General features: G+C 49.6%; 17 protein-coding genes, 1 long non-coding RNA gene and 1 pseudogene across 20 annotated transcripts; 15 read left to right on the top strand and 4 right to left on the bottom strand.

Moving 5' to 3' along the window:
• The first annotated feature begins 2217 nt into the window (after positions 1-2217).
• LOC116960158 (keratin, type II cytoskeletal 3-like) lies at positions 2218-7152 on the top strand. Its single transcript, XM_032986934.2, has 9 exons — positions 2218-2941; positions 3699-3913; positions 4114-4174; positions 4341-4436; positions 4614-4778; positions 4907-5032; positions 5263-5483; positions 5784-5818; positions 5915-7152. The coding sequence occupies exons 1-9, from the start codon at positions 2306-2308 to the stop codon at positions 6292-6294; spliced, it is 1935 nt and encodes a 644-aa protein (XP_032842825.2). The 5' UTR covers positions 2218-2305; the 3' UTR covers positions 6295-7152.
• A 3958-nt stretch (positions 7153-11110) lies between these two features.
• On the top strand, positions 11111-15831 carry LOC116962750 (keratin, type II cytoskeletal 6A-like). The gene is made up of 9 exons (XM_032997480.2): positions 11111-11752; positions 12626-12840; positions 13041-13101; positions 13268-13363; positions 13541-13705; positions 13834-13959; positions 14190-14410; positions 14702-14736; positions 14844-15831. The coding sequence occupies exons 1-9, from the start codon at positions 11126-11128 to the stop codon at positions 15113-15115; spliced, it is 1818 nt and encodes a 605-aa protein (XP_032853371.1). The 5' UTR covers positions 11111-11125; the 3' UTR covers positions 15116-15831.
• A 13961-nt stretch (positions 15832-29792) lies between these two features.
• Positions 29793-35114, top strand: LOC104368667 (keratin, type II cytoskeletal 1). Its single transcript, XM_042797047.1, has 7 exons — positions 29793-30442; positions 31817-32034; positions 33079-33139; positions 33764-33859; positions 34211-34375; positions 34457-34582; positions 34890-35114. The coding sequence occupies exons 1-7, from the start codon at positions 29861-29863 to the stop codon at positions 35112-35114; spliced, it is 1473 nt and encodes a 490-aa protein (XP_042652981.1). The 5' UTR covers positions 29793-29860.
• A 1751-nt stretch (positions 35115-36865) lies between these two features.
• On the top strand, positions 36866-44869 carry LOC122153794 (fibroin heavy chain-like). The gene is made up of 2 exons (XM_042796890.1): positions 36866-37446; positions 39709-44869. Exons 1-2 carry the CDS (start codon positions 36957-36959, stop codon positions 44352-44354), a joined length of 5136 nt encoding a protein of 1711 aa, XP_042652824.1. The 5' UTR covers positions 36866-36956; the 3' UTR covers positions 44355-44869.
• A 2495-nt stretch (positions 44870-47364) lies between these two features.
• On the top strand, positions 47365-60315 carry LOC104366447 (keratin, type II cytoskeletal 7-like). Its single transcript, XM_042796891.1, is given in 12 exon segments — positions 47365-47422; positions 50517-50623; positions 50626-51135; positions 51796-52007; positions 52205-52265; positions 52696-52791; positions 53097-53261; positions 53661-53786; positions 54499-54719; positions 54847-54875; positions 54992-55161; positions 60253-60315. Coding segments are annotated over 12 exon segments (1818 nt in total).
• A 726-nt stretch (positions 60316-61041) lies between these two features.
• On the top strand, positions 61042-67457 carry LOC104366446 (keratin, type II cytoskeletal 4). The gene is made up of 9 exons (XM_009973383.3): positions 61042-61587; positions 62427-62641; positions 62966-63026; positions 63678-63773; positions 64376-64540; positions 64627-64752; positions 65029-65249; positions 65563-65591; positions 66115-67457. The coding sequence occupies exons 1-9, from the start codon at positions 61129-61131 to the stop codon at positions 66591-66593; spliced, it is 1851 nt and encodes a 616-aa protein (XP_009971685.2). The 5' UTR covers positions 61042-61128; the 3' UTR covers positions 66594-67457.
• A 13314-nt stretch (positions 67458-80771) lies between these two features.
• On the top strand, positions 80772-88320 carry LOC104366445 (keratin, type II cytoskeletal 4-like). The gene is made up of 9 exons (XM_032997475.2): positions 80772-81455; positions 82627-82841; positions 84001-84061; positions 84384-84479; positions 85276-85440; positions 85880-86005; positions 86390-86610; positions 87070-87098; positions 87214-88320. The coding sequence occupies exons 1-9, from the start codon at positions 80904-80906 to the stop codon at positions 87606-87608; spliced, it is 1860 nt and encodes a 619-aa protein (XP_032853366.1). The 5' UTR covers positions 80772-80903; the 3' UTR covers positions 87609-88320.
• A 4822-nt stretch (positions 88321-93142) lies between these two features.
• LOC104365551 (keratin, type II cytoskeletal 5) lies at positions 93143-98313 on the top strand. Its single transcript, XM_042796290.1, has 9 exons — positions 93143-93841; positions 94657-94877; positions 95465-95525; positions 96039-96134; positions 96290-96454; positions 96585-96710; positions 97039-97259; positions 97380-97414; positions 97641-98313. Exons 1-9 carry the CDS (start codon positions 93143-93145, stop codon positions 98093-98095), a joined length of 2079 nt encoding a protein of 692 aa, XP_042652224.1. The 3' UTR covers positions 98096-98313.
• Positions 98314-103191: 4878 nt separating this feature from the next.
• Positions 103192-110471, top strand: LOC104365552 (keratin, type II cytoskeletal 6A). The gene is made up of 9 exons (XM_032997474.2): positions 103192-103936; positions 104546-104760; positions 106500-106560; positions 107055-107150; positions 107442-107606; positions 108148-108273; positions 108748-108968; positions 109336-109370; positions 109493-110471. Exons 1-9 carry the CDS (start codon positions 103346-103348, stop codon positions 109780-109782), a joined length of 1800 nt encoding a protein of 599 aa, XP_032853365.2. The 5' UTR covers positions 103192-103345; the 3' UTR covers positions 109783-110471.
• Positions 110472-117347: 6876 nt separating this feature from the next.
• On the top strand, positions 117348-122363 carry LOC104363203 (keratin, type II cytoskeletal 5-like). The gene is made up of 9 exons (XM_009969620.3): positions 117348-118055; positions 119084-119298; positions 119834-119894; positions 120091-120186; positions 120435-120599; positions 120818-120943; positions 121190-121410; positions 121693-121724; positions 121835-122363. The coding sequence occupies exons 1-9, from the start codon at positions 117552-117554 to the stop codon at positions 122029-122031; spliced, it is 1617 nt and encodes a 538-aa protein (XP_009967922.2). The 5' UTR covers positions 117348-117551; the 3' UTR covers positions 122032-122363.
• Positions 122364-125898: 3535 nt separating this feature from the next.
• On the top strand, positions 125899-129928 carry LOC104363204 (keratin, type II cytoskeletal 5). Its single transcript, XM_009969621.3, has 9 exons — positions 125899-126488; positions 126920-127134; positions 127436-127496; positions 127617-127712; positions 127985-128149; positions 128389-128514; positions 128908-129128; positions 129381-129415; positions 129521-129928. The coding sequence occupies exons 1-9, from the start codon at positions 125994-125996 to the stop codon at positions 129730-129732; spliced, it is 1626 nt and encodes a 541-aa protein (XP_009967923.3). The 5' UTR covers positions 125899-125993; the 3' UTR covers positions 129733-129928.
• Positions 129929-131688: 1760 nt separating this feature from the next.
• On the top strand, positions 131689-138492 carry LOC104363205 (keratin, type II cytoskeletal 6A). The gene is made up of 9 exons (XM_032997479.2): positions 131689-132150; positions 132574-132782; positions 135374-135434; positions 136102-136197; positions 136389-136553; positions 136904-137029; positions 137164-137384; positions 137659-137693; positions 138113-138492. Exons 1-9 carry the CDS (start codon positions 131764-131766, stop codon positions 138304-138306), a joined length of 1494 nt encoding a protein of 497 aa, XP_032853370.2. The 5' UTR covers positions 131689-131763; the 3' UTR covers positions 138307-138492.
• A 3223-nt stretch (positions 138493-141715) lies between these two features.
• LOC104363206 lies at positions 141716-146364 on the top strand (annotated as a pseudogene).
• Positions 146365-148208: 1844 nt separating this feature from the next.
• Positions 148209-153143, top strand: LOC116962759 (keratin, type II cytoskeletal cochleal-like). Its single transcript, XM_042796892.1, is given in 11 exon segments — positions 148209-148227; positions 149238-149369; positions 149372-149535; positions 150022-150230; positions 150734-150794; positions 151060-151155; positions 151425-151588; positions 151735-151861; positions 152249-152469; positions 152797-152835; positions 152912-153143. Coding segments are annotated over 11 exon segments (1464 nt in total).
• Positions 153144-158239: 5096 nt separating this feature from the next.
• Positions 158240-190793, bottom strand: LOC104366198 (keratin, type II cytoskeletal cochleal). Of its 2 annotated transcripts, XM_032997494.2 has the most exons (11): positions 190628-190793; positions 169403-169572; positions 167753-168586; positions 166770-166978; positions 164160-164220; positions 163555-163650; positions 162607-162771; positions 162338-162463; positions 160890-161110; positions 160335-160369; positions 158240-159539 (listed from the first exon to the last, which is right to left on the bottom strand). In XM_032997494.2, exons 3-11 carry the CDS (start codon positions 168149-168151, stop codon positions 159358-159360), a joined length of 1494 nt encoding a protein of 497 aa, XP_032853385.2. In that variant the 5' UTR covers positions 168152-168586; positions 169403-169572; positions 190628-190793; the 3' UTR covers positions 158240-159357. The 2 variants fall into 2 exon arrangements, with proteins under 2 accessions (XP_032853385.2, XP_032853386.2); XM_032997495.2 differs by lacking the exon at positions 169403-169572.
• On the top strand, positions 181640-198008 carry KRT80 (keratin 80). The gene is made up of 9 exons (XM_032997496.2): positions 181640-182265; positions 185785-185999; positions 191262-191322; positions 192314-192409; positions 194944-195108; positions 195620-195745; positions 195841-196061; positions 196422-196477; positions 196568-198008. The coding sequence occupies exons 1-9, from the start codon at positions 181939-181941 to the stop codon at positions 196768-196770; spliced, it is 1470 nt and encodes a 489-aa protein (XP_032853387.2). The 5' UTR covers positions 181640-181938; the 3' UTR covers positions 196771-198008.
• LOC116962758 lies at positions 191307-217147 on the bottom strand. The gene is made up of 4 exons (XR_004407781.2): positions 217022-217147; positions 215464-215569; positions 203864-203999; positions 191307-191389 (listed from the first exon to the last, which is right to left on the bottom strand). It is a non-coding gene; the product is annotated as an uncharacterized LOC116962758 (long non-coding RNA).
• Positions 217148-217557: 410 nt separating this feature from the next.
• LOC104366677 (RNA 5'-monophosphate methyltransferase) lies at positions 217558-221487 on the bottom strand. Its single transcript, XM_032997497.2, has 2 exons — positions 221284-221487; positions 217558-219015 (listed from the first exon to the last, which is right to left on the bottom strand). Exons 1-2 carry the CDS (start codon positions 221473-221475, stop codon positions 218401-218403), a joined length of 807 nt encoding a protein of 268 aa, XP_032853388.2. The 5' UTR covers positions 221476-221487; the 3' UTR covers positions 217558-218400.
• Positions 221488-224846: 3359 nt separating this feature from the next.
• On the bottom strand, positions 224847-242964 carry FAIM2 (Fas apoptotic inhibitory molecule 2). 2 transcript variants are annotated; one of them, XM_009971925.3, is made up of 12 exons: positions 242544-242964; positions 240858-241038; positions 237772-237875; positions 237550-237614; positions 236757-236810; positions 234380-234430; positions 233798-233837; positions 233254-233291; positions 231981-232068; positions 231362-231457; positions 229451-229504; positions 224847-227672 (listed from the first exon to the last, which is right to left on the bottom strand). In XM_009971925.3, exons 1-12 carry the CDS (start codon positions 242556-242558, stop codon positions 227523-227525), a joined length of 936 nt encoding a protein of 311 aa, XP_009970227.1. In that variant the 5' UTR covers positions 242559-242964; the 3' UTR covers positions 224847-227522. The 2 variants fall into 2 exon arrangements, with proteins under 2 accessions (XP_009970227.1, XP_032853378.1); XM_032997487.2 differs by lacking the exon at positions 242544-242964 and adding an exon at positions 241230-241314.
• Between the last annotated feature and the right edge of the window lie 829 nt (positions 242965-243793).

Here is a 243793-nt window from a genome sequence, read left to right on the forward strand (position 1 = left end):
ACAATGCAAATACTTAGCACCCGTTGACAGCCTCTGCAGAGAGATCCACATCTCCCCTCCAGGTCCCCCCAGTTTCTATACTGGACGTGACATCCTATGGTATGGAATATCCCTTTGGGTAGTTTGGGTCTGCTGTCCTGGCCATGATCCCTCCCAACTCCTTGTACAGCCGGCAGAGCATGGGAAACTGAAGAATCCTTAACTGAGGATAAGCACTACTTAGCGACAACTAAAACACCAGGGTGTAGTCAACATTATTCTCACACTCAATCCAAAATCCAGCACTGCAGCAGCTACTGGAGAGGAAATTAACTCTATCCCAGCCAAAACCAGGACAAGCACTTAACTCTCCATTTTGGAGATAACAGCTGAGGACGAAGCCCCTCTTCATTCCGCTGCTTTTGAAGGGGAAGGTGCCCCCTCCCTGCCTTAGGGACGGCTGCCCAGCCTCCAGCTGCAGCCCCCGGGCGGGCCACACGCACCTGGGTAACCCTTGGCCAACCATCACTTGAGCCCCCCAAGGGTAACGGTCGCCACCCCCCTACGCCCCATCCTGTGAAGAGAGCGTGGTGTCCAGCAGCCTCCACCTCAGTGACAGCCAACGGCGGTTGTCCTTCTGCTTCCTCCGGCGCCTTTTGAAAGTGACTCTCTGGGCTGGTGTTTCAAAGGCTTTGAAGTGTCTGTGGCTGAAGGCTGATCCCTAGTGATGCTTTCAAACAACATTGAGTTGCGCAAGTCTGAGAGTAGACTCTGAAGATTCTATATAAATGCATACATTCATACTGGGGTCTTTTGAGTGACCTTAAATTCACATTCATTATTCTTCTAAATCTTTTGAAGGGTTGTAGCATATATTTTCTCCTTCACTTTTTGATTACTCCTGCTGACCATTATCTAGAGGAAATGTGAAGTGCTATTGTATATTTCACTCATTAACTTAAATACATATTTGATTGATAGTATCCAGAAAAATAATACTTTCAGAATACCTTTTAAATAGTATTTACAGACCTCTGTTTCCTTTTAACCAGCACATATAATCTAGTTTCTTCAGAACACTGCGCATCAGTACCATTGTATATTTTCTGTCGCAATCTGGAACCTCATGAATAATATTAAAAAATTTCATTTACATGCAATCCAAAGAAGGGCTTCTTTATTTCAGAGATGTCCTACAGAATATATTTTTAAAATATGTTCCCTTCCCAACAGAATATTTGAAATCAAGAAAATATACTATGCCTTAGAAGTTGTAACAGCTCCATTTCTCAACAAGTTTTTCACTTCGGTTGTCCATAACTGGAAATTAGCAGGTAAACAAGAGGTCAGCAACATTTATCGGAGGAGTACGAACCCCTCACCACCTCAAATCTGTCGTTCTGCTTCTATAGTTCTTGTCTGTCTGTCCCCAGTCATCGTCACCAAAGCCGATGCCCTGTGTCCCTTCATTCTTCCACAGGTCATCAGTCCCCGTCACTCTCAGAAGAGCACAGAGAAGGAACGTGACAATTCAAGTTGTCTTGTTCACTCTGTTCCAGCATCACCCAAGGTCCCAGTTAGTTGTCACAGATTTGGGGAGATTCGGCTGGAGGGAATTCAATCCACAGGTAGAAGACGCTCACATTCACAGTGACCACGCACACTCCAAGGAGATGTTTTCCCTTTCTAGCAGGAGAATATGCTGAGTCTCTTCAAACTTGGGTGTCATGAGTTCCAGTTCCAGATTGGGAAACTTCTTCTAAAGTGCCAAAGGCAAGTTTACATATAAAACGGGGATTTAGGGTGTGTTTAAGGAATTGTGAAAGCTATATTATAGCTGGGATATCATCAAAACTTCTGCTTTCAGTGGAGCTTTGATTGGAAAGATCTGTGTCTGGAATTATTCGGAACCATTGATTAAGGTTGGAAATCCAATAAGGGGCTGCAGAAAAGTATATTATTGTAAGAGTTGATTTCCAAGATGTCATAAAGATGTGAGAGTCCACTTAGTCACTGAGACCTGTTTCAATGTTCTTGTTCTTTTATTCACTTCTATATTGCAGGGTGTGTTTCTAGGCAGGCCCAAATATGGTAAAGCTCAACTGAGAATCTGTCAACAACACGATGCTGATGAAAATATTAAACTGGTTTCCACCTTCACGCCCATGCTGTCCCAGCCCACCTCCAGAAGCGGATAAAAGGGAGTGCCTGAAGCTGTGGAGCCAGAGAAGACTGCACACTTCTCTCTGCATTCATCCCTCAGCAGCACAGCTCCGTTGGTCTTTCTACTCTTCTTGATTTTTGACTCTGCTTGGAAGAAACAGCCATGTCTCGGCAGTCTGCCTGCAGAAGCTTTGGAGGCGGGAGTAGAAGGGGCTACAGCTCTTGCTCTGCCATCGGTGGTGGCTTTGGAGGAGGTGGCGGCAGAAGCAGGATCAGTTACAGTTCATACTCCTCATCCAGGGGAGGTGGAGGAGGTGGACATTGTGGAGGTTTTAGCAGCAGAAGCCTCCACAATATGGGTGGCAGCAGAAGAATTACTGTAGGTGGATGCTATGGTGGTGGAGGATATGGAGGAAGAATGGGTGGCTTTGGAGGAGGCTACGGAGGAGGAATGGGTGGCTTTGGCGGAGGAATGAGTGGTGGAGGAATGGGTGGCTTTGGTGGCGGAATGGGTGGCTTTGGTGGAGGAATGGGTGGTGGAGGAATGGGTGGTGGTGGAATGGGTGGTGGAGGAATGGGTGGTGGAGGAATGGGTGGCTTTGGTGGAGGAATGGGAGGTGGAGGAATGGGTGGCTTTGGTGGTCCTGGCTTCCCTGGAGGCATCCAACCGGTGCAAGTTGACCCGACTCTCCTGAGACCAGTCCATGTTGAGATTGACCCTCAAATCCAGCAAGTGAAAAACCAGGAGAAGGAGCAGATTAAGACTCTTAACAATCAGTTTGCCTCCTTTATTGATAAGGTGAGAATTTAGGGTTGTGCTTGTTTGGAGGTGAGATTTTAAACAACCTTTCTGCGGTGTGGAAAGGGAATTTTTTTCTTACCAACAAGTACTGGTTAAAGTTTGCAAGACTGATGCCTGAAAAGCAAGTTATTATTAAGATCTTATTAAGTAATACTGAACAATAGAAAAGGTTTTCATAATAATGGAAGATTAAAGAGAACATCTGCAGGATATTCTGTAGATTCTCTTGCCTAGTCATCTTTTCAGCCTAAATTCTTGTGATTCAGGGTAAAGTCATCATATATTTAGTTAACCTACTGTGTTTTTCTTTTTGATTAAACTTTCTTTTCAAGGAACTCATCATATAAATTCAAGAGCGTTAAATACCTTTCCAACACCCTTGGATTATTTTCATTTCAAACAGAAACCAAAGAAATACAGAATCCCATGTAAGAGAATTTATGTGCAGTTAGCTGGAAAACCCAATTGTTTTCTTGACTTCACTACTGGAAAGATGATAACAATGTCCAAAACTGATGCTATGGAAAATAGGGATGCTGTTTTCTATCTGCAACATCTTTTTGTCCCAAAGTGAGACGTTCAGAATGATTCAAAATTTAATGTTTCTAGCACAATTTAGGAGCTTGAATGTTTGAATGATCCCTAGATGGGCATTTGGGAAATGATTCCCTTGGCCTCTGAAATAAGCAGAAGCTTTGAGTGGTGTGATGTCTCCCTGGGTGAATATCTCACACACCCCTTTGTGGGCTTTCAGGTCCGCTTCCTGGAGCAACAGAACAAGGTCCTCTCCACCAAGTGGGAGCTCCTCCAACAGCAAGGGCCTTCGGGGCCAAGGAAGAACCTCGATGTCATCTTTGAAAACTACATCCAGAACCTGAGGAGGAGGCTAGAGTCTCTCCTGGGACAGAGGGGACAGCTGGAGTCGGAGCTGCAGAACATGCGGCAATACGTGGAGGAGTACAAAACCAAGTAAGTGCAGTGCCAGGTGAAGGAAGGCGTGAGCACCAGGGCAGGAGAGCTAGAGCAGCTTGGAGATTGCCAGACTGCCTGCCCCCTGCTGCGGAGCTCTGCAGAAACGGGACCGAGGTTGCTGTGGAGGGCAGGGGGGCTTCCACTGGTAGACTGATGAGCGGAGCAAGAGAGTCACCTCGTCTTGTCCCCTTCACCAGGTACGAAGAGGAAATCAACAGGCGCACTGCTGCTGAGAACGAGTTTGTGGTGCTCAAGAAGGTGAGTCCCAGAGGCACCAGGAGAAAGGGGACGTGGGGGGACAGGTTGCACAGAGATTGGAAGAGGGCAGCACCAAGACGAGCGGCTTCCAACAGGAGGCATTGGCTGCCAACGGCTCTTGGGGTTGGGCTGAAGCCGTTGTCTATCTGTGGGATCTTTCCTCTAGGACGTGGACTGTGCCTACATGACGAAAGTGGAGTTGGAAGCCAAGGTGGGAGCTCTGACCGATGAAATCAACTTCCTGAGGTGCATCTACGAGGAGGTAAGAGCTCTGCCTTCCCCCGGGCTGGCTGCAGCTGCAGTGTAGCGTGTGGCGGTCAAAGCCGCTGAGGTTGGACGGGGTGTCCATGCGGATTGGGTCTGGAGAGGCTGCTCGGAGCTGCTGCTCTTTGCTCCCCTCCTCGCTGGCCGGTCAGGCTCAGGCACGTCTTGGTTGCAGGAGCTGGCGCAGATGCAGACAATCAGCCGGGACCTGTCCGTGGTGGTGTCCATGGACAACAACCGGCACCTGGACCTGGACAGCATCATCGAGGAGGTCAGGCGCCAGTACGAGCAGATTGCTCAGAACAGCCGGGCCGAAGCTGAGGCTTGGTACCAGAGCCGGGTGAGTTGGGGGGGAGCACCTGGGACAGTCTCTGCTGGTCGTCGGCCCCCTTGTCACAGAGCAGGGGAACCGCCTGAGCTCCTGGTAGGTTGTGTCACTCCGGGCTTGCTCTGTCTCCCTGCCATCAGTATGAAGAGCTGCAGAACACCGCTGGAAGGCACGGGGACAGCCTCCGCCACACCAAGGTAGAGATCCAAGAGTTGACCAGGAATGTCCAGAGGCTGCGGGCTGAGATTGAGAACGTGAAGAAGCAGGTAAGGACTTCTCATCGTCTTGTTGGGTATGGGCATCAGGCCGGGTCACAGCTGAGCTGGGCGGTGTGCTGAGGGTAGTGTGAGGGAAACGTAGTCATTGGAACTGAGGTCTTTTGGAGGAGATTGATGGTTCCTGCTTATTTTTGCATCTGCTTTGTGCCCTGAGGGCTGCTCCAGTGGAGGGGGTGCAGAAGGGAACTGAGAAATGGCTTTTTTTTTTTCTTTCACAGAACCAGCAGTTGCAGTCAGCTATTGCCGAGGCCGAGGAGCGGGGTGAGATGGCCCTCAAGGATGCCAGGATAAAACTGGAAGAGCTGGAATGTGCCCTGAGCAAGGACAAGGAGGAGCTGGCTCGCTTGCTGAAGGAGTACCAGGAGCTGCTGAACATCAAGATTGCGCTGGATGTTGAGATTGCCATGTACAGGAAGCTGCTGGAGGGAGAGGAGAACAGGTACGTCTCTTTCTTTGTAACTATTCCACTAAATTATTGAAAGATTATAGTATGCCTTTGTGAAACATTTGCATGCACTCTGAAGATAAATTCCATATCACTTGTGCTCTAATTCTTAGCCTTAAATATGTTTTCCATATTTCTTATAAGAAACTTAAGCTCAAGGTTTTAATTTGTTTTAAAGAATACTTGGGAAATTTAGAAAGAATAGGGAATACATACCTTTTTAAAAAAGGGGAAATTGTCAGCTGAAGAAATATGGACTTCCCCAGGAATAACCAGTCCTGTTCTCCCTCACAGGCTGTGCAATGATGGCATGTCCAACGTCAACGTCTGTAAGTATCTGCATTTGTTTCCTTAAGAAGTAGTAGCACACCGTGTCTTTTTGGAGATACAGACTGACGGTGGACAACACTATGCTTCTTTTCCAGCTGTGGTAGGCAGAAGCACCATCTCTGGAGGCAGAGGAGGCATGGGAGGAGGCTTCGGAGGAGGCAGCGGTGGCATGGGAGGAGGCTTCGGAGGAGGCAGCGGTGGCATGGGAGGAGGCTTCGGAGGAGGCAGCGGCATGGGAGGAGGCTTCGGAGGAGGCAGCGGCATGGGAGGAGGAATGGGAGGAGGCGTATGTGGAGTAGGAGGCAGCTTTGGAGGAGGAAGCATGGGCGGCAGCTGTGGAATGGGAGGAGGAGTGTACGGCGGTGGCTTCTCTTCTGGAAGTGGAAGGATGTGCGGCTCTGGAGGTGGGGGATCGTCCTCCGTACGGAGATGTGTCACAACCACCTCCGTCAAATCTTCAGGAGTGAGATTCTGAGCCCCAAAGCCAGATTGAAAAAGGAAAGAAGCATCTCCCATCTTCTCCCGGCAGCAGCCCAGCCTCCTTAAATCCAGCTCCGGCATCCTGCGATGAAACGAACTGTGTCCCTCACGGCCCACCACAACCCAGCTCAGCTGCCTGGCTTGGTCCCATCCAGGGAGCGTCGTGGCAGTGCCATGTCCCACCAAGAGCTCTGGCGAGCTGCTTGTTCGCTCCAAGCCCAGAGATGAAATAACCACCTGAGCAAAGAGAAGTCTCACCTGTGGATACCCAGCACGGAGAGCTGATTTACAGGAGGGGAGCGCTCTGCCTTTCTTGCTGTGTTGTACATTTCTGGCTGCCTCGTGGCAAATGTGTATAAAACCCCTCTTTCTTCCTCTGTCCTCGTGTTCCTCCCTTGATGGCCGTGTCCCTGGGGTGCTTCTGCATGCAGTACATCCCGCTGCTTCCATTCACTAGCCTTTGGGGTCAGGGTAGATGTGGGGCAAGTGGGACTCGTCCCTTGGCAGAGCCGAGGAGGGAGCATCTTCTCGGCAGGTGCCCAGAGGGATTAAGTGCCCCAGGGTGAAGCACCTGGGCGGCATTGCTCACCTGGTAGCCCCAGGTGCGGTGTAAACGGGAGCTCTCTCTGGAGTGGTGGCTTCCCGTTCCACTTGTCCTTGCTCTCCGTGACACCTGGTAACACCTCACACACATGTGGACTTTTTCTAAGGAGAGCAAAGCTTGCTCTTCACCGCCAGGCCCCCTGTGACATGGCACGGGATGTACTGTCCCCACCTCCCTTCCTCTTCTGTTTGTGGTATGCCCTACTTCCTTGGGATGTTGCCATTCTCAATAAATTGCAGAGAACATTCACGATGTCTTTGTGTCGCTGCTTGGGGAGTCACTTCTAGGCAAGGTGTTTTTTTCTGTTGGGGAAGCGACTTGGTGGGAAGGTGTGGGTTGTTCGTCTGTTCAACGCGTCGTAACCGTGCTTTGGGGGAGCTGGATGGGTGTGTGGAGAGAGCCAGGCGGGTGTCCCAGCGTGAGTGATGCCTCCTGACTCTTACCAGCCATTGCAGTGCCTGAGAGCCCAAGCCCATACCTAGAACGGTCGGGTTCTGGGTGCTCCAGTAAAGCGATGTGCAGTAAATGTGAGCAGATAGGAGCACTGGGAGCCCAAGCTGGACGTCTTGATGAGGCTGCCTAATTTTTGGGCAGGTCTTGATAAAGACTCATCCTTGGTATCAAGTATAGTGGTTGTCACAGATGTCTCCAATTCTTGTGTCTGCAAACCTTCAGCATAGAGGGGTCCAGCTCACTCCGAATCACTGAGGAGGCTCCAGTCTACCCTGTGCCAATATTTACTTCACAGTCTTGATGCGAACTAAAGAACTCAGTGTCTTGTTGCCCATGTCACACCTTACCAGAGTGATCTGATAACACAGAAATTGCTTTTGCTCTGCAAAAGGGGTTTTATCAATCTCTGTCTTGGATTTCAGATTTTTAGAGCAAGAATAAACTGGGTATACTGAAATGAGAAACAGAAAGTTCTGGGATTTGTGCAGGAATGCTGCCAGTGCATATTGACGAAACCAATAGAGACCCAAACGTAGACTGATGATGGAAATCAGCAGCGGCAGGATGGGAGCAGACATCAAATCAGTCTGCTGTTGTCAGTTAATCTGAGTTTCCTGCCTTGGAGTGGACTTTGTTTTGTGGTAGGGGAAGATGGCAATGGTAGGAGTCCTGTGGGCAGTGGTGGGAGGGCAGGTTTAGAGCTGCCTGTGAGCGTGGGTATGGACGCTGGCCAAGCACCTTCCCTCCGGCGTACAAGTGAGCTGTGGCCAGGCCGGCTGCACAGCTCGGCACCCCATGAGCTCCAGGGGTGCTTGAGAACCGCTGCCTCAGCCTCCCCTTCATGCACCACAAGGGGAACATGGAGGGCTGGGAAGGCATGATTCATCCCAGGCCCATGGGCTCAGGTCCCCATCAGCTCCCCAAAAGCCGGCTGATTCCCCCAGTGCCTCTTCCTTACACTGAGAGCAAGAGGGAGAGGTTTGGTCTCGCTCGAGGAGGGGGGGACTGGGCGAGGAATGGCGTGTTTGATCTGCGCTGTGCTTCAGCTCCTCCGCCACAAGAAGAGATCAAAGAGACGGAAACCGCTTTCATAGTGGTGCAGGAGTCCCAGAGCAACCTGCTGTGAGGTGCCGGTGTCCCCGCAGCAGGTCAGGAAGCTGCAGAGCTAGGAGGAGGTCCAGCCAAGGCAGTGGGGAGTGGTGGCGAGGGTCTCCTGCTTGCTCTGAAGCCCAGCAGGAGCGTGCTAGAGCTGGGGAACGTGACGGGGTTTGGCCCGAAGAGAAGACGATGAGAAGGCAATGCCTCTGAGAAGCTGGGGCTGTGCCAAGAGCACTTTGGGGTTTGGCTTGGAGAAAGAGTCACTTGTTTTCGTGCTTAATTTGAAGACTGTTTCTTCTCAGCTTTAAAATCTGAAACGTGGCGTTGTAGGCATTGTTGTGAGGCATCATTGCGACATTGTCCTCTATGCTGCCAGGAGCTCTTTGCCGTGTGAGATCCGAAGCTGCAGCCTGGCCTGGGCTCCATCTCTGTTTTCTGCAGAGTTTACATTTTGCCCGGTGTTGATGATTTTGCTGTGCACAGCTCCTTGTGTAAGAGATCTGAAGGAACAGCTGGAGCCTGGGCTGTCTATCGAGTCTTACCTGGAGGAGGGTGAAGTGACTCCGGGTTTGGTATAATCTTCACATCTTGTCTGAAGACGTCAGAGTGACTCAATTTGGGCGTCTTATCTGTGTGCTGAATGCGGTCAGCATCCAGGCATTTGGCTGACTTAACAGATCTTCCCCCTCGCCGTGGAGCTGCCACGTGGGCTGTTACAACCAAGTCACGCTGCCTACCGAGAGAGGCAGCTACCGTGCGCTTGGCGACCTGGAAGGAGGCCATGAGAAGAGCTGACCTGTTTTCTGCAACTGAAAACTGAGCTACGTTACACCTCCCCAGGTCTGCTCACCACGAGCGAGTGCACTGGCTGCAGAATGAGCCGGAGAATACAATTTTCTGTCTTGAGGATAACAGCTGAGGACGAAGCCCCTCTTCATTCCGCTGCTTTTGAAGGGGAAGGTGCCCCCTCCCTGCCTTAGGGACGGCTGCCCAGCCTCCAGCTGCAGCCCCCGGGCGGGCCACACGCACCTGGGTAACCCTTGGCCAACCATCACTTGAGCCCCCCAAGGGTAACGGTCGCCACCCCCCTACGCCCCATCCTGTGAAGAGAGCGTGGTGTCCAGCAGCCTCCACCTCAGTGACAGCCAACGGCGGTTGTCCTTCTGCTTCCTCCGGCGGCTTTTGAAAGTGACTCTCTGGGCTGGTGTTTCAAAGGCTTTGAAGTGTCTGTGGCTGAAGGCTGATCCCTAGTGATGCTTTCAAACAACATTGAGTTGCGCAAGTCTTATGGGTGATTGTGAAAATTCAAACACACATGGAGATTTTACTTTGGAAGCTTAAGTACAGTGCAATATTGGGCTGCTAAAATGTTTAGAAGGCTTTAAAATATATTTCCCTTGACATTTATTCATGATTTTTAGGAAGTAAGCACTAGGAATATATTGGGTTTTTGTTTGTTTGTTTGTTTGTTTTTTTCCCTTAAAACTCATAAATGTAACTAAAATGTATATTTAATTAATGACACACAGAAGATATCTGCAAGGTGTCCTTCAGGTGAGCTTCCTACTTCATAACCAGACAGGTTGCACATGAAATTAAACATTATTCTTATCTAGCCTGAAGCAGCAGCTTTCGTCTTAAAAATACATTTTCTACAGTGAATTTGGTCAGCAGCCCTTTTCTCCCCCACTCCAAATTTACTGTGGTCAAAGATGCGGGCAACGATGTCACAGTTCTTATAGAACACTTCATATACAGCAATACTTTAGCTGTTACTACTTAAGAAAGCATCAGAGCTTCTTCTACCTGTTAGTTGCCCCTGATTTCCAATCGATCGGGTATGGTGAACTCAGACTGATCGTTTGCCTACCAACTTATGTTAAAAAAAACCCTTAACCAGCCACTCTTCAGTCATCATTACCACATCCAGTGCCCAAAGCGTCCTTTCAGTCCTCTGCAGGTTTGGCAATCCCCGTGGCCATCTGAAAAGCACAAGGAAGGAGCCTGAACATCCTTGTTCTCTTTCTTACCCCGCTCTGGTGCTCAGAGTCTCGGTACTTGGTTATCTCAGATTAGGAGACACATTTGCAGGAATGTGCCCGAGAAGAAGGCACTCCCATCCCAACTGATGCTCTTAGGAAACTAAGCACCTCCTTTCTGGATAAAAAAGAAATGCTGACAGTTGTCAAATGTTAATGTGTGGTATTTTTGCTCTCCACTGGGAAACCGCCTCTTGGAAAGCCATCAGCAATTTTCCACTTAAGGAGGAGATTTGGGGTGTGCTTGGGGGGAATTGTGAAAGTCTCATTCTAGGTGGTTTTCACCAAAATGCTTGCCTGACATTGAGTGTCAGTACAAAAGATCCAGATCCAGACAAACTGTGAAATCATTAAGAACAGATGGAAAGGTGGGAGGAAGGAAGAACATGACTACATCATTGTAAAACATATTTTTCCAGATGCCATAAAGATATGAGAGTCCACTTACTCATTGGGACCTCTTTCAGTGCTCTTACTCCTTTATTCTCTTCTGCATTGCAAAGCGTATTTCTGGGTGGAGTCAACAATTTGGCAAAAATCTGTTAACCGCACCAAGCTGATGAAGACAGTAAATTTGTTTCCTCTTCACGCCCTTGTAGACCCAGCCCACCTCCAGAAACAGATAAAAGGGAATGCCTGAAGCTGTGGAGCCAGAGAAGACGGTGCACACTTCTCTCTGCGTTCATCCCTCAGCAGCACAGCTCCGTTGGTCTTTCTGCTCTCCTCAACTCTGCTTGGAAGAAACAGCCATGTCTCGGCAGTCGATCTGTAGAAGCTTTGGAGGCGGAAGCAAAAGGGGATACAGCTCTTGCTCTGCCATCGGTGGTGGCTTTGGAGGAAGTGGGGGCAGAAGCAGGATCAGCTATAGCTCGTTCTCCACATCCAGGGGATTTGGAGGCGGCGGACGGTGTGGAGGTTTTAGCAGCAGGAGCCTCCATAACATGGGTGGCAGCGGAAGGATTTCCATGGGTGGCTCTTATGGCGGTGGATACGGATGTAGAATTGGTGGCTTTGGTGGAGGCTATGGAGGAGGATTTGGCAGCATTGGAGGAGGTGTCATTGGTGGAGGAATAGGCAGCTTTGGTAGCCCTGTGAGAGGTGGTCCTGGGTTCCCTGGAGGCATCCAGCCGGTGCAGGTTGACCCGACCCTCCTGCGGCCAGTCCATGTTGATATTGATCCTCAGATCCAACAAGTGAAGTGCCAGGAGAAGGAGCAGATCAAGACTCTTAACAATCAGTTTGCCTCTTTCATTGACAAGGTGAGAGGCTGGAACTGTATTTTCTTGGGAATGGGGACTCTGATGAACTTTTCTGTTCTGTGGAGAGGGAAATACGGTCCTTCGTAGCTCAGCGTTGGCAGATCTGGAAGGCTGGTAGTGTTTTCTTTGAATCTTCCTAAGGAAATGTAAAAATTTTACATCTGCAGGGAACCCAAAGGACTTTCTCTAGGTTTGGCTGACCCAAATTCTTCCTTAGCTTTTCTCTCTAGTGTTCTCTGTGCAGTCAGGCCAAAGTGGTCATGATATACACAGTTACCCTAAGCAGTTCTTTAAGTCTGTTTTTTTCAAGGATACTTTCTTCTTGAGGAACTTAGAATGTAGGAATGAGATTTCAATTAATTCCTGGCTGTTCCTTATTTCATTTTAAGTACAAATGAGTATTCTTTAGATTGTCTGCACTGGGAGAACACTGGTTATAAAAGTGCTTCATAGTTTTTAAAATATATTGAATACTTTTTGTATGTGATAAGAGGTATGTTCTCCGATATTGAGACATACAGGATTTTGTTCACTGGAAGGCAAAAAATGATCTGATGCTACTGCAATCTAATGTGGGTCAAGATTTGCAATTGGAAATGACAGTAATCTGCAAATCTGGAATGTAACCATTCCACTAGAGAATAAAAAAATAGCAGAAAGGTAGGAGGAGAAAAGAGGAGAAATTCAAGGATAATTGAAAAAGGGGAAGAAAGAGGGGAGGAATATTCCTTTTGGAAAACTCGCTTTCAGCTAGCTGTGGCCCTGTTGGGCATTTGGGAAATGATTCCCTTGGCCTCTGAAATAAGCAGAAGCTTTGAGTGGTGTGATGTCTCCCTGGGTGAATATCTCACACACCCCTTTGTGGGTTTTCAGGTCCGCTTCCTGGAGCAACAGAACAAGGTCCTCTCCACCAAGTGGGAGCTCCTCCAACAGCAAGGGCCTTCGGGGCCAAGGAAGAACCTCGATGTCATCTTTGAAAACTACATCCAGAACCTGAGGAGGAGGCTAGAGTCTCTCCTGGGACAGAGGGGACAGCTGGAGTCGGAGCTGCAGAACATGCGGCAATACGTGGAGGAGTACAAAACCAAGTAAGTGCAGTGCCAGGTGAAGGAAGGCGTGAGCACCAGGGCAGGAGAGCTAGAGCAGCTTGGAGATTGCCAGACTGCCTGCCCCCTGCTGCGGAGCTCTGCAGAAACGGGACCGAGGTTGCTGTGGAGGGCAGGGGGGCTTCCACTGGTAGACTGATGAGCGGAGCAAGAGAGTCACCTTGTCTTGTCCCCTTCACCAGGTACGAAGAGGAAATCAACAGGCGCACTGCTGCTGAGAACGAGTTTGTGGTGCTCAAGAAGGTGAGTCCCAGAGGCACCAGGAGAAAGGGGACGTGGGGGGACAGGTTGCACAGAGATTGGAAGAGGGCAGCACCAAGACGAGCGGCTTCCAACAGGAGGCATTGGCTGCCAACGGCTCTTGGGGTTGGGCTGAAGCCGTTGTCTATCTGTGGGATCTTTCCTCTAGGACGTGGACTGTGCCTACATGACGAAAGTGGAGTTGGAAGCCAAGGTGGGAGCTCTGACCGATGAAATCAACTTCCTGAGGTGCATCTACGAGGAGGTAAGAGCTCTGCCTTCCCCCGGGCTGGCTGCAGCTGAAGTGTAGCGTGTGGCGGTCAAAGCCGCTGAGGTTGGACGGGGTGTCCATGCGGATTGGGTCTGGAGAGGCTGCTCGGAGCTGCTGCTCTTTGCTCCCCTCCTCGCTGGCCGGTCAGGCTCAGGCACGTCTTGGTTGCAGGAGCTGGCGCAGATGCAGACAATCAGCCGGGACCTGTCCGTGGTGGTGTCCATGGACAACAACCGGCACCTGGACCTGGACAGCATCATCGAGGAGGTCAGGCGCCAGTACGAGCAGATTGCTCAGAACAGCCGGGCCGAAGCTGAGGCTTGGTACCAGAGCCGGGTGAGTTGGGGGGGAGCACCTGGGACAGTCTCTGCTGGTCGTCGGCCCCCTTGTCACAGAGCAGGGGAACCGCCTGAGCTCCTGGTAGGTTGTGTCACTCCGGGCTTGCTCTGTCTCCCTGCCATCAGTATGAAGAGCTGCAGAACACCGCTGGAAGGCACGGGGACAGCCTCCGCCACACCAAGGTAGAGATCCAAGAGTTGACCAGGAATGTCCAGAGGCTGCGGGCTGAGATTGAGAACGTGAAGAAGCAGGTAAGGACTTCTCATCGTCTTGTTGGGTATGGGCATCAGGCCGGGTCACAGCTGAGCTGGGCAGTGTGCTGAGGGTAGTGTGAGGGAAACGTAGTCATTGGAACTGAGGTCTTTTGGAGGAGATTGATGGTTCCTGCTTATTTTTGCATCTGCTTTGTGCCCTGAGGGCTGCTCCAGTGGAGGGGGTGCAGAAGGGAACTGAGGAATGGCTTTTCTTTTTTCTTTCATAGAACCAGCAGCTGCAGGCAGCTATTGCCGAGGCCGAGGAGCGGGGTGAGATGGCCCTCAAGGATGCCAGGAGGAAACTGGAAGAGCTGGAATGTGCCCTGAGCAAGGACAAGGAGGAGCTGGCTCGCTTGCTGAAGGAGTACCAGGAGCTGCTGAACATCAAGATTGCGCTGGATGTTGAGATTGCCATGTACAGGAAGCTGCTGGAGGGAGAGGAGAACAGGTGAGATCTGCTGTTAGGTTGGCATGACCAAGGTACTCTCTCTCCTTGGGATAGACTGAGGTTTAATCATCTCTCACAATCCATCTAATGTTGGAATCTGATTTACTTTCATTAATTTTCCCAAGCTTTTAAGCCCAAAATAGAAATGAGTTTCCCACAGGGAATATTTCTCAGTGGTTTTGATTGATGTTAAATGAAACAGGAAGCAATTGGAGTACTTGGGAAATTGCATGGAGCTTAATTGCTTTCTATTATATTATACTTAGAACTTGTGTTCCTTTCCTTCCACAGGCTCTGTGGAGATAACCCATCCAACGTAAATGTCTGTAAGTATCTGTACATCACCTTCTCTGCAGAACGGCTGTTACTCTTGATTTCACGGGGGTTTCCAGGCTGTTATTTGATGTAGAGTAAGCCTGTCCTTCTCTTGCAGCTGTGGTAGGAAGAACCACCATTGCTGGAGGCAGAGCTGGTGGCTTTGGAGCCAGCAATGGTATGGGAGGAGGAGTATGTGCGGTTGGAGGAGGAAGCATCATCGGAGGCAGTTGTGGCATGGGAGGAGGAATACTCAGCGGTGGATTCTCATCTGGAAGTGGAAGAATGTGCAGCTCTGGAGGTGGCAACTTCATCTCAGGGGGAGGATCCTCCTCTGTGCGGAGATGTGTCACAACCACAACGGTCAAATCTTCAGGTGTAAAATACTGAGCCCTGACCTCAGTCCCTCCAAGGAAAGAAGCATCTTTTCCTTCCTCCAGCCAGCAGCATGGCCCCTTCCACCCTGAACCGGTATCCAGCAAAGAAATGAACTGTTTCCCTCATAGCTCAGAACCTCCTTAAATCATCCTGCCCAAGGGGAGATTTGCAGTGAAACACCATCCTGCGGGCAGAGCCTGGCTCTTCTCTGAGCTCCACCAGTCTCCAGGGGTGAGCGATCTCCCTTGCGGGTACCAGGGACTGCGGAGCTCATCTGAGCACCTTTTGCTGCGCTTCTTGCTGCTGCCCCTGGCTGCTGCACTGGCTGAGGAGGAGTGTGTATAAAACTGCTCTTTCCTTTCACTTTTTAAGGTCTCCTTTTCAACGGCCGTGTTTCCCTTGCGACTTCCGCATGTCCTGCATGTTACCCACATGCTTGTTTCAGCTATATCAGGAGTTCATGTAAGCAGAAGAAATGCGATAATGTCTCATAGTCAGATTTAGGAGTGAGAAACAGGTCTCTGGAGATGTCCACTTTTCCTCGGTGGAGTAATTTGGCAGCTTTAATATTTTATAGATCTCTTTCCCTCTTCTCCTTCACACCTGACATATGTATGGCGTTATTGTAAACCTTCTGTTGCATGAATCCTACTGCATGGTTGCTTTCTACCAGCACCCTTTTCCTCCAAGTTCTTTAATTACCAATAAACTGCAGACAGATGAAAAGATATCTTTGTGTCGTCTTATCACTTAACGGTCCCCAGGGAAGGGAGAACACCCTTTGTTCTTCCTTGAAAGGAACAGCAATGCCTACGGTGTTCTGTCCTATGGTGCAAATCACTGAGTGCCATGAGCTCTCCAGCTGAGGCGAGGAGGAGGAAGATGGCCCTTCTCTCTCCTCTGAGGAGGTGCCATCTTGCTCCTCCACAGTGGACTCCCCGTCTCTCTGTGGGGTGGGAGAGCCATGGCTGTGAGGAGTGTGGAGCAGGAAGGGAACATGTGATGTCAACGTGGTGTCCATGAAGTTGGGGGTTGTGCTTGTCCCAAGCGTAGCAAGTGTCCAACCCTCAGTTGATGGGCACCTCAGGAGCAAGGCAGGCAGAGCCACCAGTGGGGACATTGGGGCTGGGATGTGGCTGTGAACGGCAGCAGTTGGTACATGGTGGCCTGGATGTGGCCGTTTGAACACGGTCGTCTGGACAGGGCATCTGTGGCATTTGGACTAGGGCGGTTTGAACATGGCTGTTGGGATGTGGCGGTTTGAATGTGGTCATTGGGATGTGGTGATTTGAACAGGGCTGTTGGGATGTGATGGTTGGACTGGGGTTGGTTTGAACATGGCCGTTGGGATGTGGTAGCTGGACTGGGACTGGTTTGAACATGGCCGTTGGGATGTGGCAGTTTGATGGTGGCCATTCGGAAGTGGCAGTTAGCACCAGTCCTTGGCACAGTTGTCACCTCAACTCGGTGACGGGGTTGGTGCAGCCGACCCATCACCACCACGCAGTGGCTCAGTCCTGACCGCGGCTGAAGTTCCCACCCAGGTGCCCCGGAGGCCTCAGTGGGGAAGGACGCCAGCGACAGGTCTGCAGTGGGTGGGTGATGCACCGATGGAGAGTGGTTGTCCTCCACCCTTGGCTAGCAGAAGAGCAAGCAGCACCATCTATCTGGCGAGCAGGGCTCTTACATGGGCACCAGCACCTCATACGTGAGCAGTGGGAAGGCCTGAAGACGCTACATGGACACGAATTACTCATGAAATCAAGCAGTGTGAAAGTATGAGACACATCCTCAAACCTGCTATTATAACTCCAGATCGCCCAGCCAGGTTAGTCATTAGCCCTCCCTAGGTAACATCCCATTGCAACCAAATTAATTTGATTAATGCTTGGCTGGATTCTTCTCCAGCATTGGGAGGAGCGAGGGCCGGACCGGTAGGTGAATCAGCCCTGACTGTACTGCAGTGTGCGCATTAACCTGGTGGGGTTTCGGCGTTTGTCAGATAAAAGTACAGAAACAGAGAAGGTCTGTACTGCAGAGTCCTTGCCATCTAAATGAACAAGACAAACCAGGAAGAACTTACAGTTCTTATTTGAACCAGTGTTACTTTCATGCTGCTTTTCTTATTTCCCCCCAAATATTCTTTCAGCTGCCTCACCTGACTTCTTAATCTGATGTTTATACCAGGCTATAATATGCCTTATTCTCTTGTTTGAATAAACAACGACACTTCCGACTCTAAAATTTATACCTTGGGATAGGAAAGACCAAGAAGTCTTCTCCTATTTCCTCATCATAGTTAAGAGTCCAAGGACGGGTACCGACCAAGATGGTGCAAAGCTCTAGAGTGTTCCTAGGGGCTTCCTTGGGAGGATGGCAGAGGGGGTGACGATCTCCAGTGTGTTGAAACCCAGGAAGACAAAGTTACAGGCTTCATCCTGCAGAAAACCACAGGCTTTTTATAAGTTTCCTGAGTTTTCCCTGGAGAGGGGCCAAGCTATAATATGGAGGTGCTGGAGTTTATCTTTCCCATCTGCTGTGCTCATGAAAAAGGGAATAATTCTAATTGCTCCGGTGCATCATTCTGGAATGAAAGATCGTAACACGCCAGTGGCTGCACTCCCCTTCAGCTGCTCCATGGGGCGCTGTGATAGTTCCTAGCTCTCGTGTAAGTGTAGATCCACAGCTGCAGCAGAGGCGCCTGTTTTGCTTAAAATGAGTGAATTTACTTGTGAAATAGTCTCAGCGTGATCAAGTAATGATATGTCTTCAATATTTTTTGGTAAAGCTGTTGCCATTTTGGACATAGATGATAAAAAATACAGAATAAATACATTTTTTGTTGGTTTGTAAGTTCTTGTTTTCTACAGCAAAGGGCACGTAGTGTCTGTGCTAATACAAAATCTGCCCCCAGGAGCCTCCTGTGGGCTCTGCTTAGATACTCACGAGAACCTGCCTGAATTTTCAGATCATTTTTGGCTTGCAAAGATTGGAGTTCAAAGTGAGATGGCGAATGTCTGACTCCTAGCATTTACCACTGAATCTCCATCACTCAGTCCAAGTAGCGTGGGGTTGTGAGATACAGTCTGGGATTGATGCTTTGTCCAGTCACCAACTGGTTTAGTGCAAGACCAGCGGTGGCTAGACGTCCTACAGCTCAGAGGACAGTTAGGTCCCAGCTGGTGGGACTCAGAGCACTCTTCCTTCCACCACGCACTGTTGAGGTGGAACAGAAAGGAGATCTCACCCTCAGCAAAACCAAAAGCAAACTGGATGGACTTTGCGGAGCCCTGAGTGGAGCCAAAGAAAAGCTTGGCCATGCACTGAAGGACTACCAGGACTCGTTGGGTGTGAAGGTAGCCCTGGACATTGAGATTGCCATGTGCGGGAAGCTGCTGGAAGGCGAGGAGGGCAGATAGATGTCTCTATTTAACCTGGCTCAGGGTGTGAGTGGTTCTTTGCATTAGAACATGGAAAGAAATGTAATAGGTGCAGTATTTTACGAGCTTATTGGGAAATGAATCCAGGTGGCATTATATTGGCTGTAATTAGAGCTGCAATGAGTTTTTAATTGTTCCTAATCATGTTTATTACAGGAGGGCCGCAGAACCTACCAAGATTGCTTCCCTTGGGTTGGTTACTGTGCGAATATGGAGGAGACTCACCCACTTTGTAGTTGTATTGGGTACGACAGTGAACAGTCAGTAAGCAGGAAACATTTTCTTTTATGAATGGCACTGTTTTGTTGGAAGGATGAGAACAGTGTCTCCTGAGAGGTAATCTGCCTCTGCACCCTTGATACTGTTATTTACATGGCACATGTCTCCTGAGCAGCTGGAGTCCTTCATGATCTTGAAGGATGAGATGTTCAGGTCAGTGGAATCGAGGCACAGAGAGGTTATGGGAGGTTAAATGTAGAAATCAGCATCCTTTGGTCCCTTCAAGCAGCAACAACACCCATAGCTCAGTTGCCTCCAGCTCAACCTGTCTAAGTTCAAAACTATCTCAAATACTCACCAGAAAACCCTCTGACCTTCTCAAGAGAGACTGAAATCAGCATATTATGAAAGCAGAAACAACCACCAAGTATTTGAGCTTGGAAGGAGTTCTAAAACCCAATGGTCAAAGACCTAAAACCTTCTGTAAACAAACACACTGACAAATGTACCTAAACCTACGTAGCTACCAAAGTAGTTTAGCTAAGGAGCAAAGTGGAGCTCTTCCATTTGCTTTTACAAACTCCTGTTCTTTTCTTTTAGATGCTAAAATGCCTCCTTCCTTGCCTCTTTGGATGTTGGCTGCTCCTGCCTTGGATACATCACGAGTGAAACTGGTTCTGTTGTCAGTCTCCAGGGTTGTATTGTGCTGGCAGGGTGAATCTTGCTGACTGGGCTTACTGGGATCCAAATAAGTCCGTATCCTAGAGCATCATCTAAGGCTTTACAGGAGAATTAGGACCCTTCATCTAAGTTAATATTCACCTCAACTTTGATTGTAGAGATTTTGCCAACAGTCAAACGCCTTTCATCCCAGCCTTTCCCTCCTGTTTGATGTTAGCTCTCCTCTTCTGTGAGACTACTCAGTGAACTGCAAGCAAATCACATGCTGCTCCCATGTTATGTGTTTCTGAACAAAGTATCTGCTCCCACATAGCCAGGCGACATGGATGAATGCTGCCAGGGGATGTGGGGTACCTCCAGCTCCCTCCTGGACTCATTTTATCCAGGGGTCTCTCAGCTAAAGCTGGGAAGAGTAGAGCAGGGTTTGCAGAACTTTTGTCTGTGTCTGGTGCCGACAGCAAACCTTCCTCCTCTTCTTCCTCCCACCCACTCTGGCTTGGATGCTGGTGCTTTTCTGCCCTTCACCTCGCTTCCACACTCACTAGCTCTGCCCTAAGAGTGGGCTGATATTCCTTTAGGTTTACACTTGTGATCTCACAGTCCACATTTTCTGGCCAGCTCTGTTGATGGTGCCCATCAAGCCTTGATGAAAGTCTACATGGCATGACATGGCATGGCATGACAACATCCACTCTTAGCTAGAAGTATGGGTTGAAGCAAGTCTACGTCTCCTGTAGCCTGGGGACCAGGTCTCACTGGGAAGACCTGATGCAGATAGGGTAGACACAGCCACAGAATGTCACTAGAAGACTTACAGCCTGTGCAAGGGACGCTGCCTGTTCTCACATACACCTGAACCTGCTCTTGTCCTCCAGGTTGATAACAAACTGACTTTCCTGAAACTTATCGGTCAGGCTGAGATGGGAATTTCAAGTTATGTAGAAAACCACTACCTAAAGGAAGGACTGGCTCCATTCTTAGTGCAGTCATCACTCCCAAATGACAGCCTGATGAAGGATGAGAGGACAAGTAGTGTGTCGCATTTGGCAATAACTGTGTTTGTGGCAGGTCTGTCTGAGCTGCAGGTCCTCTGCCTTCTCTGATCTTTACGGGCTTTAATATGGGGCCAGAATCAACTGAAACAGGAACCAGTCCTTGTCTCAGACTGGGACAGCCACTTCATGATGGTCCTGGAGGTCCTTAGACCAGCCTTCCTTCCTCCTCCCCCACAAAACCACTCTCTGAAGTCCCTAGAACAAGTTCTCTAATACAGGTGTTTGAAATCTGCTGGAGTAAAGGCTGGGCTGGCAGCCAAGGAACCAAGCCCTTCAGCTGGCTTGCATTGCTTTGTTTTCACCTCTGACCAAGCCCAGTTCCTTGCAGACTTTTAAAGAGGAAATATGCTGATCCTCTGTTAGAGGATCTGTTTTTGTGTCACAGCCTTGTGCATTTGAAGTAAAAAAGCAGCTGAATAAGAGCAAGGGTAGCTCTGGTATTGTCATGCCTGTCCACGGCACAGCCTGCTTGAAACTTTTTGGGCTGAGAAAGAAATGGCTTCTGTGGCTTTGCAGTAGAAGTCTCTCCAGAAATGGTGGGGAGGGCAGTGTTTCCTACAGGTTAGAAGTTCTAAGCTGGGAGGGCACTTTGGTGCTGAGTGCTCCTAAGGTTGTGTGGTACATCTCTTTGCTGAAAACAGATCTTTGTTGGAAAAAGATATGCTAGTTCCCCTCCATCACATCTGCTGTCATCCCAGAAGTTACGCTGAACCAAAACTTCCTGGCACCTCTCAGCCTAGATGTTGATCCTGAGATCCAGAAGGTGAAAATGTTGGAGGAGCAAATCAAGATCCTCAGTGAGAACACTGCCTCCTTTGCTGACAAGGTAGGAGTTGTAACTTTTTCACTGTTACACTTGTAAAGACTTCTGGTAGGATATGGCATTCAGGGGTAGGTAGAGAAGACCCTTTTCTGGAATATAAAGTAGGCAAACTGGGCCTCGGACAGGGGAGTTTATCTCGTGCTTGGATCTGACAGGCTGTGATGGCTGAAGGTACTCACGCCAGGCTACCAAAGTATTGGTAAATGTAACGGGATGTGTCAGGCTCTGGGCATCCTTTGGCTCAGTGGTTATTTTTACACCAAGGCGTACAGCAAACTGCTGCTCTGGATGGTTTTTAAAGCACAGATTGTGCCAAGAGCCGCTAGAGGGCTCAGAAAAGATTTTATACATTAGATCTAAATTACTCTTTACTGCAAAGTGTTAGTAGTCTATCTCCCTGCAAGGTACAGAGCCAGTATGCCTGCGGCTCCAAAGGGGTTTTGGTGACAATGTGTGAATGGTTTTGTCCTTACAGCACCTAGCACAGACAACTGATGGCCCCAACCGAGGTCCCCAGTGAGAATAAATAACTGTATTTAAAACTTGTGTATATTGTTGACTGCTTCTGGCATGGGAAGAATTGAAAGCAGCATGATTTGGGACAGACTGTGACCTTTTGATCCACAGGGCTACCTGTAGCACTCTGCAACTCTTCTGGCTCTTCCCAGTGGTGGCAAGCCTTTGCCAGTCGTTCTGGTGCGCAAACCTGCCTCTGTTCCTGCAGCCTGGCATTCTTCTGCCTTGGTGAGCAAAGTGCAGCTGCAGGCCAGGGTGGAAAGGGCTGATAGATGAGATAATTCCCGAGATGTTAATACTTCAGTTCCAGCCCTCTTGGGCCATGTAGTAAGGCTGGTAATTTCCTGCTAACATGGACAAGAGTTGCAGCATGTCGCCTGACACAGCCGAATGCTCAGCAGATTTTTATTCTTCTTACCCAAACCAGGGGTTGAATGTGCGCCTGGGAGAATTTCCTTTGTTAAAGGACGACTTTGAGCGGCAGCTCATCATGGGTTCCTCTTGAGGTGCCAGGACTGCCCATGGTCATCCTTTGAAGTGCCCCATCACTCTACTGCAGTATGAACTGCAGTACGTGGAGGTTTTGAGCGACCAAACCAGCCTTCACAGACTTTATGACGCTCTCCCACCTAAGACAAACCATACTAAATGTTGCCCTATGAAATTTGCCTTAAATCCTACAGGCTTACGTTGTGTGCAGTAATAGCAGCCCCCATGCTGTGCACTCGCGTGATAAACACTGCTGCAGTGTGGCCTGGGCCTCTGAGCAAACTATTGCCATCTCGGCCTCTTCCCTCAGATTTATAGCCGGCACGCTAAGAGATGCTCTGGCCGTGAGACAGGCAGCCGAATACCACGTCCTACCCAGAGCACTCTTCGAGATCAGAGGGACGTGGTGGCCCGAAGCACCGGCCCCTGGCTCGCGCTGCGCACAAGCGGGCACCGCACGCACGTGGCCCCGAGCGGTGCTGGTGGGAGGCGTTGGCTCGCTGCCCTCCTGGGCCCATTGCACCACCAGTTCGGAGGCGCAGGTCAGCGAGCCGTGCCCAGCCCACCACGAGAAGCCTGCTGGCTCAGCCCCAAAGAGTGCTCCGGGGCAGTGGCTCTGCTCCAGGAGTGATCAGGCGCTGTTCTGGCACGCAGCGAGAGCGAGGTGGCAGCCAGACTCAACTTCTTTGGAAGAAGCTGAATCAGGGGGTTTGGCTGGCAAATGATGTTGTTGCCGTGAACTGGGGCTTTCAGCTGGGAGGTGCCACGGGATAGGAACTGATTGATCTGCTGGGGGAGTGCTGGGTCTTGGGGTTTGGACACAGTATAGCATTGGGATCTGGTTAAAGAAGTGTGGGCATGGGACTGGGACAAAGTTAGCATGATGGGATGGATTTTCCAGGGGTAGCACCATTTGTGATGGTCTAAAGTGCTCCTGAAGGTAAGGTGTCTAGCGATGCCACTGGTCTCTTGAAAGGATGAATGCTGGGGAATCTTTCACCTTTGTGACAAACTCAGTTGCTGGTCCTTGTCAACTCTTCCGCCAGTCAGACCATTGCGAACCCGTGAGAGACTGGTGGAACGTGGCTTTTCTGAAACTGTGGACATACACAGTACACCTGGCAGAACCCTCTACTGGAAGAGACCTCTTGGCTAAGAAATGCCATCCTTTAAAACACATTATCTATGAGGTTGTGTTAAAAGAGACTTTGACTAACATTTCTGTTATGTGGGGAAAGAAAGATACTTCAAAGGTGGAATCTCCAGAGAGGGAATCACCTTCTGGAGGTGGTGGCCTCTCTTCACCAGCTCTGCAGAGAACCTAAATGGCTAGATTAATCAAAATACTTACCTTCGGAGTTGGACATCACATGATGCCCACACTAGGTGACTTTTCTTCAGACTTTTCTCTTGATGGGCAGGAGGTCTAGTCTGAGAATAATCAAAGTTCTGGTGCTTTTTGTGTTGCTTCACCTTTTCTCCACCTGTTTTGTTGTCCTGTGGATGCTGTTATTGCTTCTGCCGAGCTAATGATAGCAATTGAGGTTTCAATAACCCAAAAGAGTGATTTACTCAATTGATCACAAAGTCTGACCTTGATTGGACTAATTATCAGCTCTAAGTCAATTGGGAGGCCAGCCCAGGTGATACATAAGTGTGATTGGGTGTGGTGAACTTCCCAGATGAAATGACACTCTGCCCAGAGAAGGCAGCACCGGGACCCACTTCTTTTGTAGGCTGGTAATCACATTGTTTACTGGATTCTGAACATCTGCCAGAATTATTTCCAACTGTTTCAACTTCCTGTGGGAAGGGATGTTATTAAAATTGTTCTCGATCATAAACAGTGTCTTTTGATGTTTGCCGTACCCCTCAGCATGTTCTCCACCTTTACTCTCTGATCAAGTGAAGTGGACCCCAGGGTCCCAAACCTTTAGAGGCCATTCCTGTGAGCACTGATTGTCGGTGTCAATTACCGAAGTTCCAGCAACTCCCTTTACTTATTCCCACTGTAGGTCTTGATCAAAAAGCTGCCCTAATATTTTTCCTCGATTTATATCACAGGTGCCATGTACATTGACTATTTTTCTGCAGGGAAGCAGCTGCACATAGGAAAAAGTAATGTTTTCTCATGACACTTGGTGCATTTAACCTAGAGTTCAACCCAGTTTCCACTTCATCCACATTTTTCTTTTATTTTTTCTCCTCTTTTTTTTTTTTTTTTTTTTTTTTTTTTTTTTCTCTCTGCAGACCATACCTCTCCTCCTCTCAAACCCTTTGGAGGTTTCTTCTCTGCCTTAATCCAGCACCACATGCCCCAGCTCAAGGGCATCAGTTGCAGGTTCACTGTATGTGGAGACACCAGGACTTGCTCAGCCTTTAAGAGATCTCAGGGATCAGAGAGCATGATATTTTGCATTAGGCTAGCCAATAAAGTAAAATAAAGTAATAAGCTTCTACTTCATCCACTCACTGCAGTTGTTAATAAGAACAGTGATAGAAAAATTACTTCATTATTTTCACACATTGTAATAAATTGATACTTTCACATTCTTGTAGAGGAAATAAGAGATTAACAGATATCATAATTATGATTAGTATTTTCTGAATAGATAATTTAATATTATAGGTGGTTACAAGTAACTTACTGACTTGTTTACCTTCCTGTTAACCCAGAATAATTAACCATTTAATAAAATAGCCATTAGTCATTTGTTAACGGGATTGCAAGGCAAAGTAGTACTTTGTTTTGTATTAGAAGAATACCTGCTGGTCCAGACCTGAGACTAAAACCAAACCTTAACAAATCCCACCCCTCTCCCCATTCAAAGTGCCTCAAGCAGGCAAGACCAAGATGGGAAGTGACCTACCCGGAGAAGAAGAGGACCTACCCCTCACCAGGTAGAATTCATCCTACCTAACGCTGGATTTCTGAAAGTCAAATGTCTAACCTAAAGACATCACCCAGGCTCCCTGCACAGTCAAGGAGACAGGGCTGTAGCTCCAGGGGCAGTTCTCCTTGCTCCTCACGGGCTTTCACCACTTCCCACATCGTGTCTCCTCAGCTTGCCTTGCTGCTGTTGTACTTTTGAACTCAGCACTTGGTTCCAACCTCTTGCAGGTTGGTCTGTGCTGTCCCTGACCTCTTGGCTTCCACCTTATTCTACTTGTTGTCCTTCCTCCACTCAAAAATAAATCACTCGCATGCAAGCAGAGGTGCACTCTTGCCTCTTACCATCTGAAATGCTGTGGTCCACCAGTTGCTTCCTTACATCTGTATTATGGAGCAGCTCCTGATGGAGAACCCGATGACAGGTACTGTGCCAAGTTCTTCCTTATCTGCCCATTGAGCTCATGTCGTCTGGAGCAGCCAGCTCTGCCCCCTCACCTTCCAGCCTAGCCTCCACCCTGGGTCTGTGCAATTCAAGCACAGCATTTCCACAAAACGCTCCTGTTTACCAAAGACAAAAGAACATTTTCTCCCTAAAAACATCCCCAACCAGCTGAACTCAGCACCAACTTAGATCAGTCTCTGCAGAACAAAGCACTTCCATCTTAGGGGTTTCCCAGATCTCCTTTAATTATAGTTTCCTTGTCAGGAAGCCTCACTGTTTTACTATGATGGATTGAGAACTCATAATTCTGAACATGCCTTGATATGGGGCTTTTTTTCTGTGGTCTAATAGCAACTTTCAGTCCCACCCAGATGTAGGTCTGGGTGAGGGAAACTCTGTCAGATCTTTATGTACCGTAGATCAAATATGTGGGATCTTATTTATGGTCCCACCTCGAAGTGTCTGTATATTTAGTACAATATATTCTTGCAGGCAGGGTGCTTTCCAAGCTGGGAAACCTCAGAATTAAAGTAGCGTAAATGTTTGGGAGAATAGCAGCATTTCACTTTTTTTTTTTTTTCTGCCATTACAAGGTTTTTGCCACTTCTCTTCCTTTTGTTCTCTCCTCAGAATCTCTTACTACCTTCACTGGCCACAGAAAACAGTTATTGTTAGTCCCTGTGATGGAAGATGGGAGAAAATGAAAGTCTGTGGGATTTCATGCTTTTTTATTAGTGTGTCTATATGAACTCAGTCCCATTTTCTCAGTGACTTAGGGCCCTACTTATGCAGGTGTTTAGGCAACTAGTGATCAAGATCTACTATTTCCATCCTATGTGTGCATGTCTGTCTAATTTATCTGGACAGTTATTAAATTTAAGTACTGTATTAATGTACTACTGTACTACACTGCTGTGTGTCCACTGTACTGGTGTGCAGTAGTTATTAAATAGTAATAAGTACGTTACTGTACTTATTTATCTACCTTCTGTTCTGCCAGTGTGGCTTGTAAAGATCATTAGTTCATGCTGGGCAGTGATGAAGAGTAGTTAGATCTTTCTTCTGAGACATCTGCAGGATTTTAGTCATTTAGGCTTTCTATTTTGAGCTGATTAAAATTGTCCTGCAAGAATGTAGAGGCATTTCCTTGAGCGTTAGCCTAAGTACTAGAATTCATTATTCCCATTTATAGTTTTGGGTTGACTGGAGGTGGACAGAGATGGATGTGGGTTGTGGAGGCTGGCAGGTTCCTGCATCAGTTGGGCTCAAAGAGCTAAAACTTGGGTCTGTTTGGGAATTGTCTTTATGGTTTGAAAATGTTAATCCTTGGTGCAGTCTCGGTGACGTGGGTCTGATGGAGGAGGGCTCAACTTGCATTGCTTTCACCACTTGAAAGTCAGGAGTTGAGGGAGGTCTCCAGGCTCCCTTATGATCCATAGACAGAAATGAGACCATCCAGAAAGGCACGTTCATGCCACCTGTCTCAGAGGCTTCTCCAGATAGGAGGAACGTCGTCATCTGCTCCACAGATTGTTCTGGATGGGAGGAATAACACATGGACATTCTGTGCTTGCTCCAACAGCTATACGAGAAGCCTAGGCAGTCAAATTTACATGAATAACTAACTTCTGGACTGCAACTTAAATTTATCTTAAAAAACGCCAACAACAAAAAGCCAGGTTGACCATGTAGCTATTTGAATAGCCCCTGAAGACTTCCACTCCTGGTAGATTCTGTGATAACCCATCGCCGTGGTCAAGATGTTGGTTGAACCTGTGGTCCTTTTGGTTCGTGCATGTTGGGAACTGTTTTGCTGCTTCTTTTAAAGGATCAGAGCAGAAGCTAATCCAAGAGCAATGCCGACTCACGGCAGGGAAGAGGAAGGTATCTCAGGAAGCTTCCCTTTCATCTGCAGGAGGCATTGCTGTTTCTGGAGCTGGCTCAACAGGTTCAGGTGTGGCTTGGTCTGTTGTGCCAGGGCTGAGATAGTGCCAGTGATGATCACAACAGCAACCTACACACCATGCTCTGGATCAGGTGGCACGTGGGGTAGGATGGCTGCTCTTCTCATTCAGGGTTTGCAGGAGGCCTTCTCAAGCAGGACACAGCTGCCTCAGAGACCATTGTGGTGGTTCTGTATGGATTGCCACCTGGCTTGCTTCACATAGCGAGTTGATGTATGTATTTAGGGCAATGATTTTAGATAGACTTCTCTCTAACCATTGATCCCCATGGAGCTGGCTTGTTTGATCTGTAGATATTCCCTCCCCTAGGTCATAACACTTCCTTCCAAGATCCATGTGGATGATCTAAAGTATTGCCTGATGCAGCATGCATTGGAATGACCCACTCTCAAAATGGAAAGAGGACGGATGAAGATGAATTGCACCCGAAATGGTACTTCACAAACTCAACAGACAGGTGAACAGCAGTAACCCTTCAGAAATGCTTGTGTATGTTGCTGAGGAATTGTTGGTTAAGGCAAGGAAAAGAGATGTTTTAGCTCAGACCTCACAAGGAAAATCATGGGTCATGTCCACTGAGTCTCACCTCCTCCTGACACGGTCATGTATTGTCCTCCTAGTCTTTACCTGAGCCTACTAATGGCTCCAAGGACACACAGGAGTTTCAGTCTCAGCATTGTCCAGACAATCCTACACAGGATTTTGCAGGAGTGGATAAAGTTCTGAAAGCATCTTACAGCTTGACTGAAATATGGAGTGAAGGAAGACAATTTACATTGGTTTCTCTTGAGATGTACCAGCATCTAGAAACTACTGAGCCCAAGTAAAACAGAATATGAAAGATTTTGTGCAATATCCTAATACTTTGGCAAACCTTACCCAGAAGTATTGAAATGGGCTCCTCCTAATGTTGCATAGGGGACAAAGGGCAGGTGTTCACCCTGTGGAAATTGTTCCACCAGTGCTTTTGGGGACAGTGTATCAGATCTCAGTTGTCTTTTAGAGATATTAGGCGAGGCTGAAGACTCTCCGTGGCATTATCAGCAGCAGGACTTGGCTCCCAAGTGCTTTTTAGTAAGTCCGTGACGATCGAGTCTTGCACTAGAGTGCACTCAGACTGGAAAGATGGAGTCTTTCACCAAGATGAAGAGAGTAAAGAAGGATGGATCAGGCAGATACTCAGTGGGAGAATCTGGGTAGAAAAGTTTGGTCTGTGTTTGATATGCCAGCTATCCAGTGGCACAGCCTTTAAAAAACAACAACCTGCAAACAGGTAGTTTCAGTTCATGGTTTAAGTATTCCCACATGGAAGAGCAGGAGCAGCCAAGAGCAGAAAGTCCAAGAGTCCTAGTGTATGGAAGTGATGGGTCATCTGTTCCCTAAGGTGGCCTTATCTTAATCTTTAATAGTTAAATGTTTGGTTTAATTGATTAAAATTTATCTCAGAGTTTTCTCTTTTCTACTTAAAGCTCTGCATCCAATTATTCAAAGCCAAAATTGACACAGAGATATTCCATTTTTTTTTGTTTTCTAGATGCTATTTCAGCTTTATGATCCAAAGACAGATTTTGTATTTTATTCTTCCATTAGCAAGGAGACCAGATCTCAACATCTTCCCTCTCCCTGCAGTCCTGCAGAAGCAATACTTACTTGTGGGTGGATATACTGGGAATGAGAGGAAGGAGAGAATGGCAGCCTAAGGGAGCAGTAGTCTTTGCTTTCTGTAGTAGGTACTCCTGGTGATGTGGTGAAGCAAGGTGAGCCACCCTGACGTTAATATGAGGACAATATCAAGGCCTTCTGCCTCATGAAATGAAATGCTGAAAGAGGTGGGGAAATTTGGGAGAGAACAAACCATGGTAATATGCATGGATAACTGTGCGAACTGTAATTAATGATGGAAGGCAGGCTAATAAGATAAGGAAATCTTGAGCAGATCTCATGAGTCAAGCAGGATTTGGGGAATTTCACAATTCCTCCATCAGTGTGTGGTGTTTACTCTGACCTCTCTTCAGGCAGCCATTAATTGCTGCCTGATGAACCAAACCCAATAACAACATTAACAGACCTGCTAATTACCACGGAATGGAGACTAACTCCTCCAGAACGTATAAAGGAGAACTTCCATCACCCCCACCAGAGGAGCTGAGGATCCTTCACTCTCATTTCTCCTCCTGTTTTACAACCTTCCCCATCTGCTCTCTTGCCTTCTCTTAACTCTCTGAAAGCAACGCTATGAACCAACATTTCTCCAGATTTGGGGATGGGAACTTCAGTTCTTCTTCTGCTCACTGTGGCACACTGGGTGGTGGGAGAAGTTCATTTACCATAAGCCATCGTGAAGACAACAGAGGAGGAGAACAATTCAGTGGTTATGGGTATGGTTATGGCAGCAGGAGTCTCCACAACCTTGGTGGATTTAGGAATGCTGGTGGAGGCTACGGAGGAGAAGGAAGAGGATATGGGAGATGCCTGGGATTTGGTGGTAGGAGACATCTTGATAGTGGCTTTGGTAGAAGAGGATATTATGTGGGAGCTTTTCAAGGTGGTGAAGCAGGGCTTGGTAGAATGTGTGGAAGTAGCTCAGGCAGGGAGGTACTTGGAGGAGGCCTTGGTAGAAGTGCCTTTGGTGAACAAGGGGTTAGAGAGGGTTTTGGGCAGGCTGGTGCTAGCAGAGGCATTGGGGAGGTCCATGTCAATACCAACCTGCTGAGGCCAATACAAGTACAAGTTGACCCTGAGTTCCAGAGAGTGCGGTCGGATGAGAAAGAGCAGATTAAGTCTCTCAACAACAAATTTGCATCATTCATCGATAAGGTGAGTCCCTGTTCCATTTTTCACTTGTTAACTGGGAAGGGGGAATTATAAGGGGTGCTGCTCTGCCTGTGTGAATCATGGAGACACCTTAATATTGCATCTTCTCCCCCCCCAAATCACAGCATTGGCTAGATTCCCTTGTGCTGGTGCAAAGTTCTTAACAGCTTGCTATAAATGCTGCTGCATGAATCACATTTAGCCCTGGGATAAGTATCTCTGATTTATCTTCTGTGACAGGACAATAACAAACTCCTGGGATGTCACTGACATATTAACTCACTTCTCTCTTGAGGAAAAGGGTTTCTGCATGGCTAGTAATATTCTGGTGCCTGGGAACTGTTGATACTAGCAGGAAAAATGGGTGATGGACTTGGACATCCTTGATATGTTCTTTTTCCGAAGCAAAGCAACATGTTGCATTTATCCAAATTCCAAAACAAATTACTTCTTTGCTTGGAAGGTCCTAGCCTCTTTCAGGTGTCCAGTGGCGCCCACATCTTTCTTCTTTACCTCTTTCTTGGTTTACACTACAATAGTTTCAACTCTCTCTGCAACCTTATCTTCTCTTTCTCACAGACGCAGGAACAAAACAGCCACAAAAACACTTCCACCCACACAGACCTGACATGTGCCTTTGGGTAGTGACATGTGTCTCTGCGTAGGGTGGAAGCTTGTATTATTTATTACACATGAAGACTTAAAGGTTTTTTGTATTACCCTACAGAAAAGGTGTTGGCTACGCACAGAAGTTTTAAGCATGCTTAGTCCTGAAAAATAAGAGCACTTTGACATTTTTTTTTTTTTTTTTTTTTGGGTTGAAAACTTTCTGGATGTCAGCTTCCAGGCTATAACCTTTTCAGTGTCCCAGCCGAAGAGATGTTGTCCCTCTGGTTTCAAAAATACCAGCTCTGCATGTTATAGGTCTTTCTGACCTTCTCTAAGTCAAGGTGTACCTAGGAAGAGTAGTACCATGTGGTCCTCTGAGAGGGGGCTAACGCTTCCCATGTATTTTGGTGTCTAAGGCACTACAGAAACAGTTGAAGTCTCTCTCCACCCTAATCATTCCTCTAAATATAATGCATTTAAGAGATGAAAAGCCAGCGAAGATTTCAATATCAGCCTTGAGAAGCAGCAGTAAGATCATACCCTTCTTATGCAACAGATTGGGAAGAAAGAGGTGTGTCCCCCGTTAGTCTAAGCTTTCTCATGTATTGGTACCATTGGTACTGCAGTTGGTCCCACCTGACAAAACTTCTAGACGTTACGGAGTCAGAAATATTAACTCGAATTTGTTTTGCTGTAGGGGCTAGTGCTGATGTCGGTGTTTCCCCCAGTGCTTTCCAGTGACTGAGACACTTCTGCTTTGCCTTTCAGGTTCAATGTCTTGAGCGGCAGAACCAGGCTCTGATGGCCAAATGGGAACTTCTGCAGCAGCAAAGTACCCGACCGGAGGAGAGTAGAAATATCACCTCTTTCTTCCAATCATACATCAGCAACCTGCAGAGGCAGCTAGAAACGCTCCAGAACCAGAAGGAGCAGCTGGATCCAGAAGCATATAACATGCTTCAGCTTGTTGAAGATTATAAAAATAGGTGAATAATCACAAGTCTGGGAAAGAGCATACTGGAGTTTTCCAAGGCAATGTTATTCATGGTCTGGAATGGCATAGTTTAGCTTCACACCTTCAAAGGTTTTGTAGCTGTTATAGCACTGCTCTGCAGTAGGTTCATTATGGGACTTGACTTGGATGTTGGAAGACTAATGCAGATTTGGTAGAAGCCAGAACAATAAGAGGAAAATCAAAGGTCCTGTAGATCTACCCCACTCTTCTCTCCTCCTGTCCTCCTTCATGCCCTTCCTCCCGCAGGCAATGAGTAACCCAGCACCCCTTGCTCCTGCTGGTAGTTGCGGAGTTGTGGTCAACCTGGACAGTCGGGAGGGGAGGGACAGAGCTTTTCAGTGGGGTCAAGTTGTGAATCTTAAAATCATAGAATCCTAGAATGATTTGTGTTGGGAGGGACCTTAAAGATCATATAGTTCCAACCCTCCTGCCATGGGCAGGGACACCTACCACTAGACCAGGCTGCTCAAAGCTCCATCCCACCTGGCCTTGAACCCTTCCAGGGAGGGGGCAGCCACAGCCACAGCTAATCTAAATCTTCCCCCTATCAGTTTAAAACCATTACCCCTCATCCTATCTTCACCCCGCTGATCAGGAGTCCCTCCCCTCCTTTCCTGTCCCCCCTTTAAGCACTGGGGGGCTGCTCCGAGGTCTTCCTGGACCCTTCTCTTCTCCAGGCTGCACCCCTCAACTCTCTCAGCCTGAAGCTGAGAAGAGTCAGTTCTAGTTTAGCTGCACCCAAAAGATAATATATGACCACAGGTCTGAAATATGGGAAGCTTAGTTCAGAATTACAGGGATGTTAGAACTGATGTGTATCTACCACATTTTGTTGGCTAATTTAGCATATACTTTTGCAGGGGGATTGCAGTTGCTTTTGCAGCTGCCAGAAACTGCAGTTAAATGAAAATTTAGCACATTCCCTTTTTGGATGATTCCCTTTGGTTTCTGATCCACTTGACTGGAAAAGTAAAATAGGCAATGATCTACCTATTTCTTTTATTTGCTGCAACAGATTCGAGGATGAGATCAACAAGCGCGCATCTAAAGAAGAGGAGTTTGTGGAACTTAAAAAGGTGAAGTAATCCAAGACATTGAGCTAAATCAAAACCTAAGAAATAAAGCAATAACCGGATGGTTGCTGAAATTTTGAAAAGCAGAGTCTTTGCTTAACTTCATCTAACTCTCCTCTAACTAAAGACACTGAAAACCTGACTTTTTTGCTACAAGACTAGAGAGTAATAATTTCCTCTAAAGACTGATTCAACCTTTTGTAAAATTAATATCTAAAAAGTTCTGGTCTTTCTCTATTCAATCAGTCACAACCTAGGTGAGACATCGTTATTAGGGGTTAAATAATATCTACAGATTGCTTAGATAGGAGAATAGAAAATTTAGACAACTTTTTATTAGAAGAATTAATGAAATCTGTTTCTACATTTTACATTTTTTCCAGGAACGCATTTATTGCCACAGCTATTTTGCTTATTTCCAAGACATTCTTTTCTTCTTAGAGTTGAAAACTTTGCCTTTGTTCCAATTGATTCTCAAGTGAAAGCTGAGATTCATGGGCCATTATTTGACTCCAGAAATGGAGGCTTCAAAGAAATGTACCAAGTATTGCAAGAATTGTACTTCAGTGGAGAGATTGCCATCAAAGAAATACAAATATGTCTATGGCTTTTTTTTTTTTTTTACAGGAACTGGACAGTGCCTACATGGGAAAAATGGAGTTTGATATTCGAGTGGAAATACTGAGGCAGGAGCTTGAGTTCCTCAGATGCTTACATGAAGCTGTGAGTATAATTCTCAGATTAAGAATTTACCCTCAGGTCTTGAAGGACATGTATCTTTTGGAGGTTAATGGAAATTTCACCTGAACAGGACTTTGTAATGTAGAGAGTGGATTATTCTTGGCCATTGAAATTATAAAGTCCTTTTTAATCTGTGAGTGAAAAGGGGGGTCTGGTGTGTCATGAAGGCTGGAAGAGACACCTGAAAATTAAAACTGATGGTGGAACCATAGGACCTGGGGGATGCAGGTAGGGAAGTTCCAGTGGGTTACTGGCTAGAGGGTGCCATTACTTGTAACACAACCTTGACTGCTCACGTGAACTGTTAAATCCAAAATCTTGTTTTTCTTGCAGGAGCTGTCCCAGATGCAAACAGTAGTTGGCAACACCAACATAATTCTGTCCATGGACAACCACAGAGAGCTGAACATGGATGGCATCATTGAGGAAGTCAGGCAGGAGTATGAGACAATTGCTCAGAGAAGCAAAGCTGAAGTAGATGCCATGTATCAGGGCAGGGTGAGTAGACATCAGGATAGAGAGGCAAGTCTGCTCAGTAATAAGTAACCAAAAATGTCTGTTCTCTTCTCTGCACCTCAGTACCAGGACCTTCAGAACATGTGGATAAATCAACGTGAGCAACTGAGGAACAGTTATCAGGAAATCCAGGAACTTACCAGGCAAATCCAAAGATTGCAACCAGAAATTGAAATTGCAAGGAAAAAGGTAAAGCTGATGCTTTCCAACATGACTAAACTATTTAAATCACTTTTGCATGGGGACCCAGTGCAGCATAATGTATCCTGTCCTTTGGAGGCAAACCTAGAGATGATGTTTTCTCTTCAAAATGAAGCAGATTTAGATTTTGGCTGTCTACATTGGGATTTAATTTGGGTTAATTTACCCAGTCTAAAGTATCTTCTGAGTTCTGTCATCAAGGCAGGTCTTTTAATTTCCAAGAAAAGCCAGAAAGGTTTGAAAATCACAGTCCTGTGGAAGGGAAATGGACACATTCTGTTTGTGTCTTCTGCAGAATGCCAGCCTGCAAGAAACCATTAATGATGCTGAGCAGCGTGGGAGCTCTGCTATCAAAGATGGCCAGCAAAAGCTTCAGGAGTTGGAAAATGTCCTGCAGCAGGCCAAAGATGATCTTGCTCGCCTTCTTCATGATTATCAGGAGCTCCTGAATGTGAAATTGGCCTTGGATATAGAAATTGCCATGTATAGATCACTCCTTGAGGAGGAGGAGACCAGGTAGGTACAAACGATTCATCCTGGATAGAAGCACCTGTAAAAAACAGCGTGTCCCATTCTTCGATCTATCACTTAGCTCTCCAGGATGAATTGCTTTCTGGAAGGAGGGACCTCTTTCATTGCCTTACTGATAGAGCCTAGCCTGACTTGTACTTCTATTGGATGCATTATCTCAATGTCTCTTCTCCCCCATAGGATACAGGAGGGCTCACCAGCCACAATCTGTAAGTATTTCAAGGATTTCTTTGCTTTTTTAAGAGCACTGTTGCCATTTTCTTGTCTGTGGTGCTTAACACCTACCAGCAGAACAACCTAACTTAGTTCCCATCTTAATTTCCTAGGGCAATGAAGGAAACAGTAGTCTCTTGTAAGCGTGTGTGTGAACGCATGTCCATATGCATTAATATGTCAGCACTGAGCTACTGACTTTGGAACTTAATGGCTAATTTCAACCAAATTTGTAGAAAGCAGGAAACACTTCACTTAATCTCTAGGTCTATGTGGTGCATATGAGAACTGAAGGCAAAAAAATCTAGTCCAAAATTTGGTGGAAATAGGAGGCCAAACGAAAGAGAGAGGAATACATACTATTTGCCATCACAAAGGAAGGGGTGCACAGAATGTTCATGTAAAGATAAAGATATGAGTCATGTTAAAGCCAGAAAGAAATGAGAATTTAATTCATAGGTACATCTGCTACTGAAGATCCTTGTTGCCCCTTTTAAAAGATACGACTATGACCATTAGAGTAGGTGCAAAGGTGGCCATAAATAAGTCCTTATAACAGATGTGCTTTTGGGTGAAAAGAATAAGGTGGATATTTCCATTTCTTGCAGGTGTCATTGACCACAATGCGAGTGCTACTGGAGTCTTTGGAGTAGGATCTGGAGAACTGAAAATCGGGAAACGGGGGTTAAGCTCTGGTAGTGACAGCAAGAACAGAAGGAGAGGGTTGATATCAGGAGGAGAAAAAGTTGGAAGCTCTAGTAGATGGGGTCAGAGCTCTGGCAGTGGTGGATCCATCTGTGGAGGAGGAGGGGGATCATGGTCTGGAGGTGGGGGAACTTCAGGAAGTGGAGGCTCCAACACTGGAGGTGACCACAGTTCTGGAGGTTGGGGATCCGTTTCTGGTGGTGGTGGGTCCATCAAAGGAGGAGAAGAATGCTCTGGGTCTGGAGGTGGTGGAAGCTTGGGCAGTGGAAGCTCCATTTCGGGAGGTGGACACAGCTCAGGAGGTTGGGGATCCAGAATTGGGGGCTGTGGTTCCAGCAGTAGAGGTGGAGGAGGAGGAGGCTCAGGGTCTGGAGGTTGTGGAAGCTCGGGCAGTGGAGGCTCCATGTCTGGAGGTGGCAGCAGCTCAGGAGGTTGGGGATCCGGCTCTGGCAGTGGTAGATGCAGTCCCCACAGTGGAGGGCTGAGCTCTGGAGGTGGCAGCAGCTCTGGCAGGAGAGGATCCATCTCTGGAGGTGGTGGAGGCGGAGGAAGCTCTGGTCATGGAGGTTGGAGCTCTGGTGGTGGCGTCTGCAGCAGTGGAGGAGGAGGAGGAGGCTTGGGGTCTGGAGGTGGTGGAAGCTCAGGCAGTGGAGGCTCCATGTCTGGAGGTGGCCACAGCTCTGGAGGTTGGGGATCCGGCTCAGGCAGTGGTAGTTGCAGTCCCCACGGTGGAGGGCTGAGCTCTGGAGGTGGCAGCAGTTCTGGCAGGAGAGGGTCCATCTCTGGAAGTGGTGGAGGCAGAGGAAGCTCTGGTCATGGAGGCTGGAGCTCTGGTGGTGGTGGCTCCAGCAGTGGAGGAGGAGGAGGAGGCTCGGGGTCTGGAGGTGGTGGAAGCTCAGGCAGTGGAGGCTCCATGTCTGGAGGTGGCCACAGCTCTGGAGGTTGGGGATCCGGCTCAGGCAGTGGTAGTTGCAGTCCCCACGGTGGAGGGCTGAGCTCTGGAGGTGGCAGCAGCTCTGGCAGGAGAGGATCCATCTCTGGAGGTGGTGGAGGAGGAGGAAGCTCTGGTCATGGAGGCTGGAGCTCTGGTGGTGGTGGCTCCAGCAGTGGAGGAGGAGGAGGAGGCTCGGGGTCTGGAGGTGGTGGAAGCTCAGGCAGTGGAGGCTCCATGTCTGGAGGTGGCCACAGCTCAGGAGGTTGGGGATCCGGCTCTGGCAGTGGTAGTTGCAGTACCCACGGTGGAGGGATGAGCTCTGGAGGTGGCAGCAGCTCTGGCAGGAGAGGATCCATCTCTGGAGGTGGTGGAGGCGGAGGAAGCTCTGGTCATGGAGGCTGGAGCTCTGGTGGTGGTGGCTCCAGCAGTGGAGGAGGAGGAGGAGGCTCGGGGTCTGGAGGTGGTGGAAGTTCGGGCAGTGGAGGCTCCATGTCTGGAGGTGGCCACAGCTCTGGAGGTTGGGGATCCGGCTCTGGCAGTGGTAGATGCAGTCCCCACGGTGGAGGGCTGAGCTCTGGAGGTGGCAGCAGCTCTGGCAGGAGAGGGTCCATCTCTGGAGGTGGTGGAGGAGGAGGAAGCTCTGGTCATGGAGGCTGGAGCTCTGGTGGTGGTGGCTCCAGCAGTGGAGGAGGAGGAGGAGGCTCGGGGTCTGGAGGTGGTGGAAGTTCGGGCAGTGGAGGCTCCATGTCTGGAGGTGGCCACAGCTCTGGAGGTTGGGGATCCGGCTCTGGCAGTGGTAGATGCAGTCCCCACAGTGGAGGGATGAGCTCTGGAGGTGGCAGCAGCTCTGGCAGGAGAGGGTCCATCTCTGGAGGTGGTGGAGGAGGAGGAAGCTCTGGTCATGGAGGCTGGAGCTCTGGTGGTGGTGGCTCCAGCAGTGGAGGAGGAGGCTTGGGGTCTGGAGGTGGTGGAAGTTCGGGCAGTGGAGGCTCCATGTCTGGAGGTGGCCACAGCTCTGGAGTTTGGGGATCCGGCTCTGGCAGTGGTAGATGCAGTCCCCACGGTGGAGGGCTGAGCTCTGGAGGTGGCAGCAGCTCTGGCAGGAGAGGGTCCATCTCTGGAAGTGGTGGAGGCGGAGGAAGCTCTGGTCATGGAGGCTGGAGCTCTGGTGGTGGTGGCTCCAGCAGTGGAGGAGGAGGAGGAGGCTCGGGGTCTGGAGGTGGTGGAAGCTCAGGCAGTGGAGGCTCCATGTCTGGAGGTGGCCACAGCTCTGGAGGTTGGGGATCCGGCTCAGGCAGTGGTAGTTGCAGTCCCCACGGTGGAGGGCTGAGCTCTGGAGGTGGCAGCAGCTCTGGCAGGAGAGGATCCATCTCTGGAGGTGGTGGAGGAGGAGGAAGCTCTGGTCATGGAGGCTGGAGCTCTGGTGGTGGTGGCTCCAGCAGTGGAGGAGGAGGAGGAGGCTCGGGGTCTGGAGGTGGTGGAAGCTCAGGCAGTGGAGGCTCCATGTCTGGAGGTGGCCACAGCTCAGGAGGTTGGGGATCCGGCTCTGGCAGTGGTAGTTGCAGTACCCACGGTGGAGGGATGAGCTCTGGAGGTGGCAGCAGCTCTGGCAGGAGAGGATCCATCTCTGGAGGTGGTGGAGGCGGAGGAAGCTCTGGTCATGGAGGCTGGAGCTCTGGTGGTGGTGGCTCCAGCAGTGGAGGAGGAGGAGGAGGCTCGGGGTCTGGAGGTGGTGGAAGTTCGGGCAGTGGAGGCTCCATGTCTGGAGGTGGCCACAGCTCTGGAGTTTGGGGATCCGGCTCTGGCAGTGGTAGATGCAGTCCCCACGGTGGAGGGCTGAGCTCTGGAGGTGGCAGCAGCTCTGGCAGGAGAGGGTCCATCTCTGGAGGTGGTGGAGGTGGAGGAAGCTCTGGTCATGGAGGCTGGAGCTCTGGTGGTGGTGGCTCCAGCAGTGGAGGAGGAGGAGGAGGCTCGGGGTCTGGAAGTGGTGGAAGTTCGGGCAGTGGAGGCTCCATGTCTGGAGGTGGCCACAGCTCTGGAGGTTGGGGATCCGGCTCTGGCAGTGGTAGATGCAGTCCCCACGGTGGAGGGCTGAGCTCTGGAGGTGGCAGCAGCTCTGGCAGGAGAGGGTCCATCTCTGGAGGTGGTGGAGGCGGAGGAAGCTCTGGTCATGGAGGCTGGAGCTCTGGTGGTGGTGGCTCCAGCAGTGGAGGAGGAGGAGGAGGCTCGGGGTCTGGAGGTGGTGGAAGTTCGGGCAGTGGAGGCTCCATGTCTGGAGGTGGCCACAGCTCTGGAGGTTGGGGATCCGGCTCTGGCAGTGGTAGATGCAGTCCCCACGGTGGAGGGCTGAGCTCTGGAGGTGGCAGCAGCTCTGGCAGGAGAGGGTCCATCTCTGGAGGTGGTGGAGGCGGAGGAAGCTCTGGTCATGGAGGCTGGAGCTCTGGTGGTGGTGGCTCCAGCAGTGGAGGAGGAGGAGGAGGCTCGGGGTCTGGAGGTGGTGGAAGCTCAGGCAGTGGAGGCTCCATGTCTGGAGGTGGCCACAGCTCTGGAGGTTGGGGATCCGGCTCAGGCAGTGGTAGTTGCAGTCCCCACGGTGGAGGGATGAGCTCTGGAGGTGGCAGCAGCTCTGGCAGGAGAGGATCCATCTCTGGAGGTGGTGGAGGAGGAGGAAGCTCTGGTCATGGAGGTTGGAGCTCTGGTGGTGGTGGCTCCAGCAGTGGAGGAGGAGGAGGCTCGGGCAGTGGAGGCTCCATGTCTGGAGGTGGCAGCAGCTCTGGAGGTTGGGGATCCGGCTCTGGCAGTGGTAGTTGCAGTCCCCATGGTGGAGGGCTGAGCTCTGGAGGTGGCAGCAGTTCTGGCAGGAGAGGGTCCATCTCTGGAAGTGGTGGAGGCGGAGGAAGCTCTGGTCATGGAGGCTGGAGCTCTGGTGGTGGTGGCTCCAGCAGTGGAGGAGGAGGAGGAGGCTCGGGGTCTGGAGGTGGTGGAAGCTCAGGCAGTGGAGGCTCCATGTCTGGAGGTGGCCACAGCTCTGGAGGTTGGGGATCCGGCTCAGGCAGTGGTAGTTGCAGTCCCCACGGTGGAGGGATGAGCTCTGGAGGTGGCAGCAGCTCTGGCAGGAGAGGATCCATCTCTGGAGGTGGTGGAGGAGGAGGAAGCTCTGGTCATGGAGGCTGGAGCTCTGGTGGTGGTGGCTCCAGCAGTGGAGGAGGAGGAGGCTCGGGCAGTGGAGGCTCCATGTCTGGAGGTGGCCACAGCTCTGGAGGTTGGGGATCCGGCTCTGGCAGTGGTAGATGCAGTCCCCACGGTGGAGGGATGAGCTCTGGAGGTGGCAGCAGCTCTGGCAGGAGAGGGTCCATCTCTGGAGGTGGTGGAGGAGGAGGAAGCTCTGGTCATGGAGGTTGGAGCTCTGGTGGTGGTGGCTCCAGCAGTGGAGGAGGAGGAGGCTCGGGCAGTGGAGGCTCCATGTCTGGAGGTGGCAGCAGCTCTGGAGGTTGGGGATCCAGCTCTGGCAGTGGTAGTTGCAGTCCCCACGGTGGAGGGCTGAGCTCTGGAGGTGGCAGCAGTTCTGGCAGGAGAGGGTCCATCTCTGGAAGTGGTGGAGGCGGAGGAAGCTCTGGTCATGGAGGCTGGAGCTCTGGTGGTGGTGGCTCCAGCAGTGGAGGAGGAGGAGGCTCGGGCAGTGGAGGCTCCATGTCTGGAGGTGGCAGCAGCTCTGGAGGTTGGGGATCCAGCTCTGGCAGTGGTAGTTGCAGTCCCCACGGTGGAGGGCTGAGCTCTGGAGGTGGCAGCAGTTCTGGCAGGAGAGGGTCCATCTCTGGAGGTGGTGGAGGAGGAGGAAGCTCTGGTCATGGAGGCTGGAGCTCTGGTGGTGGCGGCTCCAGCAGTGGAGGAGGAGGAGGAGGCTTGGGGTCTGGAGGTGGTGGAAGCTCAGGCAGTGGAGGCTCCATGTCCGGAGGTGGCAGCAGCTCTGGAGGTTGGGGATCCAGCTCTGGCAGTGGTAGATGCAGTCCCCACGGTGGAGGGCTGAGCTCTGGAGGTGGCAGCAGCTCTGGCAGGAGAGGGTCCATCTCTGGAGGTGGTGGAGGAGGAGGAAGCTCTGGTCATGGAGGCTGGAGCTCTGGTGGTGGTGGCTCCAGCAGTGGAGGAGGAGGAGGCTCGGGCAGTGGAGGCTCCATGTCTGGAGGTGGCAGCAGCTCTGGAGGTTGGGGATCCGGCTCTGGCAGTGGTAGTTGCAGTCCCCACAGTGGAGGGCTGAGCTCTGGAGGTGGCAGCAGCTCTGGCAGGAGAGGGTCCATCTCTGGAGGTGGTGGAGGAGGAGGAAGCTCTGGTCATGGAGGCTGGAGCTCTGGTGGTGGTGGCTCCAGCAGTGGAGGAGGAGGAGGAGGCTCGGGGTCTGGAGGTGGTGGAAGTTCGGGCAGTGGAGGCTCCATGTCTGGAGGTGGCCACAGCTCTGGAGGTTGGGGATCCGGCTCTGGCAGTGGTAGTTGCAGTCCCCACAGTGGAGGGCTGAGCTCTGGAGGTGGCAGCAGCTCTGGCAGGAGAGGGTCCATCTCTGGAGGTGGTGGAGGCGGAGGAAGCTCTGGTCATGGAGGTTGGAGCTCTGGTGGTGGCGTCTGCAGCAGTGGAGGAGGAGGAGGAGGCTTGGGGTCTGGACGTGGTGGAAGCTCAGGCAGTGGAGGCTCCATGTCTGGAGGTGGCAGCAGCTCTGGAGGTTGGGGATCCGGCTCTGGCAGTGGTAGTTGCAGTCCCCACAGTGGAGGGCTGAGCTCTGGAGGTGGCAGCAGTTCTGGCAGGAGAGGGTCCATCTCTGGAGGTGGTGGAGGCGGAGGAAGCTCTGGTCATGGAGGCTGGAGCTCTGGTGGTGGTGGCTCCAGCAGTGGAGGAGGAGGAGGAGGCTCGGGGTCTGGAGGCGGTGGAAGTTCGGGCAGTGGAGGCTCCATGTCTGGAGGTGGCCACAGCTCAGGAGGTTGGGGATCCGGCTCTGGCAGTGGTAGATACAGTCCCCATGGTGGAGGGCTGAGCTCTGGAGGTGGCAGCAGCTCTGGCAGGAGAGGGTCCATCTCTGGAGGTGGTGGAGGCGGAGGAAGCTCTGGTCATGGAGGCTGGAGCTCTGGTGGTGGTGGCTCCAGCAGTGGAGGAGGAGGAGGAGGTTCGGGCAGTGGAGGCTCCATGTCTGGAGGTGGCCACAGCTCTGGAGGTTGGGGATCCAGCTCTGGCAGTGGTAGTTGCAGTCCCCACGGTGGAGGGATGAGCTCTGGAGGTGGCAGCAGCTCTGGCAGGAGAGGGTCCATCTCTGGAGGTGGTGGAGGCGGAGGAAGCTCTGGTCATGGAGGCTGGAGCTCTGGTGGTGGTGGCTCCAGCAGTGGAGGAGGAGGAGGCTTGGGCAGTGGAGGCTCCATGTCTGGAGGTGGCAGCAGCTCTGGAGGTTGGGGATCCAGCTCTGGCAGTGGTAGTTGCAGTCCCCACGGTGGAGGGCTGAGCTCTGGAGGTGGCAGCAGTTCTGGCAGGAGAGGGTCCATCTCTGGAGGTGGTGGAGGAGGAGGAAGCTCTGGTCATGGAGGCTGGAGCTCTGGTGGTGGCGGCTCCAGCAGTGGAGGAGGAGGAGGAGGCTTGGGGTCTGGAGGTGGTGGAAGCTCAGGCAGTGGAGGCTCCATGTCCGGAGGTGGCAGCAGCTCTGGAGGTTGGGGATCCAGCTCTGGCAGTGGTAGATGCAGTCCCCACGGTGGAGGGATGAGCTCTGGAGGTGGCAGCAGCTCTGGCAGGAGAGGGTCCATCTCTGGAGGTGGTGGAGGAGGAGGAAGCTCTGGTCATGGAGGCTGGAGCTCTGGTGGTGGTGGCTCCAGCAGTGGAGGAGGAGGAGGCTCGGGCAGTGGAGGCTCCATGTCCGGAGGTGGCCACAGCTCTGGAGGTTGGGGATCCGGCTCTGGCAGTGGTAGTTGCAGTCCCCACGGTGGAGGGCTGAGCTCTGGAGGTGGCAGCAGCTCTGGCAGGAGAGGATCCATCTCTGGAGGTGGTGGAGGAGGAGGAAGCTCTGGTCATGGAGGCTGGAGCTCTGGTGGTGGTGGCTCCAGCAGTGGAGGAGGAGGCTTGGGGTCTGGAGGTGGTGGAAGTTCGGGCAGTGGAGGCTCCATGTCTGGAGGTGGCCACAGCTCTGGAGGTTGGGGATCCGGCTCTGGCAGTGGTAGATGCAGTCCCCACGGTGGAGGGCTGAGCTCTGGAGGTGGCAGCAGCTCTGGCAGGAGAGGGTCCATCTCTGGAGGTGGTGGAGGTGGAGGAAGCTCTGGTCATGGAGGTTGGAGCTCTGGTGGTGGCGGCTCCAGCAGTGGAGGAGGAGGAGGAGGCTCGGGGTCTGGAGGTGCTGGAAGCTCAGGCAGTGGAGGCTCCATGTCCGGAGGTGGCAGCAGCTCTGGAGGTTGGGGATCCAGCTCTGGCAGTGGTAGATGCAGTCCCCACGGTGGAGGGCTGAGCTCTGGAGGTGGCAGCAGCTCTGGCAGGAGAGGGTCCATCTCTGGAGGTGGTGGAGGAGGAGGAAGCTCTGGTCATGGAGGCTGGAGCTCTGGTGGTGGTGGCTCCAGCAGTGGAGGAGGAGGAGGCTCGGGCAGTGGAGGCTCCATGTCCGGAGGTGGCCACAGCTCTGGAGGTTGGGGATCCGGCTCTGGCAGTGGTAGTTGCAGTCCCCACGGTGGAGGGCTGAGCTCTGGAGGTGGCAGCAGCTCTGGCAGGAGAGGATCCATCTCTGGAGGTGGTGGAGGAGGAGGAAGCTCTGGTCATGGAGGCTGGAGCTCTGGTGGTGGTGGCTCCAGCAGTGGAGGAGGAGGCTTGGGGTCTGGAGGTGGTGGAAGTTCGGGCAGTGGAGGCTCCATGTCTGGAGGTGGCCACAGCTCTGGAGGTTGGGGATCCGGCTCTGGCAGTGGTAGATGCAGTCCCCACGGTGGAGGGCTGAGCTCTGGAGGTGGCAGCAGCTCTGGCAGGAGAGGGTCCATCTCTGGAGGTGGTGGAGGTGGAGGAAGCTCTGGTCATGGAGGTTGGAGCTCTGGTGGTGGTGGCTCCAGCAGTGGAGGAGGAGGAGGAGGCTTGGGGTCTGGAGGTGGTGGAAGTTCGGGCAGTGGAGGCTCCATGTCTGGAGGTGGCCACAGCTCTGGAGGTTGGGGATCCGGCTCTGGCAGTGGTAGATGCAGTCCCCACGGTGGAGGGCTGAGCTCTGGAGGTGGCAGCAGCTCTGGCAGGAGAGGGTCCATCTCTAGAGGTGGTGGAGCAGGAGGAATGTCCATCTGTGGTGGTGGAGATTCGAGCTGTGATATTATCTCTAGTCCTGGCAATGTAGGTTATTGCTCTGCTGATGTGTCTGTCCCTGAATTGGAAGGGGTATATGAATGAGGGAGCTGTGAATTCCATTTTTACAGACCTGGTGAGACCTGTGAAGAATGCAGGTCTGAAGGAGTGTAGTGTTCTGGGACTGGTGTTTATACTTCTCTTTGTGGAAATGACTCAATTTCTTCTGGACATCCTTCCCAGAAGTAACATTTGCATTCAAAATCCTGCCAGTTGGAATGATGGCAGTATCCTCTGTATTCGTAGCAAGGGTAGCTTCCATGCCCACCATGAAACCGTCTCTGGTTCATGTCACCATTACTCTGAACACGTCCTAGAACATCCTGCACTCTCTTCTCCCTGCACAGCCATCTCCTGAATTACCCAACCACACACCTCTGTCTTATGACAATATTGTGACAGTTGCTATTGTTTCCTTATGCTTTCTCTGAGTTCATCTCAGGCTTTTTGGATCCTTTGTCTTTGGCAACTAAAATCTTGAAACCCTGTCTGTTGTGTGTGTATTGGTCTATGGGAGGGTACAACTCTGACATGTATGATGAGATTATTTGAAAAAACTCTTTAAATATATGGACCAATTTATTGAGACCTGAACCAACCTGAAGAAAAAAAATCTGTGAAGAAATGGAAGAAGGTATTCACAAAAGACTTTTAGGGGGTAGGTGAGGGGACAGACGCTGAACATCTGCTGTGAAAATTAGTTTCAGGGTACAAGTCCTGTTGGCTTAATCTGGACAGTCAAGCAGGACACATGTCTACATCTCAGTTCCACCATTTCCTCCAGGAGTCACACATTAAATAACCAAGGGACAGATCGAATTGTCTGTGTAAATTTTGTTAGCATTGCAGTTGCAGATAAAGAAAGGTGCAGAAAGTCTATGAAGAACAACATCTCCTTACCTCACTTCTAGTCCCATTTTTCCCTCCGGAGTTCCAAATCAAAGTTGGATGGGATGTATCCAAGTAAGCCTTTTTTGGCCAACATCTTATTCAGTGGTCACTTCTATGCAGAGAAAGCAAGATGTTTTCTAAATTTCTCACAGAACTTCCTTGAAGTCCAATCAAAAGTTCTAATGAAGAGCAGAGCAGCTGAGATTACTGGGAAAGTTTGTTCAAAATCTCAGTGCAACTGTGTCACCTTAATTTAACAACACTCCACTTTGATAACTGAAGTGTCACAATCCCATCAGGAATATTTCATGCTTTTATCCTAGTTGGAAGGAAAATAGGATTCTCTTAATTGCTTTTCAAAGAAATCCAACTATGAAGAGTCCTGGGGGTGGCAGCCAGTTGGGAGCGTGATACTCAGCGTGGTGGGAAATCTGTGGAGAGCCATTTACAAATGGCTGTAGAGCCATGAAAGCAACTGGAGAAGGTTCAAAGGGAGCCACAAAGGTCTAAATCAAACTTTTATAGAATAGTCTGGAAGCAGTTATGAGTACCCTGCATGTGGGGAGGTCTAGACACTATATTTCAGTTAAAACTAGGTTATCACAGACCTCATCAAATGCAGAAAGCTCTATGCAAGCTGTTAAGCAGTCGGCTGTGGTAGCGAAATCTGGAGATTGTATTAGCAAACCCTGTTGAGATAAGCCTGTGTTTTCATCTGCACTGGCTTGTGTCCCACAAATTTGGCGTGTGGGTGGTGTGAGTCTACTTTTGTTTGCAAAATGCCAGGGAGAGCTACCCTCCAACAGCTGAGAGTTTATTCACCCTGTTAATGGCTGCTTCTGCATCACTCACTGAAACAGTTCAGTTCTTCAGTAATAAATAAGCTGCATCATCACAACCCCATGTCTTATCTAAGAGATTAGGCAAGACTTTTCAATCAAGACAAAGCCTTCCTCCTTACAATAGAAAGTGGAAGCCGTGAAAGGTAATTCTGCATACTATCAAGCATTGTTGGCCTTTAGTTTCACTAAAATTAATTATGTACACAGGGTGCCTAGAACTCCTCATCTCTAATCAGAAGAAATAAAGAATTAATATGAACACTCTGGTCAGGTCTGTGGGGTTTTTATTGATCTGTTTTCTAGTGTGAAAGGTCAAAAAGGAAGAAGGGAGAGTCAATGGAGAGAAATAGGCACTTCTGGAGGGAATTCAAAAGACCTAATTTGTGCATCTACCATAGTGCAGGGTGAATCACCCGCTGGATATCAGACAGACCATCTGTTTCAGTTGACTCTAACAGGAGCCGAAGAGATCAGCTTAGAAGGGAGTTTGCTAACTCCCAACTCGTACGAGGGGCTTGATCAGCATCTCCACCAAGTTGTTTTAAGTACTATTTACACACCGGTAGTACATGGCCTTAAGCGCTAGGCTAATTTAGTGAAGGAATGGTTTGGAAGCGTATATCAAAACCTGTTCTGCTTGTCAGCTAAGCTATAATCATATCTCCAGTTTCTGGAGATGAGTCTTCTGGCACCTTCTTCCATATGAAGCTATCCATTTTTAAGTAGGAGTGAAAATTCTGGCTCAGGATTTCAGTTGTCTAAAAATATAATATTTTTTAAATGATTATTTATTGCTGTTCCTTTCCTTCAGCAGTTATGTGGTCCAACTCCTGCTAGTATCTGTAAGGAGCTCGTGTATTTGGCTCTGATAAGACTTAAGGCCAAGTTTCAAATCTTTGGACCATACAGATTTGAGATGGGATGATCAAGCTGATGATGTTCTTTCCCCCACGACAGCACATGCAAAGTGTAGGAAGTGTCTAAAAGAGGTTCAATGTCAGTGCGTATAAGGATATATCCACTGCTCGTTTCTCATTGACTCAACGCTAGGTTGCATATGTCAACTAGATATTGCCCATACGTTTTTGATGGAAAATGTCACAAGATAGACTACCTAAGGCTGTGCCCAGAGACATTTTGATTTTTGAGGTTCAGGGGCTGAGCTGAAGTAGTGAAAAGGAGAAGATGGTCATAAAATGGGACCTTCAGATTAATGTCAGATAATGTCTTGGGGCATGTATTCTCATCAGTCATCACAACACTGTGAACATGCTCAGGATGTAACACTGAAAGGCACATCTTGAGCCTCCAAGATTGTCGACATGATGAGCAAGATTTCAGGTGTGAGTGGAGGACACCAAGCTGGTGAAGAAGATGACAGTAGGTCAGTTGTCCTTAAAACTGGTGGTAACTATCTCAGTGTTGTTCTTCTACCAGAGGTGCATTACTGGATGCACACATATTTTACAAAACATCCCAGGCTCATAGTCAACCTCAGAGTAAAAATCCATATGAAATCTCACCTTCTTGCAAGGACTGAGGACCTTGTTGTTCCCATATTGTCTTGGCTTCTAAATATTGCCCTCTACAGCTGTGAGCTAGCTCTTGCTAGTGATATCCTGAGAGGTTTCTGAGTGTTGAACTAGGTGTGGACAGGCTTGTGTCACCACCAAGAACTCAACCAAGAACCCACGTGGCCAGAGATATTCAAGATGCATTAGATACCACCACCTAGTGGGAGAAAAAAGTTGTACCATAGTGGTGTAGAGCTGGTCTTTGCACTGGCTCTCCCAGTCTCTTTCTAAATGATGGAGTTTTGGGCTTGAGCTCTCTTCGCTGTACAGATGTGGCCAGAACAAGAAGTTCCCTCCCGATTTACTTTGGCAAAAAGCTGTGAAATTAGTCAGGGCTACATTGTAGCACCATGAAAATTGTGGGCCTCCTATCTTCATTGCTGGGCCTTTTTCCAAAATTCTTGGTGATTAGAAGTAAATTAATGAGCTGTGATTGTGAGTTACTCTGCTGGTGTCCACCTACACATACAACCCTCCCTCTCCTGAAAGGCAGCTGCAGCACACACAATTGCTCTGACATGAATACACTGAGTTCCATCAACTGGGTGGAAACAAGTGGAGAAGATCTGATGTATTTTAAGCGTGGAGACTCTCCGCTGTCAAATGACACACAAAAACTTTGTCTCCTGCAGCAAGTTGGGTGGGATGAGATGAAGTTGGGAGAGGAAGGCAGACCCTGTGGTCCTCTAAACTACAGCCTGAGCTGGGCAGTTGTGAACAGTCCAAGGATTGCATTAGGGGGCATCACCTGCCTTTTGGGGACTGAGGGTCATCAGGGGACATCTCGACTCAGAGTCAGAGGTAGGGCTGATCCAGATGGATGAACCTTTCACTATGTCTGGGGGTGTGAAAACTCAGGTTCAGAAGTTTTGCCTATCAAAGTCTATCTACGGGAAGAAAAACTTTTGAACCCATCCATGACCCTGTAGGCTCTAATCACAGGAAGGAAACAAAACCTCTGAGCTCCTTCTTGTTTGAAAGGACCCAAACTCCCCTTGCTACAGCAGGGCCAGGCAGAATGCTGTGAGACCACCCACCCCTGCTGGGAAGGTGCAGGAGGACCGTCGCGCACGGTGGTACCTCATCACCGGGGCCATGCAGATGCGGAGGGGGGATTCAATGGGAAACGAAAGAGAGGCAAACTGGAAGAACAAAACGAAGACCGACTCAGAGCAGCTCCAGGCCAAATGCCCTCCTCCTGGGCTCCAATCCTGCTCTTCCAGCTGGGATTGCCATGGACTCTGCCTGTATTTAAGCAGCCAAGTGAGACACCCAGGACTTCAATCATTCCTGCTCTTCTGCGTGTAGGTGTAATTGATAGTGCTGTCAAGAACCTGCAATTAAGCTAGTTGTCTTTCCAGCTACTTCATACCATCAATTATCTCTCTTGCTGGGCTAAGGGCAAGCTGTTCCAGTGCAGAAGATTTGCAAATAATGAGGTACAAGAAAACCTTTGGCATCAGCCGCTCTTGGAGACAGAATACCAGTAAGGTTTCTGGTAACCAGTTTCGTTTTTCATCAGCCTTCTTGCGAAAGGTGGTGCAAAAGCCCTCTAATGAGCCCAGGAAAAAAAAAAAAAAAAAAAAAAAAAGATTAAAAAATCACTGCAAAACCAGGGAAACGAATGAGCATGTGAAATACTACTACCCCATTTCTTGGGAATTTGAAGCATTTAAATATTTAATTGCCAAAAAAACACTGACCAAGGTTTGAGCCTACTGAAAAAGTTAAGGATTAGTGCTGCATAATAGCAGGGGAAAACGATTTCTTTAAAATCTTCTGGAATGAAACCCTTTGCCCTTCTGTTTTGAAACAGACTTTGGCAAGAAGCCACAAGGACAGAGATGTAATCTTGGCTCCACCTCTGAGGTATTGTGAGGCTCTCAGCAAATATATTAAACTTACCAGCCTTTTCTTCCCTGTCTGTCAAACAACTCTAATAAATCTTTTTTATTTGCCTTTGAGGTATCCCAAGGGTTTTAATTACAAGCTCAATTATAAAGGATAGTAACAGAGAGTAGCCATACAGCAGATGTATTAATAAGGTTTTTTGCAGGATGCTGGTGCATTCATAGTCTGCCCACCAAGGCCAAGCTTACCGCTGTTTCCAATTAAATGATTGACAAGTATCCAGGTAACAGCCTTGTGGCTGAGCTTCCTATTTTCTAAGCTATTTATTGTCTTCTCCATGCAAGCCTCAGTTTTCTATGTGTTCTACACAATCAAAGCCAAAAACTTAAAGAGAAGATACAGCTACAATAGCTTATTCCTCTAGAAGTTGGACATCCAAGTCTGAGCTTGTCATTTTAGACTTTCTTGGACTCAGTGAGGAAGAGAGACGCTCTCTGGAGAGCAATATCTCAGACATGCCTGTCTCTCAGCAGACCTAGCACCAAAAATTAGAAGAGATGAGTCCTGACCAGTCAGTTATGGGCTTTAACTGGGATGGTGTGTGGAGGTCTATTTATAAAAAATAAGTATTTTGCTCTCTTGTATCACAGCAAGGAAATTTGTGTGTCCAGTCCATGCTGTGGTTCCCAGCTCCCAAGCACTGGGCTGCCTTCGGCTGTGCCTCATGGACTTACACTGTCCTTTGTGAAAGGAGTGACTATGAAAAGAACGATACTGCAAAAATCATAATTTGCTGTTCAGCAGAACGTTCCTTTACAGATTGTCCTTGACAGAGGGAGATACTCTTAAGGCCATTTGCTAAACTGTAATTAATGTAAGGAAGAACAAACTAAACCAAAAGAAGAATCCTCACAAACCCCAGCCCATGGGATCCTCCAAGCTGAGTATGCAAACAAAGCGTTTTTAAAAACAGTAAAATTCCATAGGATTGCACAAATGTTCAGTGTTATGCACTATTTTGCATATTTAAAGGTACAAATTGCTTCCAGGCAGGACAAACCCCAAGAAAAGCCCAAATTATTCATCTGCATCAACAAAGTCCCACTTCTGGGCTGTGTATAAAGGAGGTGCTCAGGGCTGTCAGATCAGAGGGGCCCCTGTTTTCAGTTGCATGCTCTGCTGTCCTCTAGCATCCTCTCCTCCATCACAACTGCCAGCATGAGTCAACAGCTGTCAGCTGGAAGGTCTTTTCATGGAAGAAAGATCTTCTTATCATCTTCTGCTGCGAGTGGCATGAGCTGCTACCGAAGCAGCACTTTCCCCTCTGCTGTGCTATTTGGAAGAGGTTATGGAGCCTGGAGCCACGGCAGCCAAAGCCTCCGAAACACAGATGGATGTAAATGGATTTCTTCTGGCCAAAGACTCGAACAGGGGGTCTGTGGAGACTGGGGGTGCAGGGGCATCCATACCAACACTGAAGGTGGGAGTCACGGGTTAGGTTTCCAGAGCAGGAGCTGCAAAAGCGAAGGTATTTGTGTGGTGCATGTCAACAAGAGCCTGCTCCAACCTCTTGATGTGAGGATCAACCCCGAAATCCAGCACATCCAAAAGCAGGAGGGAGAGCAGATGAAGAGCCTCAATAACCTGTTTGCCTCTTTGACTGACAAGGTGAGAGCTGAGAAAAGACTTAAAAGAATGATGAGGTTTAAGTGTGAAGGAAATATTTTTGTGCTCAGGTCTTTGATTTCTCTCCTCTCATTTCTCGTTACATGAGCCTTGTGCTGGTTTTAGCATGCATCGCTCCAGTACCATGAGATGCAAAGGCAGACCTAGTTGATAATGTTATTTTAATCTGGTTTATATGCTTATGTGCTTTGATAAGATGCATCTGTCTTTATCATTAATAGTGAAAGGGAGCTGTTCCTCCAAGGTATCTTACTGAGCTTCTGCACGCTTGCCTTCTCTCTGTGCAGCTAGACCTTGTAAAGTTGCATTGGCTCCTATTGATAAATGATGGTTTCCACCATCAACCAATCTGTATGCAGTTCTATTTAAATATTCTATGGTTTCTGTAGCTGTCACAGAAGATGTGCTGTCTAGGGCTTCCTTGGGGAATGGGAGAGGAGCATGCCCAGCTTGCTCTAGGATTATAGGATTATGAAGATTGCAATGCCTCTCTTTTGTCCTCTCAGCCCCTTCAAACTACAATGAGCCCCTGGAGCATTGACTCAGAAGGGAAGATGTCTTGTTCCCCCTACTTTCATCTGGTCCCCATACAATGCATCTAAGTATGTGCCTGTAGAAGGTGGCTTTGCTTTCTGAATGCAGGTACAGCAGCTGAAGCAGCAGAACAGGGTGTTGGCCACCAAATGGGACCTACTCCAAAAGGAGGTCCAGCCATCCCAGAAGAAGATCAAGCATGTCTTCAACAACTTCATCTGCAGCCTGCAGAAGCAGCTTGACTCACTGCTGCATGAGAGGGGGCAGATGGAGACCGAGCTGAATGACATGGGGAAGCTCGTTGAAGAGTTCAGATGCAAGTGAGTAGAAATCATCACAGGGAAGTGAGCTCAAACAACTTGTCTAATGGGACTTTTATTTTTGTCTATAGCAATAGACTTCTCTCTGAGGTCCAAAAAGCTGAGATGCAAAAGCACTGTGACCCCTAAATACCCAGACAAACAAGATCTTCAGTCTCAGAGTGACCCAGTAACCAGGCTCTTCTCTTTCTCAACAGGTACCAGCAGGAAGTGAACAGACACACAGCTGCCGAGAATGAGCTTGTGACACTGAAGAAGGTAAGGAATTCATATGAACGGAAGGGTTGGATGTAGACATCCAAGGACTTTCCTCTGATCTGCTCCTTGCAAGGCAAGGGTCAGGTCTTGAGAATGTTAAAAGTCATTGGACAATTATAGATGCAGAAACAGCACATCACAGAGTATTGCCAGAGAGCATCAAACCTCTGCCCTTCAGCACAGAAAGTACATTTCATTCTAAACTGACAGCTTGCTAGTCCTAATGCCCAAATAATGATGGTTTTCAAGCAAGAATTCAGCAATATTGTAGATGCTTTTGGGACCCCTCAGCTGTTGCTGTTCAGGGGATATCTGAGTTTCCCAATCACATTTCCTAAACAAAATTTCTTACTCTAAAAATATAGTGAAATTGCCTTAGGTCTCCATGTAGGCACCATTTTGACTTCTGAATGTCTGGAAACTCTTTTAGGATGCAGACTGTGTCTATCTGGCCAAGGGAGAGATGGAAGCAAAGATAGAAACCCTAAAGCAGAAGCTAGAGTTCCTGAAATGTGTTTCTGCTCAGGTATGGATGCTTCTGTCCCAGTGTTGCTTGGTGGCAGCTATTCCTACCAGCCATTCCTTGCCTACATTGATTTAGGCATCTGGCTCTTTTGGGGAGACAAAGGGAAACCCAAATAAGGAAGACTTAGAGATCTCAAAAAACCCCCAAACCCTCAAGGTGCATGCATGACCAAATTGAATCTCAACTCCAGGGTTGGGGCTCCGGTCAGACTCCCAGTGGTGGTGTTACTTCCACTGGAGTGTGAGATAAGAAATCCAGGGACAGAGACAGACTGACAGCTTACTGCCACTTCACATGGCTTCTAGGAAGTCACTGAGCTGGAAAGAAGCCCCCGGGACACCTCTGTCATTGTGAAAATGGACAACAGCCAACGTCTGGACATGGAGGGCATCCTCAGGACCGTTGAGTGCTGGTATGAGGACACAGATCAGAAGAGGAGAGCAAAGTTGGATGCATTGTACAGAACCAAGGTAAGTAGTAGCATCCAGTGACATATCCTTAATTCTCTCACTGTCAAAAGTAGCAGTGCAAAGGCAGTGATTTTTCCTTTCTGTCTTCACTATGTTACTTCTGGAACTAATTTTCCTTCTGCTAAACTCTGTGAGTCTCAGAGTCAGGAGTACACCCCCAGAACAGATACAGTGCAATGGGACAGGACACGGTCATGCTGGGAATGGGGAGATTGTAGGTGAGCTGAACAGTGAAAGCTACAGGGGGAAAGCTCCATTTGCTGCTGAAAGTCTCAGGAGCAGCAAAGTTGTGAGGACTTTTCAAAACCTAGCTTAATTCACTCTGGAAACAGAAGCAAGGCTCCTATATTATGTACACTATCAGTATTAATTGGCATCTCTCTTGTTTCTTACTATCAGTTCCAAAAGCTTGAGGAGGCAAGGAGGAGAGATAGCAATGGTCTGGAGTCCTACCAGCAACAGATTGAAGAACTGAGTTTTGTAATCCAGAGGAGGTGGTGTGACCTTGAAAACGTGAAGAAGCAGGTATGATGGATCATATTTACCCACTGGATACTAGATGTGAGATCCCAAGTCATGTTTTCAACATCTCTGCGGCATTTCTTTCGTCTTTATCAAAGAGCATTGCCTCATGCTAGTTCCACTGGTCCAGAGAAGATTTTACCAGTGCTGAGCAGGGAGGAAGGATTATCTGCTGGTGTATTTTCTGTTGGATCATTTTGAACTAATTGCACCAAATTATATTGTTGGATTAGCTACAGCCACTTGGAAAATTGCTGAAATTGCTCCAGCAAGAATTCTGGCAGGAGACAATGCTTCTGACACAAGTTCAAAGCATCCAATAAGTAGAGTAGAATTGTGACTCACCAGTAATTCAACACCCATAGAAACTGGTATAATTTTCAGACCATCTAATTCATTACATAGTTTATAACGGGAAGTAATGGAAAACCTTAATTATTAGTTCCAAATAGAACAAAGTATTGGTATCCTCAAAACAAGACTTAAACACAGTCTTGGCAGCACAGGGACATGTCCAGCCTTTTTGTAGTATTTCAGAATTGATATTTGATTTTGGAAACATTTGGATTTCCTGAAATCAACCGGATTTCCTGAAAACAACCTCAATACTTCCCAGTTTGGGACTCTCGAAAGACGTGAGAATTTCTCTTTCAGAGGTGAGTATGGAAAGAAAAAGGACAGGGAAAGTAAGGACTTCTTGTGTCTCTCCTGACAGGTGTCCTCTCTGCAAACATCAGTTTGTGATACTGAGCAGCGTGGGGACTGTGCCCTCAAAGATGCCCGGGAGAAGGGCGCTGAGCTGCAGAATGCCCTCCAGAAGGCCAAGGATGAGCTGGCTTGCATTCTGCGGGATTACCAGGAGCTGCTGAATGTCAAGCTGGCCCTGGATATTGAGATCGCAACGTGTAAGACTCTACTGGAGGGTGAAGAGAGCAGGTGGGTACCACTACAACCACGTGTGGGAAGTGTTCAGTCCTTGGGACTCTTCAGCAGAGACAATAGGGCTGGGAAATGCTATCAATGCTAGTTACATGATGGATAACCTTGTGACCTTCTCCTTCAGGATACGCCTTGGGAGGCCTGTCAGAGTGTGTAAGTAGGTTTCCTATTTTCCTTGCAGCATTAAACAATCTAGTTCTGGTCTGCAGGGGGAGGAGGAAGGTTGTGTCTTACCCATGAGTGATTCAGCTTGTGTTTTCCCATGACAGTAATCACCACCCCTTGCAACACCATCTCTGGCTGCAAAGCTGACCTGGGTTGTGGATCTGGTAGGCAGTCCAGAAGATTCGAGTCCGCCTGTAGCATTGGTAGAACATCCCTACCCGAAGATGCTGGTGCCTGCCACGGAGGATTCACCCCCAGAAGCATTGCCAGCTCTGTAGGTGGGCAATATATCCCTGGTGCTCCCAGCTGCATCCCTAGGAGAGAAGAATTTAGGGCCAGATGTGGGGGCCATTCATGCCAGAGCTCAGCCCCTCCGGGCACCGGTGGACTCTGCAGTAGGACTGCAGGGAGCTGTGGAGAGAGCTGCAGAGAACATGGGAAACTCAGCTCACCCACAAGGGATGTGTTGGCCAGGGGTGAGGATTTCAGCTGGACCTTCATGCCCCAGGAACACCCCGATCAGCTTCAGCTGTGAGACAACCAGGACGTAAGACTTAAAGTAGAAAAATTAAAGACCTGTTCCACTTTCAATGGTAAAAATGTCCTCAGCTCCACCTTACACACAAGGAAGAGGCATCCTGGGTACAAGAACATCATAGCATCATGTAACCACATCAGAGAAACTCCACTGGGATCACATCAAAAAAGGGACACGTAAAACATATTCCTTTTGACTTCTACTGTTTCTTTAAAGGGCTGGTGGCTGCACTGGGACACTTATCTCTATCACTCAATTCCTGTTTCTCACCAGCCGCCTTTTTTTTTTTTTTTTTTTTTTTTTCCTGATTAAGCTTTTGCTATCTACGAAACAAGTTGTGATATTTAATTCAGAATCCATTCCCTAGAGTGCTCTGGGAAGTGTTTCTGGAAATGAGCTCTCTAGAACTCACCATTTCATCAAAATTTACCTCACTTAATTTTAGGCAATTCAGTGGGGTTACAGTGGTGAGACACATGGGATCACAGAGAGGAGGGGCAGGACTCCAGTGATGTTCTTTGTTCGCTGGCTTGGAGAAGTTTGGTCATCCACATGCAGACAGGCAAGTCAGAAAGAAAATTTCAATTCAGAAAATCACATTTCACCTTCTGTAGTCCACAAAGAGTAATTACATCGCCTGTATTCCTATTAACTTCCTTGCTTAGTGTCCTGACATATGCATAAATTACAGCACCCTCACTTCTATCTTAATGACTCAAGAGCTTTAAACATTTTGCTCCTTTTCCAATAAATTGCATGGAGAACAAATGTGTTGCCACTTGGTTTTTAGTGTTTGCCCAGAATGCAGAAATGCCCTATTCCTAAACTGGACAAGACATATCTGCTGTTTAGAAGTCTTAACAATTAAGGAGAGGTGGCAGGGCTGCCCAGAGAGCGTCATGTAGATCCCGTCTTTGGCTAGTGTAAATTATGGAAGCCTTTTAAAGTCACCTTACTTATGCTGATTTGCACCAAACTTGGCTCCTACCCAATGCTATTCAATGGGTGTTTTAAGATTCATAGAGAAGTCATCTCAATCTCTTTGCATTTTTATAGCATGTCTACCACAAAGGTGCGATGACAAAACACATTCTATACCTCTTCAAAATCTACTGCAATAGGGTCATTATAGGGAAAAAACTCAGGAATGACTGCTTTTTTTCAGCATCATTTTAGAAAGCTTATGACTACCAGTTTAAGATTTTGAAACAGATGAAAAGGACATATTTTACTGTACATTTGAGCAGATTAAAAAAAGAAGCCAACAAATTATTAACGTAAATCAGCCACAAAGGACTAAAGTGTTTTGTGATTAAACTGATGAAAGGCAACAAGCAGAACAAAGAAATGAACCATATAGAGGCAAGTTGGACAGCTATGTGTTTTACAAAAGGGGGAATCCAGAGAGAAGGTCTTGCCTAGCCGAAGCAATTATTGTGATTCAGAACTGGAAGATCTTTCTCTCCCCCCATAATTCTCATGTGATAGGATGCTATCTCACAATCAAATATGAGGAGCACAAAAGAAAACAGGAACAGTCTTTAATGAAGAAAACCACAAGAAAGATTTGACAAGAAAAAAGTAATCGAGCAGCCATAAATGTTCATTAAGAGGGGCTTAAGTGTCTCGCAAAGGTGATGGTGTTCCACTGAAAATAGACAATCCTGTCACATTTTATGCAAGAGAAGAATAAGTCGTGGAAATGACACAAAATTAGGGTTGCTTTCTCACCTCCAAACTCCCCCTTGTCACAGTTTCAAGATCTGATAAGTTAATTTAGCAAGTGTTTTACTTTAAACCTGTAACCAGCCTTTCTGAACACCAGTGCTTCATGAATCATCCAGGCCTTTCATCAGAAATTCAGCAGTACATCACAAAGACGCACAAATCAAATCAAACATGGGCTTGGGCACTGGGGCTTTAGCATAACAAAAGGAAGAGCCTATTTCCTGCAGGCTGACTATGCTTCCCAGGAGGACCTGACCCACCTTCCATGGGCAATTCCTTCCTTCTGTATGGCTCAGATAGTCTCTGCTGCCCAAGAAAAGAAGTTTCAGCTGGAAGGGATAAAAGCTCCTGTGGATTTATAGGGAAGTTTATATAGGAATCTAATAACAGCCGCAATATTTTTTTTCTTTTCTAATCTTTTTGCTTTAACAGGCAGTGTGATTCAGGGGCCGGGATTCCCATACATCCCACATTCATTTCCACTGCGCAATTCTGTGGGAGGAAGACATCAACATGAAAAAGATCAAAACAATCCTTTGCTTCGTTGCAATCCTCAGCTTTGCAGGCGCTAATCACTGCACGGAGATATGATATATGCATACATCAGGAACTGAGCAAATCTGGAGAGCGTGTGATGTTGTGTACTCTCATTAAGACTTCAAAGGTGCTAAAGAAATTTGGCGCCCAAAGGGTGGGACTAATTCAGCTAACTTTAACCATCCAGAAGTGGGGCGCCTGGTCTACTTGTCTGGTTGTCTAGACTGCCTCTGGTAGTCAATAAGAATAGAGGTAAGTACCTCCAGAGCAGGATTCCTCCCACCTGTCTTAGCTGCCTATTTTAGGATGCGATGAATCACTGTCTAGAGATGCCTATCTCTTTCCATTAGCCATAGAGAGAGTCTCAAAGATGAAATTAGAATATATGGCTAGCTTGATGGCTGAAGTAGGGAGGAAGGTGTACCTAGGCCCCGTGTTTGATGAATTTTATGAGGAACATCCTTTGAAAAACCAAGCCTCAACTTCTAACACAGAGAAGATGTAAGCTAATGAGAGGAAAAAATACATTACCAGATTGAATTCCCTTGTACAACTTCGGCTTTAGGATACAAGAGAATAAGACTGTACTAATGAAATCAGTTTTTTAACATCTCATGAATGACACGGACAAGAGTCTATACAGTCCAAGAAACTGTGTGCATAAAAATACATGTTACGACCCAATCTTACATCTATCAAATGGTGTTAGCACAGGTAAGTTATTGCCATTGTCCTACCTGAATGCATTGAGTTTTCTATGGCTGTGGATAATTACAGAGATGGAGCATGGCTCTTTGAGACTATCGCATAAAATATATTTGAAGAGCTAGTTGGGATTCATCTCCAGAGGCAACAAACAAATTAGTGAACTTCACATGTTCTTATAATGAATTCCAATTTCAGCAGCACATTCAGGGAGAAGAATGCTGACAAAGGGAAAGATTGCAAGTTGTCAAAATGACTCATCCAACTCCTCATCAAAATATAGGGTTTTTTTTTGCTTCCTCAGTCCTTCCCCTCTTTTTTTTTTTTTTATTTTTTGAGTCAAAAAGATGTCATTTTTTCTTCAGAGTACTCTCCCATTTTCCATGTCTGTACTCACAATAACAAATTGTTTATTCTTGAGGTCTTGTGTACCAACAGGTGAAACATTCGTTCCTTGTCAAGATCTAAAGGACATTAAGTGAACCTTCTGTATTGCTGCCTTCTCACTGGAATTCAGGAGCAAAACCAGGGATTTTGGCTAACACAAATATGTTACCCCATACTGCGCAACTTATGCCCCAAACCTCTTACATATCAGGAAGCCACTGGCTCTGGTGAGGCATTTTGGAATTGGGGCTGCTGCAGCATGGTTGGTTCACAGACATTTAATTGCAGTCTAAGCTACGTTCCAGGTGTCTCCCACACAGCTGACGTGCATAATGGGGTGCAGAAAGGGAGCCGCGGCACGCCAGCCTTCAGTCGGACTTCTGGTCCAGGATGCAGTTTTCTTAGGTAGAGCTTGTGACAATTGCCTTTTGTACTGTTCTTTGGATTCAAATATGCATTTCACTTCTGATAAATCTTTGTTTAGAACTTAAAGTATCTGGGAAGTTACAAGCTTTAGCTTGAAGTCTCTAATATTTGTTCTAACTGATACTGGCAATTGTGCTGGCAACCCAGTATGAACTGTGAGCCTAAAATACTATAAACAAAGGTGTAATCTGAAAGTCATGCTGTAAATATGTTGAATTATCCCATTTGTATAGGGCAAAAGTACCAGTTTACGCAACTAATTTATACCACCAGCCCCTCAAACTCACATAAGTTGCAATTACACGTCCAATTAATAGCCTTGTGAATCTCAGTGCTGCAGTCACATCCTACGGTTTCGGTGTGCGTGTGTTCTTTTTAAGAACTTGATATTAGAATGCTTAATGTTTTAAGGAGGTTTAGCACTGGTTTTATGATTTGCACCACCTGATCCTAACTCTTGAAAGATGTTTTTGGAGGGGGATAATGAGGATGAGGGAACACAGCTACTGGGTGCCTCCAGATACCGTCGTGTTGTATGTATAGGAACACTTCTCAAGTATTGCTCCCGTTTGGTCTGGAAGGGCTGAGGGCATTTAGTTGTTTGCACTATAATGTCTCTTTTTCTCCCAAACACTTTAGTCTCAAAGAGCTGAAAGAGTCCTATTGTTTTGACTTTCCGAATGTCAGTTTGGAGAAGGCCCTGAGATGGTTGGTAGGTGGATTCACTGTCTCACCTCCTTGGGCTGGCGATTAGGAGGGAGAGAGGTTCACCTTGCCAGTGTGAGTCAAAGCCATCTCTCGTGTCCAGCCTAATCCACTCATTAAGACTTCCTCTGCTGATGGAGAAAGACCAACGCCTGTGGAGAGTGAATCACACCAGTCCCCCTAAGCACGGACCCAGGGGCTGTTTCTCATGGAGGTGTATCTCCACTGAGAGGCAAGGACGTGTCTGGCAAAGTCACACAACTTTTAGCAGTCGCTTCTAGAATGAGGTGGATCTCACCAGGCTGAAATGTGCTACTGTTTCTTTTTTGTTCCCTGTAGAGACTGCCAGAAGATGAACCAAAAAGGTCTCTGACATCCAGCTTGGTAGAAGCTTCAATATAGCGAGGGCCAAAGATTTAACTCTGTCAAGTGGACTTCAGGTTAAGAATCTGTAGCATTACTCAAGTGAAAATGCCACTGACAGCACAGAACATAAATCTGGTAAGCAAATTGAAATATGCTGCGGTTCCTGGATGCAACCTGCTCTGTTTTGGTGGTGTTTCACGGTGGTAAGAGGTGGTCAGTGTGAAATGCTGTATGGGAATGTTTTGGGGGGCATTTTGAATCCTTGCATATGAATCCAGACCCATAATTCAGTGAATTTGCTGTTGTTTCAGGTGCAGAAATGTTCCACCCAACACAACTTCCACAGTGATTTTCCATGGCTGACTTTTTTTTTTTGGTTACTTTTCCGCACCCAAAGATTGTGAAATTACCCCCACAAAGTGCAAGTCTGCAAAACATGCCATCATACACAAAAACCCATGAGACACAAAACCCCAAACGACACACTGCAAACAAATCACAAAGAGTTTCTTCAAAAATGTTTGCTAAACTATAATTAGTGTAAGTTAGGGGAACACTTCAAACCGTAATATATTCTAAACCAACTTGCAAACAGAGCACTTTTAGATTCCTTTTTATTTCCTCAGTAGTTAGTATTTGCTGGGCTGTTTTGCATTTTGAGAAGCATTTATTGCTGCCAGGCAAACCAAACCCTTAAGCACTTTAAATTAACGTCCTGATCCTATCAAGGCCAGCTTCCCAAATATATATAAGGGGTAGCATCACTGTGTCACTTCAGTGGGATCTTTGTTCCTCTCCTGCAGAAGAGCTCCCCTTAAACTTTCATATTCCACCTTCAAGCAAGCCACGATGAGCAGACAGGCGCCTACAGTGAGATCTGTCCTGGGACGAAGAGGCTTCAGTTCAGCTTCAGAGATTTGTGGTCGAAGCTATGCCGCCTCTGCCTGCCAACCTGTCCGATGCGGAGCTGGTGCCTACAGCAGCAGGAGCGTCTGCAACCTGGGTGGAAACAGGAGAATTTCCTACGTGAACGGGGTCTGTGGTACTGGATGTTTTGGAGAGTTTGGCTTTGGAGGTGTAGGCTACGGTAGTGTTGGAGGAAGGGTTGGCCTTTGTGGCCCCAGGGGATATAGTATTGTGAGAGGTTACCCCGACCGCAAGGCTGATGGCATCCAAGGTATCTGCATTGATGAACGGCTTCTGAAGCCCCTCTGCGTGGGGGTCGACCCGCTGGAACACGAAATACGCTGTCAGGAGAAGGAACAGATCAAGACCCTCAACACCCAATTTGCCTGCTTCATCGACAAGGTGAGTGCAAACCTACTTCGCGCTTGTACTTCTTTGAGAAAAATAAAACACAGCCAACCTCCTCCAAACCCCCAGTCCAGCTTGTGCCATGAATCACTGAGCTGGGTCCATGCAAGGGTCCAGATTCCCACAGAGCCATGGTAGTTCAGAGTGAGATCTTCAGTACTGGGGAAGGATCCATTTCAGCCACATACCAGCCCCAGTATTTGCTGGTGTTTGTATCGTGGCCATGGTGGTACTGGACTTTCTTGCAGGTGTCTCCTCTCTGGACGGCCTCAGTTCAAGGCTGGATTTCTCATTGCAACTGCCTTCTAGCTCACCCAGAAGTTACAGCCCTGACGGGATCATCTGTCTGTCCTGTATTAGACCCTTTTTCCCCCTTTGTCTTTAAATATTGTGGCTGTTCCAAAACTATTCCTGAAGGCAAAGGAGGTTAATCTTGATTCAGGCACCTAAACATTAGATATCTAAGTCTGAGCTGTCACCTTCGGATCCCTTTGTAGAGAAAACAGAAACAAGTGGATTCTACTCTCTGGGGACTCAATCTCATCTTAAAATACATCAGAGGTACCATCCGGAGGAGGTTTATATTTATTCACTGGCAAGAAAGGCAGTTTTAGACGTGTGACTTCTAGATTTCTAAATAATATTGCCATGTGAATTTTAGATTTCTAAATAAGGGCAGATAGTTTTATGATAATCATGGCATATCACATCTCACTGCCTGCAAATCCTATTCTTACACCTGTAGTTTCACAGTGAGAGCAGACAGTTAAACCAGGTGTTGAGTTATTGCATTTATCGCTGTATTTGAAGAATTGCTATTTTTTGGACTGCAGGTCCGATTCCTGGAGCAGCAGAACAAAGTGCTGGAGACCAAGTGGGGCCTCCTGCAGCAATACGTCCTACCAAAGAAAGGGAAAAACCTCGAACTGTACTTTGAGAATTACATCTGTGACCTGCGGAAGCGCCTGGACTGCTTGTTATGTGAAAAGCAAAAACTGGGCAGTGAAGAATGTGCCACAAGCCAGCTGGTGGAGGAGTTCAAGTGCAAGTAAGGACCTTCAGGTCTCCTCTAGCTGTTGGCATTTCACTTCTCCTCTGGGTCATCTCAGGAAACATCTCCCAGACATGTGGCACATCCCCTCCGGGGATGTCACATTCTTCTGTCTCACTTGCAAACTCTTTGCATTGTTAATGTTGTTGTTCTTGAAGAAGCTTCTGATCTTGGGATGGCCTAATGTTTGTGCTCCAGACACTGATCTGACAGTGCCTGATGGCAGGCTCTGAGCAAGCGAAGGTTGTTATTTATACCTGATGGTTAATGTCTGTGTGTCTGATGGTATTGCTTGCCTCAGCCCTTCTCCTTTTCCAACAGATACGAAGAGGAAATCAACAGGCGTACAACTGTGGAGAATGAGTTTGTGGCACTCAAAAAGGTGAGAAGCTCAAAATACATCAATCATTATGCCTCAAATAGGTTTATCTGATGTAAAACTTGGCTGAAATAGTGCATTATTAGCAAACACCCAGCAAAAGTGTTATAAAGAGCGAAAGGAGGGAGGCCTGTAAAGAGGCACAGGGTCAGAAAGAGAGGCAAATGCAAGTAGAAAGTAAAAATAATGTGTCCTCAAAGCTTACATCATCAGCACTCCAAGTACATTCTTGAAGTGTAATGGGAGGGTGTGTTTGTGGAAGGGGGACAGAGTGGGAGAGGTCACACTGGAATACCTGGTGTCTAAGACGCTGGTTATTTTCTGACTGTCTCTTCACATCCTTTATACTTGGACATCAGAAAAGCAGAAATAATTTGAACAATATTAAAAAATTATGTTTAAATACTCATTAGTCAATTCTGAGTTTGTAGCTAGGTCCTAAGTAATAAATAAACTAATCCCTGTAAGTCACGTTGGAATGGCTTTGTTTTCCTTTAGGAGACACCAGGGCATCTTGACTCACCCTCTCACACCTTTCTGCTCTTGAAATCTTGTTGAAACATGTTTCTGTTTTATTGGCACTGCCTCTGTCTCCTGTGTTTTTCTCCAAAGTTTTCAGCGAGATTGGGCTGGAAAGTGTCTCCTCTCTTTCAGGATGCAGACTGTATCTTTTTGAACAAGGAAGAGCTGGAGGTGAAGGTGGATCTGTTAAGAAGGCAGTTGGAGTTGTTGAAATGTGTGTTTGAGGAGGTGAGTTTCTCTGGTCTGGCCCAGGAGTTTGGTGGTGCTGTCTCACCCTTTAGGTGCTCCAAATTGTACAGCTTGAAACCCCTCTTGGACAGGTCTTATCTCAAGCCCTGAGTACTTGAAAGCATGGAAGTACAAGGTTGATATAATATTAACATGATTATGCTGGAAATAGGGTGGTTCCCCCTTTCTTAATGCAGCCCCAGGTATGAATTGGCTGTGTCCTAACTCTACCCCTGAGAAAAGAGATGTGTCTGTCTGGTTACTCGGGATTGCAGCTGTCTGATTAGAGCTAAAGAAACTCCCAGCTTAATCCTGTCATTAACATCAGTAAAGCAGCTGAAGATGACAGGATACCAAGGGTTAAGTCACTCAAATTCCTTGCCCTTGATGTGGACAGAATTGCTGCAGGTCAGCATGTAGGTCAGCAGCTGACATGTGGCAACTCATCCAGCAGGGAGGATTTTCTGCTGAGCCAACCTGAGGGACATTTCTTGACTTGTTATATCCATCAGCTGAGCAGTGTGGATCTTCCTCCCAGCCCTTCCTTCATTACAAAGTCTGAGAATTGCTAACAGCTGACTAAGCCATTCCCCAACCTGTAGGAACGAGCTCAGGTAGATCGCCAGCTATGCGACACGTCGGTCATCGTGAAAATGGACAACAACCGAGACCTGGACATGGAAAGCATCATCAAGAATGTTGAATGCTGGTACCAAGAAATAGCTCAGAAGAGCAAAGAAGAAGTTGATGCTTTCTACCAAACCAGGGTGAGTAAGAAGCCACCTGTGTGTCTGCCTGGCAACTTAACAGGTTGCAGGTCAAAAATGATGATTGTCTTGTTTCTTGGTTCCAGTTTCAGGAGCTTCAGGATAAGAGAGGCAAGTATTGCGATGATCTGCAGAGCAACAAATGTGAGATTTCAGAGCTAACCCGGATGATACAGAAGCTGCAGTGTGAACTGGAGAATGTGAAGAAGCAGGTAGGAGAGGCCCAGAGGCGATGTTTCCAGAAAGGGCAACGTCTTGCAGGACAGCTCAGATATGGGGGAAAATGATGCTTTGGTCTTTAGTAGACTTAAGACCTGTTCTAGGCTGTAGTTGGAAAGTGTATAGTTGAAAAATGGATAGAGAGAAGGGATGCTGGTGGTTTTTTTCTGTTTGTAATTGGAAGAGTGGATTAATCCAAAACCAGAATGTTCAGGAATTGGGAAACGAAGCCTTGAAAACACCTGTGCCATCATCCTCCCCTCTGACAGGTCTCCTGCCTGCAAACCTCCATTTGTGATGTTGAGCAGCGTGGGGACTGTGCCCTCAAAGATGCCCGGGAGAAGCACGTTGAGCTGCAGAATGCCCTCCAGAAGGCCAAGGATGAGCTGGCTTGCATGCTGCGGGATTACCAGGAGCTGCTGAATGTCAAGCTGGCCCTGGATATTGAGATCGCAACGTATAAGACTCTACTGGAGGGTGAAGAGAGCAGGTGGGTGACAGAGTCCTTTTCCCTTTTCTGTTGTATATCATAGGCCAGAAAGATTCCAGCTTCCTGGTGAAATTTGCAGCTCCAGGATCCTCCCAGGCTCACAGAAACTGGGGCTGGAGAGATGGCTGGAGGCCATACAGGCCACCCTTGTGCCAGCACAAACAGTTCCTGTCCTAGGGATAGTCAGACATGTTACAACGAGGGATTAAGTGGGCTGGATATATGGCTGGAAGTTATGAGTAACGTCATGTTTCTAGGTATGCATGCAACTGGTTAATAGGATAACGTGCATTTCTCTTCTCTCCCCTAACAGGATATGTGTGGGGAACCCAGTGAGCGTGTGTAAGTAATCTGAAGGTTTTCAGCCATGAGGGTTTCTCATTTTAAGAAAGGCAGTTTATGGAGCAGCATTATCTGTCTGCCCCAGCTCCCTCTGCCTCTGACTCCCTTTTCCATTTCAGCCAGGCTGATGTTGAAGGTTTAGTCCCAGAAATCTCAGATACCTCTGAATTTTGTAAAAAAACAGCTTTTCAATGGAGGGGGGAAGTTCAAATTCATGACTCTTTTCTACTCTTGGAGGCCACAGTGAGCTGTCCTGGCAAACCCGCCAGGCAATGCACCGATGTGCGTTGAACCTGGGAAAGAGTACGTCCCCAGCCAGATGAGCGACGTGGGAACTGGGAGGATCGGTGAGGGGATGTGTTGGGACACGGGGGAGGAGCTGGAAGGAGCAGGGGCTTGGATATGTTGGACAAATCTAGAGGAAATCAGGTTTGGTCGGTTCTGTCACTCGTGGGACAACTTGCCTTGTGAGAGTCTTTCGGTTTTCCTCTCTGAACAATGAATCCCGTGGGCTTTCTTGCAGCTGTGGTCAGCAGTGGCTACAATATCCCCGATGACTGCGGGATGCTGGCTGCAAATGGGGCTGTGTGCGGCTACGGCTCCCTGGGGAGACGATCTGGACGACAGAGCACCCAGAATGGAGGATTCAGCTCCCGAAGCGCTGGGATCCACCCCAAGAGAGTCATCAGCTCGGTGGCCAAGCAGTGTGTCCCAGAGGTGTTTTGCCAAGCTGGAGGGGTCAACTGCAAAAATGGGGGATTCAGCTCCCGGAGTGGGGGGTACCCAGCCCGCACCGTCATCAGCGCGGGGAACGGGGGCTTGAATGCCAGGATGGGGGCTTGCCAAGCTGGTGGGGTGGTCAGCTTCGGAAACCAAGGCTGCGTCATCAGGCAGCTGGGGGGCTCTCCCGTTGTCGTTGCAAACAGCCCTGAAGTTGTGGGGTGCAACAGCGGCGTGGTGGGGAACTACGGGGTTGTCAGAGACCCATGCGTTGTTCCGTAGGGCCATCAGCTGGGGAGGTGGCACAGCCAGCAACTTTGGAGAGCAACGCAGAGGCGGGCAGTTCCTACCACTGAGATGATGCAGGATATTTTCTCTGCTCACTAGTAGCAACATCTGTCACTGAGCCCATTCCCACATTTATTAGCATCAGATATATACCCCACCACGTTATGTTTTCAGAGTCCCCAACCTAGAGACACATCTAGCAAGCTTCTCCAGCAGGTGCTCAACACAGTATTATTTCTCTGAGTTTATACTGTCTAGATTATCACAGCTTTAAGGGTTTGCTTGTTGTGCTGCCTTCTCTCTCTGGCTTTCCCCCTAATGAGCAGATTAATTAACAATGTTCTTCCTTATAAGACACCTCTTTTTCTTCCAGCTCCTCCCAAAGCATTTCAGAAAAGAGAGTGATGATTTAACTTTCCCAGGAGGCGTTGCAAAGAGCATGCTCCTTTTTATTTATTTTTTCTTTTTTTTTTTTTTTTTTTTTTTTGCTTTTGTTCCCCCCTTGTTCAAAGAAGAAACCCTGAGCTGCAAATTTGAGCTTAAGTTTTAAACAAGGCAATTTCAACTTTCAAAGCACCTGCTAGTTACACTGCCTCCATAGGCTTTTTGTGGAATTTGCTTACAGATGAATATGTAATACTTTCATTTGCTTCTGCATGTTAGGGGTGGCTAGTTCAAAGCATGCTGATTTTTAGAAGATCTCACCCCCCCATCCCCATCCCCGAAATGCCAAGGGAAGTTAATGGTGCATAAATCTTCTGAGTTGACATCTCGTACTCACATGAACAGAGCTTCTTTCAGTGACTGCTCAAACTTCCCAGCTTTTCACTGTGCCTTCAATAAACTGCATTGAAAGTACATGGTTTGTCTCTGAATTTTTCCATAGGCGGCATTTAAAGAAATTACAAAATGGTTGAAGAAGTGCTCTTTCACAGTCCATGGGGGAAGAAAGGACCAAAGAGATCTTTCGATTCTCTTTAGGCAGTTAGGAGCATAGTGGGACTCAGATGCCAGGAGAGTCCAATGGTGTTTATTCTGGTTTATTTACCTCCTTATATCACATCACCTATAAAATATTTTATAGCCCAGCTAACAACTGATATCAAAGATTGCCAGAAACCTCCAAAACAAATCTGAGCACTGTAAGATATCCTCTACAACAAGTTTTCCAGCCTGTAGCTTCATTCACCGCTGCAACCTCAGAACAACGTATTTGTTTGATCCTTCCATGTCACAGCAGTTGAGTGACAAGAGATGTCAACGCTGACGTTCTGGGCTCAATGGGCTTGTGAGCGGGACTGCACTGCCAGAGGCACGTGTATTTCAGACATAAAAACCTTTGTATCAGTGGCATTAGGGCTGACAAAGTGTGACACTCACCCTGTATGACTTAAAAGGCAAAGGGATAAGTTATGAGATCTCTTGGCCGTAACGCGGTGGAATTGACTTTGTCTCAGTTTCGAAGTCTCCCACATGAAGCTCAACATGTGAGCTGGTTGCTGGGGGCTCATTTAATGGAAGAAACCAACATTTCCATGGGGTGATTCATCTGACCAAGCACAGGCGCCTAATTTAGCATGAAATGCATCAAACTCTCGTCTCTCCTGACTGCACCAATTAGATCTCTCCTGGCTCTGCAGGCAGCCCGGGGCAGGGGTATTAGCGCAAATGGAGACATCATCATGCGAGACGCCTGCATGTACTCAGACAAATACACCCTGCCTGTCATCCGCTGGCTTCGCAGACGCTATCATCACAGTGAGTTTCTTCCTGTCTCCAGCACACGAAGAATTACAGGTCACACGACACCACTAATCTCCCCACACTCACAGGGCAAAATTCTAATTGCAACCTAAAAAAAAAGTGAATATTAAAGACTGATGCAAGGAAGAAGATAATCACCTTCGGGGAAGGGCATGAGATGTCATTTCTATGCTAGGAGTAGAAACTATTTCATCTAACTCTGGTCATCTGTGTGCCAGACTCTGGTTGGCTGAGGTGGACAGTCCACCTGAGCCCCTCTCTCAGATGAGGAAGCCCAGCCCAGCAGTTTATATAACTTTTAAGTGGTTACAATTAGATGAGACGGAGCCCACCTAGGTGGGTAATTCTGGATCTGAGCTGACGGCATTCACTACTTGCAAGTATAATTTGGGAAGAAGGGAAGCCCAATACTTAGCGTCACTGCTGAGGCATTAGGCAGCCCCAGTTAATTGTCTGAACGTCACCGAGTCCCTGCGTGGTTTCAGGATGTCACTCTGGGCCACGTCCAGGCGGCATGCGTGGGACGGCTGCCCAGGAACCACCGTGGCTCCAGGTCTGGGTCTGCCTCGTGGCTATGAGTTGGTACGGCCAACCCTTTGCAATCCGTAGCCAGAACAGCTCGGCTTGGCTTTGTTTCAGAGGCCACTTTTGATTGGGTTTTGCTGTTGTTAAAAAAGATGGTTACTTGAGAAAGAGGAGGTGGAGAAAGCCACGTCTTTGGGACCTGGGGTTAGTCCTCATCAGCTGCTGCTGGTTGACTTGACCAGTTGGCCTTGCCCTTGTTTGCTCTCCCTCCACGGCCTGGTAAACCAAGAACTGGCTTTGCATGACATCCCCAGCCTTGAAGGGGTGAATGCCCAGCAAGCCCCCGGTTTTCCAGAACTTTCCCCTTCAGACCATTAAAGTCAGGACACCAAGGTGTCCCCAGATGAGAGAAGGCACAAATCTGGGCTGTTGGTTGCAGTGCCTCATTCTCTTGCTTCAGGGGTGAGCTGCAGACAGGAGTCTAAAATAGCTTCTTAATATTAGCAAGGGTGACTTCTCCCAACCAAGGAAGCAGTAGGCGACTGCCTAATTTCAGTGGGAGCCTAATTATCTTTTAGTGGACTAAATAATAGAGAGAAGAAAGGAAGATGATACTACCTCTTCCAAAACAAGGGCACCTCCTTTCCTCTTCATGTTTGAGCCAACACCCAAATATTCTTAGCTATAATTTTAGCAAACCCAAAGAGGAAAATGAAGGCTGCATTTATTTTTTCTCTCTGGTTACAGCTGAATGGACTAGCTCTTACGATTTTGTCACAGTAGCAAAAGGAAAAGGTTCATCTCAAATGGTTTTCAAACTATTCATTAAATCTTGTCTTACAAGCTTAGGAACATTTCCTGGTGATTGCTATTTTCCCTTCTCACTTTTTTTTTTTTTTTTTTAAATCTTGAGGATTGTTTTGACTATTTGTTTGCTCTTCTTTTTAAGAGCAATTATCTTAAACAAACAGTTGTTTTAAGTTGAGGAACTGGATTTTCTGTCAGTTAAAAATAACCAGAGAAAAAACTTTTGATAATTGAGAAACGTTTCCATTCAGCTCTTTTAGTAAAAAAAAAAAAAAAATACTATTCCAGTAATTTTATTCTATGAAATGTTTTGGTTTTGGTGTTTTGGCTGACAAATACAAGCCCTCCAAGTCAAAGCCTACCATTGTCAAGGAGCTGAAGAAAAAAGTGTGAAGGAGCAAAGCCATCTAGACTAAGTTCATGCTCCAGGTCTCCTTCATCATCCATGGGGACAGATGGGCAACTTGGAGCCCCCCCCAAAACCCAATCATGTCTTGGCTGTGTTGCAAAAAGAGCAGTATGAAGCCAAGGGTGACTCTACTCCCGTGTTGGGGAATCTTGTGCAAATATGTCACCACCTTTTATAACCATCATTTTCCATTTCAACCATCCTGTCCAGGGAGGAATGTTTCTGCCATAAATTAATCTTCAGAAAAGATAGGCTTATCACACTGACCCACTCACCCTGACCTTAATTTATAGACTAGAAAGGGTGACTCACCTTTTCCCAAAGCATCTCTCTGCACTAAATACACCAAGACAAGAACATGGGAAGAGGAGGAAGAGGTGGGACTCTTACAGGATCAGAGAGAAAGTCATCTCCAGGAAAGTAATCTCTGCAGCTTGTCCCTGCAGTATGAGGCAGAAGAGATGTCACAACGGTGGCAATCAACAGAAAGAACACACTTCACAGTAAATATCTGAACTGGTAATTAACCTGAGTGGAATACATTAAACAAGGAAATGTTCTCCAAGCCAAGATTGTAATTTGAGCTTCTCTACTTGCTCTTTGTGTGTGTGTGTGTGTGTGTGAGATAATTCTTTCATGTGTGTTTTTCATGTGTGTGTGATAATGTTTTTCATGTCAAAAGCAGGTACCAATTACCACTAGCCAAACAAAACCACAGATGCTCAAAAGACACTTATCTCACCCAGCCGTGCCCAACATAAGGGATATTTTCAAAGTCTGCCACTAGACCGGCTCTCTCCCTTCCTGCTCTGCCCCTTTCTTCTCTCCCTACCTGGAACAAGCTAAAGATAACAGACCGATGAGCTCTAGCATTGGATGATGAGTCTCTGAAGCCTTTTAATCTCAGAAGCAGCAGAAAAGGCAAAAGCAAATTCATCCAGCCTTTGAATCAGTAGCAACAGCAAGAAATTTGAACATTTTTGCTGGAACAAGAACTCGGTTTGGTCTCTGTGCGAGTCTGTGGAGACCTTTGTGGTGGACCTGACACAAGATGCAGTGAGGGTGGCACCAGATGGGGAAGTACACACCATAGTTTTGGCTTCACGGATCATAGAGATTGCAGGGACCCCAGTGAGTGCAGAATATTTGGAGTTTATTGCAACAGAAGAGCTTGCAGGATGAATCACGGTGGTGGTGATCCCCGTCCCACTCATTCTGCAAGCAGTGAAAACAGCCAAAGCGTCAGCAGAGATGAAAGCTCCCAGCAATTGTACAGCTCTGGAGCCAAATCATCTGGGACTATGAAATACATAGATAAAGAAACATCAGGAGCAAATCTGCCTGCTTTGCTGATAAAGTAGGAGCAGGAATTTTGCTTTATTCTGTGGTGAATTCCTTAAAGAGACAAACTGGGAAGTTCCCAGCTGCATCAGAAAGATATGGTTTGGAATATCCCACTTAAAAAAAAAAAAAAAAAAAAAATCAACTTGTGTACTTTCAGCTTTTTATCCTTAAAAAAATGTGTTAAAAAAAAAAAAAAGTAAATAGCTCAGTATTTCCTGGAGGACAGAAGTTGCATTTTTGTGGCCTGACAAAGAGGGTATAGATTTATCACATGTTTTTACCATTACTCAGGGAATCACTATCAGGGATCGTTTCTTTTCTTTTTTTTTTCCTTTCAGCTATCCAATTTGCAAGCGATGTATCAAGCTCCCAGAAAGCACAGTGGTTTTATTTCCCTTTTCTGACCCCTGGACCAAATGAGATGGTCTCGCTCTCCTCCTGATACATTGCTTTCTGTTCTTCAATGAACACACCATTTTCCATAATTCTTACTATATCATTATTACTCCTAGCACTCAGAGGAGGCAGCCAAGTGGGGTCTTTCATGGCTGCACGATCGGAAAACTGAAGTTGTATTTTCAGCCTGGCGTCTGCAGCCCGAGGAAGCAGATAGACACTTTGCACAGCAAGTGGGAATGAACGATACACAAAGAGCCTGCCACAAAGCAGATTGTGGATAAATATGGGCAAGAAATTAGTCAGTAATTAGTTCCTCCTGTTAACATTCATTCCTTGCAGCCAGACAGCTCCACAATCCACATTATATATTCAAAAGCCTGTTTCTTGTGATGTGGTCAATATTACTAACGGGAAGGAGGGGGAAGGTTTTAGTCAGCAATCTCACTTGAAAAGGGATGGATCAGGGTAGGAGCAAGATATTCTGGGTTTGTGGTCCAGGCTCAGCGTGTTAGTGGAGGATTCTCCACCTCCTTGGGTACAAGCAATATAGGATCATGATGGATCTTTCTTGTCTCTGCTTAATATAACTTCTTTCCTTTAAAGGTGTTTTTAATAGAAACCTCAGTTTTATTTGGATGCTTCAACTGAGCTGCACTAGAACAAAGTGAATGTTGGACCTTTCTGTTTGGTGGCCAAACCAAACGTCTGGGTAAATTCTGACCTAGTTGTCCCTCAGCATTTTGGGGGATTCAAGGTTTCTCTTCCACATCAGTGAAACCTTTTCAAGAGGTCTGCTTTTCTCAAAACTCAGGACAGCAAATTTAACTTTCCTTCTTCACTTTTTCTAGGCCTGTGTCACTGAGGTGGCTTGAGGAAACTCCTAACCGCAGACAACACAATCCGCAAGTCTGCTTAGAAGAAATGAAGGGAACTGGAACCCCAGCTAGGCATGCAAACCAACTAGCTAGCTGAGTGTGAACTGCTCGGTGTCTGCATGTGCCTGGCCCTGTGCTGGCTCCCGAGGAGCTGGACGTTGCATGCCATGCCACGACAGAGCCATGGGGCAGGGTGGATTTGTTGGGGCAGGAGTTGGAAATGATGAGATGTATGTTTGAAGAGGTAACAATTCCTCCCTTTCTGTCCACAGGGAAATGCAGGTTATGTTTTTCCTGTAAACACCCTCATCTTTAGCACGGCCCAGTGTAGCGTAGACGGAGTCGGGTTTTGGAGCTGGACCGTCTACTTATCCAACATACTCACTAGTAAGGCTTATGTGTTAGTTACATATGGGAACAAAAATCCCACTGATATTCTTCAGGATTCAGGCACTACCTACATGGGGAATCCTCCGTCTATACCCAATGCTTGTTGGCCACGGTCCAGTTCAGTAGGTGGATTTATTCTTTTCAGGATTAAAGGAGACTTGGCATATTCCTCAGTGATGAATCACTCCAGGTCAGATTGTAGCTGCAGGATGAAGAGTCACATTATACAATTAGTTCTACATTTCCCCAAAAGTGATGCAAATGAGGGGGAATCACTCTCGACTGCAGCTTTTTGCAACCTTTAGGCACAAGCTTTACAACACCTCCGTCACTATGAGAATGGACAACCAATGGGACATAGGCGTTGTCAGAAACCCCAGCACTGACCAGAGCTCAGAGCGGAGCAGACATCAAGGCTTTGTACCATAAACGGAGGACCCATCAGCTACTGAATACCATTGCACAAGAGCAACTGCCAGCTCTGGAGGAGCCCAGATGTTGACCTAGAATAGTGTATTACACAGGACCTCTGGCAGCTTTCTTGAAATGGGCTATTTTGTACAACAGATACTAAATTAACAATGTTATTATGTGAAGAAAGCAGGCAGGTGGAAGCCTTTAAAAGCACAGAAACCTTTTACATTTTAAAGAGCTCTTTCAGTTCTGAGGTCAAGGAAAGAGGATTCAGCGTAACTCTGGCTTTGGAGATGAGACCATGAGCTTACCTGCAGCACTCTGCTTGTGACAGTGATGAAGCGTTTGGGTGGGAAGGAGGTGCTAAACCTCTGCAGAGCAACAGGCAATTATGCCAGACCCAGTAGCAATCTCATAAGGAACTGGTTCTCTTTATCATATACTCTTGGAGTAACTTGAAAGAAGTCACTCAAAGGGGGTATGACGTTTTGGGGACAGTGCGCCTTGAGTGTTCGTCAGTCCTTAATTGAAATGAGGACAACAAAGCCACAGTTGCCATGCTCAGTAATTAAAGGGAAAGTAAAGCCACCCGTCTCTCCTTTGACAGGTAGCCTGTCTGCAGACAGATATTTGTGATGCTGAGCAGCGTGGTGATGGTGTTTGCCTGGGAGAAAAAACACAAAATGCTCTCTAGGTTAAGCCAAGGAGGAGCTGGAAGGCCAAGCATGCAATTATTAGGATGTCTTGAACACCAAGCTGGCTTTTGGTCATTGAGATTTCCACATGCAAGCCATTCCTGGATGAAGAACAAGAGAGGCAGGTGCATAAGGCTCTCTGGTATCACAGGCAGCACCCAGCAGGTGGATTACCCCATAGGATATTCAAGGAGAAAAAGCAACCACATAATAACAAGAACAAAGAGAATAACAAGGCAAAACACCAATGTGTGGATGTTGCTTCAAGAAATGACACTGGAGTTCCCCAAATGAATATGCTCAGCATGTGCATCCCCACTGAGCGGAGGAAGAAGATGGGTGCCTGATTCACTTGGGATCACCTGGGTGCAGAGTTAAGAGTAGCTATTAAATGAAATCACAAATTTCTAAGATCCCACTCTGCAGCTTCTTCTGAAAGTTGCAAATTTGCCTAGTAATGTATTTATTTTTTATCCTCCAACAGCATGTCTAGGGAATCCTGTTGGTACAGCTATGAAAGATGTATAATTCACAGGAAGGTTTTCTCTTTTCCATTTCTCTGTGCTGTTTGTGGCTTTCTTTTCCAGTTACTGAGCACTGGGTTTTCTTGCAACACATGTTCCCAAGTCCAGTGCAATGGATGGTGATAGTGACCCAGCTGGATTTCAAACTCAGTATGGGCACATCTCTGTCCATGGAAGAAAGACTTTCCTAAAACAGGAGATGTTAGGTCAAAAAGTGAAGGAATCAACCTCGGAAATACAGTGAAATCAAAGCATGACTTCTCATCGCTGTAGTCATAGTGATCTTGCACACTGGAGGAATAGCTGTGGCAGAGAAGCATTTAGCTTTGGGAGGAGGGATTACCAGTCCAGAGGTGTAATCATTACTGTTGCTCACATTTATCTCCCTGAATGTGTGGTTTGCTAGCAATTCAGAGAGTTAATCTCTGGAAATGGAGGTTCCAACCCCGTAGGCTTGCTGAGTGGATGAAATAAAGACTGTGGTGTCCAATGTTTCAGCTGGCTGCTCTCCAGGGCAGATTGCACTGGGGCTTTAAGCAACTTTGGAGCAGCTGTTTCTGAGGATTAGGGTTGTGATGCATAGAAGTTGGTTACAAGTTCCTCTAGGACAAATACTGCTCTTTATCTCTAGTAAACCCAGTGGAAACAACCATAATATAGAGTTTATGCACCAAGTTGCCACCTCTGGAGTGACACATGGTGAATTTTTTGTGTGTTCGTGGCAAGATGAATCACAGAAGTCCCTCCAACCATTCATTAAGATAATAGGTACGCCCTCTAGAAGCTATAACTTCTGTAATCTCCTTAATCTGAGTGTCCATCTGGAAATCTTAATGAATAGGTGCTCATAAACCCAGCATTGTTATTCCTCCTGGTGCATATTTGCCCTTTTATTTTGCTGAGGCTGGTAGTCATGTACAGATACCACCCCTGCTCTTGGAACATGCCCCCATGGCCCTGCGAAGTGTAACTGCTTGTCTCCAGGTTCTGCGATGGTGACTTTAGAAAACAATCTTTTGCTTGATGATACCACGTTCTCTCATTGACTGTTCATGGAGCCCATGCCTCTAGATTCAACTAGGTGACTAGTTTTAGGTAGCTGAATTTGGGTAAGAGGACTCCCACACTAGAAGTATTTTTATTCTTTTACGTTATCCCACCTGCCAAGACATTTTTACAAGGCCAGTAACAGGGTTTGCTCTCTACTGAACAGCTCTCCTTGTCCCTTTCTGCAGAGTGATGCTTTTTAATTCAACGTCACGCATAGATTGTATTGCTGATAAAAACTCTGTTCTCTGCTCTGCTGCCAATAAACTGCACACAATACTTGTGCATCATCTCCTCTTCCTTTTTTTTTTTAAGAAACCTGTTTATAACTTTGCAAAATTAACTCTATTACATTAACCACACACACTGAACAGCTACTTTCTATGGTCATTATTATAAATACTCACACTCACACACATAGATTTACAGACATATCAATGGGAACTAGTTGAAATTCAGTGGCTGAATTTCCCTCCTCCCACACTCTCCCCTTTTCACTCGGCTGCTGGAGGGCATCTCTGGAGTCTCTGGTTGGCTCAGTGCATGAAGGAACATGCCTTCTGGTTTAAAAAAGTCTGTATCATAGAAGAGAAGAGACAATTGTCCTGTGAAACAGTGCAGCAGTATTTCCAGCCTCAAAACCTGATGTGGTTCTTATGGCTGATTTTTACAAGGATTGCCCACCTTTCCTCAGAAAACCACTTTCAGTGCAAACCTCATGCCCTTGGCATGCGGCCGCTCTCCCTCTGCAGTTGCAATTCCCGGTGCTTAGTCCCAGCTGTTGTGCTTTCATCATGACACTGACGTACCAATTCCACCCCATTACTCAGAGCCCTACTAGTCCGTCTTGCCCCGAGTGTTAGCACAAAGTTGGTCAGATGATGCAAAAGTGCCTTACAAATTCCTGTGCAAAAGAGGAACGTTACGAAGGAAGGGGGTGGACACCTGTGGTGTTTGGTACGAAACCCATTTGTCTCTTGCAAAATAAGATGGTAAATAAGAACTATGAAGGAGAATTTCTTGGCTGAGGTCACCTGGTAACACCATGGAGATGGAGATTTAAAAAGTCCAAACAGGCTGCCTTGTGCTGCTGCTGGCACCCCGCCTTCTGTAGCCAAACATCCAGAAGTCACAGCAGCTCTGTCTGAAAGGTCCATGTAGATCTGGTGGATCCAGCACCTGGGTTTTCCATCACACAAATAAAGAACTGCCCAGAATATGACAAAATATCCCTGAATGAAGCACCTGGATTCGCTGTCAGGGCACCAAGCGTGGCCCGTGCACCACAGTGGACCCAGGCAGGGCGGACATCCAGCTCTGGCTAGTAGATGGCTCTCCGTGTTCCTTGCATGAGACATCACCTCTGGGAGCCACACTTCCTTCTGCTTAGCTTACTGCCATGATACCCCAACTTCTTCTCATCAGTACTGATGACATGACCGACATCGGTCACCCACAGTTTATTACTGTCCACCAGAAAGACTGCAAGAGGGTAAAGGTTTTGGCAAGTTCTCATCTGGCAGCACTGAAGATGCAGATGGTGCATATGATCAGTGACCACCGATGCTCCAGGAACAGCCTGGAAGGAACCTCAGGAATTATCTTGCCCATCTTTTTGCCCCAAAGCATCGTAAATGGCCAGGGACAAGCCAGGCTAAGGGTGAACAGTTACTGTGGAGCAAGGTTACTGGGAGGAAATCAAGGTGCCCAGTGGCGATGGAAGGAGCCCAGACCATCATCTCTACCCCGGTCCCCACAAATCCACCATCTGCTTTGATGTGGGAGCAGAATCAAGCTGCAGTTAAGAGACTGGGAACAGCCACCTTTGGAGGGCTGGACCCGTGAAACCAGAGGGAGATGTCCCAGGGGCCTCATTAGCCATTTTAATGGTGACTTCGCGGTCCCTTTCACAAGGAGCCACAAAAACTGCCCAGCCTGTAGGGAGGGAGGGAGAGCACCAGCACGGCCAAGCCCTGCCAACTCAATTTTCTCACGAGAGGGTCTTAGAAAACGGTTTTCTCACTGGGAGAAATCAGACTCAGACGGCTGGGTTGTTACAGCTGGAATCATAACAGGAGGTTGGAAACGCCCCTAGGGTCTCCCTGTCTGCATGGATGCCTTAACAAGTCCCAATTTAGTAAGGTGCTTAAGCAGAATTAATTTATCCTACCGCATCTGGGTACATGTAAATCTCAAAGGCATAAATCTCATGGAAGACACCACAGTTCAAGGCATATTTAGGTCCAAGGACCTCGGGGGTTTCCCCAGTAAATCTGAGTGTATGCTGCTGCATTAAAGCTTTGCTGAATCCCATCAGCCTGAAAACAGCGGTTTCGTCTCTTCCTTGTAAAGAGAAAGGTTAATCCCTTTCGACAGCTCTTCAAACACTGTCTGACCTGCAGTCAGCCAGGACAAAGCATAGAGACACGAAGAAGGTCTCTATGAAGAAGGCATTTGCTCTGCTTGAGCTGGTGCCGTGCAGGAGTGTGGCCGATGAAATAAAAGCGATTTCTATCCTCTTCAGAAGACCAAATCACATCCGAGCGCTTCCTCCTTTCAGGCTGATGTAACCAGTGCTCAGGGCTTCCACCATGTGACTGTGAACTGGCTTTGTGGAAGCTCAGCAGATGGAAACCACAAGCGCTGCCCTGAACTGTCTCCCTCTGATGTGCAAGGCTGGGCACATGGGAGAAGCCACTTCTTAGGGCTGCAAGGAGGAGCCAGAGGTTGAAGTGCAGGTTTGTTGCTTTCGATCCGCAGGGAAACAGCCTCGCAGCACGTCATACGTGAGAAGGGATCTCAGGGCTTGCAGCTGGTGGAGGAATGTGGATGGTCCCACAAGGGGCATTTTCCCTGCTTTCCAACAAGACTGGGGGCTTGGAGGGTCTGCAGCCCTTAAACGGTGCATCATCCACGCGGCACAAGGCACCCTACAGTGGGTGGCCAGGCAGAGATACGGAGCGTAGCAGGGACCCGGTCCGGACCAGCTCCACATTTCTCACAGCTGGAAAAACCGGCAAGTCACCTGCCCTCAAGGATGAAGGGCTGTGTCTTTCGTGCCATGAAAAGGAGCTGGAGCCTCGGTGCTCCTGCTGGGCAGCGGCTGCTCCTGGTCACCAGCCCTGATGCCTCATCTCGGCCGCACCGCAGCTGCAGCAAGCCAGCGCGCGGGGCTGAGGCATACAGAAAGCAGGACTACAGCCACTTGCGCCAGTAATCTGACAGCCTGGCTTCTCCCTGGTTTTCACCTTGCCCATGGTTATGCCCACCTAAAAGAGTTCATGAAAGTCATGTGTGGAAACTATCTAAAGGCTAAGTGATGCTTCAGCCCATTCACGGATGCCCTATTGCCAGGCAAGGCTTCAGACCACACACCCAACTGTCCTCTACGATGCTTGCACCAACACAAAATAAAGTAAAATCACACAAAATAAAATAAATTTCCAAAATATTTCCCCCTTTCAAGAGGTCCTGGTGCTTGGATTACCTTGGGCAGAACGACATGAAGGACGCAGTGGCCAAAAGCTCATCTGCTTTCTCCAACTAGCCCAATCTCACAAATGAAAGTACATCTCATTGCAAGATGTGTATCCTAATACACTCAGACCAATGCAGCTACAACGGAACTATTGCATGATTATAATTGCACATAGTATTTTATACTTCATTTCAACCCATTATGAGACCTGTAAAAAAATAGGAATAACCTTACCTAGAGAGACTCCACACATATTCTAAATCATCCTAGTTCTTTTGCATTATATTTAATTCAAGACAACCCATTTCAAGTTTACAATAGCACTGACTAGGAATCCTCCCAGAACCAGTTAATTTTGCCCCAGCAAAGATGCAGAGACTTCTTAGGGCAAGCTATGCAGCCACCTGTGATTCTGTCATTAGACCCCTTTGTTAAGGCAAAAAAGGAACTTTATTTGTTTCCAAGCAAATTCAAAAATCTTTTAAAGAATTTTAATTAAGATGGTACAGTGCCTTCTCATTAACAGATATTACTAGAATAATTTAATGTCAAATAGGTGTGTCACAGGACTACGAGGAAAAAAGTTCACTCTGTCTAACATTTCTCAACCTGTTTGTAACACTTCGCTTCACTTCTTTGTTGCATCTCCAGCTATCGCTTGCGTGAATTCGCTGTGTGCAACAGTCACATCACACCCAGATACTAAACACCATGATCACCTTCCCTAGGCACATAATTCAGCAGTAAATCTCTGTCTGCAGCTAAGGGTTTCCCTGAAATGCCTTATCTTCAATCCCATACCTTCTGAGGGGCACATGAAGCAAGGGGCACATGACGCCCAGCCGGAGCAGTGCCTTGACTTCATGTGCATGAGAACCCTCGGTTTGCCAGAGCATCCACCCCAGGACAGAACTCATCCTCGGCACCACCTCGTGCAGTTCACGCTCTATCGATACGGAAACCACCAACCCCATCCTGCTTCGCTTATCAGCACGCGAGCCGGCAAACGCGGCTGCAACCGAATCGCTTATGAGCCATACCCACGAGGAAGAAACGAATGCTTACGAGAACGCTCCCGAGAGCGTCGGTGCTGTGCTTTGGCAGATACGCCTCCCTGCTCCCCTATCGCCACCGGTCATTGCTCAAGAGCCAGCCCTGAGCTGGCGAGGGACCCTGGAAGAGGCGGCATCGCCACGACATTTTGCAGGAGGTCCTGAAACATAATTAAACGCTGTGGTGAAACCGAACCGTAAACAAGCCATGAATAAAAACCCCTTGAATTATTTTGCTAAACTATAATTACACAATAAGGAAGCAGATTAATTAAGTAAAATATAAGTCCTGAAACTGAAGCTTGCAAGCAAAGCAGTTTATTTTAATTTCCACATTATTTTGTATGAGATAGAAGTGTTTGCTGTGGGTTTAAAATGTTGGAAGCCATTCCTTGCTGCCAGGCAGACCAAACCCAGTGGATAAATTAAATTTTTGCATCTCAGGCACCTCCTGAAATGTATATAAGGAGAAGGGCTCTGCCTCAGAGGAGCTAAAGGAGATCTCCTTCTTTCACTCCCTGCTCCTCTCTTGCTCTTCTGCCTTGCCGTTACCGCTTCGCCTCCCGTCTCCCCCAGACACCATGAGTCGACAGTGCTACACCTCCAGCTCTCTCCTGGGAAGACGGGGCTTTTCCTCCGCATCCGCCGTCTGTGGCCTCGGCAGGGGCAACAGCAGCTCGGCCTCCGTCTGCCAGCCCGTGGGACGGAGATGTGGAATCGGTGGCTTCAGCAGCCGGAGCGTCTGCGACCTGGGGAGAGGGCAAAGGATTTCCTTTGGTGGGAGCTGCCGCAGCGGGGTCTATGGCGGTGCCAGCGTTGGACGTTGCGGCGTGGCTTACGGCGGAGGCCGCTTTGGCGTGGGCACAGTCGTGGGGTTTGGTAACTGCGGAAGCTACGGGGGCCTGGGCAGCTACCGAGGTCTTGGGGACGGCGTGGCGATCGGAGGCTACGGCGGTGGCATGGGCATCAGCCTCGGCGGAGGTAGATCTGAAGGGATTCGGGGCGTCAGCATCCACCCGGAGCTCCTCAAGCCCCTCTGTGTGGGGGTCGACCCCGAGGAGTGCCAAGTGCGGACCCATGAGAAAGAGCAGATCAAGAACCTCAACAACCAGTTCGCCTGCTTCATCGACAAGGTGAGAGTCCGCTTCCCTCCTCATTTCTCTAGGCTCTGAGGGATGGATTGTCTCTAGAGAGACAGCGTCGGTAGTTTCTCCTGGCACCCTATTGTAAACATTTCCGATAGACTGTGGTGGTCCTGACCTGGAGACTGTTTGGATTTAAGCCTTGCACCGAGGCAACCGCAGTGGTATTTTGGTTTTTGATGAGCACCAATCTGCTAAATAGCTAAATCAGGAGCAGCTCCAGGGATACAGTAAATCAAAACCTGTGAGAGAAGGGCTGGAGACATGGAAATATAAAAAGGCAAAGTAAGTTTTATTGCAAATGTATATTCTGTCATTGCTATCACACCTCTATAAACTTCAAAGGACTTTGCGTTTGTTTGTGTGCTTCATCAAGGAGCTGTAGGAAGATAGATGTCTAACTGGAATGAGATGAACAATTCTAACTTCTCTGTCCCTCCACTCCGTGAATGAAATGGTTTGGTTATTTCCTAAACAGATGCAGTTTATCATTTTTTTCTTAGCTAAGCCTGAGGGTTTTCATTACTGTTTAGAGATGTGTTATAGGAAATGAATTTTCAAACGACAGAGAAACCTTTGCTCTGTCTGATCTTGATTTTCCTTGTGAGTTGTTCTGCAGCTGGAAAAACCAAACCCACGAAAGAGGAGCAACTCCGCTTCCTCCCATTTGGAAAAATGACTTATTCATGATGCATAAAGGTTCTCAGGTACTAGAGAGCTCTTTAATCTAGAAGTGAAAGGCATGATAAATACCCGTGGTTAGAGTTTAAATCAGATACATTCAAATGAGATCCTGGATGGAGCTTTTAGTGCCACGAAAGACTCATTACGTACTCAGCCCATCAGGGGAGGCAGTGGATCCTCCATCAGCAAGTTGTTCCAGGGAAAGAGGTGGTGTTTGGTTGAACTGAGCTTTGATCAAACAGATGATTGGCCTCAATACAGAGCAAACACAACCGGTGTTGTTCAGCCTGTGATACGAGTCCTGGGCGGGACCAGGTTTAACTCAGAGAAGATGCTGGTCTCGCTCAGGCTGCTGAGAAATCAGCACTTAACTATTTGCATTTCTGATTTCATTTTCACTTTTTTCCTTTTGGAAGTGGAGAAACCCAAAGCACCTTTGCCTGGGACGACATGACTCTTGCATCTCTTGCTTCTCCAGGTCCGGCTGCTGGAGCAGCAGAACAAGGTGCTGACCACCAAGTGGGAGCTGCTGCAGCAGTATGTCCTCCCAGCTTCCAGGAGAAACCTGGAGCCCGTTTTTGAGAACTTCATCTGCAACCTGAGGAAGCAGCTGGAGTGTGTGCTGGGGGAGCGAGAGAGGCTGGAAAATGAAGAGCGGTGCCTCAGGGACCTGGTTCAAGAGTACAAGTGCAAGTAAGTAGTACGCCGAGAGAAGCTGCAGCCCAAGGTGTCCGCTGGCCTGAGTGGTGTTTCTGAGCATGAAGCCAACACAATCGCACTGGATGGGTCCAAAAACTGGGGCACAGGGAGGGGAGCAGGGCAGAGAACACCAGTACTGGGCTGGTTTCCTGTACTGGGGCCTCACTGCTGCATCTCAGATGCTGGTGATGGACTGGGAGAGCTCTTCAACCAGTGTTTCCTTAGGGAGAGGGACAGGGAACCACTTTTCCCCTCCCTAATGCTCCCGCACACCACCGTGGTTTGCCATATCAAATCTCCCACATCATCCGTGCCTGTGGCTCCCCCAAATCTCATGTCCCCGGTGCCATCGGCTCCCACAAAACCCTCAGCCTATTTGTCTCCATCCCACACTTTATCCACATCGTCTCCATTGGGGTTCATTCTCTCTTCCCAGAGGGAATGTGGGAATTATTTTTCTAATCTAAGCTGCAGATATTCCTTAATAGCTTCCCATGTGCTCCACTAAGCCACAAACCAGGGCACTTGGTGGTTGGTGGTATACAGCACAGAATAAAAGACTCATCCTTTCTTCAGAGATCTTACAATTAAGCATCTTAGATGTTTTTTCTTGCTGAGCCACCACCAAGGAGGTCAGACTCACAGAAGCATAGAATCAGCTTGTGAAAGTTCTTCTAGGTCCCAATTACTTGGTCATTATGCACTGGCTTTCCTTCCCATTGCACCTGGGAGTTTCAAAGGTTGCTCAAGCTTGTAATCTCCCTTGGGGCATTTTGGCCACAGTCTCCCCATAAACACTCAGAGCAGAGTCCTCAGTGCTTCACAAAAACATCACACAAAGCAGCAGGGCTAGAAACAGTAACCCAAGCCTTCAGTTGAGGTTCAGGATTTTGCATTTCTAGTGGTTTGACCTGATTTACTGCCATCTCACTCCAGCCACCAGTATTGACCGTGTGGACTATTTAAAACTGCTGAACAAAGCACAACAGGGAAGAAAGACATAGAAACAAAGGAAAAATCAAAAAGGAGGTACAAAGCGAATAGGGACAGGCTCTGGTTTTAATCATGCTTCCCACGTTCTGCATTAGCCACCTGGGTGTGGGGATGGGACCCTCGGGGCTCAGCATCCCATCCCTCTCCTTTCCTCCCGCAGATATGAAGATGAGATCAACAAGCGCACGGCTGCGGAGAATGAGTTTGTGGTGCTCAAGAAGGTGAGTCACGGCAGTGACAGCGCCGGCGAGACCAGCTGCGAGTGGCAGGCGTGTGGGCAAAACCAGGGGGGGGGGGCAGGGGGAGAAACGGGGAGTTCTGGCACTGTGACACTGCCTGGGTCCTCACCCAGCAGCCCCAAAACAGAGGCAACCCAAAGAATTTGGAGAACCCCTATCAGGTTGTAAGCACATACAGCGCAAACCCAGATATTCTTAAGGGCTGGAAATAGTGAGGTTTCCTCCAAACCAAACGGAAAACATGGGCTTTGCCACAGTCTGTGTTTCTTCACCACTTTTCACTGAATATGTGATGCGTCTCCAGGATGTGGACTGTCTCTACCTGACCAAGGAGGAGCTGGAGGTGAGAGTGGGCCTCCTTCGGCAGCAGCTGGAGTTCCTGAAGTGCATCTACGCCGAGGTAAGAGCTCCTGGCTCCCTGTCTGTTGCCCCAGGGACTTTGCATCATCTGCTTCCCCCCTGAGCTCTTTTCTGAAAATCTTGAAATTGCATCCCCCCAAACCTATATCTCTTTATATGTATTTGGTGACAACACTATTACACACACTTTGTGAAGGCAAAGGGTGTTCTTGGTCACCTCCTATATCAGTGGCTGTGATGGGGAGGATATTTTTCATGAAAAAGTCCCTCAAATTCTAATCCAAGCCATCCCTGGGAACCACTGAAACATCTCACTCTTCAAAACCTAAATATTTTTAGCACTTCACTTTTTAAGCTGTATTAGTCAAAATATTTTGGTGAAAGTAACACTTCTGCCTAAAATATTGCAAGTTTTTAACAACACACACAGGGGACACTTTGTATTTGCACCTTCTCCAGCCAAACTCCTCCCAGCAGCCTGTAGGCCATGGGACCCAAAGCACTTACCCTGGGGGATTCACAGCCCAGCAAACTGCTGATGCAGCCAGAAACACTGAGTTGCAACAAAACAAGTTGCCCAACCAGGACTCCCCACCCTTCCTTGGGGAATCGCATGCAGCAATCCCATATTGTGCCACCAAAACAGGTCCCAGCTGCCAGATCTTGCTGGAAACCAGTTACGCTTCTGGAGAACCCCATGCCCTAGTTGGGCGCTAATGGGAGAACCTCCCCCAACCCTCCACCTTCTCACCAGACCCCCCCCTTTGCCAGGGGAACCTGCAGGCCTGGCCTGGGCTGGTTGAGGGAAGGGCACTGACACGTGATGGGTCTTGCAGGAGAGAGCTCAGCTGGATTGCCAGCTGTGTGACACCTCTGTCATCGTGCAAATGGACAACAGCCGGGACCTGGACATGGAGGGTATCATCAAGAGCGTTGAATGCTGCTATGAGGAGATTGCCCAGAAGAGCAAGGCTGAAGTAGAGGCTTTCTACCAAACCAGAGTGAGTATTCACAACACCAGCACAAATAGCAATGAAATCCGTTGGCCAACAAAACTCTGAGGACCATTCCTGTCCTCCATCACGCAACTTAAACCCACCCCACGGTGTGCATGCACTGTAATTTGATAAAGAAAGCCACGCCAACCCCCTCCCTGCCCCGCTTAAAACTGTGGTTTGAGACTTTTCTGTAAAAATGGAACACAGCAGATCACAGTGTTGCTTCAGAGAGGTCTCCTCTGTGCACACCCAGCAGGAGCACCATCCCCCTCCCAAAGGGCCAAGGCTCAGGACCTATTTGGGACTGTTGCCTTGTCTGGGCTGAGGTCATGTCTGGGTGCTTCCCCCAGAGCACCAATGTCAGTTCGGCTCCGGAGAGTCGCCACCTTCCCTGGAAGGGGTGATTTGGGCGCATTAACGTCAACCTCTTCCCGTGCAATAGCTGGAGGAACTCCACAGCAGCAGGGGCAAGTTCTGCGACGACCTGAGGAACAACCAGAGCGAGATAGCTGAGCTGAACCGGATGATCCAGAAGCTGCAGTGCGAGTCGGATAATGTGAAGAAACAGGTAGGACAAAGGGTCGAATGCTGCACGGGCAGCGCGCCTGTGCAACTTTTCTAGCAAAGGGCTTTGTCCTCACCAGCACCCACCATGCTGAGCTGCAAAGAACATCCCCACCCCAGCTCAAGCCTATATTTGTAGCTTCTCATCTGCTGTTGATACACAAAGAAGCAGATTTATTCCTCATTTAGCACATAAGCAGAAGCCAGGCTTTACTGCATGCTTCCCACCGGGGTGCAGCCAACCGGTCCCCTCCCCTTCATCCCAAATAGCTTGGCCGTCACATGTGTCCAGCAGTTCCAAGCTGAGAAGCAAGGGGGTACATGAGCAGCCCTGTGGAGATGCCTCCATATCACCACTGGCCACCCTCTTCCCCTTTACTGTCCGCAGATTGCAGCTCTGCAGACAGCCATCTGCGACGCTGAGCAGCGGGGCGACTGCGCCCTCAAAGATGCCCGGCAGAAGCTGATCGACCTGCAGACGGCACTGCAGCAAGCCAAGGACAAGATGGCATGCTTGCTGAGAGACTACCAGGAGCTGCTGAACGTCAAGCTGGCCCTGGACATTGAGATTGCCACTTACAGGACGCTGCTGGAAGGAGAAGAGAGCAGGTAGGAGCATCCCTGGCTGCACCTTGTAATGATAGCTGGCAAGGCTCAACAGGAGGAGAGAGGCAGTGAGAAGTGCTGGGTGGAGGCAGCTCCCCACGGGTGCAGAGGGCAGTACCGTCCCTTTTTCTCCCCATGGATGCAGAGGGGAACATTGCTCCTGTTTCCTCCTCATCCTCCCAGGGCAGCTGGATCACAGCACGCCAAGCCTGCTGCAGTCAGATCCCCTGCATGCAGTACAAAAAGAGGACGGGATATTGAGGTGTCTCTGGGATCTGGGGACCCAACCCCGCAGTGCTTCAGTGGGAAATCTGGACCAGCATCCCGCACCTGGGTGCACAGAAAAGCTGAAGAACCTGCAGGGTTTCTAAGGAGGCAATGGCTAGGCCACAGCTCTATTTGCCTGTGTATTTGAGGAATATTTCCCTAAATACATCTCTGAGACATTTATTTTCTTACCAGGATATGCACCGGCAACCCTGTGAGCGTGGGTAAGCTAATGAAGCATTCCCTTAATTTCCTTACAAGTCTTTTAAGCTTATAAGTTTCCTTATAAGCTGGGTTTTAGCTGCCCTGGGAGTGACTGAGCCTGTTTTTCTCCCACAGCTGTGGTCAGCGGCGGTGGCACCGTCGGGGAGTGCCGGTCCCTATCTGGAATCGGAGGCAAATGCGCCGTCAAGACAGGAGGGGCTGGCGCGGGGTTAGGGGTGGTCTCCTCCTTCGGTGTCAGCGGCGCCGGCTTTAGCACCCGGAGTGTAGATTGCCTCCCCAGGGTGGGGGGTGGGTTTGGGGCGAGGAGCGCGGTCAGCTGCATGGGGCGAGAAGTCCTCTCGGGCGCGGAGGGGGTGCAGTGCGCGGCTGGCATGGGCAACCTGGGCAACGTCGTGTGCGCTGGCGTGGAGCAGTGCAGCCCGGGAGCCGTCATCATTCCCGGGGCAGGGGTCTGCGGCACCGGGAACAGGTACAGCACAGCTGTGCGCGTGGTCAGAACAACCCGGTAGAGACCGGAGGGTAGCGACCCGTCATATTTTAAAATAGTCAGCATTTCTGCAATGAAACAGTATTCCCCTTCCTTCTGACAGCTATAGGGATCACACAACCATGCGCTGCCCGTGCCCACACAACTAGGCTAGTTGCTCTGCCAAAAACTCTTTGCATGATCAAACCCCGCCTTCTCTTGCGTGTCCTTCTTGAGGGAAACCTGCCCCCACGGTCTCAGCCAGGTGAGAGTTTCATTTCAGAGAGTCCGTACCCATCTCCGCACATCATCTCGGCTCTTAAATCTGTCTTCTCCGCTTGACCCCTTTTCAGCAGGGTTTTTCTTTCCCTGATGAAGCTATTGCAAAAAGGTGAAAAAATTGGTCATCCCAAATTCAGAAAGAGAAGCTACATTTTAATTGTCTGAGATCAAGCTGCAGCTATTATTTAACTTCTTTAATGACACCAGAAAATCCAATTTTTCCTGCTTATGAGAGGGTTGGTAATGCTTATGTAAATTGGTCCAAGTTGCTACATCAGGTTTGGTAGAGCAGATGTTAATTACATACCGATGAGCACCTTATATTTCTGTAGTTAAATGCATGCGTTGTTTTTCCTGTGTGTGTACTAGATAGACAGATTTGATGCTTTTAATGTGTAAGTGAACAGAGTTGATTACCCTTCGCTTACTCCAAACTTTCAGCTGTACCCTCAATAAATTACATGCATAATTCATGCTTTGCTTCATGGGTTTTATTTCCCTCCCTGATATTACAAAAGCATATATATTTTCTCAAACAAGAATCTCCAAATGGGCGGGGTTGGTAGCTCACAAGAAGTGGAGTTTTAACAAAATTTTTTTGAGACTTTGTCTGCTCTCCTTCCTGATGCACTTTTGCATACCTTTATTCCATCCAGAGATTAGTGTGGCCACAAGGAAGTCTGGAAATGCAGTGTAAACCAGGATATTTAACCGCTCGTGGGATGTGCAGCTCACTTGGGATCTCTCACACTGTCTGGGATCTCTGGAGGCAGAACAAAAAAAGCAGCCAGGCCCTTGTTTAAAGAAATCAGTGAGAACCAGCCCAGGTAGCAACAAAAAGAAAATAATCCCACACCCCACCCCTGGAACCCTCTCACAAGAGTGGGCTAATTTTAAAAGAAAGCAAGAGAAAAGTGTACCTTCCCAAAAGGGCTTTTCTTCCTCAAACTCCCCACCTTCCCTAAAACAGAGAAACTTACACAAAAAGAAGAGCCCGTAGGTGTGCCTGGATGTTCCCCTCCAACATCCTGTGCAGGGAGCGGAAAACCCTCTCCCGTCATTTCAGGAGCCCGGGGTTTGGGTGAGATCAAGTCGTCCCCCCCCTTTTCTCTGTGAGGGCCCCCAGTTTCCAAGGGACGGTGACCCACTGGAAGGTCTCTACAAGGTGGCTGGGAAGGGCTTTGCCACGGTGGCACTCGTCACAGCTGGATGCACAGCTGGGCGCCAGGAAAACCAGCCCGCCCTGCCAGCTTCTTCACTCCCACGGCTCGCCTGGGTGCAGCCGAAAATCCCCGAGACAACTTCACTCTGAATTTCCCTCTGGACAAATGTGTCTCTCCTCACCCCGTCTGGAAGCAGCACAGGGTGTGGGCAGCTTGATTTACCCCATGAAAGGTACACGGAGGACCGGGTGCTGTAATTTATTCCCCGGCATTCCACTCCGCTCCCTAGACTTTACTGCCGACTCTCGGCTTGTCTGCCCCAACCTCGCCGTGGCTGGAGGGTGAGTTCAGCCGTCCTGCCAGGCTCGGTCTGTCCACGCCAGCACGATGTGGTGAACCCACCACTGGATGAGCACCTGCCTCTGCTTCCCTCCCACCACAGGCTGTGCCGAGCATGGTGGAGTCAGGTGCCCCATGTCTGTGGTGCTTTTCGGATGGAAAGCCAGATGGTTTATTGGGCGTGATCAGCAGGTAGCAGATCACTAATTATTTTTAATAAATGACATACCTGAGCAACACTCTCTGGGCTGGGTGGGGGGAGTAGTGAAAGCCAGATGGATCCGCTCGTGCTGAGAAGGCAAAACCCACCCACCTTAAGAGGATGCTTTCTGAAATGGTTATCTTCGTCTTCTCGGTCTCAGTGCAGAGGACTTGGACTTCATCTCATTTGTATGTAAATAACAAGCAGAAACACCCAAACAAGAAGCTTCCAGTGCCCGAACAGCTCATAATTTATGTTGATCACCTCCCTGCAAAACAATAACTGCACAGCAAAATCCAGCCTGCTCCCCAGGGTACCAAAGCAGCCCAGCAGCTCTTGCATTTCTGGAGAATACCTTTAATCATCCCTGCCCTTCTCAACCCCAGAGTATTGCAAAACCCATGTTTTCTACTGCTTGCTTGAAAATGTTCATGTAGATCAGGCTATTCTTGAGAGAAAAAAGGCCAGAAGCATGTTTTTGGGGCAGTTTGGATTGCAAATCCTGCTTGGTGTCACTCTGGACATGCCCTTTGGTAGATCAACAGAGTCTAGTAGAGTTGATCCAAACTGACAGATGCAAAAAGCTGCATCTGCCTCTGGGTATGGAGCCCACAAACCTCAGCTCCTCCACACAATAAACCAGCCCACTGCCTTTTTCACCCAGCCTTCTCATCACTTGCATACCTTGTGGACAGTGGGCTGAAGGAAGAAGAGTGTGGGACCTTAAAATGACAATTCCCTCTTTCTTGTTGGCAGCCCCACCTTTAATCCCATTATATTCATTGAGCTCTAATATCTGATCCGAACCCGTTTGTCAGCTTCAGGACAATCTGCCTTTACTGGGGTCAAGAAAGCATGAAGACAATCTCATTTTCCCATCGCACCCGGGCTTTGAATTTTATGCAAATAATTAAGGCAATAATGTTCATGAATTTCAAGTGACACCGTGGATTTGATGGGCAGAGCGCCCGGTGGGTAAGGAATTGGTTGAACATCTTTGTCGGTGACACAGACAGTGGCTCGAGTGCACCCGCCGCCCGCTCCCCGCTGCCCCCCGAGCTGTGCGGTGGGGGACACGCGGGGGGGCAGGGATGCCATCCCGAGGGACCTGGGCAGGCTGGAGAGGGGGGGCTGTGGGAACCTCCTGGGGTTCAACACGGCCAAGGGCAAGGGCCTGCCCGCGGGTCGGGGCGATCCCAGCACAAACCCAGGCTGGGCCCTCGAGGAGGGGATGGAGAGCAGCCCCGAGGAGAGGGGCTGGGGGGGCTGGGGGGGGGGAAAACTGCCCGTGAGGCAGCCCCGTGCCCGGGGGGGGACGAGTGGGGGGAAAACTGCCCCTGAGCCAGCCCCGTGCCCGGGGGGGGACGAGTGGGGGGAAAACTGCCCCTGAGCCAGCCCCGTGCCCTGGGCTGCAGCCAGAGCAGGGGGGGCAGCGGGGCCAGGGGGGGGATTGTCCCCCTCTGCTCCGCTCTGGGGAGACCCCCCTGCAGTGCTGGGGCCAGCTCGGGGGCCCCCAACAGCAGAAGGACACGGAGCTGCTCGAGCGGGGCCAGAGGAGGCCACGGAGATGCTGGGGGGGCTGGAGCAGCTCCCCTGGGGGGCCGGGCTGAGAGAGTTGGGGGGGTTCAGCCTGGAGAAGAGAAGGCTCCGGGGGGACCCTGAGAGCGGCCTCCCAGGGCTTAAAGGGGGGGCAGGAGAGGTGGGGGGGGACTCTGGGTCAGGGGGTGGGGGTGGGACCAGGGGGGACGGTTTTAAGCTGAAAGAGAGTAGGTTTAGGTTATATATAAGGCAGAAATCCTTCCCTGTGCGGGGGGGGAGGCGCTGGCCCAGGGTGCCCAGAGCAGCTGTGGCTGCCCCCTCCCTGGAAGGGTTCAAGGCCAGGTTGGACGGGGCTGGGATCCCCCTGGGCTGGGGGAAGGGGGCCCTGCCCGGGGCAGGGGGGGGCACTGGGGGGGCTTTCAGGGCCCTTCCAACCCAAACCAGTCTGCGATTTTGTGATTCTGTGATCTCAAGTAGATTCAGCCCAACATTTTCCAAAGAGAAGCAAGCCAATCTGTACCAACCAGGAATTTCAAACTGCAGTGGGAAATTCTATTTGAGCAGCCCAACTCTCCCGGTTTGAGCCTGCCTGGCAGAATTTCTCCAAGGGTAATCAGATATTTGGTCTTCTGTATTCAGCAGAACACAAAGCACCTGCTTCATTTTTCTTCCAGAGATGCCAGTGGGATTTTAGCTCATATTTAATGGTTTTGTAGCACTGGGGCACATGAATGTGTCTTGAAGGGCATGTAGAGTCCTGTCCTGCAAATATGTTTAAGCTCCAGTCATGCACACCGCATGGGCAATACCACCAGCACAGCAACATGTTGAAAAACAGCTGAGCCCTTAAATATGAAGAATAAAATACTCTAAACATTGCAGTTCCACAAAGTCTGAGATGCCAGAAAATGTCACCACACCCTATTGAATTTGCTCTTTTTCCCAAGGACTCCAGGAAGTAACATAAGGAGAATTTGTGGGAGTATTTTTCATGCTGGTTAAAACTTTGCTTTTGGCAACATTTTGAATGGAAAGGTTCAAAGGTCTTTAACAGAAATCACAGCTGTAAAGAGCTAGAAACTCAAGACTGATTGCATCTTAATATTAACATGCAAATAATACCATTCCACAACGCTGGGCAAAGTGTTTTTCAGAAAATCTGTCTCTTTCATTGAAATGTTTTTTTAGATTGAAATGAAAATGCATTGACCAGGTCATCGGCTGGCTGGAGACATTGCAACAGCAACCTCTGGGTGGGATGGAGTTGTCCTCTGCAGATGCCAATATCTCAAGAAAGGAAGCCTAGGAAACCTGCTGTACACTAAATACCTAATAGTAAATGGCCAAAATTTGAGGTGACACTTAAATATAGTGTCTCAGAGGAAAATAATGGATTTCGACCTCTGTGTGCTCGTCAGCTCAAAGAGATGGTCTCTGCCTAACTCGTGTGAACAGGCCGACTGGATAAATTAGAACCCTGAAAGAGACGGCAGGCTTCATGAACATCACACCCTTCAGGTGAAGAAGCCCCATGAAATATTTTTGTTCAGATTTAGCTATTTTATTCTCACTGCCTTTCACTCTAGTTGATTCAGAGGACTCTCCGCTAGTCTCTACACTGATCTACAGCATCTTATAAGTAGCATAGGGGTATCTGGGTAACTATTTCTCTTTTTTTCACCCTTTAACATTTCTTTTATTTTGCTTCACAGATAGGAAATAACAGAATACACCTCTGCGAGCACACAGAGGCTTTGCACTAAGGCTGAGCTCTCCCTGCCAAAAATCAGGGACTTAGATAACTCTTCTAGCTGAGCAGATTCACACAGGCTCCAATAGGTGTGCTTGAGTGCACTCAGTGTTTAACAAGTTTCAAGAAGACAGCTGGCTGCCTGGCACGTCAAAACCATGAAGGCACTAAACTGATAACTGGACTTCCATGCAACCAAGCCCAGATCCCCAGAGGGATAAAAAGGGCATCCCGCGCTCCCTTCCACCAGAGCGCTGCACTCGCTGCTTCTCACCAGTGCCGGGCTGTTACCTGCTGCTGCCATGAACCGGCAACCTTACGGCGTGAGAGGGGGAGGCGGGGGCAGATCTTACAGCACTGTCTCGGCTATTATTCCAAGCAGCAACAGGGCTGCCTTTAGTTCGATGTCTGTGGCACGATCTGGAGGAGGTGGAGGTGGTTTTGGAAGGCTCATCGGAGGAGGTGGCGCTGGCGGCTGCGGTTTTGGCAGCAGGAGCCTCTACAACCTTGGTGGCAGCAAGAGGATATCCATCGGTGTTGGAAGCAGCTTCCGAGCTGCTTTTGGGAGTGGAGCTGGTGGTGGCTCTGGCCTGGGAGGTGGCAGCGGTGGTGGCTGTGGACTCGGTGGTGGCTGTGGACTCGGTGGTGGTGGAGCTGGTGGTGGTCTTGGACTTGGTCTCGGTGGTGGAGGGGGTGGATATGGCTTTGGTGGAGGTGCTGGTGGGCCTGGCTTTGGTGGTGGACAGGGAGGTGGTGGTGGGTTTGCCTTTGGTGGGGTAGGGGGGCTGGGAGGATTCAGTGGAGGGCTCGGTGGTGGCAGAAGCCCAGTGGGATTTGGTGGTGGCCCACCTGGCGTCAGCACAATACAAGAAGTGACTGTCAACCAAAGTCTCCTGGCACCGCTGAACCTGGAGATAGATCCAAACATCCATCAGGTGCGAAAAGATGAGAAGGAGCAAATCAAGACCCTCAACAACAAGTTTGCCTCTTTCATTGACAAGGTGAGACTTCATCAAATTCTGTGGAATCATGATAGAGAGGGAGTGAGACAGGCTTGTAGCTACAAAAATAAAACTTCATAGATTTACAGTCTATTGCATATTTCCTGCATGCCTTCATTAATCAAAAAAGAACATTCTGCTAAATAGTTATGTGACAGAAAACTAGACTAGAAGCTAGTAATAAGAAGATTATATCCAGGTTTTGTGCCTGAGAAATAAGATATATTAGTTCAAATGGAGTAAGCCAGTTTCAGATCCATACCTAGCTGCTTAACCCAGCTCTCTCTGTGGGGAATCACAGCAGACATTTTGTTCCTTATTGCTTTATTGCTTGCAAGCTAAAGTCCTTTTTATATTGACTCAACTTAAGTCCTTCCTTGGCTTTTGCTTGGGTAAATATGTAGTATATATGAGCCAAAGGAAATGCAATTAAGTACTTGTCTTTTAACCTGTAGTACTCAGATCTTAGCTTTAATGAGGGAAGATAAATATCTCTTACAAAGAAACAAAAAACAAATGATGCTAAAGAAAGCAAGTGATGAAGGAGCTGATCCCACATTTTCTAATGATTGCTCATTGGCTCGCTAAATTAAATTGTCTCTGAAGAGAACTGTCCACTGAGGGCAGATTTGCTTAGCTACTGGATGGGCTAACAGAGCCCTAGATAATCTGGAGGATATTCACAGCTGGATTTAATACTCTCGGTTTGTGATTTCCTTGGTCTGTACTGTGCATCAGTCCCGGTTACTGATTATTGGCCATCAGCATGCTCACAGATATGTTCTGCTAAGCCTCTTCTGCTTCCCAATGCTCAGGTTCGCTTCCTGGAGCAGCAGAACAAGGTGCTTGAGACCAAATGGACCCTCCTGCAGGACCAAGGTCAAAAAAATAACTCAGGCAAAAACAACTTGGACCCACTCTTTGAGGCTTACATCAACAACTTGAAACGGCAGCTGGCCAATCTGCTCAATGAGAGAGGACGCATGGACGGGGAGCTGAAGAACATGCAAGACCTCGTTGAGGACTTCAAGAACAAGTGAGTGCCTGTCAGCGGCACATCCAGGCACCCTGGGGTGAAATGGGATGCAAATGGTTCAGTTTAGCATCAGGCAGTAGAAATAATCTCACTTAAATTTAGCTTTCTGAAAGTCAAACACCTAGCCTGAGATCTTCACCAACCTTTCTACAAGAAAGGGAAAAAAAGGATTTGCAGTCTGTGCACTAGTCTGCACCACAGTACCTACCTAACCCCTCTCTGACGTCCCACTCCTGTGAGGTATCTCTCCTTGTAGAACCACTGCCCTCCTTGACAGCAGCAGAAAGGTGGTCCTTTGACATTTCTCTAATCAGAAAATGCAGATTCAGCCAGGACACAACAACTTGTGATAACATTTGCAAAAGAAAATAATCTAAACCAGTTTTACTCTCCTTGTTCCATCCGTTATGTCAAAATGTCATTTCAACCCTTTAAGAAATGGGCTTCTCACAAATTTGAGTCGGGCAGTTTCCAGGAGGTTGATTTGGAAATGTCATACCCAGCCCAGACCTCCTTGCAGTCCTACCTGTACAACTTTTCTGCTCATGGAGGTAGAATCCAGCATGTCTTTCCCTTTATCCCTGCAGATATGAAGAGGAAATCAACCGACGCACAGCAGCAGAGAATGAATTTGTGGTGCTGAAGAAGGTGGGTGAGACGGGAGGTGTTATGGGCGCTGAGCTAATCGTAACCATTGCACAGGCTGGGAATGTCCTAAAGGATGGGAGATCTCAGGGAGTTGCATCCTCATCCTTTACAAGCTGCCATTTGGATTGTAGCTTTGGGGGAAAGGAATGGAAGGCCTTGGAGGATGGAAGTATTCTTGTCCCACTCCTGCCCCACAAGATACACACATGCTTGCCTGGGCAAAACAGAGCATGTAGAAACAAAGATGGTCAGTAGTGCCAGGGACCCCAGGTACCAAGGCCAAAAGGCCCGCATCCTGCTCCTTATCCACTACCAAAGTTACCCACAGCGCTTCTTTTGTCCAGGTGATGTCCTCTCGGTGCTTTTCCAGGGGGATGTGTCAGGCACAGCTTCTCCAGTCAGGCAGCACCCCTGCAGCAGCAAAAGGGGCAGCCTCATCTCCAGGCTTGGCCAGTTCTTGGCCAGGAAGAGGTACCAGGTGCTGCAGATGTTCCCGTGGTTGTTTTTTTCCAGGATGTGGATGCTGCTTACATGAATAAGGTGGAGCTGGAGGCCAAAGTGGATGCCCTGACCGATGAGCTCAGCTTCCTCCGAGCCCTCTACGATGCGGTACAAGCACCCTCTTCCCCTGATTTCTGATGGCTGATGACCAGGCTTAAGCCACGACACTGTCTTGTTGTCACCCCCTGGGCGGTGACTGCCATCATCCATGGCATTTGAAAAGGTAAGTGAAGCTTGCTGGGATCCTGTGTGCTTTCTCGCAGGAGCTGGCTCAGCTCAGCGCACAAGTGTCCGACACCTCCGTCATCCTGTCAATGGACAACAACCGGGACCTGGACCTGAGCAGCATCATAGCTGAAGTCAAAGCTCAGTACGAAGACATTGCTAACAGGAGTCGGGCCGAGGCGGAGGCTTGGTACCAAACCAAGGTGAACAGACCCATAGATGCCATGGATGCATTTCTGGGGAAAATTACTGCTGTCCCTATATGAGGCTGTTTGAGCCACATCTCGCCCACCTGGACATCTCAGATGGTTGACTCTTTCTTCTGAACCTCAGTTTGAGGAGCTGCAGGCCACAGCTGGGAAGCATGGGGATGACCTGCGCAACACAAAGGGGGAAATCTCTGAGCTCAACCGGCTGATCCAGAGGATCCGGTCAGAGATAGAGAACATGAGGAACCAGGTAGGTAGAGCAAAGGGACCCTGTGGAGCCTTGTTCTGTGGTTCCTTAGCACCACAGCTCTGCTTTGCTGCTTGGGTACTTTAGCAGCCACAGAATATGATGTACCTCATTAAACATGCTGAATTCTCTCCTGAAAAGGGTGCCATGCTGTAACACGTATTAAATCATTCTTGCTAGGCTGGCATTTCAACTCCAGCAATGTTAGCTATGGGTGAATGACCTCAGTTATTTTTTCATTAACACCCCAACCAGAATCGTTTTCTTCCTTGGGTGACTCTTACCCAAAAAGACAAGCAGCATTTAGGAATCCAAATCACTCCTCTTGCAGTGTGCCACCCTGCAGACAGCCATCGGAGACTCCGAAGAGCGTGGGGAGCTGGCCCTCAAAGATGCCAAGGCAAAGATAATTGACCTGGAAGATGCCCTGCAGAAGGCCAAGGCTGACATGGCCCGGCAGCTCCGCGAGTACCAGGAGCTCATGAACGTCAAGCTGGCCCTGGACATCGAGATCGCGACCTACAGGAAGCTGCTGGAGGGCGAGGAGAGCAGGTGGGAGCAAAATCGCTGCAGGAATAATAGCAAATACCACTTTGCCCCTCGCCAGCAGTTGGTCTTCCTGCTTGTCAACTTCCTTGTGCTCTAACCTCCGCTTTATCTGCCCTCCAACAGGTTGAGCGGAGAGGGACTCAACCCCATCAGCTACTGTAAGTATCACAGCACTTATCTTGCTTTGGGCCCACTGGGAGCAGAGGCTGTGAGCAACCTTGCGAAAAGGGAGGTTTTGCCCAATATAAGACGTTCAGAGGCCTCCACCAGCATCAGTGGCTTGCACAGGGGACAGAAGTTGGGTTCAAGTCCTGATGATGGTGCTTTCTGGAACTGGGTGACTGCCAAGCAGATGTCCAACCCTCTGGTCGCTTTTTCTTGCAGCTGTCATCAGCTCCAGCTCCGGCATGGCTGGTGGAGCTGGGTTAGGAGGAGGATTTGGTGGACTGAGCCTCAGTGGAGGAGGCGGCGGAAGCGGTTTTGGTCTTGGAGGAGGTGGTGGAAGCGGTTTCAGTCTTGGAGGAGGTGGTGGAAGCGGTTTTGGTCTTGGAGGAGGCGGCGGTGGTGGTGGAGGCTACAGCTTTGGAAGCGGAGGAGGACTTGGACTTGGGGGTGGTGGTGGTCTTGGAGGCGGATTTGGAGGAGGCAGCGGTCTCGGCACTGCAAGCGGTCTTGGCTACGGAGGAGGTGGCGGCAGCGGTCTGAGCACTGGCGGAGGGAATTTCAGCTCTGGAAGCGCAAAAGGCACCAACCCGGGTGTGAAAATTGTCTCTAAAACCTCCTCCAGCAAGAAAAGCATAAAAAGCCAAAGCCTGAAGAATGCTACACAGCCTGAGTAGACCCAACACCTGACCCTCCCCAAACCCACTACTCCTGCTGCTCCATTACTCCTGTACCGCTCCTGCACACCACCATCCCCGCCACCCACCCCTGTCCCGGCTCCTTGCACCTTACTTCTTCAGCATTTGGATCACAGTTCAAGAAAAGAAGCAGAGCACGCGTTAACCAGATCTCTCAAAGTACCTCAAAGAGGATTAAAAAGAAAACACAGGCCTGAGTCATTTTCTGAATGGGGAATTGTTTTTTTTTTGTTTCTTTGTTTTTAATGAGGCTGAGCGGCTTGTTTGTAATTGTGGCTAGCTGACAGCCATCAGCTCAGACAGCTCAAGTAGCAGTGAAGATGCAATAACTGGGGATTTTAGCTCAGTGCTGGCCCACAGAAGCCCAGGGTTGGGCTGGGAACTTGGTTTCAGTTCAGCCTGTTTTGCCTTCGCTGCTGGGATGAACTAAACTCACTCCTTCAAGTCTCTTTATCAGAGATGGGGGTTATTTTTCTGCTGTGTAGAAACACCCCAGGAGGTTTCTGAAAGATCCCAGGCAGTGGCTTGCAAGTGTGGTGCCCCTCTTAAAATCCCTTACGATGGGAGCACAGAGCCCATTAGGAGCCACTTCTGAGTCACTTGAATGTGATGGAAAATCCCTCTTTTCCCATTCACGGCTGAGCTTCAAAAAACATGTTTCTTCTAGATGTGCTGAGCACTGCAGCTGTGTGAAGTCAGGCACACAAGCCTAGCCAGTGGTTCAGACCGTAATTTTAGGAAAGCAATCTGAGATACCTCCATCTGAAAAGTACCAGCCACAGGGACGTGGATTCAACTTGCAATGAGCTTATCTAAAAGGAAGCCCAAACTACTCTTCCATTCCTGTCCTTTCTCTTCTTGAGTAAAAGTTTGCCCATAGTGGCACCTTACACATAATCTCATGGGTGTATTTTGTCAGAGAAGCCATCAGTGATTGATCCAAAGCATATGGAAAAAGGTTTGTTTTCTAAATTATAGGATTTTTTCATTCTAAATAATTGAGGCAGACAGTTCTTCAAAAGCAAGATCGGTGTTTGCAGTTAAATTGGATTGCTGTCCTGCCTCACGCTAGGTTTTGTTGGAATGGCTTAAAAAAATGCCAAAATCTTCCAACAGTCCAAGTCTCACTGACTTTCCCCACTGTCGTGGTAACAGCAGTCAAGGTGAAAGTCTGAGACAGAGAAAGTTACACTGAAAAAACTGCCTGAAGGGCCATGTCCTCACCGCTCCTGGGGTATTTCAGCACCTCCACTACGTGTGGGTTTCTCTGACAAAAGAAAGACATTCGGTAAACTGAAAAGTGCAACCAGGTTTCAGCCCAGCACATGGGAATCGAGGCAATGGGGAGCAGGAGCCCGAAGGCACACCAGTACCCAAAATCTACCTTCCCCTTTCCAATGGAATTTACCCCTCTAGCCTTCCACCATGTCTTCTTTTTTTTTTTTTTTTATGAAAGTGCTATTAAAAAAGAAAATTGCAGCTTTTTATACTTCAATGACAGTGATATGACACTGTGCTTTCCTTCTTCTCTCTTTTTGGTGTATGCCCAATAAAACTGGATTGTAATTTATTTGTTCCTACATCTTTTTATTCTAAAGCAGAACCAGTAGCATTAAAAATTCCCAACCTTCAGCAGAGTGAGCTGGAGGGGGCTTTTGCTTTACTTTGGGGAAAAGGCTTTGAAATTCTGATAAAGTTATAATGGAAAGCTTGAAATCATTTGTCCCAAAGCAAACTGAAGAATCAGAGAAAAGGAGGAAGGAGGAGGGTGGGGGTTTATCCATTAAGTGGCAAAAAAAAATTAATCACTGTTCATTTCTTAACATATGATTGGAGTTAATCCAAAAGCCTTTCTTCCATGGAAGGGAGGGTTTTGCACAGCTCTGCTAGCTCAGGCAAAACCCCAGCATTTAATTTTTGCTTTCTTAAAAAGATGTAGCAAGCCCACGCATATACAGGGTTCTGGGGGGAGGATTTTATCAGGACGATCTAGATCGAGGATGGGTTTCGGTGAGCTGGAACAGAGCAACTCACCAGCCAATACAGGTATTTTGGTCAGCCGTCATTACAAAAGGAGAATAAAAAAGAAAACAGGGGGAAAAACCCTCAGACAAGCACTCACACCTTATTGCATTTCAAAGAGTCAGACGCTTGGCTCTTCCCTGACCTCTCAACATCCCGGCTTTACGTAACTCAGCGCAGCAAATGGGAGAGAGCAAGCAAGTACACGCCAGCCCAGCAGGTTTACAGGAGATGCTCACAACCACAGCAAAACCTCACTGAAACCCAGATGCACCAAAACATGGGAGTAACAAATCTCCCTTCACCCAGAAAATCAAAGACCGAAGTCCCGGGACAAACCCCAACTGCTCGGTCCCTATCGCAGAGGATGCTGCAGACAGACAGGCCAAAAATTAGCGAAAGTTAAAAATAAACTCTGAGTCACCTCGATTTCTGTACTCACCTGTGTGAATGCTGGATTACACAGCACGAGTACGAGGAATTAATACAGCTAATGACAAGCTAACCTTAACTAACCTTAAAAGTTTTGAATGTCTTTCTCCCAGCCTGTGCTGAAAAAAATGCAACTACGAGTCCAGCAGTGGTGCTGACAGGCAGCTGAGCCCCTGCACACATCTCAGCGGGCCCCGCTCCCCCTCCCTTTGCTCTGCATCCCCAGCCCACCCGCCACCCCCCTGCAGCAAACCCTGCCTCCCAAAGCAGCAGCCTCTCTGCAGGCAACCCTTCTGTCCGAGGGGGCAAACACAGCCCACCGCAGCCCTGAGCAGCTTCAGGGGGACAGCGCCTGCGAGCCACACGCGCCAAGCAAGGAAACTCTGGGGGACCGAGAGATTCTGCAAGGATTTTCCTTGTTTTGGTGCCTAAACCATCATTTGCTTTACTCTCCCGAATCCTTTGTAATATTCCACTTAATTACCGTTGTCTGCAGCAACAGGCTTTCCTAGAAGAGCTAGGAAGGTAATGACTGCCTGCAACACGAACCTTTCTCTTTGCTTTAATTAAAACATTTGCAGCTTGTGCTCTGGTTCCCAGGTGTGACTTTGCATAGCTTTTTGGAAATCAAAGGCAGACTCCCTGCTTGGCCCCCATCCACAGGATCCGGCACACATGCGCCAATTCACATCTGCAAGCTTAGGAAAGCAAATCTCCATACATCTGCATTGCTTGTAACAGAAATTATTTCTTTTCACTGTCAGCATAACCCCAGTGCTGTTATTATTGAGGTTATCTGCTGTTGTGCATCAGCTGTGAAATGGGGGTTTGCTGCTTCTGGACGTGGGCGCGTGGGTGCAGTTTTCCCTGCGAAACTCTGCGTTTCCAGCACCCAGGATGTTCCCGTGTCTCCACTCCCGAGGTGAGAGCACCCCCTTGCTACCGCCCAGCCGTTTCCCTTCCAGCCAGAGGGAGCCTTGCAACAGCCCGTCCAACCATCGGCTTCCCCATAGCTCGCCTGAAGGCGCTGCGGGTGCCGGTGACTCACGCTATTGGCAATGAGCAGTGACAGGAGAGCTTGCAGGAGATGATAGTTGCGAGCGCTGGCTTTTTCTGATTGCAATGAGAAAAAAAAAAAAAACAAACAAGAAAAACCAAAACCACAACACAAAACAAAGCAAAACAAAACAAAAAAAACCCTTCTGCTCAGGTTCTTTCAAGTTCCCAGACAGAGAAAACGGCAGTTGGAAACACGTCAACAGAAACAAGCTAGGAGATGTAGCAGATACCCTTAAACTGCTCGTTCTGGATTAAGCTCCCGTACTTATATCACGTAGCTGATTTCAAGTATCTTTTTGATTTAGCTGCTCAGGTTTTCATCTCTCTGCCCTGCACTATTAGCTTATCTACCACACAACCTGGCCGAGGTGGGCAACCCTCGCGGCACAAGGATGTGGCTGGGTAGAATCCGGTTTGCAGAAGTATTTTGGGGGGGAGGGAGAGTGGATCTTCTTTTGTAACCTGTGTCCAGCTCTTCAAGGAGACCAGAAAAGAGGTCCCTAGCTCTTCTGCCTTTACACTGTCCTAAAGTATGACCCAGCCTCACCGTGGGGCTTGAAGCTCCTCGGTGAGGGTTCACCCAAGAACCCAAGATCAAGAGGCAAAGGCTATTTTAGAAAAATTTTCCGACTGAATGATCTCAACAGAGTGAAGAAGGGGGTGGAGGGGAGCTGGAAGAAAAGCGGGTGAATTCCCCTTCACAGAATGTCTTGGAGAGCCAACAATGACGTGGAACCTGCTGGTTAAATACAGGGGGGTGGAAAAAAAGTGATAAAAATACCACTTCACAGGGAGCTTTTGAACCCTGAGCCTGACAAGGAGATTCAAAAGAAGAGCAATCATTTCAAGCATCTTTTTAATAACTATTTTATAAGTCTTGTAGTATTATTTAATGTTACTTGAGGTTATTTTGGAAAAGAGATTTACTTGCTGTCTTTGAAAGACATGCTAACTAATTTCTCAGTTTCCCCTGCAATGAGGGGAGACAATTTTTTGGTAAGATCGCAGAAAACACTGCCACGAGACAACTTCCACTCAGTTCATCTCTGCAAACCTGTGATCACTTAGATCCCCTTTCCGAAAGAAACCAGAAGAGCTGTGCTGATAAGTAAAACCACCTTCAGCCCCAGCTTTCCCAAGCCAACAACAGGACACAGATGTCCTGTCCCAGAGCTGGCAGCCTTTGAAAAGCCTCTATTTATGCTGCCCTGTTTGCTGTGCAATGTGCTAAACCCTACATTTCACCTTGCAAAAGCTTCGGTGCAAGGAACCTTGCTCAAGCGAGTGAGCCCTTGGCTCGCCCAAGGGAAACCAGCTCCCAGGGTCTTGGGAGAATCGTGTTGCATCCTGCCCCTGAGCACAGACCTCAGCAAGCCGTCCCATTCAATTCTAATTTCATGACTCAGAGCGGCAGGCTTCGGTAGAGGGGGGAGCTCCCTCACTCCGTTACTTTCTTGCCTGCAAACAATGCATTTTTCAGCGCCTCGCCGTAGCCTAGGTGTGTTTGACAAGGCAAGTTGCTGCAAGGCACGTCAAGTTCTGAATTCCCGTGCCAAGTTTTCCAAGCAGATAAAAGAGGAGGCTCCCAAGCTCTCCCATCACAGGGGTGTCTGTCTCCGTTGCCCTCTGCTCTCTTCCTGCTGCGCAGCTTTTATTCACCAGCCTTTTTTTTTTTCCCCTCTCCTGCTCTTTGCGTTTCCAATTGAACAAGCCACCATGAGTCGGATCTCTTTCAGATCATCTACTGGAGGGGGCATGAGGGGATTTAGCTCAGGCTCTGCTATCGTAGGAGGTGGTGGTGGTGGTGGTACCAGAAGCAGTTTTAGCTCCGTCTCTGTCTCCAGAGTTGGAGGAGGAAGAGCCGGAGGTGGAGGAGGCTTTGGAGCTGGTGGTGGCTTCGGCAGCAGAAGTCTCTATAACCTAGGTGGAAGCAAAAGAATTTCCTACAGCTCAGTCGGTGGAGGTCTACGGAGTGGAGCCGGTGGTGGATACGGCTTTGGTGGAGGAGCTGGCTTTGGTCTTGGCTATGGTGGTGGAGCAGGCGCTGGTTTTGGCTTAGGAGGAGCTGGTGGTGGTGGCGGCTATGGGCTGGGCAGTGGATTTGGGCTGGGAGGTCCCGGATTTGGTGGTCGAGGTGGCCCCGGGTTCCCTGTTTGCCCACCTGGTGGCATCCACGAAGTGACCGTCAACCAGAGCCTCCTGGCACCCCTCAAGCTGGACATCGACCCAGAAATCCAGAAGGTGCGAACACAGGAGCGGGAGCAGATCAAGACCCTCAACAACAAATTTGCCTCCTTCATCGACAAGGTGAGAGTTTGGTCTTAAACATCAAGCCATGCGTATTATCAGTTGCCTTGGGAAAAAAAAAAAAGAAAACCAGGAAGAAACTTTCTTTGGATTTAGGGACTTGCCTGAACTGATCCCAGCCAACAAACAGCGTGCGTTTGGCTGAAAACTAAGAACTGTCTTAAGTTTACTGTTTACAAGGATGAGTTTTTCAGTGCCTTATTTTATTGAAAAAACAAATACCCCTCCTCCCTGTAAAAAACATCCCAAGGGTTGGATGGATCTTCTACCGATTGTAAAATGGCAGAGCTCTACACAGCTCAATGGGATAACACCAGTTTAAACCAGTCAGGTGGGTTAAGCATCTAGTGGGGGGAGAAACACCTAGAGCTGTTTGGCCTGCTTAATAGCTCTTGAAAAATCTTGTTAAACACCTGGTTTTGATACTTTCGAGAATCCGGTGCCCTAAATTAGGAGGATCTTAATAATTTCCCCCCAGCTGTTCCAGCATCTCTTGACCCTTTTTTTTTTTCTGTGTTGAATGATTCCCCCTTTTCCTGGTGGCAGGTTTTTTTGTGCATTGTTCACCTGGGCTTCAGCATGTGCCTGTTTTTTTTTTTTTTTCCCCAGGTGCGCTTTTTGGAGCAGCAGAACAAAGTGCTGGAGACCAAATGGAGCCTCCTCCAAGAGCAAGGTCACACAGTCACCAGGAAGTCCCTTGAACCCCTTTTTGAAACCTATATCAACAACCTCAGACGGCAGCTAGACAGTCTTATGGGAGAGAGGGGCCGGTTGGACTCTGAGCTGAGGAACATGCAGGACATGGTGGAAGACTTTAAGAACAAGTAAGATCCTGAGCTCTGTAGCCTAAATGATTAACAAATGGGAAAATCAAGGTGGGCCATTCGTGCTTGCTGGTGCACACCTTCTGTTTGCACTGGGTTCCTCTTCCAGTTTGCGAAATGAACATATAAAAGCAAAACTTGGTCTTAGAAATACCTCTAGCTATGCCAGATTTCCTATGTGCAGGATCAGAGTTTAGCACAGAATTCATGCACCCACGGGAAGCTGCTCCAGTGTAACGGAGGTCACGGTCTGATCCTCTGAGACTCCTAAAATAATAGACCTGGAGACAGAAAAACTCATAACTCATGACTAGAATGGGCATGAAAAACGGAACGAAAAGTAGCCATAAACTGCCGGCTCCAAAATCTCCCGTTTCTTTTTTTGCAAAGGAAGTCCCAGCCTTTCCAGAGGTGACCTGCGTGCACTCAGCCTTGCTCAGCTCCGACCATGTGAAAGATGCTCAGCTCTTTTCTCTGACTGTTGTCAAAGAAAACGATTTCCCTGGGGAGACAATTAATCCCATCCTGAGATAAGGTGTCCGGTGGAGGTGTGATGAATCATTTTAAGGACATGCCAGTTGGCATCTGCTGATTATAAGGGAGATTTAGGTGTTTTTTTTTTTTAGGTGAGGCCATTCATTTTTAGTTGGCTGTAGTCTGGCAAGAACAATCTCTCCCTTATTCAACCAGAGCTGGCCAATCTGGTGAGAAAAACACCCCAGAGGCCTGAAATATGTTTATATTAGATAGTTAAGCATGTGAAGAGACAGATTTTGAGGAGGGGACTAGGAGACAGTAATTAGAATTGACAGGAGGGACTGACAGAGCTTCTGGTGTGTTGTACTTGGGTGTATTTCAGGTCTTGATACGTATTATAGGCTTTTAGAAATACTGATCAGGACAAAAATGACAAATTATTTTGTCTGGATTTTGGAGCGACTGCCTGGGAAAGAGAACGCATTTTATTTCGGGTCTAGAATTGGTTCCCAGTCCACTGGCTAAATTCTACATCTTCCCATGTACACTCAGAGATCCATCTGCAGGGATATCTCTGCCAATATTAGTTAGAGGACTGGCATGAACCTGCCTTTAAAATCCAGATCTTTGCCTCAAGAGCCTACATGTTTTGTCTACTTTCTAGCTAAGCCCTGCCCTGATTATCTGATGAGACGATGTTGCTCAGAGCCATAAAAAGTTCCACAGAAACACAGTCTGAGGCATAATGATCTGTTCTTGCACAACCGTGGCTGAAGAATCACAGACTTTTTTTTTTTTTTTTTAATTAAATGCTGCAGTGGATTATTCAGAGCCATTAACTTTATTATAATATCAAATATCAAATTTTTACATTATTATATATTTGTAGGCATTGAAATGCAGCTTTGCTGAAAGCTTTTTGCATAACTTTGCTTTGGGCAAAGGTCACCAAGAATGCCTGCTCCTGCTTCCTACCGAAACGGGCTCTGATCCTGCACACATTTATGTATGAGCTTGACTTTAAGGGCAGAGATTAAAATCTATTAATTTTAGCTGGGACTACTCACACCATGGAGTCTTGCCGGTTCAGAGTCAGTAATCATTTGCTTTGCATCTGTTCTGGACTGCAAATAGGTGGGAGTAAGGAATATATCCGTAAGCCACAACTAAGGATTTGGGACTGGAGCGGTCCCATCTCTGCTTCCCTTGCTGGCTCTGCTCTTCTTTTTCATTCAAACCCTCTCACTCTTTTTTTCTAATAGATATGAAGATGAGATCAACCGGCGCACTGGTGCAGAGAACGAATTTGTGGTCCTCAAGAAGGTGAGTGAACTGGGAGTTATGGGATGGACAATGAAATGACCTTCGCATGCACAGAATTCAAGCAAAGCTGGTGGGAGCTGGGGTCCTCCAGCCTCGCTGTTGGATCAGGCTGCGATGTTGGTACATCGAGGAGCAAGGTCTGGGTCCTCCTGAGGCCAGGAATGGCATGACATTCTCCATGCCGACGGAGCCGCCCTGTTTTCTGAAGATAGCTCATCTGGTTGCAGTTGCAAACCATCTGGCCTTTTGTGGGTCAGTTCAACTTTCTCTGGTCACATCACCGTGAGTCAGAGCTTTGCCTTCTGCCCAAGAACTTGGTTCTGGCTCACAGTAAATGCCCAACATTACCTTAAAAAAGAAATACCTTGATCACAGCAATATAAAAACAAGCCTAAAGAATAACAGACCTGGAAGCAGAGAGATGGACCCACTGGTGTCCTGAAACCCCTCTGGCTTGTGGTTCCATCATAAGTCTTTGATCTTCTTTTCTTTAGGATGTGGATGGCGCTTATATGAACAAGGTCGAGCTGCAGGCCAAGGCAGATGCGCTGGCAGACGAAATTAACTTCCTGAGAGCTCTTTACGAAGCGGTAAGCAGTGAGACCCCCGCGATGGCATCCTCCACAGCTCCCTGCTGTACCGCTCGCCATACCCCGGAGCTCTGGCCGCCATGCTCAGTGCTGTACGGCAGAAAAAGAGAAGGTGGTCACTGCCTTTTTGAAATTATAATGCAGGCATGAGATAGGAAAGGGGAGATAGTTAGAGACAGAGCAGGGGGAAATGAAAGAAGATGGCTCAGCGGAGAGGGCTCCCAGGCCACCTCTCGTCTGCATGGTTTCCACCCCAGATACCAGACCATTAAGTTTTTGCATCTTCTGCAGGAATTGTCTCAGATGCAGCAGCAAGTATCGGACACCTCCGTGGTCCTGTCCATGGACAACAACCGGAACCTGGACCTCAACAGCATCATCGCGGAGGTCAAAGCGCAGTACGAGGACATCGCCAACCGGAGCCGGGCAGAGGCCGAGGCTTGGTACCAAAACAAGGTGGGTAACCAGAGTGCCAGCCTGATTTCTGTGATTCACGTGGCATCAGACTAGCTGATGGGAGGCAGGACTAACGGAGGAAGGATCAGGGCATTACACTGGAGATTAATTTGTTTTCTTTGTGTGTTGCAACAGGCTTTTGCATACAGATCCCCAGTGTTCGCTTGTGGACCACTGTCCTTGACCAGCCTTATATTCCTTGTGGCGAAACCAAGGGACAAGTTGCTTAAATGCCTTGACCCTGGGCTCACAAGGAGTCACTGGTAGATTTGGCCTTAGACACAGAGCACTCTTCTTTCCTTTCCAGGTTCTTAAAGCAGGTGATAACCCGTAGGTGCTCCATGCAATGCAATAGCTGCTGCTTCAGCCTATACTGATAACTAAGGGCAAACACTGTTATTCCACAGGCAGGTTGCTCAGAGGAATGTTGTCCCGCACCCTTAACCTGCATCCAGACCTGCATGTTGTGCCTTGAAGTCCCCTCACCCTTCCCTGATCCCCGTGGTGCCTAACCAGTGCTCTCCTCCTCCCTACCTACCAGTACGAGGAACTCCAGGTCTCTGCTGGGCGACACGGTGACGACCTGCGTAACACCAAGATCGAAATTTCAGAGATCAACCGGATGGTCCAGAGGCTGCGGAACGAGATCGAGAGCGTGAAGAAACAGGTAGAAGGGGGATGGTCCTGCAGATCAACTGCTGCATGGTGGAGGGCAGGCAGGAGGTGGTGGTGCCCAGGCGGAGCAGAAAGAGCCCGCTCCTGGGACTGGGCCAGGGCTGGAAGGCCAGGCTTTTCCCCCTGCATTAAGGAGGGCAGGGCCACCTCTGTCTTTGCCCACCACAGTAGGTCCCTCAGTGCAAAGGTGTGCTGTGGCAGCCGCTTTCTTGCTGGGGAAGCAAACTGTGAGCTACTAAGATACCCCAGCAAAGGTGTGTAGCAAAGCAGAGATGTAGATGTCTCTCCTTTTCTTGGGGAACGGGTGAATGGTCCCAAGAATTTATGACACCTTCCTAATGGCCTCCAGGAGCACTCCGTGCTACCCTGGGAGCCACCAGCCAGTATCTACAATACCATAGCAATACTCAGGAGAGCAATTTGGGGTAGCCCAAGTTAACCAAATACCTGTTTTCCTTTCTTTCAGTGTGCCAATCTCCAGGCAGCCATCGCTGAGGCAGAGGAGCGTGGGGAGCTGGCTCTCAAGGACGCCAAGGCCAAGCTGGCCGAGCTGGAGGATGCTCTGCAGAAAGCCAAGGCTGACCTGGCCCGGCAGCTCCGCGAGTACCAGGAGCTCATGAACGTCAAGCTGGCCCTGGACATCGAGATCGCGACCTACAGGAAGCTGCTGGAGGGCGAGGAGAGCAGGTGAGGATGATCCCATGGACCTGCTGTGTGCTGCTCTCCAGAACGGGGCACATCTCCTTGGGCTCAAAGAGACGGCTCACCCCACAGGGCTGGAGCACCAAGTGATGTAAACCAAGGGCAGTGAGGGGGATTTTTTAAAATTGTGAGATCTGTTGGAAAAGATTAGTTTCTGCAGCTCTTGGCACCTGATGCGCTAATAAAAAGGAGCACTGCCACCTTTGCCACCTTTCACCTGTGATACAGGCATGCCCCACCAGAGGACAGGCCCCGATGAAAGCCACAGAAGTCTAATTAGATGGTCTCAGTGGCTAACGTTATAGCTCGTCTGCGCTTCGGCATTATTGCTTACTTTCCCCTTTCCCCACAGGCTTGCTGGAGAGGGCGTCGGAGCTGTGAGCGTCTGTAAGTATCTCCCCCCCTTCCACCTTCCACCCCTGCTCGCTCCGCCGGGGCGACGGTGCAGGACCCCCACCCTGGGGAGGGGGCAGGACCCTAAAGCGGGGCTGTGCCGTGTCTCCCTGCAGCCGTGGTCAGCAGCTCGAGCGGGATGGGCTACGGCGGCGGCGGCAGCTGCCTGGGCGTGGGCTCAGGTCTCGGCGTGGGCTCAGGTCTCGGCGTGGGAGGCGGCGGCGGCGGCTACAGCATGAGCAGCGGCGGCGGCTTCGGAGGCGGGAGCGGCGGGTTCGGCGGGGGGCTCAGCTACGGCGGAGGCAGCACCTTCAGCTCCGGGAGCAGCCGAGGTGTCAGCTCCAGCACGGGAGGCAGCGTGAGGATCGTTTCCAAGACCACCACTAGCAAAAAGACCATCAGATAAGGATGGCGAGCACGGGGGCCCCCCGCGCGGACGACAGCGTGTTCCCTGCCTTCCGAAAGCGAGCGCTGCCCTACGACTCAAAGGTGTAAATAGCTGCGCTAGAGCCTCTCCTTCCTCCATCCTTCACCCTCCACTTTCGGGGCAGCGGGGGGAGACCAGGACCCCACCGTGAGAATCTGGAGCACCTTTGGCTAAAGCATAGGTTGTAACGGGTCGCCGGCAGGGCTTTGGAGAGCCGGCGTGGGCCCCGGCGGTGGCCCCCTTTCAGCAGAGTCCTTGTTCTTCCCTGGCTCTGCCCCTGCAGTCACGCATTGAAAGCGAAGTGGAAGCACTTTGCTGAACAGGGGCAGCCGCGCTCGGCCACGCACATTCGTTTCGTTCGTCCTAAGCCAAGGGTGACGGCCTTGTGAAACCACAGTCCTGGGTCCTCAGCAATGAAGAGAGCTCCAGGACACTCTAGAAGCCTCTGTCCACACCACGTGTTACAACCTCCAAACGTTTTGTCTGCAACTAAAGATTTTTTTCCAGCCCCTTCTCTTTTCTCAGGCACTTGTGGGAAAGGTTATTGCTTTCTGTGTATATGAATTGCCACACTGATTTCTAACTCCTCGCCCTCATGGCTACAGCCTCTTCACTTCCAGGCCTACCATACTGTATGGTTCAATAAAGAGCATTTGTCATTTTTAAAATCTGTTGCTGTTTGGCTTTTCTTCTCTGCTGATCTGGGTATCGAGGCGTGCTGTGCCACAGCTGCAGTGAGGGCTCTCCGTAGGCAGGTCATGAGAAAGGATCATTCCTGAGAAAACAAAACTCAGCTTTAGGGCTCAGGCTCTGGGACAGGCTGGGGAGGGTGGAAAGGAGGGTGGGATGGATGGAGAACTGAGGCACAGGGAAGAAAAGCTGCCTCAGGGCTGAGCGAAAAGCGGGGTGAATCCCACTGCAGTGGTTAACTGCAAAGCTGCCCTTTCTGCCTGTCACTGCAGGAGTGAGAAAGTGCAGGGAAGTGGGAAAAAGAAGGTGATTCCCAAAGGTTTAGCTGGAATTCCTGAGTTAGCACATCTGGGGCCTGGCTCAGCCTGGCCATTAGTTAATGCAAACAGCAGCAAATCCTACGGCAGAGGAGCCCGGCGCCGGCACCAGCAGAGCCTGGGACGGCAAGCACAGCGAGAATAGCATCAAACGGGGAGGGGAATGGAGCAGCCGAATATCGGCCCCACCAGAAAGAGCAATTGGAGGGAGGGCAGCACTAGCAAAGAGGGGTGAGCAGAGGGCAAAGCGCCCAATACCTGCACGCGCGGTGCTTGCACATCGAGGTTTCCCTAGCACACGCAAATATCTCACTAAATGTCCTGGCTGCTCCCCTGGAAGGGCTGTTTCGGGGCCTCAGATTCCTCTTCAAGGAACCTGGAGGTCTTCCAAGGTGCCCACAGCAGCCGGCCTCCCAGTTGCCACCCAGCCCTCCCCGGGGAGGTTTCAAAGAGCTGTCTGGATGGGGTGTCAGCCAGGCTCCCGCGCTGTTCCTGGGCTCCCTCCTGCGGCTCCGTGGGCACCCCCTGGCTCTTGCGCCCCGCGAGGCTGTAGGGGCAGGTGTGAAGCCTGGCAGCAGCGGTTGGGAAGCACAGTGCAAGGCAGGAACCCAGCCCCAAAGGTGGGAGCTGTAGCGTGAGCCGAGGGTGAGGAAAGGGGCCAGGGCAGGAGGGGAGCAGATGGAGAAGGGTCCAGAGCGCCCTGGGGACGCTGGTCCCAAAAGGAGATTGGTTGGTGTCCACCAGCCCGTCCCTCCTCCCCTGCAAACTCCAACTGGGGGTGCACCCAGGCAGGACCCCAGGGAGTGAGAGGAGGGGGGGTGAATCAGCCATGCCTGCGAGGCAAAAGCACCTCACGTGGGGCGTGCCGGAGCGCTCACCGCGAGGCAATACCTCCCAGCTCCCGAGGCAGGGGGGGCCCTGCACCCCCACCGTGCTGCACAGAGGCGTGCAAGCACCCCACAACCCGCCCGGCGTCCCCAGCAGGTGGGGACCCAGAGCAAGAGGAAGGCACCGTGGCACCCTGCGAGGGCCCGACACCCCGGCGGCGCCAGGGGGGGGGCTGGGGTGCAGCCCACAGCCAGCAGCCTCCCCGCCAACGCACGGGAAGGGGCGAGGAACGGATGGCTTTGGCAAGTCGGGGAGGCCGTTTGCACCAGAGGAGGTTTTGTGAAGGGCGAAGGGGTTGAGCTTCATTCATTTAACAGTTTGCATCAGTTTTCAAGCATCTGACCATGCTTCCTAGGCTCTTTCAAGGAAACAGAGAGAAGCTTGAAAAGTGGAGGCATTTGTAACAGGCAGGGCACCCAAACTGGGATACTGCTGCTAAACTATATTTTCTTGTGCTTTTTTCTTTTTTTTTTTTTTTTCTCCACTATTGAAAATGTCAAATATAAGCTTGTTTAGTTCTGTTTTTTTTTTAACAGAAGCGTGCAGAACGTTGCCGTGCCATCAGCCGCATCGATACGTGGGTCACCACCAGTGCTGAACCCTCCATGAAACTGGTTTGTGAGCCTGAGTGCCAAGCTCTCGCCCACCCCCGCAGCCCCCGGGCATCCCTGCAGCCCCCGTCAGTCTGGTGCCAGAGGCTGCTGTCGGGTCCTCCTCCCACGGTCCGAGGGCGAGGATGCTTCCAAGGCAAAAAAAAGCCCTGAGCAGCTATGGGTCTCTTTTCAGTTTCAACAGAAAGTGTTTTAAGCGCCCACCCGGGCAACTCTTCTGTGAGAAGGCAGACATCAGACGCAAAAAGTCAACATCTAGTTACCTTCTGATTTGCAGAGACCTGGAAAACTCATATATTCAAGTCAAACTTGACAAGTCATTTTATCTGGCAACTTAAACGTTAGATGGAATATTCATTTTAAATCAACATTTAATTTCAACATTTCCTATGGGAATGCTGTCCCTGGAATGCTGAAACATCTCCCCTAAACATGAAACTTCGCAGCTTTTTGACTCAAAAGCAGAATTTTCATCAAAGAAAACTGGTTTAATTTGCAAATGGTTTATGCAGCCTGCAAATGAAATGAGACACGAAATGGCTGCAGGGAAAGTAACACAGGACGCAGCAAAACCAGCAGCGGAACAATATTCCCAGCTACCATCTGCAAGGCATGTTCAGCCTGAGCGTTGCTATTTAAACAGGGCAGCACCATCCTGCTGCCCAGAGGAGCTGGAGACCGGAGTCCGGCTGCACGCGATGCCCAGCGCCGCGGGACGGCAGCGGGGACCTCCAGGCTCACGTGCAGTGCAATACAGGACTGCACGGGAAATAAACATGAGGCCCCATAAAATTGGTGCCCTGTGACTGGATACACCTTCCAGGACTCATGAATAATCCTTGTTTATCTTACTGGCTCTGAGCATAGCACTGTGCGGCTCCGGTTGGTTTTAATAGGGAGAAATTGAACTTCACGCACGTGCTGCGGCTCTTTGCAAAGGAACTTGAATCAGGAGCAGCACTCGGTGCGGGATGAAGCTGAGGGATGTGCCACGTGCAAGCACAGAGCTGACCTGAAATAATGGAACATTCCAGCACCACTGCTTCCAGGCCTTGGTCTTCTTTATCGAGGGACAAAATGCACCCTGGGGCCATGAGAAAGGACGAGATGCTACAGTGCTGCTGCAATAACCTTCAGTGTTGAAAGGTCTTGGGTTCCATGTGGAGCTGGGTGGAGATCACAGCCCCAGAAGCCCTACTCAGGGATTAAAGCTCAGAAAGCATGACAATGCAATTTGGGATTTTAGGTTTCTTCGGGTACCACCATCTAAGCACCAGTGCTGCATGCAGAATAGGATAAAGGAGGTATGAGCTGATACCCACGGAAGGTCAGAGACTCCTTCAAGATGCAACAAGCCACAGGGGGAAACAAGACCTCCCTGCTCTGCATAAAGCATCTGGCAACAACAGCAATAATGAAAGCAAAGTTATTCCAAAACCCTGAGCTGCATCAGTGTCTCTGTGCTAGCCCAGAAAACAATTATCTGGAGAAAGCAGGTCACACCTACACTTCAAAGTCATCTAGTAGTTATAGCTGACTGGCCTCCAGATACTGCTGGGAACAGGCTCAAAGGACTGCAACACCCATCACGGGGCAACACCTATGGGAAAGCTTCTGAGGAGTTCATCTTAATTCATCCCTTCGGGAAATGAGATTCACGGACACTCGCCTCCCGCTCAGGAGGTCTCTCAGGTGCCCGTCCCTGCACCACAGGGATGCTGCGAGTTGCGTGGTCCCCCGTGGAAAAAGCTCAGGGTGACCAGCAGGACTTCATTAACTTGGGATGAAATAGTAAATTACGGTCAAAATGAGTAGGGTTTGAATTTAGGTTAGCAGCCCAAGTTTAACCCAAAGGCTTTAATTTAAGCAATTAACCTAAATTACAGCCTTGACTTTACTGATAATTAAACTGAGATTAGGTAGCACAGGTGAACGAACCCCAGTTAGTGAGACATGCTCTTCTTTTACAAATATATGTCTTTTTGCAAACAAAACACACATAGGCACTTCTAAAAATTCAAGCCTTGTCTGAGGAAGGGCATCCATCGTCATCACAAGGCTTCCAAGGAGGATGCTGGAGAGGAGCAGCGATGCAGAGAGATGGAGAGAAGGTGATTAAAAGTTGTTGGAGGTATCCCCTGTTCACTGGCTGGGTACACAGAAAATTGTTCAAATTTCTCACTAAAGAGGCCAGAGTTGCCTTTATTGCCCTGATATAGTCAGAACTCACCTTCCTAATCTCAAAGGAGAGTTATTACCTTGATATCAGCACGATGCAAGAACCAAACTCAGCCAAGACTTTACTCCTAGGTTTATAGCATGGTGTAAAATAATCTCTTGCCTCTTGGTCTGGGACTTGCACCCGCTGCTGCCTGGCCCTCTGCTCAGCCTGGTAGGAAGAAGTGAGGAGGGGAAGTGAAGAAAAAGGCTTTGGAGCCTGCTCAACCTTGCAGACGGACTCTCCTTACGTCAGAGGGGGCTCTCACCCGACAGGACCTGCCCATACACAGTTCCCTTTGTTTGATTAGGAGGAAAGACTGTGGAGCAGCTTGAGTGAGCACAAGCATTATCCTCTGGTGGAGGAGAAAAGTCCCTATCAGAGCAAGCTATCTGCACCAGAGCAACAAATTCACTACATGCCTGGAGCTGCAGGGTGCACGGGAGACACTCCCCCAGGAGCTACCTGGAAACCCTGTGTTTCATCAACAGAGCAGGGTGGGGGCCCCCCTTGCCATCACCCCATACCCCAAACCTGTAGCTACAGCTCCTTGTGCTCACAGTTCTGCCTTTTGTAATTACCTCTCAAATTCCTTCCAGATGAGTGACAACCGCATCACCTCCACCCTAGTGCAAATGTGAAATGGAAAGAAATTAATTTCTTTTTATTTGGTTGGAGGAGCTGTATTATTACTATTATTAACAATGGACTCCAACGCAGTTGGCGTATTCTTTGGCCAAAAAAGACAAGTTTCATATGTAAAAGGAGCCTGAGGGGAAAAAGGAAAGTACTGACGCCTCACGCTGTTAGTAACCAAGGGTGGGTTTCAGCCTGGTTAACTCTGCACACCCTGAGTCAGCCATCTGGTCTACCCACGTAGTGCTAGTGAAGGTGGAAAGCCATCTGCAGGGGCCGCCCCGGCCACCTACCTCAGGCTGGGAGAATCTGCTGTTTGTTGGTGATCCCCACTGATTACACAGCAACACGGAAAAGCTCTCAGCTCATCACAGTGCCCTGAGATGGATAGCACCTGAGAGAGCCATTCCCAAAGGCATTTGAGAGGCATTTGAGAAGGCCGGCAACTTGCATCTGCCTCTGGATATCTTGCTATCTGGAATCAAGCACGCTGCGGGGGGTGGGAAATCAATCTCATGCGTTCAAGTCATGACACCTGTCAGTTGGTGGGCAAAACCCTAATGCTGATCAATAATCCACTGCCTTTTGGATGCAGACCTGTTGGCTGCAGTCCATTCACTTCCAGTTCCCATGGGTGGAAATGTGCAGACAGTCAGACCCAATGATACAGCCCCGCTGGGCAAAAATTGCAAGATTAAGCCCTTCCTTACAATAAAAGCTCAGACTTGTAATAGACACCAAAATAAACTAACAATTGCTATTTATTCCCCTCTTCATTTGGAAACTCAACTGCAAATGCAATCCATCTGAAAGAAAGCAGCTGGGGAAACAATGGGGACACCAAGTATTTCTGGGAGTTTCCTTTACCCAGATACCTTGCAGGACAGGGGCAGATGGAGGCACAACACCCCTCCGCCGTGGTGGTTCATCGATATTACATTATCCCTGTACTGCAGCCAGCAGCTGCTCGGACTCGCGGACAACATGAGAGGAAGCTGTTCAGGGGGGATGCGTCTGCAAGTTCACCCTCTTATAAAAATTATGCATGAATCATCTTTTCTTGAACAACCTGAAACACGATGAGGGCCAGAAACACTTGCTGTCCATTAAAATGAAATATTTTTCACATTTTTCTATTTGACTTGTTACTCAAACTGCTTGCCATGCTAAATGCAAAGCAAAGGGCTGTGTTGGTACCCGCGGCTGAGAGAGATCCAGGATGCCCTACCGTGTCCAGATTGCTGTGGATCTGGACAGAGGGAATCCTGTAGAGCACTTTCCTCGTGAATTCAAGCAGGCAGGATCGCAATTTTTCAGTGTGTAGTGCTGAAAGAGCTGATTAAATCTTTGGGAAACTATGTTGTGTTTATAAACTGCGAGTTGGGAACAGCCCCGGAGCACTCCATTTCCATAGAGCCAGCGGATTCAAAGCAGTTCCCATTCCCACAATCTTTCCTCCTGTTTTTCCTTTTCTTCTTCTTTTTTTTTTTTTGTTTTGTTTACTTGTTTCCTGCTAAAATACTGAAGTCCAAATCTTCAAAGCTGAGGTACTAGCACAACTGTTTGTGATAGAGCTCAGTGGCAGCTGTCAAAATCCACACATGAACAAAAGACCTCATCAAAACATTTCATTTTCATTCCTTTTTTTTTTTTTTTTTTAGCGACAGAAGAATAAGTCTGAAGAAGCAGGATCTTCAGAAGAGATCAGCTCGGGAAGCTGAGCCTCTATAGGGATGGAAGCAAAGTTATTTCTGCAGTTACATTGTGGTCGCACAGAAGGGACCATGCAGTACATACCACAAACCCCCAGGATAGAACAATTTACTGCAGGGCTTGCTGTAAACCACTGCTCTGCCCGACACAGACCCCTTTCCTAAAAGACGAGGGACTATAGCTTTTCAAAGCCCTGCCTGTGAACAGAAAAGGGGTGAAAGCAATCCCGAGGGATGAAGTTTTCAAATGAGAGAGGCGTTGAGTGACAGGCGTTCTGAACGGTGTTTTCCTCCCTGTGCCCAAGGTGACTCATTGCAACTTTCAAACGCTTTGATATGGCGAAGAGTCTGGCTGTCTACAAAGAGGGCAGAAGGCGACAGTTATTCCCAAACAATACCACTGTTGCTCAGAACCTGGCTATATTATTTCAGAAGGGCGTGTGTGCGGAGTGAGTTCACTCTCCAGAATGCTGTTGGACATGCCAAGCCTAATTAATCAGAAAGATGATCCACCTCATCAAACCCATCCCAGTCTCATACATGCATAAAAGGGCTCTCCTGAGCCCGTGGAGAGCACAGGTTCATCTTTCTCCTTTTCCTCCTACTCCTTGCTCCAGGCCAGCACCTTTGCTCCTTTATTCTTGCTGTAGCATCCATCCCAGTCCAAACCCCAGCAATGTCTCGCCAGTCCACCGTGAGGATCCAGAGGGGGAGAAGTGGCTTCAGCGCTGCTTCAGCCGTCGTCCCAAACACCTGCCGCACCAGCTTCAGCTCGTGCTCTGTCAGCCGGGTCGGAAACTGCAATGCTGGCAGCGGGTTTGCTAGGGTTGGTGGTGGCTTTGGAAGCAAAAGCCTCTACAATGTTGGTGGATGCAAGAGGATCTCTGTGGCTGGAAGGGGCGGTAGCTTCTATGGATCTGCAGGTTTTGGTGGTGGCGCTGGTAGCGTGTACGGTGGTGGCTTTGGCATGCCAGCTAACCTTGGCTATGGATATGGTGCCTTTGGTGGTGGCATGGGTGGCCCTGGATTCCCAGCTGGGGGCATCCATGAAGTCTCCATCAACCAGAGTCTTCTGAAACCTCTCAACTTGGAGATTGACCCCAGCATCCAAAGGATCCGAAAGGAGGAGAAGGAACAAATCAAAACCCTCAACAACAAATTTGCCTCCTTCATTGACAAGGTGAGACAGAGCTTCCCTAAATGTCTTCTCCTGATTTATCTGACGGGGACTCTTTTCTTAGCTGCTTTATGAGCACATAAGCTGATTGTGAAGGAATAGAAGTAAGGAATGAGAGTGGAAGATGCCCAGTCCCTGGAAGCTCTAGGGAATGGTACCTGCTACCTAGTGGCTGCTGTGAATTAATCATCCAGTATTCAAGGTCATCCTCGTTTGCTGCTTGACATCTCATACCAGTAGAGAAAGAAAACTCTAGAAGACAATCCCATCCTTCTGGATATGTTGGGCTCTCTCTGTTGAGCATTATAGGAGCCTTAATAACAGTTTTTAAGATGGTTAAAGTGAGATGTAAGCAACCCATCTAAAATGACCAAGAAAGGAATCACATGAATCGGCTCTAGGTAGAAGTAAGCTTCTCATTGCCTGAATTGCCTCAAAGGCATTTAAAGTCTTCACTGCGACAGTACCAGCACGTTTGGACTGTTAGTTCAAAATAGCAAAATCTGATCCGATGCTGTCTGTCCACTTCATTTCCTTGTTAACTCTATTAGGTGCACAAAAGCATCCACCTGATTTCTGCTCTGGTTGAGCAGCTCCTCTTTGGTTTCAAGGAAAATGCTACATTATTTTGGAGCTTTTGTGGGGTGGGGGAGCTATACGGAGGGGAAGGAGAAATGGCACTTCACTACCGTTTTCATAACAACAGTGTAAACCCTGTTTAGCTCCTTACCTGATTTTGCATGCACTCTTCACACAAAATGCATGCAGCTTGTCTTGATTTAGCAAAGCAATGAAGGGGAAGCCTGGTGTAAGAAAATCAGCAGTTATTCCAGAGTTTGCTTGCAATACTGAGCATGGTCCCTGCAAACAAACAGCAAATTCCTTCTTACACCAGATGAGAATTTGCCCATAAAAACCGGCTGGAAAGAGTACTTCACTGCCTCAGCTAGTACTGAGATCCCGCATCTGCAAGGAAAGCTCTTCACAATCTCTGTTCTTTCAAAATATCTTCAGGATATTTCTGCTTGCAGGTCCGATTCCTTGAGCAACAAAATAAAGTGCTGGAAACCAAGTGGAGCCTGCTTCAGGAGCAGGGGGTGAAAACAGTTAGGAACAACTTGGAGCCACTTTTTGAGACTTACATCAACAACCTCCGGATGCAGCTGAACAGTTTGCTGAGTGACAAGGGAAGGCTGGAAGGAGAGCTGGTCAACACACAGTACCTGGTTGAGGACTTCAAGAAGAAGTAAGTCTATTGATCTAGTGGTCTACTCACCTGGGTGGGTGCAGCTTTTCTCCATTCAATATCCTTAAGCCAACTGAGGGATCCAGGAATTCCCGACAGTGAAGGTTGTGACATTTTCTCAAGATAAACAGTAACGGAGTAACAGATCCGAATACACAAACATTTAGGGAATAATTTAGAATATGATCAAAGACTTATTAACTAAATTACCCACTGAGAAAAAAAAAATTACACAGTAGGTCTGAGAGTTTCAGGACAGCACGCTTAATTTGCTTAAGACAGGTAGAAGGAGTATGACTAATGACCAGAAATAGCGAAAAAAAAAAAAAAATAATAGATTCTTTAAAATTATTATGATGTACTTGTTTTAACTAGTTTAGCCTAGGAACATGCTCATGGTCTCTTATTCAGATGCTCTGTAGGAGAAAAGAACATTGTATGCAAAATGCTCTTAAGGAAGTTCATTCCAGCAAACCAAAATCACACCGGTCTGTTACTTGCCTAAACAAATGCTCCTTCTGCTTCCCTCCATTAGGTATGAAGATGAAATCAACAGGCGTACAGTTGCAGAGAATGAATTTGTGACACTCAAGAAGGTGAGAGCAAATTACAAAATACCATCTGATGGCTATTTGTAGAGCTCTAATCACCTGTTAATTCACAAATCCACCCATTCATATTCCAAAAGCTTTTTTTACGGTTTCTTCCCTGGACAGTTATTGCAGAGATATGCAAGCTCTTGACTTGCTAATTAGAGTTTAAAACACATTACCTAAATCTCTCGTCCTCCAGGATGTAGATGCTGCCTATATGAACAAGGTGGAACTACAAGCCAAGGTAGATGCGCTGACTGAAGAAATTAATTTCCTGAGAGCCCTCTATGAAGCAGTGAGTACAACCACCTCCCAAGACATTTCATCCCTCAGTTAAGATCTTTGCTCCTTCCTTTCCTCTGGAAGCCTGTAATTTCTTCCCCCAGGAGATGCTAAATCCTTTACCTCTTTAGAGTTATACCAACCGTCTTAGCTGTTTAGATAACAATCTCTGGCCTCTCCCAGGTCTGCACGCTCATCTGAAAGGATGAAAAGGCATCTCCCCAGTGAATTACCTTACCTAATCCCCTGTGCACTTCGCAGGAGCTGTCTCAGATGCAGACCCAGATCTCCGACACTTCTGTCGTTCTCACCATGGACAACAACCGGAACCTGGACCTGGACAGCATCATCTCAGAGGTCAAAGCGCAGTACGAGGACATCGCCAACAGAAGCCGGGCTGAAGCAGAGTCCTGGTACCAAACCAAGGTGAAGAAACTGGGAGTTTCCGTGCTGTTATCTTCATGTCTTGTCTTGAACAGATAAAGACCACGTCTTCCAAGAACATCTTCTCAAACACTGTATCTTGCACAGCAGCACTCCAGCTGCTAGTCTGGGCTTGAGGAGGGACCCATGCTTTCAGGCGCCTGGGTTACTCCAAACCCGATGGATTTTACCTTGGGTGATTGTTCCTCTCTCTGTGACAGTATGAAGAGCTGCAGGCTACCGCAGGCAGGCACGGGGACGACCTCCGTAACACCAAGCAGGAGATCTCCGAGCTCAACCGCCACGTCCAGCGGCTGCGGTCTGAGATCGACAGCGTGAAGAAACAGGTAAAAAGCAGGAAACCCCACACTTTTAACCAGTTTACCCCCTGGCTTGCAAGGGAAAGGAAGGAAAATATCAGAAGCAACCTTGGCAAGTTCTGCTCAGCTTGATCCTTTTTCTCTCAAAAGAAGAACTGCCACTGAAAATGGTTACGCTGATGGTGCTGGAATAAAACCTCGTGATTTCAGGGTAGATAAAGAACAAGTCTAGGTCTTGTATGGGGAATTTGACTGGGGGTTTCTCTTCTATAGTGCACCAATCTGAAAGCGGCCATTGCAGACGCTGAGGAACGTGGGGAGCTGGCCCTCAAAGACGCCAAAGCCAAGCTGGCCGAGCTGGAGGATGCTCTGCAGCAGGCCAAGGCTGACCTGGCCCGGCAGCTCCGCGAGTACCAGGAGCTCATGAACGTCAAGCTGGCCCTGGACATCGAGATCGCGACCTACAGGAAGCTGCTGGAGGGCGAGGAGTGCAGGTGGGTGGGAAACACAATCCTTCTAGTCCTGTTGTTGGAGGAGCAAAGCAATGCAAGGGCTGGAGATGCTCAGAATTTCTGAAATGTTAAAATGGGCATTAGGGATGGGGAGGGGGGAACACTGTCCTAGCTAATGGAAATAACATTACCGGAAGCTTCCCTGAATTGCGTTGAGTTATTATTTTTCTCCCCAAAGGTCTCTAGGAAATGTGCCCTATTTTTTCTCCCCACTATCAGCAGACTTCTTATCCTCTTACCTTGTTGTGTTCTGTCCCCTAACAGGCTGGCTGGAGATGGTGTCCCAGTGAATATTTGTAAGTGTCTCAAATATATCTCATTATCTTATTTAAGTGTCATCAGTGTCTCTCTGCACCAAGAAGCAATGGCCAGAGAAACTGAAAGCTTTTTCTTCTCCTTCTTGCAGCCGTGACCAGAACAACTGTGGGAACGGGATACGGAGGAGGAAGCAACCTCAGCATGGGAGGGGGAATCTGCAATATGGGGAACAGCTTCAGCTGTGGAAGCGGTCCTGGGGTTAGCAGCACCACCCTCGGAGCCGGCAGCAGCTCCAGTGTGAAGTTCGTCTCAACCTCCTCCACCAGAAGAAGTTACAGAAGCTAAATGTTTCCTTTCAGACCCCTTCACTTGGCAGAAACCCCCTCAGCACTGGTCCTTTACTAAAGCATAGTTGGGGTCAACAGAACGAGGGCCACCTAAACCCTTTGTCTTGTCACACAGGAGCCTCACTTTAGGAACTCTCTCTCAGCTGTGTTGTCTAGCGCGTGTTGTGTAGGGCTCTGCTATTGAACATGAGTCCAACTGTTTTAAATTTGCAACTTGCTTGTTACAGCTCAGCATTTTTTGGCCGGATTTTGTATATAAAATGTGTCCCATGACTGTTTGTCTCTCTTCACTTTCTGGTGTTTGTCTAATAAAAATGCATACGTAATTTATTCTATTTTGTGGACCTTTTAATTAAAGACACGGAACGGCAAATGCAAATGCAGATAACAAGCACTTTTCCTAGGGCCCTGCCCAGTTAAAGGCTCAGATTTTTGCTCGTCATTCGTATTTCCTGAATCTCTCCATTAGCAGCCAAAACACACAGGCACAGCGTAGCACCAGAGGGAGGTTTGCCATTGATTTCAATGTTCTCCCCACTGTGCAAGTAAAACACCTGGAAGCTAAACACAGGGCACGCCAAGGCAAGAGTCGGGCACAGGGGAAAAGGTCTAAGATTCATTTACTAAGCAGCTTTCAGCCAATACAACATCCAACAGCCTAGCTCCCAGGGGGCACAAAGGGCAGTGCCAAGTGTGTGATGTACCTGCATAAACTTCTAACAATAGGGAACTAATTACTAGGGGAGTCAGAGCACTCACCCGCAAGCATATCAGTCCATCTCAAAACCCCTTTTGCTGTGAGCTGTCTCACCTAAGCGTAGGTGCCAGCAGTGCAAACATCTGACGGAGCAGGTTGCAAATGCTCCCTTTCTGTCCAGAGCATCGGCCACACTGGTTTAGGTGCTTATCTTCAGTCTTGATGCTGATGATCCCCATCCTTTGACTATCAGCAGGTGGAGGATATGGTCCATATGCATTCACATGCTACATTTAATTAGATGTCGCTCATGCAATAGCTATCAAAAGTATCCAAGAATGGGATACCGGTTGGAAAGTGAAAACCACCAAGACCCAATGTTTCCTCACATTTCTAGAGTACACCGGAGACAAGATCTTGTTCTGAGAAGGTGGAGAAAAAGCAGAGGAGGTGTAACAATTCTAGATGTGCTTCTGACTAATCGGGAGAAATTAATTGAGAAGTAAATGCAGGGCATGGTCTGGGTGAAAGCTACAGAGTAACAGAGCTCATTGCTGGAAGATTAACTGAACAAACAAATGTGATTAGAAAAAAGGTCCCAACCCTTACTCCATGTATTTCAGTAAGTTCAAGTAGTGGGTAGAGAAGTCCTCTTAGGAAAATACTCAAAGAGATGGGCAAATAAACAGGAATTGGAAGTGCCTGAATGATAGACTGTATTCAGGTTTTCCTTAGAGACCAGCAGTTTCCCATGATTTCCTAGGATCCTCTGAACTCTGCGTGTTCCTCTCGGTATCCCTCTGGAAATCTCCTTCCCCAAAACTCACAGGATCGGTTATGGGTGTGCTGCAGCTCTCCACTCCTGCTCCACCACCTCTCCCTGCTGAATACTCACAGCAGCTTCCTGGGAAGGAGCAATGTCCTCACCCTGAACAGCAGCCTGGGCAAGGTCAAGCAATGGTCTTCCTCACTGCTGTCCAAACACTCCCTAACAAAGAGGATGCAACGTATACAGCCAACGGGCACATCAGACGGATGCCATCCATTGCATCAACACCTGGGTCATATCACAGAGATTATGAAGCCCTTCATCCAGCACAGGAAAGGCTGGAGCCAGAATATTTGTTCTCCCAGGGCATCCCTTTTTAAGCAAGATACAAAACCGCCCTGGCAAAGGTTTGCATCTCCGGGTACATGACCCATGTACAGCTGTCCTTGCTCCAGAGCAGGGTTCTGGTCACCATGTACGTAAACTTCTGCATCCAGTCCCGCTGGACAAGATAAGCAGACACAGTGATGACCTGGGGTTTATATTTCAGTGGGAGAGGACAGCCCTTGTTAACTCTAGCACAGCCCAGATTAAAATGTTAGTCATAATAAAACGAATGGTGCTTGCACTCAGGGGCTTCAATTTGCAATGCACGGAGGGAACTGATTGCTAATTGCTACCCATAACGTTTTTAGAGAGTTCTTTAGGACAGATGGTCAGTAGCTTAGTCACCGAAGCTTTGCTCTCTTAAATACTGCTGCTTGTTGTAACGCACAGTAGCTGAAACACTCCCAGAACAGTTATTTTAGCTTTGTTCTAGGGTGTGTAATGGAAACATTAGACTACTAGAGAGGAAAATAGAAAATTAAAAAAAAACAAAACAAAACAAAACAAAAAAAACACCCAACCATGGCTGAAAGGCAAAGAGACGTGACGAGCAAGTTCCCCTCCTGGGACCTCCTGGTCAAACTCACCTGACTGCCCAGCACCCACATGTGAAATGGCAAGTGCAAGCGCGCATTTGAAAGATGCATCTGCAAAGACCTGCTCCTTCCCCTGGTGCCGGCACGCGTCTTTCCAATGGCTGCGGAAAGCTATGACTTCCCAGCAAACACTCTGCAGGTGGGCTGCTACCTCCTCTGATGAGTTCAGCTTGGGCATGGGCATCCGCAAGAGAGACCTCCCTGGGCAAACCCAAAGGGCTGCAGGGTCCCAGAGAAGCATGTGCCTCCCCGGGCGCCCAGACAAGGCACTGGGTGCGACTTTCGAGCATGTTGCCTGCTCTAGGATAAGTGCCAGGTGCACAGTGCTACCACACAGCGTGCACGGGGCGAGTCAAGACACCATGTGTCTTTCACTACAGAAATGCACTATTTGACTTTTCCTGGGTGCTACGCGGAATAAGAGCAAAGGGAGTTGTCTGTGAACAATGCCTTAAGCCCAGATCCCAACGAATTTCCTTGTGAGTAAGAGATAGCAGAGGGGGAAGACAACAGACATGGAGAGGGCAGCCTGGGAACAGGCTTCACACCATGTGGAGACAAAGTCACCCCGTGAGTCAGGAAACAGCTCAAAAATCTGTAAAGGTGAAGCCCTGAGAAATTGCCAACTCAGGTTTCGTGTCGTCACAGACAACAGTAACTCCCTCCCAGGTCATATTCTGATACCTCACCATTTGTTGTCAGTCTGAACCAGGATGAAACGTAGACACTTTTTGCAGAAAGAAAAGGTCTGAAAATACCATTCATAAAATTACCTTCTATGTCCTTCCCACTCCCCCAGATGGTTTTTGATAGCTGATGGTCCAAGACTCCCACTAATGGGAAAACCACCCTGGCTTTCCCTCCATCACCTCTTTCTCCCTTCTGTATCAGTTCTGGTCCAAATCACTCTTGTCTGGGCATGAGAACAAGAGTCCAGATTTTCCAGCAAGTCGGGGCCTGAGGTGTTAATGCCCCACTGGAGTTTACTCAAAACCACAGTAGCAGGAAAACACAGACCCGCAATAACAGATTTCTCAGACCTCAGACCACTGCACTGTGAAATAACGTGCCTTTACGCAACAGGATTGATTCACCCATGAAATAGAGATGAGCGAGCGCTTGCCCAACAAGGGGAACCATCTATTGCAGAGGTGAAAGGAGGGAGTGAGAAAGAGGTGGCTGTGAACAAGAGTTGAGCAGGCAGTATTTAGTGTTTTCTCAGATATTTCGACAGTCAGATCATGACTGTCACAAAAAAATGCAACTCCTGCACTTTGTGAGTGCTTCATAGGTGCTTGTGCTCACGGTGGACTCACTGTCCGCTTTGCTGCTGGGTGTGCCGAGCCCAGTTAATCAGTAAGATGAGCACCACACCAGACCCATCCCCAGCTAGTTAGAGTATAAAAGGGCCAGTCCCAGCCTGGGGGAGCACAGCTTCACCTTGCTGCCTTCATCCCCTTCCTCGCTGCTTTATTCCTTCTGCCGCTCTCACCCTGCTCACGTCAGCTGCCATGTCTCGCCAGTGTGCTGCAAGGAACCAGAGCAAAACTGGCTTCAGTGCTGCTTCTGCCTTCATCCCAAACACCAGCAGCACCAGCTTCTGCTTACGTTCTGCATCCCAAGGTGGAAGCTGCAGTACCGCCCCTGGGTATGGAAGATTTGCTGGAGGTTTTGGAAGCAGGAGCCTTTACAGTCTTGGTGGATGCAAGAGGATCTCCGTAGCTGGAAGAGGTGGTAGCTTCTATGGACCTGCAGGTTTTGGTGCTGGCACTGGGATCTCCTGCGGTTTTGGTGGTGCACTTGGTGGTGCCTTTGGGTTTGGTGGTGGCATGGGTGGCCCTGGATTCCCTGCTCTCCCAGCTGGGGGCATCCATGAAGTCTCAGTCAACCAGAGCCTTCTGAAACCTCTCAACCTGGAGATTGACCCCAACATCCAGAGTATCCGTAAGGATGAGAAGGATCAGATTCAAACCCTCAACAATAAATTTGCCTCCTTCATTGACAAGGTGAGACATAAGATTTCTCAGTTATGCTGTGCTGATTTTTCAGTGGGGAAGCACAGACAAGGGCAAGTTATAACTTTCTCAGCAATTTTGCTGCTCTTGTACTGTCATTTCTAAGCAGCAGCCTGGGAATAAAACCTGAGGGGTTCCAGCTTTGAGACCATTCAACCCTTGCATTAATGCTGAGATGAGACCAGCCATCGGGGAAAATGGTGATATAGGATATAAGGAAGCAGAGTTTGCAAAGAGAGCAGGAATGTTAACATCAGATGTGCAATGCTTGTTTGCTTGCTTGCTTGTACAAATTGTCAGTTGTTCCCCAAGGGCTGAGAGCTCCCACCTTTCAGCTAGTCAATCCCTGCAGGACTGTACCTTGCCTCTCTAGGGAAAGCCATCCTAAAATCGCTGTTTCTGAAACATCTTTCTCTATCCAGGTCCGATTCCTTGAACAACAAAATAAGGTCCTGGAGACCAAGTGGGCCCTTCTGCAAGAACAGGGGAACAAACCAGTCAGAAATAACATTGAGCCCCTCTTCGAGACCTACATCAACAACCTCAGGAGACAGCTGAACAGCTTGCTGACAGACAAGGAGAACTTGGGAGGGGAGCTGAACAAGGTGCAAGGCCTTGCTGAGGACTTCAAGAACAAGTAAGTCTGTCTATCTGCTGTCTGCAACAGATGCCAGCTCTCTGTTGCATCCCTGCAATCAAACAAGGAAAGAAGGTCTTTTTGCTGATATAATCTTCTGAATAAGGCCCAAGTCAGGCTTCATATGAGATGTATTCAGCCTCACTTCCCCATGGCTGGAAGTCACAGGCAGAAAATTATAGGGCTAAGAGACCAAGGGACATACATATGTACATAAAAAAAAAAAAATAAGAGGCTAGTCCTGAAAATATGAAATAACTTTTGGACAAGCCTAGACCAACCCTCCATTTCCATCCCACAGATATGAAGAGGAGATCAACAAGCGTACAGCTGTTGAGAATGAATTTGTGATCCTGAAGAAGGTGGGTGCATGTACGCTGTGCCTCCCAGCCCTGGTCCAGCATAGCAAGAAACGCGTTCTCCAACTTTTCCTCTGTTTCTCCAAAAAACACTTCATTTTTGTAATGTGTTTCCTGTTCTAGGAGGTGGATGCTGCCTACATGAACAAGACAGAGCTGCAAGCCAGGCTGGACTCCCTTATGGAGGAAATAGATTTCCTCAGAGCCCTCTATGAAGCTGTAAGCACTGGCATTTACACCCTTCTCCCAGTTTCCAATGTCTTTGCCTTCCTTTCTCACTTCAGAGGCTCAGGACTGATTATTTTCTCCTCTTTTGTACTAAATAATTCCATGCTTTTTCCACTTCACCTGCTGTCTTAATTCTGCCTGAAACCATCTTGGAAAAATCACTGTCCATCCAGATCTACCCTCTAACTTGGGAGGTTTCCTCCCTCTGAGAAACATTAATTTCTCACACCTGTGACTCACCGAAATACCCACTGCTTTTGCAGGAGCTGTCTCAGATGCAGACCCAGATCTCCGACACCTCAGTCATCCTGACCATGGACAACAACCGCAGCCTGGACATGGATGGGATCATCGCGGAGGTCAAAGCGCAGTACGAGGACATCGCCAACCGGAGCCGGGCAGAGGCCGAGTCCTGGTACCAGTCCAGGGTGAGTGCCTAGGGAGGCTTCTGCAATGGGAAAACCGCACTCCATCCCCCAATTTCCCACGAGGAGGTTGGTCCCAGTGTGATTTTTATAACACAGGATGTCTATAAAGTTCGGAAGTGCTAATTTGGGATTGAGAATACAGGCATACTTCTGAGTGCCAACACCCACGTACCCGCATCCTGCTTGGCTCTAAAACCAATATATTTCACCTTGACTAGTTGTTCCTCTCTCTGTGACAGTATGAAGAGTTGCAGGCTACCGCAGGCAGGCACGGGGACGACCTCCGTCACACCAAGCAGGAGATCTCCGAGCTCAACCGCCACGTCCAGCGGCTGCGGTCTGAGATCGACAGCGTGAAGAAACAGGTAAAGGGCAGCGTAAAGGCGTAAGACTAAGCTCTTGCTGTGGCCTAACCTCTTGGTTGTCCAGCCAACTCCAGGGAACAAAAATAAATGCATCTCAGTGAGTCCTGCTGGATCAGGAATGAATGTGACAGCATTTATTTCAGTGCAGTCACACCACCAAGAGTAACTTAATGCAATATTAGTGAACCAAAGGTGATGTTAATAAGTGCAGAGTTAGATTAAATCCAGTTGTGACCTGGCTCAGAACATGGATCAATTCAGTGACCGTTAAGATCACACCTATAGATGTTAACCCAAAGTCTTCTGCACCTAGACCAGGAGTCATGACCTCAGGGTACAAAGAACTTGTCTATGCTCTAGAAAAGGAATGCAACCACTATTTTTCCTCCACAGTGCGCCAGCTTGCAGACAGCTATTGCAGATACCGAGCAGCGCGGGGAGCTGGCTCTCAAGGATGCCAGGGCAAAACTGGCCGAGCTGGAGGCAGCTCTGCAGAAAGCCAAGGCTGACCTGGCCCGGCAGCTCCGCGAGTACCAGGAGCTCATGAACGTCAAGCTGGCCCTGGACATCGAGATCGCGACCTACAGGAAGCTGCTGGAGGGCGAGGAGTGCAGGTGGGGGCAATTTTATATCCCAATTTCCAGAAGTGCAGCAGAGTCATAGACCCGTGTTGGGTTTAGACTTCCCACACTCAGAAAACCTGAAACCTGTTTAAAGGCAAACAGTTGTCCAGGAATATGGTAGCCCTTTGCACAAACTTTCCAACTTCCACCAAAAATATTCCAGAAAATTTTCCTGCCTTTTTCAACCAGCTCCAGTCATGGATTCCCCTTGAATTCTTACTGGTTCATTTTGCTCCCTAACAGGCTCTCTGGAGAAGGTGCCAGCACGGTGAATATCTGTAAGTAACTTTTAAGGATAGTTTGCCAACTTTTACATTTGTCTCCCTGCCACTCAGAGCCCACTGTTTGTGGATGCCACTAAAGAGGGTGTTTTCCTCTTGCAGCTGTGACCAGAACCCCTGCAGGAACGGGATATGGAAGTGGAAACTGTCTCAGCTTCGGAGGCAGCAGTGGTGTCGGAGGAGAGATCTGTGCTGGAGGAATGGGCTTCAGCTCTGGAAGCGGACAAGGCACAGCCGGGTCATGCATGGTTGGTGGAAGCAGTTCCAGCATGAAGTATGTCTCCACCACCTCTTCAACCAAGAGATGCTATTAAAGTCAGACATCAGCACTGTTAGCTAGCGTGTGCCAAGTTTCCTCTCATACTGTGTTCAATCCTTACCCTGCTACTTGCAAAAGATTTGGAAGTCAAAGCTGTCTGTCCTTATTTATATAAAACTTGTCATCTTCCTGTTTGTTCTTTTACTCTTTGAAAAATTAGTGTTTGTCTAATAAAAGGCACGTGAAATTAATTCTGTTGCATCCTCCTTTTAATTCCAATTACTTCACAGGACCTTGTGGAAAAGAGCGGCTGACAGCAGAGTAGAGCTGAAGCTAAACCAAAGTCGTGTGCACAAGAGCTGAGACCTTTTCTTCCTTCACACTCACTGCAACTCCTTGGACACCTCTTATATCCAACAGGAACAGAGCAGCTGGATGTTCCGTTCCCACTGTGTGATCAAAGTTTTTTAGCATCAGTATCTTCCACAGGACAGGGGAACATCTACTCTTCCTAGCAGGCACTAGAGAAAACATCCTTCTATCTTAATTTCTACATTATGGCATCTCAGCATTTTCATGCCACCTTGATTGTGCACAAACCCCTGTAATCTTTCAAGGTTTTATGTGATGAGTCATGTAGGGATATAAATCTAGTTTTTCCCAGGAAAGCAAGTACTTCAGCTCATGCTGTTCTGTACATGCACTAGCTGCAGGGGCTAATAAAATGTCGTCACTGCCATTATCATAATTAGAAAATGAAAAGACCCATTAGACCCCCAAACTCACCCTCTTTGGGAAGAATAATGTCCCAGACGCAGGCTGTGAGACAGTTAAAGACCCTGAGGGTAAGGAAGGTTTGGTTCCCCTTCTCTGATCTCCCTGAATAGTAGTAACAAGAGACAAACTACAAAAGCACCAAATATCATATTAAGAAAAAAAAAAAACGTGCTGAGATTACCCCAGCAGATTGTGCTGGTTCGGTCTCTGACACAACTCTGCCGAGTGACTAAAACACTGGAGGTAAATGTGATGCACATTAAGTGCATGCTGACTCCTAGCCTAAAGAGAAGGTGATATAATAAACCCCAGCTTTTCATTAATCCTCTAGACCTAAACACAATAACACACTACTGGAAAGGAAATGGCTTGTCCTCTTCAATGCCTCCTCATCTTTCTCTGGCATCTCTGGACCATATTTCCACTGACACCAGCAGAACTGGTATTTAATTTGTTATTTAAACACTGTTCAGCATCAAACAACCATCTGGTGACCTGGAATTTTACAAGTCAGGCTGTTTTCTCCCTGGGGGACCATGTACTTTTAGCTACCTCATCATTCAGCATTTCAGCTATGCAAAGCATCCAGATTCCCTCTGTAGCCAACAGAAAGGCACAGGTGCCTCCCAAATGATCATCTTTACCAGAAGTACCTCTGCGCAGATGGAGTGTTGCCTGCAAAGATGAGAAGTGCAGACCAAGACGTCTAACTTCTTGCCTAGATCAGGACAGGTTGCTCCTACCCCAAGACAGCCGGTAATCAGAGAGCAAAGTCAGTTTTTTCTTTAGCAAAGCATGTCAAACTGGCATTTTCAATATCTCTAGATTCCCTCTTGTGGCAACTTCAGTCCCATCAGCTTTAAACTAAATGGACACTGACACCATTAACCAAGTTAAAAGCAAACCCAAAGGGAACTTCCAGAGGTAAATATTTCTTTTTTTCCCCCACCAGTAATCCCCACTCTGAAAAATACTGGTTAGAAAATCTGGTTGGCTTTATGAGCCTGAAGTTTGCCAGCCTGTTGCATTAGTGAGTCTGGTGATTAACGGGTTGGGAAAGGTGGCCCCACGCCAGCATACCAAACCGATTAGCGCAGTCAACCGAGCTGCGGTCCTCTACGGACAAGCCCAGCTCTCCAAAAGGATAAAAGGCAGGGGGGACTCCTGATCCAAACTCCCAAAGCTTTCTACTCATCTGTCATCTCACCTCATTGTCCTCCGCGTTCGCCAGCGGTGAACAGTTGCACAGAAGTCAGTCGGCATTAGGTCGGGAGGACCCACTAAGAGTTTCGGTATTGCTTCTGCCGCTATGCCTGTTAACCGAAGCAGCTTCAGCTCCACGTCCATGTCCCGCAGCAGTGGTGGAGGCGTGGGACGAAGCAGCAGTGGTTTTGGCAGCAGGAGCCTTCACAGTCTAGGGGCAAGCAAGAGGATTTCCATGAGTGGAGGGTATTGTTCTGCTAGCCCGGGATGTGGCTATGGTTCAGGTCATGGTGGGTTGGCATACAGAATTGGTGGAGCTGGGTTTGGGTTTGGAGGAGGATGTGGCCCTGGAGGTATTCAAGAGGTCATGGTCAACCAACACCTCTTGGTACCTCTTAACTTGGAGATTGACCCCAACATGCAAAAAGTGCGGCAGGAGGAGAAGGACCAGATCAAATCCCTCAACAACAAATTTGCCTCCTTCATTGACAAGGTAAGACACTTTCCACTTAATCCAGCCTGGCACATTTGTCATTGCCTGTAGAGTAGGATCAGGATCGCTCTCAACATTATAAATTTACTTCTTAAACCCTTAATGTACAGAGTTAAAGACTTTATTCTGCTTGTTACCTCCATATCCAGACTGTTTATACAGCTCATCTTGTCAGAGCCCTATAGACAGTCTGGATATGGTGCAAATTATCTTTCCAGGTTTCTTTGCAGTTGAATATTGCTCCTTGTTTCCAAATCTTCCTAACAAAATGATCTTTTGATGACATGTTCATCTAAAGCCCACTTTAAATTACATAAAGCAAAATGGAAAACCCCCTCACATTAAAGCTCCCAGCTCACAAAAAGTGAGGCACGTTTTAAGTTGATGATCCCAAGTGATTTCAATTGTTCTGATGGGTTTCAGGTGCGCTTCCTGGAGCAACAAAACAAAGTACTGGAGACCAAATGGAGCCTCTTGAAAGACCAAAAAATTGTGAAAAATAACCTTGAACCCATGTTTGATGCGTACATCAGCAACATGAGGAGACAGCTTGAGGCTCTAGGAGGGGATAGGCTGCGGCTCAGCTCAGAGCTGAAGGCTATGCAGGATGCTGTTGAAGACTTCAAGATCAGGTAAGCAACACACACAGAGAAAGAAACCTGTCCAGTTTTTCATGCCATCTTCTTCCTTGATGAGTTAAAAGACCCAGGGCAACCCCAAAACTGTGAGACCTCAGAAAGGACTAAAATGACTCGGTTCCCCTCACTTTAGCTGCTGAATGTCAGCAGCAACACTATACCCATGGAAAGACAATTTTTTTGCAGGGACAGGGGAACTTTTTAAATGTTGCAAAAGGCTCAGATGGTCAGACACCCACAGGAATTCAGGTGGGGCTTCTCAAAAGCTTAGTCTGTTCAGAGCTTAAAGCATTTAAGCTTTCCAAATGGTTTCTGCTCCCATGTAGTCATTTTAATACAGACCAGGATGAAACCTGAATTTTAAGAAGACTATTAGGCACTCTGAACACGCACATTTCTTACTGATATGGAGTGAAAAATTGTCTTCAGGAGATAAAAACTGTCTAAAAAAAAAAAAAAAAGATTAATTTTAAGTGTGTGCTTTTTTTTCTTTATTTATTCTTTTTTTTTTTTTTTTTCTTTTAATTATTATTAAGTCCCTTAATATCAAGCACTTCTGAAAGTCATGAGTTAGCTTCCATCCTTTGGAAAGTCACCGAAATCTTGGGCAACGGTTTCAGCTCATTAGCTCTTTAGGTTGTTAGGAGGAGGCGTTCCCTTTCCCATCCACTCTTTGCACTTTGGAAAAACATCTATCAAGCTTTCGTGTCTGCTACCATGCCCATGAGGGATACACTGCCTAATGGATGTGAATAAGTAAGAAGATTAAATTGTTAATCTGGAACCAGAAAAACGAGAGATGAGAGCTAGGTGCGGGCTGTAAATCAAAACAAGGACACGCGCATTCTGCCAAATCCCCTCTGCTCTCCCTTTCTTGGGCGATCATGTGTCTGACACTTTCTGCCACCTTTACCAACAGTGCCTCTAGCCCAACAGGAGCATCGAGAAGAAACAACTGCCTTGGGGAAGCGCAATCATCACCCACAGTCTACTTTGAGACTTTTTTTTTATATGGTTCTCTGTGCCTTCAGCAAAGAAATGTTTAATAGAAAAAAATCTGCCCTGTGTCAGTTTGGCCATGTGAGACCTCAAGGTCTGCAATAAATCTGCCATCCAGATTTCCTTAATCCATTTTAGTATGGGAGAAATGATATTCCAGAGGTAGGTAGCCTTCTCCATCAGCTACAAAAGCAAACCCCAAAGAACAAAGCTTAGCCAAGATAGCCAGGTTCCCAGCTTTAAGCACAGTACTGCTATTGATTAACTGGGTCAGCAAGTCCTTCTGCTGTTCCCGTCACACGTCCATGGTGAAGGCAATTTTGAATTTTGAAAAGCAATGTCTAACATCTGCACAGTCTGGAGCAGCAAAGCAGCAACACAGAGCGCTCAGCTGAAAAAAGACCCTTGGCTGCACCACGACTTCAGACAAATCCTTTGACAACCAACAGTCATATCATAGAAGAGGTTCAGACTAATACTCTGTCTGCATCTGACAAAGTGGCAAATATTCTTTCTGGCTCCAGATCAGGAAACCTTTGGGCAAAAGCTCAATTACATCATATACATTTCTGGGGAGGCACCGTCATCTTGCATTGTGGCAACAAGGCCTACACCTTCCAAAAGGACGTCACTGCTGCTGTCCTCATTTCCTAGGGATTTGTTCTTCTTTACTTATTTTAAACTTTGTGGATGCCAAAGTATTCTTCCTAACGCTTTGCTCTTCTGAGTCAAATACTAATCCATATGGCAATTAGAAATTAGACACATGCCAAATTAGTTTTCCTCTTTTACGTGCCTAAGAGTTTACAGATCCACAAATCAATATACAGACTAGGACTTTACTTAATGGAAATGATTTTAAGGTTTGGATATTCATGATGTGAAGAAATCTTCCTCCATGAAAGGGTCATGAAAGGCTAATGTTTTATTAGCTGCATGGACTCCTTCCTTTGAACTCCTGTCTTTCATCTCCCCCATTTAATCATTTCATTTGAGCTGGGCATCAGTCCATGGCTATTTGCTGGTTTTTATCCTTTCCCAAGAGTGGGACTGTGATCCAGACTTGGGCTTTCCTTGCCCTGGCCATCATCCTCCCTCCGCCCTGGCCATCCCCAGCCCTGCCGAAGCCACCACAGGAGCTGGCGTCAGAGATCCCGGCTCTTCTGACTAACCCAGGCGTGGCAGCGATGAGCTCAGCCACAGCTCCACCCAGCCCTCCCAGCCTGAGAAAATTCAGAGAGTACAAGGCTCCCATTCACAGTGAAAACTTCTGGGAGGATAAAACGTGCCTTTAATGAAGGCCTGCAGCGTTTCTAGATAGCCTCCTCCCACCACTTAGCCCAAGGGTGCTGTCTTTCTATCATAATCGGTGAGATATATGTATCTAATAATACTACACATAATACCTGCACTGTCATAGCAAGGACATAGCACTGTTAGGTAGCTATTTTTGTTGTTTTCTCCAAAGATCTATGCATCAGTGGTAAACGCCCTTGGGAACAGACTCTTTAGTCCCTCCACAAGCACCCTGGGGTGGGTTGCAGTATAGAAGCTGCAAAGGGATGCTCATCTCCCCTTCCCAACAGGTATGAAGAGGAGATCAACAAGCGCACTACGGCAGAGAATGACTTTGTTTTGCTCAAGAAGGTGAGGCGCCAACAACAAAGAAGGGACACACTTTTTAAAGGCAAAACACATTTGAATGCAAATAACCCTTTTTATCCGGCAGTGCCAAGCTGGGCAGAGCACTTAGCAAACTTGTAGTCATCCCTCCTTGAAGCAGAAACACCCAGTTGTGCCACTGTCAGTCCTTGGCAATAGCTTGTTCTTGTTTCAGGCCCCTCATCCAAAATTCAGGTGAGTCCTGGTCCCTCAGGTTCCACATCAGATCTGGGTCATCCATACCTTCTAGTCCCTCCACTCAATGCTCTGCCACTTGTGCAGCCTTCCCATATCCAATCCCACCTTCCACAGCCCCCCCGGTCCCACCTGCAGGAAGCACAATAAGAAACTCCCACTATTTCAAGCATTGTCCAAAATATCTGTCTGTGCACTGGCAAAAAAAAAAGGAAATTCAGTGGCTTCTGACATGTGAAAAATTGCTTAGATCTATGGACATCATCCCTCCCTCCCCCCCCAAAAAAGGTGGAGGGAAGAAACCAGTTCACTCTTGGATCTGTTTAAAGGTACAGAGGTCAGGAAAGTCTTCAGTTCTGGTTTGTCTCCAAAGATTTGTATTAAATGACAACTGGTCTTTGTGCAAGGATGCAGATAGGTGAGGTTTGATTCAATACCTCTGTTGTTGCGGTTCCAGGATGGGGATGCTGCCTACGTGAACAAGGTGGACCTAGGGACCAAGGTGGATGCACTGACAGATGAGATTAACTTCCTGCGAGCCCTTTACGAAGCAGTAAGACTCTCCCAAATTTCCCAGTTCTGCCATTTCCCCATTTTCCTGATACCAACAGGATAGAACCAGCCTGAGAGAGCTGTTCAGAGCTGCAGTTCCTCCCTGTTCCTCCCCCTCTACCACTCATAATCTCTGGGATAAGCACAACAGTGAAATATTTGGGGCTGAGAAGGAATCTGTTTGACTTACAGGAGCTGTCTCAGATGCAGTCACAGATCTCCGACACCTCCGTGGTCCTGTCCATGGACAACAACCGGAACCTGGACCTCAACAGCATCATTGCGGAGGTCAAAGCGCAGTACGAGGACATCGCCAACCGGAGCCGGGCAGAGGCCGAGTCCTGGTACCAGAGCAAGGTGAGGATGTGAAAATTAACCAGGTGAGCTAGCAAAATTTTTCTTCAGCATTCCCCAAAGGGTATTTTATACTGAAGGGTAGGGTGTAAAATCAAGGTGATTTGGACAGGATTTCATTTAGTTTCTTGGACATGTGAAAATGCCATTTTGACAACAAGAGATAGACGAGCATATGGAGATAGAGGGAGGAAGGAAATATGCTAAAAGTCATGAGTAAGAGCTTGGATTGAGTACAGAAAGAGGTTGAAGTCCTGGTCAAGAAAAGATCAGAGCAGGGTCAATCTCTACCGATGAGTTCAAGCCCCTGCCCAGATGACTGCCCTGATGTCGCATCCCTCTGCCCATCTCAGTACGAGGAGCTGCAGCTCACGGCTGGCCGGCATGGGGACGACCTTCACAACACCAAGATGGAGATCTCAGAGATGAACCGCATGATCCAGCGGCTCCACTCGGAAATTGATAGTGTAAAGAAACAGGTATGGTGCACCGGACGCCTCCAAACATGGGGGCACCTCCACCTCCACTACCTTGCTGTACCCTTGCAAGGATGCCTGGAAACTGGGGTCCAAACTCACTGAGCTGTCACCACACCTATTTCCACCTCTTGCAGTGCGCCAGTTTGCAGACGGCCATTGCAGACGCTGAGCATCGTGGGGAGCTGGCTCTCAAGGATGCCAGGGCCAAACTGGCCGAGCTGGAGGATGCTCTGCAGAAAGCCAAGGCTGACCTGGCCCGGCAGCTCCGCGAGTACCAGGAGCTCATGAACGTCAAGCTGGCCCTGGACATCGAGATCGCGACCTACAGGAAGCTGCTGGAGGGCGAGGAGAGCAGGTGGGGGGCACCCCCTGCAAACCAAATAATGTCCAAACCCATATACGCTTTCACATTTGCCACGCAACAAGAGAGGGAAGGGTCACAAAAACTTGCAGGGAAAACACACCCCTGTCCTATGCAGTTACAGATGTTATTTCAATTCCTACTGGATGCTCATCGTCAGACCTTAACACCCCAGACCATTCTGTTATCCAGTGTCCTTAGTGCCAAACTTGCTTCAAATTGTCCTAAATAACAAGCCCTTTACTTCTCTGTCCTCTCTTTCTTCCAGGCTGGCTGGAGAAGGCGTTGGTGCAGTGAATATTTGTAAGTAATCTGGCTCATAAGCAATAGATTGAATATTAATCGAGTTAGTCCTTAAACGTACCTGGAATTGAGGATAAGGCAATGAAAATGAGCTATGCAGCTAGTAGTTACCAGCACAAAAATGGAGTGTACTTAAGGTTTTGCAGGGCTCTGCGGGACTGGGGAGGTCAAAGAGCCTGATACATCTTTTCTCTGACCAGCTCTGAAACTTGTAAGATTTTGTACAATGAGATTGTCCTTAGGAGACTCAGATGCTTAACACCAGCTCTGCTACAGGTTAGGAATAAAAGCCAGAGAGTAAGATGTGTGAAATACAGGCAGTGGTCCAAGAAAGAACATGAACGTGTGAAACTAAAGGCTGAAATTCCTTCATGCTAGTCCAAGCAAACTAACCCTCTGCCCATGGTTTCCCATCACAGCCGTGGTCTCATCTGGGAGCAGCTATGGAGGTGGGAACACGCTGGGGCTGGGGTCAGGCCTCAGCAACAGGCTCAGCGTGGGGGGAAGCGGTGCCAGCTCCAGCCTGGCCGGGGGATCCAGCTCTGGCATGGGAAGCAGCTCAAGCATGAGGTTTGTATCCAAAAGCACCACCAAGAAGAGCTATTGGAGATAAGTCGTGGCAGCACCCAGCTCACCCAGAGCAGAAGAGCTTGAGCACCGTCTCCTGCTGCCAGCACGAAGCCTGTTAACACCAGCCACAGTCATGCTTATCACTTTCCCATTAGGGGAAAACATATTCCCAGCGCTACTTATTGGCTTGGGAGAGGTGCCTCTTCAAGTCCAGCTACTTCCTCTGCATAAAGGCTCACTCAGCTGACCAGAAGCCCAGCGCTGCTTGTCAATGAGTAATCAGCCTTCCCATTAATGGGTGCCACTGCTAGAGCTCAGCTTGCAGCTTCCCCGGGCTCCCTTTTGCTCCAGTGCCCTCGTGCAAATCCAGAGTAGATGCAGGACTTAGATTTACACCAGTGTACGTGAAAGCAGAACGTGTCTCTTCACCTGCTTATGACAGAAACCAGGAGGTATGTTGAGACCACAGTCTCCTGGGCTCCCTCCTAATCAACCCTGCTCCCCACTGCCGGGCTTCGTCTCCCCAAAGGCTTGAAGAATTGAAAACGAAGTGTCTTTCAATATAGAGGCAGTTGCCCTGTTTCCCAATTCCTCCTGCATTACTGTCACGGCACTCCAGGACTCCCGAGCTCTACCTACATCCAAAAATGCAGCCTTCATTTTCCACAGGTAGAAGGGGTTGGCTCTCTATAACGTCTAATTCCTCACCCACCCAGTACATATCATTTAAGCTAAAAGACCACACAACCGACAGGTTGTTAGGCCTTGTCTCAGCAGCAAACTGTTCTCCTTTCCACCAGCCAGAGTGACCTTAAAGTAAAGCCAAGGGTTAAAAATACAGGAGAAAATAAAGGAGGAACAGCAGGCTTTGGTAACATAAATTTTACATAACTTGGAAAAACATCTCTGGTTTAGTGCCTTTGTTCTTAGCTTTTTTTTTTTTTTTTTTTAACTTCTCTTTTTACGGAAAGGGGAGGGAGGCAAAGAAGAGGGTTGGAGAATTATGTGCCAAAATGTAACTTGATCGTTTCCTCTCATCTTCTGCTCCTGTTGAACTGTATGAGCTTTATGACATTTCTTCAATAAACTGCAACCAAACTTACCATGAACAATGTGGGGTTTCTGTGCCATTATGAAATTCACCTAAAAGTGTAATTTTAGAATAAGGTTTAGAAGATTTCCCATAGGCACTCACTGTCACTCAGAGCCTTCCCGTCTCCTCCTCCTCCTCCCCATCTGTCCCAGAGAGGAGGGGGAACATTAAGTGTCTTGGTGCCCGGGGTCACAGAGCAGCAATACCCAAGCACTTTGGGAGGTTTCCCGAGTCGCACAGCCAACAGAGCGAGACCAGGAGGTGGGGCTGCTTTCACCTGGCCATGAACACCCACATCCGAGCTGGACAAAGCACACTTTGGGGTCAGACGAGTTGTTCCCCAGTAACACCTCTCTCCCTCTGTGGGACCGAAAGTGTAGTCAGCTGAAGACGTCTGCACTGCAGGAGCACTCCAAAAGGTGGTGTAAAGTCAGGACAGATGGATCCCATGCAGCAGAGCTAAACTTCTGGAAAGGCTCGTCTCAGACCTGCAGCTTGTGCAGGGAAAACAGGAGGGATTTATCTCCACCCCCTCTCTGGAGAGGCCAACAGAGCCATCAGGCCAAGTGCTAAACAAGGATGCGATCCCAGGGCAGTGAGATGCTCCCGAGCTGAGGTTTCTGTTGGGTCAGCAGATCGAAGCCGGGCTGGCTCAGACAAGCTGGCGGTACTGAGCTCTGCTCAGGTCTGTAATTAAAAACCCAAGGGAGAGAAAGCAAGAAAAGAAGCCAACATGACTTCTTCCATTTCACGGAAGATGCCAACTTATAGCAGCTGTTCTCCAGCATCCAGGGCCTAATCATGAAAGATGCTGAGTTTTCTGAACTCCTTTTAGGCTGTGTCCCAAGGAGTGCTTAGCACATACAACTCCCACACGGCTTTGCCCTAAAATGTTGTGCAGCTAAATGAGGCAGGCCAGCTTTCAGGCTTGCATGCATGAACTTCTCTCTGATCCTCTTCATGGAGCAGAACATGTTCTCAGGCTGTGATGAATGCCAAGAAAATCACATGAAAGCAAATGCACCTTTAGAAAAGGCTGAGATTTTCAGGGCTAAGCCCTAAGTGTTGTCCCACTGGAGGCAAAAGAATTAAGAGGGTTCCTACCCATGGCACACCGCCCTTTCGATATTTCAGCAAAGATGGGACTGAAAAGCACCTATTTAATTCTCTAGGAAAGACCTATCTGCTTTTCCTGCATCTTTGTCACGCCGAACTAACCTCCTTTTCTGAAAAATAAATACATATATATGGTCCAAACTTACATTCACAGGGGTTTGCCAAACAATTTCACCAGAAAGTAATGACCAAGCCCAGTTCTCCTGTGAACTAATCCCCACGGAGGACACTTCTGCAAGCAACAGGGTGAGAGGTGTCAATCTACCTGACCTGCGTCAGTCACACTCCCCCCAAAACTAGGGAAAACAACAGACTCCCTCTTCAGGGCATTCAGTGGAGGACAGAAGCACACAGGTAGCTTGAGAGATCACCTTGACCTATTCAACACTTGCCTTTGTTTTTTTTCCCAGCTAGTGCAAAGGTCTGAGCTGGAAAATCTTCCACTGCTTTCTCCTGCTCTCATACCCGCCTTTGCTGCACCGGTTTTCCGCTTGTAGTTACAGACCAGCAAAGGCCTAGCTCCAAGAAATACGCTTGCGCGGGTCCATCTCCAGTCCCAAGGGAATTACAAGATTGTTCCTGAGGCCAACAAAATTACAGAGGTCAAATGAAAGAAAGAAAGGAGTAAGTTACAGAATTAGACTAACAAAAGGAGCAGCTCTGGCTAAAGGCTAATGTAATACCAAACCAAATCAGCCCCAGTGTTTGGATGCCTTGAATATTCCCAAGAGTCCAACTCAGATTCTTCTTTTCCCACGTGTAAAACAAAGCAACGCTCCTTCCCTTGCTCCCAGTGCCCTGCAAACATCAAAAGATTGGTTCTGCTTCTCTCTTTCATACTTGCTATAAAAAAAGGGAGGTTTGCAAATGCAGGTTTTATGGGACCAGGGATTCCTTCCCATTCATATTAGAAATGCAGCCTATAACTCAACGATAGGTGGGTGCTTAAGAACGGCTCAGGTCACTGTTCAGTAAAAGAGACAAGTGAGATATTACCCAAACAACCTAAGCTCATAAATGTATTTTAAAATGGTGTTTAGGGGCTGGTTGTGCAGCCAAAGCCTGCTTTCCTGGGACACAGAAAGGCGAAAGCTCTGCCCCTCATCACCGAGGCTTCTGGCCAGATTAACCCACGTGCGTGGCCTCCTCCTTCTGCGTTCAGCTTCCCCCTCTGCCTTCATCCCCCTTTGAGCTGGTCTCCGCATCTTGCCAATCGTACAGTGTCTGCTCTGGAGATGGGGGCATGGGGGGGTGCTGCTCTTGCTCTGCTGTGATCCCCAGAAGTGTGACGAGATACGCTGTCAGCACCGCCTCGTGCTGGGGAGGTGGTGGCACGGGGTACCCCGGGCTGGGACGTTTCGGCAGCAGAAGCCTTGGTGGCAATGCAGGCTGCGTACCCAAGCCAGTGATCGGTGCCTGCCACCTACTGCCATATGGCTACAGCTCCTCAAGCACAGGGTTGGGCTACAGAGCTGCTGGCTTTGGCTACAGGGCTGGTGGAGCCCCAGGGGTCTGCACGCCCATTGCCAAGGTCACAGCCAATGAGCATCTGCTCTGGCCACTCAAGCTGGAGATGGACCCAAACCTCCAGTCTGCGAAGTACCAGAAAAAGGAGCAGATCAAGATCCTCAGTAACAAATTTGCATTTTTGCATTGACAAGGCAAGAGAAGAGCTGCCCGGCTCAGCGAGCATCGCAGCTGCAGAGCTGTAACAAGCTGCTCTACGGCACGTTCGAGACAAGGAATGCATCTGCCAAAGTGCTTACTGGCAACAGCAGCCAAAAGTCACTGTCTGACTTTGCAGTAAGGACCTGTTTGGGTTTTATGAGGAGGAGATTTTGCACCACCTTAGAGTAAAAAGGGGCCTTCAGTGGGGGCAAGAAGGTATTTTCATGCTCCAAGAGTGGTGTAAAGCAGTCTTATTGTAAATGACAGTCAAGCTTTGCTGTTACATGCAGAGAAACTGATTCTCTAATGCTCCATTTTTATATCACTTGAGCCCTAACTTTAGAATTACCTCTGAGTTACCCTGCTCTACTTTGGTGCTAAACCTAACTTGGTGGTTTTTACATAGTAACAGCCAAGACATTTTTTCTAAAGAACCTTCTTATGAGAAGACGCTGTTCGACAGATTTTAAATGCATGCCTTCTCCATTCACCCGGTACTATCCTGAACGACTCATAGATTTTATCTCTCAATTTGCCAATGCTGGGACTGTAACGTTCACTTCCATGTCACCAGTATAACAAATCACTACACTTTGAATTCTTTACTTCTGGGTTTCAAGTCCAGTTCCTGGAGCAACAGAACAAGGTGCTGGAGACCAAATGGGGATTTCTGCAGGAACAGAAGTGTTACAGGAGCAACATCAAGCCAAGGTTTGAAACTTCTATTGGCAACTTGAAGAGGCAGTTGCATCTTCTGGGAAGTGACAGAGCCAAGCTGGAAACAGAACTGAGCACCACGCAGGTCAGCATGGAAGATTACAAGAAAAAATAAGTTTAAAAAACATAAAAGCTCCAAAAACAGGACTAGAACTGACCCTCATCTAATTTTTGGATGGCAAAGGCTGCACAAGATGCAAGATCTCCTGCAGATGTACACGTATATGACTTGCATCAGCAGTTGGTTTTCATGCTGAGGTTGAGCGTTTGGAGGCAGTACAGGAAGACCAGATTCACATTATATTCTTGCTTAAACTGACTAACAAGGAGCAAAGTGATCTTTCTTCTTCTCCTTGAAGGTACGAAGCGGAAACCCACTGGCAAACATGTGCAGAGAATTATTTTCTTATGCTCAAAAAGGTAAGAGCATTTCAAACCAACCCAAACACTTATTCCAGGCTTTTAGTACGAACAGCAGCCAACACTGACAGAAAGAGGGTGAGACTGCTTCTCCCTCTCCAGAGACTCTAGAGGGACCTAAAGGCCAACTTTTAGGAAGATTTAATTAAAAGAGTTGAATCCCACCTTAAAGTGGGTCAGTTTTATCTGAGCTTATTCATTTGGGATGTTTGTATACCCCAACTGGTCAAAATCTCTCCTTCTCTGTCTCTAGTGATTTTTTGTCTTCTGTCTAAGAGGATAAGAGAGCAACACAATTTAATAGCATGGTAAAATTTATGTCGTTGAAAAGAACAGCCCTGAGAGTTTGCAATCTCATCACTTGCTGGCATTAAGCAGTTTGCTCTTTTGTTTCATAAATGCTCGACTCGCTGCAGGATGCAGATTGCACCTGCATGAACAAAGCGGAGCTGGAAGCCAAGGTGGAGTCCCTCATCCAAAAGATCAGCTGCCTGAGGAGCCTGTATAAAACGGTAATGGCTTTGCCTTTTCTGTTCTTCTTTCTTCCGCCCCACGTCTCTTCAGGGGGTCTGTGGAGTGAGGCTCTCACAACCCATCACTAAAGATCACAGAGATTTTTGGTGTTTCATGTTGACATCAGTCGATTGCTCCAGATTTTAAAGGTGTTACTCTTGCACTGCACACGCAAGATCTTCAGGAATCTGTTTCAACCTGATGGTGAAGGCAGAAGCCAGAGAGATTAAACCAGAAACCCCCTCTTTGGCTTTTCTGCAGTGACCCTGAAGTCATGGTACGCGGAGCCCCACCGCATCTCCTTGTCTCCACGCCGTGGCGATCCGCAGGGAAAATGCTTCCAGGGCAGACAACTGACAATCTTGCTGCTGCCTCTAAGAAATCATTCAGCGCCAAGCATCCATTTCAGACACTCTATTACTGTGCAAATGGACAAGGGCTGAAGCCTGGACATAGATGACGTCATTGCTGATGTCAAAGCTCAACATGACGACATTGCCACAAGAAGCCGGGCTGATGCAGAGTCCTGGTACTACAGCCAGGTGAGTCATGATGGACACTCACAAAAGTAGTTATGCCCCACTTCTGCTACGGGCTCTGCTGCTTCACATGGCCCAATTTGGGCTGAATAGGCTTTTTAAAGGTTTGCTTTCTCAGCCACCTTCTATGTTCTCCCTATGTGTGATACATCCTCTCTTAATGTCTTCACACACATGGCTGCTAGTGGGTAAATGAGTCATTCGTGTCCCCCAGTGACAAAGGTTTTTCCCTTAAAGCTCAAGATCCGTGACCGTGGCCCTAGAATCACATAGTAGGTTTAATTACTGACTCACCTCCTCACTCTGGTATTTATTTTCATTGTGCTTTCTCTCTCCTCAGTATGAGGAACTGATTGAAACCACCGGCAAACATGATGACAGCTTGCGTAACACAAGGAATGAAATTGTGGAGCTGAATTGGGTGATTCAGAGACTGACGGGAGAATGTGAAGACACCAAAGCCCGGGTAAGGATGACTCAGGGGCAATGTGTCCAAGGCAATTCCCCGGTTGTGGCTTTCCAGAACTCCTCTGCTAGAGCAAGGGAGCAATAAAGCCAGTTTTGATGAAATACATGTTATCTGCCCAACTCTAAGACTTGCCTGTAATCCAGAGTAAAGAATAAAATGGTTTAGTATGACTAATAACTGAACTATCATAAGTAGAGACCTGCAGTGAGAAGACAACACATACCCCAAAGTCTCAGCTACGCAGAGAGAATTGTCCTAGAGTTAGAGGCTTACCCAGAGAGTCTGAAGATATAACAAAGTACGGGTGGATAAATACACAGACAGGCAGAGTCAAGAGCTCTGAACTCTTGAAAGCACATGGAAATGAGTGGCAGGAGTGAAAATCTCCTACCTGCAGAGACACAAACTGGAAGGAGCTATGGCTGAAGCTGAGGAGTGCGGGGAAGTGGTTGTCAAGGATGCAAAGTGCAAACCCTCTGAGCTGGAGGTATCCCTGCAGAAAGTGAAGCAGGACACAGCCCACGAGTACCAGGAGCTCATGAACATCAAGCTGGCCCTGGACATCAAGACTGAGACCTACAGGAAGCTGCAGGATGGACAGAGGAGCAGGTTAGTGCTGGTACAACCCTGCAGGATGCCTGCAAGGAAGAAATAGTAACACATCTAACCCCACAACCACCTTCCATAGTCTGCCTGGTGAGCCATCACCTCTGTACCTGCAGTAAATCCCACTGAGATCTGATGTCCTAAGGAATGACATTTTCCAAAGCACTTTCCAGCATTTATGGACCCAAATGCCCTACAAAGTCGAAAGCCTCTAATGCACTCAGACACCTCTGTTTTCACACAAGTGGAAGACCGTGCATGAATAAAGATGATGTCTTGTGTAGCCTCAGGTTTTATCAAGCCAAAGGCTCAGCCACAGTCATGCCTGGCCACCTTTGCCACCCCAGCCGAAATGGCTGGCTACCTAATCACACGCAAGCTGATTGAGGGGACCGAGAGGAAGCCCTTGGCCAAGACTTGTTCACACTTACACACATGGAGCCGAAGCAAAGCCCCTGCCCTTCTTGGGCGTAACAGCGGACCTGGGGAAACTTCCTCCCAGGCATGAGCTGAGCGGTCAAGCCATGGTAGGTCCAAAGCACTTGCCTGGCCTGCCAGCATCTTCCCACACCCCCAAACCTCCCAATTATCGGCCAGTTATAGGGACACACACTAAATACAGACTTTGGTTTTTACACATCTCCATTTTCCCCTCAGGTTGTGTGCAGATGGTGGCTGCCCTGTAAATATTTATAAGCACCAGACAAATCCCTATTCCTATTAGTCCCCCAGGATCTACTCTGTAAGATGGAAATCCCGAGCTGAAACGTCTCCTTTGCAGCTGTGTGCTGATCCCCAGGAAGAATCATGTGCAATACCGACCCATGCTTTGGCGGCAGCTACTCTTCCAGCAGCAGATCCCTATTCAGAAGCAGAGGTCTAGTGCTGGGAGGAGGCGTCCGTGGCAAAAGCATCAGGGTCAAACTTGTGTTCTCTACAACCTCTTACAGGCCAAAATAATAAAAAAGCCCAAGCATTCGAGAGGAGGTTAATCACTCCACCAGCTCGTAGCAGAAGCAGCCTGCTAGCAGCACACACAGAAAACACGGCACCGGGGGGGGACTTTAAAGCTTTCAGTCCAATCTGCGCTGCATATTCCCTGTAACTTTCACTACTGTTATGGAACTTGCTCTTTTCATCACCTTATGCTGTATGTTTACAAGTTAGCTCTTCCCAAGGTTTATCTGTTCCTCCTGGGTTGTGTAGGTCCAGCAAAGCCCGGACAGCAATGCTATTTCAACAAGGCAGTGCATAGTTGGCACAGCCTATGTATTAAGGAACCACTCACCTGGGAAGATAACTGGGTTGGAAATACTAAGTGATACAAGTTTCTGCTCCTCCAGTGCATGGACATGATTGCAACAAAAAGTTAAAAATCAAAGGAAGCAGGGAAGTCTTACTTAGATCTTACTTTTATCTTGTTTTTTCTCTATTTCTCCCCAATAAACTGACACAGCAAATCGGAGATCACATGATATAGCTCCTCTTTTCAGAATTACAAAACACACAACCACAAGGCAATTAAACAAAAAAACAGAAAACAAACCCAAACTCAAGTGAAGGCCAAGATCATCTCTCAGAGACCCCAAGAGATCCACTGGCTTTTGGAAAACGTGGGGTGTGGAGCTGCTCCACGGGACCAGGGCGCGGGGGCGGAGATGGGGTCACAGCGTGTCTCTCCCGCCACGCTCCTCCTGTGTCCAGCACCCAGTGAACATCGTACCCCTGGACCTAATCCCCTAAAACCAGGGTGAAAGGGGCGGGGGAAATTCGCTGGGGGCTGAAAATCACCGTGGTGTGACCGACCTGCCAAAAGTGGTGACAGACAGACTGCGTGAACGCGGCTGGGATGCAAGAGATCACGAGAACAGGAACAAAACCAGGGGATATTTTCCCACTCTGAAGCCTGTGGTGGGATGGAAGAAAAGGAATTTGTCCATCAAAAAGGTTTTCTGAAACAAAATGTTTTTTTTTCTTGGGTTTTCTTTTTTCTTGTTTGTTTTTTTTTTTTTTTTTTGTTTTGTTTTGTTTTTTGTTTTTTTTTTTTTTTCTTTTGGTTATTTTTGTGTGGGTTTTTTGGAGATTTTTCCATTAAAAAAAAATTGTAACACCAAAACGTCTCACTCCCAACATGCTCAACCCAATTTGAACTATTTGTCTTAACTGAGCTAGTTCAAAACATTTCAGGGTTTTTTTGAGTCAGTTCAACAATATATTCAACTGCCTTTCCCTGTTGCATTAGAGAACCTGCAGCTTTATCCACCATCCCTCTCCTTTTGGGTCAGGCTCCCTGCAAGCCCAGCCTCCCGCAAACCCTGGCCTCAGATTTCTGTCCAAAAGCACTGGACAGTTGCATTTGGTGTCAGTTGTCTCAGCAAAAGCAGAAAGCATTTTCTAGGATAGCGACGTGGAGCGAAGAGATGCAGCCAGAGCCGCAACACAAAACTACAGTCTGGAGCAACATGGCCTGACGCACGAGGGTTTAGGAGAATCACAAATCGGCTCTAGCTTTCCCCTAAGGATGTCTGTGAGCCCCTGAGCCAAAGTGTCCAGGAGCTCCCAGATCCCTACAACAAAGCTGGTAATTTTGGCTTGCAATGGTAACCAACCACTGAATGGGGAAGGGGGAAGAAATGCAGTAAACAAACCAAAACCATTAGTTTGAAACTTCCACCCTGCCCCTCCAAAACAGGCCAACCTCCTGCACAGGGACACGGGCACCAACACCATCCCTGTCCTTCCAAGGACCCGGACACACGCGTGTGAACAGCAAAGCCAGGAAGAGTCGGAGCCCTGACGCCACAATGAGGGCACTTGCCCAAAGTAGGAGGTGAAGGAGCAAGCCTGGCCCTGCCCCAAGCCCGGTGGGAGCCCAGCATTCAAGGCGAGGGATGAGGGGAGGAGGAGACACCCGTTTTCTGAGGATTTGGCCAATAAGAGTGTCTGCAAAAGCTGCCGTGTTCCGAGCATCGGTTTCCATTTCAGCCAATCAGCAATTCCCCCCAAAGAAATTACCATGTTGGAAAACAGTTATATCAGCAACCTGCAGAAAAAAAAAAGGTTTGGCCCCACAGATGTTTCCCTGGCATTGAAACACGTTGCCTTTTTATAGGCAGAACCAACAAAACATGGTCATTTACCACTAACCTGCCCGCAAGACTTTGTTCATTAATTCTCAGTAAATTCACATGTATTACTGATAGTTTTTATTAAGCAGGAGATTGAATCACATTCACCTTCAGAGCTCTTACTCACAAGCTCAGGTACCAGCAAAACATAAAGATCTCCTTTGATAGAAAAGCATTTTACATTTTCAAAGTCTCAGTTCCACTTCATCCAATCTATAAAAAGGGGAACATGCAATTTTTTCCATGTCCTGAAAACAATTCACCCGGCCCAACTTCCCTAATTTTTGTTGCTATTACACAAGACCCAAATATGACCCCTCTGACTTAACGCCGTTCTTCAAACTTTCATGCAGCCAATGTGCTGCTGCTTTCTCAGCTGGTAAGCACAGCATATGTGAAGTAGTTCACATTCTTTGTATCATAATCATTCTGTGGAATTTTCACGTGGCCTCACCCCATTTTCCGGGCAAATAAAAGGAAGAAGGTGCTCCACTGTGCTTAGAGGGAACTGCACCCTGGAATCTGCTCCCAGCACGTCGCCTACACCAATTCATCTCCCACCAGCAACCATATCCTGCTGCTCCTACAGCATCAGCTCCGGCCATGCCATCAGGAATTTCAGCTCTTCCTCTGTAGCTCTTGCCCGGAATTGATGTATTTTCAGCACTGTATCATGTCACGGGGCGGTGGCATGGGCTACCTCAGCTGCAGGAGTCCTGACGGTGTGCTCCAGGCGCAGAATAGCTGTTGGAAGATCTCCTCCTCCAGGACATGGATATGGCTTTGGTGCAGCTGGCACAGGGTTGGGCTACAGAGGTGCTGGCTTTGGCTACGGGGGTTGGTGGCCACGTCCAGGCCACGCACCATCCCACACATCCCCATCAATGAGCTACTGCTCCAACCGCTCGGCTTGGAACTCGATCCCAACATGCAAGTGGTGAAGAACCAAGAGAAGGAGCAGACCAAGATCCTCAACAACCAGTTGGCTTCTTTCACTGAGAGGGTGAGCTGCAAACCCCTCCCCAGCTCCAGTTAGCAAGCACTAGAGACCAAGTGAGGTGTCCAGCGTGGAAAGGGCATGGAATCCTTGCAAGACAAGTCATTGGGGGCAACATGCGTAAGGGCGCCTGTTGAGCACCAAGGTGTTTATGAGCCACTGGGGAATCTTCAGTGCACAGACGCTATTGCTCTGACCTCTAGGCCTGACGACAGGGAAGGAGTAAGCTAAAGCCAGTTTCATCAGCCTTCCAGTTCCCCCCCATTCTTCTCCGCATATCCCCAATTTACTGGAACTCTCTTCTTTCTAGAAGTGCTTATTCTTTTTGTGCATTTCCACATGGGTGGCCCAGAACAAAAGCACACCTGATTAGGAAACCCTGCATGCATGTGTACCGAGAGCAGGAACACACCTCACGGCTGTTGCATGGACACTGGCTCTCACGAGCTCTTAATCCTCACCTTGTTTCCTGGTCTGCTTTCTGGGGTTCAGGTTCGATTCCTGGAACAGCAGAACAAGGTGCTGAAGAGCAAGTGGAGCATTCTGCAGGGTCAAAACCACAGCAAGAATACCCTCATGCCCACGTTAGGGGCTTATACTGGTAACTTGAAGAAGCAGCTGGAAGCACTGGGATGCAACAGAGCCCAGGTAGAAACAGACCTGAAAGCATTACAGGAGGTTTTGGAAATCAACAGGAAAATGTAAGTGAAAACCAGAGAAATGCTAGTCCAAAACTCAAAATGTTGTTCAAGATTCACAAACAGGCAGAGACCGTGAGCTTTTTGTGGTAGCAAATATTTCCCAGATAACTACTAGGCAGATGGAGAGATCTATCGGGAACTCATTGTACAAAACAAGGTCCCAGTTTACAGAGAGATGGAGGAAACGGAGGATGCTGCTTTTCCAGGTTCTCTTTCTCTCCTTCCTAATTCAAAAAATTAACATTTAGAAATGTTCAGCAGCTTTTTGCTGTTGCCAAGGTCAAATGAAAACAGTTCTGCTGAAAATTTGTAAAGATACCGAAATTTCTCTGCAAACATGCTTGCTTTCCCATGGGCTATGAAACAAGACCAAAGCATCCCAAAACACTGTTTGGGGAGAAGGGAAGAAAATTGGGAGTTTCATTTCTTGAAAGAAGGCCTGCAGAAACCCAAACAAAGATGTAATTGCACTGAACGCAAACATCTCCCATTTTCCCACGCAGGTACAAGGACGAATGCAGCCAGCGGCCGTGCACCCAGAGTGAGTTTGTTGCCCTGAAGAAGGTGAGCAAGGGGCTGTTTGAACTCTCCTCTCTGGGTTCAGGTCTTTGGGGCGCACGCGGTGATTTATTTCCCAAAAGCAGCACGCAAAACAAGTACAAGCAGGAGTTGCTGCTTGGGTTTGCTTGAACTCAAATCAGCAGCAACCGTGTAATTGGGAGCTGGCGCAGGGTCATGGTACCAGCACCGAAAGGCCCTCACCCCAAGGGTAGCCCTGAGTCTGCTCTTGCTAACAAACTTCCTTCTTCTATCCCCAACATGTCTCTAGGACGCGGACTGTTTTTACTTAAACAAAGCAGAGCTGGAAGCCAAGGTGGAAAGCCTGAAAGAAGAGGCTGAATTCCTGAGAATGTTCTACCAAGAGGTAAGACGTCTCCCCGTTGCTCCAGCCATCGTTTGCATTTCTCAGCTGGATTTTGAAGCTGCTTAACCCAAAGGACAGAGAAAGAGGTGGTAAGGCAGGGCAGTGGTCATCCCTGGGGTGAATGGCAAGAAGCAGCAATTCTTCTCTGCAAGGTCACTGCAAAGGGGGACGAAGCAGCACGGTGCGGATAACCCACCAGCTTGGGGCTGGACCAGGAGCAGAGCAGGACCAGCATCTCTCTGACCAGCTCAACCCCGTGTTGCCACCAGGGAATCCACCATCTGCGGGCCCAGATCTCAGAAACGTTGGTGGGTGCGACGATGGACAACGGCCGAGATCTGGAATCAGATGGCATCGCTGTGGGCAGCACAGCTCAGTACGAGGACACTGCCCGCGGGTGCCAGGCAGAAGCGCAGGCCTGCTATGAAAGCAAGGGGAGAAAACCCGGCTGAGGGAGGGTTTGGGTGCAGTTTCTCTCATCATACCAACTTAAAACCGAGAGAAACATCCCCCACGCTCCTGATTCACTCCGATTTAACTCAAAGCATTGTTTTGGGGGGATGCAACAATGTCTTTTGGGCTTGAGGAGCTGCAAGTCACTGCAGGGAGAAATGCTGGCAGCCTGAGAGAGACAAAAGACAAGAAAGCTGAGCTGACCTGGACAGTCCAGAGACTGAACAGAGCCATCAGGAGGGCCAAGGACCAGGTGAGCACAGCCAAGTCTGGTTGTTTCAGCAGGGCAGAGAGATTTGCTCTTCCCGCAAGCTCCCACAACTAAATTAAATGGTGCTGTAGCACCTTGCAAAGGGTGTTAATGAGCTGGGACTCTGCTGCTGCAGCAAGGGCTGTGTTAAAGCCAAACTCGTGCAGCACCTGAAGGCAGATGGGGTTAGAGCATCCCACTCCCTGCAAACAACACGAGAGCACTGGAACTCCATGTCCAGCTCCCTTGAGCCCCTGCTAGAGGGGACTGCGTGTCCATCTTACTGCTGGGCTGAATGCACAACCAGACTTTAAACCCATCTCTTGCTAACGCCTTACGTCTGAAGAGAGAAAGAGGCAGCTAACACTGACCGTGCCTCACTCCTTGCAGCGCTGCAAGCTGGAAGCCGCCGCGGCCGCCGCCGAGCAGCGCGGGGAAACGACCGTCAAGGATGCAAAGCACAAACTCTCCGAGCTGGAGGCAGCCCTGCAGCAGGCCAAGGCTGACCTGGCCCGGCAGCTCCGCGAGTACCAGGAGCTCATGAACGTCAAGCTGGCCCTGGCCATCGAGATCGCGACCTGCAGGAAGCTGCTGGAGGGCGAGGAGAGCAGGCGGGTGACAGACCCTAGCAAGGCTGCACAAGCTGCTTTAGATGCATTTGTTGAAAGGAAGAACAATTAGACAGTGCCATTTCAGAGCTGCCACGCTGCAAATCAACCACATAGCCCTGAGGCAGATCTGTTCTTCCCATCAGTCCTAAACCAGACCCTCACCAGTGCCCTAATCCTAACTCTAGCCCTAACCCACCTGAACAGCCAGTCCTACTGCCTCCAAACAGGGAACGACAGACTAGAGAGGGTCAGGCTCACATTTGAGGCTAAAGCGCTTTGCATTTGAGGATAGATCGATAACGTGCAACCTCTTGCCATTCTTTACAGGCTCTGTGCAGAAGGCGGCTTCCCCACCAACATCTGTAAGTTGGGTCGTTCACCTTCTACCAAACTGGAGCATCTTCTGCCTTTTCTCCAGGGAATTCCCCAAGCTGAAACTCAGCTTTGCTCTGCCTTTTGCAGCTGCTTGTCGCCTGCAGGGGGGTCTCACCTACAGCCCAGAGCCTGGCTTTGCAAGCGCCCGTGTGTCAGCCAACAGAGACTCGTGCTGGACCAGCCGCGTGGGGGTCTGCAGCACAGCGCTGAGCTGCAGCGGCCGCGTTAGCGGCAGCAGCACGAGGAGCTCCCACATGAAGGTGGTGTCCACGACCAAGTCAGCCAGGAGCAACGTGTAAAGAGCTTCAGATGAATGGCAAAGCTGAAAACGAAGCAACACGTGCTGCTGCCAACACACAGCAACAGCCACGCCAGAGCCGGTGTGCACCGAGCTCCCCCATTTTCCACTGCGGGGAGATACAAAAGGCAAAGAGGTCTCTTCTATCCTCAAGAGTTTTGCTATTTCTGCTTGGGAATCTAGGAGCTAAAAGGGCTAAAATCCCACTCATCACTCCCATTATGCAGTTAAAACAAGATGCCTTGGGTGTAGTTCCCTGGTCTTCCCACTCCTACGGATTCAAGGATTAAAATGAAGTAGGAGAGAGGGCACCTTCTGCCTAAGAGTATTTTCATTAGAGCTTTATCTGGCAATCTGTCTTAGCAGCTCATAACCTGGATCAAACTATTTTTATCAGTCAGCCTTTAAGATTATACAAACCCCCTTGGCATGAGCAGAACTCCCCTAAAATCGCCTAGCTTGCAGTTTCCCTACACATGACATTGATTTCATTAATTATTTGCCCCAAAGGATAGATTTTGAGGGCTGTTGCTGTTTGAAGGCAGTCTGCTCATATACTTACATTACCTGTTTTGAAACCGTACCTCAGTTTTCCTCTTTCTTCAGGTTTTTTAATGGTCCGGCTCATTTGTTGCCATAAATGCCGCCACAGCTGAAGGGTCTGGGGGCCAGAGTCCACTGGCAGGTATGAAAGGGGATGATCCATCGACGTGTCTGGCCCTAAGACACACAGTTCTCTGTGATCTTGTTCAAGCGATCCAAACCCAACCTTAAAACACATGGGACCGGCATCAGTTGCCTTCCCGGTTGTCCAGTACCCAACACACACACACACACACACGTGCAATAAGTACATTAACTCTATTTGAAGGAAAGGAGGAAGTGGTGATTTGTTTCTAATGACCGTGTGTTTTGTCGGTGGTTTTTATTCTAGCTTTAGTCTTGCATCTCCAATAAATTGACATAGCAACTCAGTTACCTTCATCTGGGGAAATGAGGGCTAATTCTTGGGATATAAACATAAATATACACACACACACATTTATATCTATAACATATATAATACAGGGCTCTAACCAGGCACAGGCCAAGCCCTCCAGCCGCTGGGAGCCCCTCCTGCCTAACCCAGCCACTGCACCTCAGTGGTCTCTCATAACCCCCCCCCACCCTCCGAGCACATGAGCAGCTACGCAAGGAGAGGCCCAGAGTCGAAGGCACAGCTCTCTTCTTCCTCACACCTGCACACAAGGAGCAGGCTCCATTCCACCCAACGCTGGGCGTTTACGACGCTGGCTGCCAAGGAGGCACAAGAAACAGGTGCTGCCTAGGTTAGCTGCCTTCATTAGGACAGGGTGGAGCCCTAAATGATTTCTCCCCCAGGAAAAACAAGCAAACAAAAGCATTTAGAGGGCACTGACTAAGCAAAGATGCTCTAGAAATTTGCATAAAGCTAACTGAATCTTTTTATTACTATTATTGGTTGCTAAATCCCCTTAAAACCATCACTGATTGCCTCAAGTTGCCTGGAAACTCCTCAAAACCAGGTATCAGGAGCTGCTGGATGGTTTTATACCCCCTCGTCCCTCCACTCATCCTGGCCCCGCTCAGCTCATTGCAGTCACCCCCCAGGCAAAGCAGACCCAACTCCCAACCCACGCTGCGTGCCTCTTCCCAGGCTGCAAGCGCTCCAGCACGCGAGCACAAAGTCCCCCCATCTCCAGCAAGAGGCTGGAGGACCTCTTCCCATCTCCACTGTATGGGGTGGTGTCCTCTGCAACCTCATCAAGCCAATTAGGCTTCCCATCAAGGTCTTCCAGGGGGCCACCTTCCCAGGATAGGGGTTGTCTCCCTTCCACTTTGCTCCTCCCCGCTCGGTGGAGCTGGGGACTCAGCCCGGCCCGTACGGATTTCACGCCATTTAATTCCTTTTAAACATAAGATGGAAATCTCAGTCAACCTCAGAGCAGGGTTTTGGCCTCAGTAGATACTGAAAAACTGATGGAAACTGAAGCAAATGCTGCTTAAACACCGGGGAACCAAAGAAAGCTCCCCACCATCTGCAGCCTTCTTCCCAGGCCTGGTTGCATCCAGGCGCTCACTCTTCCTCTGCCTCAGTTTCCCCACAGAGCAGAACAGAACTTACCTCCTTTGTAAAACCCTCTGACACCTGTGGACAGACCTCAGTCCTGCTAGTGCAGCAACACATGTCCACCCTCGCAGCCCAGCGTTCGCAGCTGCTGCTGCAGCACTGCCACAGGGGCGGGTGGAGGGAGCAAAGCGGCCCAGGCGGGAATCCCAGGGACGCTCAGCAAGGGCACAGCGTTCAGCTGGGGCGCCCAACTGGAGAGAGAAAATCAGGGCAGCTCGCTAGGAGGGGAGAAATAGAGGCCGAGAGCAAGCTCGGATGGCAGAAACACTCAAAGAAGTATTGCTTAAAGTATTAGATAAAAACTTATAAAGTATACCTAAATAAGTAGTATAAAGTATAATTATTGTGCATTTTACCCTGCAGAGAGCAAGAGGCAGAAGCTGACGTGCTCCGAGCCTTGGCAAGGGTAGCTGGGCTTTGTACTTGCATGGAAACCAGCAACATTGTAGGAAGGAAAAAAATAATTTTCACTGCTTTTACGAGCTCAGGAAGCAGCAAGATTTCCTTGTAGAGTTGGCTTGGAAAGAGGAAATACTCCTGACCACCAAATGAAACCAGCTGGGCATCTCTGATGCCTGTGAGTAAAGCCCAGGCACGGTGTGAGTTCCTCACGGCTAACACGCTCCCACCAGGGCAGAGCTATGAAGGTGTTTAACTACCAGGGTGACAGCCAAGGGCTTGGAGATGTTTTGGTGAGGAAGCCAACACTTACAGTTATGGAGCTGTATGCAAGGCTGAAACTACACCGGTGAGTACAGAGAGATGGATGCGCTCCTGGCTGTGCAGCATAACCTGCCTAAATCATAACAGGAGAGAAAATGGGGCTGGGATGCCCCAAGGCATGAACAGAGCAGCGTCCCTGAGGTGGCACCGGATGGGTCAGAGGACTTGCCCACCTGAGGAGGAACTGCTCTCTGCAATTGTCTTTTGCTCTCTGCTGGGCTCCCTCTTTCCCTCAACTTGTGTCTGCAAAGCTGCACGACCTCCTGCTTTCCCGAAATCCTTTGAGCTCCTCCCCGAACTACAGCAGCTTGCTGGGTCACTCCGATGTCCCGAGCAGGCACGCTCCCGGCTCTGCACCAACGTGAACACCCTTTCTCTGTGTACGACTTCGGGCACATTTCAGATGCTTGTTATCCTTCTTAGTCACTGCTGCAAAACGGGGAGGCCAAAAAATATTGCTTTGTGGTCCATCTGACCCCTTTTTCTACCTTTTATACCCCTGAGGCCTGCACGCTCCCATCATGGTTCTTTTTTCGCCTCTCTTCTCTCCAGCAGCGCCATCCTGCCCGCCAGCACGGGCAGCCCGGCCGCTGAGCAGAGAAGCAGTGGGAGGCTCAGCCCGAGCGACGAGAGCCGGGCGACGGCTCTGCCTGCCGCCGGGCGGGCGCCAGCTCCCAAAGCCGCTGCCCCGCCGCTCAGCCCAGCAGCCGTCGTGCTCCGCGGCGGCAGGCTCCGGACCGCGTGGGTGCTGCTTTTCCCTGGGTCGCGTCTCCTTCCTCTGGAAGTGCCAAAATCTCTGCTGCAAAGCTGCCTCTGAAACTGCGTTATTTCTCCTGAGCGCAACTTGCAGAAATTGCACTCAACAGGAGACTTTCAGTACACCTGCCTCTACGCTGATTCAGGGCGCTCAGCCCTGATAAGAGCAGCATCCCCCCTGAAGCAGAGATTAAATTTCGACCACTTACTTAAGGAACTTAATTAAGAACTTACTTCTCTTCAGTGTGACTGTCCCCACTCCGGGGGGTTAGTGCCTGGCAAGAGGGGTGGAATGCCATCAGGAAAGCCTGCAGCCACTTATGGCCCCAGACTGAGCCGAGAGCGGATCCAAAGGACGAGCAGGGAGCACCAAGGGCACCAGTCTCCATGGGCTCACAGAGGGATCTCACGGCATTTCCCGGCGGGTGCAGGTCCCCTGGCCCCTGTGCGTGGTTCTGCTGCAGCCACACAGGCTGCGGGGCAGCGCGGCGCGCGTCATACCCGGAAAGTGAAGAGAGGGCAGAGGAGCCCTGCGCATCTCTCGCAGGGCTGAGACCCACAACTCCTCGTGACGGCAAACAGGGACACCTCCTGCCAAAAACACCCGGGCACGGGCTACCTTGGAGCTTTGCGTTTCAACCAACTTCAGGGGATTTTTTTCATTTCACTTCTTGGCCGCGACATAAAAGCCGCGAGCTGGGTGTGCCGGGCGGCCGCCAGCCGGGCTCTGCCCTTAGTGCCGCTGGTGGAGGGAACCCCCGCGGCTCCGCGCTGCAGCGGCTCAGGCGCTGGGCGCTGCAGCCCCGGCGGCTGGGCAGGAGGCAGGTGGGAGAAGCGTCCCCCCAGGCCCTGGCAGCCTCGGCACCACCCTCGCCCTGGAGGAAATGGCTTTTCTCAGGGACTACAACACCTCTGCCTGGTCCCAGCCCCACGGGGTGCTGCGCCAGCAGCCCCAGCAAGGGCTCGCAACGCTTCTGCACTGGGGCCCTACGAGAAGAACGGAAGCAAGCACCGAGCACCTTGGGGTGAGCTCTTCTCCCCCCACGCTGCCCCAGAAGGAGGAGGAATGAGCTGTCCGCAGGCAGCAAGGCCCAGATTCGCCTCCCCACGCTCTGGCCACGTCCAAGAGAGGCGCCTCCTCCAACGCTTGGCTCCTCGGCTCCGCGCCGGGGGTGGCGCTCAGAGAGGGATTGGTCTCGGTTTGGGTCCTGACCAGGGGCCGGGCTGCAGCCAAGTGCTTCAACAAAACCAGTCCCATCGTCGCACTGCCCAGACTCGGTGCAAGGCGGGCAGGGGAAACTCGCCTGGGGAGGGAAGAAGTGGGCAGGCAGCAAACCCTAAATCCTGACCCTGAGCACAGCGCGGCACTGCCCCACTGCAGTGGGAGAGGCGAGGAAGGCGGTAACACGGGATGTTTTCCAGGGCTCCTGAGCGTCCAGGGTGGCACAGACTGGGAACTCAGCTGGGACTGAAGAAGCACGCAATAGGGAAACTTTATTAATGGCCTCATGACAAGGTCCCAGACCACAAAGGCATAAAACATCAACCAAAGACACACTGCTAGGACACGGCTGAGCATGCAACACAACAATTCTGTGCAGCTTCTTTGAGTTATTTATCTAACAATTCTTCCTACTGCAGTAATGACCTAACTATTTTCCCTGGCACGTTTAAGTTGAAAACACATTTTGGCAGGAACAAGTAGTTGTTGTAACGATGCATCAACAAAACACACTTTTTCCCTAGCTGTAGTAAAGACACCAGATATCACTAGATACGCTTTGAAATACAGGGTGGTAAACAGAGACACCCAAGGATGGAGAATGTTATCTCCCATTTTAGTGTGCTACTCATCATTTTAAGTAACTTCATATCCCTTAAGCTTTGGGCTTCCTTTAAGGAGAGGGAATGGGTGGGGGAGCTTGCTTATGAGTTACTTTGCTACAAAGAACCTGAAAGCAAATCTGTCTGCATTGCCTTTGGTAAGAGATCAGCTTCATTCAGAGGAGAATTACTGAATTCCATTCCTGAGCCCATTTCCAAATAAAATAAGGAGAAACTCAACACAGTTGCACTGTTTTCTTCTCGGTATACTTTAAGAAAATAAACCCAGGCTGAAATCTTAACAAGGGTTGGCATTTTCTGAGGAGCCTAAGGGAATAAAGTTTTCTAAATCATATTAAGAGGGAGATAATCTTCTGGTCTCTTTTGCAAAACCACAGCAGAAATGTGGAATAGCTTGCCACTCAAATGGCTGCTTTGGCCTTCAAAGGGTGAAATCCAGCCGTGAGCAGGGGGCACCAAGCACACGTGTAACAAAAGCGTTATCCCACCTGCTTCACCGGGTACATTTCACCCTACAGGCTTGAACCTGCTCTCAGTGGAACGGTTCCCACTAAGTCCAACCGTGCAGGATCAAGCCTCAGGCGTGACGTGGCAGGGTCAGGTACTCTGGTATGTCTTATCCCAATTCATTCATCACTGCAGAAGTTTCGCAGCCAATTTGTCCTATAAAAGGCAACAAGACTTTTCTTGCTCTGGTTTCCCTGCTCGGTGTAACGGGTACCGCTGCCCTCCGCTCCTGGAGTTACTTCCTGAAGCTTCTCCTGCTGGACGAGGTTGAGGTGATGGTGTAGGATTTGGAGCCACCCCCAGAGGAGAAGCCGAGCGCCCCGCTGCCCATGCCTGCCCCCAGGCTAAGGCCTCCTCCGATTCCTCCGCCCAGAAATCCACTGGCACCGGCATAGCCACCGCTGGAGCTGACCACGGCTGCGGCACAGAGAGAAGCAAACCACACATAAGCACCAGGGAACTTCGAACCCCGTTTGGCACCCTCACGAGAGGCATTTTTACATTGCAGTAACCAGACGAAAACTCTCTACGATCTCCTGCAAAACCCAGGGCCTGGGACACTGATCTCTTGTTACATCACGGTCCAGAGCATTTATTCTCTGGGCCAAGCCAGATGCGCGTGGGGGTTGAGCTGCCCATCTCCTCCTCCATCACTCAGTCTGGCTCAGGCCCCCCTGCAGCACGAAGAACCCCATGTGTATCAGAAACGCGTTCAGCTCGTCTCTTGGTGCACCAAAGAGGCTGTGGGCATGTGGTTCATCAGCTACCATGGCGATTGAATGAATGGAAAGCAGAACCACTGGTTTAGAGCTGTGGACAGCGTCTCCAAGAGCAGCATCTGTCCAGCATCCAGGCAAGCAGAGAACCCAATGCTCCCCAAGCTGGAGAGACACCCTGGAACATCACCTCTGCCCAAACATCCAGTCCAGGCAATGCCTTTTCTCGTTAATACATTTTTCTCCACACAAAAACGGGAGGCTAGAAAGATCAATATTCCCCCAAGTTAAATCTCCTACACCTACGTTTGAGGTGCAGTCTGCCGGGGAGCCAAGAGCACTATCAACCTCTGTCCCGAGGGGCTCCCATTTGAGAAGGGGGTGGCCAGGGCAGGGCGCTATGGGGCTCCTGCGCCCAGACCCAGCCGGCCCCCACCTGCATTTTCTATAGGCACACGGCTCTGGGTAAGTATTAGAAATTAGAGAATCAACTCACAGATGTTGACATTGCCGACTCCATCACCAGCCAACCTGTTGGAGAAGAAAAAACATAAAGGCAAAAGAGAAGAGGACGGGTTAGACTCTGCATTACTCAGTGTTCCCCCAGGGCCTCAGCGCTGAGGGTGAAGACAATGGCAGTGAGTTATTACAGCTGTTGTAAATAATTCAGACAAGATAAGTGTGCCATCCAGCGCTTTGTTCTGGCCCTACATTTACAAGCTCTGTTATCACCCGAGGGGGCTGAAAAAGCACAGGCACTCTGTCCTAATTCCACTGGGATTTGAGCCGCTTGGAAATTTTCTGCCACAACATCAAACATATGATAGAAAACAACTTATTTCTCCTTTGCATATTTTCATCACAAGTATCAAATCTTCCCCATTTGGTTCTCCAGCCAAAGCATTTTCGGGATCAAACATCTGTTTAAAATGCATGGTTTCCTCTTCTATATTTCCTTGCGGAAATTGGAATTGGGCCCTCGCAATGTCCCCAAGCGAAGGGAATGAGGGGCTGGACCCTTCCTCATGTAACACCCACAGGTTGCCCCCACCTGCTCTCCTCGCCCTCCAGCAGCTTCCTGTAGGTCGCGATCTCGATGTCCAGGGCCAGCTTGACGTTCATGAGCTCCTGGTACTCGCGGAGCTGCCGGGCCATGTCCTGCTTCGCCTTCTGCAGGGCTGCCTCCAGCTCCTCCAGCTTGGCCCTGGCATCTTTGACGGCCAACTCGCCACGTTCCTCGGCTTCAGCGATGGCTGCCTCCAGCTTGGCACGCTGCGGGGATGGAGCAAGGGACGTCAGTGGGCACCTCAGCTCCTCGGTGGAGGACACTACCGCCCACGGACCTCCCACAAGCCCTGGCCAGACCAGCTCTGTGTATCCGCAGAGCCCTGGAGCCATCTGCTCAACTTAGATCCCCAGAAATTAATGCCTGCACATTTTTGGGGTGCTGCATGGAGACCAGCCTGCAAAGGAAACTCATTTCATCCCAGGATACGTTCTTCCCAAAGGCAGACCCTGTTTCTCTCCACTGGCTGCATTTTCAGAAGACTTTCTTCGGGTCATCCTCAGCCCACCCACACCACACACAACAGCACAACATTTAGGGTTAATGCAAGCTCAGGTTTTCTCTCCAATTATGCCCCAGAGCTTGCTCAGTGCCAGTTGGTCTCCAGCAAGCTTTGATGTGAGGCAAGCATGAACTCGAGCAGACCTGCATTTAACAAACAATGCAGACCTACCCCAAAAGCATCCCTGGGGGGCCACATCAAGCCGGCAGTTTAATGCACCCTCAACTGGTCCCCCTGCACCCCCAGAAAAGCCCCGTGTTTGGCAGGAAGGGCTCACAGTAAGCACACGTGCTTTATACTCTCATTCATTATTCAAGGGAGCTGCACTGGGCCAGTTCTGCCCTTGTAAGTGTGTGGCGAAGCCTCCCTGCCCTGAAACCAAATAAACACAAACGGATGAATCACAATGGCTTATCTCCAGCTTTGTGCACCCTGGTTATTCACTGTGAGTTTTCAGCCCCTAACAAGGTCTGAACCACTCACTGGTCTGGCTTTCACCAGCCCTTTGATAAAGCGATAACAGTCCCTGGAGAAAGCAAACAGAACTCCCATACAGCTGAAAAATTCTTTTATGTGCCCAAACACGGTGTTGCCTTCTGTAAGAAGGGAGTGGACAAAGATCCCAGAAGCAAGAGGGCAGGAGGAACGTGTGTGGCTGGGAGGGAGGCCACACGCAGCCTTGCTCTGCATCACCCCCCTGCGCGCTCTGGGGTCGCTGGAGGACTTGTCCTCACCTACAGCTTAGCTGCCTCTCGGCATTACCTTGCTCACAAGAGTTTCTCCCCCCAGCAGAACAGACGTTTTTTGAGGCGAGCATTGCGGCCCCCCCCCAAACTGCTTCTGCAGCTGTTGTGTCACGCCCAAGCCCCTGGCACGCTTGTTGCTGCTAAATCCACTGCTCTGCAGCCGGGGAACAAGGGCAGCTCCTCACCTGGGCCTTCGCGTTTTCGATTTCACCCTGCAGCCTCTGGATCGCCCGGTTTATCTCGGAGATCTCGTTCTTTGTGTTGCGCAGGTCATCTCCGTGCTGCCCCGCAGCCGCCTGCAGCGCCTCGTACTGCGACACCAAACAGCGTAACAGAAAAGGATGGAGTCAGGCTGGCAGTCAATCAGCTGGCTGAAATCTCTCCCACTCGTGACACACAGGACACACACGTACTAACAGAAGCTGTAAGCGCCCTTATCGCTCCCGTAACTCACCTTGCTCTGGTACCAGGACTCGGCCTCCGCCTGGCTCCTGCTGGCGATCTCCTCGTACTGCGCTTTGACCTCTGCGATGATGCTGTCCAGGTCCAGGTTCCGGTTGTTGTCCATGGACAGGACCACAGAGGTGTCAGAGATCTGGGCCTGCAGCTCACGAAGTTCCTGCCGGTTGCATTACAAACAATACTGTTAATCACTGACCTGTAAGGGCCTCTCTTCTGGAAGCCAATTAAAGAGAGAATCTGAGAAGAAAAGGATAAAGGAGGCAGGTAAGAATTCGATCAAAACATTCGTTAATTCGAAGGAAGCCAACTGAATCGCATCAGCCTTGCAAAGCTCGAAGTAACCAACAGCAGCAGAAATGGAGCTACTTCTTATCACCCACATTTTGACAGCAAGGTTCGTTTACCCCACTTCTGAGAAAAGAACCCTGCATGAAATGCCAGTCCAAGAAGCTCGAGCATCAGCTCCACAACAAAGCGAGGGGCAAATTCCACCACCTCACCCAAAGATGCAAGCGTCCAGTTCAATTAAAGGCTTATCTTGCAAACAACGGGTAAAACAAAGGCATCTGGGACAAAGAGCTTTCCTTTCTCTCACACAGCACACAAAGCCTCAAGCACACCCCAGCACTACAGCACTGGCTATAATACACTGATTTGCCTTGTTTTCACACCAACAGCAACAAAAAAATAATGCACGTCCCGGCTATGCTTTCAGTCAATCCATTTCACACCCCAGACAGGGATATCTCCCTGTGGCGAGTCACAGGATGTGCACTTTACTTGCAGGCTTACTTCTGCTTGTGCAAGGGAAGACTCCATGCCTCCATCACCTTTCTTGTCTCCGGAAACAGCACATTAATTTTCTCAGTTCCCATTTGCTGTCCTTCACCCACTGGCGGTGCTACACTGCAGCAGCCATAAGAAGCAGAAAGAACCTTACCGTTTCATAGAGAGACCTCAGGAAGTTAATCTCATCCGTCAGCGCATCCACCTTGGCCTCCAGCTCCACTTTGTTCATGTAGGCGCCATCCACATCCTACAAAAGAGTGATAATCCACTGAGATTGCCGTAACTCTGATGACTAAATCCACCCAGCCTTTGATGGCCTCAAAAGCAGCCACGAGCCCATCGAGTTCCCCAAGCTGTCTGCTCTGTCCATCTGCCCAGTGACCCACCATGTCCTAAAAATTACCTACCACTGTACTAAATATTGCTGGTGTGCAGGATCCCGTGTGTTTTGTAGGGTTCCCTGGGCCTGTGTTTGCAAGTCCACTGTCAGTCTGGACAGTCAGGGGAGGCTTAGGAAATTTCCCAAAGACAGATACAGCCATAATCTATGATATCCATGGGATCTGGACCGTAGTCCCCGTTTCCTAGAGAGACTTCAGTGCCTGCACTGAGGCAGCCTTTAGCCAGACATGAGAGCTGCAGTTCTTCACCTGCAGGTCTCCAGGCACAGCTGTAGCAAAGGGAATGTAGGGGCAAAAGGGGGAGAAGGGCTGCAAACAGCTACTATCAGCCCCAGCTAATACCCACGGCACGCACCTTCTTGAGCACCACAAACTCGTTCTCTGCTGCCGTGCGCTTGTTGATTTCGTCTTCATATCTGCCAGAAAAAAAAGGGATTGGTGAGGAGTTAGAGCCTCAGTAAAAGCAACGAGTGTCCCAGCGAAGAGCTGTCCCAACCCCCTTCTCTCTTCCTCCGTTTCCCTCTTTGTGAACCACCTCAGCAAGGCTCCTCTGAGCGGCCAGCCGCAGGCAGAGGTTTGCTGTACCCCTGCCGCGTGTCTGTTATTCGCAGAAGAGGTACCAGCTGTATGCCACGGTCCCAGGGTACCGTTTGGATGGGATGATGGCCTGAAAGCTGCTCTGGTCCACACTGCCATCACCACTAACCTGGAAAGCATTTCTCACCCACGCTTTCCCACATTCATCAAAATTCACTGCACTTAAGACGATTTCTGCTCCTTATCCTCAGTCAGCTGCAGGATGGCAGTCTACATCCCCAGGCTCTCAGCTTTTTCACTCGCCCCTTGAGAGAACAAATACAAATGCAAAAGAGACACGAGCAGATGCAACAAATTCCTCTGTGCTGATCAAAGCACCTGCTAACGCTGCTTGCACCCTTCACCTCCTTACTGGGGCCTTGGAGAACGCTTTGCAGGTGTCAATCACATGCCACTGTCCTGCTAAGGGCTGAGTATAATTATTCTGGTCCTGCACAAAGTGGCTGTGCTTTAAAGTCACACAAACTTCTAATGTTGGCTACACCCCTTAGGTGTAATGAGCTAGGTCCTCGGCAGATAAAGATCACACTCCATTGACTTTACAGGAGTTCATGGATTTGTACCACTTGCAAGCCTGGATCTCAGAGCCTGCCTCGCACCATTCGACGTAAGCCAAGCTGCTGAAACAAGCAGCAGGAATCTGCGATATGAATCCTGAAAGTCATCCAAGGAACAGAGCAGGAACCACTTTCTCTGGCTGCTTCTGAATCGCTGTTGCCAAAGTTAGAACACTGCTCTATTTACACGGTCCCTGCATGCCTAGTGCCATAATTTGCCTTCCAAAGCGTGAGCTACTTCACTTCCAACAGCTTTTGTGCACCTCCCCTTCTGCTCTGCACTGGAAGCTCGCCCATCCACACTGGCATACAGGGATGTTGTCCCTTTCGAGGTCAATGAACTGCATCCATTGCTACTGCAGGGTGATGTGTGACCTGGAAACGACGCGCCCGTGCCGCGCACGCACAGCCTGCAGTGCAGAACGGATGATCAGAGATGGGGAAAACGCCCGGATTATGCCAGAGCGGGGTGCCAGCTTCCTCATCGCTGGGAGAAGCTCCACGAAGCTGGTCAGTGAAATGACAAATCATTCGCTGTTCTCCACTGAAGTCCCGAGGCGCCTCGGGAGGCCCAGTGCACCATCACACCTCAGCACACCCCGCACCAAGCCCCGGGGAGAGTGGCACACAGTCTGCTCCTACCCTGGCTGACTGGGAACCACACCCTTAGTCAATGCAATTACTGAATAAGGGACTGAATCTCACCCCCTGGGGCCTTGTGCATACACATCTCCTCTCTTAGCCCAGAGAGAATTACTGTGTAAATTGGACATATGAAAAAGAAGCAGCAGACACATAAAGAGCTAGTCATGTTTTGGGTACTCCACTTAGAAGTTGAGATTTTCTTCATATAAATGGGGAGAAGCAGGTTCTGAAATCCAGTTACTACATCCTCACTCCCTCTGCTGCACTAGCATCTTAGGCTCCTAAGCCCTGCTTCCCTTCTCTCAGCACATACAGGCTTTGGTTTCACATGGACCTGTAAGCTGGAGGAAGCAACGTGCATCTGTGCACCTTGCAACTAAAATTAGGACTAATTGCTCTGGGTGCAAACCAGCTCCTTGCTGTAAAGTACAACTGTGGATGAGCACAGAGTAGAAATAACTGAGTAGGGTTGGGGGAAAACATCATTCCCATGCACCTCCTTGGGAATCACTGTCTATTGACTTTCCCTAAACACACCCTGGGATTATCAGATCTGTATGTTTTCAGTGTTTGCAGTTCCCGCTTGATCCAGTTTACCAGCTCCCTCTTTTCTTTCTTTCCGTTTTGGTGTTTGTTTTTTGTTGTTGGTTTTGTTTTTGTTTTGTTTTTTTTTATTAAAGGCATTCCCCTGTACAGCTGGGTTGGGCACAGGCTGGGACAAAGGCTACTTTCTTCATGGGACTCCTCCCCAGCGACACAATTTGGACTGAGAAGCTGCTTAAAAATAGCAGGTCGCTTGCGCCATGACCCACCCACAGAACAAGCAGCAGCTCTCCCACCGCCTGCCAACCCGCTGAGCTCCCACGGGGTCCTGACGGACCCGAGTGGGCACGTCCAACCCAAAGGACAGAGCCAGACCTGAGGAGGCCCCAAAGCAAAGCCAGGTGGATGGAGCCGCGGCCGACCAGGTGGGAACAAGGTGCCAGGAACAAAAAGTGATCGGGGCAGAAAGAATCCAGGCAGCTTCCCTGGACTAGACAGCTAACTCAGGGCTGGGGGAAAAAAAAAATCTCCCTCCCTGGCAGAAAAGCCGGGGACATCTCTGCCAAGCTATGGACCAACCCGCCAGCTCAACTACACCGTTAGATGGGAAGATTATACATTACTTGGTCTTGAAATCCTCAACCAGATCCTGCATGTTCTTCAGTTCGCCCTCCAAGCGCCCTTTGTCATTCAGCAACCCGTCCAGCTGACGCCGCAGGTTGCTGATGTAGGCCTCAAACATGGGGGCGATGTTACTCCGGGCGCTCTTCTGGTCCTGGAGGAGGCTCCACTTGGTCTCCAGCATTTTGTTTTGCTGCTCCAGGAACCGCACCTGGAAAGCAACCGAGGGGCCATTTGAGAAAGCAGGGGGAAGGGGGAGCTGACACTGCAGGATTTGGATCCTGGGGAAGGAGGGCTTTGGACGGTATCTGAAGAATTCAGATTGCTCATAGGAAGCACCTAAACTCTGGAGGGTGATAAAGACCATGAGGGAGCACTGATACTCCGGGGCTTGGCCTATGACTTTAAGGCTTTGTATGACTTAAAGATAAGAAGATTCCTCTTGCCTGACACTTGACAGAAGCCATCCACAAACCTCAGAGTCAGCCAATTACTCAACTGCAGGTCTGGATTCCTTGCATTTTGAGGATGCCAGAGCTGAAGTTTACACAGGACACGGGATCAATTAGTGCAAGACAGTAAAGCCACAGAGGTACAGAGCAGTGCAAAACCACAGCAAACTCTGACTTACGTCAAGATCTGTTCTACTGGGATGGTTCCTCTCCAAGAGGCCTCCTCCTCCCTGAGTCTGGTGGTGGTGTGTTTGGGTGCAGATTTGATCTTTCAAGCCCGCACACACATTATGGGCAACACCAGCTGAATAAAGGGGGTGCGAAGCCGGCCTAAGGAGGGCAAAACCCTTTACTGACGGCAATGCAAGTGGGGCTTTAATAGGAGTTACTGGACTGCAGTAGGCAAATCACACCATGCTCGAGGACCTGATCCTGAGCCCAAATGTGAGCCCCCCACTGGGTTAAGCGAGCTTTGGGGTCAGCTGTGCTTTTAAGCAATATCTACAGAGCCATCAGTCTTTCCAACACCTCACCTTGTCAATGAAGGAGGCGAATCTGTTGTTGAGTGTCTTGATTTGCTCCTTCTCCTCCTTGCGCACCCGCTGGATATTGGGGTCAATCTCCAGATTCAGGGGCGTCAGGAGGTTCTGGTTGATGGTGACCTCCTGAATGCCCCCAGGGCTGAGTGCCCCACCGAATCCCAAACCTCCGTAGCCATATCCAGAGCGAACGCTGTAGGAGCTGCCACCTCCAAGGGAGATCCGCTTGCTGGTGGAGCCGAGGTTGTAGAGGCTGGAGCTGCCAAAGCCACCTGCCCTGCCCAAGCCAGCACCCCCTCCTAGTCCACGGGTCGAGGAGACGGTGCTGACCCGCACTTGTCTGATCCCTGGGACGGCTGCAGAGCGAGAGCTGAAACTCACAGAGTGGGACATGGCTGCTCCGAGGGTGTCTTCAGTACCCCCCACCCTTCAAAAGCTCAGGGAAGCTGTGCTAGAGCCCAGGAAAGTGAGCGAGTTCTCCTGACTGCTTCTCCTTTTATCCGTTAGAAAAGCTGGGCTTGGCCCAAGGGCAAAAGAGGGATCATTTTACTTCCTCGGAGAGCTGGGTGTGCCTGGCTGCCTTCCCACCCTCTGTCAACCTGCTGAATTGGAGCAGGCGAGGAGGGAAGGGCCAGGGAAGGGCCAGGGCACACCTGGAGCCGTGTCCCCTGCTCGGACCGGGCTTTGTTCTGCACCTCTCTGCCTCTGCCACATGTGCAGCCAGGGGACGTGAAACACGGGCTCTCCTGGGCTCCCCTGGGAGAGTGATAAAAGGACAGGTCTGATCCCAATTTCCTCCAGGCTTCTCTGTTCCTCCCTCCTTGGACGCTGAAATGAGAAGAGAGGGAGTACGCACCGATTTCTTGACTCTATTGCAGAGGAGGTAGCTCTCTTGTGCAACAGCAGAAAGGAGATGAGGGGCCTCCGCTTAGTGCCAGGTCCAGCCTAGTTTAGTATAAACTAAAGCCAGCTGCAGCCTCGGACACACACACTGTGCCCTGCCAGCAGCACCCGGCGAGCCTGTGCCGTGCAGGGGAATGAGGGTGGCAGATGAGAGATGCTGCGGCTACCCCTGGGCACCATAGCTTTGTCTCCCCTCCTGTTAGTGGTAAAATAAAGGTGGATTAGGTAGGTTGCACCCTGCACATGGAAATACCCAACGTGCTAGTCCACGCTCAAAAGGAGACAGGACAAGTTTCTACTTAAATTTCTGGGTTCCTATGCAGACTCAAAAATTAGTTTTATGGGCTTTCTGCATTTTTGAATAGCCTTGAAGGGACACGTCCCTTTACTATTGGTTGTAAAACCTCCATGATATTTCAAAGTCTGGCCTGAATGTGTCACCCTTCAGCTCTTCTCCTCATCACAACAGCGAGATAGCACTGGCTACATGTTCTGGCCACAGCCTATTCAAAATATGTACTTCCTTCTTTGTGGGAAGAATACAAGTTGGCTGGAGATCCCAGCTACGAAAAGGAAATTCTCTTTTTGAAGGAGGGAAAGGGGGAGATTGAGCCAGACAGAGCCATATGAGGCAAGATTCCACCCTGCCCTGCAAGCTGGCTTGGCTTCCACCAGCAAAATAAAATAGTCTGTTGAGTGTAAAGCAAACTCGCGTGTTATGCACACCCAGCTATACCTGACCTGATGGCTGGTGTAGACAGGCTGGGGTTCATTTCATCTGTACGTGGCTAGCAAGAAGGCAGAAGCCTTCAGCTGCTTTACATAGCTCCGGGTCCTTCCGAGTTCACAGGCAAAGCCAGGCTGCTCTCTTTCAACTCCCCTGGGTTGTCTTGAGAAGGCAGGGATTGAATCTGAAAGTGTGATTTAGAGCCCTACAGTCAGGCAAGAATAACTCCCACCAAAGTAAGCCCCGGCTGCTGGATTTTATCCGGCTGCATTCCAGCCTCAACCCCTTTGTATCAGCAGACAGGGAACTTTTTGCACAACACGCAAACCAGAAAGCAATCCAGCCAGGTAAAATACAAGCCTGCTGTCAGATAAACTATCGTAAGGCAAAGCTGTTCTCAGCAGCCTCGGCAAAAACACCAGTTCAGCAGTAAGAGCACTGAACCTCACCCTGGTTTGCTCTATCACGGGCCAGATCAATGAAAAGCCCTTTTCTAATCTTAATTACCGCCACGCAGCACCGCTGATTTTAGGTAAGGATGAGTCTGTCTTCCATGCAAAGTTCAAGCTTGCTTTTCTGTACCATTAGCAACCCAGCTAACGCAGGAGAGGCTCAGGAAAGCCTCGTTCACCTTGCTGCTATACGCTCCTCAGCTCCCAGCGTGATAGCTAGCCAGTTTAGATCCCTTGCACCCATCCTGCAAAGTGAACGTTCCCCATTTAAATCCTGTTTCAAGTCAGGTTAAGCCAGCGGAGGATCCAGTGACCCGGAGATGTCATGAGCAGAGTTTGCTTGTGCTGTTGGGATGCTATGGCAACACTGCATAGTTTCACAACCAACCCCACGGACTGGAAAATACTTCCAAGCCCATGTGAATGACCCCGGAGATCCAGGTCTGGTAACACAGAAGACACTGTACTGTCTGGTGAAACACCCTTTGGGGAAGCGAATGCTTTGGCATTGCAACTGCTCTGCTTGGTGTCACAGGGAGCCAGCCCCGTCCCCGGCCACCGCTGTGCCCCAGCGCTCACCAACCTGACAGAAGAGTCACAAATGACAAATCCCTCCATAAGCCCTTGGGAAAATGAACCAAGCTGTTCATTCCAGCCCAGAAAATGCCAAAGTAAAAAAAAAATAAAATCAAGTATGTCATAACCTAATGGAAGAGGAAGAAATCTTTGCAGGCGAGTGAAACTGTGTGTTTAAGAACATGTTATTATGCTGATTGGTGTTGGCCTGTTGTTTCCGTATCTTCTGTCCATATCCCATGGGCTATTTCTTGCTGTGTGTTTAGATTGCAGTGTTTGGATTGAAAGCTTTCTGGAGCAGGGAGTGCCCTTCGGTTTTGTGTTTGCACAGTGCAGTCCTAGTTTGTGATTACTGCTCCAAAGTGCTTTGGCAATGAGTCATAAATTAATTACTGTCCTAACACAACAAGCAGTGTTTTGGTGGTCTCATGATTGGGGTATTGCAAGAGCAGGACAGGGCATTCCTGAGGCTGTCATAACGACACTGTCAAGCTGTTATTTTTCAGCTGTTAACACCCAAATGCAATGCCAACACAGCAGCACTTCCACCACCGCCTGCAGCCGTAAAACTGCCATGCTGAAGATTCCCTCCATGCTGCGATCACAGCTCCCCCTTTCAGGATCTAAGTAGCCTCATCAATAAGAACTTCCAGCTCATCAATAATTTCTGCCAATCGAGAGAGATTGCTCCAGAGGGAACGTGTTCTCTTACTGCCCCAAATGCAGGTGCTGTGTCTCAACCAGCTGATGCACAAACGAGCCATGTTAGGATGGGGTGGCTATCTATCGTAAAGTTTTATTGATTGGTTTAAGTCCTACTTCCTGTGTCACTCGGGCTATAAAGCTCAATATAATGTCACAGCTCTTCAGCCTAGCATCTCGACGACAGAAAAGTGGCTTTTCCAGAGCGGCAACGGCTGGCTGATTTGAAGGATTCATTTGTTCCAAAGGTTGGTACCTCGGTACAGTTCATCGCCTCGCGACAGGAACCCTCCTGCTGTAACTCGGGGCCTCACGTCTAATTTCAAATTGTTTAATTGGTGTCCTTAGTCTCCTGGCACTGCCCCCTTCCAAAGAACTTAAACGGCTCTCTTGAACCTCATATGATTCCCCCAGCAGTGTTAAGTCATCACCCTCTTTGTCTTACATTGGGTAAACTGAATGGGCTGAAATCCTCACTTCTTTCATAAACAAGCGGCTTTTCTGAGAACTCTAAATCACTCCCGCTCCTTCTCTCCGCTCCAGTGCCCCTGGCACACACATCACTATTGTTCACGCTGCAGCTTCACGCAGTTTTACACATGGAAACCGCGTGCTGCTCTCCGCTCTTACAGCCCTGCAGCTGTAACAGCCTCAGCTCTGGATCACCACCAGCGGCTGGCACGGTGGGTACCCGTAGCCTACACTGTCTTCCAGCTGCACCTCTCCTCCCTTTACCGCCAAGCAGAGCCGCCTCAGTATTAGGGGGGGCATCACTGGGACCAGCAGGAATAGCTGGCTGCAGCCTACCCAGGGTGACAGAGCCGGCTGCCGGAGGCCCGAGCCAGCCCCGTGTTAACAAGGCTTCCAGCAAGCTCCCATCCTTCCAGGAGCTGCCCCGCACCTCTCCTCCTCCCCCTGCCCACTCCGCCGAGGCTGGGAAGCTCTCGGCTCAGCTCCCTGCTGCCGGCCCTGAACCCACCACCGAGAAGCAGCGACTCGAGCTCAGAAACGGCCACGCTTGTTCCGTTAGCTGAAATCCAGACAGAGCACCCGGTCTAAACCCCGACACGTTTAGGTAACGGCACAAAACCGCTTGCCAGCACCTCCAGGAACAAGCTGGGCCCTCGAAGGAGCTGTTGCTGCTGGAGTCTCCCCCGCTCCAACCTTCTCCAAAGCGCAGCGGTGCAGCTCCCCGGGCCCAGGGATGGAGCCCCGCGCGCCTCCTGGCCTCTTTGCAGAAGGAGCAGTTCCACCCCGGGCTGTGGCTGCAGCAGTGGGAACCTCTGCACCTTGCCATGAGCCCCTGCACGGACGAGCAAAGCAGATGGGTGCGGGGATCCCTCCCGGGGACGCGGCGCGTGGCGGGGCACCAGCTCATCAGAAAAGCTCTCTGCGCCTGACGCATGGGGCAGGCATGCAAGCTATGGACTTTCCCCCCCTCCAGCCTATTTTACATGCACCTAAAGCTGTTTTTCCCCCCCCTCTCCCCCAAATTACAAGATCTTATGATTACAAGAAATCATGAAGCAATAACTATAAATATAGTTATAATTATGTATAATCATAATCACATGGATAATTTTTACATGAAAGTTGAGAGTCACTCCCACAGCTAAAGCCTTAAGGAAAAACAAACAAACAAACAAATTAAAACACTACAATTCTCAGAGCTGAGGTGAAATTGCTGGCCCTGGTAATGCCAGGCTCAGTTTTTCTGGAAACGGCACGTCTCAGAAGAGAATGGAAAATCCCTGTTCTGTCCCCACGAAATCACACGTGACTTTCGAGTCCTGCCCACTGAATCTGTTGGCCTGTTCAAGTTCCTAACAGCCGCTCTGCTCTAACCTCTGCGGATACTCACACCGTACAGAGCAGGCGAGCCAGGGCAGATCAGAGTCCATCTATCTCGAGCCAGTAATACACGCTGGCCAGCCCCAAAATACAGGGCAATTACAACGCGATCCTTCCTCCGGCCAGATTTCTCCAGCCACCGGCGGTTTAATCCTGCTCAAGTTGGAGGTTGCATCTTGACCAGCGTGTTTAACCGCTGCTGACGGTCCTCTCCCTCCATCGCTGGTCCACTCCTCGGTTAAATTCATCCCTACCAGCTACAGCCTGCAGCAAGGAGATTGCACGTGGCAGGAGAAGATCTTCCCCGTGTTCCTGTTTTAATTAACTCAATTGCAAACTAACGTGCCCCATTCAGAGCAGCTGGAAACCATGAGGTCATTCGCTCCAGTCAGGGGAACACCACCAGTTTATAGCAGCTGAAATAAAAGCAGTGCAACAGCACTCAGCACTATTACAGGAGCGCGTGGGCCTGATTCATGTCTAGGTTAAAGGATAATGCTGCAAAGTGAACAAAGGAGAGAAAGGATCCAGCACAGTCATCAACAAGAAATGCTCTTATCAAAATTTCGTTTCTTCTGACACGGCTTGGCCAGAGACGACAGCACGATGCCACTTCACAGCGACTGCTCCTCCATCTCCAAGCGCAGGAAGAATTAAGGTCTCACTTCCCCCCAGACACTGAGCATCCAACATCGGAGCCATCCTAATTCACCCGTGTTTGCAGGGCCCTCGGCGCAACGCAATTGTGGACAATGACTGGGTTTCTTAATAGCTACCACAACACACAAATAACCATCTTCACCCCGGTGACTACACGGGAACAAAGCTGCTCCGCAACCTCTGGTCCCAATTACGAATTCCAAGATCTTTTGCAAAATCAAAGCTGTCCAAACAAATCTGTGGCCCAATAAATGCTCCTAAGAAAGAAAAACAGCAAAGAGAAACACAGAACTGTACGTGGCATTTTAGAGACAAACTGTCCTGCGGGCAGGAAACACGAGAGGCAGGACTAAATCCCCTATTCACCCCCCTCCACTCCCTTCGCATGGGGTGACACGTTGCCCAACATTTGAATCTTCAGGCCACTGGATTGCAAAAACTCCATCAGATTCAGTGTAAACTCTCCTCCTGCTATGGAAGGTGGTTTGTACCAGCCAGGGTTTCCAGAGGCAGCTTCTCCAGTGCAAGCACCAGGGACGTCCACAGCAGGGATGTTTCCCACGTGCAACCGCAGCAACTTGTAAAAATGGGAGCTTGCAGGATCTACCCGAAACAGCGCAATCTGTGAATGCGTGACCAATTCTGTGAAGGCAGAGAAGCAGGAACGAAAAAGCAGAGGGGCTAAACCAAAGGGTATGGGACCTCCTCACAGATGAGTCACTGTCGGAAGAAAAGGGCAAAAAAAAATTCCAGCGATTAATTTGTTACAAGTATTTTATTAGGGCTGTAATCACCAAGCTGAGATGGTTATCTCTGCTTACTGAGGGGCCAGCTGAGGCCCCTGGGGAGACAAGGGCCTTTTCCTACAGTTGCAAACATGGGAAATACAGAATGAAGGAGAAGAGGGCTCCCAAGATCAGGGCATCAGTACTTCCCAGCTGCCTGCTGTTGCCCCCGCCAGGTATTTTATCTCCACATTTATATCTCAGCCAGCCAGCCACACTGCTGCAGCACCCAGCTTTTAACCCGAGTACGACAGAGTTGGAAGCTTCCGAATGAAAGCCAAAAGGTGCAACCCCCCCCTCTCCTCTGGTCTTCTCCCAGCTCCAGCCTGGGTGTCAGGTTTTACAGTATGAGCAAAGGGCAAGATTGCAGCCTTGGACCTGACGGGGAGCCAAGCCCCGGGTGCTGATGGCAGCAGAGGGTGCGGTAGGTCTGTGTCAGGCACCATCATAATCAATACATTCAGCGATGACAATAATAACTGTAATTATCTTGCCCTTGCCCACACCGCCTATGACATGAGTGACTCTTTCCAGGCCTGTGGGAGGGGAGGGAAGATCAGGCACCGCGCGGAGCTGGGGCTACCCACGGCCACGTGTGCTGCTCAGAGAAGCTTCTTCCACCCGGCCCTGGCACCCAGCTGCCTCCCCCGCACCCGCCAGCCCCCCAGAGCCACCTCCAGCCAGCGGCTCCGCTGGTGGCAGGTTTCCACATTCCACGAGGGTAATGTGGGAGGAGAGAGGCTTGGCTGGAAAAGAAGAGGGAAACCAGTGCTAGGAGTGAGAACAGGTCTCCGTGACACTGAGGATGCTTCCTTCCCGCGGAGCCTGGGCTGCGCAGCCCCTCCGTGCGCGGGAGGGAAAAGGCGCGAGGGCCCCTCAAGGCAGGACTGAGCTTCCAGTTCACCGCGTTCACCAGGCGTGAATCAGGCGCGCAGAATTTGACCCCGGGAGTTAAAACTCAGGATGAATCAGCTGTGGTACCAGATTTAACAGGGATTCCAGACGCGCTCCTGGGCTGAGTGCCGGTGTGGCCCTGACACACGCACACGTGTGGGGTGGCGCGGGGCTGTCGCCCAGGCAGCCCTGCCGTGCCACGTCGCAACGTCCTCGCCACGGCGAGACAAGAGCGAAGCAAGCGGGCGATTCCTGCCCGTGCCTGAGGGTGCTGAGCTGGGCCCGTGCCCGCCCCGCGCAGGCTGCGAACCCGCCGAGCTGCGCTACGGGGCGCATCGTTTGGTGCCAGAGTTTCCCTCTGCAGACACGTCGGGACGGCAGGCAGCTCCCGAGCGCGCGGCGCAGCGCCAAGAGGAGGATTCCGGGAGTTAACTGCCCCCCCGGGGTAACCCAGCACCAAACCCACGCACACAGCAACTGCCCCTTTGCAGCAGTTCAGGCGCTGGCCAGGAGCGGAGCGGGTTGGGCTGCGTCACTTGGGAAGAACGCAGCACCACACGCCGCGCCAGGGAAGCTGTGGTGAGGCGCAGGCATGGCCAAACGCCCACCGTGCATTTATTTCAGCACGGTAGTGGTGGCACAAGGTGAGAAGTGGGACACTGAGATCCAATTCGCAAAAGTGGCCAGGAAAAAAATAAACTCGGACAGTTTTGCCTGACGATTTGGGCGCACGGACTCTGAAAAGAGCAGGCACAAGGCAGCTGGCAAGTGAGGGGGCACAGAGGCACTGGTTCTCCAGCACGAGGAGCTCCCACGCTGATCTTCGTGGGATCCCGCAGCAAATTGTCCCTCAGTCTGTCCTAACACAGCTGCTGCATCGAGCAGCGACACCATCTCCTTCTCCCATTCCCACCCTCACCGGGCCCCTGCTCCCACCTGATGACAAATCCAGCGGGAGCCCAAACCCCTGTCCTCACAGAGAAAAAATACACCCAGAGACATCCCACCTCATGTGCCATCCTTTAAATTTCTGGGCGCGCTCCTGCTGTGCTAATTTTGCTCTATCAGCCACCAATGCCCACCTCGGAGCAAAATGATCTGTTGCTGCAATTCCCAATGCAAACGTCCACCTTCTAACTATCACTTTGATGTCTTGGGTCTTTCTTCCCCCCAGAAGAAGATCCCAGTGTATCTTAGCCTCAGGATCTGCATGTTGCAAAACAGGTAGATGGCCTCATAAATATCCATGCAACCTCATTAAGAGCTAAAGGTTCGCAATACCCACTGAAACACAATACATCATTATTTATGCTGCAAACCATGTGAGAATGACAGACAATGCAGGAACAAAATGCCTCATTAAAAGTGACACAAGAGCACAGAGCCAGGCTGTAATCAGAGCGGTGGATACTGGGTGCTGTCTAAAAGGAATGAAGTCATTTTCTCAAGTGTGGATTGAGAAACACTCAGCAGTAAATCCTCACATTGTGTGTCTCAGTTATGCCCTTTTTATAAGCAGGGACATTGAGAAAGGAGAAGCCATTTGCCAAAGTAACAGGACAGGTTGTTAGAAAGGGAACTGGCAACCTTCAGGCTCCCAGCACAGCTCCAGAGAGCGGGCTCAGAGTGGTGGACACAAGGACAAGTGGGTACGATGGACAGCCAAGGACACGTGGAGATGCACAGGCTGCGGGGCAGCCTCCAGCTGAGAAAACAGAGCAGCGGTTTCTAAGGTGAAGCAGAGCCCTTTTATCTGGGAGATGACGTGCTGCGGCTGCCTGGGGGAGATCCAGCGCCCCGCAGCTGCCCCCCAGCCCCCGGCACGGCCGGTATCACCCAGCCTCTTTGTCCAGTGGGGAGGGAAGAGCCTGCAGCACCCCAGCAGAAACGAGTGATGTCACCACCACTTAATTAGTCCTAGTTATTTTCTTTTCAATACCTGAAATTTCTTGGAAACTACGTGAGCAAAAGCGCAGCAGATGGGTTGGAAACCTTCCTGAGTGTGAAGCAGATGTGGGCACGTCCCGTCCTGCCTTCCAAACCCTTCCATAAATTCTTCGCAAGTGACGCCTATTTTGGGGGAAGCAATTTAGATGATAGAGTTTTAGGTACTCACTGTTTCACCCGGAAATCAGGAAGGAGGAAGGAGGGCAGGGGGTTGGGCTGGAGGAAGGGGATGTGGATGGCTCTGGGCAGGCACGTAGAGGAACGAAGGAGGAAGTGAGAATGGAAGCGGGACACTGGAGGGGTGGAAGAGCATGGAAATAAGGAATAAGTGAGGGAGGAGGAAAGAGCGGGGACGGAGCGGACGCAGGGAAGGTTGCAGAGCTCTCCCCAACCACCCCCCAAAGCAGGGTCCACAAAGAGCCGCTGTCGGGGGTGAAATTCTCCTGTCCCCAGCCACCACGCCCCGATCCCAGCACGGGCAAGGTGGCCAGAGCGCTTCCCCCAGTGCCCATCCACCGCCCCCCAGGTCGGGGAGGGTCACACAAGGAGGGCAACGGCAAACCACACGCCTGCCCAAATCAGCACGCAGCCCTGTGGTCACCGGCGTGCCCCTGGGTGTCCTACCAGAGCACGGGGCTGGGCACGGCTCCAGCCCAGCCCAGCCCCTTCCCTTCTCCAGCGGGCACTGCAGGCACGGGCTGAGAAACCGCTGAACGAAGGCAGCTCGGCAGGCAAAGCCCCCCGGCCCGGCGCTGGGGAGCGTCGCGGGCCTGTGACCCCGTGTCACCAACCCACCCCCAACCTCTGCCGCAGAGCCGGTAAACGCCTCGCCTCGCCTCTCACCGGGTGCGGGCTAGCAGCCAAACTTCACAAAAGCAAACCAAACACTTAACAAAATAGGCCCTCTTCTTCCTTCCCTTTGGAGCCTGACCTCAGCGCACTGACCCGGCTCTCCAGAACCAGAACCTGCAGTTGCTCTGCCTCGTCCTACCTGTGGCCACAGTATCAGCCATTCCCCTGCCATGCGTCACTCGGCTTAACGCAGGCAGTTCCCACTCCAGACGCTCCTCGCGTGCCTGATGAGCCTTGAATAAGCCCTGCTGACCCACTCATTACCTCCACAGCTCTCTGCATCCCTCAGCCCTGTCTCTGTCTTGCCTAACCTTGATCATTCGTGTTCCTTGGGGCAAGTGCTGATTCGTTGTTTATGCTTCATACGTTAGCCATGCTTCATAAACAGCAATTACTTACGGAATCCTGATAAATAAATTACTCTACTATGTGTATACATATTGAGCTAATAACCCTAAAAGGTGATTTTCCAGATGGCTGGGATAAATCTCCATGTATCAAGGGAAGGGTGACAAGACTGTCTAGGTTTGTCTGCAATGGTTTAAGCACTCCCAAACCACCCTGTGCCCATCTCCAAACCTCAACCTACCAACCAACCACACTGCAAACTCAAAGCAACACGTTGCCTTGCTCCAGACATATCCAGAATGGGAGATCCCGGGACCACACGGCATCTTCGGGTGGTGACAGCTCCATCCAGATGGATCAGGAGACAAGCCAGACTAGGCTGCGAGGACACAGGCAGCAACACCGTGGGAGCAGGAGGACAGGGCAATTTAGATGGAGGTGACGGGACCCTTCATCACATCTTCCAGAACCTTCTTCAGCTTGCTAACGCCTTCCTCCTTAGCTCCAACCTTTTTCAGCTTGTTTTGCTGCATAGCCAAGAAGGCTGGCACCAAATCTTAAAGCCCGGTTTTGGAGACGAGCCCATTCCAAATTGAACCAAATACCTGGCCGAGGAGGAGCATTGAGAGCATCAGCAGGAAGGGAAGAAACACCCTGACTCAGCACTGCCTCTCCCATAGGGCAGGGAAGACAGCAAGGGAGAGGAACATGTAGCAAGGCTTTGGCTGCCTCTGTGTGAAGCAGCCCTCCCTTCTCCATCCTTGAAAAGACAGCACGAGGTGACAGGTTTCTGCACCTACGATACCAAAAAGCAGGATAATTTCAGCATCAGGCTGATGGGCATTGCCACGGAGCAATGCACAGGCTGGACTGAAATTAGGGTCCCCCTCGGAGCCAGCACCATAAGCAGCAGTGTCCCCCCTTAAGAGGGCAAGCTTGGGCGCCCACCTCCCCCTCTGCCTTGCAGGTGGGACACCAGGAGCCTCAGCCTGGGCACCCAGAAGGGAGAGGGTAGGAAGCAGGTTAACCCTCTCTCTGCAAGCTCTTCCCACATCACCTGCCAGCAGAGACGACCACTTGCAAACACTTTCCTTAGGAGGTTATTGCAAATTATACCCATCCTTTTGGAAGGAGAGGACTTTGAAAAGCCTTGCTCACCTCAGAGTAGAGTGGCCCCAACGCTCCCACTGAAAAATGGTTTTCCACTCTTTCCCAAGTGTCAGAGGCAGCTTTAATCCGAAATCATCATCCTTCTGCATCTTTCTGTGGCCTCCAGCTTCTAAGGGGATGTGGGATATAATATATGATGCTGTGCAGGAACCAGGACTCAAAAGGCATCGAGCAACGTGTTACAATTAGATCTGATCACCTGGAGAGTTTTTTTGTGCCATTCTGTACTGGGAGATGCTATTTCAGCCAAACTGGATATCCTCAAAGGCTGGATCCAGTGTTAGAAATTTAATTAAAAAAAAAAAAAAAAAAAAAAGGGAAGGTGGGGGGAGAGAAATAGTTGATACTGAGAGGAGAAAGGAGTAGGGATTGATGCTCAGGTAGATGTGGTTGCCAACGCGATGACCAGCAGCGCTTCCTGGGATCTTGCAAAACCTCCCGTCCAGCTCAGTGTAAAACTCTGCTCTCAGCCGCTGTTAAACTGAACTAGCCTAATTTCACCTCTATCTGCTTCCCTCAGAGGGATCATTTCTAGGGAGCCATCACAACTGCCCTCAGTCCCAGACGAAGCAAAAAACCTGCCAGGTGACCCCGTGACCTGATGCTAATCAGGAGCACTGATGTGCCTCCAACCGCAAAGCCACAAACCAGCAGCCCACGATGAGATAGGCAATCTCACCTCATCTTGCAGGAGCCATAAGCTCTGTCATCTCCCAGCCATAAATTTTGTTTTAATCCTTAAAATAAACCATCAGGATTAAACCGAAAAGCCCTGACCATGATTTGTTGAGTGAGGGACTTGGTATTCGAATGGATCAACATTTTCCCTGGCAAGGGTGTTCTGGTGAGACAGACAGGCCACGTGAAAGCACATTGTTCTTGGCAAAATACTGAAGCTATGCTTGAAGAAAAGGTTAACTCTACTGGAATGGGTCATCTTCCTCCTGAACTCCTTCTTAAGGCAAAAACGACTACATCATCAAACACGTTTCTTGTTGAAGCAGGTCTGTGACAGACCCAACTTTTCTTTCACTTGGTAGGGAAATTCCCAGCTTGTCTTCCAACACGGGGCAGAACCAGACCATAAAACAGCAGCTTTCCCACAAAATGGAAATTCCAAATTTGGGCCAGAGAAGACCATCCCTTTTCCTGAGACCACCACAGTGACAGTAGACAACAAGAGGCAGAAACAGGTGTTCTATCCTGATCTTTCACATGAGAAATCGAGTTAATGCAGGAAAATACTTTCGAGAGAGCCATGTCCAACGTGGATTTATACCTAGGTCTAAACAGGTATTTAAGGGCGTGCCACGTTGGCAGAGTAGAATTCATTAAAAGACAGTGGTTTTTGGTGTCTCCAGCACTAGCCTGTAAAGGGCTTTCAAGGAGCAGGAGCGCAGCAGGCAAGGATGGACCTGGGCATTTTTGAGATTCAACTCCACGTCTAGAGGTTTTGAAGGCCTCTGTTGTTGCCAGGCCAGGTGCCTGACTAACCTCAGGACTTTTAGTCCCCACACCCAGGGGTCTCAAAACCAGACTTATCATCCCTAAAACGCTCAGAGCACCAGAAGTGTCCGTGACGTGCCTGTGTGGTCAAAGGAAGCCCGTGAGCATCTCTAACCACGATGAGCTTGAGATGTGTTTCCAAACTCCTACCCTTACCCCATTCGGACTCTTTCTTGATGATTTTAAACACTTACCCCACCCTCCCCCCAACCCCCCAAAAAAAGAAAAAAAAAATACCCCCCAAAAAAAAAAATTTATAATTCTTTCCTGGAGATTTTGGCTGGAAACCAGCCAGGGGCTGAACCCGAGCTCCATGTGCCCGGTGCTAGTGCAGCAGCCGTGCTCAGCGCTGTCCCCCCCGAGCCCGCTGCAGCCCAGCACCTTCCACTGTTTTCTTCACCATTTAAGGATGAGGAAAGCAGCTGCTTGGGGCCCAGCGAATTACCTGGGAGTGATTTGTTTTCGCTGCGAGTGCCTATGCCCTCACCACACAAACAAGCTCCTGAAGAAAGGAGGGTACAGACAGAGGAGGGAAAAAAAAATTAAAAGCCAACAGGTTGATCTGGATTACATCAACGGTTACACCCTCCTCCGTTTAATGAACATAGGAGAACAGGTGCTTGTAATTCATTAGCCAGCCCACGAGCTGAGGAGACAGGAATTAAGCCGACCAAACTGCTCAGTGTGCCACTACTCTCCTTCCCTTTGAGGCAGCAGCAGCAGCAAGAAAACTTCATCTTTTTTTTTTTTTCCTTCTCCTTCCCCTTTCCCTCCCCTACCCTCGAGCTGCAGAGCCACAAGCTGAGCATGACTAACCCTTGCAAAGCCTTCACCAGTGGCTCCCTCTCCTCTTGGGAGGTGTCAGGGCAGATGAGCAGAGGAAAAGCAGCCAGCACGTCCCCGGATCGCCCGGGCCGCTGCAGTCCCAACGGGGTGGCCGGCAACGGCTACAGCTCGCTCAGCCTCCACGGGGATGGTGGATACCGCTGCTCCTCTTACCCCTCCTTCCCCACCGATGGGAGACTCCTGGCCCCCGTGAACCTCGGTATCGACCCAGACTTCCAAGCCGTACGGCAGCAGGAGAAAGAGGACATCAAGTCGCTCAACAACCAGTTCGTGACCCTAATTGAGAAGGTAAGGTGAGCTACCGAGGACCACGGCGCAGCACGGGGCAGGGATGGTGGTGGGGAAGCGGACGCTAACCTGTCTCTCAGGAGACTTATCAAGACCTATAGCTAACCGTTGCCAGGCTCTGAATATTAGGGTAATTACCCAATTAGTTATTCCTCCAGCGCTATCTGTTTTAACAAGGGCTAGCATCATCTCCAGGTGAAGCCGGGCCGCGCGCGTGGTCAGCGGCAGCCCGGGCATCTCCTGCACTGAGCCCAGCAGCCCCCCGGGGGTCCCTGGGGGTGACAGGCAGCTCCGCCTCGGGGAGCAGCCCTGCCTCGGGGGGCAGAGCAGGGCCACCGAGGCACGGAGCTGGAGAGAGCAGGCCTTGGCTCCCAAGGTGGACAAACAGCCATGGGCGGTGACACTGATTAAGGCAGCAGCTCAAATTCAGCTCCGACTGCTGAAGAGAGCTGGAAATTCACCTCCACAGTAGTGTGGTGGGCAAGGGAGACACCCCCCGCCCCCCTCCTCTGTGGTTTTTATTGTGAGGGGTTGTGTGCTTAGCCAAGAAAGTGTCGCTTTCATCTCTTAAGATCCATGAGAAGGCAGAAGGTTTTCTCAAAGGAAAACAACTCATCTAGCCGAGGCAGGTTTCTGCAAAGCCCTGGTGCTCTATAAACAGATGGTAATCTCCTAGGAGGATTGCTTCACTGCAGTCTACAATGCAGGCACTCAATGCCAAGCGACTATGGCTTGGGATTTTTTTTTTTTTTTTTTTTTGTTTCAACTCTACCTCTAAGAGGACCTGAATTCACACTGGGAAGGAGAAGGGCGGGGGACCCATCTCCCATAGCATCTATCCCAACTGAATAGCTGCGAACCAGCCCCACCTGCGTGTGCAGACAGGCATGCAGCGGTACCAGGGTGCTGACCCTGGCTGGAGGGGCATGGCAGCCTCCATGTCTCTGCCTTTCCAAGCACAGATCTTGGCAACGTGAAGTTGGAGAACCCCTGGTTTGGAAATCACCCAGGTGGGTTGTGTCGCACATGCTGCGGGCCTGGTCCTTTGAGCGACCAGATGGAGAGGTTGGGTTTCGTGTGGACCTTAGCCCTGCTCAGAAACCAGACCTCAGCAGAAAGGATGGGGGTAGGGGAGGTGGGACAAGACCACGCAGAGACAATCTGTACATGAGCCAGACCACGTATGGAAGCCTGTTCCGTGCAAACAGAGATGGAAGAAGTGAGAGATCCTCTAGATTTCCTGATAAACCCAATCTGGTGGCCTGCTGATAACTGTGTGTTACAGGCCCTGATGGACAGAAGATACAAACACCCCACCTTTGCTGGGTGGCTTTGACTTTAGTGCAAGCGGCTCCTGCATTTAGCTTTGAAGGCTGTAGCTTCAAGTCGTACATCAAGTGGCAAACTTCAGCCGTCTGCCTCGGGCCCTCATTCCAGAGGAAAATAATGACACTTCCTTGTCAAAGAGAACCTGCCTTTTTAATCAGGAATTCAGATGGTCTCAAGCCTGAGCGCCTAATTCCTCAGATAATTGACCACACTAACTTTAGGAGTTTGCCACGGATAGTTTTCCAGCAGGCTGTGCCAGATCTGCTAGTGTTTATTTTCCATCCAGATATGTCCCGGTAGAAGACAGAGAAAAGCCAAGTCATGGAGCCCCTGTTTGAGGCCCTACCTTTAGCTCGAGCAGCATCTTTGGTCACTACTGTATTCAGGCTTGATCTTCCAGGAGCTGAGGCCGGATCTGGGTGATTCTTCTGCTGCAAAACTCATGTTAAGACTTTGCACAGAAGAATTTCTGCTAAGAGGGATGCTGTATAAGAAGCTAAGATGTAAGCAGTTCAGCCCAGTGGATGGGTATGGTTTGGGAATAGGAAAGAAACCAAAGAGTTTGGGGGAAGGAGAGAAAGAGCAGCCAAGGATTAGGAGCAAGGTCAGGAACTGAGACTTGACTTGAGGGTCAAAGATGTCCACAGACATCTGCCAGCACATCCAGGCATTTACCACCCCAGCAGCAAACGGGGAAGCTGCCTTAAAATGAGCGGCTGTTCCCTGCAGCCAACCCCAAGGTTGCCCCCAGCCCTGCGGAGGGGTGCTGTTACAACCCCTGAGATGCCTCAGATGGAGAGAACAAATGACCCCAGTGGCTTCTGGTAGCCCCGGAGGTCTCTCACTGGCGCCGCATGCAACATTCCCTTCTGGCTCTGCTGCGGCACCGTGCTCTGGTTCTCAGCCTCACACGTGCACCCACACACAGAGTGGGCCACTCTGGTTTTGTGCCAGTCAGCAGGCTGGGCTACTGACGGGATGTCTACAGTCACGTAGACCTCGGGACCAAGGGATGAGGTCTCTAACAGCGGGACCTGGAAGATCCCAACACTCGCATCCCTCCTGCTGAAAACACTACGAGCAGCAGAGTGCTTTTCCTTTGCTTGGCTGCTCTTTGCTCCTGCTTCTCTCCCTCTGCTCAGACAAGAAGCGCTTTGGGAAAGATGCTGTTTCTCACCACGTGCATCTGTGCGGTGGTCAGCAGCTGGGCACTCTGTCTCTTCAATGCACTGGTGCTGCTTCAGGCTGCAGAAAGTTCATCAAAGCAGAAGGTCAAGGCCTGATAACATCTGCACCCCACTGCCCACACCACACGGAGCTCAGTATCAGCACTGAATCGTCTCCATTGCAGAGTGGACAACACTGGGGGAGATCAGTCACGTTTTGGCTCCCGATTTATGAGTTAAGGAGTTCGGTTTTGAGCACAGAGCAATAAGAGAGAGAGGGGCAGCAATTAGATAATTAATTGAAGTTATCCAAGAGCTTTGACGATGAAAACTGTTAAACGCTGAGCGTTACTGTTAAGATTGTGAATATTAGGGAAGAAGAGTGCCAGGTTCTCCAAATGGCGGGTGGATGAAAATGCAGCGTAGCCTCTCTCAAGCAGACAGGCACACACAAACACAGAGCTCACGTGGAGTCTGTAATTATTTTGCTTATTCTCTAGAGTTCCCATGGGCCTTGTCTACGTTGCTTTGCAATACAAACCAGGACTCTGATTCATTACTCAAACTTCACCATGGTGCAATCCTACAGATTTGAGAGGAGTTATCTTTTTTTGTGCCACTCCGAGGTAGTAAATCTGATTTTCATTCACCCTGGACATTTGTGTATGACTTGTGGTGGATTTTCAGGCTTTGCTTCAGTATGTTCACAGGTGAAGGGGACTAGCATTGAACAGTTCTTATTTTTCAGTGACTTAAAGATGCACATGTTCATTTTGATGCGAACATGTTCTATCAAGAAATTAATTGGTAGGTAATGTGTCAGGCCTCTGAAAGTCCCTATAACCCTCCATCCTCAGCCCTAGTTTTCAAGGGATTGCTTGTTCTTACTTGGAGATCTCTGCCGATTCCAGCAGCTTCTCACTACTCTGAGGGTCTCCAGGTCAGTATCTCCTGCTCTGCCAGGAGCAGTCAGCTTTGATTTTGGCTGTCAGTGTTACTAATATCTCTGAAACATCTTTTGTAGGTCCAGTGCTTGGAGCAACAGAATAAGATCCTGACAACAAGGTGGAACTTCCTGAAGGATCAAGACAATTCCCACTCCGAGTCAGACATTAAGGCCATCTACGATCAGTACATGACCAAAATGAATCAAGAGATGAAGGCGCTCAACTACGAACAGGAGAATCTCGAGTCGGAGCTGACAAAGGTCCTGAGCACCATGGATAACTTCCGAAGCAAGTAGGTGTCTAGCCTAGCTGGGTATTACTAGGGGGGATGTGTTCAGAAGGCATTGGTCCAGCTGTGTGCATGAAGAGCAGTGCGGGATTAATTTAACACAGATGGCTTGCTATTCCCAGGAACAGATTCCTAGTTGGGTGTGCACAGAACTACGTATTTGAGAAGTTATCATCCTAGCCTCTTCTTGATTAATTAGAGATGAAAGCAAACCCATAAAAAGTGAAATATCAAACAGTGCGGGGCATCTGAGAAAGGCCTCAGGCCAGAGAACAGCTCCAAGGAACAGTATTATCAGGAATGACAACCACTAAACCAGAAAAATATATATTGTCCACACTATTATCACAAACCAGAACTTTACCCCCAAACCACTTACGGATCTAGGCAGCTTAGTATTACCAAACACCCCTTCCTTCCCCCCTTCACCCCACAACATTTAATGCAAAATTCGGCTTTGTCAAAAAAGCCAGACTTTTACCCAGAAAACCTCTTGACAGAAAATACTGAGGCAGCTGAAAGTTTAAGTGAGGCCCAGCTGCTGTGTGCTTATCAGTGCGTTTGCCAAGAGCTTTGAGATCTTCAGATAAGAGCATTCGAGATGTGCCATAGCTCATTCAAGAAGACAATGCTTTTCTTATTATTGGTGTCATTTGCATACCACAGATGAATCCACAATTAGATACTTTCCTTTACAGTTACACCCATCTGCCTACACAAGATCTCTGGAGTCTTCCATGCTGATTTGTAGCAGAGCCCTGCATGGGCACTGCCTAACAGAACAGTGATGCCACAGGACCTCCCCTCTGCTGGCACTGACAGACGTCACTGTAGTAATAGCCCAAACCTCTTCCTGATGTACAGGGTGATGCATAAATAACAACAGAGCCCTCCCCAGAGAGTTTACTCCAAGGATCTTAACGATTTTTGCAGACTTTGACTAAACCAGCTACTCAATGTGTCTGCGTATTAGGGGAAGGACTGATACCCCCGCAGACATGACGGAGACACGGCAGTTACGCGTCTTACTCAAGCACACAGAGCAAGCTGGTGGCAAAGCAGGAATGGGAACTGGGAGTTTGGTTCTTGACGTTATGCTGAAATCACTATGCTCAGCATGCTTCAAGAAGTGACACAGTGAAACCCAGGTGCCTAGTAATACCTAAATTCCTTGTGGCGGGCTCCTGTCTGCTCTTTATATGGATGTTGGTTTCGCTACAAGCCTTGAGCTCACCGATGCTTGCTTTGCTGACAGGTAGCAACCCTGTGCTTGGATCAAAGCCACAACAGGGATTGTGCCATTCACTCCCTGCCCTAAAAAGGTTAAAACCTGTCATTCCTCCCTGGAGCACTTGGTCTTCCTAGCACTACCCTGAGGATGTAACTGCTCTGTGGCCCTGGAGTTGTAAAAGATACTTCCTGGTTTACTCCCTGACAGTCAGGAAAACCCAGAAAGGAAAACGGTTGGGCTGGTAGAGAAATGTCAGATCAGTGGCCGATATCTGCTCTCACAGTTCGTACTCGTATTTGTACTCAGTGATTGCCTCATTAATTGCCTATGTCTGGCACTTCATTTATTTTTCAGCCTGATTTCTTAAGGATAAAGGTGCTTACACAAACAGGCTGTCTGTTTTCCCCCCCTGTGTTTTGATTTTCTTGGACAGTTACTACCTAGTTGGACAACGGGATAAGACATGATAGGGATGCTACAACCCTCAAAATTAAAAAATGAGACTGACTAGAGGAACAGGACCCACCCCACACCCAACACACATGGAAGATAAGGATACAGTGTGTGCACACGTGCAGTATTAGCCAGCAGAGAATCCACAACAGGCACCGGCTTATGACTAGCCCAGGTAATGGTCTTGAGAAGAGTTCCCACTTTGTGGGACTAGGCAGCCGTGGGAAAACAGTGCTCAGAAATTCCACTGCTCCTCAAAGCACTTTTAGCTCATTTGCAGGGCCTCCCCTTCGCGCTTTCTGCCGTGGGTGAGCTGCAAGGCACAAGCCCTGCCAGGGGAGACCCAAGCAGCAAACAGGCGAACCCCCACCCTGTCACTGGGTGCTGTTAACACCCAAAGCCAGCGCAGGTGGATTTCTGTGACAGTGACAAGCCACTGCACTGCTCCCAGCGGCCCGTGATTCATGGGGAGAGAACTGCTGTTTCTGCTGAGCCTTCTCCAGGCAGCGATCCAACCCCGTCCTAACCCACAGCGGCCCTGTTGGGTCCTGCACGCCGCCTTCAAGAAGGCTGCCTCAGCCCAGTTGTTCCTCGGGAGCAAACGGTCTGCCTAAACCATGCAAATTTTGGAGGCTTCCAACTCCTCTGGAGGTTTTTTTTCCCAAGGGAAATTTTTTTGGGGGGGAGGAAAAGCTAGTAACTTCACTGGCAAATTTAACTGGTTATGTTCTCATCCAAGCTGTGGCACTCCAGACGAAACACGCCATGCACACAGTGCCCACCCAGGCAGGCTGCTGCCCAACAGATCACTTATGATGTGAAATCTGCCTGGCAGCGCCCCTCTCTAAGGCACCGATTTGTCTGTCTTCTCTATCGAGGGACTGCTTTCCAAAAGCCACACAGGAGATTTAACCAGCTGGGATGCTTGGAGCTCCTTCTCAAAGCAGGTTGTCATTGACCAGCAATGCCAAATGCAGAGAAGGAGGGAGAGGGGACAGGGAAGCGGGTTGGAGGCTGCCACAGACTCTCAAACCCTGCTTCTTTAGGAAGTCGGGCTAAAAATCAGATACCAAAGCATACCTGAATAGGGATGGCTGCCCAGAGGTGCACATCTGTACGAGTGTTTGCTTCAGCTCCCCACGTGTGTGGGGACATGCAAAGACCCTTTTGAATGAGAAGGCAGGGAATTTTTGCCTGTGCTGACCTACTCTGGCATGGCACTGGGGAGATCCTGCAGGAAAATACGGGGCATACAGCCCTTAGAAGACCAATTTCTGAGATCAGGGATTCTGTTAGTCAAATCTTGCCACCTGAAGACTAGACAGTCAACAGCCCTCTACCTTCAACCTCTGCAGTTGGTTTTTCAGCTGCTTCCTGCCTCATTTCCTTTCTCCACGAAAGGAAGACTGACTTAATTCATGCTACCAGGCTCAGCTCCATCCCATCCCTATATCTTCACCCTAAAGTAGTCTTGAAGGCACATCCAGAGAGGAGCACATCCTGCCTGAGAGTTGGTTCACCTCTGATTTTGCTTCACTGCCTATGGAAGGAGCCCAAGGCGACCAGACGCCTGTCTCAAGCGTGTCTTAAGTGCATGAATCGAGATGGAATGGATTTACGCCCTAATGCATGACTGCCTGAGGATTATCTCTGAGGAGATAAATGCTGTAATGTGTTTGTGGAATGCTCCATCCCCATGTGAATCATCTCCCGGCCGCCAGGTCCCTCCGGAGCCGTGCGGTGAGCGTGTTCAGCTGGCTGGGCCTGCTCTCTTTCAGTCAGGACTGTTGTTTGTTCAATATACAAGATTATGTCAGCGCCCGGCAATGCACGAAGCTGCTTCAGCAGGCTGGGACAGACTGGGAATGGGCTGAGAGGCAATGAGGATGAAGGAAGAGTGGCAGGCTGTAATTAAGCTCAGTACATAGTTGCTGGCAGCATGGCTAACATTCCAGCTAAAGCACAGAGAAGCCAGACAGGTAAATCTTGTTAGCCATGCTACCTGGCCTTGTAAAAGCAGGCAAGGAGAGGGCGAGTTTAACACCATGGGGGTACTCAAGAGGCAGCTCAGAAGTGACTAACTGTAGAGCCTGTGACTGTCAGATTCCCTCCCTGTCCTCTCTGCGGAGGAAGCAACAGCTCCAGGGAGCTGTTTCTGATATTTCAGGTCAGCTCCTGAGCTTGATTTACCCCCTTGCCCTGTGCTGCGTTCCCAATACCTTCTCCTCTTTCTGCTCTTGGGCACAGCTCCTCTTTCTCCTAAAGGTTTGTACAACAGCGAGGAAGGCTCTCAAGAGTAACAAGTGATGATGCACCAGACCACCAAACAACAGACCACGGCTGTCATTCCCGATTTTTATCGTCATCACTCCGTTAGGAGATGGCATTTTACCTCATTCCCAAAGGCCTCAGCCTTCCCCATATCAATTCTGTGACATCTCTAAGCAGCACTGAAAGGTTTAATTCGCCGCCTGGGAACACTACGTGTTCCAGGCTGAGAGGAGCCTGAGGTGTCACGGTAGAGCAGGGAAGCCACGACCTCCCTGAGGGAGCAACCTGCCCTGGTCCTGGCAGACGAGCCAACACTCCCAGGGGTTGAGCTCCCAAACACCCAGCACATCCCGCTCCCGCACGGCAGACCAGCCACCTGCTGCTGGTCACACACCAGGCCCACAAGAGTCCCTGGGGCTTCCTGGTCCGATACCTGCTTTTACCAACATCAGCGCTGGCCACCTGCTTGTCCCAGGGGCCAACGCGGCGCCGTGTATCCCCCAAGCTACTCGCCCACGTCTGCTGCTGGCCATCAAGAAACACATTTGCCCCTGGACTCAGTCTTTGCTGTCCTGGTCCTGCCTTATCAAACCTGTTTTTAAACACCTGCGGGGTTGGTTCCTCTCTGGATATTTAGCCATCAGGACTCCACCCTATCCTGTCAGGTTTTTGTTACCTTCTGCTCTGTGGGCGCTGTTCTCCATGAATTGCTTTGCCAGGTCCTGTGTTACTTCACAAATTGGGCTCCATTTAGGGTAAGTTATGGCACCTGTCCAGTGTTCTTGGAATTTTCACAAGCCAAAGTTTTCTCCCTTGAGAAGATTCTGGACTCTGGAAATTAAATGCTGAGAATACCTGAAAGACACAGAAAAGGAAGGTTTAGGATGAAATTTTAGGAGTCTTTGGGCATGCAACTGGGTTTCACAGAGAATAACGCACCACACCCCACTTCTCCATGCCTACTCTCTTTCTGTGGCAAATGTGAGGTAACCTGAGGTTGCTTAGCCCTCAAATTAAATGAGAATTAAAGCTACCTCCTCTCTACTTTGGGTCTCTTCAGATTTAAAGCGCTCATGGTGTTGCTACAGAGCAGCTGGCAGGTAACAGCTTGTTACCCCCTCTCTTGTCCAAGATGCCCACGGCTAAGAGACATCTCTCCTTGCTGTCTAGCATACATCAAGGAGGTGGGACATCACAGTAAAAGCAGAAAGCTTTGGTACCAACACTTTCTGGGGCCAGCAAGAGAACCTGAAGCATCCCAGAGGCTTTTAGCATGTGCAGTTACTTACTGCTTTTTTCTCTCTCCTTAGATACGAGGATGAAATTCGTCTCTGTAGTGGCATGGAATACACCTTCATGGAGCTCAAAAAGGTCAGTGGCAAGAAAAGCTTTTCATCTGGGGAGGCTCTGCACCAGATCTGCACAGTCACAGAAGAGCCTGGAGAGACAAGACAGTCTGGGCTAGTCGTCGTACCACAGACGTTTTGTGGGGTAATAAGGTCTTGAGGAGAACAGCGGAGTGGTGAACACAGTCACCATTTCAGTAGGAAAAGTACAAGTGAGTCTGGGCCACTTGTGGTTACAGCAAAGCCCCGTGGCTCTAGCAGAAGTGCCTGGGGGTCAGCCCATGCCAGCACCCAGCCACACCGGAATTGCACTGGCCAGACCTGGCCCGGAGGGCTCTGCACCCCAGCACCTTCCGAGGCAACACCTCTCCTCCCTGGCATGTTTTCGCTCAGAATGACATCATAGGTTGGGAAAGGCTGGAAATTGATAAATGTGTTTGCTTTTGTTTCCTGTCACATGGCCACACCCTGTTTAAACATCGCGCCCCAGAAGTAGCTGTGTTTGAATATCAGCTGAAATGGGAGGCTTTGTGCTGAGCCTGTACCTTAAAAAAAAAAAAAAAAAAAAAAAAATCCAAGGTGCAGGAATGCAGGGTATTATTAGACAGAGGAAATGTTCTCCGCAAGTGATCATTATGGCTAATTGCATGTTTTCCCTGAGACACTCATCAGCCAGTAAGGGCAGTTCTGGTGACTTCTGTGGCCGGCATCAGAGTTTTCAATAACGCGTGCTTTTTGAGGTGAACAAAAGACGAGTGGGTATGGACCAGCCCTGCCTGTTTCCTTCTCCACCCTGCCTCATTTGAGACTTCCACCAAAGCACTCATTAAAAAAAAAGAACACTGCCGAGGAAAAAGGTCCCCAAAGGAGCCTCCCTACTTCCAGAGCAGTTTCACAAGTATCTGCCAATGAATAGCAAGCAGGGCACTTCTGGGGGAAGAGGTGGCAGTGGGAAAGACTTCTAGCTACAGGCCCAAAGACAAACTATTGATTAATACACTTTCTATCTCCTGTAGGACTTAGATGTGAGCTCCTTACACAGAACTGAGCTGGAGGTAAAACTCAAGGGGCTCCAAGAGCTAATGGATTTGAAAAAAACCATCTACGAGCAGGTAAAAATGCAGCTGGGGGAGTGGCCTGGGAGCACACGAGCTACTATGCAAAAAGATGGCATTTTTGTGGACAGTTCCACTACAGAGAGGGCATTGTTCCAGATTTACACCAAAATGAGAGCTCGTGCAGGGGAGTCGCATGGTGTTGCAGACAACTATTAGATGGCTTAAGGCAGGGTCTCCTGAGCTAATCCCCCTCCTTTAAACCAGCTCCATTTAAAATTTGACCAGGATGTTCCTGCAGCCCCACGGCTACTGCAGGGAGGCTGCTCAAGCACCTCTCCCCTCTCGCAGGCAGGAGCCCCCAGGCAACTCGCCGGCTGGCTGGCTTCGGCTCAGCTCCCTACCCCCCCGACAGCATCTGCCTTGAGACCAAGTGCCCTAGGTCCCGAGTGAGCTGAGTATCATTCTACCCCGACTCCGAGGAAAAGCTCCCAACAAAGCAGGACGGGCTGTGGTGAACCTGGGTGAGGCGCTGGACGCTCTTTAACACACTCCAGCGCACTGCCCTTCCACTTCATCGAGTGCAGGCAGGTATGGTTTCCCCAAGGGGGGAAGGACACAGGCTCTGCAGCCCCTCACACAAACCCAAAGGCTGCAGCTGCCTGTATCTACTCAAACAAGGCCAAGAGATTACAGCCACTTACTCAGAGCCTGTAAAATGTAACCAAGCAGGCTGGGCAGTGTTTTGGGAATACTAATGATTTGCCTAAATCCTACCAATACAAACAATTAAAACGCTTGACAGAGGAATGTTAACATTCCTTGTGGGGAAACCGAGGCACGGAGCAGCAGAACACATGCACATCAGAACACTGGCCCTGCCTGCAGCTAACCATGAAGCCTCCCTTTCGCTAAAAGATTATCCCTGGTGCAAGGCAATTCACAGGGGGAGCTGGAAATCGGATCCTGCTGGAAGGATCACCTTCCTGAGCTGATTTCCTCCAGGTTCCGCACTGCTGTCCTGGCAGAAGGCTGCTTTTTTTTTTTTTTTTTAACCCACATTTCATGTAAAAAAATTAGCCTCCACCTCTCTCTGCCCTTTCCTCTCAATAGTTTGTTCTCAGGTTAGTCGTTTTCTCGCCTGTACCTGTTGATGTGACTGACATTAACGTACAGGCACACATACCCAGTGGAAGGGCAAATGAGGAAAACTTTGCTTGACAGCTTTGCTCACAGCAGGTCGGTATGTATCAGGAGAATATCCCAGCCTCAATCCTCATTAATAAACCACCAGGTTGTTTTGGTTTTGTTTTTTTTTTTTTTTTTTTTTTTTTTTTTGTTTTGTTTTGTTTTTTTTTCCTCTGGCAGAGGATGCTCAAGTATTTGCAATAAACATGCATTTTCTTATATAGCTATTAACCTGCTCAAAGATTAACAGAAAGGATTAAGCACTGGTGGGAAAAAATACACTGATAATCCTGCTCTTTGGAAGAGTGGTGGGGTATTTTTCTGTTATTCATGAATCACCATGTCAGGATGCCCTTTGTTTCCCCAGTTAGGGGAAGGCAAGGCAAACAAGGTATACAAATGCTTCTCTAAAGAGATTAGAGCCCTCAGCACAAAAGGGAAGAACAAAAACATTGAGATGAAAGGTAAGAGATGGAGAGAGATGGACGCTGCTCTCTTTTAGCACTGGTGTAAATCAGAAGCAACTGCAGAAATACTGATAAGAGTGACATCCCTGCAGGAACAGGCTGGGGCTGTGGGGGCAGCTGCCAAGCGAATGCGCACACCGTCTGCTCAACATCAAGTCGTGTCTTGCCTGGATACAAACCACCCAGGAGTGCAGTTCACCCGCATGGATTAAGGGTCCTTTTTAGGTTCACCGAGGGGAGTTTGCATTCAGCATTGTTTGGCTCCTTTTTCTAAAGCTGTGACCGAGTCAGCTACCAAGAGCAAATATCCCAGTCAGTGATACTGCAGCTTGTGTGTGCATGCCCCTGCTTCCCCCACGCTGGCTTGAGTTTTCCCAGCATCTGAGAGCAGCTCTGGGGTGTGGAATAGGTCTGCTAGCGATGGATGTGCTTAGAGAAGGGCCCTGTGTCTCCCTTTTCTAACTAGACACAAAGCAGACTATAACACCACAAGTGGCAACACAGCCTCTCTGGATACTGACGCAGAGCTTGGCAAAGGCATCTTTCTAGCACCTGCAGGATGACCATGCGGCCCTATTTCTTGCCCAAGAATAAATGCCCACCATCTGAATACTGATAGATATTGAAGCATGATCATCAGTTCAGTTAACTCGCTCTTGACTCTGTACAAATGCACTACTTTGTCAGACTCTTAAGAGACTGTGTCCAAAGGTCCCAAACCAACACCCTAGCCTGAGCCAGGATTTTGTGGAGAAAATAATACCAGCCTCCAAACTTCAGACTGCAAACCCAGGAAATCTCACCATCTCCACACTGCATATGGAAGATGCTTTGCCCCCCTAAGCACAGCAGATCTGCCAGGGTTCAGCTCCCTCCTGGCTTGTAGCTTTGCTGACTACTTGGTATCTCAGTCCTAATTCTCTCTTTGCTATTCAGGAACTCGAGGAGCTGCTGACAGACATTAAGGACATTTCTGTTGTACTGGGAATTGACAATGCATGCAAACTGGATCTGAGCAGAATTGTGGAAGAAGTGAGGGCCCAGTATGAAGCACTGGCTCTTCGGAGCTGGGAGGAGGCTGAAGCACTCACCAGGAGAAAGGTATTTTGTCTCCTTATCTGATTAATACCGGGGAGAGGCAGGGAAGAAGAGGGAGAAAGATCAGTCTAGAAACTACAGGAATCAGCACGATGTGGAGGGACAGACTACACCTGGGAATGGGGCAAGGGACGGGCTGCTAACCCAGATCAACTCCTCCTAACTCAGGTGTGTAAATTAGTAGTTTCATTGCTCTAGGCTCTCCATACTGTCACTGGAGAAAGGCAAAGTCATCTTCCAGTGGCAGCGTGTTCCACCTAAGATGCAAATGAACTTCCACTGGTGTCTCCTCCAAACAGAGTGAGAACGTGATTAACCCCAAGAGACAGTGTGCTCTATACCTGGCACAGCTGCCGCCAGCAGAGGATAGGAGAACGAGCCCTAAATCCTTCCACACACCTGCTATTTTTCCCCAGTTAGGTCCTTCTCCTCTAGGGCAGTGAGAATCTTTGCAGATTCCTTTGCTACAGCAGAGGAAGCACGCAGATAGCCCACTCTCTCATCTCTCCTGCAGCTGAATGAAGGAAGCACCCAGTCAGGCACCTATGGGGGTCACCTCCTTGACAGCCGGCGGGAGATCGCAGACCTGAACATACAGATCCAGAAGCTGAGGTCCTGCATTGTGTCCCAAAAGAGCCAGGTGTGTCCTGGGGTGGGTGACAAACCTCTGACGTACAGGTCTGGAACTACAGCACACTTAACACCTCCACCACCCTTTTCCCTTTGCAACACCAGTGCCTGCACTTAGAGGAGCATATCAAAGAAGCCGGAGAGCACGGCGAGGTGGCTCTCAAGGATGCCAAAGCCAAACTGGTCAAGCTAGAGGAAGCCCTACAGAAAAGCAAGGAGGATATGGCTCATCTGGTGAAAGAGTATCAGGAGCTGATGAACGTCAAGCTGGCACTGGATGTGGAGATCCTCACTTACAGGAAGCTGATGGAAGGGGAGGAAAGCAGGTAAGCTGGGCTTCCCTGTGCCTGAAGAGGGGAAGGGATGCACCCAAACACCTAGGCAGAAAGCAGACGCCCCAAGCTTTGAGTCTGGTACTGAAGGTTTGATCAAAGAAAGAACAAATCCCAGCAGACCCCCTGCAGTTCAGCCCTGTTTCTTCCTCTGAATTTTTCCTTAGACTCGCCAGACGGCGGGTTCCAGCACTTCTCTAGATGGTGCGTTGCCCAGATGCTGTTGAGTTGGCCTTCAGGCACTTGGCTCTACCCTTGTAGCCCAGCTCACACGGGCCAAACTCCAGTACTCTACATCTCTCTCGCACTGCAGAGTTTAATATGTGCCCTCACACTCTGTCCTTGCGTACACAGCATGGAGCAACCAATACCCACAGTCGTCAGCACCGTCCACTCCAGACCAAAGCACCGTAAGTGGTTTTATTCACACGATTTGGTAAAGCAGAGCGCGAACGAAACGTTTCTGACCTCCCTGCTCTCATTTCCCCCCACCCCTGCAGTTTCTGCCAGCACCTTGAGAAACTCCAAGCTGTTTGCAAGAGGAACAGTCAGCACGAATGGTGAGATGAAGCCAAACGGAGGCAGCACAAAGATGCTGTCCTCTAGAAGCCAGAGTGACAGCTCAGCGACACCCGAAGCAGCTGCCTTCATCAGCAGTGCCCGGCCAAAGCTCGGTTCCCTGCCCACCGAAGAATGCTCCTAAGAGAAATGGAGCCCCACAGCATAAACACAAGACCCGTTGGCACCTGTAGCCAAATGAGGCCAAAGCACTTTCTCCTGAACTCAAGCCAACGTCCAAGGACAAACGACGAGAATCCACTCCAGGCTGTCTCTTTTGTCTTTATAGCATCCCGGTTAACACCTCTGTTACCAGTTACAGGCAGAAACCAACCCAGGATTTTAGACTCTCCCACTCAGATATGCACACCAACATCAACCTCTCTAGGTCTGCTTTCCCAGAGGATTTCCATTCACAGCCTTTGAGATCTACCTATAGGAAATCTGGCAGGAGGGGAAATTATTACACAAGCTTTTAACGCAGCAGCCAGAAGCCCTCAGCCCAGGCATTTTGCCAGTATTACAAAATCATTCTCCCTGCTCTGTCCCTGCTCTGTGTGTGCCTGTGAGAGGTGTTCCCTGATGTCGCTGTCGGAGGAAGGCTGGCGGGGAGATGCAGGTAAACAACCTCAGCCAGCTGCATTTGCAACACCTGGATTTGCATGTCTGGTGACAAACATGCTGGCTGTACTGGGGGAGCTGTGGCCACTTCAGAGTATTTAACTGATTTTAGTGCCTTTTGGGTGGCCCCGCATTCCTTCCCATGCCACCAAAGCTGAAACTTCTCAAAACGTGTATTTTCGTAAGCCATCTCTCTAACAGAGAGCATCTCTGCCTGCCTCAGGGCACTCCAGGCTCCACACTAGCACTGTGGTGCTCGGTCCTAGAAATGGGATATCGGTTCCCATTTCAGTACGAGGAGCAGGACTTGTCTTTGTATTTATTGAACTTACACAGCAGCTTTTACCTTACCTGGCTGATACCAGCCAGTGCACACCAGTCACATCACACCAAGACCACTAAAGCCGACTCTGTAGATGCCATGTCCCCCTGCAAGCAAGGTGGGGGGGATGTTCTGGCCTCAACACAGGCATTTCTGTGGCCCTCTTGCACAGACTAACATAGACAGTGCCCTGCAGTATTCTCCTTTACAAGGCCAGGCTCTGGCCTTTCACTGCCATGCAGCCCCACTTGAGTTCCCAGATTTTGAGTTCACGGGAGGAGTTGTTAATAGTCTCTTGCCATATTTCCATAGAGCGCGTTGCAGTATTTCCACAGTTCTGTAGGATAGACAACTACCGTAGCATCTCTCTAACCAGAACACTGGCTCTCCGGGGTTAGGGCTGTTATAATAAAGCACTGTGTCACACAGACTGCACCGTATTGTTGGTTTGCTCCGAATTTCTTACCACAGCCCACCTGAAACAGCAATTCCTTCCCCACTTGCCAGCAGGTTTCAGCTGAGAGCTCTGGCTAAACTCTGATTGAAGCTGAAATCGGTTCCCGGGTAGTTTGTCTGGTCCGCATCCCCAGGAAGAAGTACAGAGGGCTGGAGGGGCAGATGCAGAGCCAGCAGCCAAGGTTTTGGCGAGCTCACCAATGTTCTGCCACCAGGCTCCCACGTGGCTGTGAATCACTGAGCAGCTCGAGCATGCTTTGGGAGATGAAGGGTTATCGCACAGGCCACCACACACTCCTCACCATACTCATCTACACAAAGCTTCCCCTCGCTAAACTTGCCCTGCACCTCTGCGAAAGGGACCTGGTGTGCACCCAGGGCCCAGATCTGGCCGGGGGAACCACCCACTTCCATGGAGCCCCTCATTTCAGAGGTGCCCTTCCAGCACACGGGGGTTTTCCTGGTGCTCCTTGTTCCAAACAACCCTCCTCAAAGGGACTCACGTGGGAGATCCGTAACAGACAAGGCCCCAGAGGAGCGGGAGGATGTGAGACGGGGAGCATCTCTGCTCTGATGTTTGCTGCCCACACGAGACAAACACTGCACTTCCAGGGTCAGCTCAAAGGGCGCAGGGGCAGAGGAGGGGAGGACAGTCCAGGCCAGCAGAAGGAGTCCCTGCCTGTTAAATCTGGTTTCTCAAACTGACAGGGATGGGAAGGGGGGAAGCTACAAGTGAGCTCCCAGTCACCAGCTGTTCCCAGCTGGGGAGGAGATGTCACTTTAGTGCAGAGCTTCCCCTGGAGGCAGGGCCCAGCAGAGCCCTCCTTCCAGCTGGAGGAACAACGCTGGGTTTGTGCAAGGCTGCACGACACCAGAGGTGCGTGAGGCCCAGGAGATGACCGACTGCTGGGAACAGCCTGGCAGCCTCGTAAGGCAGGGTGGGGCTGAGGCTCTGCGAGCATGGAGCGGGGGGAGCAAGAAGCACAGGGCTAGTGTTGGCCAGAATGAAACCTGGATGGAAAGGGAGGGGTTGGGAGCCCCAAACATTCAACCTGGGAGAACTGGAGGAGAGGGTGGTCAGAGATGTGTGCTCACAGGCAGGCTGGAAAGGGTAGAGGCTCAACTGCAGCCCAGTCCTACAAGAAGAGAATTTCTAGCTGTTTTCCTTCCTTGCCATATGGTGGTGTTTTGGTTTGGTTTGGTTTTTTTCTGCTTCTGAGCCTTTATCACCCAGGGGATTGAGAGAAATCCCAGAGCAAGGGACAAGGAAGCTGGACTCCTGGGTTCAGTTCACTGTTCTAGGACACAGGAGAGAAGGACTCAACTCACTGTTTCACTGTCCCAGTCACTTCACTGCTCTGTGCCTCAGTTTCCCTACTGACAATTGGAGAGTGTATCTCAAGCCAAATCATACCAGGGCAATGATTTTATGCAGCAGAATAATTCCTGTCTTCCACTGATGGGAGCTGACCTACGCCTGAGATACTCACATTGCTTTGGGACGTCCACATCTGCCCATGCACCCGTCCTTCCCCCTCCACCATACCACCCCTTAAGCACTGGCTTCATCTGAAGGACCAGCCCCTTCCTCAGGGCTAACTTCAGTAGCTATTCTCATACCAGAAACACTGCCAGCCCTAAACCCAGCTGTTAAATTCACTGGGGAAGTTCTGTATCTTTTTTTTTTTCTTTTGGTCCACTGAAGGACATCACACCTCTTGCCCCCTTAAGACATACCAGGCAGCACCATCAACTCAGGATCTCGGAAGCCCCTTTGGGGTGTTGGGGGACAGTCCTGAAAGGATGCTGAGCCAGTGCAGTAATCAACACAGCAGCCAACAGATTTAGCTGCTGCTAAGGGGATCAGTGGAATAAAGGCAAGCTCATCCATGTTATCTGGCAAGCTACATCTGTGCAATCCAAAGCACAGTCATCTCCAGGTGAAGCCGTATCAGTTTCAGCTTCGACAGGCTTCCCAAAGATGATCTCAAACTCTGTCTGGAGCCAAAGATTGGAGTATCTGCCCAAGCGTGGGGAAAGGAGACATCAGATGTCCAGGACATGGCCCAGTTGCGAGACAAAGCCCAGGGGCAAAACCCAGGGACAGATAAACCCACGTGCTGAAAGCAGGGAGCACAGCTGATTTTGGTGGGGCAGACTCTGGCAGAGAAGATCACCAAGGAAATATTCATGTCCGCAAACAGCACCTGGGCTGGAGTCCAGCAGACAAGCTGGAGCAGACAGCGGGAAGCGGCAGGGCTCCTCTGCTGCCTTCCAAGCAGGGAGAGTCTGAGCCCCAGACCACATCTAAGGGCACCACATACCTGGGCCGCTGCCTCCTGGGGTGGGGAGCACCCAAGTGTGAGCTCCAGGCTCCCTCTCCTGGGCAGGTGACACCATTGCAAACGCCTCCAAGCCCTGAAATCCCGTAAGCTGCCACATCCCAAACAACCCCCTCCTTCCTTCCAGCAAGCCCAGCCTCCCAGGAGAACAGGAAAACAGCTCCCAGGCGCTGAGCAAAAGGGCACCAAAGCGTGGTCAAGATCCTTCCCTGAATGCTGCAAGAGAGTAGAACAGTGGCTACAAGGGTAGCCTGAGACACAGAGGTTTGCCCGATCCTAAAGCGTCTTCCTCACCCACCCAGAACCGATGTCCTGGTGGCAATCATGCCGGTAGCCTGGCCTGGCTGGCCCAGATCTGTTTCACCCCACACAGCCTGAGATCTCATTCCTTTGTAGCCCACACACACTTTCGAATCAGTCTGGGGATCTGCCTGGGGAGGGCAGATCGGTTCCCAGCAGTTCCCAAGAGTGAGAAACACCTCCCTTGATCAGATCCCACCAGCCCAGGGAATGAACCTGCCACCTTCCCCTCCTTGCTGTCTGGTTTTGGTGACTTGCACCAAAAGCTCTGGCGGGGGGCTCTGCTGCCAGCCCCACTCTGAAAAAGGCCACAGACCTGTCGAGACACACCACTTTTTTGGTCCTTTTAGGGCTAAATCCTGCAAGAAAACACCAAAAATAACTTCATAAAGAGATGAACCTTGTTTTCCTTTGGAAACTCAGCTTTCAGCCCATCTGCTCCCCACGAAACAGCTATCCAGCTGCACGTGGGAGCATTTCTGGGTTTCCTCCCACCTCTCCCTTCCCTCCAGATGGAGGGATGCTCCTTTGGGCAGAAGCAGAGCGCCCACCAGGCTCCCATTAAAGCAGGCCATGGGCCTGGTCTCGGTGCAGACCGCCTATCTTCTAGTGCTCCCCAGGGCACTGAGCAGCCAGGCTCAGAGACAAGTAAATTTAGACTGGGGAAATCTGGCACAAGCAGAGTTCATGCTCTATACTGGAGGGGGCGGGCGGAAAAATCCCTCCGCATGTTCCATGTTGCTAAATATGTGGGAAGTGAGATGGAAATGTGTTCCTGGGGCGGAGAAAGGATGGCCCAGAGCTCTAGAGACTTTCTACTACACCTTGTCCCACTGAGTGCAATTGCACTCTTCCAAAAATACCCTCCAGCCCACTCCAATTTCCAACCAAGCTTAATCTGCCAGTCCCAGTTCACCCACAGCTGCTCCCCCTGGTTCCAGCTCTTGTCTGGAGTGACTCCAATAGACAAGGCCCAAGACAGGAGGTGAAAGATGGATCCTCCAGGCTCAGGTCCCAGGCCTGCCCCCTTGGCACACCCGTTTCCAGGAACTGAGGCAGCTCAACTCAAGAAACAAGACATTGGAAAAAGGAACTCCCCCAGTCTTGGGCAAAGACAAGAGTTTAAATTTCCTTTTCCTGCATGTTCTGGGACAAAACTGTGCCTCAGTTTCTCCTATTTGTTTTTGCCCGCAGCCTAAGATGCAATCAAGTTGAAGGGGGTGTAATTTATTTTTCCTAACCCGGGACAGAAAGCAGGGAGTTAAGCAAGCAGGAAAGAGGCTTAACCATCTGCGATTTGTACTGTCCGTACTGCCTACTTGAGCCTGAAGAGATCTCCAGCCACACCCAGGGGCACCCTCGGCTGCCCACCCATCACCTCCCGGGCTCCTGGGGGACACAAAACCAGTCACTCTCGCTGGGGGGAACCAGCCTCTTTGCAAGCCCCAGAAATCAGCCACGCTGGCTGCAAAGCCAAAGCTGTATTTGTCTCCAGGGCACCTGGAGAAGGGAGGGGAGAGCTGGGAAGGGTGGAGGAAAACATGCCCAACGCCATCAGCCCATCCACACCTCTCCACATCCCCTTGCAGGGAGGAGGAGGAGCAGCCAGCACTGGCTTTTTTGACCGTATAAGGCCAGGTTTTTCTCTTCAGGGCCAATCCGGAGAGGAATGTGAACACCCGAGCCTTGCCTGGTTTGCCAGGGCCCATCCTCCCCTGCCCACACCCTGCCTCCTCGGCCAGGTGTGCAGAGCAATACCTGCAGCAGGGGGGAGGCTGCCTCCACGCAGCCCACTCCACCTTTGGCACAAAACGGGGGAAATTCTACCCTGCATGAATTCATCACTGGGGACGGTGGCCCAGTCCGGGCTTTCCTCTCCTGCGGCCCTTCACACTCCCCAGGGTGGCCAAGCTGAGCTCAGCTGTCTGCTGCAAGGCTGGGTTGCCCCTTTCTTTCAACTATTTCCAGTTATTCACCATCCCAGACGTGTGAAACACCTCTTCTTCTGTCCTGCAGCCATCCCTGTTGCTTAGTTTCCATCTCCACCTGCGCCTGGATGGCTCGGAGCAGCCCTGGGGTCTCTACCTCCCAGACAGCGCCTGGGAGACAGGAGCCTGCACAGACCTGCTAAGGGAGCTTCACCTTTGAGATGTCCTCAGCCTGGCTTTGGTTCAGGGAAACTGGATCACGGGGGGACTCCACGCATCGCCCTGTCACAGCTGGGACTCTCAGCAGCACCAAGACCAGAGCCCATCGGGGCCAACAGCCCTCCAGCCCAGTGGCTCCCAGTCCTGGTATCACATCTCACTACCAAGGTGTGAGGAGGAACGAAGGACAAGGTGGGCCCACCACTTGGTGCTCCAAGACTAGTGAAAAAAAGGTAGACCCTGCTGCCAGCCGGGAGGGACACGGGAGAGACCCTGAGCTACCAGCCCTGCCAGCCCCACAGTCCCGTCTTCAGGCCTCACCGCCGGTGTCTGCCGCAGCGACACACATGCCAACTCTGCCAGGACTCCGCATGCCAGCGCCCTGACCAAACGAGCCCAAGAATTTCAGAAAAACCAGCACTCCCTTGTTGTCCTGCCAAGATTCGGTACACGCCTGCCAACAATCCTGGTTAGAGCGGGACAGATTCCAGGAGAGTTGTGTCAGCTCGATGCCCTTGGGCTCACAGGGTGGGAGTGCCAACAGGCCCCACACCTCTGCCTCCAGGCATGCCAGGGACTCGCGCAGCAGAGGCAGCAGCAGCTGCTGCTTCAACACACTCCCCACCCAGCCCAAATTCCTGCACATCCACAAGGCCCTCACAGGCCGGGAGGAAGCCTCACCTGAAACAAAATGGCAATAGGTTTGGCCATTTGATGTTTGCCCACATTTAATCCCGCACAGCCCTCCAGGAGGACAGAGGCCCAGCATCGGGGGCAAAAAGGGTGGGGACCAGCGTGTGTGGGACGGCAATGTTTCGTTCCCTGGAAGGCATGAGTCAAAATGGTATTTCCCAGCACCTCCTGACTTGCTCTCCCCTCTACCCACACACCATTTATGCTACAGAGCTACATCACCCAGTGGGAGTCTCTGGGAATCCAGGGCAAGCAAAGGGGCGCTGGGAAAAGCGGCCGCTCTGCCCACAGATGGGGACATGAACAAGACTGTCACTGCCTGGCAGGAGGGACGAGTGGATTGTGGCCCACGCTAACCTCCATCAGGTCTCAGCAGAGATGGGGACATTCCTCTTGCCAGCATGGAACGTTCCTCAGGGCTTGGAAAGGCCAGTCTGTCCAGAGCGCAGTCATGATGCCAAGGGTAGATGTGCGTGAGCTGGCGTCCATTTTGCTGAGCAAAGGGAAACAGAAAAAAGTCAGATCAGATTTCTACTAGTGCTCAGGACTGAGACTTTGCAGCTTATAGCAGGTTCTGTCTGTACACCAGGTTTCATATGCTCCAGGCTCAGCATGGCCCAGAGACCATTTACAACCTCACAGCCATCATCTTCGCCCTGCCCAGACGCCAGCCATGTCCCAGATAGCTTTCAACTGTGGAGCCTGACAGCGCATCATGGCATGGACTGCAAACCTTCACTGGTGGCTTAACCTTGCTAGCAGGCACTGCTAGCACAGAAGACCTGCTCCCTTAGGCCTTTGTAGACATTAGCAACCAGAGCTTGTAACTGGCATTGAGTTTGTCGTCTGCTTGAGAAGTCATGCTGAAGTCTCAGCTACCACATCCTCTCTGCCAGCTTTAAGCCTGGCTACTTAAACAACACTTCTCCCTCAACATCCTCACCAGGAAGAGCCAAGTGCTTGTGCTGCATGGGAGGCAGTGGAAGAAGCCCAACACATAGTAGATGTCCACCCTCAGGAAATGGAGGCGGTTGGGGCTAGAGCACCCGGCTGTGCTCCCTCCCAGCCCAACATATCACTCCAATGCACAAATACACCAGGCAGCCTCCAAACCTGATGCAGCACATCAAGTCAAGATCCATGGAGGGGCCTGGGTGAGCTGGGGCAGTGCCCAGTGTGTAGGGCAGGGCAACATTAAATATTTAAGATTGCAGGTTGGACGAGATGAGTCACTCACAAGGATGGGCAGTCCAGCTGCCGGAGCTGCCTGCTCAACTCTCCACCCCTCCCAGCACAGCTCCCTGGGAAGTTGCGAACCGTGGGAACTGGGATATCACAGCAGACCAAGCGAGTACAAAAACATGGCTACTGCTGAAAGGAGATTAAAACTGTCCATCTCTGCGAAGCTATGACTTAGTGAGAGATGCAAAACCCCAGAGCTCAGCAGGTCTAGGTGCTTGAGATTGGCTGCTCAGCCTGGCAGGATCCCCGTGGCAATCAGCCAGGTATTCATAACATAATGGGAACAGTGCTCACCCATTCCTGCTGGGGCCTGTGTGTGTTTTCGAGATTTCATAGACACACCCTTCAATTCAAGGCTTTGGAAAAAGAGCTCAGCACCTGGGGAGGAGAGGGGGGAAAGAAGGAACCGCTTCAGAGCTGAGGAATCCCAGGCGTGACTCACCACGGGGCTCTGACGCAGGAAGCAAACAGGGCTGGGAACGCCGGGGAGAGGGTCAGGGCAGACTGGCTGCAGCCCTGCAAGGGGATCCTGCAGGGCAAGGCAGCCCCTCTGCGCACAGGACTCCTCTGCCAAACTCACCCAGCCTCCCGGTGCAAAGCTGGGCTCGTGCCATCGGGGCCCAACTTCTGCTCATGGCAACGGGACTGGCTGGTTTTTAGCCTTAGCAAACCTGGCCCGCGCATTTCCCAGCTCCCTAACACCCATGTGCCCAGCTTTACTCGCCTCTGTGGCGCTGAGATCAACTCCCGGAGTCCCAAAATCACCTTTGTCTCCAACGTTTCTCAGGCTGGCGATACCACCAAGACCTTTCCTGGCCAGCAATCTCTACCACCCAGCAAACGTTTGCCGCTTTGAGCTGCCTCACCAATACACACAGAGGAAAAACGTTCACACTTAAAGTGAACATAAAACATCCGGGGCTTGGTTTCCAACTCCTCCAGAGCCTTATCATGTAGCCAAAGTGATCTGTCAGCTCCTTTGTGCAGGATAAGTGCAGTAGGGCAGAAAGACACCACTACCAGTGTCAGAATGCTGATCTGGAGCCTTTTGTATAGTTTGCAGGGGTTAGAAATGCAAGACAAGGAGTAAGATAACACCAGTTCAGTTCCATAGCTGCAGATCCACTCTAGATTTACACCTGCCTATCCCACTGACCTCAACAAGGTGTATATCCAGCATTCCCTTAGCACTTCACTAGATAGAAGCGTGTGGAAGTTCAGTGAAGTCAGGGACGCTGCACCAGTTTATCCCCCCAGCGCCATCTCATCCAGTGGGTGACACTGTTTTAAGTCCCAGTTCCTGAATCCAGGCAACATGGAAGAACAGTTGTTCTCTTAGTTCAAACCAAAGCTCCAGCCTACCAACAGAAAACACTCAAAAAGTGGGGCCCCAGAAGACTTACTTACAAACTAGACAAGGGGGAACAACTCCAAATGGCTTTTTCTTTCAAAGCAGTAGACCACAGGGCACTAAAAAAATCCTGAAGCTCATTTAGCCTTTGATTTGCCCAGGGGGAAACCTGAAACTTAGCAGCATGCAACGTGTTCACCCCTGTTAAGAGCCAGGCCCGAGCTAGCATCAGCCAAGCCCTTTGCTCCCACAGACAGACTGGTGCTCAGCCTCTGTGCTAGTGCTTTCTCCAACCTAGCTCCGAGTGCACCAAGGTGGTGCGGAGCCTCTGGGTGAAGCAGGACGACTCCATCCATACATGCTCTGCTGGCAGCTTCCTGGACAGCCAGCTCATACTCATGGCAACAAACACCTACGGGACATGTTCTGACCTGAGCACTGAATTCAGTTCTCCCCGGGGGATTCGCCCACATACATATCTGGAGTGTGCTCTGCAGATTATACAACACACGTTATCTAAGGCAACAACGACAAGTGGATGCAGAGGAAAGCCCCTGGGCTTGCAAGGTCCTGGGGGATCTCAGCTGGACCAAGGCAGAGGATTCAGTGGTTGGCAGGATTGAATTTCAGTACAAAATACCTGACTGTAACCCACAAACATGAACTTCCGCCTTGCTGGAAGCTTCTCAGTCTCTGATGTGACCTTAAGGAGAATAAGAAGCAACTCAGGGTCACATCTTTGAATTTATATACCAGCCCCTGACTGCAGCAACACTCCAGCCCTCTGCAATGGTTAAAAACCTGGCTCACAACCGGAAGTTCCTCTTGGCTGCACCTCCTATTCACCACCTGGTTCTAGGAAGGGTCACCATTTCAATGTCTCCTTCCCAAAGTGGGCTGATCTGTTCCAATCCTATCACCACCCTGACCAGGAAAGATCCCCCAATTCTTCGCTCAAGCGAAGAAAACAACCCATAGCAGCCTGGCTGTGCTTGTCCATCCAAATCCTCCAGCTGCACAAGGAAGAGACAGTGTTAGCATAGAGACTTACGTTGCTCCTGAGCCTCCTAAAACCCTGCTAGCATCATAGGTCCGACTCCAAGATTAACCCCAGGTTTGTACCTGAGGCAGGTATTTGACAGCATGAAGAGGACAGAGCTGTTGGGACCAGCTCTCAACTGTTTTGAAGATGCCTCTGTCCACAAGCAGCAGAGCTGGCAAATTAAGACTAACTTCAGCCTCATTGTTCTCAATGCCACACCATCACCTTGCTCCCGATTTATAACTGCTAATCACAAGCATCGGCATTTGCCCCTTCTCTGCCAGATCAAACCCAAGTGGAATAAGCACAATTTCAGTGAGTGTTGGCTACAGCAGTACAGCGACACTAGACTCCCTGTGGATTTTCTGGGAGCTGGACCAGGCCCCTTGGAGAGTTACTTTTGTGCCAATTTCCCTGCAATTTATTAAGAAGTCTGAGCTTTTTGCAAACCATCCCAGCCATGCAAGGAATGGGGTGGGGATGTTTTGACATGGAGTCTTGGATCACTTACAGATCCCACCCAGCTCCCTCCATGCTCACCTTTCAGTGCTCTCCATGCGCTCTTGTTTCTCAATGGCATCAAGCAGAGAGCAATTCAGATAGCATAACTTAAGAGATAACAGACTTCAGGGAGCAAACACTGCAGAGACCACAGTGAATGTGCACGGCTGCCAGGCCCAGGCACAATCTGTGCATGTGAATACAGCATCCGAGGCTAAACCTGCATCTGCTCGTGTGTGCACGAACACACCTACGTGTGCAGACGTGTGTGGAAGCATCTCTGAACCCCACTGCTTGTCTGCATGGGCTGTGAAGCTCAACTCTAAAGCAATGCCACCACTTAACTGGAAATCTGAGGGGAGCAGAAAAGGGGAAGCAGCAAGGGCAGCAAGAAAAGGGGAATGCTTGAGGCAGGTTCTGGCTGTTAGTTGGAGATGAAGGAGGGGCACTCCTCATTAGTTTGGAGTGAATTTCCTTCAACAGCATCAAACCCCCTTTGCACCTCCAGCTGCTAAGCAGAAAGAACAAAACCATTCCCCCCCCCATCAAAAAAAACCCCAAACCCTAACAGATACCAAATTTGTGCCGCCTAACCAGATATATTTAGCATTAGACTCCCAGTAGGTTAAGCTAATCCTGTGTACATCACTAACTTTGCTAAAGCATCCTCACATTACTCGCCTTATTTTCTTTGCTTCAGATTTGCTGCAGGTGATGTTGGAACCAAGGCTGACAACATTCCCTTATTCTTCAGTTAAATCCTACCCTGTATGAAAAAATTCAAATTCTTTCTACATTTTCACAACAAACAGCTGCTTCTTGAAAAGCAGAACAGTCTAATGCATATGTATGTGACTGCCCCTGTTCTCAGTGTTTATCGACTAAGAAGCCTTGCAGAATCACATTTGTTTAGTCTGCAGTGAGATCTAAATCCAGTTTCAGATGTGGACCTACATTTCACAACAGGCCGTTATTCCTCTGACGCAGTACTCCAGCCCTTCCACCCGAATCCCAAAACCTGCAAAATTCAGCGGGTCTTCAGATCTGGAGCTTACCTGCTGCGCCACAAACCTCGCACTGATACACAGCCTGGTGAAGGTGGCCGAAGCAGCCCGATAGGGCAGTGCTCCTTTCAGTCCTGACACTGGTGAGGGTTTCCTGAAGTCACAGGAATGGATTAGAGTTGGTAAGAGTGTCCAGCTACACTCCATGAACCATGCCATGGAAGGACAGGAAGGCCAGGAGTGACTTTGGTACTCCTGAAAGGGCAACACCAGATTTAGCTAGGTATGTCTGGGTAGAAGTAGCCTCCCAGCACACACATTTGTGTCCCCCAGCCCATGCAAATACTGCTCTGAAGTTAGGGGAATGACTGGGGCAGGCAGACGGCCCTTGGGCTGGAGAACCTCAGGAGATGCAGCCAGCTCAGGCTTCTTCCACCTAGCTGGGAAAGGAGAGTTCAGAGGCTGGGCCGCCCAGCCCCGGAGGGCTTTGTCAGCACTGCTTGCAGCAGGGAGCAGGCTGCCGTCCCGCCTGGCGCTTCCCCGCGCGCATTTGCTGAGCTCTGGTCTTACGGCGTCCACTGCCGTGGGGAGGGAACTGCTTGCAACCAGCGCGGACGGCTCCAACCTACTTTCGCTGGGTTTTGCGCAGAAGGCAAATCCTGCAGGCTTCAAAGCTTCCACATCAGCAAATTGTCTGACAAGTGCCTTCTCTGACGTCTTGACAGAGAAATGTCAATATAAGGGAAGTGGGGGGGGGTGTTCTCACATATGTGGAGGTGCCCAACTCCCACATTATATTCGGGAACAGCTCATCCACTGTCCCTTTCCTTTCCCCCAGCCCCCCAGGCCCAGACCAACCTGCTCTTTGCTTTCTACCCCGACCCCAGTTTCTCTTTTGCCATCATGAAACCACAGCGCAGGTGCCTCTGCCCCACAGCAGGTGCACAGGCAAAGCAGTTCCTGTGATGGGACGGAAAACGGGCTGTTCTCCCATCTTATCACAACCAAATTTGTATTTCTGTTACATGACATCCACAGACATATCGCAGAGAGGAACCAGGGTGAGCCACTCTCCATGACCTCCCTCTAAGAGATCCACTGGCCCCTTTGCACATCTCTGCTCTTTAAGAGTCAAAGTCTTTCAGACTATCCTTAGTATTACATAGGGTGCTGCAATGGCAAGCGATGGACTCAGTGGGCCCACCGACCCTGGACCCTGAAATCAGAGCAGGGAGTTGAAAGGAACCAGGTTCTGCATCAATCAGTTGCTCCACTGATGACAACTGTGACCATCCTCAATGTACCTCTACAGGGAGCATCAGGCCCTCCGGAACCTCCAGGTACCTTCTCGGTACGTGCCTCCTCTCCTCTTTGTCTCTACGTACACACCTGCACATAGACAACATTATCAGGTTTACTAGTGGCTTTACAAGCATTTACACACTCAATAAAGCATTCTTTTGCCTTGCAGTTGTGCCAGCTCTTTGTAAATCCTTAATACGCTTCCTTTTGAACCTGGAGGAGAATCAGGCCACCTCTACCAATACTGTTTGCTGTAGTTTATAGCTTACAACTCCTTAAAAAGACTTTCCTCCCTCTCCCCTAAACCTCTCCCCTTCTGAGTCATGCTCTGCACAATGCCTGAAGTCAGCACTTCACACAAACCAGCTGAAGCTGGTCTTTGGAAAAAAAGCAGACGCATACATACAGAGCAGGGAACAGGTACCAGCCAGGACCTGCAGGCTTGGCAAAGAGCGGAGAGAATTTGCTGGTGACAGCACCAGCTAGAAACGCAGATCAAGAGAGAACACAGAGAAGCAGAGCAGCTCTCTGCTCTCCACCTCCCCCGAAGGCAAAGATCAGTGTTTGTGACACGAACTAGTCACCTGGGAAACTTGCACAGGGAGAGAGAAAGGCCTAGCACAGGCCTGTTCTTCCCTTTGCATTACTCCATTCTTCCACCTCCAGCTTGACTAAGTGCATCCTTCAGTCTTGGGAATGCCCCCCAAATCAGTTCTGCACTGATGTTATTCAAGGTCAGATGAGATTTCTGCTTTCAGCACTGATAGTACAATCCGCAGGAGAAAAGAGCTCGTAAATACAAAGGCCAGAGGTACCCCAGGAATATCTAATTCAATTCCCAATTCTCACCTGCATTTACTCTTTTTTTTCTTCCTCGCTCCTCCCCAAAGCAGCTACAAGACTCACCAGTGCTGTAAGGTCCCTGTTCCCTTTCACTGAACTGTAACCTTTCAGACAGTATCTTTTCCACTCAAGACTGAACACTCCATTACACATTCCCATGCTCTCAGGTTCAACACCTCTGCTCTCTCATGGCTTTTCCACGAAGGCAATGCTTGCCCTGCACACTGCACAAGATATCACGGAAGAAGCCACACTGTTTTGGAAAGTCCCACAGGTTGGTCAAGGCAAGGCAGAAAAAGTGCTTTCACAGGTCACCACGGCTGCCTTGATCCAAGGACAAAATTGTCCACAGAGGGGATTTGCAGTGGGCTCAGAAATGACCCAGGGCAAGCCAAAAGCAGTTCTCTTGGGCATTTCTCCTGAGTAACAACTGTGGGTATTTGAAGGAAAAGACTAAGCAACACCTGTTTAAGTAATGGTTAAGACATGGAGTTAAAACTTAACCTGAGTCAGTAAGGAATGCACTGCAGGCCCTGCTCTAGGGGCTGGAGGACAATAAATAATTCAGCATCTGCCCTACTTAGCCACCCCGGACAACAGGAGTCAGCGCTGGTCGGGCTGGGAATGTCCAGACAAGGAATGCAGCAGTTATTCCAGCAAATCAGTCCCAAGAGATCCAAGAGCCCTGGATAATAGCCACCACACACATTCCTGAAAAGCCCTCACAGCTTTCAAATACAGCCCTGCTAATTCATTTGCCCCCACGCACTGCAGCAAGGAGGCCTAACCCCTGCCGTAACGCAAGAGCAGCCCTACAGAAGGGCTGGTACCGCCAGGGCACTGCAGCTGCAGAGGGGGATTGAGGTTCTCCTGGTACAGACCCACACCCGGCCCCACGCAGGGCAGCTCGCCTCCAGCTCCCCTGCACCCTCATGCTCACTCTGTCACCTGCTCCAATGGGACACGGAGACGCTGGCTGTATTAGAAGGGTACATTAAAACCTTTGCTCTCCTGTGTGTTTTCTTTACAAAGGGTAAGGGCTTTCTTCCCCAACATGCAACCAAGGATCTCTTCCCTCACGCTAGCCACTTCACAGATGAGCTTTTCCCACCACCATCTCACATGCTTGAAACAGTGATCTTCCAGGAGGTAATTGAGATTAAAGGGACACAGAGAAAGAGATGAGCAGTCTCAAGGGCCAGCCAGGAGAGGAGCCGCCCTGCTTACTTCCTTTTGATCTCCACAGAGAACACCACGGAGCTGCCCTTCTCTTTTGATGTGTCACCCTGCAGCTTGTTCTCTCGCAGGAGGGCAGGCCTGTTGCAGCATGACTGCTCCGGATTTCAGCTGCTGGGGTTGCAAAGCTGCATTTCAGCAGCTTCTGTGCGTTTCACAGACTTCAGAGTCTCTGGGTTGACCCCAGGGGTGGAGGGGAGCTGAGAAGGCCAAGGAGGGACACCACCCTCAGACTCAGCTCTAACTAAATCCTTGTCACTCACATAGGAGACACATAAATTGCTAGTGCAACAATAAAGCAGAATTAATTATTATGGAATCATGAAGCACTCCACACCAGGATGCAGAGCAGAGGATCTGCAGTGCCATGTTTAATCTTTGGCCCACCATATACGACTTAGATGAAAGGGGTTTTAATCAATTACAAAGGCACTTATCTCAAGCACATTCTGCTTCAGAAACATGAGTAAGATCCCTCCTTACCTTCCCTGCTTCACAGCAAAGTCCCCACACTACAGTGAAAGACTTCAGAAAGATCTACTCCTCTGAAAATATTCTCTCTCAAAATAAAACCTTCTGCTCAGAGTCAAGCCACTCTGTGAAGGATCCAAGGATGGAATAGTTTTGTTGCAAATCAGGATAAAAATCTAGGCAGCTGATAATAAGCATTTTATAAGCCTGATCCACAGCTGATTGAACTCAGATTATCTGGTCATAACAGATCAGGTCTGCATACCATTTCACATTCACTCAAGGGCTTATCACACCAGATGTCAGGTTATGCTTCCCAGGGAAATAAAAAATGCAAGATCACAGGTCCAAGGAAAGGAGCAGCTCACCCGAGTTCTGCATCCAGCTGGTGAGAAGCCTAAGAAAGGAACCCATACTGCCCAACCGAGAATGGCAGTCTGTTAGACTTGAGCACCTTCAGTTCTTGTCGAAGCATTATGAGCACATCCCAACCCCAGGCTTTATTCTGCAAAGTCAAGACCCCTTCCGTGTCTGAACCTAGTGGGTGACCCAGCTCTAAGGTAACGAGGACACGCCCATATAATTAAATCCAAGAAACTCAAGCTTGAGCTGATAAGGGAATTGGTGGCCAGGCTTCCTCCCATCATGCTCCAAGGGATTTCTGTGCAAAGGCCTGTGGGAAACCAAACCTATCGCCCATGTTAACACAAGTGAATCTAATGAGAAGACTGAGGTGCCTGTAACGAAACCCCAAAGACTAAAGAAGGAGCAGGACAAACTTCCCACACACCACTTCACTATCTATCAACCTCTCCACTAAGTCCAGAGAGACTATATCTAAGCCTTGGAGACTCAGAGAGACCATTGCCTAGGCATCAAACTTAAGCGTACATGGCTAAGCTGCATCCATTTCCATAACCAACAGGGCAGCTACGCTGCTGTGAGCGGCTCATCTTTCCGATCCCCTCTGACCTCATTTGCAACAAGGCTGAACAGGACCAGCCTGCAGCACGTGTCCAGAGTGAACCTCAGACTCACACCTTGGATTTGCGGTTGCTTTTCCCACCAAGCTCCCCCCAACTCTGCCAAAAGGGCTCCATTTCCTCACACCATCAGCTCACCTAACAAATCAAAACTTTGCAAGAGAACTGGTTCACACCTGGTAGAGAAAAGACATCACGCATTTGGTTCGTGGCTTTTCTTTTCTCAGGTTTCCACACTGCCAGGAACAGATGCCCGTAGTTCCATGGGTTGACACCTCTCACTTTTCTCCTTTAATTCACAGGCAGCAAAATGCCAGGAAGAACATGAATGAACTTGCCCTCAGCTGAGCAAAGGAAATCCGAAAAATCTCCAGCTTCTGCCACACAAGCTTGTAGTGACAAGTTGCTGGGTTTCCAGCTAGAGGAAGCTGCTGTGGGAACAGACATGTTGCTGCCAACTCTCAGTTCCTAAACTTGATTCCTCCACTCTTGGGCTGGTCACACATTCTGGGGAAAGTTGAATTAAACCATTTTTGAACTATGTCACCATTTAGAAATGCTGATGAACAGTGTCTGCAAGGCTGTCACTACATATATGCGTAAGAAGGAAAGCAGAGAGCAGGGAGATAGGTGCTTACAACAGTCATTTGCCCTGGCAGCTGTCGACATCAAACTGATAAAATTACTGCTGTTGCACCATATTTGTGCACTAAACTTTTCCCACTGAGTGCATCCCTTGTACTCATCCAGCACAAGAATTTAGGAAACAGTGAACTGTCTCTTAGCAGAAGGAAGAGTTAAAATTAAGAAAAATTTTAAAATAATAAAAAAAGACCTCTCATTGAGTCCATCTAAATCTTACTTCCTCCAAAGGCTGGAAGCAACTGCAGAATCATCCAGAAACTGGAACCTAGCTTATGCAGGGCTAGGTGCTTCACCTCTTCTGCCTAGATTTTTCCATCCAAGGAAGGGGGATAATTAGCTGCGACTTGCTACACAGCAGTGGCGTGAGACTTAATTAGTCAGAACACTTTGAAGGTATGGTACCTTATTAATATCTGAAGTGGCTGCAGTGATTATTATGAACAATGGCATAGCTCACAGCTGACGATACAGCTCAGCTCATCAGTATTTTTCATTCTCAAAAGTGCTGTGCAAACACACAGCCAATATTCCACATCAGAAATCTCCACAGTGGTGGGTGGTTATCAGGCTCACTTCGTGGATGGAAAAACTGAGGCAAGCTCTGATGGAGCCCAGCAACAATCACAGACCATGGGAACTCCTCACTTGCTACCGGGATGGAACAGGGCAGCAGTTTCACAGTCCCATCACAGTACCCTGTAACATTTTGGGTCTGTTTGGAAATGCTCAGCAATACATGCGCTGTGTAGGTGTTGAATTTAGCATGCTCTTGTAAGCTTTAAAGGTAGGAAAGAGCAAGCAGTATCTCTTAACTCAGCCTCCAACACAGGCACACACACACACAAATGATGTGGCACATAACGAGCGAGCCAGGACAGCTGTGGGACCTACACATCAGCACAGCCTGATGCCATATGCTCTCAGCTGAGCAGTGGGAGCACAGCCCTCCCTCTACATACACAGGGAAGTTGCATCTCCCTTGTTTTAGCAGCAGCAACCACCACCAGGTTGGCCCCATCCTCGGATCATGAAGATGAGCAACCAGCATTTCAGCACAGAGGCCTCTGCGCCTCCCCTCAGCTCAGGTACCACAAGCTCTACAAGGGTAACCACCCCCGGGACTCACACAAGCAAGGGGCAGCTCTAATTCACCAGCTGTACAATGAACAATTACCAACCAACTCTACAAAGTGCTCTCAGCACAGGGAACAGAAGTGCTGGTTTTAACCCTCATCTTTACTTTCATTCTGTCCTGCCTTCAGGAGACATGGGAACACATTTTAGACACATTGCAAAATGCAGAGTACAAAAAAAAAATAAATTCTCCAGAGCCTTACATAAGCCCTGCAGTTGAGATCCACAGGCTCTCCCCATCAGTGTCATGGAGCTGGGTTCCCACCTCTCTCATCTCCCAACAGCTTCCTGGAGAGCAGAAGCAGCAAGCTGAAAAGAAAAGAGATTTATTTTTTTTTCTCCTGTCTGCTAAAGGATTGACTTAGTTTTGAGCTCCTTAGTATCCCAAGAACAGCACAGAGATTTGACATTATATGGAGCTGTACTTGTGGTTATATCCAAAGGACAAGAAACAAAGCACACTGCTGTGCTAAAGCCAAACAGAGCTGATTTTGGAGCTCAGCCATTTCCGAGACAGTGGGACATATTGATGTTAGCAGTGTAATAGTACAGGCTTGAGACACAAATAAGAAGTCATCACACTGTTACATGCACGCTGGGCCGGTTTGCAGGTCTATACATGGCCAGCATACAAAGGCTGGAAAAAAAAGAAGAAAAAAAAAACCCAACCCACAATCTTTCAACAAGCAGCAGCCCAAAAGAATCCCCCAGGCAGATACTGATCTATCACTCAGTGCACAAGGAACATAAGACAGGGTCTCTTTGAAGGGGAAAGTCATTCTAGATGGGTGCAAGGGATGTCTCCTGGGTGTCTACTATCCCAACAGCTCTTCATAAAATTTTTCACATGCAAGTGTGTAAATCCCCAGAGGAAAATGAAAGGCAAGAAACCCTACTGACCCCTTTAGGCTTGAGCACTGAACAGATAAGTCCAGGTCTGTTTAATAAATATTTCAAAGTTCAAAGAAAACAGCAACTAATATTGACACAATCCAACAGAAACATCCCAAGGGGCAAGGCTGTAGGTTGCACGATGCTCCAGTGCCACCTGGTGCACAATGCAGGAAAGCAGCTGAGTAGAATGAAAGGGGAGGCTGAGCTGCCTGGCAGCACTGGGTGAGCCAACACCCCCCGAGTCGTCAGCAGAGCTTACCCATAGATCACAGTGAATGTCGGATGAAGTGCTTAATTACCAAAGTGATAAATGTTCTATATAAACCAGGAGAGAGATCAGGCACTTGGGTGAACCCTCAGGAGAACACATGACAGATTGGTTCTCCCTTCACTCCCACAGGGATAGTGAAATCAGCCCAGACTTAAAAGTCATATTGAAGAAAATTAACCACCACCACCACCAGGGAAGGCACACTTATCTGCAGCTGAGAAGGCAGAGGAGCTCTCGGGACTCCTGGTAGGAGTCCTGAGTATTTTCTATATAGCAGAACACTGAAAGTTGCGTTTATGTGAAGAGCCTCAAAGCCTTTCTGTGACCCTACACAGTCTCTTTAAACACATGTACACACACACACGCACTTTTTTCACACATCTATCCATGGATCCCAGCAGCTTTTCATCCAGAAGGCTGCAGCCAGAACACTCACAAGCTTCATACTTTCACCCGAGTTCATTGTGGAGGAAATGAAAGCTTGCTTCTTTTTCCCCCTCCCCTCCACTATCACTGCATGAGTAAACAAGGAAGGCCCAGTTAAGGAAAAGTAAAACATAACCAAAATTTCTTTCTGCTCCTGCACACAGGCTCACCTGGGCACGAGAACTGATAGACAAGAGCACCTTCCAGAGGAGATGGCCTCCTGTCCTCTCCTGACGCAACGCTTACGGCACGGCATGTACCTGGGCTGCCCGCTCACTTCACAGGAAGAGAGCAGCGGGACCTAGAAATTCATGAGAGTCATCAGTTATCTCTCTCTGTACGTCATAGTCTGCCCAGGTAAGGTTTTTAATCTGTTTAGACAACACCACAGAAGCGTGACTTCTACTACCAAAGCTAACACTATGTATGAACCAGAGCTAGTATGGATATTAAAACAAGAAAAATGAAGTTAAAATAAGACATTTTGCTCAAGTTTTCTTTCTTCATTGATTTTACTGGGAGGGGAAAAAAAAAAAAAAAAAAAAAAAAAAAAAAATCACAAAACCCAGTGAAAGTTGCTACAAGCCTAGCAAAGTCTCATTTGAGCCTGGAAATACAAGGAAATTAGAAACTCGGTTACCTGGCACTGCTTAGGGTGTTGAGAACAATGTGAACAAAAAGAAGGATTAAAAAACCCAACACAGTATTTAGGACAAAATTAAGTTATTTTTATTTTAAGGATATTACTACAAAAAGCACTGTTATACAGTTAAATGAACACACACCCTACCACAGAAATCCCTTGCTCCACAGGAGGATCACACCACTGTCAACTTCCATAGCACACTCCAAGCAAGCCCCAGTGCAAAGGGACACTGATCACAGCCTGACCAACATCAGCAAGTCACAGGATGGTTTTGGGGGGAAGAGACCTTTAAAGGCCACCTAGTGCAACCCCCTGCCACGAGCAGGGACATCTTCAACGCGATCAGGGTGCTCAGAGCCCCGTCCAGCCTGACCTTGAACGTTTCCAGGATGGGGCATCCACCACCCCTCTGGGCAACCTGTTGACCAGACACCCTCTGCAACCATCCAACTTACTTTTTCATAGCTAGCAAACCAGGTTATATGTTTTCTAAGAGCACTTTGTTCAGAAAACATGACAAGAAACAGAACAAACAGTGCATCACATGGGTCAACAGAAAAGTTCCCTTTCCTTGAAAAACTCCAGGGACAAAAAAGGCATGTTCTCTCTTCTTTCAGAGAATATTCTTGGTACACACAGAAAGCACATATGTAGCAACTTTGATTTCAAGAGCACTTTCTAGGAACAGCAATGTCAGAACCCACAAGGTAGGTTAAAACTGCTACCACATTTGGCAGATGAAAAAAAAAAAAAAAAAAATCACACAGGCATTACTTGCCTCAAACTCCCTAGGGAGATCAAGGCCTGGTCCCAGGAGGGATTTAGGAATTCCTACATCCGACTCTGTAAACAGCAAACACCTCCTTGCCTATGAATTCATGAATGTGAGAGGGCCACTGTCAGTCACTGCTCCTGTCCTGAAGACTCCCTGCTCTTGTGATTTGAGCCATTTGACTTAAAAAGCAAGAGACTTCTGTCCCAGCTGGTGCTCCCAAAGCAGCACACCAGCTCCATGGCGCAGTCCTGCGTCAAGATCTGGGTTATCCTCTCTGCCATATCCCCATTGATAGCAAGAGATCGGAAGTGATCAAAGTCATTTCTGCCCAGCTTCCGCAGGCGGCGCGCGGCCGCCCTGTAGCACTTCCACGGCTGAGGTTCAATCAGCAGGTACTTGCACAGAGAGGAGAGGAAGGACAGGAACTCCATCAGGCCACTATCCCCATGATTCAGGTGGATCCACATGGTCACAGACATGCAAAAAACAATGTCAAAGGTGGAGCGGCCGAAACGGCCCAGGTAGGAACTCAGGAATGGCTCCCTGGCACCGGAGTCCATGATGTCCAGGTTGGCAAAGGATATGGAGGCAGGAAAGGGGCTGCACTGCTGAGCCCTCTCAATCAACGCTGGATCAATGTCACAGCACAGAAGGTTCAGATCCTTTCCAGCTGCAGGCTGGTCCAGGCTGCCTTCGCTCTCCTGAAGGCCAAGGAGATGCCTGTACAGAGCCACGCTTAGCTCCTGCAGAAAGGAAAACAACAGGGGTTCACGGGGCCTGCACCGCCTCATTAACACATCACAAACACACAGGATCCTGCTCTCAGCAGCAAGGTACAAGCGCCAACTCAAGAGCCTGCTCTCGATGAAGTTCAGAACAATAAGCTCACTGACAACCTTCCTTTCTGTAGCAAAATGCATCACAGCAGCCCTGACTACTGGAAAGTCAGAGATTGGAACTAAAACTGTATCATCACACACTTGGGGGTTTGCTCCAAAAACTATGGGAAAGATGAGTTTTAGGTACAGGAATCTTGCTGGATATCCCCAACCAATGTGAGGGTGAAGGAATCACTGGCTTCCCTACGTGAGCCACAGAGCTCCCTAGCGGCACTTAGAGCTATTTATAATGCCTAATTTAGAGTAATAAATTCCTTCCGCTGCTGCTAAAAGACATTCCCTGACCATTCGATTGTAGCATAAGATAATTAGCATGAGAGCTTTCCTTTGAATTTCCTTTCGCAGAGTGCACCACTGAGTGGAAAGTGTATTAATCTTTTATTAAAGGAAATCGATGAATTCCTGAATGATGGACTCAAAGCCTGCAGCTCAGACAAGCAAGCAAAGGGTGTCCTCTAGTGGTGAAGGGCTCTGCACCTCAAAACGATTGGACAGAACATTTTTACCTAACCTGTTTCACAAGTTCACCTGAAATAAGATCTAGAATTGTCCTTTAGCAAATGCCTTGGGCAGACCTTCAAACTTTCTGGCAGGGGGCTGGGGGAAGAGAAGCCGTAGAAACAGCAGTACTCTTGTCCCCAGCCAGAATGCAAATTAATTCTGAATGAATAATTATTTCAAAGTTAATACATTAGATAAAGTTTCCATCTGAAAAAAAAAAAAAAAAAAAACTTTTAAAACACCTTTAAACATAGTATAATTAAACACTGCACCAGAATGCATCAGAGATGCACAGATACTTCTGTATTACAACACAACAAAGCTGCAAGCTGAGGAAAAGCTGTGAGAGAAAAAAAGCAGAACTAGTTAAAAGAAGAGAATGAACTTTCAAAAACGGAAAATACTTCAAGATTCACCAGCTCTGTCACAGTATCTTCAACAGCATGCGACCAGGATTTTAGTTTCAAGTTCTGTCTCACGAATAAATGAAGTGATACTACACAATACACAACAGGTTATGGTTTCTAGCTTCAGGCTTGTGCAGTTCTGCTCTTAGGGCAGTCCTGTAGCGGCTTTCTGGTGCTTGGGACACGCAGCAACCTGGGGTACTGCAGGCTTAGGCCTCACCAGGAAAGAGGACAGACCCACCAACACAGTTTCCGAAACCAACTCTCAGCAACACAACCAGCTCTGCCCCACCCCGCCTTCACCCCAACCCTCACCCTCCTCTCACAGGAGACCTGCAGAAGGGTTTCCCACACACCGGTGACCTCCCGACCCCCATGAGTCTCCTGCTGCACTCAAGTCCTGCTTTCCCACTGTGCCCTTCATCCCTGACCCAGACTGCTACCTCCACCCCAGGCTGTCCCATTCCTCACCAGCCCCCCAGGTCAGTGCTCCCACCAGCCTTCCTCGCTGCTCTCCAAGGCCCCAGGCCACTATCCCCACCCAGTCTTCTCAGTCTGCCCCATTCTTCCCCAACATCCCATAGGAATGTCTCCCCCAACATTCCCAGTCTTCCCTCCAACATTCCAGCTCACTGCCTGCCCCAGCCTCCCCACTCTGCCTCAATGCCCCCAACACCAGTGCCTCGCCACCTTTCCAGTCTGCCTCCCAACACCTCAAGCTCCTGCCCTTCCTAGTCTCCTCCATCCACCTCACTAGTTCAGGTCACCACCTTTCCCAGTTTGCCCCATTTCTCCCCTCCCAGGCCCTTGTCCCCACCGCAGTCTTCAGTCTGCCCTACCACCCTAGACCTGTGCCTTATCCCCAGTGTTTTCCATAGGCTGGTCAGTCCTCCAATACCCCAGACAAGTGCCTCCCCAGTCTGCCCCACTGTCCCCCCAAAACCCCAGACCAGCGCCACCCCTCGCTCTTTCTCCACACCAGAGCCTTCCCGCTGTCTCACAGCCCCACAAAACCCCAGACCAGTAGCTCGCCTAAATTTTTCTCACAGGCCCCCAATACTCCAGACCAGTACCTTCCCCCCAAATCTCTCCAGTTTCCCCCACACCCCAAACCACCATCTCAGCGTTCCCCTCGCCCCAGGAACCCTCAAGCCTGCTGCCCCGCGGCCTACCCCTCCCGCCGCCCGCCGAGGCGCGCTCTTACCCCCGAGTTGCACCCCACATCGAGCCCCAGCAGCGGGCGGGACGCCGCGGGGAACAGGCTCCGCAAGAGCCCGCCAGGCAGGAGGCTGACCCGGACCTCGGGAGGGTGGAAGCGGGAATAATTGGGAAAGTTGCCGTAGGGAGCAGCGCCTGGCTCCAAAGCTGGAGGCCCCTCGCTCATGGGCGCCGCCATTTTCTTCTGTTACCCGCGAGCGCCGGGCGGGAACCGGGAGGGAGCAGAAGTGTTCCGGGGAAGAAAGGTTCCGGGGGGGGCGATTGCGCATGCGCCTACCTGCATGTGGGCGGGGGTGGCCCCGCGGCCTCGGCGGGCTGAAGGGGACAGGGATGGGGACAAGGGGCAGCTGCCAGCAACCAGCACAGCCGCAGCCCCCCTACCCCCGCCTGTCCGGGTCCCTCTGAGAGAAAAGAATAATTCTTAGAGATGGATGCACAAGGCCATGGAACCTGATGAAGTGTATTCGCGGGTCCTGAGGGAACTGGCGGATGAAGTGGCTCAGCCACTGTCTGTCATATTTGAGAAGTCATGGCAGTCGGGTGAAGTTCCCGCTGACTGGAAAAGGGGAAACATAACCCGCGTTTTTAGAAAGGGGAATAAAGAGGACCCAGGGACCTACAGGCTGGTGGGTCTCACCTCTGTGCCCAGCAAGATCGTGGAGCAGATCCTCCTGGAAGCTGCTAGGGCACATGGAAATCAGGAGGTGATTGGTGACAGCCAGCGTGGCTTCACTAAAAATTGTGCCTTACCAATTTTGTGGCCGCCTACGAGAGGGTCACAGCGTTGGGGAAGAAGGGAAGTGCAGCCGCCGCCCGCTCCCCGCCGCCCCCCGAGCTGTGCGGTGGGGGACACGCGGGGGGGCAGGGATGCCATCCCGAGGGACCTGGGCAGGCTGGAGAGGGGGGGCTGTGGGAACCTCCTGGGGTTCAACACGGCCAAGGGCAAGGGCCTGCCCGCGGGTCGGGGCGATCCCAGCACAAACCCAGGCTGGGCCCTCGAGGAGGGGATGGAGAGCAGCCCCGAGGAGAGGGGCTGGGGGGGCTGGGGGGGGAAAACTGCCCCTGAGCCAGCCCTGTGCCCTGGGCTGCAGCCAGAGCAGGGGGGGCAGCGGGGCCGGGGGGGGGATCCTCCCCCTCTGCTCCACTCTGGGGAGACCCCCCTGCAGTGCTGGGGCCAGCTCGGGGGCCCCCAACAGCAGAAGGACCCGGAGCTGCTCGAGCGGGGCCAGAGGAGGCCACGGAGATGCTGGGGGGGCTGGAGCAGCTCCCCTGGGGGGCCGGGCTGAGAGAGTTGGGGGGGTTCAGCCTGGAGATGAGAAGGCTCCAGGGGGGACCCTGAGAGTGGCCTCCCAGGGCTTAAAGGGGGGACAGGAGAGGGGGGGGGGGACTCTGGGTCAGGGGTGGGGGTGGGACGAGGGGGGGCGGTTTTGCACTGAAAAAGGGCAGATTTAGGTGAGCTCTAAGGCAGAAATTGTTCCCTGTGCGGGGGGTGAGGCGCTGGCCCAGGGTGCCCAGAGCAGCTGTGGCTGCCCCCTCCCTGGAAGGGTTCAAGGCCAGGTTGGACGGGGCTGGGAGCCCCCTGGGCTGGGGGAAGGGGGCCCTGCCCGGGGCAGAGGAGTTGCCACTAGATGATCTTTAAGGTCCCTTCCAACCCAAACCATTCTATGATTCTATTCTATGATTCTATGGGTTTGTGTAAAAACACACCGCCTGGGCCCCCCACACTAGAGCAGGCCAAAGAGGCATGGCTCCAACCACCCAGGTATAACATTCAGCCCTGCCACCTTTGCCCAAGCATTGCCATGGTGACACTGTGGTCTAGCATAGGGGCACAGGCCTTGGGGGGGATCTTGGGGTCCCACCCACCCAGGGTGCCTGGGCAGCAGGGCCCTGGAGGAACCACCTCCCCTGAGAAGCAACCCGCATGCAAAGACATGTCAAATAAAGCCAGAAATTTTATCTCAGCTTTCACTCAGTGCTGGTGTCAAAACCCACCTGAGTATGAACAACCCAACCTCAGCAAGCACTTTCCCCATTTATAAAAGCTTTTACAAGCTTCTATAGAAACGTTATTTAGACATATATAGATAAATAACATACAAATGTTACTTAAATAGCATTTCAACATGTGACTGCCCTATGTTTTCCCAGGCCCCCATAGGCAGGCAGTGAGCAGGAGGTTTTACAGCAGAAGACAATGAAAGCTCATGGTTAAAGGAGGTAAAAAGATTTGGCATGGTGAACATTTTAGGGTCAGGTTGACACAGGGAACTTGGATTTCATTTTCTGCTGCTTTTTATCACAGCGTGAAGAGCAGAGGGCGCCAGGAGCTCAGAAATGCAGGTGAGCAGCTCCTGCCTGAATCGGCCGCTTCTGCGTTTTGTTCTTGCCACGGAAGAAGCAAGCAAGGATCAGCAGGGATCCTCCACACTGTGGCAAGACCTGACTCTGGCTGTATTTAGGTCCCCCAGATTCCTGTCCTGTTTGCCATAGGCCTGAGAAACAGCACGATCCCTTCCTCTTTCCAGCATCCTTCACACCCTGATGAATCTCCCCGTCTCCTCCCTCGTCCCGCATCCCTGCACCCTACCTCTGAGTGGTCCCACTTTGATTAAGCCAGATGACTTTGCCCCATTCCTCAAGAGCCAGGTGTTGAAATTTGACTGAATCATCAGCCTTTGTTCCCTTTGTGGTAATTACAGGAACAGCTAATGATGTCTTATATAAACACTCATGGCCACCTCAGTGTTTGCATGGAAATGCTCCGCTTCTGTTATTTTTCCACAAATGCTGTCCCATAGCAGAGCAATACCCAGCAAAACACAGGGCAAAATATTTTCTTGTTGCAGAAAAACGCAACAATGATCAGGAATGCCCATACTGGCTGTACCACGCTGTTTAACCACACTTCTTAGGGAAAAAAATCTCACACCTGCTTTTTGGGCAAGGCTCTTCCCAAAGAGCAGAGGTCTGTTGCAACAAGATGCTGCAGTTGGGATTTCTCTCCTCAGAGCTCTGACAGCCTGGACTAAGCAGCACTTCAGAGCTGATGGAGACAGATAGGAGTTTTCATCTCCCAGAGTAGGCATTAATTTAGGTCAGGTGAATTGCTCTCTGGAGACATTTCTTTTTCCCTTTGGCTCTAGAGAAAGTTTAGTACATCAGGCTGCTCTCCAGAGCTACAGACAGTGCCCTCTGAGCAGGTATCTTGCTTACAACACTTACTTATCCCACTTACTTGTTTTTTAATCCTGTGACCGCTTAAACCAAGTTTAAGAGAGAACAGGATCCTCACTCAGGTTACCCTTTTGCTCTCAGTTCTCAAATACTTCTCATGCACAATGCCTATGCTGGAGCCATGTGCATTTTATTACTTTGTGTAGGATGTTCCTTAGTCATAACCAGAGAAGGGACAGCCTGCTCTCCATTAAAACTTTGAGCTGTGCTCCAGTCCTGCTTACATTTTCTGTTTTAAGGGGATGAAGCACCAGCTGTGTAACCAGACCTTCCTCCAGCAGCACTTTAGTAAAGAGACCTCACAACAGCAAGAACAGTTTTGCAACAATTTATTAGCAATGTTCAGAGAAAATACAAAATCCTATTTACAATGAAATCATAAGAATGGCCGGACAAAAGGAGCAGGGGGATACAGAGCCAGGGTCTGGATGATGCAGACCTCAGGTAAAGGACATCCACACGGAGGAAGAGAAGCAGCCCTGCACCTCCGCTGCGCAGATGGCCAGGGAACCCAGCAGGAACATGCCCATAGCAGTATCCCACCCCTAATCCTGTGTTACTCAGCCTCATGAGGATTTCCACCTCTCTGAGCACGTACGTATTACTCGGTGCTTCAGTCCAAGTGCTTTCAGTAGGTCTGGCTTGGATGGACTGCAAGTCATAGGGGTCAGCGCAGAAGAGGGACCAGGACACATGCAAGAAGGGAGCCCTGTGGAGGGACACGGGAGGGCAGCAAGCCATCCCCACTCAAGTGGCCTGGAGCTAGAGCAGGTGCCATGCAAGCTTTTCCCACGCGGGAGCAGAAAGCCAGGACGTAGCAGCAGCTCAGGCAGCGGCAAAGTTACTCCACACCAGAAGGAAAAAGAGCAAGAGATCCAGAGTGGGCTGCAGATCCGTGTTCTCCCCAGGTCCAAGGGTATTCAGGGCCAGTTTGGAGGAGTCCCGGTGCAGTAAAGAAGGCTGCAGAGCTCTGGTCTAAATTATCCTCCAGAGGAGGAGTTTTGGGACTATTTCAGAGTCAGAACTTGCCACATAACTCCATACTCCCTCCTCAAAAGTTGGAGAGCAGAAACACTAACAAGGCCTTTTGCTGTGAGCGGAAAAAGGCTGCACAGCCAGTCTGCTAAGATACTTCAGAAGTGCCTGCATGGGTCCGAGCCAGAAAATTCCCTCTTTAAACTCCTATTTCATAAACTTTTAGGGTGCTTCCCATACTGTCCCCTCTCCCAGTTCTGCCTGGTCAGCAATTCAAGGCCCTTGTTTCTTCTCTGTGAAGCACTGTAGAAACCAGTGGGTCATGAACTTAATGCTGTCATCACCTAATAGTCTCCTTCATCCTTAAAATGATTTTGGCTTTGCTTTCGTTTCTAGTTAGGGGGTTTTGGGGAAGAAGGTAAGATGGAAGGCATCAGCTGTGCTGCTGTGTGATCCTGGACAAGGTTAGTGCAGCCGCAGAGGGGCTGAAGCATTTTTACTCTGCACAGTAACTTTCCTCTGCCCAGCTTGGGGCACTGAACACGTGTGGCGGGAAGATACAACATGTGAAGGGTAAAAGCCAGGGCAGCAGCAGAGGAGGAATGTGTGGTACGGAGCATTTTGGCATAGCCTCTCTTGGACACGCAGGGAGTGCTGGAGGCAGCTTAGTGACGCACTTGCCCTGGCATTCCCAGAGAGATTGAAGATACGGGTTTCTATCAGTAGAAAGGATCACTTTTTAAATAAGAGCAAAAGGCCTCTTATCTCCACCTGGAGCTTTACAGTTAGAAATTAGCCAGCTAATCCCCCAAACAGGGGAATGTGAGCAAGGGGAAGATGGAAAGTTACCTGAGCACTCAGAGGCATCCAGTGCTCTCACTGACATCCCCATTTGGGGGAGCAAAACTGGAAAAGGGCCAGAGGAAGAGGCGACACTGGTGTTTGCTACAAAGCCATGTTTTGAGCAACAGGCATTCACCCTGGCCTCAGTGTCCAGGGAGTAACCACTTAGGACCATTAATCTCAAGCAACCAAGACAACTTTGTGAAGGCATCAGATCCCTAGGATGGGTCACAGGATCTCAGCCACCCATTTCCCCCATGGGGAGGTGCCTGGCTTTGCACAGCCTCTTCCATCTCTTCTCTGCCAATAATCCTTACGTGGGATCACAACCCTCCCAAGTGAAGAGCCACCCTTCAGAGAACTGAACATGTCCCCTTGGGTGGGGAGGTGAGCCCACAGCCCATGGATCTGCTATCCCACTCTGGGAAGTAAAGAAAGTACATACTCAGCCCCATGGGCAGATGCGAAGGATACAGAAGAATTCTTCCTGCAGGGTCATTAGGGATATCCTCAAAGAGGCTGCACATCCTGAACAACAGGTTCCCTTGTGCCTGGAGGACTGATTGCTAGGACATCCAGACTACATTGTCCCGTGCTCTGCACTTCTAAAAGCAGGCACTATCAGGAATATATGTCTGTAGAGGCCACAAGGCTCCAAATGAATGAAGGAGAGGAAGAGGGGGATGCAATTATTTCCCTATATTATTTCCTTTCTCCCTTTCTTCAACTGGTTTTCCTGCCAGGATCCTAGCAAAATTCCTTACTCCCCTTAATTTTATTTTCCCTCTGTAGAGCTGGTCTGGGCACTTCAACATCCCATGATGTACAGGACTTAGACAGGCAACTCTGACAGCCTCTGGGGGAGAGCAGATCTTGGTCTCATGCCTCCCAGTCTCTGGTCTGGTTTGATCTCAGTAGGAGTGGAGGGAGCAGAAGAGACATAACACTTAAGCCCTACTTTGCTTTCTGGTTCACAAAGGCCTAACAGCATATATACAAGCTGCATAAGGAACCCAGGGGCTTTGCTCAGCTGATTGAATGGAGCCTACTAGTGGGCCAGAAAGGTTGGGTTTGGTTTTGTTCGGTTGTTTTTTTTAATCCTTTTTTCATCATCTTATATTTTTCTTAAACGCTTGCATCTTGCCAGCAAGAGAAGATACCTTGCTGCACTCACTCCTGACTGGATCCAAAGAACTGGAGGAAGAAGGAGAAGATGTAGATGATGTCCAGATAGATATTGAGGGCTCCAAAAATGTATTCCTCTGGGCTCAGTGAGTACCGACGATTCCCCATCAACATCTGGGTATCAAATGCCAGGAACTGTGAGGAAAGAGTAGGAAACCCAATGACAGTCACATGGAGATTTGGCACAGAGAGGCAAGAATTGCTCTAATGACAGCAGTTCTCCCAATTGCTTCACTGTACCCAGAACAAAAACATAGCCACTTTTTACAGGCTGTAATTGCAAGTTAAAAGCTCGGAAGAATGCCCTGAACAAGCCGCAACTTTCCCCTTCCTTCTTTTCACTCTTGATAGTCAAACTGAGACTAACTGTTACTCCAGGCCCGCTCCCTTCATGCTTCATCTCAAATGGGCCCCAAGATCAGCTCTGGAGTTCTCCCTGTTCTTCCTCAGCCAGTCCCTACGAGTTGTTATTCCCAGACTTCCCCCGGTTCAGAAACACCTGCCAGGTAGCAAGGTGACCTGGACCCAGCGTGACATTGCAGCGGCAGCAACACCAGAGCAAAGAGCAAGAAAGCCCAGATCCTGGGCAGCACCAAGGCCTGCAGAGGTAGCCAGACTCGGAGGGGAGCCAGCACCTTTCTGAGGTACAAACATGACTCAGTGCATGGCAGATTTTACCAGCGAAACCATCACAGTGGGAACCCACTGCCCATCCTGCCTGCAGGGACACAGCACTCACAGGAAAAATGGGCTACAAGGCAAGATGCAGGAAAACCTCCACCTCGTTGCGCGGCTTCAAGCCCAATATCTGCTCCCATCTCACCTTTACTCCCTCTGGTAACCTAGCCCATGACAGACACCTTGGCATGGAGCTCTTCAGGGTTGGCAGGGCATCTCTGCCATCACCTGGGGTCAGCTGGCACCTCTGCCCTCCCCAGTCATAACTAACAACTGATCTCCCCAGACACTGTCAGGCTGAGCTAAGGTTCTGACTGAAGTTTATGGGGTAATTATGTTTAGCTTATTTGTATTTTACAGAAGAGTTTTTAATCATGAATCACAGAAGAAATATCTGAGCTCACTTGAAATGACTTTTATAACTAATAAGAACAGTTGAGCAATTTCATTTATTCTCAACATGCCCAATAGGCACTGTCTTGAACCCCAAGCGAGCCCTCCTCTTGACCCCACCTCGAGGTAACACCAAGCATCTTCCCAGACAACTCCCACACCTGAATGGCAGGCATGGCACTGCTGGGACTTGCTCGGGGAAGAGCCTCCCGGGAGGGACTGTCAGGGAGCACTCGAAGGAATGAATCAGGCCTTTTCCCACCTTCATTAGAGGAGCTGCCCAGATTCAGGGCTTTTCCTGCCTGCGGTGAACCTTCCTCATGTCCCGTCACCCCAAACCACGGCCTCTCTTCCTATACCTCTGTTTCTGTTAGTCAAACCCATGCCCAGACCTTGGCTCACTCCCGCTCAGCTAGCCCTGACTTGACTCTCTCACTTCTGCAGCCTCATTTCATCCCCAAGTTCCCTCTGAGCCCTGCAGTCCAGCTCTCACTGATGTACTGGAACTTGGTCTCCAATTTTCCCACTTGGGAGATGCCTTTTTGCCCTGTCCCTACAACGCTTTCTGCTGTTCACACCTAGTATTGCACATACAGCAGGGGTTTGCCAATCACACCGTGCTCTGCACCAGCGCTGTCACGTACACCAACACCTTCTCAGGACAAGGCTGAGGTCACTGCAGTAATTGCTATTCATGAGCCATTTGAGGATGTGGAGCTCTCTGCAACCCTGTGACTCGCTCTTCTCCCTTCTCAAGCACCCTTCAAGGCTAAAAGCATTTACTCTTTGCTTATTTTTTCCTGTCAGCACATTCCCAGGCCCCGTGACCAGCACCCACTTACCATAGTAAATATAATGGCACCGAGCAGAGCATAGATTGCGTGAAGCCAAGGGACCTACAGGAAACAAATCCATCAGTCAGTGCCTGGGAGAAAAATGGTTAATTAGGACTTGACACAGGAGAGGGCTGAGCTCTCACGTGGGGGATACAAGTTAGGGAAGGTGCTCTAATAGCCCAGGATGGACTTGCAGCACCTCCAGCTCCAACAGAGTTTCTGTTGTGGACCTTTTCATGGCAAAGAACAGGTCACTGTGCCTCAGTTTCCCCTCTCACTGTGGCTTTTGTGTCTCTTTGGCTCATAAGCTTCTAGCTCAGGTACTTGTGTTTCCAAATAGCCTACTTTGCCACAGCTTCTGTCTCTTTGGAAATGTCTCAGCACTATCCTGATGGAAACACATTTAACAGTAGCTCCAGAAAGTGTTTATTTACCCAGACAAGGCTGAACCCACTGGAAGAAACACCAAACGCTTCCAAGAGCCAGACCCAGCTTTAGTTAACAAGTACAGCTTAAACGTGCTCATCTGCTGAAGTCACAGCAGGAATTTCACTGGAACTAAGACCAAACCCCAACCCCTGCTTGCTGCGGCACAGCAGCACACAGTGCTAATGGAGAAGCTGCCTGTATTCCAGAAGAAGGTGCCCACACCAACTGCTGATTCAATCCAGAGCTCACAGCCTGCCTCCCCAGATAGACAAGCTCATTACAAGGCCGCCTCAAGCTATGCTTATCTTGACAAGCTACAAGATAAAGAGTAGTTGTCTCAACAGTTTAATGGCAGTGGCTTGGCACTGCAGGCTGGTTTACCCTCACGTTAGCACAGGGGAGAGGTGAAACTCAAGCCAAGACAACCCAAATCCAAGCTCCTGGGTTTGGAAACACGAGTCTGTGTATTTGTCCATCATCAGATCAACTCCAGGGCTAGTACCAGTGGGAGTATCTTCTGCAGGTCTAGCCCTTAAAGTAGTCTCGTGTCCCCAGAGAAGCCCGGTGGGATGTGGAGGCTTTGGAGGTCACTTAAAGGCTGCTGTGATCCAAAAGCTGGGTGCCTCTGCCTTCAGCACAGCAATCACTCAGGGTGATTAATGGTGGCTGCACAGCCCCACACACATTCCCTCTTTCATCAGCACCTTCCAGGGTCTGTCAGGCTCTTGCCTGAAGGACGACTCACCTAATGAGATGCTCTTGGATGGAGACCAGACACTGTACTGCCACACCAAACCCTCTCTCAGGTGTGGTTACAAGCTGCTCCAAGATTTCAGCTGGGTACAGCCAACACCAGCTGGGAAGGGGCTGGAGCCATGCCAGAGTGGCTGGCAGCAGCTGGAAGAGTGGTAAGGTGGTCACTCATCATCAGGACTTGTCCCTGGGATCCAAATCACCCTCCAGAAGTGCTTATTCCTGAGAAACTTGAGCCTCGAGATTTAAACACTGCAGGAAGCTGCCTGTAGTTAGTGTGGATACAGCCAGGTCTGGCCAGACAGGCACCCCACTGCACTTGTCCAGAGTCCAAGCCCTGTCCTGAATTTGGGGGAAGGGCCCTGCGTGGTGCAAGCCAGTGCTTTAATGTTCTCGCTACCTTGGTTTTACTGGAGGGGAAGCTGAGGCAGAAGCAGGTGGTGTGACCTGGAGGTGTAGTAGGGTCACTACGCAGCTCCAGGAACAGAAGCAAACTTCCTCAAGCCCCAGGCCAGTGCTGTCCTACAGCCCGATATCTGATTGTACAACCAGGCAACAGCCACCTGGTCTTGCCTTTTCTTTCTGTTGGTGTTTTTGCACATTTAAGAGAGCCGGCTGGGACCCCCCCCTCAAACCAAGCCCTGGAGTCTGCCCACTTCAGGCTGACCAACTCCCAGCCTTGCACCAGGACTGGTGGCAATGGGAGAGGAAGAAGGGGCACCGGTCGTTACTCACATATTGGTAGGGCAGTATAACAGCAAGGATGATGCCACCGAAGAAGAGTACCATGAGCATCACGAAGAGGACGCCCTGGTAGGAGGTGAAGTCAAACTGCGGAGGTAAAGAACATCACGTTACACGTGCAGAGTCCGTGCCCACAGGGAGGGACCCTCCGGCAGCACACCCGTCCTGCTGTCACATGGCAATTGCTTCATCTGCATCTCAGGTCCTATAGCCCAACACCCATCCGTGTGGTGCAGAGCCAAACACTCACCGTAGCCCCTTTATTGCCGTGGGCAAGAACTCAGTACCCATCGCTTACCTGAAATCCAAAAGCCCATCACACACGTTTGTGCCAGTGCCCTTCTGTACCCCACAGCCTAGTCCTCCAAAACAAACCCAGTTTACCCACACACATTAGCATATTCCAGCCTCATCTATACCCACGACATCCCTCCCCCCAGCATCTGTCCTAATCTTCCTGTAACCCTCATTTTACAGCCCAGCATCCCCCAGGTTGCTCCTTTATCCAGACCCCTACAGACCTGCCCCTTCACACCTCGCCCCCAGCTCTGCCAGGCCCTGTGTCTCTGGGAGATGCTTCTGCCAGGGGGACTGATCAGCACAAGCTCACCTTGGTCTGGAAGCTGAAGATGGTGACAGACAGACACACCAGGGCTGTGATCCCCAGACACAGAAGGACTGACTTGGTATTGTAGTAACTGCAAAATTAACAGCAAACCCACTTTTCAGTGTTTCCCACCGGGACAGGTAGGAGGAGGCATTAAGACAGGCAGAAGCTTAGCAGCGGTGTACAAGGAAAGCATGGGGCACAAACAGCACTGAAATTATCAGTGTCCCCCCTTAACGTAGAGGGAAGAATAGAAAGCACTAAAAAAAGGCTAGATGGGTTTTCCTCTTGCTTTAAATAGAAGACGATAGGCAGGAGGGCATGTCTGTGCCTTAGGGGAACTCATGAGCAGCAAAGATGGGGACTTACTATAAAAATCTATCTGTCCATGGACAGATGGTAAAGGGGGAGGATTCAAACTGGGAGGCAATAAAAATAGAATTACAAATGTCATTGCAGCACACTGAGAAATCAGAAAGCTGCAGCCATTGTTACACTACTGATGTGCTTGTAACAGGGGTTTGGGTCTTGGAAAACTGCAAGGAAGGAAGAATTTGAACAGGTGAAGAGACTGGAGGCTTAGATTAGAATTTATTTGTACATCTGACTACTGATTTTGGTTATAACACCAGGCTCAGCCCTAAGAAAACCCAGTCCCCGCTCTCCCCTTCGGTTTGATTGGAGAGTGGTATCGCTGGTATGTTCCCCGAATTGCTGAAGCTGCTACTTTCTTTGTCCCCAGCACACATCCATCAACACCCACGGGCTCATCTGCCTCGTCACCAGGGACCCACGTGAACCAGGGCTGATCCTGTGAGCAGACTCTAACAGTAAAAACACAAGCAAAAGGGAGCAAGCTGTAGACTACAAAACCCCCCTGAAACTGCTGGAAAAAACTCCTTGTCTCACTCCAGCCCCATCTGCTAGAGTGCTGCTTAGTGGAAAAGGTGAGATCACAGCGTATGGCAGTCGCCTGTAGCCCATCCGTGCTGGCACTGCCTTCTCCCTGGCTCTCTGGTGCTCTCCTGTAGGATTTAGCACAGCCAGGAACAACCCTGTGCTGCCTCAGCTCTGCCAGGGCAGGGGATGCCGCCAAAGGTCTTGGGGAGCTTCTTTAAAAAGTATTTTTAAAAGGGAGAGTCAGGCTTTGTGTGGCTACTGGAACAGCTCCAGAGAGATCAGGTAGCCCATATATTTCAAAAGTAGGGAAGTTTTTTTGCAGGAAGAGACAGGACACGGGACCAGAAGGCATCCAGAGGCCACATGCTCAACTTACCTGGAGAGCATCCCAGTGAGATAAGCCATGGAGAGTGTCTGGGAGGGAAAAAGAACCATTACTTCTGCATTCATGTCCCAGGGAGACACACACAACAGATAAAACATTTCAATTACACCGATAAGTGCAGTGAAACCTCTTAAACAAATGCTCAAGAGAAGAAATTTTTGCATAGTTTCTAATCCTCCAGTGATTAATATCCACAGGGCAGGTTAAAATGAGGGCAGGCCACCACCCTGAGAGCAGTCCCACCTTCTCCATCCCCCTACCCCTCTTGCACTGGACTCCAGCACCCTAGCCCAGCTCCCATCACCCACCAGCCTCTGCAGGATATTTATTTATTTTTTAAACAGAGGCTCCCTTCTTCCCTGCTTATCGCATTCTAGTTTGGTTACAGCTCCTCAGCTCAAGCGCAGGGCAATTAGAGGATGAAATTCCTGCTTTCTGCAGGAATCCCAACCAAACATCTCTCCTGCTTGGAGCCGTTATGAAAGCCAGGCCGGTTGCAGGGGCAGGGCAGACACTGTCCAGATGTGCTACTTACAAAGATGCTCAGCAGGATCAGATTCCATGGGAAATACCTCCTGCAAATGAAGGAACAGTGGCTGGTCAGCCCTGCGATAGAGATAGTCACCAGCGCTGCACAATGGGTTGCGTAAGATGTGCCATCTAATTAATGGCCTGTGCAGCAAATGGCAGGGGTGGTGCAAGGGGACAGTCATCCTGTTGGGCATCAGAGCACATTTAGGGTGCTCCTAAACCAAAAGGGGAAACGAGCCCATGATATTCCAGCAGAGCAGCCAGCAGTGCCCTGCTCCACCGAGAGCAAAGATGCCCATCCTCCGCAGTATTCAGTAATGAGAATTCGGAGCTACACAGCGATGCAATTTCTGCTGCAGTGTAGCTTCCTTCCCAGTTGCAATTTGATTTCAGCTTTTAATGCTGTGTTGCAGTAACCCACAACTGTGTCAGGCCTAACAATACAGCTGCCACCTCAGTCCCTACATCACTGTGTCAGCATGACCCCATCCCACCCCTACAACATTGTTGGTCACGCTTGGAACGAGGAGAATATTCATCCTTCATTTCGCAGGGCTGTTTCAAATCCAAAAGGAAAATATTTTACCTGGGTCCAGAGCAGCAAGCAAGAATCAAGTAGGTCACAAAGAAAACAGCGCTGCAAAGAGAGAAAAAGAGCAGTTAGGGAGGAAAACCTAAGCATTGTGCGTTGATACAGGAGAAAAGTCTCCAGCTAAAAAGTTTCAGTGCCCTGCTGCCCTGTTTAAAATGCCAGCACGGTGCCAGAAGTTGAAGCTGGTTAGGGAGCAAGGCAGTTACTCCTCCTGACTGGAGCCGTTTTCTGCCCACAGCTCCCTACATTGCGCGTGCCAGTCCCCAGGGTGGGACAGCACAAACACCCCTGAAAAAATCTGAGGGATGTTTTTAGAGCAGAGCAAGGGTAGCATTCAGGTCGAGGACAGACGGAGCAGCCCACTGTGTTTGTTGCTGACACCTGGTCAGTGCATGAATTGCTCCTCTGGAGGTGGCCAGACTTTGCCCCTCATTTCCAGGCACTTCCTGGCTTGGTGGGATCAAGGTGTCCTTAATCAAGCACTTAAACCAAAGTTCACAGGGCTGGTAAAAGTGACTTGCCCAAGGCCAGATGGAAGGTCTGTGTCAGAGAAGGGAACTGGTCCCATGTTACGGCACCAGCTCCTGAGGAAGCGTTCAACAGCAGAAAGATCCTCTAAGGTCAGTGAAGCTCGCAGACCCAAGCCTAATATGCTGTTGCACAAGCCATCCCCAGGTCACAGGAGAGTCATTTATCTCGCATGACGTGACCCTTCAGCAAAGCAAAACAACCCAACAGCTGAGGGATGGTCTCCCTCTGCTCTGGATGTCACGCAGCCCGGGTGTTTTTCCACACTGCTGATGGGTTATGGCGCAGTGGGAACCTGCTTTCACCCAGCGCCTGGAGGGGGAAAAGCAGCTTCCAAGCATGCCGATGGCTGCACGATAGCCAGTCACCTTCGGTCTAATAAATGAACACGACGGCAAAACCCACGGGCCATGATAAATGCACCAGAGATAAACCTGAGCATTGCTCTCCCACAGGGAAACCAGGAAAGCTGGAGTGGACACAGCTGAATAGGTGAAAAGAAAGCATGTAGGGAGCAGAGCGAGCTGCTGCAGTCACCCGGCCCCTTTGCATCCCTTGTTGCGCATCTGCTCTTGCTTTATTCCCTCTGAGCCATCGCTCCAACAGGAAGAAAGCACTCGAGGGCACCCACTTTTATTTTGCAGAGGTGTATATAGAGTTAGGGTCTCTGTGTATGAAGGAGATCCAGATCTAGGTTAGGACAAGCAATTGGGGACACGGGGATGGAGGCAAGGGTTGGCTCGCTGGAAGGAGAAGGGACAGGCAAAATTTAAGTCCCTCGAGTAGACAGCTTACCCCTAGCTGGCCCAAGACGTGTTTGCTCCTGCTGAAAGTTAGACAAAAATAAATGCTAGCTGACCAGTAAGCTGCAAGAGTCAGGTCAAAGCATGGACCTGAGCAGGGCTTGGCCTCGTCTCCCTAAAAGGCAGCGCTGGTTCTCCAGCCTGCCAGCTGGCCAAGGAGGAGCGCATCATTTTCCCTTCCGGTCGAAGAGGCATGCTGATGGCGGTTCTATTACTGCTAGTTTGGATCTTTTTTTCTAAGTTATATAAGCTAGTGTCTCATCTCCGGCCCTGGGCACATTTCATGATTTGGGTGTGAACTAATTAAAGCCAAGTTCACAGAGTCTTTTTCACAGACGATTGCATCGCACACTCTGCCTGCTTAATGAGCAGCACTAACACAAGCGGCACCCAGGAAACGCACGGAAGCGCAGCCTACGCTACCTCCAAACTGACCTTTTAGACCAGGCTTGGCTAATGAACAGCATCCCAAATTCTGGGCACTGAGAGCGGCTCCGTGATGAAGGCCCAGGCATGACAGCCCCACTCAGACACAGCCAGAAACATCCTGATACCTTCAAACGCACCCACCCCCTCACCCCCCTTCACATCTGTTGCATATCAAGGCACACAACAGAAACCCAGGCAGCCTCCTTGCTTTCGAAAGGAACAAACCCAAAATCGAGCTTCTAAGGTACCCTGGGCACCCTTTCCAGGACTCACATCTGGGTTTCCGCACTGTTTTCCTGGCAGCTCCCCAGTTTTACCTGGTTTGCTCTGCAAGAAATGATCATGTATTTACTTTGACCCTGGTTTGTAGAGCCCTCTTTCTGCAAGTCTTTGGAGGTATCCAGCATCTCTCATGTCTCAATCATTTAGGTGAGACTTTCTATTTCTCACCTCAGAATCCATGAACTTCCCCAGCTTCCCCTGCACACATATTTGAGCAATTCTTCACATGCAAGATACAAAAGTGTTTGGAAAGTGTTTCCACATCACCACAGCCACATCCAGAGCTGTTTGGAGCATACATGGCCATAGGAGAAGACAGAGATACTCACTAGGAAGCCCAATACCAGGCAGAGTGTGTCTGAATGTACCCCTTGACCGGCTCACTGCAAGACAGAGAAAATGGATTCTGAGCAGAAGGCATAAAAAAGCCAATCACTTCATAGGTTGTTGCTAAATTAAACGAGGACAATGCAGCACAGGGTATGTGAAAAAAAAACACCAAACCAAAATACAGCTGAATCCACCCATCAGACTGACCAACTGGAAAGAAATTCAACCTGTCAAGTTGGAAAGACAGCCTTGCTGTTATCAATCACACAGTTGGGCTTGCTTGAGGAACGGCCACTGCCTTCTCTGAGAAGTGATTAAGGAGCTGAATCCTCAGGCTGACAGTGATTCATTATTTATTCTGGAGGCAACGCGAGCCACGTGCCCAAAATGCTCGGTCATCCGAGCTAGAGACGGCTGCTGCTCGAGCACGGGGTTGCTGCTTCTGCAAGGGGAGGTAACCCAGTCCCTGAAGCTGAGGTGGGCTGGGATCTGATGGCCTTGATAACTCCCAAAGGGAAAATACACCAGTTAATACTCAAGGGCAAGCAGCCCAGGCCTCTTGGCTGGGATGGCACTCAGAACAGACAATGCACCGTCCAGAGAACATGCAGGAAAGGTAAAAAAAGTACTGAAGGACCTCTCTGAGTTCTGTCAGCTTTGTTTTTCTATTGGAGCGCACGGGAAAAAAAAATCAGGTATCTACATAACAGACAACACCCCCAAGTAACAGGTAATTCAGGATCAGGTCATACACAGGACAAAGCAAGCATTACTGCTACATAAGAGACCTACCAGAAGGTGAAAAAAGCCACAATGACAACAGTGACCAAGAGCTGGACCATCAGGATGGCATAAACCTGCAACGAGAGGCAGCCCCTGGGTGACCTGCAGACCCTCTGCTTCCCACCCTGCCCAGGGAAGCCAGCGAAACCACCGCAGCCAGGCCCCAGGGGCTCAGAGCTGGGCTCTTGCCTTCGCAGGGGAAGGCTGAGCCTGGAGACACTCGCCCCTTACCTTCCTGATGAACACTCTGCGCACGTTCCTGTCATCCCAGCTGAAGGTCGTGAGCATCTCCGTGTCCCCTGGGTACCCGCCACTGCCATAGCTCGGGCTGGTGCCTGAAGCAGAAGGCAGACGGATCAGTTCCCATCACCCAGTTCCCTCCCCAGCTACAATAATGTGACCCCAGTGATTGACTACAGCTCAGGGGGCCCAAATTTCAAGGTTTTCTTGTTGCATTGCAAAGCAGAGGCTTGCTGGGATACACTCCACTCCTTTCCCACTCCTGCGTCTTATTGGGACCATCTCAGAGAGCAGAGTGGGGAAACCACTTTGGCAAACTCCGGTACAACAGGGGCACAAGGGGTAATTCCAGTCTATAGTAACACTGTATCTTTAATGGTAATTAGAGGCTCATATCATATCCTTCCTCACCTTTCACTGAATATTAAAGCATCCCCCAGAGAAGCTGTGACTCAGCACCTCAGTCATTCCCCTCAGGAGCGCTGGTGCAGGATTCCCTCGCTGCTCTGTAATTGCCTGAGCTTAGACTGTGTCTGCATCATGTCTTATGTCAACAGCGTGCCCTCTCCTCTGAGAGGCTCCTTACAGCCAGCTTTTCTGTAAGGTTCATCCCCGAATTTGATTTCCGCACAGGGAGTCAGGGGATGGTTTAGCAGCAAGCCTAAACCAGGAGGCAAACTCCAGTGCTACTGCTGAGAGTACCATCCCCAAAAATCATCGCGCCACACAACCCAGCTCTGCTTTGCTGAAGGCTCTGTAATACAAATTCCTGTTGCTGGAGTCTCCCTGCAGATGGGCAAGGAAGAAGGCTGGACCACAAACCATCAGTTTACTCTGCAGCCTGAAGGGGGATGGAGGGAAACGTTGGAAAACCTCTGCCTGCTGGGGAGGCAACGGTGCTGACAGCCAGGGTTTGAAGGTAGCAGCGAGGATATTGCAGGGCAGGGGGCTGCAAGGAGAAGCCCAAAGCAGCAGCTTCTCCCTAAGATCAGCCGCACAAATTGGATATAAATCTGCCCCTCCATCTGCTGGACCTCACGCTCAAGAAAAAACTAAACAAATACTGAAGCCTCCGTTGTCTTAGTGCATTGTTCCCCTGTGCTATTTGCTTCTCTTGCAAATATCCCCTCCCGTGTTACTAACAGCCTCCCCGCCTGGGTTTCCTACAGAATGAAGGCTTATGCGATTATACCAGTTATACATTCATGTCTCTGCCCGTTTGACAGATGCCTCCCCTCCTTCTCGAAGCTTTTTAGCTCCGTGATACTCGGATCATTCAGGCAGATGGAGAAGAGACCCTCTCAAACTCCGAGGGCAGGCTGCAGACACCAGAAAAGCCAAACTTAAGGCCTTGGTCCTGGATTTCTTCTGGATTACTGGTCAAAGGTTGCTTGCTCTTATTGCAGAAGCCTCGTTCTAAAGATGCCCCTGACAGGAAATAAATCCCTTGTGCTCTTGTGCCCAATAAATCTCTTGTGCCTTCTTCTACGGCCCAGTGGAGATGAAACTCCTGCAGTGCACCCTCCCCGTGTTTGAGCCATCTGTCATCGCCATGCAGGGCTGAGAGCACCCGAGGCCCATATCCCCGGGACACTTCAGTGCCTCCTACGTCAAAGCAATCAGGGCATCTAAACACCGAATTAGGCACTTAAATGCCTCGGAGGAATGGAGGGGGTTTCCTCCTCCCTGGCCAGTGTCCCCAGCACCCGTCACCTCCCACCCTGTACACTGCATCTAAGGCAGCTAGACGTGTGTCCCAAGCTCATCATTAAAGAAAGCAACCCAAAACACACACTGCTTTTCTCCAACTACTTCCAATCTCATATAAGCTGTTAGACACAGCCCTAGGCACGCATCCCCCCAACCCTGGTACAGGAGCCACAGCTTGTAGCATGGCTGAGGGCAGGGGAAAGGGAGAAGGGCATGAAATCAGAGGAAAACCTCATTAGGGATCAGGGCACAGGACACAGCTACAGAGAGGAAATCCTGCCAGGCTTGTCAGGGAAGGGGAGAATAGATGACACATCACCTAAACAAGTCCTCAGGATACCCAAAATACCAGCATCCTAACCCATTTAGGCTTTCCCCATCCTAATTCATCATGAAATTAGAAAGACCCAGATTTATCCCCTCTGTTCCTGACCCCTGAAGGCAAACAAGAACGGGAAAAGTCTGTGAAACCATCAGAGCATGCAGGGACACACAGCTCTGAGGGGTTTAGCTTGCTCTTTCCCCTTCCCTAACCATCTCCACCCCTGCAGCTGCAACCATCCCTGCCGGATGGAACCAGGAGTCAAAGCGCAGAGGAGAGGAGAGGACTGAGCAGAGAGACAACTCGGGAGTCCTCGGACCCAGTCCCTCCAGCACTCTCTCCGGTTCCAGCTGTGCTGACCGAGCAGTTGGCCGCCCCAGCAGACTCACTTGCCGGCCACTGCATCCATCCCAGCTTGCCACTACACAGCCATTCCCCTGCACTGGGCACAGCTGAGCCTTTGTCGACTGGTCACGACCGAGCAGAAGCTGCATGCAGCACCCAGGGAAGAAAAGCTGTTTGTTTGCCAAGGAGTTGGCCACCCAGCCTGATGCTGGAACAATTCAGCCTTCAAGTCCAGCCGGGTTTTAGCCACCTCTGGCTCGGAGCACGGGCTCACGGCAGCCCCACATCACTGACGCCGCGACACTGATTTTGCCAGTTCAGCGGCTTCTTTGAAAGCCGGGGTTGGGCAGGAGCTGGGGGGGAGCTGCTGCCTGCAGAGCTGGGAGCGTTGCGCCAGGACTCTCCCCAGCCCTGGGAGGTGGCGTTGCCCAGGGCAGCAAGCTGGGAGAGGGGATTTTTCCCATCCCGGTCCTGGGAAGGAGAGCAGGGCCAGGCCGCTGGAGTTCCACCTCTGGAAGGCAGCGTGGTCAAGTGGTTGGGTGAAATGGCTGTTACGTGTAGATGTAGACTTACACAGGTTATAGCTACAGCTCTAGGGCGAGCTCTACCTCGGACCAAACTGTGCACCACATCCTCTCCAAGCCTGCGGGGGGAACCTCTGCCCGGGGCTCTCCCTGCGTACAGCCACAGCAGCACTTACTGGGGTCAACATAAGCCCAGCTGGGGTGAAGCGGGACCGATGGGGGAGGAGGATAAGCGCCAGACTTCATCCCTTCTCCCGCCGTCGCCTCCTCATAGGTCGGAGGAGCTGGTGGAGCCGTGGCATTGTCCTTCTTCTCCCCTTGCCCCTCGGAGTTGGGGGGCTTGTTGTTCACAGAGAGCTGCGTGGGAAGGGGGGGGGTGGGGGGAGAGGAGGGGAGAGAGATTAGCCTGTAAAACCAGCACAGAAACTGCCCCACCCCAGGAAGGGGCATCCTCTGATGTGATGAGGGAAGAGATGGGAACACACCTGATATGTTAAAAGGAATGAAAAATTATAGGCAGCTAAGTCTGAGGGGAGACAGAGCCTTACCCAGGGTCCTCCACAGTGCTTCAGGTTCATAGGTAACACTGGAAAGCATCCAAATAATTCTCTGCTTTTCGGCCTACTTTCTAAGTTTCCCCTTAAAAAAAGGAGCTTTCAGTTACTGGGCAGAAAATACTGAACTCCTTCATTTCCACTTACACCCACGTTTTGAGGAGTTTCTCCTAGCCCCTAGGAAGCGCTCTGGTTTGGCCCTCCAACATTTTCTTCTAGCTTGTTCCCCTCTGCCTGTCTGGAGGCTCAGCCTTGCTGTTTTCCATAATTTGCAGATGCAGTTAAGGGACTTGGGATTCCTTGTCGTCAGAGTATGGAATCCCAGCAACAAGCCAGCCCCAGGCCACCTGACAACTTGCTTCTCCTTGGGAACATTATGCATTTAACCTTCTAGATCTTCGTCTTCCTGGGATAAGTTGTGAGCCTGGTATCCTGCCCTTGCTGCCAAAGGGGGTGTCACCTCAGCATCAGGGATAGCATCCCCATGGATCACACGGATGCAGGGCTAGAACCACAAAAAAAGGCCCAAATGAAGCAGACAGACTAACTAGCACTGCGACAGAGAGCGCAGCCCCTGCAAGGAGGTCTTAAATTAAAGGTGTAACAGGCCCTTGGAAATAAAGCCAGGGTACCAGGCTGGGATGTGCACCACAGGCAGCTCCAGCTGCATCAGGATAACCGTGCCACCTCCTCTGCCGGCTCATGGGGACTGTCCTCGCCCTGTCCTTCATCACGTAGCCCTTGGGCATAGGGTGGCCAATATCTCACCAGACCCCCAGAGATACCCAGGGAGATACCAGAGGGATGGTGCTGCCTGCATCCAGGCAGCCTCCAGCATCGTTGCCATGGCAATGGCGCACTGTGCTGGCAGAGGATGCCTCACCCCTGCCGCCTCCCTGGTCTCAGAGCACTGGGAGAACCCCCAAACCCCAGAGCGGAGGTGCCCAGTGCTGACTGCAGGGGGCACGGCTGGGAAAACGCAAGCACCCCGTTGACCTCCCTGACTTCCAGGATGGGTGGAGGAAACAGCCACAGGTCCAACAGCAGGGTTGAGCCGCACACCCAGCACCAGTAAAAACAGCCCCCAACCCCATAATGAGAGCGCCCTCCACCCCCTTCCCCTGCTGAAAACTTCCCCATCGCAGAGGCTGATGCACTTGGCTGCACGCAGGTGCCCGGTTCCCCCCTCTGCAGCAGCTGTTCTGTTCCTTAAATCCCTTCCCTTCAACCCCCTTTCCGCCCCCTCCACACACGCAACAATTCTGCAAACAGGCCGGCTCACCACCCCGGTGCTGGCCTCCCACCTACCTTCCCCTGGGTCATGGCTCCTCACTAACGATGCGATGCCGCCGGACCCGGGAGCAGCCGCGGGAGGGAGAGGGCCGGAGCTGAGCACGCGTCTCCTCGCTGGATCCCCTCCACCCCCTCTCCCGGGACGTCTCGGGGCTGGCTGCAGCCGCTGCAGCCTCCGCAGCCTGCGCGGGTGCCTTCACCTTCTAGCAACATCCACAGAGCAACGGGCGCCGGAGGGAGGACCGTACCACTCCCAGCCTGCAGCACAGGGGGAAGCCGGGAAAGAAACGGCTAAAACGGAGCCGAGCAGCGATGGGGAGGATGCACAGAGACTGGGGAGGCAGCAGCAGGGCCCCAGCGCCGCGGGATGGGAGGCTGCTGCCCCAGAGATGCTGGGATTGCAAGGGGGAGGGAGACGCGAAGGATGCTTTGCTGCAGCATCTCTCTGCTGCTGTGTGTCAGAGCCGAGCGCTTCCACAGGCCCTGCTCCAGCCCGGCACGGCGGGCGAGCGGGGGGGCTGGAGGCTCTGCTGGGGCACAGGGGAAAGTCTGAGCCAAGCTCTGCAACGTGAGAGCAGGAGGGAGGAATCACACACTGCCTTGACTCCCTCTTCCTGACCCTTTCCAGGCATTTGCCCCACGTGTGTTGTCTTCTCTGACCCGACGCAGCCCCAGGGGGGCAAAGAGAGTTTGGAGGCGTCCCAGGGCAGCCAGCAGACCACGAGCACCGTTCAGCCCCCATGACCAAAGCAGAATTATTAATTCAAGCCCATGAAATCGGCAGCTAAACGTGGCGTCCAGCTGCCAGACCAGAGCACATCCAAGGGAAGGGGCACAAGGTGAATAAGGTTTTGCCCTCCGTGCCGGGGAGGGGGTGTGGGGGCTCAGGCACAGCTCACAGTCTCAGGGGCACAGGGAGATGGAGACATCTCCTCTTATGCCACAGGCAGCAGGAGAGGGGAAAAAATGTCACCTTACATAGTGAAGTGCTTCACATGGGCAGAAAACTTGTTCAGGACAGAGGAAGAAGCCGTGCAAACACAGCACACCCTCTACCTAAACACATGGGGAGTCAGGCTAGTGCTGAATGAGAGGTGTCAGCAGAGCAGTCTTGCACTGTGTTCCCACAAAATGAAAGCACAATTTCAGGCAGTTCTGTGACTACGCTGGGGATAGGAGCTGTGCCCTTGCATCCCAGCTCTCCACATCCTCCCTCTGGTCCTTCCACAGCCCCCTCGAGCCATTAATTGCTTGTCATGCCATAA

The sequence above is a fragment of the Tyto alba genome, unplaced genomic scaffold (assembly GCF_018691265.1).
Source record: "Tyto alba isolate M040663 unplaced genomic scaffold, T.alba_DEE_v4.0 Super-Scaffold_23, whole genome shotgun sequence".
Lineage (NCBI taxonomy): Eukaryota > Metazoa > Chordata > Aves > Strigiformes > Tytonidae > Tyto > Tyto alba.

What these genes read in the sequence shown, in the direction of transcription:
- LOC104365552 (XM_032997474.2), top strand. Translation starts at nt 103,346, where the DNA reads ATGAGTCGGATCTCTTTCAGATCATCTACTGGAGGGGGCATGAGGGGA. An exon ending in AGGCTTGGTACCAAAACAAG is followed by an intron (nt 107,607 to 108,147) that starts GTGGGTAACCAG and finishes CCTACCTACCAG; the next exon opens with TACGAGGAACTCCAGGTCTC. An exon ending in CGTCGGAGCTGTGAGCGTCT is followed by an intron (nt 109,371 to 109,492) that starts GTAAGTATCTCC and finishes GTCTCCCTGCAG; the next exon opens with CCGTGGTCAGCAGCTCGAGC.
- LOC104366198 (XM_032997495.2), bottom strand. Translation starts at nt 168,151, where the DNA reads ATGTCCCACTCTGTGAGTTTCAGCTCTCGCTCTGCAGCCGTCCCAGGG. An exon ending in TCGCCTCCTTCATTGACAAG is followed by an intron (nt 166,979 to 167,752) that starts GTGAGGTGTTGG and finishes GTTGCTTTCCAG; the next exon opens with GTGCGGTTCCTGGAGCAGCA. An exon ending in AGTCCTGGTACCAGAGCAAG is followed by an intron (nt 162,464 to 162,606) that starts GTGAGTTACGGG and finishes TTGGTGTCGCAG; the next exon opens with TACGAGGCGCTGCAGGCGGC.
- LOC116962750 (XM_032997480.2), top strand. Translation starts at nt 11,126, where the DNA reads ATGCCTGAAGCTGTGGAGCCAGAGAAGACGGTGCACACTTCTCTCTGC. An exon ending in TTGCCTCTTTCATTGACAAG is followed by an intron (nt 11,753 to 12,625) that starts GTGAGAGGCTGG and finishes GTGGGTTTTCAG; the next exon opens with GTCCGCTTCCTGGAGCAACA. An exon ending in CCCATCCAACGTAAATGTCT is followed by an intron (nt 14,737 to 14,843) that starts GTAAGTATCTGT and finishes CTTCTCTTGCAG; the next exon opens with CTGTGGTAGGAAGAACCACC.
- LOC104366446 (XM_009973383.3), top strand. Translation starts at nt 61,129, where the DNA reads ATGAGCAGACAGGCGCCTACAGTGAGATCTGTCCTGGGACGAAGAGGC. An exon ending in GTGGAGGAGTTCAAGTGCAA is followed by an intron (nt 62,642 to 62,965) that starts GTAAGGACCTTC and finishes CTTTTCCAACAG; the next exon opens with ATACGAAGAGGAAATCAACA. An exon ending in GGGGAACCCAGTGAGCGTGT is followed by an intron (nt 65,592 to 66,114) that starts GTAAGTAATCTG and finishes GCTTTCTTGCAG; the next exon opens with CTGTGGTCAGCAGTGGCTAC.
- LOC104363203 (XM_009969620.3), top strand. Translation starts at nt 117,552, where the DNA reads ATGTCTCGCCAGTCCACCGTGAGGATCCAGAGGGGGAGAAGTGGCTTC. An exon ending in TTGCCTCCTTCATTGACAAG is followed by an intron (nt 118,056 to 119,083) that starts GTGAGACAGAGC and finishes TTCTGCTTGCAG; the next exon opens with GTCCGATTCCTTGAGCAACA. An exon ending in GTTGAGGACTTCAAGAAGAA is followed by an intron (nt 119,299 to 119,833) that starts GTAAGTCTATTG and finishes TCCCTCCATTAG; the next exon opens with GTATGAAGATGAAATCAACA.
- LOC104363204 (XM_009969621.3), top strand. Translation starts at nt 125,994, where the DNA reads ATGTCTCGCCAGTGTGCTGCAAGGAACCAGAGCAAAACTGGCTTCAGT. An exon ending in CTGGAGGGCGAGGAGTGCAG is followed by an intron (nt 129,129 to 129,380) that starts GTGGGGGCAATT and finishes GCTCCCTAACAG; the next exon opens with GCTCTCTGGAGAAGGTGCCA. An exon ending in TGCCAGCACGGTGAATATCT is followed by an intron (nt 129,416 to 129,520) that starts GTAAGTAACTTT and finishes TTCCTCTTGCAG; the next exon opens with CTGTGACCAGAACCCCTGCA.
- LOC122153794 (XM_042796890.1), top strand. Translation starts at nt 36,957, where the DNA reads ATGTCTGGAGGTGGCCACAGCTCTGGAGGTTGGGGATCCGGCTCAGGC. An exon ending in GGGGTCTGGAGGTGGTGGAA is followed by an intron (nt 37,447 to 39,708) that starts GTTCGGGCAGTG and finishes GAGGAGGAGGAG; the next exon opens with GCTCGGGCAGTGGAGGCTCC.
- FAIM2 (XM_032997487.2), bottom strand. Translation starts at nt 241,259, where the DNA reads ATGAACCTGAAGCACTGTGGAGGACCCTGG. An exon ending in GTGGCTTTTTTCACCTTCTG is followed by an intron (nt 236,811 to 237,549) that starts GTAGGTCTCTTA and finishes TCTGTCTTGCAG; the next exon opens with TGAGCCGGTCAAGGGGTACA. An exon ending in TCTTCAGCTTCCAGACCAAG is followed by an intron (nt 231,458 to 231,980) that starts GTGAGCTTGTGC and finishes TTACCTCCGCAG; the next exon opens with TTTGACTTCACCTCCTACCA.
- LOC104366677 (XM_032997497.2), bottom strand. Translation starts at nt 221,475, where the DNA reads ATGGCGGCGCCCATGAGCGAGGGGCCTCCAGCTTTGGAGCCAGGCGCT. An exon ending in ATGTGGGGTGCAACTCGGGG is followed by an intron (nt 219,016 to 221,283) that starts GTAAGAGCGCGC and finishes TCCTTTCTGCAG; the next exon opens with GAGCTAAGCGTGGCTCTGTA.
- LOC116960158 (XM_032986934.2), top strand. Translation starts at nt 2,306, where the DNA reads ATGTCTCGGCAGTCTGCCTGCAGAAGCTTTGGAGGCGGGAGTAGAAGG. An exon ending in GTGGAGGAGTACAAAACCAA is followed by an intron (nt 3,914 to 4,113) that starts GTAAGTGCAGTG and finishes CCCCTTCACCAG; the next exon opens with GTACGAAGAGGAAATCAACA. An exon ending in CTGGAGGGAGAGGAGAACAG is followed by an intron (nt 5,484 to 5,783) that starts GTACGTCTCTTT and finishes TCTCCCTCACAG; the next exon opens with GCTGTGCAATGATGGCATGT.
- LOC104365551 (XM_042796290.1), top strand. Translation starts at nt 93,143, where the DNA reads ATGAACCGGCAACCTTACGGCGTGAGAGGGGGAGGCGGGGGCAGATCT. An exon ending in AATTTGTGGTGCTGAAGAAG is followed by an intron (nt 95,526 to 96,038) that starts GTGGGTGAGACG and finishes GTTTTTTTCCAG; the next exon opens with GATGTGGATGCTGCTTACAT. An exon ending in AGGCTTGGTACCAAACCAAG is followed by an intron (nt 96,455 to 96,584) that starts GTGAACAGACCC and finishes TCTGAACCTCAG; the next exon opens with TTTGAGGAGCTGCAGGCCAC.
- LOC104366445 (XM_032997475.2), top strand. Translation starts at nt 80,904, where the DNA reads ATGAGTCGACAGTGCTACACCTCCAGCTCTCTCCTGGGAAGACGGGGC. An exon ending in AGGCTTTCTACCAAACCAGA is followed by an intron (nt 85,441 to 85,879) that starts GTGAGTATTCAC and finishes CCCGTGCAATAG; the next exon opens with CTGGAGGAACTCCACAGCAG. An exon ending in CGGATAATGTGAAGAAACAG is followed by an intron (nt 86,006 to 86,389) that starts GTAGGACAAAGG and finishes TACTGTCCGCAG; the next exon opens with ATTGCAGCTCTGCAGACAGC.
- LOC104368667 (XM_042797047.1), top strand. Translation starts at nt 29,861, where the DNA reads ATGAACCAACATTTCTCCAGATTTGGGGATGGGAACTTCAGTTCTTCT. An exon ending in TTGCATCATTCATCGATAAG is followed by an intron (nt 30,443 to 31,816) that starts GTGAGTCCCTGT and finishes TTTGCCTTTCAG; the next exon opens with GTTCAATGTCTTGAGCGGCA. An exon ending in GTTGAAGATTATAAAAATAG is followed by an intron (nt 32,035 to 33,078) that starts GTGAATAATCAC and finishes TTGCTGCAACAG; the next exon opens with ATTCGAGGATGAGATCAACA.
- LOC104363205 (XM_032997479.2), top strand. Translation starts at nt 131,764, where the DNA reads ATGCCTGTTAACCGAAGCAGCTTCAGCTCCACGTCCATGTCCCGCAGC. An exon ending in ACTTTGTTTTGCTCAAGAAG is followed by an intron (nt 135,435 to 136,101) that starts GTGAGGCGCCAA and finishes TTGCGGTTCCAG; the next exon opens with GATGGGGATGCTGCCTACGT. An exon ending in CGTTGGTGCAGTGAATATTT is followed by an intron (nt 137,694 to 138,112) that starts GTAAGTAATCTG and finishes TTCCCATCACAG; the next exon opens with CCGTGGTCTCATCTGGGAGC.
- KRT80 (XM_032997496.2), top strand. Translation starts at nt 181,939, where the DNA reads ATGACTAACCCTTGCAAAGCCTTCACCAGTGGCTCCCTCTCCTCTTGG. An exon ending in TCGTGACCCTAATTGAGAAG is followed by an intron (nt 182,266 to 185,784) that starts GTAAGGTGAGCT and finishes CATCTTTTGTAG; the next exon opens with GTCCAGTGCTTGGAGCAACA. An exon ending in TTGTGTCCCAAAAGAGCCAG is followed by an intron (nt 195,746 to 195,840) that starts GTGTGTCCTGGG and finishes TTGCAACACCAG; the next exon opens with TGCCTGCACTTAGAGGAGCA.